A 288,358-nucleotide genomic window follows, 5' to 3' on the forward strand; every position below is an offset into this window, starting at 1 on the left:
AATGTGAAGTTGCATTAATGGGTTTATGAAAAAGAGGAAATGGCTTTACATTGTAGTGGCACCTAATCCAGTCTACACACCTTGTCACAATCAGCGTTTGTATCCCACTGTTGGTTCAAAGCAGCAGGGAAGCATGCAACACTTTAAATGAGCCTCAGAGACAGATTACTGTACTTTCTATGACCTCTCCCACCTACAGCTGGATGGTATGTCCTCAGTGGTCAAGCAGGTGGTACACCTGCCATCAGTGGTGACTGAGTGTATTTGTGTATTTGCGTGCAGGTTAAAGTATCCAGATCGAATGCCACACGAATGCAATGGACATTGCAGGTAAAAGTCCTGCACTGTAAATGTTGGGTCAGCTAATTTTGAACTATTATAAACTGTGTGGGACTTCAACTAATGGTCATTTTAATTATGAACCGTTTTGCTGATTGATGGGGTGGGGGGTGGGGGGGTGGGGGTAATAAGAGATGTTGACTGGACACTAACCAGACTTTGGGACTCCTCACTGGGGTACTCAGTGGGTGTTCTTTAGGACTCTGTAAGCTATAACTTGCACTGTTTACGTTATCTAACACTAAAACCATATAATCTAATAATACATAAATCAATAATGTATTTAATTTTAAACCCACCCCTGTGGGTTTAGATACAACTGTATCTAATTATCTATATTTACATGGACTGGTATATTAAAAATAAGCTACAGTGTAATGGGCAATGTCAGTTTTGAATTCTAAAACTGGGGGTGTACTGCTTGTGCAACTGGGTCGGATATGAGGGGTCAGGTTGAGCTGAGGAGTAGTTTAAGATGACACAGAGGAGCCTGCCTCTCCCAAACAACGCAATTTGCAAGTAGCCAAATAAATCTGGCAGCTCTATGGATTAACTTAAACTAAAACCAGGCTAGTCTCCTTAGATTCAAGTAACTGAGTGTGAGCAAAGTAGGCTGCAGGTAACCAGAGTATAAGTAACTGAGTAGTGATGAAGTGAAATGATAGCAAAGTAACTGCTCTCCCCTCTGTATCCAGTTTTTATATAGGGAGACCAACCAATTAGACATAAATAAACTTCAGCTGAAATTATTTTAATGCAGCATGTTTATGGTTGGTCAAATTGACAAGGACAAAATGAAAAACCTTTTAGTTACTTTTTGGGATGAAGCAGGATGATTTGGTAGAGCAGGTGAAGGTTTGGGTGGGACATTGCCCCCCAGCATGAATGCTTAGAGCTGGGCCTGATCAGAATCAACAATCTGATAATGCAATGTATAAAAATGCATCAGTCATGAATGAAACATGATATAAAATGCAGCTGATGGATTATATGTGTATCAGACATAAGACCTCTGAGCCTGTGTCAGGGCTGGCAAATGATTGAAGATGTGTAGTAATTTGCAAGTATTGGGGAGGAGAGGCCCAGAGGCCTATGCCCACAGACCTCTGTGTTTTCAATAGTTTAGACCACCCTAAACACTACTTAGACTCAACTGATGATGTGTTAAATGTGCAGATGACATGCCAGGTTCTTAGGCCTGTTAGTCACAGTGAAAAGCAGTGTTAGGTCTCCAACAAATGCTGCACACCCCACAGCTCTCTGAAATGTCGGTGCTTAAACCCTACTCCTCACCATAAATGTGAGCAATCTGTTTCTCCAATTTCTAAACAAGGCACACCCCTAGATATCCTTCTTCTAAGGGTTACCGAAAAGGAGAAGATGCCTGAACACTCTGACTTTACTTCATGGTGTTCAAGGGGAGGCCTGGTTAGAGGATGAATTCTTTCATCCTCTTCCCATTTTAGCTATGTTTTATGGGCTTTGCCGAAACCTCAGAGCCATGAAATAAAATCGCAGTATCACATTGCTGCAAATATTAATACAAATTCTAATTCTTGTGGTAAAGACTTATGCGGTCTGGACTGCCCTTTCATGCTTTAGTTGCTGTGCGCCTGACAGAATTGTAAAGATCACATCGCCTATCGTTCTATGGGAATGGCTGAGGGGTATCACAGAGCTCAGAGTGACGTGTTGATTCAGCACTGGGCTGAAATCAATTTGTAAATGGTGTTTACCTTTTTGTAACATTCTGTCTTGTGTTATGCATGTTTCCTGCTTTATTTTGTTGTACTCACCTCTCTTGTCATTGCAGTTTCCTGTCCTCATGTATATCCCACCCTTCATCAGCCACACCTGCTGCCAATTATTCACATGCCCCCGATTATCCCAGTACTCATCCCTGTGTATATATAGACCCAGTCCGAGTGTCCACACTTCTGGACTCATGGACTTTCAGGTGCATTTATCAACACTGTTAGTCCACATTTCTGTAGAATTTGCCTGAGGGAATTACTCACAGTTCATAGCATTGTGATGTTAGACTTGGGGTTACAAATGAAGACTGGAAGTGTTAAAAAATAATGAACAACAAGCATGAAACAAGGGTTAAAAAAAAGAAGAAAGGATGGGAAAACCAGTACAAAGGCTATTCCCTAGACAAGGAAATCCCAAGTTGCATAGAAATCTGAAGTTGCATTCCAGGAATGGTCTTACAAAGAGAATTTTGGGCAAGAGGTTCAGAATTACACATAGCCATTCTGTAGGTTTGCCCTCCTGAAGTTCCTAAATAACTATTTTATTATTAAATAATCACAATATATAAAATCTGGCATCCTGATGTTCAGGTGACTTGAAGGAAACCAAACACCAAATGTTTCTGTCGAGTCGTTATGGAAATATTAGATGCAACGCGGGGTGAATGAGAGGAGACTTCTATGAAATCTATGAAAAGTGTGTTAGGGTGGCTGTGAGTGAACATGTGCTAAGACACACATGACAGTTCCTGCCTTGATTATATCTATCCAGCAGTGATATGGGACCGCTGTGCTTTAATCCCATCTTGGAAAATATTCCATTCTTCTGTATGTAGTTCTAGTGAGCTGAGAGAAAGTCTTAGAGGTTAAACAACGGTCAAGGCATGGCAGCAGCCCCCTGCTGCCAGAGAGGCCTATTTCATCTCTAATGTGGCTCTCGACTGCCGTTAGCAATTTTTTCTAAATTTCATCTTGTCTTCTGTTTTCTTTGAGAAGCTTTGATCTGTCTTTAAATTTAAAGACCAGTCCAGCAGCAAATATCCTCATTACTAATTGTCTGCTGTAAGAAAGGAACTAGTCTTAAAGATAAGGTGAATATATGGGAGCTGAGATCTGCTGTATCTGAAAAAGATCCAACAGGAAGCTGATGAAATTCTTCAAAGATGTAAATGATTACTGCACTAAGTTGGCACCAGATCCGGCTGACAATGGGCAAGAGGCAGGGTACACCCTAAACAGGTTGCAAGTCAATCACTGGGCTGACACATAGAGACACCATTCACACTCACATTGTCATCTATGGGCAATTTAGAATCACCATTTAACCTAACCTTTATGTTTCTGGACTGTGCTTATGACTTCACTCGGAGGAAACCCACATAGGTATGGGGAGAACGTGCAAATTCCACACAGAAGGCAGGTTCTCACCCCCATACTTCTTGTTGTGAAGTGACATTGCTAAATGTCCCTTTGTAGCTGAAAGCTGAAGCATAGTAATTAAAACTTGAACCAAGCTACACGTTTTATTGATTACAGAATTTGTTGATTTGTTTGCTATCTTACTGCAAACTGAAGAATTTATATGATTTTTCCAACTCAATTTTTAGAAAGTAAAATAGAATTCTTGTAGGTGAGACCTTAAAGGGGCAATCTGTATGTTTTCTCCTCCGCCAAATGTGTTTTAGTTTTTTTGTTGTTACTAAGTATTTGGATGTAACTGCAATGTATAACTGCAAAGAACACCACATTTTAACATCAGTCAAGACACAACATTTAATCTAATGGTTTTGTGTACCTGTTTCACAACACACAGCATGAAATGGAAATGTACGTTTTCAATGAATAAAGCCCCATGTTTACTAAATCTGCTGCAAGGTATGATGGGATCGATGGCGGGCGCACAATTTTCATACCAGAGGCCTGGGTTTGCATCCAGAGTTCGGTCTGTGGTTAGGTTTAGGCAATAAAAGCATTTTGATTAAGGTTAGGAAAAGGTGGTGGTTGGGTTAAATGCAAATAAACACCTTCCGTCTGAAGTCACTATGAACTTTTTCTGTTTTAAAGCAGACCACTACCTTTCCCTAACCCTATCCCTAACAAGAATCAGAACTTTAAATGTCTCTATTATCTCACAAACTAAAGTCATGTTGTCACAAAAAGAAAACTTGTCCTGACTGTCATGAAAAAAATGGAAAATTCTTGTCCATACACACAAAATCAATACATCTCAATATCAATACATCAATACATTCCGTGTACCTGGACATGAACTGATGTGAGATAGGGCTGACTAAGTAACTAATTGAACCTAACTGACAAAGCTAATGTTGTAGTGTAGTGTAATGTTAATGTTAATAGAGTGTGGTATAGGGTGCACTCAGCTAAAATGGGCCATAAGTTGAAGGGTCATAGCTTCTTAAAATTTTCCAGCCAATCACAATAACTGATCTTGCGTTGTTTTTAAAACACTAGTAACTACTGATGTGTAACAAAAGTTTTGATTGGTCTGTGGTAGGTGGAGTGTTACATGAAGTACATCGGAGAAATCATGGTAAGTGAACATGATACTGTAAATTACAAATTAGTTGCAAATAAGAATAATAAAGCAATTATAAGTGAGCTTACCAACAAAAGAAAATATTTAAGAACAATATTTCCAGGCTCTTTCAAATACAAAAGTTGAAATTTAAAAAGAATTTATTTGAATTAGATTTTGTCATTTTAGATACAATTTTCAGCTAAAATGGGCCACATACATACACATGCATAAACAGAAGTTACACAGAAAGTGAGGGCCCAAAACAAGTTGTCAAGTCTAGATATGTATCTGCAAAATCTTAATCTTGTTTAAAACTATTGCATTGTGGGACTTATGGTAGGAGGAGGCGCAGAGAAAAAGACAGGGGAAGGAAGGAAGATGTGTAAAAGTGCAACCACTGCATAAAGGACAGGATGAAGGGTGCCATTAATGAGTACCAGGAGATGGTTGAGTGAGGGCAGACACCTAACGTTCGCTTTTTAGCAAGGGCTTGGATCATTCCAAAGGTGGATTTGTGAAGGTGCATTACAGGCAAAGTTGCTGGCTCTGGCTATGCATTCGGGAAGAAGCAATACCTTCCATAGGAGTCTGAGAATGAACTGGCAAGTCTTATCAAGGTCCTCTTTGAAAGAGGTTTCCCCCTTTCCAAAAAAGATGATAACACAGTAACAGTAACCACGTTTTCTTTTGGTTTCAGATGCAACCCCTTAATGATATCACTGATGACATCAAAGGTCACGCTCCAGCTTGATTGGCAATGAACATTAAATGTAGGAATCTGTCTTTTATGACCTGTACTGCAGCCAGCCACAAGGGGGCGATTAAGCTGTTTGGCTTTACTCTTGAGGGTGTTTCCTCAGTATCCTCTCTTTTAAGGTTTTGAATGCAAAAGGCCAGAAAAGTTGTTGCTCTGTGTGATGAGGAAGAAGTGGAGGAGGACAAGGTAACAAGCATAATGTTTCTCCAAGCCTCAGTCCTTTCACCATAGGCTCTGGAGAGTGACATCCTTCCAAATGCACACTGAACTGCCAAGCTGTGGCACAAAGATTTCTGTTAGATTCTAGTACAGAACCCAGTGTTTCATAAGCTAACAAATATGTCTTTAATTACAGGGAAAATGTATCAAAAGACATGTTTTCTGTTTGATCTCATGCAGCAGCCATAAAACATAGCATATAGGCTTTGAATATTTTACTCAATATAAGTGTGATGTAGCTTCGTTTAACCCACAATCTGGATGTCATTTTCCTACAGTATGGTATAAGTAGTTTATAAAAATGGAGATACATACAAGGAAAATTTATGGGAAAATCTGAGTTCAAGGGGTTGTTATTTTTTATAAAGGAAAAAAAACTGCTGAAATTGCATGTCTGCATTTTGGAAAACCATATTTCCAGTTAGGAAATAAGGATGGGAAAACAAATGTTACACAATGTAGCATTAACAGGTAAATTCACTCAGGAAAACTGCTTGACACTGCCATTACAACACTTATCTAAAAATGTTCTAATATAATGTTTTTCTGAATCTTGCACATCTGGCGGAGAACCATGTGTTGGCACCATGCTGCTGCAGTGTGGTTGCGAATGCTGTAAATAATTAGCCAGAACATTTTAGACTGTCATGACCGGCTAAAAACCCAGCCCAGCAGCCAAAAGAGGCGGGGTCGTCACAAGACATTCTCAATGGTGGTATCTATTACCAAACACACTGGAGTGAAGAATGACAAGGGACATCTCCTTAGAATTGGGAGCGTAGCTGAGATATCCTTATGACAACATTTCATCCCTCCAAAGGTATAGTAAACTCCTAAAACTATGTAGCACTGTGGAAAATCAGCTTTTTGTCCAAATAGCCTGCCAGGTCCTCCAGGACCTGTACGCCTCAAGGACTCTGAGGTGTGCAGGGAAGATTGTAGCTGACTCCTCCCACCCTGGACACAAACTTTTTGTGACACTCCCCTCTGGCAGGAGGCTGCGGTCCTTCAGGACCAAAACCTCTCGCCACAAAAACAGCTTCTTCCCATCTGCTATTAGCCTCATCAACAAGGCTAGAGAGCCCCACTGTTGCTGATCAATTGCACCAATCACCAGAAAAAATTCCTTGTATGTGAAAACATACTTGGCAATAAAACTAATTCTGATTCTGATTCAGATTCTGATTAGGCCATTTTATAAAGAAAAGAAAAGATAAAGAAATAAAAACAAAAAATAAGTTTCCTGACTTACTTTGAAATAAATGTTTGCCTCCCCTCTATGTGTGATGGAAAATCATAAAACAGATATAACAACATAAAATATTAATTAATGGTAATAATCTGGGCCCCATTTGGGAAGGATGCCAGCATTATCTGGAAGGGATAGAAATTTTATTCGTAAAACAACACATATTTTGTAATTATACAAAAACGTTAAAATATTTTCAATATTACAGACTATAAAATGCCATTTCTTAACATGATGTCTTGCATGGCTTTATGCCATGGCCACAGCCCTGGAGAGACCTAGTGAAGAGGAGTTCAGACCCACTGCGACACCTGCTGGTCAGTTATTGGAAGTATAGTTTTTATGACCCTGTGAATATTCTCATTTGTCCAGGTCATAGTATCTCAAAGGAGTTTTAAATCGAAAGCAACTGGACCTGGTTATTTGTCTAGGAAGACGTTTCACCTCTCATCCAAGAGGCTTCATCAGTTCTTTCTCGCACCTGACCAGGCTGGGACTGGTGTGAGAAAGAACTGATTAAGCCTCTTGTCTTCCTAGACAAATAACCAAGTCCAGTTGCTTTCGATTTAAAACTCCTTTAATATAGTTTTTGTGGTGTGTCATCCACATCCATTCCACTGTTCTAAATCACTGTCTGTTTATACTGTGCATCGAGTTCACGAAGATAAACTGAGTTTGTTCTTTGAATTTTGAAATTAAATAGGATGTTTGATTGTAACTCAACTTTACAATTTTATTCTACGATTAACTGATTTGTCACAATTAGGTAATGCTGTCAACCTGCAAACCAGCGAAGACCATACGGAGCTCTTACTCTGAAGGCAGCATAATGGAAAAATAATTGACAAAGTGCAGTAACATAATTTGCTTCAGGTGTAAATCATATTAATCTTGTGAGCACTAAGAAAAGCCATCTGCATTGAAAACCTATCAACCTATTTAAACCTATTAAGGTAATGAGAATGATAAAGATGTTACCTTTTGTGTGTGGAAATGTGGGAAAAAGACAAATCCAGGTTTGTTAGTGATTGATGTCATTTGGCAAACACACATACTCTTAAGCCTGTCACCAACATTACTGCTCTGAATCACCTCTCATTTCACAAAAAAAAAACATTAACACAAACATAATGAGGACTAGGGCAAGATCAGCGTATGAAAGGCAGGCAAGAAAACAAACGAGAAGGTTGATGCCATGGATGTATTATAAGACCTGTGGCCTGCGGGAAGCCAACGTTGGATGGCTTAGCCCTGCCCTAAAGGTCCAGCCCCACCCACAAAACAACAGAGCTACTACCATGTTACTAGTACAAGGGAAAACTCTCTGTTAAGGAAGGCGAATTCTAATTGTGCTGATTAAGCTAAATCAGCTGCTGTGGATTCCTGTCCATTCTTCTCTATCCTTCTTAGCTATAGTGTGGTGAAGCTTAGCTAACTCAATCACTACATTAGCTCGTCATATTATAATAATTTATCATGTGATAGCTAACAGAAATGTTGACATTAGCAAGCATGTACAACATGTACATGTACAAACCATTTTAAAATCTCCACTGTCTTCCCTAAATTGAGCTGTTAAACTCTTTCATTACACATTTGAAGTTAACTAATAATACATGGGTTATTGTTCTCTAGTGAGGGATCACCTATCATTGCATTAACTGGTATTCCTTTTCACCTTTCCTTGCTTTCTTTCCATTTAGCTTTATAATTACATGTACACCAACCTATTAAAGACAGAGCTAAACCCTCTTTACTTTTTGGTAGTGTGACGGCCCCTGCTGTTACTATGCAGCAGTGTCTTTGTATTTCCATGCACTGCATTTCATTGTTGGGAAGTTCCTGGTGACCCCGAGGGTTGGTGCTCCCAGCCCATAAGGGTGGGGTCCTATTACTCCTGCCCTGTCCTTGGTTTTGCTGATTTTGTTTCTCACTCCTTCTCCCTCTTCTCTCTTATGAGGGATGGAAGTAACAAAGATTATATTTGACATATGTTAGCTCACTTAATCATTTTTACCAGTTGAAATACTTTTAAAGAGCAAATACAACCACTAACATGCATTTCCACTTGCCAAAAACTGACTGCTGCTTCATTCATGAGAGTTATATTTGACAGATCATAGCTCACCCAGTACTTTTCAAGGGAACAAGGGATCATTCTGTGCTGAGTTGGGGCCTTTCTTGTTTTCTCCAGTAAGGAGGTATTTTGATTTGAAATGTTCAGGGCTAAGTTGTGGGGTTCCTCCTGAAGACAATGTGTAGAGTGGTATAAGTGAACACTTTCAACACAGTTGGCTTGAAAGCCTCAATGCTTCAACAAGGCTTCATCAACCCATCGCTAATGGCCTTCACAGTCTCTCTCAACCCAGCTGAACACCTATGTGAGATTTTGGAATCATGTGTTAGACAGTGCTTTCCACTACCATCATCAAAACACCAAATGAGAGAATATCTTTCGGTCAAATGCTGCTCCAACAGAGTCCAGAGACCAGAATCCTAATCTATGACAAGGAAGCAATGAAGCTGTTCAAGGTAGAACAACACCTTTCTAAGACATCAGTCACCCATCTGGTATTTAATCTAAAACATTGATAAGCATATTCAAGCATTAATTATGCAGCACATGCAGTCTGCTGCTGAAAAACTATAGAGGTAATAGCACAGCACAATATTCATCTAATTGTAACCACAAGGACTGGGTGAGCTAAAATCTGTCAAATATAACCATTAAGCATGAAATCAAGTCATTTTGAGGCAGAAACAACCTTTAGGTGACAACGTAGGGGCTCACAGTCAGTTTTTGACGAGTGGTAAACTGCCTTAAGGGTTGTATTGCTGCTGTAAAGATATGTAAACTATTGAAAAGAGAGCAGGTAAAATAATGCAGTCATAAGGATAGCTGCTTAGAAGATAATTTCTTTATTTTACTTCTAAACCATCTGTATATGATGTTATTACAGTAAAGTTTCCAAATAAACACAAGGATGTTAGACATATCAAACACATAAATACATCAGAAACTATGATATCATCAGAGGTGGATAAAGTACACAGCTTCATTACTTGAGTCAAAGTATAGATACTTGGGTCGACACTTTATTGTATTGTTCCACATTTACAGAACCTAATACTCTGAAACAACCAACTGACTGCCTGACTGTAGAACCTGTAGAGTAAAAAGCTTGTAGGATATGATACAAAGTCCGTAGAATTGTTTAAGTTAGGTAGTGGTAAACACAGCAAACATTTAAAACTAAAGGAATCTTTCTATATTTGTAAAATGTCAAACATGGACAAGAATTTTTGGCTTCATCTTAATCTAATGTAGCATCATTAGGACACTGACAGGTTCAAATTAAGCAGCTCTAACATGACTGACAGTGTAGGAGTTGACTGTGATTGGTTTTCTCCTGTGACAAACACAATGTATGGTCTATCTCATTTTTCAAAATAAAAGTAAATTCACATGACTGACTAAAAGCTCTGCTTCAAAGTAACAATTACTTTGTAGAAATTTAGTGGAGTCAAAGTAAATGTACTTTGTAACTGTCCACCCCTGACTATAGTTTAGCCTACAAAAAAATGTCATGCCTGACACTGTAAATTGCAAACACACCTTGTCCTACTAGATCTTAGTGCTGCATTTGACACCATTGATCATAAGATTCTATTACAGACTAGAGCATATGGTTGACATTAAAGGAACCGCACTAAGATGGTTTAAGTCATATTTGTCAGATAGACTCCAGTTTGTTCATGTTAATAATAACTCTTCTATCACTACTAAAGTCAGTCATGGAGTTCCACAAGGTTCTGTGCTAGGACCAATACTTTTCAGTCTATATATGCTTCCTCTAGGAAACATTATTAGGAGGCACCAGATAAATTTCCATTGTTACGCAGATGACACCCAGTTGTACTTATCCATGAAGCCAGGTGAGGCTAACCAGGTAGCCAAGCTTCAGGTGTGTCTTAAGGACATAAAAACCTGGATGACCAGTAATCTCTTACTCTTAAACTCAGACAAAACTGAAGTTATTGTAATTGGCCCAAAACACCTCAGAGATACACTATGTGATAATATACTGACTCTGGATGACATCACCTTGGCCTCCAGTGCTACAGTCAGAAACCTTGGTGTCATTTTTGACCAGGACTTGTCCTTTACTTCACATATAAAGCAAGTCTCTAGGACAGCCTTCTTCCACCTGCGCAATATTGCAAAACTCAGACCCATTCTGTGTCTAAAGGATGCTGAAAAACTAGTTCATGCATTTGTTACCTCAAGACTGGACTACTGTAACTCTTTATTGTCAGGATGTCCCAAAAATGCAGTAAAAAGCCTCCAATTGATCCAAAATGCGGCAGCACAAGTACTGACAGGAACTAGGAAATGAGATCACATCTCTCCTGTGTTGCTTCTCTGCATTGGCTCCCTGTAAACTCCAGGATAGAATTTAAAATCCTCCACCTCACCTACAAAGCCATTAATGGTCAGGCACCATCGTACCTTAAAGAGCTTATAGTTCCCTATTTTCCCAATAGGACACTTTGCTCTCTAAATGCAGGTCTACTTGTGGTTCCCAGAGTCTGTAAGAGTAGAATGGGGGGCAGAGCCTCCAGCTATCAGGCTCCTCTCCTGTGGAACCAGCTCCCAGTGTGGGTTCGGGAGGCAGACCCCCTCTCTACCTTTAAGATCAGGCTTAAAACTGTCTTGTTTAGTAAAGCTTATAGTTAGGGCTGGCTCGGGTATGTCCTGACCCATCCCTTAGTTATGCTGCTATGGAGCTAGACTGCTGGTGGATTCCCATGATTCACTGGGCACTCTCTCTCTCTCTCTCTCTCTCTCTCTCTCTCTCGACTACTTTATGCCATTAACTTTGTTTTTTTTTTTCTCTCCCGTAGTTTGTGCTTCTCCTCTCTCTCCCTCTCTGTCCTCATTCTGCAGGTATCTCTGCCTCTGGAGCAGCAGGATCCAGATCCACCACACTAAATAGCTAATGACAAGAGACTGAAAGCTCTGGATGAAGCTATTTCAAAACAGAAATTCTAATTAAAATAATATGTTGAATAGATTATTGTTATAATAATGATGATGATGATAGTATTAATTATTATTAACTACTGAGGCAGTGTACGGCCCTTTAAGAGACCTGAAATCCTGTGTCATGGTGCTGTGTTAGACTAAATCAGCCAGGCTGATAGCAGCAGTCCACAAAGTTGCAGATTATGCAGTTTGATCAAAGATTATACTAATATATATATATCATTAATGTCACTGTCCTTAGAGTCACTGCAGCTAAGCAGCATCTTTTCCTCTCTGCTGCTTGTGTTATTTCATTGTGCAGTGATATAACAAGAATATAAACAATAAGCATCACATTTCCTGAATGAGAGGTCAGTCCCACCCCCTCTCTCAAATCAGCTGGACATTTGAGAGCCTCCTGATTTCGCAGGTCAAAGTTCAATCTGATTGAAGTCTGTGCAAAGTGAAGGAGGTGTGTCAGTCTACAATCAGAGGTGAAAGTGTCTCGCCCTGTTCCACACAGACATGAATGGGAAGTGAAGTTTGGTCTGTACCATAAGAACAGTGACGGAGGTCAATGACAGTGAAATGTCAGTCTCTGGGATCCTGGCTTGATAGCTCTTTGAGGACAGGGGCTCTGATCAGAGAGTGGAGCAGAGACAGTTCAATCCCACATGAACTTTAATTCTCACATATATAGGTCATGGAGGGAGGCTTTGGTTTGGATGTTTGGATGGTTATATGAGGGTATTTGTGTATGCGGTTCTGAAGAAAACAGAAAATAAGAACACAGAATTAATTCCCAAATGATCAACCTATTTTAAGCCCTATTGAAAGCTTTCTTCTTAATTTTAATCTATCTGCCTTTAACGACAAAAAATGTATTTCTCTTTTTTATGGAAAATTTATCTCCCTTAATTTTGCTAATGCTGATAGAACCAGGGAGCTATGGGAAGAGGACCTGGAGATTAAGCTTAATGCAGAGGTGTGGTCAGATGCCTTGGTGGCCAAAAAAATATTTACATGCAATAGACTCCTGGAGAGTCAATATAGAAAATCAACGGGTACAACACACTCCTTACTTTCTGCACAAAATTAATCCCTGGGTTTCTCCACTTTGTGTGAAGTGTAAAAAGGAAGTAGGAACTTTCTGCCACTGTATTTGGCAATGTCTGTTAATATCCACGTTTGGAAAGTGATCTTGATTTATTACAGAAAAGGCGTCCATACTTCGTTGTCACATCTAAGTCATAGACTGTTGAATTTCTTCCTTTGACATGACCCTTATGCAAATAATGATGTAGATAAAATTATAATATGATCCCAATATGTGCTGATGCACATTAAATTTATTTTTCTTCTTTTTCCCTCTAATCTTGCAAGATTTGTGCTGTTTGTTTGTTATTGGAAAAGTGATAAAATATTGGAGGAAAAAAATAAAGAAAATACAGAATTAGTCTACAATAACACATTTAAGTTAATAACATATTAATATTACTCTTAAATAAAATAGACTGGTTACATTTAATCTACGCATTCTAGTTTATACATGAAAAAAAGTAGATTTATCTATGTCACAAACTCAACTGTTGTCGAGATCATAGACTACAACTCTGTGGTCAGAAGAGCCCTCTAGTGACCAAATAGCATAACTGCAGTACTGAAAACTACCACATGTTGAAACACCACAATTGTAATGTGTGATGTGTCTCTCTACTATATATATATCATTAATGTCACTGTCCTTAGAGTCACTGCAGAGTCTAGTCGTCAAAGAATGGTCAAGTTACCAAAATATACAATATTTATACTCCAATACTCCAAAAGTATTACCGTACACAAAACACAAGGGAAGTAAACTATAGGAAGTATTTGTAAGAAATATTACATCATTTCATTTCATTTCAAATATTACATCGTTCCAGTTGCCATGGCGCCGCGGATGGCTGCCTCGGTGTGTTGGTGCGCACTCTTTTGCCTTATTTTCTTTATAAATCCAGTTTTCTGCCTTGGTTTCCGGAGCTCTTTCACCAGAGAAGAGCTCATTAATATCAGAGAAACAACTCCAGTGGATTTTTTCCCACCTTTCTCGACTCACCTGTGGGATTATTGGACATTTTGGTCAGAGGTCACTGACCGTTGCTCTCGCAGTGAAACGCCGGAGGAGAGGAAAACGTGCCGGCGCGCTTGCGCGTCTCCGCCGGCGCGGACTCCGCACACCGCTCCCAGGTATCTTTCTCTCCAAGGTGCGTTCACTGCCCAACAAGCTGGATGAACTTCAGCTACTGGTGCAGAAGAACAGAGACTTTTCTTCATCTACGTCCTGTGCTTCACGGAGACGTGGCTGTGTGGATCGATTCCGGACTCTGCGCTGGAGCTGGCCGGCTTCCAGCTCTTCAGAGCGGATCGCGACACAGAGCTGTCCGGCAAAACGAAGGGTGGAGGAATCTGTTTTTATGCAAACAGTGGCTGGTGCAGAGACGTGACAGTGATCCTGCAGCACTGTTCTCCTGACCTGGAGACTTTCATCATAAACTGCAGACCCTTCTACTCCCCCCGTGAGTTCACCTCAATCATCCTGGTCGGTGTTTCCATCCCACCACAGGCCACAGCAGATATTGTGTGTGGAGCGGACCAACCCGGACTCCGTAGTTATTGTCCTTGGTGACTTTAACAAAGGTAACCTCAACCACAAACTGCCCAAATACAGACAGTTTGTTAATTGCCCGACCAGAGAGGGGAACACTCTGGACCACTGTTACACCACAATCAGTGGTGCTTATCACGCCGTCCCCCGGGCTGCACTGGGCCACTCTGACCATGTCATGGTCCACCTGATTCACACATACAGGCAGAAACTAAAACTGTGTAAACCTGTTGTTTACAAGAACCTTCAAGAACCTCCAATTACACCAATCACCAAAACAAATTCCTTGTATGTGGAAACATACTTGGCAATAAAACTGATTCTGATTTTGATTCTGATCATATGCCCATCTTCTGAACCATGTACTAGGAAATATAAAGCACATAAAGGAACAATATCAGAACAAATAATAAATCATAATACATATATGCTAACTATATTTGGCAGTCTAATATTAGCCGTAAGGGGTTAGACTCAGTGCATTAGCCCACACAGCAGGCACTCACTCCTGCTCACTCATGGAAAATGCCCAGGATGACAACAGACCTGGTCTTAAGGAAGTATGACATCATCAACTACAGCAAGTGCACAAAGACCAACCTAAAATTGTACAAAAGGCCTTCTGACAAGGGACGTACACCATACGTTTAAACCCAACTGCACCACAACCATGATGATGAGATTTTATTTCAAGTTTCTTGTGTCCACTCTAAATACAGTAACTGACAGCATTGAACTGTGGGACTGATGATCATGTGTTTTCCAAGTGTGTGGTATCTTTACGTCTTTCACGCACATGAACACACACTCCACACACTCCACACAGACAAACAAATTCTAATTAATAGGAAACACACACAAGTTCATTTTAAAAGTATCACCCTTTTAAATTGCCCTTTGAAACAATGGCTGTAACAATGACACAGCTAGACTTGCTCATGATGTTCGAAAGTTGGTCCCAACACTGTTGCAGTTCTCAGTGATGTCCAGTCCAGTTCATCCTGAAGCAGATCCATGAGGTTCAAGTCTGCAGACTGTGCTGATCTTCCAACACTGTCTTTGTACAGACGCAGGGTTTATAATTGACATGAGTTAGGGCACCTGTAGAGAGTGTTTGCATTAACATTGCAGGATTAATTTTCTTCCACTGCTGCAGAGAAACTCTAAGTTGTTAACCTGTTAACTTTATATCTGATTCCTTATAACTCTGAAATTTGCATGATTACATTTTTTTTTTTTTTAAACCTCGGGCAGTTTACGGTTTAACTTTTTGTTACTCACTTGACTTAAACTGCTGAAGTTTCAATAAAAACTGGAAAGATTAGGGTAGCTCATAATTAGTTCAACTAGCTGGTCAGACGCTCATGTAAAACAAACAAATTCTGTCATTATTTTTACCCTTTATTTGTTTACTTACACAATGTTGTAATACTTTTATAAAGAAATATTATATGTCATTTTCTGGAACATATTTAAGTGCAAATCCCATTACCAACATTACTTCACGACTATAATGCGAACATTTCTCAACAATAACATGATGTCAAACATATTTCAGAAAAATGGTTTGCATTGAAAAATGGTGTTAAAAATGGAATTTAAAACATTAGCTTTGTCCTAATTCAGTCTTCTTCACAGTCTGCATTTTCAAAATGAGCATGTCAGGGTCCATTCAATTCCTGCTCCAATTGTGGCTGAGAAATGCAGCTTTCATTTTTATGTCATTTGGAAAACACGATTATTGAATCCTTTAAAATCCCAACTAACTGGGAAATATCATGGTGTATTTATCAATCACTGGTCTATATCTGAGCTGGAACAATGGAGAAGTCCCTTGACAGTGGAAATAATGGAAGCCAGGCATCAGTGGCACTAATACTGAAAGCCAGGCTATCATGGTCCAGTTTACCACTGGGATTTCCACTTTGTCGCTGGTTTGAGGGCAACGTCATGCTGGTGAACTTGCATATTTATGACTTAATAAGTTGAAAAGGAGCACCTTACTTTAACATTACTGAAGGATGCAGCTGAATATGTGTACATCAATGCCAATTAACTTTGGTAGAAAACACTGACCTGCTTAACAGTAGTTAAAAGATTTTTTTCTTTTTCAAATTTATATTTTTATGGGGTCAGTAATGTTACAGAGAAAATAATTGTGCATTTTAAATTGTGAATTTGGGTTCACAAACAACTGAAAACTGAGCATACTTAACGTGATAACTAAAACATATTGCTTGGACACCACCTCTTAAACAGTGTTTTTATTTGGGTTTAAAATAGACACAAGTCTGATTGAATGATTAAAATCTGCAGTTTGATCATGTCGTAGAACACAGCAAGTACCTCAATGCTTCAGTTGTGTTGAACATCACACATCCACAAGGACACAGAAGACTTGCAACATGCATAGGTCAGACATCCTTTACATTTCCACACAAACATCCTCCTCACTGGCCTGTAAAATACCATGTGTTACAATTTTCACAATGACTTTGGAAGTACTGGTTTCAGTTCAGCATTAGTATCAAGCCAGTGTATATATTTTCTTTTTCATGTCATCATATTGCTGGCCAGTTACACTTTAGGGCCAAGATACTGAAGTGTCTCATCACTCACCATTTTAAAATGTTTTTCTTGTTGCCACAGAAATGCAAATTTTTAAGTTAAAATTACAAAATATAAAATATCTTTTCAGCCTTTAACTTTATAAGTACAAGGCGTCAACACCCTCAGCACAATGACATGTAGCTTAGATTTGATTCAGCTCTTTCACTGAAATGTAGATGTGAAGGACGATTTTCTTTCATCAAAGGAAAAGTACATTTAGAAGCTTTCATCTTCGATATACAGTAAACCTACTCTGTTAAGGCAAGTGGTGACCGATACGTTTTGGAAGAGTTGCAAAATAATGATGGCAGATATCTTAAAACAATATTACAAAATAAAAGGAAACAAAGAATTGATCTACACATATCACAGCTAAAAATTTCTGTTTATCCATCAGTTCTGAATCTCAACCAATTTATGACAAGGAAGAAGAAAAAGATGATCTGATCTGTACATAAAAACAGCATTTTTACTTCAAAGTTCACACTCGTTTTAGAAATTGAGGTGTGTTTTAAGTGCTTATCAGTCTACTACGAGTACAGTATGTGGTCCATACAAGCAGGTTCAGTCTTCTCAGGGTTCACTGTGCCAACTTACACAATAATCAGTGGAAGTGATTTATATTTGCTTTAAAAGTTGTATTCATGACTGTTGTCATACAGTGCCTCTTTGTTACAAAAAACAATGAATAAGTGCACTTTTGAAACGTCCCACCGATTAGAAACATACCTGCAATTAATGTAACGACTATATTTACTTGGTAACAGTTTGGGTGAAACATGCTGTCTACAAATCAAATAGCAGTAATACTAGAATATATATCACTCACCAATTGTTATCAGGGGATCTAACAGCCAATGGCGTTGCAGTTAAACAGAAGAGTCATCACACTGGTTAGATACATTAGTCATTCCAAGTGCTTTATGTACATCATGGGTTTTTATTTTTTATTCTTAACAAAGCGAGGTACTATATTGTATGCCCTTTCAAACAAGGCAAGCCACTGGTGAGTAACTTATGTAAAGTGGATATACTGTATCGTGATGGGTCTGTTGAGCATCTGCTCAGGATCATCAGGGCTCATCCACTTCTAAACCAACTGGTCATAAATCTGAGATCTTTATTCAGGACTCTGGGCTTTTCAGGATCCCTACTTTGTCTACATTATCAGTATCAATACATGATTAAATCACATTTTCAACCAATTAAAGGACAGATTCACAATTTTTCAAGTCTGTCCCAAAACAATAGTCAGGTTCCCATATGAACACTGAAACTGTTTTTGTTTGCTGTGATCATTCCTCCTGTTCATACTGGACATCAAGAGATCACACCAGTGTAAGCAATAGGGTACAAGAGCCACAGTCTCCATTCTGTGCACAAAAATATGTCTTCAGAATTCCCTTTTTCTGTCACTCTCCCTCCACTGCAGCTCAACAGGGAAACAGTACAGGAAACACCAATGGGAAATTTTGTGGGGTTTTTTAGAAATAAAGCCTCAGGTCACAAGATCAGACTGTGCGTGGGGTCTTCTCAATAAATCAGTATAAATCAATCATTATTACCAAGCATTTCTCAATATTCCCAGAATATTAATATCTGTTATGTATCTGCATTTTGTCCAATTTATGATACAGTTTGGCCTTCTCTGTTTTTGCCTTTTCTACCAGATATCTTTACACTAAGTAGTTTTCCTCTATATTTATTCCTATTCTTCACTGTCCTTCTGTGAAATTCAAAGGATATAAATTTGTTTCAATATTAAATTCAGTCACTACTTTGACTACCATCTCTGAATCTACAAAAAACTGGAACATCAAATTCACCATAAAATTCCCATCCATCCTAACACAGTCACAACATACTACATCACTCAAATAAAATATGCACTATAAATGACCTTTTAATCAAAGTTATATTTTTAATAATAAATAATTCTGTGCTTTTGTGCCCTCTAGCAATTTAAGTAGCAAAATATAGTGTTACATCTCCATTGCGGATAGCAGCTTCCTCCCTTTACTTATCATTGTCAATGCAACAACTGAATAAGTCATGCCTGCTTTTAAATGAGAAAAAAATTGAGAATTTTACAGTGAATAAAATATTTTCTTTGCACATCTTCAATGTCATGTCAAATAAATAAATATAGTGATTCAAGGAGGAGCTGACAGTGTAAACAATGACAAAGCTGTGTTCAGGGAATTTACAGATGCAAAATAATCAGACAAAACATTGAACGCCATATGATTATTTTCTAGCTGCTGCAATGTGTGTGTGTGTGTGTGTGTGTGTGTGTGTGTGGGGGGGGGGGGGGGGGGGGTGTCCTTCCTACGTTAGCAAAGCAAAGACATCTCCAATGTATAAACCACCTCCAGTTTCCTGTTTGAAATTTTGAAATTTTACACAGTGCCAACATGGACACACACACATTTATTTAGTTTCCTTTACATTTCTTCTCCTTTTTGTTCAAAGAAAAATCAGCAAATATACAAACAGTTCATGTTTCAAGACCTAAAATTTCCTAACACTTTGCGGTTTACATTCAGGAACATTCATGTTGAGTGAAAAATGAAGCAATAACCAAACAAAAGAGGAAATAAAATAAAATAAAAAACATTTTCAGAATAATTATTGATGAAGACTATTCATCGCCATACAGTTATCATATGTTACAACTTATTACTAGTTTCTAGAAGTCCAGAGTCCCTTCCAGAGTGATGAGTTATTATAGTTTCTCCTTTGAGGGGATCCAGATATAGGGTCCTGAATGTTCCTCTATGACCTGTTTGCAGTGGTTATAAATGTCCTCTAAGTTGTCTCCTTGAACCAGGGCTGCAAAGCAAAGGGAACTGTTTATGTATCATGGAAATTCATATGGAAAACCTACATCAGATTTAGTTATATTCATGAATATGCACAGTGGTCAAATGTTCCTTTCAAAGAGTTTTGCTGGTAGAGTAAATAAGACCCTGTGGAGTATCCGTGTTTTGCACTAATTATCACCTGAATAGTCTCAAGTTTCTGAAATAATAATATAAATTGAAATATGCTGTTATCACATAGAAATTTGACACACTGGGGCTTTAATATGAGCTTACCTCTACGTACATAAAATGATAAGATATTTCAGTTGGACTGATAAGTGTTTATGAAAGACAGACAATGACAGAGTTGGACTTAAAATGTCATAAGAAAATATTAAATATCTATATAAAAACAGAAATGAACATTTGTACACATGGTGGAATCTTAACAAAATGTCTGATTAGAATTATTTCAAGTTGAAATATTTCCATGCACTAGAGACAATCTTAAAAAAAACTGATATATAAAAACTTTCACTTTTATTCTGTTGAAATGAAGAGGTTTATGTTTAATCAGGAGCTGGCCTGGTGTTTGAACAGTATTGGACATATAAATGTTTTGTTTTTTTTGTTTGGTCTTGTATTAATCTCATACCTGTGAAGAATTCACCAAACTCCTGCTCCAGCTTCATTGCCCTGTCAAATGTCTTCTTGGCTTGTTCCTCTGTCAATCTCTTATTCATGTCCCTGCACAGGGGGACACGACACAAAATATCACATATTCTTGTCTCTGATTTCAACTTATGACAACTGTGAATAAAATTCCAACTAACACTTTACTTTAAGTCCCCTAATATAGTAATTATGCACATGTGTGCGCACTAGCATTGGTCTAGATGTGGGAGTGGCATCTGACAATCATGCTGTATATGGGCCAGGATCAGGCTGTGGAACCAGGCTGGGCCAGAAGAAAACAAGCATGTGGCCCAAGTATGGGCCAGATTTATTTTGCTATCTGGGCAAGGACTGCACCAGTTCATTAATACACTTGTGCGTTCTACATGTGCTCACAGCAAACATGAACAAAATGCACCATAGGGTGAGGGACCTAAGACTGTAACTGTATTATCAAAGCAGAACTGGTTTATAAGAAGAGACAAAATGAATACTCACATTAACGAATCAATAGACTTAGGTTTTATGAAGATGGCGATAGGATAGAGTTGTGCTACTTGTAGTCGTTTGATGGCATTTCCAGACACGTCCAGAATGCAGTGCTTACCCTGAAAGAGAGGCATGAGTTTACAAAAGATTTACCACACAAAACCACATGAACTCTGATCTCTCAGGCATAGTGCAGCTTTGATATCATATCAAAGCTGCACTATGCAAGATTTTTTAAATCTAAAAACTATTCTCCTGTGATGTAATTGCAGCACAAGCTAAACTATGCTGAAAACAGCAGCGAGTAAAAGCTCTGTTTTCTTCTTTCCTGTGGCACAGAAATCACAGATAAACATGAGCTGTAACATGTACAGTTGTGACACCTTGGTGCAGCTAATATGCAGCTTTTATAAACAGATGAAGAGGCTCACCCTTTCAGCCACATATTTCACAGACTGGACACTTGTTCCATAAAGATTATCATTGTACTGTCCCGCCTCGATGAACTTGTGGTCTTGGATGTCCTTCTCCATCTGCTCTCTGGACATCACAAAGTGGTAGTCTCGCCCGTCCACCTCGTAGTCCCTCTTCGGCCGAGTGGTATCTTTGGTGCAAGGAGGAAATAAGCTTTTTATGACTTAGTAACTAAACCGCCATAACAGACACTTGTTACATCTTTTCTTTCATTCTTACTAAAGATCTCACTCATGTCTATAAAACTGCTTTAAAGGGTCCATACAAAAATATTAACATGCCACAAACAACACAAACAAATAAGACCCTGGTGGAAATGACTGGGAGCCTCTTTGTCACACCACTGGTAACATCAGTGCAAATCTTTCTTAAAATTAACACCATCTGTTTCAATAAAACCTGCTGCTTTCATCCAAAATAGGATGGTCTTATTACTTTTAGTATGAGTGGTGCCTCACTGTGCTGTAAGAAAAATTCTACCGGCCCACAGTTTGGTCAGTTGTTTCCTGAAAATAACTGTGGTGCACATTTACTTTTAAAGATATTGTTATAAAAACTGCATAGTGGGGAAACAGGACATTAAATGTTGTCAGATGTTTTTTCAACATATGCATAAGCACCAATCTCAACCTTTACTGGGAGGCCAGGTGGGCTGGATTCTACACTTCTGTGCTACAAAAACTGAAATGTTGTTCAAGCTCTGGCAAAGGAAGAAAAATCCTAGTTTTACATTGTTAACATGACCATGTGCTGAAAACTTTCTGGAACAAAACATTCTGTCATGTTGGAGCAGATTTCACTTCATATCTTACAGCAAAAGAAAGTGGCTGATAAATACTGAGGCAGGAGGTAAACTACTTTCATATATACATACATCAACACTAACAGTCCCAAACTGATTCTACACAAACTAGATCTCCAGAAGGACAGGGTTAGGTTAGGTTTAGCATTAACTGAACCTAACCCAAAGGGTTATAAGTATTTAAAGGGACAAATTACTTCAAGACTCATTTTCAAAATAAAGGAATGAAAGAGTCAAGTCAGCGTTCCACTCACTTACCTTGGTGCCCTGAACTGATAGCAGCTTTATATGGTTTAAAGGGTAAATTGAAATAAAGGAGATGGGTAAATTAAAACATGCAAAATAAAAACTTCATTCGCTAATGAAGAACACATTAGACAAAGCACAGAGGAGTGGGGTGATGGGTTAGACTGGGGTTACATGTATGTCCTTGGGTTGCACACACACGAAAACACAAACCTGAAAAAAAGCTGATAATGATCCCTACATTTATATAGCTATGGCAGCTTTCTCCTATAAAAACAATTAGCTCCACATGGAACCAAAAACAGTACTGATGCTCCTCTTTCTAGCCTGTTCATCCAGTGTCATGATATTGAAGCTAAATAATCTTAGCATGGTGCATGAGAGATTAAAGCCTCTGGTTTCACAGTGGCATGTGGAAAGCTGGTGGTAAGGAGACTGACAAGGCTGCTCAAACAAAAAATAATGATACGTGTGGTTTGTTCTTTTACTAACCAACTCAGCCGCTGGTGTTGTGAATCTCATCACAGTTTAACAGAAGTTTATCTGTCAAATCTCACTTCAGCGCTGAGATCGTTCAGACCCCAGACAAATAATGGAGATCTGAGGAGAAACACTGGCTCCACCAGCTGAGAAAAAGGAAATGCCAGAACACTGTCTGAATCTCATTTCATTTAGGGGCTTATTCATTTCAATTCTATGTGCAAAAAAATAACCTAAAGAGACTGTCCTCATGTAAGAAATGAACCCAGAGGTCATCTGTGCAGCAGGTTATTATGACCCATTGTTAGGTTTTGTTGCTAGATGCCACCTAGTGGTCATATTAATTATGACAGGAGCAAAGGGAAAAGCACGGTGACGTAGTTTATAGAGCGACAAAGTCCACATCTGGAGGAGGTTGGGGTGGAAACTGGAAATTGACACGGGAGAGTGGTGTTTCTGAAAGTAGCAGTTTATGTTGTTTCTATTATCTGTAACAATGACGACAAAGATGATCAGGAAGACCCTATTTTAACCCAAATCACCATCGTTTCCTAAACCTAACCAGGCCATGACTGTTATTATAGTAACCATGGTGATGAAGGTAGTTATGCTGCTCCTGGTACTATAACCAAGTCACCACTACACCACTACAGGCACCTATGGGACTGTAGTGGTGCTATTTCAGAGACAATCCTATGGTAGAGCAGTGTGGTTCTTCAGGTTGGAAGACTTGAGCCTAAATGTGATTTTTTTTATTGATTTTCCTTAATCTGTTTCATGAAGGCAGCAGGACATGTTATCTACATATCTCTATGATTTGTACTTCGCATACTGCAAACTTAGAATTGTAGCTCCTGAACAGTAAGTTTATGATTTTTGTTCTAATATATCAGTATTATATAGTAGTGAATTGCAGAGTCAGAGGAAGAGGTTTGACTTTCAGGTGTCTGCCGCAGTGAAAGCTGAACAGAATAGGTAGGACATTTACATCACACCGTCATCAGGATCTAAACCCAGCAGTATGTACCAGTACTGACAGGAGAACATACACCACTGCAGCATTATCAGCTGTTTCCACCAGTTTACAGCAGTGTCAGGCCTCAGCTGGATAGCTGAGTTCCCTTTTTTGTTTCCCCTAGTGTTTTGTCTTGTACTTCCTGTTTTATTTTGATACTCACCTCTTTTCTCGTTTCAGGTTCCTCACTTCCTGCCCTCATGTGTCCTCCCCTTGTGTGATTACCTGCCCTGCCCTAATGTGCTGCACCTGTGTCTCATTGTCTTCCCTCTCCCTGAGTATTTAGTCTCTGTGTTCCCTCCCTTCTGTGCCAGTTCGTCTAGTTCTGTATGACTACGTTCCAGCCTTTATTCCCCGTGTGCCTTACTCGTATCTTGTCTTGTTTTTGGTTTTTGCCCCTGCCTTTGCCCACTGATTCTGATACCTTTGCTCCGCGGACTGATCTCCTGTGTACCGACTTTTGCCTGATTAAAGGACATTGTGAACTCGCTTACTGTGTCAATCTGCATCTGAGTTCGAGCCGTTGTTCAGCCTTGACAAGCAGTGAAACTAGAGGCCTATCTCCCTAAGCACATCTGTAATTCACATCTGTTTCATACTTTGGATGGATGGCTTTGGGTGCAACCATGGCCGTCATTAGTTTTCATAAGGAGGTGCAAGAGCTTTTTCTCCTTTGATTTGATTTTATTGTGTCAGAGAAAATTCATGTCACCATAAAAATCAATTCATTCATATTAAAAAAAGAAAAAAAGCTCATTAATTGTAATTTAACACGTTTTCCATTAAATGATTAAACAGTAAATACATACATAAAAGGATGATAAAGGATAAAAGGACAATGAGTATTGTATTTAATTTTATTTACTTGTCCTTTTTGTTTTTATTGAAGAATTTGAAATCATCCATAGACCACCAGCCATCAATGAATTAAAGTGAAAAAGGCAGAACTTTAGGGGACACTGGTGGGATGAGTCCACATTAGATATGATCATGAGCATGACTGAATAAAATATCATGTAAGCAGATCAATAAACACAGTTACTTCAGCATCTCTACACATTGTCTGTATTACATCATATCATGCTACAACTATTGTGTAATGTTAGAATACCACTTGCAATTTCTGATCAACTTTGTTCCACTGTTGTCCATGAACATTTCCAAATAAATTCCTGCTCTGCTTCCATTAACTACTTACGTGGGACACAAGACCCAAACTTGTCGGGGAACTCTGATATCAGATCATCATTGATTCTGTCCTTCATCGGTCCGAGGATGATGACAGGCCTGGCGTAAGTAACTGAAAGGAAAGACAAAGACAGACTGCATTAATGAATGAAAGTAAATCTAATGGAGGTTATTTTTATTGTGTTGTGTGCAGGAGGGCTTTAGTTCTTGTCTGTGTGCAGAGATTCATCAGAAGATATATAACATAAATATGAGTGACAAATATAGATAAACAAGTTATGCACAATATTGGACCAAAATCCGTGTGACTCCTGCTGAGCACCAGCATCTCCTGTCACACAGCTTCATATACGATCAAAGCAAACCACTGTGGAAACTGCTCAGCTCTCACTGTGAAGTATTATAACACTGATATGCATTCAGTGGCTCACTAGGGATAATAATAATATAAATCAGAATTTCTTATGTTTAAACGATAAATTCCTAAATTTATGCAAAGCTACACAAACTCTTCCGTAGTGATGTTCTAGTAACCTTTTGCAAGTAAACCAGTGCAGTGATATCCTGAAGCCTCATTAATGCACATTTCAAAATGAGCATGAAGTTTGATTTCCCAGCATGAAAGAACGACATGACTAGAAATAATAATGCACTGTGGTGAAAGTGTATATAAAATATCTTCCTACATACTGTTCAAAGTTCACTTCTCAAATCCTTCCAGGAAGATTCCTAATGCGAGGTTGGATTTTTAATAAATATTTCACCGATCTAAAGTGGTGCAGCAGACACTGCATTTGTCTAACAGTTGTGTGTATATTGTAATTATAACATTACAAAAAAATATATATACCAATATAAATATAGTATAAATAATACAGTATATTTATGTGGTGAGATAATTTAGGAATATTTAATTACTTATGTTGATTCAGATATTCTCTTTTCATTATTGATCTTTTTATGGTAGTTTAGAAAAGCACCGGTGTTCCACATTAACATTTACTGCTCACTCACTCTGTAGACAACAACACTGACCTCCTCTTTCCTCCTGCTACGCTGCTGCCAGCTCGCAGAAACATAACTCCCCACCTCCCAAGCCTCCCTCTGCATTCAGTTATTCAGGACATGTGATTGGGTTCATTAAATGTTGGGAGGTTGTGACCTCAGTCTGTATCAAGCTTGTTCAAATTTGTTACAGAACATCACATGAAGAGAGCAACATCAAACTAAAATGCACATTGCCGTCATAAAGGGTTAAAACCTTAACATGAATAATGAATAATAATCCTGGATAAACTGAGAACAGGCCTGGAATTACTAATCACAAAGCCCAAGACACAATGTGAGCTTTGTTCAATTTCCTCACCTACAATGATGTGTTTGAAAAACACATCAAAAAAGTACCATACAAGTGAGCAATACAGAAGCAAAGCTTATTAAGACACTGCGGGCTGCTCTGATGACACTTTCACTGAGAAATGACAACTTACTTTCTTGCCGGATCACAGGTTCATATGAGAGAATCACTTCCTCTTGACTCCCTGGTGAAGAAGAGAGTGAAAAACGTTTTCATGTTACTTGAACAAATGCTCATTACTCCCATTTACAACATGACCCATTGGGCCAAAAGCAACATGGATGGCAGCATATGGCAGAGAACGCATCTCTGATGTTCAACCTGATGTTCTACAGAAAAGTTGACTAATATGGTCGTGATAACTCAAAATGTAGGTGTGCAGCTCAGGCTAAATGGATGAATAATGTGGTAAACTATCAAAGCAAAAGAATGAACCAAAATCTTCACGACTGAGTCTGTGTATGTATGAGTACTCTGGCAGGTGTTCATACGTTTATCATCATGACAGTGTCAAGGATGAATGTGGTCTGTGTGTGGAGTTCTCATGTAATAATGTAGTATAACTACTGAGTAGCAATGTGATAATGTAGTACAACTACTGAGCACCCATATAATAATGTAGTAATGATAACTGAGTACCCATGTAATTATGTAGTATAACTACTGAGTACTCATTTAATGATGTAGTAACTACTACCGAGTACTCATGTAATAATGTAGTAATGACTACTGAGCACTCATGTATTAATATAGTAATGACTACAGCTTGCGGCTGGTGTGATCCCATCAAGATGGTCTCAGTTTGAGTTTAGTATCACCCACTTCTCCAGCTGCCCAACTCAATGAACCCAGGAGCTCTGGAAATTTGATAAAATATAGCGTAAACTTTGATATGAGATTTAAAGATACATGACCAAAAAATCAATCTAAACTATGTTGATTTAAAACAGGTGATACTGAATATTTGACATTTGAAAAATGGCTCTTTTTTTAAAGTCTTTCACTTGTGTATTTGTCTGTATCCCAGACGATTTACTCCAACACTAAACAACACGTCACAACATAACTGACAAAACAAACAGACATAACTGAGTCGTGCTCCAAAATCTGCTTCAACCTGACATGCTCACAAGCAAAGACAAAAACATTTTAGGAGTTTATGTCAGCGTCATGCAACCATGCATTAAACACAATCAACATCTGAGGACAAGGGTCAGTTGTCACTCTAATAACCAGAGTGTGGCCTGTAGTGGCTGTGAACTATGGGACTGTCTGACACCATGACATCATCGTTACAGACCTGAGATCTCATTAACAGTAATAAGTAGATAAATGGACGTGAATTTTTACCATAGACCACTGACAATAACAAAAACAGACTGATATAAAACTGGAGGACACAAGACCTTGAATCTGCCTCTTTTAAGCATTCTAATTTCAGCACGAAACAGAACATCTCTTCCTCTTCTAACTGCATTTAAATTATTGTCCAAGTCCAAAAACTGATCCTAAATCTGTAAGAAAATCCTTCCATGACATGTATTCCTTATAAACCTCCACTCCTTGTGATCCAAACCTTGAGTTTAGTGAAAATGCTTGAGACAGAGGTCAACACTCTGCAAACTGAAAAGCAAGACAAACCCAACAAATGCAGCATGCAACAATGCAGGCAAGAGAAACACATTCAGACGGAAACAGAAACGAGGAATCCAACTTACTGAATGTCTTTGTCCCATACCCATCATCACCTATCCCCAGGATGTCCTATTGGCCATCCAGAGAGCCAGAACAGAAGAAAGACAGGAAGGAGGACAGCCGCAACATAAGCAAAAGGTTGGAAGAACATCTCTGTCCAGACACAGAGCAGCCAGCAGGGTGAGCCAAATATACCGTGATACAACTACAGCTGGTTGAGACTGGACCCAAATGATACCTGAAGGAAAACTGGGTCGAACAATGTCACCATATGGGGACATATCACACAAAAATAAACAGGATTGACTCGGCCCCTCTCCTGCTGACTGATCAGCATCTGAGCCACAGTGTCTCTGACTGTGATCCAACAACAGGAGAAAGAAAACAAAGACAACAGGACGTGATCACGACGACTCTACTCTGGAAACACGCCTGTGAATCCCCTGCTGTAACCTGCACTGACTCTCTGCGTGTACGTACATGTGTGTCTGTGAGCTTACTTACGGTCCGAATCACTGCCATCCTGCTCACCCTCTTTGTTCTTGTAGAATGGGAACTTTCGTGTAAAGATGAAATTCTTTTTACGTTTGTCATTGAATGACTGTGAAGGAAGAGAAAGCATGGGGCAAACAGGTATATCTGTCACGTTCATGCAGACAAAACAACTTGCAGAAAGTGGAACGTCAAGAAGTTCTTACACTGAAGATCCCAGGTAGAATAGATGTGATGTATTCACTCTAGTACAGTGGGATATTTAATTAACGTTATGTGAGACCCTGATTAAAATGATGCTATTTTCTATTTCCGGTTAGACTAATTAGGAGAAAATGTATAGCTGAAACAATTCATCAATTGGGTGATCACCAGAAACATAATTAATTGACTATTCATTAAAGTCATTAACATAAATGTGCTGGTTCCAGCTACTGTTTTATATGATTGCAAATGTATTAAATTGGGAATTTGGACTGATGATCTGACAATAGGAAACAATGTGAATATATGATGGTCATTTTTTTTCTACCCTTCTACTGTTTTCTGACATGATATACATTATACAATTCACAGAAAAACATAAAAGATGTAGATTAAACTGAATCATTCTGAAATAATTTGATATAATTATCTGAACAGATCTTGTGATGTTACTCAGTAAAATACGGAACCAGTGGTTAAAATACAATAAAATAAAATAAAATAAATATGTATGTTTTGATCTACATTATTGGAAGAAACATATTGTCAAGCGCATCAATGTAAATGTTATTTAAGTGTTGATACTGGTGGCAAACAAAATCATACTGAGTTTCTTATTTAATCAAGTTAGAAATTGCGGCTCTATGTCCACCAGTTAATACAGAAAAAATATCTTTCAAGTGTTTATTTTATTGTTTGAGTTGGTGAAACTTTAAAAAAGGTTTGTGTTGTGAAATCTACGTGAATGAGAAAGTAGTCTCAGACTTCTGGACCCCACTGTACATAGGGCACCGTCATCTTACAGTGGACTGTGTGGGCTCTGTTTTTGTGTCGGGGCAGGGCACGAAACGCAGTGTTGCACCAATGAACTGCTTATTTTCCTCAGGTGTACTGAGTTTACGTCCTCGACTGCACTGGTTTGGTATCTTAGTGACTCACCATGCTCCTCAGTGAGAGGAGAGGCATCGTTGATGGTTTGACGATGACAGTCCTGTAACTGTAGTGTGGCTCTGCCCACCGCCTGCCTGCTCTGAGCAGGTCGACAGCTCAGCCTACTTCACTGTTCCATAAAATTCTGATCACATTATTTAGTGAAATCACATCTGTGTAAACACCACTAAAATCAGAAATGCCTTTTATTCCTGTTTTGCTCATCTTTCCACTTTAATTGTATTTTGACCATGTCAAAGGAAGTTATTGTTCGTCTGCAAAACATAAAGATGAATGAGTGATTCCTATTAGCTCTATAATCTATAATCTACACTTAGAAGGTGGACTACACTGAAAACCTTTTCTTTACTGTGGTGACTCTCTACAGCTGTCTGATGGCAGCAGGTATCTGATCCATCGACAAACTCTAACAGGAGTCATGCTGCACACTGTCAAGACACAATTACATGGGAACAGACTAATTCAAATGGTCACTTTCATGAAATTCTTTCTGATCCCACACTGTTTTCACACATGGAGGTGTACCTGCTGAGCCCCCAGCACACTGGCCGCTGCCCATTTCACGAAAATAGAGCCCACAGACTTAAACAAACATCTGGATGGAATAAAGCAGACTTCTTGACGTACTACAGTTGCATCAGAGGCATTTAAAGTAAGGTAAGAGAAGAGTTACTGAGGTCATGCTTTGAGAGACAAAACATAACTGAGGTTAAGTCATGGTTAAGATAAGCACACAAAAAACACATGCAGTGATAGAAAGAAAAGGTGGAATTGCAGAGGATGAGCCTTCAAATAATGAATATGTGTATATCATCATTTAAAGGCAGAGTGAAGCTGCTGATGTATAATATTTGTACAGCTTTGTGTGTGGAGAGTCAGGCTAGAGTGGATTAACAGCCCAAATTTCACACACCACTTCTTCCTAGAGTTCATTAACAGTCTGATTTATACAGTAGATGAGATGGAGGGTGTACATTCCTCACACGCGCTTTCTATTGTGGGTTTGCATTTTAATGTAGCTCAACAGATTAAATATCTGAGCACAAAGTGAAACGTGGTTGAAAACTTCAAAGTTTTACTGAAGCAGAAAGTTTGATCATTGGTTAAATTTTTTACATTTTATTTTTTTAGAGAAGCACACTGAAAAGGCACTGACTCATGTACCTGTCATGAATCAACAATAGAATTAGAATTACATTATTATTCGTATACATGTCTTTCAGAAATTTTGGGCTGTGATGTCTTTGATGATTGTGTTGATGAAGGAATAGATGCATGATGAAACTGGCTGAATGTGTTCTGCTGAATCAATGAAATCTATCTCACTTTTATGAGTAAGTTGTGAATAAACATCAAACTGCAGTGAGAACAAAACACAGGAATCTCACTGTTAAATACCAGCTACACTATAAATCATTAAGCTGCCACTTTGCAGGTCTCATAAAGGCACTTACCCCTTTTGAATCAAATGACCCAGGCTTGGCGTTGAATTTCACCGTCTTTAGACGAGCCCGCTCTTTCCTCTCCACCCTGACATACAAAGAGCCAAGTCAGCCATTAACCACAGAGACGGAATGAAATCACTAACTTTGGTGACTCTGTGTCAAGCACTGTACCCTTATTTTCTGAATTTTTATGTAAGTCATCTGGTGTGTGCTCACATGACATTATAATGTAGCAGCAGGGTTTTTACTTTTGACACAAAACTTTCTGGAATTGGATTTCTTATACCACACCAAACCCATGGGTGGGTTTTTTTTTTCCTTCAGAGCACCACTGGGTGCTGGGAGTCTACAGGAGCTCTCACTGTCATTCTTTCTCTTCATAAACTGTGGAATTTGTATAATAGAATCAAATCGCTGTTGTGTGTGTTTCAACCCCTTCCCCGCTCTTCACTCACAGACTGTTACCACATCCTTCTCCTCTTTCAGGAATAGAGATTCAATATTATTCTCACAAATCATCAACAGGCTTCTGTAATGTCCTCGACCAGTAAACACATTTCTATCACTGCTCACCGTCTCTTGCTTGGGATGACACCCATTTCCTCACTGTCCCCATGCGGGGTGACACGGCGGGCCTGCCACCACTCATCATCCGAGGCGTTGATGACGTGGAGGATGTCCCCATACCTGAAGCTGAGCCCCTGGCTGGGGAGGCCACTGTCCTTTGACCTCTCATAGTCAAACAGAGCCCTGTTCAGATGAGGACATCAGGACCATCAGGATTAGCACGGCATTGTTTGTCATTCCTACATGTGAGGTCGGGTCTAAAGGAAGAAACTAGAAGCACAGCTTTACCAGGTCAGAGAGAGCACTGACTGCTGGTCCATCGGGGGTGCTATAATAGGAAATATTCTGTAGTTTGAGTCTCAAACCAGGTTTTAACATGTTTGTGTGCTAAATCTTTACATGAACTCAGCCAACACCCTGTTAGATTAAGAAGCATCGTGAGTTTTTCTCAGTCATCTGTAAGTAAAAGTATTTGTGTCATTCTACCTCAGAGCCTGAAGTAAATCAGTGCAGATGTCACGTGGAAGAAATCTGAGGCTTTTTTACTTTCTGAATTCTCCCAATTTAGCTTGAACATCTAAAACTAGGGTAAAAACCATAACAGACCAACCTCACATAGAGCGACCTCTTCTGATTGGTTCGCAGGGATCCTGACCCAGAGCTCATGCTGTGGTTCATCATCTGTTCCCGTAGGTCATGGATTTTGGCCTCAAAACGGCCGTACTCTGCAAGACAAAATTAGACTGGATCAAGACTGACAGTCAGGTCTGCATTTGGGAGGGTGGGGTGGGGGTGGGCAGAGGAGGTCAACCTAATGATGCTGCTAAAACTGAACGTGTCCCCTGTTCAGTGGAAAAGAATTCATTCGAATTCTTATCATTCTGCCTGCAGAGGTGATGACAAAGAAGGGAAAATTTGCACTCAAACATGCTGCAGATTTCTGAGGCAGTTCTCTGTTTACAGACGTCTACCTTGACACTGATAAAACAAAGAGCTACAAATCATTCATGTCGTTTGTTTACATCCAGGCCCGCCACGATCTGCACGAAGCCGTGAAGTGAATCGCTCTCAGCAAAGTAAAAGAGGATGTCAGGATGAGAGAACCCATCACTCCGTTGACAAGTCTGCTTCCCCTGACAGTGCAGTTACTACGAGGATGAAAAAGCTGATAACTTGAGGCACGGTTGGCTAATCTGTCACTTAAATAAGATCACCCAGCAAAGAGTCCTGACATGTTCAGCCATGACACAACCAGCCACAGACAGCACAGCCTGACTTTTAGAAACCAGGACGAGAAAAGAGAAATATAGTGAAGAAATATACTGTGGACACAGCTAAAGACCCCAAACTGCTGTAATCTCACTTTGTATTCCAGTTATAATTGTCTACAAGCTGACAGACTGGAATGAAACTCTTCTCTGACACTGATGTGCCTCTTCATCTTTAGGCTACCAGAGAAATAACAGGGCTGAGCCAGGAGATCGTCTGTCATACTGGATAACCACCTACAATGTAATGCAAAATCACAATCTACTTCAGAAACACAAAGTCTGCATTTTTTACTCTAAAAGCATCTTCCTCTAGTTTCTTTCTGCCAGTCTTACACTAAAATACGTTTCACATACCTGTCTGCATGTTTACTTTGATGTTATATCCTGTTAGGCTGTCGTCTCTTCCTTATATTATGTTCCCTCGTGTTCCTTCTATCTGTTCTCTACACACAGTCCAGTTCTGACTCTGCCGAGCGCAGACTGAGCAGAGAGAGGGAAACACCTCTCTCTCTCCTGTGGCTGCTTACGAGCAGTTCAGGGGCGGAGACAAGTGTGGACAGACACACCAAACACGATTGCGAGTTTTAAACCAGTGCCCACTTTACACAGCTCCTCTTCCTTTTCCATCTGTGTGACCATGCACGAACACTTCTATCAGAAACATGGAGCTGGTCCTGAGCTGCTAGTAGGGAAGCTCTCAGCTTTCTAATATTATTACAAATGGTCACTGGCCTTTGCAGATGTTAGCGTGTGTGTGTGTGTGTGTGTATGTGTATGCGCACAATACAAGTAAAAGACACAGGTCTAATCCTACAAATGGTGTAAAAATATTTAATAGATAACTAAAGTTATTACGAACTCACTGGACTCAGACAAACTGTAATTAGCCCTGAACACATCATGAGACAAACCTCATCCCGTCTGTATTTAAGGAAAATTCTGCTGCTGACTACTAATGAAAACTAAACTCATGTAATGAGACGTAAAATATCTGCTTAAACTATTCTGATAATGGTCACGTGTGCAGATCTTAAAAGCATTTCACCACCCTGTTGGACTTGTTTTGCAATAGTAACAACTGTACGAGACCGAACTGATACAAGAGTGTGACAAATCATCATGGCACCTTCAAGTCTCATGAAGTCCTGCACAGGTGTAGACTGCTTTTTAAACTGACAATCTGTGGCCATCATTTACGTTCTGCTTTAGAAAAGAAGACAGGATCCAGCCATGCATATACTACAGTCAAATTCACAGCTGATACTGTGATACAGTGCCGGTGAATGAGATTTCATGTTTTGGGTTCACATCAATCACAGGCCAGTGTCTCTGCACTGTGAAAACTGTAGGCACTTTTTACTATGATATGACTTTGTTGGAAAACAGCTGAAGATAAAGCTGCTGACAGCTGAAGTGAACATTAAACGAAGGAATGTAAAAAATGAAAATGTTATAAAACCATTAGACTGAGCTGCAACACAAGTAATTGTGTCATCAGGTACAGGTAATAACCTCCACAAAACACAGCCTATGTAAATAAAACACAGCGTTTTCAATACATTTTCATGGTGGAAAAAGAAAGGACAGAGTTTGACAGGGGCACAGGAACAAAAGGTGAAGGGTTTAAAAAGGTGCATGTGCAGTGGAGGAGCGAGAGTCAAACAGGCTGGGAGAGGTGAGGATCAGGTGTGCTTCGGCAGTAGTGAACAGACCGTGATCACATTCACTCAGTGACTCTCACATAGCCACTGGTGAATGATGCTAAAGCTCAGAGCAGCCACAGGTGCCAGTGGCACAAACCTGGTGCAGGAGAGTGGGCCCGTCGTGGTGAGCATAGAGCAAGTTCTGATGGGTAAGAAGAGAAAGCAGGTGTTAGTCCTTGAGGAGTTCAGAGCACAGTGTAAGATGTCGCCTCAGATGGGAACAATGAGCTGAAGAATTGAGACGGGAGCTTTCGATGAAACAGACTCCTGAGTCATCACTACGATTGGTACCTCTGAGACACTGAGAGGTCTCTGACTGTGAGTCACTGCCTCCACAGCCCTGCAGATAGTGCTGTTGTTGACTTTAATCAGAGGAGGCATGTCACCAGTCAAAGCTGTCTGATCCACTACATGTTAACTCACAGAAGGTTGGCAGACTGTCTGTGGAGGATCTGAATTAGCATGACAGCGACCTGGATGGGTGATTACAATTTCCATGCTAATACTACAGGACAAAGAAACCACAGACAAACAGATTTAAACAAACAGGAAGGTGTTTGTTGAATCAGATTAATTAATACCAGCATCTGTAAGAGAACTGTTTAAAGAGCCTGTTCAGTGCTACAGTCCTTGGAGTGAAAACAGTGAAGTCCTGTGAAGTGTAATCTAAAACCAAACATGAGAAGTGACCTCACATTTGTCCAGGTAGTATCTGTGGTGATGACTCCTCTTACTGTGAGCTGAACCCCAGGCACAATATTTGTTATGCTGCATAAACCCCTCCTCCTCTGCTCTGGTGAGGACTGGTGAAGCTGTGACACTGTGGAGATGGGGCTACCTGAGAGGCTGTTAAAGCCCTTCAAACACTGTCTCTTATTTATGTGGTTATCATTTAAATTAATGAAAAGATTTCAAACATAAAATCCATATGACAGATGAGTTTCCTTTAAGTGTATGAGGGGCAGAACACTGAGGGTACAGTCTGTAGGCATCACATTATTCCCAGTCTTTTGTCCAAGATAATGTGTATGGGCTGTTTCCAACAGATACAATGTGGTCAAGTTTTGTCATTTTGTTCTGTGTGAAAACTATTCTTTTGCTTTTCTTTTTCTGACAGTCGTCACGGTGTGTGGGAAGAGAATTCTGTGGGATGCTTTTATTGTTCAACAGAACTTAAGTAGTGACGTGAAAATGAACATGAGACTGAAAATCATGTTTTGGCAGGGGAGGGGGAGGGGGGATCTACTTCCTCAATGGACTGTGTATATTTGTGCTGTTTAGCAGGACACTGAAGCCACAGGCTTCCTGTATCTGGGCAGTAACTGGACTCACCTTCTGGTCTGTACTGGGCAATGATGGTGACCACCTGTCCTGCTCCTTTCAGGGCTGCTGCTGCTTGTTCATGTGTGGCTCCTCGCAGGTCGATGCCATTCACCTGTTTTAACAATACAGGAAATTCACAGGATTATTCTTCATGTTTGATTCCACACAGAACAAAGACCTGCAGCACAGATGAGCTGTGCTTTATCCCACCAGTATCTAACTATAGGCAGAAAATCTTTGTCTGTCTGCGTTTGGATTTTGGATTTTGACAACCGCTTCTCCGATCCACTTCATACTTGGCGGGTGTGTTGCCGAGGACCTGAGGAAGCGCAGCATTGACTGTGAAGTTTTTTTTTGATAAGTGGAAAGTTTCAAACAATCTACATGTTACAATACATGAATGCAGATGAACAGCATAAATGATGATAGCAGATACAGGCACATTTTCAACAGGCTCTGCACTAGCGCTTTAAATGGAGGGACACAACTGGTACATACTGTACTGGTACATTCCATTTTATATTTATTTGACCATTTCAGTTCAAATGTATCCAGCTGACAGATGCAATGAATCTGGACTGGTTTGATGAGATATGATGAGAAGTATGATGGATCTAAACTTACTCACACATTAAAGGTTTCTGAATCTTAATTTAAAATCCTGAGAATTTAAGATGGTCTTTTTTTCTCACTCTGCTCTGATCTTGTCTGAAATAATCAGCTCTTAAGATCTTAAAGAAAACTTGACTGGCTTATAAATGAGCCTACACAACACCTGAAATTGTGATTGTAATCAAATGAAGGCCTGTGAGCACAGCATAAGATCTCCTGCTTTTTTTGTTTTTCCTCCTGTTATTGTCAAACTGCACAGAATTGATTTCTCAGATCTTAATATATTCTTTTGCTCCTTATTTCTCCTAAAGGGGGTTTAGGAGAAACAGGTCAGAATTCATCTCCATATAAGAGCTTTTTTGAGACTCTGTGAGACAAAGAAAAGACAACAAAATTTACCTCTGGGTAAGTGTTAGTGCAAAAAGAGCCTCACTGGATAAGAAGACAGTGTGTAGACACTGAGGAATGTGTGCTCAGTTGGTGGGGAGAGATGGGGGGAAGTTATTGTTAGACTTCAAAACCAGGCCACCGTTGGGCTGTTAACTGCCTGCTCTCATCAAGGTAGACCGACGTGCTGATTGGACGTATATTAACAGCCAGATAGTGTCATGTTGATTAGATGTTCTGTGGGCCACACAATCCCACAACTACAATGAAATGAGACAGTGTAATCTGGTGCACAGTGTGACATGAGTGTGGGAGGCAAACGATTACAATTAGTTATAATGAGGCAGAACAATCACTTCCCCCTCCCACTGCCCACTGAGTCTGTTCATCATCTCACTATCTCATCATACATACATGGAGTTTTGTTCGTTTCATACTGTGACCAAACAACACAGGATGTTTCTCACCAAAGACTTACAGACCTACAGACCTGCAGCAGACACTGACTCAATCGACTGGCAGATTTTCTTTCTGAATTAGTGTTTAGGAACATTGTTGATATTTCTTTTCTTTTCTTTTAATGCACAATGGTAAATGTTGGAGGAGGAGTCTCTTCTGTATAAAGTGACATCTTGCCCCCTAACCTTTATAGACCATATGTCTCAATCTAAAATAAATAAGATATAAAGCAGGAATCTCTGCCTGTCTGCATTTTTTGGATGAGCAGTTTTTGAGAAAGCTTCAAACATCACTTCTCTACATGTGATCGGCATCATCTGTTAGGAGATGATGCCGTCACATCAGTAACATCACATATTGGTTTGTGAGTTTGTAAACAGAAGCCATTACCCCCATCAGACAGCCAACAGCAGCAGTAACACAGGCCACTGATGGAGCACACACACTGAAAGCTGCAGGCTGGATCAATGCAGGACGATCAATCAGCCTTGACTGACAGGCTCATGTTGAACAGGCTCTGGACAAGGCTTTATGAGGAACTATATTTGAAGGCTAACTAAAAAGTATTTCCATTATTGATTAATTTATCAATTGTTTGTTAAATTTAAATGTCAGAAAATCATGACAAATGCTTGTCACTATTTTTCAGAGCCCAAGATAACAATCCAAAACCCAAAGATACTTCATTTATACTAATAACATATAATCATATCATATTATGATATTAATTTATAATAGTTTGTATAGTACTTATATAAGACAAATCCTCACATTTCAGAGCCATGGAGTTTTGTTTGGATTTTTTAATTGAGTGAGTTCTACAGGATTGACAGGTGGTACCCAGGTCACAGCTGACCACTGATATAAAGAACCACATATAGAGGTTGCCTGTACCACTTATTTTTCTAACTTAGTGGGTCTTGAATTGCAGCATTATAAATGCAACAGGTCAATTGTTACTGTATGTTTTGAATATAGACTGAAACCTGAGGAAAAACAACTGTAGTGATGTTTAAAGCTAATAGGATACACTTAAAATGTCTAACATGAGACCAGTGTAAATAAACTTTGTAGGAACTACCACAGACACACTACACCTCTCTGTCGTAGCACTGGAGAAACACTGCAGGGCCAGAAGAGAAAAAAAAGACCAGCTCTGTGTTGGGCCCTAAAAAAATGAATCTAGGCCAGTATTATATTCTCTATTAATAAGTTAAGTAGATCTGTGCTTAAAGTTTTGTGTGATCTCTTTTGACATAAAGAATTTAATCCTATATGTAAGCAGCTTGTATTTTCAGTCATTAAAGGCTATTACACACATTTTTACTCCAAATCCAGACAGTGACTTGTCAACAAAAGAGTCATTCATTTGTTTCTGAACATGAGTGTGCATCTTGTAGTGGGCTCAGGTGGCTCTTGTGCACTCACCGATAAGATCTGGTCGCCTCGCCGCAGCTCTCCACTCAGGTCGGCGGGTCCTCCAGCCAGGATGAAGGAGACAAAGATTCCCTCGCCATCTTCGCCGCCCACGATATTGAAGCCGAGGCCTGTTGAGCCCTTGTGGAGCACGACCTTCCTGGGTTCCCTGTACAAACAGTTGAGATAGTACATCAGCTCGGGGGAGTCGGTGGGTCTCAGCATCTTCAGCTCAGGACAGAGAAGTGGACAACAGTTGCACAGTGCGTTGACGAAAGCCTCAGTGATGCTTCGCTCAGGCTACAGAGCTCAAAGACTGCTGGAGCTCCACAGGGAGATGGTGCTCTACTTAGGATCACTTGTCCCCAATTCAGTCCTGACAGAAAAGGAACCTCATTGAATGTGTACACTCACACACAGGCTTGCTCTGTCTTTCTCACTCATGCACACATGCCAGGATAAAAGCATGGGATGTGCAAAAACATGTACTGAAGGATACAAGCTCCCTATAGGGTTGTAGTAACGTGTTCAGGTAAAGACTCAAATATAGACACATTTCAGACCACAGACTCCCACTTCAAGAGGATCCGCTTCTATGTGAAGTATCTACAGTGAAGAAACAACAGTATGAGTGAAACCTGCTGTATGATCACAGTAGTTAACTGATATCTAGCAAACTAAACAGAAATCCAAAGATTTTACATTTTGCTATTTTACCCACCATATTTATTATCATCTTCAAAAGCAGCAGCAGGTTACCTTTACAGAGGTCGACCAAGTACACTAACACTGTCATGAATGTAGAAGCAGCATGACGCCATCTGTTGGTGAAAACATAAACTACAGGAGCATGAAGGAGCAAAGTCACATCAGTGAGCAAAGCTGTTGAGTGTTTGCTTAATTTTCTCTTTCTGCTGCACTGGCTCATATTGTGTCAACAAAGCCTCCTATTCACTGTTATTCAAGGACATGTCAGAGTTTCCAGCTTAAACAGCTCTTGGTGGTTTAAACTTGACTTAATAAGCCAATAAACGTGTAGAAACACATGATGTTTTGTGCTAAACTGTAGTATATTGTGTACTTGGTGACAGGATCCTCTTTATGAGTCCTAACCTTGAAAACACGCCTCCATCAACAAGCATTTGCATACAAATTCAGGCATTTCTAATGGAGCGCAGATAACCTGATTGCAATCTTCCTTCTGCCATTTTCAACCTTGCAATCCCGTAACTTTTATGACAAAAAAAATATTCTGATCACACAGCATCCCAATTTTGATGCCCTACAGAATGAATTGACATTTGTCTAAGTTATAAATAGATAAGACTCTACAGAAAGCTGCTGTGGGCCAGATGAAGGAATCATTCATGCAAAGAACAGAAGAGACTGAAAGTGGAAGGAATTGTATCTTTTTCATGTGTGTATCAAACCGAGCACATTGTCTGATGATACCTTATCAGAGTCTACCATCATTCATTGGAAAACAAGCATCCAGTGATTGTTTCTGTTGCATTTCCAATGACTGTTGTGGCTGTTGTGTTATTATAGCTGCATGGTTTACATGAGACACCTAATCAACCCCCTACGGTAAATGCATGATTAATCATGGAACATTATAAACATGAATAACAAATTATAAAAGGCTGCAAAACAACAGTTAAGTGTGGTAGTTCAACTTTATCTTGTTCTGACATTTACCAAGTTAAACATACGTCTGTACTGTATATGTAGATACATAAACCGTATTTATTGTATGAAGCCCAAGTCAGGATCAGGTTAAAAGTGGGTAATGACTCTTTGGATTACATTTTCAAATTGAACCAAGATTAAGGCGTTGTCCTGGATTAAACTGGTTTATTTGCAAGAAAAAAAATTTAAATAATATATATCAATAAAATGATAATTTAAATTAAATTAGCAGAGCCATCATCTATAGCCTATGATGAGGCTATAGTCCTTCATCTTAACATAGCTTGCATATTGTGACATGTTCTGTCTGATAAATACCTTCTCAGAGGAGTCACGGTACAATCTCAGCTGTGAAATACATCACAGACTTTCACAGGAATCTGATAACAATCTGAGAGACTGTTATTTAAACCCACTAACTGGTAAGTTGTTTAGATTTACACTACATCCCCACTTAACTACATCTGTATTCAAGCTGGTTTAGAGCTGAAATGTGACGAGGCAGTTAGGGAGGGGGAGACTCTGGGAAAAACAACGTGATGCTAAAAAGACTTGATCCACAGCTTGGACAATTATTCCTCAGCCCCAGCACGGTCACAGTAAAAGATGCCCAAGCACGGCCACTGACAACAACATGGCATGATAATAAACAATTACTTCAACAACTACTCGACTCTCTCCAGCAGAGGCTGACATCGTTTAAAGGGCTGTGTGTAGCCAGAGTATTTTCATCTGTCATTTATAAAACAGAATAATCCTTGTTTCAAATGTGACAGACTGACAGATGGTTGATTCCTTAAGTTGGTCAAACCACATGAAAGAAGCACTGAAAGGCTTGTATCACTTTCATCATCACGTGAAACATTAGGACAGGACTGAATGATTAACCATTCATAACATGTGTGCACCACTACATCACCACTTCTGTGTTAATCTTTGATAACATGTTTAGATGTTTGACTATGGGAGGAGACCAAGTCTGTTCATAAATTCTGTCTAGATTAAATCATGAGAATGAAGTGGAAGCAGAAGAGAGGACGTCAGCTCCGCAGATCGGATAAAAGGCTCATCTGTCTGAAATAGTGATCAAATAAAACTATCAGAGAAAAAACATTACAAAACTCTATTATCAAAAGAAGGCATTTTGAAAGGTGGGTGCTCATCTAATTTAATGCTTCAGCTCAGCTTGGCTGCTGAGTGACTCAGTCTTAAAGCTGTCGATACAGCTTTCATGACCTCAGTGCACCTTTGGTTGCCCACAGTCCCAGAGGTGTGATCGCTATATATTGGATCAGTCATAGGACATGTGCACGTAGAACTCCTCTTTACTCTCATCCACACACAAATGAATACGTGAAGGAACTGAGCCACCACAGTAAATCTATAAGCTGAACTTGGTTTAAAAGTTCAACAGTAAAATGTATGTTTTCTTTCATTTATACAGGCAGGCATCAACATGCTATGTGGTTAGGGTTCAACACTGGCTAGAGGTTAAAGGTCAAGGCTGAAAGAATCAGCAGGTGGGTAAAAGCATCTAACTACAACAAACAAGGCCATGTTGCCCCTGCAGTGTCACATTTATGACCAAACCAAACCACAACTTAGGGTGTTTTCCATCTGGCCTCCACCTCCCTCACTCATATCACTTTCTTCCATCTTAGCTCCACTAATCAGGTGAGTTATGAGGAGATGCTAATACTCATGATGCACAACTCATCTCATCTGTCCTGTGTCTGCTGCTCCAACATTGACTATAGATCGACTGGCCTGTCACAGCGTCAGACTGATAAGCAGTTAAAATCTCCTAATTACTGAAGGAGCAGAACAGAAATGCAAAAGCAATAGAATTAGCCATGAATGCACAGAATCACATCTGGAATTAGTTTGTGAAAAGCTGCAGGTGCAGTAACTGATCCTTTCAGGCTCAGGCTGATATTATAGGACTGTGCAGCTGTGTAGCTCTACAATATTTTTGAACGGGCCAAGATGCACTTGTAACAGGAAATAAGAAAACATAAGATTTTTAGATGAAAATGAACATTGCAATGTTTTAATGATTCATATGTCTAATGATTTTTATTAAACAAAAATATATGAATAATGTGAGAGGTGCTGTTGGTCCATTTGTTCTTGTTCCCACTGGTGGTTTGCCTTATTTACAGTACTGCAATCATGCCATAATATTAATATTACAATAATTGTGCTGTTTCCAGGTAATTTTCTTGTCCCGTCAGAGCAGCGTCAGAGTGAATGGGTGCTACCATCAGCTAAAAATCCATCCTGGATGATTACTGGGGATTTCCAGGCCATGGGCTGGAGGACAGAGGAGTGAGGATGAGAAGAAGCCGAATTATCTGAATAGAAAGCACAGAATTTGCTGCCTTATCTGCAAATCATGTTTTCCTTCCTGTACATTACCTTTGTTAGTAATGCTGGTGAATGCAAAACTAATTCAGAACCACAGAAAGATACATAGCACAGGAGCCAAACATGAAATGCAACAATGCTACATTGGTTTCAGTGACTTTCCAATTCTTACATGCTCCACCTTATTCCAGAACATTTCTGCTTTTGCGACTGATGAGCTCCTCTGTCTGTGGTATCAGCCAAACTCTGGCTGAAGTGGAAATGTGTTGGTGGTAGATAAGACTACAGGCGACTGCAGAGTGCCGAGGGAGGACAGTAAGAAAAGGCGTGCTGCCCTGAGAGAAGAACGCAAAGATGTGATTGCCGGGGGATCAAAGGAGGGAGCAGGAAACTGAATGCATGAGAGAAAATCAGAGGGTTATGAAGGACGACATGGTCACATGGCATGCCATTTACACGGTGGGATGGGACACAGCGGCAGAGTGCAGAGAGGTGGCGGTGGTGGTAGTGGAAAGTACCTGGTGAAGTCCGAGTCAGGGAACAGGCTTAAGTGATAGTTTGGGAGGGAGGCGGAGTGGAGGATGCTTTTGTCGCACTCCACTGGGGAATAGTGTCGGGGGGAGGGTACTTTGTCACATAGTTTGTTCACAGTGCTGTAAACTGGCTCAGGAGGCCTACAGTGGAGTGAGAGACAAGAGCAGAGAGGTTAGTGTCCAGTGACTGAGGTGGGGATGAAGAGACTGGGAGAAACAGAGACAGTGAGGAGTGACAGAAAGAGCATAGCATGAAACACAGTGAGAAGGATATATAGGACATATGGTTCTTACTGGTCAAAACACAAACGTCAGACAGATGGCTCCAAGAGAAAAGACACTTCCTGTCATAATCAATATCTGATGCTGAACAGCCAGTTAATCTTTGAATATTTCTTTTTGATCAATTGATTCATTGTAAATATCAGAAATGATTTAAAAGACAAGTTGATGTCTTCAAATGTGTTTTTAGTCTGACCACCAGTCTGAAGTCCAGACAACTCCCACACTGAGAAGCTGGAGCCAGAGAAGGTTTGGATTTTTTCATAAATGGCTTCAATGATTAAAATTAAAATTGTTGATGATTTGTGCTTTGACACTGATTAATTCATTAATCAACAGCTGTAATAGTTTCAGGACAGACAGGCTCATTCATTAGACTCATTTCTATATCGACATGTTATTAACACTAACTGATATCTTCAAGCTAAAATGATTTGGATTTTGACTTTTAAGAAAATTAATTTCTGCTGATTCAAGAGCTGTTAAAATCATGTTATCTGTTGGGTCCAGTAGATTTTCGCCACTGATTACCCACTGATGCCAGATTGTGTCATTTATGTGGCCACAGTTTTTACCATTGGGTTTTAGTGGCTCAAATTAAATTCAGCTAAATGCTAAAAAGTACTGTAATGGTCGCACACATGGTTAAGAGTCAAAGTCAGTGAACTGACTACATTATATTATTGTACATCTAGCCACTATAAACCTGTGGTCACACCAGCAATATGACTGTAGCAGCAATAGCCCTGAGTGTATTGGGCTGAGCAGGGGTGTGTTTTATAGTTTATTAATTCAACTCTTTATTTGTAAAAGGAGGAATTGGTTATTTCTTCTCTCAAATGTTACATAACCTTGTTGTAATGTGTTAACATGCTCAGCAGACACAGCAGTCTGATGGCCACACAGTCTAAGAACAAACTTTAAGACTTCCTCACTGGTGGCCAACTAATGTGAACAGGGAGTTAATCTGTTTTTATGACATGAACATGTATAAGTCATTATGAAGTTGTTATAAGTCATTTATTTTTTAGATGATAGACAGGTTGTCTCTCAGAAACCGCAGAATATCTTCATACCATTTGGTCAGGCTTAAAAAAAAAGTGGTTCATACTTAAAAAACTTTTGTGATGAAATTTCTGTTTCAAACAATTCCTAGTGACAAAATGAAACATGCAATGACAAACATGCATGAGCATGCAGCAAGTGACAGAGCACACTGAATATCTCACCTCAACTGGAAGTGCTGGGAATCAAACCTGTGACCCTCCCCATCATCTAGCGAAGGATTTCTGATAGGATGGAAAAAGTGAACTTTTGATAACCAGCCACTGCAATTGTGTGAAGTGCTGCAATTCTGATATTTACACTTTAGATTTTGTGATACATGAAGACACTGATCAAACATGCTACACAGAACAAAATAAGACAACTGAAAAAGTCATGTCCCTAACAGTATCGACTCACTGTCCCACGTCAGGGATTTAGAGTCATCATTACATCATCACGAAACATCATACAGAGTTCCCCTGCATGGAGAGGCAGTGCTAATCTGTTGACACACTGCTAATTCATATCATTAGCCAAAGATTCAGTGAACACAGTGTCTGCATCTCTGCTGTTTGTGAACTGAAGAGGACTCAAGCGTGTTTACTGGACCATGCAGTACAATGTGTGAGCCTGGACAGGAGTCATTTATGCATAATATATGTGTGTGTGTGTGTGTGTGTGTGGTCTGTTAATGTGAGACTTGTGTACATCTTACCTACACACACGCACACACACACACACACACTCACAAACTCTAAATGAAATGGGTCATGGAGGAGGAAACACACGTACATACACTCGTGTGATTATTTATTGAAAGTCCCACATGTGTATGTTTGTATGGTAGTGTGTGTTTAGTACAGCTCATACATGGAGATGCACGTGCATCTCTTAACAATACAGACGTGCATGTGCATGTGTCTGTGTGCGCATCCATCAGGTGGTTACTGCAGTTATGATTTGGTGAAACCATTTCTGTGATTATATTTGAGCAATAATTCTCATGTATCTGACTGCGTACACGCTCAATAATTGTGGTAATTATTGTTACAACTGTTGCAACAGCGTTTGGCCTTAATGTATTTCATGGATAAAACAAGTTGACAGCTGGGAGAGAGCCAATGATGAGCTGATAACTGGACGCCTTCTTCAGAGCAAAGCAGAATATCCAGTTATAACACACTATTCTTATGTCCATTGACCACAATGTCCTCATCAATTGTCTTGTTGGTCAGTCTTTCTGACTGTGTGTTAAACTGTCAAAACATCAGAGAGAGAAAGTTTTATGTCCGTCTTGGAGATCATGTGTCTGAGAAACATGGTGGACCAGAACCAAGAGGAGAAAGCACAGCAGTCCAGTTTTAGCTTCCTGTTACATTCAGAGTTGAATTTCTATCCAAAGCCTGCGGACCAAGCTATGTTGATTAACTATAAACACAGATCTTCCCCTGCTGGTTTAGAGAAGGTTCCCAGCAACAGCAGTCAGAAAATCAGAGACCCAGCCTTTTAAATTACGCACCAAAGCTATGAAACACACCTCCTGTAGATTTTAGAGAAGAAGCTTACTAAGTATCTTTAAGATAAGCTAAACACTTATCTCTTCACTTTAGCTTTTTACCAGCTCTGACTTTCCTGATACAGATCTGAAGCTTTGCATTTCTTTTCAAATGCTGTTTAATAGGAGAGTGTACAGAAAAGAAAATTTTCATCTTAAAGAAAAAGTTTCTTCCTTGATTTAATGCATTCTGTGTAATCTATTTTGACATTAATTCATTTATTTATATTTTTTAATTTCTATCAAATTCTATTCTATTTATTTAATATTATTATTATTATCAAGTTGATTTTATTTTCCATCTCTTTTGATATTAGTATTTTTATGACATTTTAATGTCAATTTTTTATTACTTTCTTGAGAGTCAGAAGTTTACATACATTTCATTAGTATTTGGTAGCATTGCCTTTAAACTGTATGACTTGTGTCAAACATTTTGGATATGCTTCCACAAGCTTCTCACAATTGTTTACAGGAATTTTGGCCCATTCCTCCTGACAGAACTGGTGTAACTGAGCCAAGTTTGTAGGCCGCCTTGCTTGTACATGCCTTTTCAGTTCTGCCCATAAATTTTCAATAGGATTGAGGTCAGGGCTTTGTCATGGCCACTCCAAAACATTGACTTTGTTATCCTTAAGCCACTTTGTAACCAGTTTGGCAGTATGCTTAGGGTCATTGTCAATTTGGAAAACCCATTTGCGCCCAAGCTTTAACTTCCTGGCTGATGTCTTGAGATGTTGCTTCAGTATTTCCACATAATGTTCTTTCCTCATGATGCCATCTATTTTGTGAAGTGCACCAGTCCGTCCTGCAGCAAAACAACCCCACAACATGATGCTGCCACCCCATATTTCACAGTTGGGATGGTGTTCTCAGGCTTGCAAGCTTCCCCCTTTTTCCTCCAAATGTAACGGTGGTCATTATGGCCAAAAAGTTCAATTTTAGTTTCGTCAGACCACAGGACATGTCTCCAAAAATTAAGGTCTTTGTCCCTGTGTGCATTTGCAAACTGTAATCTGGCTTTTTTGTTTCTTTTGGAGTAATGGCTTCTTCCTGGGAGAGTGGCCTTTCAGCCCATGTCGGTACAGGACTCGTTTCACTGTTGATAATGACACACTCTTACCAGCTTCAGCCAGCATCTTCACAAGGTCTTTTGCTTTAGTTCTTGGGTTGATATGCACATTTCGGACCAAAGCAGGTTCATCTCTGGGACACAGAACCCGTCTCCTTCCTGAGCAGTATGATGGCTGGACATTCCCATGGTGTTTATACTTGTGTATAATTGTTTGAACAGATGAACGTGGCACCTTCAGGCATCTGGAAATTGCACCCAAGGATGAACCAGACTTGTGCAAGTCCACAATTCTCTTCCTGATATCTTGGCTGATTTCTTTTGATTTTCCCATGATGTTACACAAAGAAGCAGTGTGTTTCAGGTGTGCCTTAAAATACATCCACAGGTGTGCCTCTAATTAACTCAAATGTTGTCAATGTCATGTCTTTGGAAGTCTCTGATAGGTTTCTATTAGAGGCTTCCAAAGACAAAGGCATAGTAATCTTAGTGTATGTAAACTTCTGACTTTGAAGAAAGTAATAAAAATCGTCTAAAAAAATCCTTTTCTCATCCTTTTCCTTATTCTGTTATTTAGCAAATAGAAATAATTTTGGTAATCCTAATTGACCAAAAACAGGAAAAGTTTAATCTGACTTAATGTTAGATGGTGAGAAAAAAAAGGTTATGTGCCTTTTTATACAGTGTATGTAAACTTCTGGTTTCAACTGTATGTGCATCTCATCCTTTGTGACCCTTTTCACCCCCATATTCATGCCCCATAGGCCCACATGCACACAAACACATGCACACAAACACACACAGTGTCCCATGGACTGGATTTGTCGCTGTTTGGCCTGCCTTGAGCATACTGCACACCACATCCTCCTACAGCCGTCTCACTATCTGTGACCAACTTGTGTGTTTGCATCTTCACCCAGCAACTGTCCCTTCTGGCTGAGTGTGGCTGAAGAAGGAAATGTAGACCTCGTCATCGTCACAATAACAGCCGCACTAAATTACACACTAATGTCTTTCTTAACAGTTAAACATCTGAAGAAATAAAAGGCACTTATGAAACCTGACTGAGGGGCTGAATTTACCCTCCACTACATCTGTTGATATGAGCTGCCCTGCAGGCAGATTTCAACATGACTAATCAACATGGCAGTGCTATCAAAGAAAGTATGAGTGTGAATGTCTTACATGACACTAAACAAAATGAGTTCACTTCATCTGCTTGCACAGTGCTTTTTCCTCAGACAGCAGAAAGCAATGACAAGAGACTGAGGAGAGTGTACACTGAAGGGCTGAAGCTTCAGGCATGTCAAAGGTCAGAGATCAGAAATGAAAATGATGTCAGCGACAAGTGATCAACAACATACCCAGAACCAAATCCTCTATACCAGCTGTTATTCTGCTTTGATTCCTGGATTGTGGACTGAGACTCAACAGGGACCCACCAGTGAGCTGCAGCAGCCGGAGAGGACTGGACAGCTGGCTTTGTTTCTCTTGCTGAATCATTTATACTGCAATGAGGCAGTCAGTCAGTTCACATCAGACCAAAATGCAGTGACCTTGAGAAGGAAGAGGACAAGACTGCTGGCCTGTGGGGGCACAGTTCATCTCTCTTTTTCTTTTATTCATTAGCCTTTAATTCAGTCAGCTTTTCAAACACTTGAAACTACAGTTAGTTTGCCTATTTCTGAACTTCTTTTCAAACTACAAGGCAAAAGTAGTCTGAGAAATATCTCAATATTAGTTCCAAAGAAAACAAGACTAGGTAAAAATGTATATGACCAGACTGGACTGTGGGCGCAGGGTGCGCTTTATGAATTTAATAAAAAATAAATAGGATATTGTCACAGGAGTGCGAGCCTGACAGTGACAGTCCATTTCTGATTTTATTGTTATTTGCACTATAGACTGCTCAATAGTTGGATTGGCTATCAGGACAATAGGGAGAAATCCCAGTGGACCAGCACATACATGCGCTGGTCAACAATCCTTCACTGGCTCTCTCTATGTCCCTGTCATTCACTCACTGAGAGCAGGCTTAGGCGTGTTCCAGTGTTGTGTTGAAGTCTGTTTTCTCCATCAGATACTGTTTCTATCACATTACAGTTGTGTTTCCTGTAACGCCCCCTGATGGCAGGAATTAAGGTGGAATAACTGAAGACAACCGGGTGATCTTCACAAGATTACGGACAGCAATACACTGCCTTTCATTTGGACTTCACATCCTGTAACAGCCACAGACCTAAGGCACTGTATTTGATAGCTTCCAGCAAATAACATGATGACTTTGGTAAGCAATTATGAAATTCTAATTCTAATAAAACAAGCTGTCTCATTTTATGGAGTGAGAAGCTCCACTTGTGTTCTGGATCCCATCCTATCTATTCTAGTCAATCACTGTCTGCCAGCTATTTCCACACTCATTACAGAAATCATCAACTCCTCCTTCAGCTGTGGTTCAGTCCCCCAAACCTTCCAACTGGCTGCTGTCACCCTGATCGTTAAAAACCTGGGCTCTACCCTGATGAGCAATTTCCAGCCCATCCCCAATTCTCCCTTTCTGTCAAGAACACTGGAACATGTTGTCACCTCCCAACTCAAAGTCAACCTCACCTCCATTGAGATGTTTGAATCATTTCACTGTAGTTTCCAATCACACCAGACATCCCTGCACCATCAATGACATAATTCTTCTCTCACGCCTTGAATCCTACCACAACATCACTGGTACTGCCAACCTCCTGGCTGAGCTCATACCTCACAAACAGTTCATCAACATCAACAACAGCACGTCCTCCATTACACCTCTGTCTCAAGGCGTCCCCCAGGGTTCAGTGCTTGGCCCTCTTCTAATCTCTAACATAATTTTTCCACCTTAGAAACAGCCAACACTTATAAATTGGTAACATCATACATCATCATGGTCTCCACTTCCACTCCTACGCTGACGATGTCCAGCTTTAAATCTCCACCAAATCCATCCCAACTCTGTCCAACTGCACTGCAGTGGATTAATTCAAGGATGTAAACTAACGTCCTCAAACTAAACTGTGATAAATCAGACATGGTGATTGGTTCCAAATCCCTCACCAAAACCATAAATTGCTTTCTTCCACCTAAAAAACACATGAACTCCAGTACATCCAGAGCTCGTTTGCGAACCTGTTCACTCAGTCCTGCTCCTGTGGCCACATCACCCCCACATCCTCCGAAGCTTTACCATGTTCCTGTGCTACAATGGATCCATTTCAAATTCCTTCTCTTCACTTACAGAGCCCTCTATAACCAGGCCCCCTCCTACCTCATTGACCTGCTCCATCACCACAATCGATCCTGCAGCCTTTATTGCCAAACTCCTGTCTACACCACTCAGGACCAAGCACCGGACCTGGGGCGACAGAGCATTCTCCATAGCTGCCCCCTCCCTCAGAAACACTCTCCAGACACATCAGAGACTGCACCGATCTGTCCATGTTCACATAATGACTCAAAACTCACCTCCTAGTGTGATTAATGTGTATCTCATATATTCTATTCTTACCTGCTTTATTTAATTGTTTTTCTATGATAATTTTTTAAATCATGTAAAATGTCTTCCTAAAAATCTGAAAATCTTAAACACTACCACTTTTGCTGTCCTATCTTGTTATTTTTTTGCCTTCCTTTCTGTAGAGCATCTCCATGAGGACTTCATTCAGGACACAAAATGCTTGGCTCCAAATTTTGATATCAGAGAGGAGATATCAAAATTCAAAACTCTTACATTTAGAATATAGGTCATTAAATTAGGAGCAACTTTTGACTTTTCACATGCACTGTGAAAAAATGAGGCTACATCATCAGTTATTACAGGACTTGAAGGTCCACTTTACTCTGTAGTATCCACACTGTGGAACCAAACACACAGTGAACAAGAGAGACACAAGCTACTGTCAGTGTTACACTTCAGGTCAGCGTGGTAATCTCAGAGGCTATTAGAGATGCACCTTGGGCAAGAGGAAATAGTAAACCTCTTAACTCTAAAGAGAATGGAGGACTAATCCTTCACTCAACAAAGCTTAACACAGGGGTCCTTCAGTTATCCTCTGAAATGAGCTTTTGTTATCACTCTGCTGCAATATTCCTCCACCAGTCTTCATTTTGCAAATGGAATATGACAACAGAGCATAACCCTCGCCACAGCACGCACGACCTATTCTAAGAGACAGGCATTATGTAGTGTAGGTATTCATTTGTTCATTCCAATTTCCATTATTCTCCTTGTTGTGCTACCTGAAAATCTGCTGTAGTCTGTCATTCTTTAAATGTTGTGACATGTAACCACTGAACAAACCAGCTGAGAATGACGCTCAGACCAGCAGTAGAGGAAACATCCACTTCAGGCAACATTAGCTGACCAGACAGACTCTGACTAGATAGGAAGTGTGGCCCCTTTAGTCCCAAGCCTTATGGCAGCTTGCTTTGGGATTAGGTGTAAGGGTAGCTGAGGTGGGGACTTGCTACTGTTTGACTGTGACTCAGTCCTATAAAACATCTTAAGCTTCCTGCTGTTTGGACTGGGAGCAGCTGTCAGAGCGGAGTGACTGAAACTGCAACAGGTAGAAAATACAGCAGGAGCGAGGAAGACAGAACAAGCACAGCTGAATAAACTGGAACATTCAAGTTCTCAGACTGGCTTTTGTTTCCTTTTCCCCTCTTCATTAAGAAACAAAAAGATTAAGAAATGTGTCACCATAAGCTTTTTATTTTTATTCAACCTTATCTTTCAAAAGTATTTATTTATGCCTCTGGTTAATAGCTTTTTCCATCCACAGACACAGGTATACATACGTACATTTCTGGGTCTGCTCAACTTACAGTTTCTATCACTTTTCTGTTCTGCCTCACAGACATGGTTTTTTTAGGACTTTAGCTTATTAACGTGTGTAGCTCATCTTTACAGACATGACAACGGATTTGTTATAACAGCTCCTGACTGGACTCACTAAACTCCAACAACAGATATGTGCCATGATTCAGCTAAACTCATATACTCTGATGTGGCTGGTTTCTAACAACCCAAAAAAACTCAACAGATCAGAGGAAAACACAACAAAACACAGACGAAACAACAAGACATCTTCGTCACTGATGCCACATCAGTACAGGAGGGGCAGATACACTGTTTTCATTCAAAATCTATACCTCTCACATTTGAACCATAATTCAAATGTATTTAACTGAGGGGACTGCTGCTGGACCTGAGGCAACACTTACTTTAATCATTTCCAATAACCAACACAAACAAAAGCCTTTCTAAACAACAGCTTGTGCCACCAACACCCAAACACAATGTCAGCACGATGCTGAATTATACAGCAGTTACTTGATACTCTGAGCAGATGTGAGTCAGGGCCATGGCAGCAAACAATACATTGTCCAGGCAGAAATCATAACAAGAGACATTCAGCCACAAACACAAAACAGCACAACAGAAATGCAGGACTATGGCAGACCAGTGCTTTTCAAACTGCTGTTTCTTGAGACCAACTGTTTTATAAGTATTTGTTTGAGTAAATGTGAAAAAAATTGCAGCTCATGATTGGGGATCAAGGGACCTGGGATCTCATCATCCCAGTACCCTTTTTAGGGTCTTTGAAAAACATCTTTGAAAAACACTGCAGGGAAACACAGACTTTGGGATTAGTGGAATTTTACAAAAATAACAGGTGATCCAAACTCAGACACAAAGGATCTTTTCAAATTGGATCATAACTCCCCATGGAGTTTTGATTGCTTTTTGAACTGCCACACAAACACACAGTAGGGATCAGGGGAGACTGAAGGAGCGGGGGGACAAAGCCCCTACCTGTAGTTCTAGTAGTCTGGTAGGAAGGGAGGTAATTACCGTAAGAAGGAAAAACCATCCAACCTGTTTATATCCTCTTCCCCTAGTAAGTGCTTAGGGAGGGGGGAATAACTCCCGGGGGAGATGGGAGGGAGACCAGACTTGTACTCCAGAGTGCCACTGTTGATGGGGGAAGAGATATGATTTTCCATGGCTGGAGAGAAAGCTGCGTGAGAAGGAGCGAAAACAGAGTGACATAAACAGACAAACTGTTACAAACAGTGGAGCTGTTGTTCTGGTTTAACAACATTTACTGCTCATCAGCCCCATTTTTAGCAGCAGCTGCTTTCAGTGAAGAAACACAGAGCAGTGGACAACTACTGTATAGATAAACCCACTGTGCACTTGTTAGCGACTATCAGATACTCAGTGTAAAGGAGCAAGAGAGTAAGATATTTTTCTCAGAAGTTGGTGGAGACCAATCCAGAGGTAAAAGCAGAGTGAATATTGGATTTACACTGGCAAGAAACACAACCTCAAATGAATGCTAATGTTGTTCTGTGACTGTCTGACATGTAAGTAGGCAACTGTTTGGTAATGTGCACATCACACAAATGTAATAAGGTGATAGTAAGTCAGGGTTGTCAGGCTGCACCAAATTAATGCAGCTTTAACTAAGTTGATGCACAGTTCTGCTCTGACATTTAGCTTCAGCACACAAATCTCCCATCTTTTACATCTACTGAAGAACACGACCATCAGTCTGGTTCAACTGCTTTAAAGACACATGACTGGTAACTTATAATCAATAACTAATCAGTTGAAATACAAGAGGTGACAACTTACAGTGTGTGATATCAGGAGGCCCATAGGGATCTGACAGGTAGACATTGGTGGGCTTTCCCACCTTTAGGTAGACCACGTCCGACGTGTTCTTCAAAATGGCCACAGCCTCTTCATGAGACACTTCCTCCAGACTGTAGTTGTTCACCTGTCCAAACAATGAACAGTCTTTCAGTGTTCAATCAGTAATTTCAGAGGCTGCCTTGTGTTTTCTTGCTGCTCAGTTCAGATCAGCCTGGCGTGCTTGCTGCCTCCAGGAGACTGGATTATGACAGATGGTCTTTGGGTGAGAACACGACAGTAGGAAGATAATTAAATTAAGCGCTGGTTAAGCGAGCAGGATGCCCTCCTCAAGAGAAAGCTTGCTGTTACAGTGCTGGGCCAGTAGGTTCACTGTCTCAGAGAGTCATTAAATCACTTAATTATCACTTAGGATGAATGTTTTCAGCTGCAAACGCACTACTTGGTTAATACCCTACATAAAGTAAATAACCTGATTTATTGAATCACCATTAGTCTCCTGGATATTAGTCTGTGTAATAGCAACCAGTGTATAAACAAGACACAGATGCAAAACTCACCAGCAGGCTCAGTGTCATGGCTGTGAGGTCATCATCAAAAAGTCTGAGTGACTCTGTTTACTGAGTAAGAGTCATAATCCCATCAGAAGCAAAATTTTATATGGTAACGTGCTGTAATGAAGCATGTTTTACTTAATTACGCCAACATTAGCCAGTGTGGTATCCAACGAGAACGCTGCAGTCTTCACGCAACGGTTTGAGCAGCAGGAGTGAGGTTCATTTAAGCCCCACACAACCTTAGTCTGGAGCAGTGGTTCCCAACCTGTGGACTGTGAAGGTACTGTAGGTACTGAAGTGAGGTGACAAATCATTTGCAAAATAGTTTTGGTGACAAAATGTAATTATATATATATGTATTATATATATATATATATATATATATATGTAAAAATGATTTTAAAAATACATTTTAAAAACATGTTTTTTCACTGTTATAAACCAATGTTAGGAACTTTTATATTGTCTCTTGCTGTACCACATCATACACTTGTTTTTTATTTCAGTCTGATTGCTCACTAAAAGATTACATCCATGGTAAAAACTGGAGTAGCAAAACAGACAGCTGGTTACCAACAGGAAGAGTTAAAAGAGAGTAAAGAGACAGATGGTAAATCGATGGTGAATCCCATCAAACAAAAAATAAATATTGAGCTTCCTCTGTTTTCAGTTCAGTCCTGAATGTTTGATCATTATCAGTAAAATAAGAAGTGATCTTATTTGGCCTCCGTATTGTTACAGGGTCAGATGTGGGCCGCCAACATTTTTGAGATTTTCAAGTGCGCTATGAGTTGGAAAAGGTTGGGGACCACTGGTGTAGAGTCTAAAGAGTTTGGTGATATCAGGTAATTCCCATCAAGCTCAGGGCTTTCATCAGCATAGTGACTAGAAACAGCCTGTGTGTATTAGATTTGTACCTGGTACTCACCATTAACAATCTGTCTCCAACTTGTAGCCGGCTGTCCTTCTGTGCTGCCCCACCATCAATGATTTTGGTGACATATATGCTGTTGTCACCGGGGATGTGCTGGTTTCCAACTCCACCTGCAATACTGAAGCCAAGCCCTGTGTGCATGTGGGTGGGTGTATGAAAGTAGTTGGTTAGTTATATGTGATGACATGTAACATGAAATACAGAATATGAATTTAAATTAAATATTTTTATTCTAATATGTTATCAGAATTATCTGAAGATTTAACCAGGATGAGAAGTTTGTTTAAATATTATATACATGTATATATTTGTTTTTTGTCAGTGGACAGTTTTAAAGTAAACTGAAGAGCTGTAAGGGCTTGCTGGGTGAAAGACCTCCCACTCACATAACTAAGCAAAGCAACAGCTTTTCTTTTGCAGTAACTGTCTCTCCCTTCAATATTATGTACGATCATATTCTTACTGTATGCTGAGTCAAGGACTGAATGCAGCAGTGACAGTGACCAGTTTTGTTCCTGATCACCAATACCCATGAAATATTAACATGACCATCAATCAAAGGAAAGAAGTGATTATGAACTCATAAACACATAAATCTTAATGTGATGACCCCGTATGTCTCCACTTAGCAGGACTGTTGGTGTGTTTGAGCTCACCTTTTGGTCCTTTGATGAGTTTGATCTCAATGATGGTCTCTAGCATTGGCCGGCGGCGCCGCACATATAGTCGAACAATAGAACCGGCGACCTTCAGGGCCTCCACTGCCTTACTGTGAGAGACTTCAGACACATCTGCATCGTTCACCCGCAGGATGCAGTCATTTACTCTGTTAGAAAAACAGTGACGATAACGATTGATAATCATTAAGAGCAAGGCTGCGCTCACTTCCAGCATGTTGGGGTGGGGTTCAACCTGAGATCAAGTTCTCTGTAAAGTCACAAAAACTTGCTGGTGTTGACTCTTTTTATTGAGAGCCATACGATCACAGTTAAAAGGAGATGCTGTTAAACATTTTGACAAAAATAACAACAATTTAATGTGTATCCAAAAAGCAAATGAACAACACATAAATCAATACAGATTGAATTGAATCAGTGGTAACTTTTGTGAATACATACTAACATGTTTACACTACAGACGAACAGAGCAGTCTTTGCATCTTCTCCCTGTAGACACACACACACACACACACACACACATAGTCTGATGACTGCGTGTGCTTGTTGGCAGTAGATCAGGCTAACCCATGTGCTTGTACTCTGGTTTTACATTGCAAGCAACACTGTGCATATTCTACACTTATTTCAGTGTGTGTGTGTGTGTGTGTCTGTGATGTGTGACAGAGAGGTGGGTCAGAATGTGAGTGGGTGTGTGCATGTGGGTGGCACACAAATGTGTAAAAATCAGAGTCAGCAAGGGGCTCAGTTTGAATTCCCCTGAGGTGTCGACCAAAACATCCATGCCCTGGCGTTCAAGGACACAACTCTCCCCGGGGGGGGGGGGGCTCATTGGGACCAGCTGGGACCCAGTGTGCACTACCATGGATAAATACACACACACTTCCAACAGTAGGAGCCAGAGTGAAAAGATCTATGTTCTAACACATCACATCTATAAATCTATAAATCTATATCTATAAATAATACATATATGTGAATACATTATTATCAAAACTAGCAATATTCAACTAGCAATATTCAATATTCAGACAGTACCAATATATAAAAGTGGTATACCTACAGTATGTCATTATTTTATAGTTAATCTGAAATAAGCTGAAATAAACTGAAACATGCTGTATACTTGTTGTGGGTCCAGTCCTGACTACATGTTTTCACCTCTCCAGAACAACAGCCTCCATGAGAAACACTTAAAATGCTCGAAGCAGTCCCTGTGCAGCTGAGCCGAGGCATTAAGAAGGTTTAGAGTTCTGCTACAGGTCCCAGAGCGCTGACAGGAAGTGTGTCTGGCTACTGTAAAGCTATAGAAATCCAAATCCCTATCAGGCCTCCTCCTCACAGTGATTAGACCCCCCCCGCCTCCATCCATGATGCATGGCCACCAGTGTTTCCACACTTTCATCACTGTTAAATGATTAGACATCAGTACTGAATGTGGTTAGATCAGGAGTGATGTTGGTGCGTGATTGGATGGATAATTGACTTTTCGGTGGAAATCATAAAGCTGCTATGAAAATGAAATCTCACTAACAATGACCAAAGCAATTCTCTTCAGTAAAAAGATTTGTTCACCAGCTCGCTCAGTGCTCCAACTGTGTATGTTTTTGCCATTGTTTCTCTCCTATTCATATTGTGTTCTGTCATTCATATATTCGTTGCCATGGCACTTATTACGGCAGCTATCTGGACTTTAGACTCCTGGTAAATGAAGACACACATGACAATCATGAATAACTGTATCTATCATAAGTCTAAGGTTGTTTCAAGCTATTTCTCCCCTGACAATCGTAAATACCAGTCTGACGTCACACACTTATGTTGCTGGGCAAACAATGAGTTTGCTTCTCGTTAGATTAAATAAACAGAAATTTAATTTGTGCAATATTCAATTATGGTTAACATTATAAAAAAGAAATGATCACTTGTTAATATGGTTAAAATGACTTTGCAGGATTCATATAAATATGAGGTGAACTGAGAGGTGGAGTCTTCACAAGGCTCCTCCACAATTCAAAAAACAGAATAATGACACTGTTGCATGATACTGTGCCTCAATATGTTTTCTATTAGAGATTTCTGAGCGCAGATTATCAAGCGCTGTAGTGGAGGAGTAAGCGGTAACAAACTGTGTCTATTCTCCAGTGATGTAAGAGAGATTATCTTTAAGTAAAGGAGATTATTTCTTCTCTGACTTTGAAGTCTCTCAAAAGTTTGTTCTTTCCTGTCAGGTCTGAAAAAATATCCAGTTGTCTCTTGTTTCCTGTGTGGGGATGTTTAAGACACTGACCTCAGGCGTCCGTCTTCTGCCGCAGCACCTCCAGGGATGATCTTGGTGATGAAGATGCCGGGGTCATCACCGATGTGTGGGTTATCTGTCCCTCCGGCAATGCTAAAGCCCAGCCCTGAGTTACCCTGCAGCCACGGAGAGCAGACAGTGAGAGGAAGGAGGGAGCAGGCAGAACTTATTCTGTATGTAGTGTGTCAACATGCCAACACATCAGCTGCATGTCTCGAACACAGTGTGAGGACGACTGTCTTCAGTGGGGCTGAACTTATTTATAGAAACAGTCTAACTGGAGATGGAACAGAGAAAACATGGTCCCTGCTGTTGTGAGTTCACTGGACAGCAAACTGTGCTTTGTTTGTTCCTGTTACATTCAAGTACACCATGTGCATTTTGGTAAATACTTATATACAGCTGTAGTTACCAACGTTTCTTGTCTATATTTTGTCTGTCACAGTCAGATGAGCTCATACCCCCTTCATTAACATGAGTTCATTCGAAGTTATTCTAAACTAGATGTGGTCACTGCTATTAATCAAAGGTCCCTTATTTTACACTTCTCCTGTGTTTTATTTGAAGTGTTGATATCCATAAGAAGACATTAATGGTTTTGAGAACCAAAAACCATCTCAGTGTAGTTTTATGTTTTCTGATTTCAGGTAAACACTCAGAGAAACCAAATCCTGCAAACTTGGATGGTGGGTCCAGGTGGGCTGGGCTGCTTTGTTGTGACATCACAAAGTTACAGAAATCCTGACAGCTTGTTTTAAGGCTCAGTTTCTGAATACAGGCTATGTGCCTTTCTCTGTGGACTGAGCACTTTCACAGTGTTAATATAGAACCTAGACCTGCTTTATAATCCTAGAATTGTCAGTGTTCAGTCTTGCCCTTTTTTTTTTTTTTTTTACAAGTTTTCATTTGTATGCCTCTAATTTGCAGCATTTTAACCATTTAGCCATTACTTAGCTACTGTATTCAATTTGCCTTTTAGCTACAGTTGTTTTTTACATATTCTAAATCACAGCAGGTGGTGTTCAGGTAGTGCAGCTGACTTGGCTGGAGATGTCCTGTAGTCAGCCTTTAGCAGTTGGCCTATAGCAGACTGAAGATCAGCATCAAATCAAATCTTTAATCCTATTAGTGTGTTTTTTTTCTGGATTTTAATGAATTAACTTCTAGTTTTTCAAATCAGCTGAGCTACTCTACTACTACTCTGCTTTACTAAACATTGACCTTTAATTCTGTTGAAAAACCAGTAACAATTCCTTTACAAGTTAATCAAATATTGATGCACAATTTAATGGAATGACTTTTTAGTGTCACTGCTCTCATTATGATTATAAAGTGGTCAGCATGTTAAGCCTTCACTCTGGTATCCAACTGTAAGCCATGTCACAGCATCACCCCTGAGTTAACCTGGCTCTTCATTATTGTGAATTCACTATGGAGTATTGTATTTGTAAGTGTTGGCTCTGCAAATAAAATCCCCCGAAAGCCAAATCACAAAATAAAAGTCAAGCTTTGATTAAGTTAAGCTGTAAGTTGATGGGAGCAGCAGCTTCTCTTGATTAAAAACCTACTGAGTGTGCCTGCAGGGCCTCGCTGTGCATCAAAAAACGCTGTTCAGCTCTCCAAGGTGACATCTCGAGGGGACCTGACACAGACCTGTCTGTGCCTCTGGCCATCATCAGATGATAAATATGGAGGTACTGGAATATGGATGGAGGCTGACTACTGTCTGCATTAAATCTTAGCGCAGGCTTTCTTGTCAGTTGGTCGGTGGCCTTCCCCTGCGCTGTTGCTCTGTCTCTGTGCTCAAATTGTATTGGAGCTGACAAAACTGCCTCCACTCTGTGCCTGCTAGTATCCACTGAGCCAGTGTTTGTGTTTCAGTGACTTGGAGATTCATTTACAAGCTCATGCCAACTGTGCTACATCTGCTTCGGCCCAAAAATTGCCCTGTCCATTTAACATAGCAGCTCATGATACACACAGACTACCAAGCCTGTTTCACACAAGGATGTGCACTCAGCACATCCTTGTGTGAAACAGCGGAAATGTTTTAACTTCCCTCCTTCCACCATAGAGGAGAGGCATGTTCTCAGATTTACTGAGGGATCTGAGATACTCACCCGCTCCAGAGTGATTTCCTCAAACTCATACTCAATTTCTGTGCCGTTTACCTGATGAAACAAAAAAGAGATTAGGCCAAGGCACTCACTCCATTTTTAATCCTCCAAACATTGCTTTAAAATAAAAATACACGGCAGTACTGTTGAATAATTATGCTGAATTATATTCACAGAGGATGTTTAGAAACTCTGAGGCCAACTCCACCTACTTAAACTCAAGGCAGATCTTTTCTCGGGCCACTTGTGCTCTCTGTGTTAAATAGGCCCTGCCTCAAGGGAAACAATTTAAGGTGATAGTTAATTAACATTATTTTTGCAGCATGTAGGTTAGCTGTAGAGGAGCTGGTCTCATCCTATATCTCGCTCAGATGATTAATTACCAGCAAGCGCTTCCGTCATTATGCATATGCATAATGCATGTGCACATCATATTCCCGGCTGAGCATCATTTTTGAGCAGCATCAGAAATAATTATCAGAACTTCATGTGATTGTGGAAGCAGGTGAGACCTGAAGACTAAAATAGCAACAGCACTGAACCAGGAACAGTGTATAAGAGCATGAAGTCAGTTTATCTGATGTAACTATATGATGACATCTGGACTCTTCAGCTTATGGACGAGTCTCTGTCATATCTCCTGTCCTCATTTCTTCACATATCAGAAAAGTATCTTTAACTGTTAACCAAACTGTCAACTGTGACAATTTCAGCATGAAAAAAAAACACCACCTCTTGGAGTCCTCTCCCTGTTTGGGAAATATTTGTTATTAATTCAGCCTCTGCGTTGCACCAAAGCTTCATTTATTTGTTTTGATGTAAAATCCTGTGAAAACTGTTTGAGATGAAGGTCTTTAGAAAGTCTTGTGCTGGTCTTTTATTCATGATAAACATCAATAATTCAGCACTGTGACCTCATTCGTTTTACTTAGATAAGTTACACAATCAAAATGTGTAACTAATAAATCCACATATACAATCTCACCAGGACTGGGTCTTTTTTTAATGTGCATCACTAATCTACTGCAGGTATTGATCTTCTACTGAAAAAAACTAATGGGTGCATTAAAAAAAGACACAAAAATTGAGACTCACATAAGGAACTGACTCCAAAGTGTCTGTGTTGACAATTATTGGGGCAGGGCTGGCCTGTAAGAGAGACAGAGAGAGAAGGGGAAGGGAAGGATGAGATTTAGGTTTTAGTAATAGAGACGCTTGTGCCCACCACTGTCCTACTTTCCATAAATGTATCCAGGGGGCAAGCTTGTGGATCTCTGTATCATCAACAATTTAACAGACTTCCATTTTCTGGATGGCGCCATAAACACTCCCCTCTCATGCACAGCACACTGACGGAGATATTATAGCTGAATGGGCTGAACAGGAGAGAGGGATGAGAACATGGGTAGTAAAGGAGTGGATGTAGTAAGCTGTTTTTGTGCACATATGAAATTCTGAACCTCACTGATGGAGCAAAGTGACTGCAGAAGTTCCGGCTCACACAGAAAACAGTTTATGTTGCCATTATGTAGTCTATGTGCCATAAACATCTGGAAAACATAAATGTTCACATTTTAAAAACACCAGTGATAAAAGTGTCCAAACATATTTAACAGCTTTCAAGTTCAAGACGTCTTTCATCTGCACTTGTTATGGCACCTATGCAGTGTGCTCTAATCTGTAGTGCAGATTCCCAGGTCGACCTCCAGTCAGGTTATAATATTGCTGTTGAAGATGGGCAGATGGTTAAAGGCAGGGATCCCAAGAGAGGAACTTTGAACTGTTTTGGCCACAACATGAGTGAACATCAGATTAACAGCAGTTCAGTTTACAGTATGTAACCAACTAGCTCGATGCATGACGCTCACTTCAAGGATGCTTCTACAGATTCCTTTGAAATTTGTCCTCTGATTTTGTCTCCACAAGACAAATAAAAACAAACAACCAGGGACAGTAACAGAAGAAAGACCAGATCATTCTTCTGTGTACAATTAGAATTATAAATAAGTAATATATCAAATTGTGTGTAAAAGATGAGAGCACCATTATAAGTGAAGATAATAACAGTTATATTAATCCTGTCACAAATCCCAGCCTGGAAACATATTTTACATGTGATTTCATGAGCTAGAAGGATTATTACACTGTATCCTGTCTCCACACACACACACACACAGATGTACGTCCCTGCTGTTGTGAAGTCTCAGGGTGCCTTACACGCTGTGTACCTGCTGTTCATGTGACTGACATGATGCTGTAAAAAACGAGATGGTCTGCTTGGTCATCAGTCCAGTGACACGAGGCTCAGCCTTTCCACTGACGTTGCCATCACAGCTTTCATCCGGATGAGACTATGAGCTAGCTGCTGGGGTAACGTGCTCTATAGGACTGGCTGGTTCTGTACATCACTGCAAGAACATTATCTTATCTTCTGATCTGATCTGATCTTAACTCACTGTTAGTTGACGAATGAGTATGAGACCCTTGGTTGATAAATCAGACATATATGTGCACAGTTAACCAACTCCATGTTCACTGTGTAAGCACGATTAATTGTTAATCATTCCTGAGGACGTGTGCTTATATTTTGAAGTCATGGTCCTGGTCAAGGCTCCAGGCTTTTTCCTCTCCCCTTGTGTTTTCTGTGTTGTCTCTGTCCTTTGTTTGACTGTGCTTGTGTCCCTGGGCGTGGCGATCCTCTGCTCCTCACCTGCTCCACTCTGCTCCTCCTGATTGCATCAGCCAGCATACCTGCTCCTCATCACCCCCTCATCTCTGCAGGTCTCCAGTCACTCATCACCACATTGTTCAGACTACCTGTGTGCTGCTACCTTGGGTTTTTGATTTTTGACTAATCTTATATCTCCTGTGCTCCAGGATCACACCCCTCCTGTCTACATGCCTGCTGCTCATCTCCAGCCCTGCTTTCCCCCAATCAGCGATGCCCTGCTCTGCCACTGATCGCCTGCCTCTCGTTCATTTCCCTGCCTTCACCTCAAATCTCTTTACAATGAATCCAGTTCAGCCTGCTCACCTGAAAATTTCTACTCTCTTTATGTATTTCCTGTATTATCTTTTTTCTATAATCACCCCTGTATGCACCTCTGATCAAAAGAAGAAGAAAAATATAGAGTTTGATTTAATTTGAAAATAATAACTTATTCAGTTATTCATGCATATCTTACGAGACAGTCTGAACATTTCCATCTTCCATCAGAGTAGACGTTTGTGTTTCTAATCCAATACACTGTTTAAATGTCTCCTCACGGTCCACAAGCTGTCTGTCCTGTGTTCCTACACAGCTCTGGTTCTGGAAATGGGAGAGAAAGAAAGTGGCTCGGCCCAAGCAACACAACACTAAGCCAACCAATCAGCAACGGGGCAAGGTAAAGAAGAGGGGGCAGTGGGAGTGGGAGATGGTAAATCTCGCACATTCTAACAGAAACTGCCAATTGCATTATTACCAGGGCAAAGAGAAGGAGCAGTCCACCCTTCTGTTGCCACCAGACCGTCTGGAGTTTTGAATGGGATTGATTGGGATGGCAGACGAGAGACTAGTGGTGACATTAATATGAGTGCATGCGTGAACGTCTACCAGTGGTGTGACAGCAACGCCACAACATAACTGCACTTTCAAGAAGGAGTGCTGGAGCAAAGGTCAGAGGAACAAAAACTGAAAAAGAGGTGCTATGATAAGGCAAGGGTGAAGACACTGCACGGTCAGACAGGGAAAGAAATGAAGTCGTGAACTTCTCAGTGGAGACCAGCTGCACCCTGCATGACAGGCACACAGAGAGGGCTGGTGAACAGACTGACGGGCCCAGTAAAACGTTCAAAAACTTTATGGATGTTCCTGTTTTGTTTAAGGTCTGTTGTCATCTCCAGTTCTCAACACCATGAAAACAATAAAAACCATATCATTGTGAGATTAAAATAGAAAATCCCATTATTGAGCTGGAGCTGGTTGGTGTGAAGCTGAATTATGACATTACTTCTACACCGTTACGCAGCAATTTTAAGATATTTGAGCCTTTTTAGAAGAAGACAGCTTGTATTTAATGCAGTAAAGACACAAACCTTATCGACTGGACTTCCAATGCTAATGTGTGTTGAGGCCATTCATCTAACGCATCTCCCATCTTAATCCTGAAGCATTTCCATGTGAATTAATTAATTAATTAATTAAATAACGTGGCTCATTCAAATAAGCAAGTCTGAACTGTGCATGTGTGCACATCACAGGGACTCAGACAGGGACAGAAAGACGGACTTAGTGAATTTAACAAAGGGAGAAATATTACAATTGGTCGGCTGTGCAGGGCTGCAAAGCCGGAAACTGACTGAAGGAAAATGGTGTTTGTGAGAGGATTGATGAGAAGGATTAGGATGCCTTTGCTTGCTTTGTACGGACACTACTAATATGAATGATTTCATAGCTAATCTGAGAGAGATTAGAGCGGACAGCTCATCAAAAATGAACACAATTTTGACTTCAGACAGCACAATATGATGGCAAGGGCACATCATTTACTGCCATTTTTAAAATAACCACTCATTGTTCAAACCCAAGCATTACATCACACTTGTACACTACTCAAAAGTCATTTACAGCTGTTTCAGACAGCAAATTTCTCTCTATTATGCTGGAGAGCAAGAGGCTCAAATAATCTGATTGTAGGTCAGGAGGATCTGACATTAATCTTATTTCTGTCACTGGATGCTTTCTGCTGACCATTGCCTGTCAGTTCCCCAGCAATGGTGCAGGTCAACAGTGTGGAAAGGCGTGCCAACACTGTGAGCTGTACCGCAGTGAGGAAGGGTAGCCTTTAATAAACTACAGCAGAGCTCTGAGAAGGAAATCTCACACTCACTCCTTTAATGTCTAAAGATAAAAAAGAGATAAAAAAAAGAAGATGCTAAAAAAATATATATATTTAATATATATATTTAATATATTTGTTTTGGTGATTGCACCAATCACCAAAACAAATTCCTTGTATGTGGAAACATACTTGGCAATAAAACTGATTCTGATTCTGATTACGAAACATGAGGTTCATACATTTTCACTTCTCTGCACGATTATGCCCCACAGTATCTAATACCTCATAGCATGGATACTGCTGCCACTACAAATCCACATGTATGCACACACAGACCCCTGAGATGTAATGGCCACTCAACTGAGCACATACATGACATGCTTAACTGCACTTAGACTCATTTCTCTTCTTGTTCATGCTTCCCAACACCGCCACGTGATCAGCTGCCTCCAACAGCACATTAAGCCAGTTGTCCAGCAGCAGGGCAACACTGTGGATGATATGTCAGGAGGCTTTCATGGAGCTATAAACTATACCAGTGATAATGTTATAGCCTAATAATATTGAATTACTACTTAAATTTCTCCCAGCAAAGAAAAAAATAAGAGCATTCACAGCTGAGTCAAACTAAAGGCTGAATGCAGACTGGTGTATTAATCGGGGCGGCTGCCTGGTTGCAGACCAGATGCTGTTCTGCGTGGCTACTTTTCATGCGTATCAACCCTGCAAGCACTCAACCCAGGTTGCTACAATAATGTGTATTTTGTCTTTACTCGTAAACCTTCACTGTGATAGTGTGCTGAAGAGAACAGATGTGACACATTCATCAGCCGAAACATGGCAAAGCTCTAACTGGGTGAGGTCGAATGTATGAACCTTCACTCCTCTTATGAAAAGCTGCAGAGAGCAACAATACAGAATCAGATAGTTGAGATGTTATAGACTAAGTTGCTTGTATTTCTTCAGCAGAGTCTTGTGCTCGTGTTGAGTTTTGCTCAATAATTCAGCATCACCTCTATGTATAGTGGCTCATGGAAATGGGAGTGTATCAATAATTCACTGGTATCTCATTTAAAAATAGTCAACAACACAATGTGAGATGTGGAGCATGGTTAGAGTGAGGGGAAGGAAGATGGAGATAGGCAGACAGGCCAAGCTAGAGGAATGCGGAAACATAAAATGTGATAACAACAGAAGTGAGAACCGGTTCAATCTTGTCAAAAAATGATTAAACTTTTAAATTCCAAAACTTAGAAATAAGCCTTTACAGTACAACAGACTGTCTGAAAAATGTCCAGTGCTTTTAGAATGAATGTATTTCCCTCTATCCCATACCTTCACACAGTACCTGTGCTCCAGCTTATTCCCATTGTCCAGCTCCTTATGTTTCAACGGCAGGAAAATAGCTAAAGAACAGGTAATGCTAACTGCTGCCCCCCTTGCAATTTCCCTCAGCTACATGATGGATGGCCTCCAATTACCCCCCACTGGCCTTGCCTGAGGCAATTTCACTCATGCTACACCACACACCCCAGCAATTAAATCCACAGTCATGATTTGCTTTTGCAATACATCAGTTTTGTATGTAGTATATATATATATATATATATATATATATATATATATATATATATATATATATATCACCTTAACTCACTGATCAGTCATTAAGCTTCTGTTAATGCTCCAGTTTCATCTCAACTGAAAACACTGCTCCATTTTGCTCAGATAATAACAAGCAGCCTAAACAGGGCCAGATGTTTTACAGCTTTGTGTCATCTTTACACATTTACAGCAAACGTCTCACTAACACTCACAGATAATAAAGTTTAACCCCCCCCAGACAAACACACGCACACACACACACACACACACACACACACACACACACACACACACACACACACACACACACACATCAAATTTATAATGTCAGTAATGAGGTGAATCCTGCTCATTGAGCCTTTAACTGAGACAATACCCAGACGTTCACACAGTTATTATAGAGAGGAGCACTTTGTCACCCTGGGAGCTGAGTACAATAGTATCTTTAAAAATAACAAACACATTGGAAAGGCCAATATCAAATTTAGGCAACATGTCCTTTATCATTTTACACATCTGTTTTGTTGGAAATGTTTGGACAAGATAAAGGTTTGAAGAGATGTACAGTACTTGTAGCTCACAGTCCATGTTTGATTTCTAAACTGTTAATGCCGATAAAGGTTACAGCTTTTGTACAGGAATTTAAAGAGATCACAGCTAGTTAATGTGTGTTATTGCTGCTTATGCCATCGAGAGCTCCATCAACTGGATCAACCAAAACACCAAAGATATGATGGGTTTGATGGATTTATATTAAATGATCTGTCAATATATTGTATTTTTTAAACTCCAACTATATTAGCCTGACAAATCCAGTACAATTTGTCTAAAAAATAATACAATATTTAAGAAGGAAATCTGACCAATAATAGCCCACTGAGCAAATCATCAAATGGCTTCAGGGAAAACATCCCAGAACAACGTCTGAATTTCTTGCCACACCCATATTTTTTTCTTTGCATCTCTGTCATCTCAACAAATAATTGTGCTCTGGCTCTGACAACTAAATCTGAGTACCAAGTTCTGGCAAAGCAGGAGCTTCACCTTTTGACCTTGCACTTTAATTTGTAGATGCTTTTTCTTGCTTCTCTGCTCACAGTACAGTTTCTCATGTTAAGCACACATCACAGTCGGGCTGATGGAAGACTGTTCTTGTTGCAGGTTTTGTGACTAATGCATCCATGTTTCCATCTCTTGGTTATACTCAAGTCTTTTGTCATGTGGTGTTTTTATTTTGTGGACATTTTGCCCACAACTTGAATTTCTCAGCACTTTGAAGAGTCTTTCACAAAAGCAAACTTAGTTATGACATGTATTATGACATGTCACTAACACTGATACAATCCTTTAAGTCACCACTTCTGTAGGACAACACAAACAGTGCTTGTTCATAATTTATTTATAGATATGATATGGCCTACAGCAAATATATACTGTAGAAGAAGGAGAACAACATATGAGATGATCACCAGGTTCTCAAGTCAATAAAACATCTCTATAGCTTCTTAACAATCCTGAACAGAAGAGTCTGGCATCTTCCAGAGCCTCCCTCAAGAGGAAACCAAACTAAACTGGACTGAGCTTTGAGCCTCATAGTAAAATTTTACACTATGTGTAAATGAAGTGAATTCATATATAAGAAGATTCCGTTTTTTTCAGGATGGTAAAACCTTGAGGTAGCAGCTCCTTCCAAGAAGATTGAGGATTGAGATGAAAGTTTCTCAAGCTGGTGAGAAAACAGTGATAGAAGTCCTTACTGACAAATTGATTTATCACTACAACATTTGTTTCCTGCATCAAAAAGCGCAGCAACAAAATATCCTACTTCATAATTCACAAAAAGAGTCCAGATCTGTCCAACAGTGTGGGGGTTTTACCTGATAGGGCTCCTGCCAGCTCTGGACGCAGCCACACTCAGAGGGCCACAGGTCACAGCTCCCCCCCTTGGCTCTTACTTCTGCCAAGCGGCTGGAAGTCCTGGAGGACGTGCTGTCCAAATGCCAGCCCGCCATCCGACCCCCCTTTCGGGGAAGGGTGGCACCGCCAGGAACAGATCCGTAATGGTACCGCTGGCTCGGGTGATGGTGCTGGTGATTGCTGGGGTGCTGATGATGCCAGCTGAAGGAACATGGCACCTCCCCACTGTCCCCGCTTCCATCCAGGTCCGCAAAGCAGCTCTGCTGTTTGCTCAGGTAAAGAGTCATGCTGCCACCACGCAACACTAACCGCTGCTCACTTCACTACTTTGTCTTTTGCTTCTTTTTGTTCCTCTTCTGTGGGTTTACTGCTACCGTCATCAAATACAAGACACAGTCCTGCCTGATGTACGAGCTGCTCACTCACACCAAATGAATGATGAATGAACCAACTGGCTGGCTGCTGTAGATGCACAGGCTACAGAGGGCGTGTGTGTGTGACTGCGTGTGTGTCAGAGCTTCTGGAGTGGGAGAACGATAAATGAGAGAGAGAGGGTAGAGAGCGAGAGGGAAGAGAGAGATAGAGAGGGATAGAGGGAGATACTTGATGAGAGTGAAATTGAGCTGGAGGGAGGGAGAGTGGAGGGCTGAGAGAGAGAGGACTTGGGGTGAGAGAGGAGGAGAAGGAGGTGGAGAATCATGGGAAGGAGACAGGCAGAGAAGAACAGCAGGAGACAGGGAGAGGGAGAGAGAGCTGTCTGTGTGTTGGCTGCTAGCCTTCTGTCAATAAATGACTCAACTGGCAGTGCTGCTCGACAGCATCCGCACATCCAGGCAGAAACAAGTGATGGTTGGTGCTGCTGGGAACTGGAGGCAATGGGAGCTTGAACTATAAATCCCTGGACTGCTACTGTAGGAGTGGCTATGTCTGAGATGTGAAAGACTAGAAGATAAAGAAAAACTTTTTCTGGGAAATGAAGCTTTGTGACATTGTTACTTAAAGCTGCAGAAATTAATACATCTGCCATAACAACTTTGTGAGGCAATAATATGCCAGCTGTTGTTTTATACAGCTTGTGTTGTGAATGAATTATTCTGCCCCCAAGTGGCCAAAAACAGTTTATGCAGCTTTAGAATAGATAAAATTTAAAAAAACAGCCAGAGCAAACAAACAGCTACAAACTGGGGTGGGCTCAGGTGGTGGAGCAGGGTGTCCACTGATCACACGGTTGGTGGTTCAATACCCAGCTCAAAATACTGAACCTCAAGCTGCCTCACTTGTCCGTTGGTGTGGATAACAGTATCTACCAAATGGGTAAATGCAAATGTAAAGAGCTACATGTCAGGTCTGTGCCTTCCTCTTGGATAAGTGTTAGGGTTTATAAAAAACACATGGGCTAATACAACATCAGAACAACAGAAGTCCTTTAAACTTTATTATTTATGCCACAAGAACTTTAAGTATTCATGAACACAAAAACAGGAAGAGGGTAAAAGTGCAGCCAGTCCCACAAACCACTGGTCCTCACATTGATCCAAACCTCTGAAAGCCAACCTCACAGCTGAAGAGTACAGTGAGGTGAAATGAAATGAAAATTACTGGAAGCATGCTGATTCGATCTGATCACGAATGGCATTGCTCGACTCCCCCATCACCCATTCCTTCAGTCAGATGAAATCAGGGTCACATGGCTTTTAGTTGCAAGCAAATGATGTTAAAACATCCAGCTGCTTCAGCATCAACATCATATGTGATGTGAGAAAAGGAAACAGTCTGTGCGCCACACAGCGCCTGAAACACACAACTCAATATAAACCACGTTTCTTCACTTCATGTTAATTCCCATGTGGAGATGACATCACTGTGACAGCCCTCCAGGTTGTGATAGGAAAAAGATGTTTAGTGATGGAGATAGCTAGTTTTTTTACACCACACGGTCCTGGCATCACATGGTCGGCTGTGTGATGCTTTCGTATGTGTGGGCGTTATCATTACCTATTCCATCTACCAGATGTGACAGCCACAAAACAGGCAGTGATGGAGAATAATACCTCGTCAGAGCCGACCGAGGCAGCGAACAGCATCCCCTCGTAGGGGAGGCAGCATCAGTGGGCAGCCTGAGTGTGTGTGTGTGTGTGATAGATGAAGAGTGTGTGGGTTGCAGGTGGCATGGTTGGATGGGTGGAGGGTTACTTAGAGAAAAAAGGCACACATAAACAAACACAGACCTCAGCTGCTATTTCTGACATCCCCTCTTTCACTCATCCATGTATTTTCAGGTTTTCCTACATGTCTAATTTCATTACGTTACAAAGTTGTTGCTCTCCTGCTCCGCTGTGCTAATGATCACAGCCGCAAGAAGAAGAAGAGGAGAGTCAGCGTTAGAGGCTGAGCATGACCATTAGTTCTATATTTATAACATTACACACATTTGGTTTTCGTATGGCTATGATCTATGATATTTACTGACATTTATCAAGACATTTATGTGTTTGTCCCGAAAGAACATTCAAACCTGGAACCTCATCAGCATGCTCCTCCTCCTCAAATCTCTGAGTTCGCCACTGATTTACACACACAGTACATATGGTCATTTCGTGATGTAATCACTGATGTGTAGAAATTTCAGTGTCACTCCCTGGCAACGAGAAGCTGTTTCCTAGCTGCTTTAAAAATATAAACCAGGTTTAATGATGATTTATTCAAATCCAGTTACGCTTTTCAAACTGTTTTCTCAACCAGACCAAAACTAAAGCTTGAAGCTCATTCATTCTGTTAAAGGTTGAGCTGATTTATTTTAGGGTCTCCCTTCATGTTGTGGTTTGTTTCTATTTATAGTTTGTGAAAGAACTTCACAAATATCAATTTATTCATTTCTTAGATTAATGTATTTGCGTCCATTAAAATAAACACATGCCAGTGCAGAGTTGGACTCATGCAAAAATCTGTTTACTCCCCTCATCCTCCTGTCTGCATGGGTTGATGCTATCTTCACTCCCATGCCATCTAACAGTTATGTGGTTTCACAGGCAAACAACACTACAACAAACAAAGCTAGGACTCGGATCTGTCATTTCACCTCAAATTCATCTTGATGTGGTCACATGAGACCATTCTGCCTCTCAGTGATTTGGCAGATTTTCTTCAGGAGGTTATTGACTCGACTCACAGATCTTTTTTTTTATTATTCTTTTGGGGCTTTTTATGCCTTTATTATAGCTTAGTGGAGACTGACAGGAAAGGGGGTAGAGAGAGGGGAATGACATGCAGGAAAGAGTCGGACCGGTCAGGAGTCGAACTGGTGACTGCCTGCTAAGAGCGTCTTGCGCTCAACACGGTACGCGCCCTAACCACTCGACTACTGGCCTTCCAGGCCTTCTCATCTTGAAGACTTGGCACTTGTGTGTGGGCAACTTTTACTAGTTTAAAATCCAGTTACACATATGGTCACTTGTACAGTCAATTCCTTATTATGTTTTAATTACTGCTATCAGAGGCAGTAATAAAGTGATCACCAGTTTTGTGGTAAACTCTGACACAGCGGTTCAGCTCTGAGAAGATACCTCTCTGTTTTAATCTGCTGGCCCTGGATCTTTTTTTATATTTGGCCATAAACTCCATATATGAAACGTCATGTTTTTGACTGTACAAACTCTCTGCTGAACCGACAGAATTGACAGAACAGATGCTTGATTAACCATTTGTTGAAGCTTTACAGTCTAAGCTTTATATCCATTATTTCAAAATTCATCTTGAACCTTAAGATGATGTTGGATTATATGAAATATCAACATTATCAGTCTTGTATCAACATATCTAATAGTAGTAGATGTATTGGTTTAAGATACACAATCAGAACATTTTTGTGACAGTTGTTTTTACAAGGATATCACTTCACAGTTTGCGGCAAAATCTAGTCTGATACATTTTTAAAAGTTGCAGTGGCTGGTTAGATTATTTCTGTGAACATATTTAAAAACAAAAACAACATGGCTTTAATAAATATCACTGACTGCTTGGACCAGAGCTGCCATGAGCTGCCATTAGTGGACAAGGGGAATAAGCACTGAGGGGCAAAAATAAGAGCTGCTCTCATCTCTTGTGTTGAGGCACTTAACAAAAAGCTGCTGTAAATTAACTGTTTGCTGCAATATTTTTTTATTGCTGCTAATGAAGGTTTTCATCGGCTGAACTATTAGACATGATCACTGTATCACTCTTCCTCTCTGTTTGGGCCCAGCTATTGTCTCTCTGCCTGTGTGTGTGTCTGACAAAATACTGCAGCAGATTTCACACCTGCTTCTCCCAGATGTTGATATCAGACAGTTTCATCTGCAGCAGTGTCCAGCCAGCAGAAATAAATCAGGTGCAATGGCTATTTGTATGAATTCTCATTCCCCCCTCCCATATTTTGCACCTCTGAACAAGAGTGCTTTAAAATAGCTACTCCATGAGACACACAAGTTTAAGCGGTGCAGATTTTTCTTCCATTTCACCTTTTAGTAAATAGAAACTAATGCATTTGATTGTATAGCACCTAAAAAGAGCTCAGGCTTAAACCTCATTATATCTGAGCTGCAGGTTGCATCTCAAAGGAGCTTATGATTTTGCTGTTGTCTAATAGCAACCTTCTGTTGACCTCAGTGAAGGCTGCTGCAGCCCTTGTGGCCTTAGATCAGGTTGTATATGACTGGATGTGCTCTCTTTGATTATTTAACATGTAATACTTTCTCCATGATATCATGCTGTACAGTCAAATCAGCTGTGTTATGTGTGAGCATGCTTGCAGTCTCAAGCAAACATGTGACTTTCATTGTCACTGCAGCCAGATACCATTTGACCCTTAACACCAACTCGGGACAAGCTAATCGAAATGCTCTCAGCCACTCAGGCTGCTAAAGAACAATCTTCACTGTGATGAAGAGGAGAGCTCATGGTAGGTAAGTTGAACTGCTTTGATGGGCCATTTTTCCCTCCTGTTCCATCATCATGTGGCCTGTCTTTCATTCATGGAGGAGACATTACAGGACATTTATGAAAGCCTGATTAACCAGTTTGGGCCCACAAATTCATTTAAACAAAATATTTTCAGTCAAAATTTGCAAATTCTTCACTGTACAACTCAGCACTGCAAGCTATGCCAAACACTGTGGTTTTATAGAGGAGCACCGACTGCCATTTAGTCACATACAGTCAATGCACCGATATGCATGAATTGGAACTAGAAGTACAACTTGAACCTGACAAGGAAACACACACCAGAACCTTCCTCAGCTGCCTCTGGCTAAAGCTGCATCGAAACCTTTGTCTAACATTTTAGTGCAGTGAGATGCACTGCATTTTATACAGTACATCTAACCTGCCACATGGGGGCACTTACAGTTCAGCTTCAAGCTGTAGGCCTGACTAACTTTAAAGCATATAACTTGTATCCTTGAGGCTTTCTTTACTAGCGCATCACACAATAATGTGTTTTCAAGGAAGGTGAAGAAAGGAAATGCTGCTGCCTTTCTAACTGACCCTAATCCACACTTTCAACACCTGTCAACGTTCTGTATTTCTGAAAACACTGTGAATGGACTGGCCATCTGGAGGGCTGAGAGTCATCTCAGTGGGCCTGTCAACCTGCGTCAGAGAAGCAACACCCATACTGAAGGTGAGTGTGTGTGTGACTAAGTTACAAACACCCCCTTAAATTCTGAGAGAGTCTGTCTTTGATTTGGAGAGCTGACAGTTGCAGACTATATTTGCCATTTATTCTGAGAGAATCGACCTAATAAACTGACACTGTGCTGCATTCAGCATGTTGGAAAGACCAGTCACCCAGAGCTTGCGCATAAACAACACAAGTTGGCCAGTAAATATGGTAAAGACTTTCTAACATCTCGACATTGCCAAGATGAAGTTGAAGGCATCATAATATAAACCCTACTGTAGCCTCCCTGCCTTTAATGACTGACTTTAAGGACTCATATGTTAACAGCGTTTAAGTGTTTAAGTGTTAACATCCAACTGAGATAAAACAAAGAATGATGGATTATATCTTAAGCCAGGATGTGAAGCTGGAGCAGGGGATCCCAAAGGCAGAAAATGAAAACCTTTGATATGGCAGCTCCAAAATGTCCCAAAACTTATTCTATTTTCTGACATTTCTCTCCTGTTTTAAGTGAAAAAGCACTGCAGAATGAGCCATCAGTGCAACCCTGCTACTGGCTTTCATGCACACAGTCACAACTAGAAGGTTCTGCATTTCTGCTCTTCACTCATTTTTCTCATTTGTCATCACTCTTTCAAACTCCACTGCTGCTGCACACTTTGCCACTTGTATGTGGACTTGGAACTGAAATCACCCAGTTTTCTAAACCTGTAGTTAATCAACAAAAAATTAGCTTAACTAACCAGCAATATAGTCAATCAGACAAAGCTAGAACATTGTGAAAACTCTATTTGATTGACTGCCAGTGTTAATTTGACATTCAAAACAAAAATGTTTTTTTCATGATGACCTCTAATTTGCAAATCTCATCACTACAACTCAGTTTTTCACTTTGAAAACAGCTCATCTCTGCCCCTCACTGTCCTCTGCTGCAGCATGCTTTTATTACATGAAATTATCATCGCAGCCAGTCTCCACTACTGCAAGTGTAATCATTATGGTACCATTTCATCCATAGTCCTCAGTAAAGTAGTACATCCAGAGCTCTGCTGCTCACCTGCTCACTCCCTCCTGCTCCTGTGACCACATCCTGTCCCAGAGAGCCTCCACTGGCTCCACTTGAACCCTCTTTTGGGAGGGTTCAAGTCTTAATCAGGGGGGTCAGACACCCCCAATCCCCTTGTAATTCCAACCCTGCTTTTAATCATATGGCAATCTGTAGTTGTAAATAAATGCTTTATTAGAAACCTTTCCAGTCAGGTTCACCTCAGTTGTATGTGGAGACATTTGATGCTAACATGATGAGGCATCAGAATTGATAGAGAGCATGGATTAGAAAAGTTAAGATCCTAAAAGTCGTCTCAGTATTATATCAATTCACTCATGATTATGACTATTCAATGTATAAACAGCATTACCCTAGTGGATTTAATATTACCCCTCCACTTAATAGAACCATCATGACTACTACTTGCTAGGATGAATGCTAATTCTCAGGAGCCCTGCTGCAAACATCAATCACCATGAAAAGTCACACATAGAGAAAAACAAAGACCAACAGTCTAAATGTCCCATTAACAGCTACAGGCTGTGCAGATCATACTCACACCCAGTCACATTCAAATGTGTTTAACCAGCCAAGGGACTGAACTCACCCTCCTCACAGCCCAAAGGTTTCACCTGCGAAAGCATCGCCTTCTATAATGACGTGTACTCTGTGATTTACCACTGGGGAACACTACACAGTCAGTCATGAAGTGAAGAAAAAAATAATTAATTTGAAACACATTTCCTTATTCTTCCCACTTCCTCCCTGCACTACTCTACATGAGGGTTAGGTGGATAGGCTAAAAGGAGGCTATTTTAGCTCAGTTAGGATCAGTATCAGAATGAGAAATTATTTTGATGTCAGAGCAGACGAGACAAACTTATCGGTGTCTGTCAAAAAAAATCAGATACATAATTTCAATGCAAAAAAAAATCAGTTCTACAAATTCACAGCTTTACAATTTCAAAATCTGGTGAGACAGAATTGCTTCCATACACAACACAGAGAGCAGTAAAAATAAACCTAAAATAAAAGGCAGTGGCTGTTGATGTGAGAAATCACCAGCCAGCTAACAGGAAATATGTATAAATGTAAAAAGCTGTGAAATCATTAGAGCAGTGGAAGGTTTCATTCTTCTTATATGTGTTTGCCCTGAGAGCCTGCTGGTCTGATACTGCACTGCTGCCTTCTGCTCTTTTCATGTGACTTTATGTTTTTGTGCCTCTTGTTTGTCTTGATGCTTGGTCTGGTTGGAGTCTTAATTTCAGTAGGATTCAAATACAGTTACACAGAGATTCAATTTGGATACAAATTTATACCCGAATTGGATACTATCCAAAACTGGAGCCAAATTGGATACTTTTGGATACAAGGCACAACCAAGCTGCCATACGAATTAGCTTAGGTTTAGCTTTGAAAGCAAAGTGCAATAAAAAGCTGAAATCTAAAAATATAAAATGAAGACCTTCTAACACAGGGATGTCGTCAGTCTCCAATCTTTCTAACCTGTGAATCATCCTCAGTGCCAAAGGGTTTCTTCTTCAGCTTCTCTGTCAGGGTCTGTTTCCACCTGCAGACAGTAACTAGCGAGGGCCATTTCACTGGGCTCAAATTGAGATTGAGACCCATACTGAGGCTCCCCAGGTCAGGGGCCCAGCCCCGCAGGACGTCCATGGACAATCTCTTCTTGAGGGTCCCCAGGCCTTCAGAGCATGGACGGGGCAGAAGGTTCGGGACACTTCCTCCATGGAGAGTGTAGCCCAGGGATGAATTGTTATGCATGCTGTCCCACCGTTGCTTCCCCATAAAGCTCATCTTGAATGTTTGTACGTCCAAATTTATCCTGAATATCAAACAGCTTCTACACCCAACAAGGCATCTTGTTTTAGTAAAGATATCCCAAAGAAAAAGTTTAGTAGATATCCTCAGAAGTCAAAAAATCCATGAATCAGCTGCACCTAAAGACACCGGCTTATACTGTTTTCTCATCCATCAGTTGGAGTTTGGGTGGATCAGACAACCTGCACTGGACACATCTACCCTCTTCACGGCTGTGTTTTGGTGAGTGCATTCTTTACAGAGGCGGATTTTAGAAGAACAAATGTAGTGGAGCTGTCGAGGACAGATGGGTGATATTGCTCTAGGGTGGTGTAAGCCAGGGGAAACACTTGCGACACATACTCAATATATCTGATTGGGTGAGAGCAGCAGTGGCTGGGCCACAGACGTGGATCCGATTGGATTAGGCAGCACAGAGTGCTGGGTGCTGGAGCCCACTGATATAACTCACATGGAGGCATAATTAATGCCTGAGGGAAGTCAGCTCTGTCAGGAAGCCAAAACTGGATTAGAGACAGATCAATGGAGCACGTCAGGAAAAGAGGTGGAGCAAAAGGGCCCATTCCACAAACAAGCACACACCCATCCAAACACAAACACACCATAATGAGCTAAAAAACAAATAGAAACAACAGCTTAGTCACTGCAGTGGGAGGTAAATCAAATACAATGTTGAACATTGGTTTAAAGCTAATTGAAAATTCTCTGAAAAAAGCGGCTTTAACCTTTTGCTTCAGTCTTTTGTCACTGGAGAAATTAGAGAGGAGAGATTCAGCCAGAAAGGAGAGAGATAAGCCACTTCCTCATCTACCTGTCTGTCTCCTCCCATTCTTCCTTCTCTCACTTTGTTCTGTCTCTTTCATTTGCTCGTTTGTCAGCCCACAGCCATCTCCCTCCCACACACTGGCCTCTCATGTGTCTCCCTCTGCCTCCCTCCCTGCCTGTCTTTCAGTTGATCAGGCTGCAGGAAGATGTGTGGATGTTGGAACAACACAGGCCTCAGGCCTCGGGCCTGGGCCGCCTGGAAGCAGTGGCGCTCTCTGCTTCAGCGCTGAATGACCGCATGATTAGACTCGTCTGGCGTGACACTGATAACAACTTGCAGGTACATAAAACAAGGTAGAGGGTAAGCAGAATATGAAAACTGTACTCAGCTCACATCACAGACATGTTGCATAGGCTTAGAGAATAGAAGTAATAGTCAAAGTGGCAACCCCATCACACACTGCCCTGTTTCTATGTCACTCAGTTCTCCACATGGTTGACACTGGCCCTCTGAAAAACCCCTCAGCAATTATGCTAGAAGAGTGCATATCCATTAACAGAAGGAGCTGGTGCCTACGCAGCAAATGGCTGCTTCACCACTGGGACGCCATGACAGTAATAACCACAAGGGAGTGAAAGAGAGGAAAAATGAGAGAGAGAGAGAGAGAGAGAGAGAGAGAGACAGAGACAGAGACAGAGACAGAGAGGAAAGTTAATCCATGAGAATGGAAGTGGAAGAGAGGGGCAGAAGAGAAGACAAATGTGGATATGTGCAAAAAATAAAAATGTATAATCAAGTCTCTAAAATGTCAAACATCAGTTACAGAACCAGAGCCTGAAGGTTTGATATTCATATGAAACTGAGCAAAATGTGAAGCTGCAACCAGAAAACGTTTGTTACTCTTTACACAACAACTAAAATAACTACAACTGACTTTCTCTAAGTCAACTTATTGTTTCAGTTCTCAGCCATCCATCATTGGACTAGGGCTGAACAATATGCAACAGAAAAAAAATCAGTGGGAATGTTAAATTTCTGAATTACATTTTCACTGAAAAAATAGAAATAAAAATGATGTGATTTTCATTTGTTCACTTACATCTGAAGAATATGATTTGTAGACCGGGGCCTCTCTGTAGCACCACGATGCTTCATTTATGATCTGCTCTGACACATTTTACCTTTATCATAAAATTGCACTTGGCCAGGTTGCGATTATAACATTTTCAATTTACTGCTCAGCCCTAATTTACTATCTCTTAACAGAAACACACTGATTGGATGAAATGTATACTCAATGAGAAAGACAAGCAAACATAAAATAAAATCAATGCAGGTTTCTGTGAATTCACTTCACAGTAAACCCAGTTTGCAATGGCCGAAGTTAACAGTCACTGCTCAGCTGGACACGATGCAGACAAAGACAAGTAAGGAACATGATGGTGATGAGTGGGTGAGTGTGTGTGAGGGAGATCTGGGGAGAGAGACGTCATTCAGGTGATGCTGCCAGTGAATCCCATTCAAACTCACACTGTCACAGTTAAACCAGGCCACAAGCATTTCCCATTCATGTTCATAGATTTGATTTTACCACTGTAAAATCTGAGGAGTTTGTTTACACAGAGCCTTTCTCAGCGGATACTGTATGAGTGTTTGGATACAGCAGCACTCTGCACCTGTCTGACGGTGCTGCCCTCAAGTGCGCATCACACATTATGACTTGTGAAGTCTCAATTTTGGCTTCCTCCTTTTAAAAACATATTTCTAATGTAATTAATTTCTAAACTGCTGGAAGTGTTACATCTCTGCAACTCCAGTATTACACAAAATTGTCATATTTATTTACAGTTTTGATGGCTTACTTATGCAGGCTCAATTACGATGTCTCTGACAGCAGACAGCCACTCAGCAGCTGTGGGCTTTGCTGTGATCCTGGCTAAGTCCTTTGAAATAAAGCACAGTTCACTGTGGACAGCTGTAGAGACAGATTAATTTGGGGTGTTTGGAGAGCAAGCTACTATTTGAAGTGGAGAGCCAGGTAGCCTTGGACCAGGAAGGAAAACACTGCTGTGCTCGTATGTTGTGAACAGATACAAAGATATTGTATATACAGCCATCCAGGGACTGCAGCGGCATACAACTATTCTGCAATGGATCTTTGTTTGTTTCAGATGATTTTATGTGCATTTGTGAGACAGCTGTACTAGTGTAGAGACAAGCTGGAAACAAGAGGAGACATTTACTATGACTATTATAAAATATTTTTGATGTTGATTTTGGATGTGATTGATAGTAGAGACATAGTTTAACGTGGCACACAATCAGACTGATCAAACACACCTGGACTCTGTTCAGGTGATAACAGAAAATATCTCAGTACAAGAAGCCCATTATTTGGGGCTAAAGAAATTATGTTATCAAATAACCCAAAGTCACATCACTCAGCTTGTTTTTGGTTATTTATTCTTTGCCTCAGCTGCAATTTGGATCCAGCAACAGCTTGTAATTCAGACTGGGCCTGTAATGTGATCTTAAACAGCCTGCATCATGCTACATAACCTGATCATTCTCTGCTTCATGTCAGCTGGTGACTCACTCCCAGCCTCAGTAGCACTGCTTTGCTCATCTCACCGACCAAAATACAACCTGATATCTGTGGTACAATTTGAGATAGAGCCCTTCAATTCTCTTCTTTTTGCCAAAGTATTTCCCTTTTATTACCATAATATGACCACTGCATCAAATCATGTGTAACAGCTTTGAACTGAGCCTCTCTGGGAGACTGCAGACTGATAACATGTACAGAGATACTGCAGGTAATAACAATAAAACACAGAAAATCACACAAAAAGCCAAGATGGACATCGTGTTGTACAGTAACTGTACTTATGACCCAATCTTTTAATCTTCTCCACTATTAAAGCTGTGTTCAAATTATTTCACAGAAAATTTCTGGGAGAAACTTGAAAATGAAAAAGTTTCTGTACCGCAGTTAATGCAATACAAAAGTAATAGTCAGCAGTGGAAATAAGAACCTTTAAAACATTTATAGAAAGAGGAAATTAAACAGGCTTTTCTTTGAGGAGCTGACACACGGGTAAATTTAGATGTGGCATGGATAGTGCGGATCCAATAATTAAAAAGAGTTCTTTTCCAATTTGATTTCGAAGCACCACTGCACACACTTGCTCTGCGACAGGTGATGTGTCCGTTTTAATCAAAACAGAATGATAAGTAGTGCGGGGGGAAATAATTTGTCCTGGGAGAGGGACGGTAAAGAAAGGAGATATTTGCTGATATAGAGCTGAGGACAAAGCAACAACATCCAACTTCACTGATACTGAGAATGACTTGAGCAGCAGCTTGCTTTAGTCTTATCTCCTGTTTCACTCAGTGGTTTGATATTGAACTCAATGGCAGGCCTTTAGATCAATATTGTTTTCTGACTGAGGTCCTTCTCAGAGTTATCCAACAGTAGCAATACTGTCTTTTTTGAACAGAGCAACACAAACAGCTATTGGTAGGGCAAAGACAACAGATCAGGTACATTACTTTAAACCTCAGACAAACAGAGTTTCTAACAACTGTAAAAGGTGCTGAATATACATTCAATTTAGAACAGATATCCGATATTAAATCCTGGAGCCTTCATATTAAAGAGAGGAACTGCTGGTTTAAAATATCACATAGCTCCTATTAGTGGCTTCCCAGCAGAGCCGAGGAAACTCTGCTATCATGTGCCTTTGTCAGCATGAATACATAAACACACATACAGTACCATATACACACTCACACACACATGCCCCCACAGATCCATCACCTTGTGCCACCACAATCAAACCAGCTGGTCATTTACTAAAGACTGTTACACATCCTGCATGAGTATGCTCAGGAATTTTACCTTTTAAAATTCATATAAACACATAAAAACAAATCCATTATTGTTTTTCCTTATAAAGATGATTGAACTGATATCGTCATATGTGGATATAAATCATGTCAACAAAATTGAACATGTTACAGATCAGGGACGGCTTTAAATCTAATCTGAATTCTCCCTCTCCTGCATCTAGAAGTCAGACCATTAGGTGTATGTAATTCTATACTATTTATTTACAATGGGTATACAGCACATATATTTCTGCAAATCCTCTATCATTTGCAGATGCATCAGTGCATTATGTACATTACTGGCCCCCTCTGCCACCTCCACCCCCTCCATCCCTCACCTTGGGCCTTTAGGTAAAATACAAGCACTCTACTTCAGTACTCTATTAGCCTCCACCACATCCCTTACATATGACACACACACACAGAAACACAAACATTTGTTGCTAAGCAGCTCACTGCTTTTTGTTCATGTAAGTGTGGCCTTGGCACGCACACTGCAGGCGGTCACAGATTACGTATGTAGCAAGAGTATAATCAGTTGGATCGATGCTGCTATTATTGGTGAGCCTGTCTACAGTGGAAGTTGTAAGCATCACATGTGACGATAAAAGTGGGATGAGTGCATCAAAGTGTGACAAAAGACAAAAGGAAGGAACCCGAGGCCTGCAGATGGTGTAAAGGTCAAAAAATGGGCTTGTGGCCAGAACTATTTCTAAAGTTGTTGAAAACAACAGCTGGAGAACTTTGGGTAGTTAATGAGAAACCTTGTCCTTTGACAGTGAACTACAAGGTGCCTTTGAGCAAAGACAGAGGTATAGGTCCATGACAGTTAAAGACTGTAATTCTGCTGCTCAGCTACCACAGGCTGAATGAAGCAGCCAAACCAGGAAACATACAGTAACAGATCTGTACTTATTTGTGTGAGGGTGAAGAACAGATGATGAGGTTACACAAAGTCTACCCCAAGCAGGAGGCCATGGTTTGTGTGAGCACAGGGTGTGTGAAGCATTACCTGCTAACTGTGATGTTTACAGACTACACTGAAATGTCAACAATCACAATATTTTTAAGCTGCTGTTCATCCTATCTCACCTTCTTCTCTGCACTAAAGCTGTTGCTGTTATAACATCCGCATGGCCTCACTCTGAGCCATATGGAACTTTAAGTAAAGAAAGTAGGGAACAGACTAAATAGTAGTCATTTACGGTCATGAGTTTCTTCAAGTCCAAACGGTTCATTCACTTGGGAGCATGAATGTGACCAGAAAACGTCCTGGCAATTTGCCCTTTAGATTATGGGATAGCTTCTGTAAAAATACGACATTTTTCCCAGAGGGTGGTGCTAGAGGAGAACATAGAATGTCCAAACTCTTAAAGCTTTATCCTCTGGGGAGTCTGAATGTGCTCAGTAGGTCTTATTAGATCTCTATATGTATTGTAGACAAGTTGAAATTCTGGCCTGATGTTGACACATGGAGAACACATTAGGTTTATTGTCAAAGAATACTCACAGAAATGTTCAATTTTCTATTTCAAATTTGGTATTTTTTTTTCTTGGTACCAGGGCAAATGTGGGGAAATTTTGACCTGACAGTGGTGCTAAATGTCAGGTCAGACAGTCAGCAAACTATCTGCAGTACATTTCAATACACTTGGGATTGACCATCTTCACAAGCCTTAGGTCTCTAACACGGCAAAAAAGCCTGGTGAAATGCAGAAATTGAGTATTTGCAGCGCCTAGGCATTTAAATTTGTTTCACTCTTTGAGGATGAGTGTAAATAGCAACAGTGTGAAAAAAATGAGCATCCATAGGCAACAGAGGAAAGTTCTGTGCCTTTCCAGTGTAGTAAACAGACAGTCTGGTTAATCAATCAGGTGACCCCAGTGGGAGAATTAGCTTGTGAGAACATTGTCTGCAGTGCTGAAACTGTTGAAACGGTGCTGAAGGCAGATACTCCAAAAAGATGCCGGTGAAGAAAACCGGTGCTCAGGGACAGAATGACTGAGACAGGAGAATCTGCTGATGCTTAATGAGTTGAGCTTCGTTCAGTTCGGTCTGCATAGACAGAGTGAAAATACAAGAGCTGGCTTTCCAGGCAAGGGGGTCTGTGTCCCTCATTGCTTATTCTCCCTCTCAGATGAGACAGAAGGGATGCAACTGAGCAAAGTCAACTATTTTACCCCCAAAGTCAAATCACTAACACAGACGTCAGCAACAGTATTAATCAACAGGTGAACTGAGGAAGCTCCATCTCCTGTAGCACCATCTAAATCACACATGTTGACTATAAAAGGCAGAACCTTTCATGAAAATGACAATATCAGAGGACGGGTTAGTGTTTGAGAATGAGCTCAGCAGTGTATTTCACACAGATCTGCCATAAAACTGCATTCTCTACCTGTTTTGTCAACAGAAAGTAAATCAGTAAAGCATGCACAGTGGTGAACCTACCTTGTCTTTCAGCATTTTAGCTTTCCGGCTATTCAGTACAAGTCGTCTCCCTAGCTTCTTGGCATACCAAATAGAGGCAAACATAGCGGCAGGTGAAATATAATGTTCTCCAGTCTGTGGGGACAGCCCAAAACAGCTCTAGCTGCTGCCCATCTGGACTGAGTGGTCCTTATCAGCGGAGTATAGCGCACAGGCAAGAGCAAAAAAAGAGAGGGAGGGAGAAAAGACAGGATGATGCTGAGGAAGGGAGAGTGTCTGCACAGCAAAGTCAGGTCTCCGTCAGCCATAAAAGTAAAGGGAGGGAGGGAGAAGGAGAGAGACAGAGGGAGAGAGAGGTTAAGGAAGAGAAAGGGAGGAGGGGCCACTGCTTTCCACGTGGAAACAGCATCTTGAGCACGAATTGAAACCTGCTAAGAGGTTGCCGGCAGCTCCCAGTTCCCAGAGGTGGGGGTGGAAGGGAGTGGGTGATGCTCTGCTCTCTTGATACCTATGCCCGCAGCACTCATCATCCTAAAGCCAGTCATAAACAACACTGAACAAAAACTTCCTGAAACATCACATTATTACCACAAATAATGGTGAAAATATCTTTTTAGGTTATAACCCTCTAGATTTTCCACATGACAAACAACATTTCACTATTTACAGGTGGTATTTCTACAACCATAGATGTTCAATATATATTTGCAATATACTGCAAGTATATTGTCTGTGTATAGCAGTTTTCATTGATACTGTCTTGTATGGGATGAAATTGCATATTTTCTTGCACAATGGATTCACAGTAGACAACAGGTGGTGCATGCGGAAGACAGCATCCTCAGCTGAGTATAAAACTGTGCACTCATGCACGTTGACAAATATGATACAGATTCACTCCTATTTCAATCCATCAAGCCGTCTACACAGGTGTTGTGCTGCAATCAGCGCCCCCTTAAGGTTAGGTTTAGGCATGAAGAGTGATGATTGGTAAAGTTAGGGTTAAGGGTGGGGTTAGGGTTAAAATGACACCAAGTGTACAGTAGGTGCTTTTCATGGCAAGGGGGCTTATTATGGCACAACAGCGGAGCTGCTGCTGCTGCTCATGCTATGCCTCACGTGTAGACGCTGTATTACAGAGTGGATGCTCTGGCTGTGGTTGCTGGACCTGGTGGTCTTTACATGTGTCATTTAGAACTTAGAGGCTGTTTATTAAGTTGGACTGTAGGACTCCCTGGATTGGATTTACAGTTTAGTGTTGGACCTCTCCAACAGAACTCACCATTAGATGGATGTACCATGACCAGGGAGTGCAGTGGTGCTAGATGTGTGTTACAGAAATGGACATGGTCAACTTCCTCAACACTGTCTTGACAATGACTTACAAAATCTCCAACAGCATCAGACAGGTGTCATAAAAACACAAGCTGCCAATCACAGTTCTTCTGTCCCCACCCAATCTGTGATTACACTGCATAATGGTGTAGCCACTGAAGCTATCAGACGGGTGACAAATTCCAGGAAAAACCTGTAATGAGTGGAGAAACAGGTCAGGATGGGTCACTGAATGGTGTAATGATTATGAACATGATGTGAATCATATGCTGTGGCCTTCACACTCCAAGGGAAATTTTGGAGCGACGTGTTAGACAGCGCACTCCACCACCATCATCAAAACACCAAATGAGGGAATATCTTTAGGAAGAATGGTATGCAAGTTGTTCGAGTTCCAAATACAAATGAAGCTTAAGGCTTTGGGTGCAGGTAATATGATTAAAGACAGAAATAGATGCAGTTACTCTATAGTAGTACAGTATAACAGGTGTGGAGAGAGAGGATCAGTGCATTTTAAACTGCAAATATCATGAGTATTAGATGTGTTTCATTAATGTACAGGGTGCTGACATCACACCTTATAATGTGCCATATTAATGTTGCTGTCCCATGCATCACCCTCCTCTTTCTCTCTCATCCATCAACTCCAAACTCAGACATTCAGCCTTTTGCTTCTGGGCTTAAATTCAAACGTCTCTAATCAATTGGTTGATTTGCTTTGCATTTAAATAACTCTGCAGCTGAACCACTGGGAAGACAGAAGGAGTCTGAGCCTGTTCCCCCAACATTAGTGTGTGTGTGTGTGTGTTGACAGTGTATTCCGGACCAACCTCCTGTAATAACATGGCTGCCCTTCTATCACTAAAGAGAGGGAGCGCTGCAGGCTAATTGCCAGGAAAGATGACACCACACAGCTGAACAATGATAAACTACAGGGTGGGGAGGATGACATGGCTGTGGTTTTTTCTCTTCTAAGAACCTCAGCCTGGCTCATCCTGTCATGGTTTGTCCTATAACTGAGTTTTCTGTTTGCAATTACAGGAGTATGTTGCAATCGACAACATTTTACAGAAAACTTACTGTATCTTTCAATCCTCATTGTATAGTTCATCTTTTTGGTCTGGATACTACAATGCATTTAGCTGACAGAGCATGATGAACTGCTTTGAAAGACAATTCTCATTCAGATGGTTGGTGTTAGCAACCCTGCACCTGCCTCAGCTTTTTCTACCTGCAACAGGATACACACAAAAACAGGTTACTGTTTCTCCCCACAAATAAGGGCGGGTTCTACAAGAGAGCTCCGAGGACGATGATACTATAAAAACTAAGATTCCTACAACCTAGATTCTGTTAGGGTTCAATTCTAAGTTTGTGATACATTAAAGTGGTGATGTCTGTGACAAAACTCACACCTTCTGTTACTGACAGGACAAATAGTATCATGTAGTATTGTGCCTCCTGTGGTAATGTTGTGCCTCTTTGAATATCACAGCATATTTAACTGTCAACATTTCACTCCTCAAAGTTGTCATGGGGGCAGTTGGTGATTTCTTGCATTTTCTTGTAGCTGTCAGCACCATTTTTCAGACAGTTTGATAACACTCAAATTTTATCTCAAAAACACAGTATTCAGGCAACACCTGCTGGTAAAGGAAATAAGGGCTTTTGCCTTGCAAATGATCTTTTGATGAATGGTAATTTCAGACTTCACTGTATATGCTGGCTGATCTAAGGGCAGATTTTCAATCAGTGCTAATTATTAAAATGTAAAATGGGGCTGATACCTTTAGAACCTGCTGTGGAGAGGTTGTTATATTTGACATTTACTTGCCAAAGCCGAAGTTTTTAAGCAGCATTAGTGATTACATTACCCCCGCTTCATTGATTATTTATGACAGGACTCAAATCTCAGTTCTGGGGCTGAGTTTGAACATGTACAGTGCATATGCTTCTTATCTGTCACATTCAAAGCCACTGTATCCATCTTTCATTCATTGTTTTGCAGATGACATCATTATAACATCAGTAAAGTCCAACAACAAAAGCAAGCTCTAGCATCTGCTCAACTCTTTGACATCAAGGGACTGTGGGCAAAAATATTATGACAAGAATTTAGGCAATTCAACATTAAATAATGTGTGTGTATGTGTGTGTGTGTATCAGTCAGTATCAGTCTGTGTAGCAGTAATATGTTGGGATCAGGGAATATTAAAAGTAGCCTGTTTGTTCCTTTTTATTCCATCTGGTGCACTGTTGTATTTTTGGTATTTTTGTCTGCTACTAAAAGCTTGGAGCATCAAGGTCTGAGGCTGGATGCTCACTAACTGTGGAGGATTGTGATAGGCTGTCAAGCAGGGCTGGAAGAGGCTCTGGCCATCTGGAGTGAAGGGTCCTGGTGTCCCCAGGGTTGCACTCAAGTTATGTTCACGTGCAGGAGGATAGACAACTTTCTGCCTTGTGTATACGTGTGTGATGAGTTTGTGTGTATGACAGAAAGGTCTGCGTCGAGGGAGGGAGAACACAGCGGGGATGAGGCAAACCTCATCTCATCAAGCCATCCTTGGCCTTGTAAAGGAGGTCAGCTGCCTGCATTTGCATTCTCTTACTCTCCAAAAACATGTACAGGATGTGGAGGAGTTTCCAGGGACTGCACCTTGGGGAACATTACAGAGAGTGATTGTTTGTGTATACAGGAAAACTGAGAATTGATGTTTCTATGTATTATCTGGATTTTAGATATCTATGGATAACTATGAAACTATGAAACATGAATAAATAAAACAATAAAGATAGAAAGCTGTAAACTATATTTGCAATGGCTGCTGTTCACAATGCACATTGTTAACACTGAGTTTAGTCCTATATTAAAGCAGTATCTGCATCTGTATGGGTACTGTGCTTATAAATCCTCACATTACAGCCAGCACTTCCTCTTTTTCTTTTGAATCAACTGCAACTGAATTAACTGTGTTGCTTCTCTAAACTCTGGACATGTTACAGCTGAGATAATCAAGGTGAGAAATAACTCAGACGTCTTAAAAACAGCCACAAGAGTGAACTGATACTCATATGAGTGGATCAATGTTTCTTTTCCATATTGTGGCACAATCATTCATAATCTCTTGCAAAGTTAGAAGAACAGAACAATCTACCTCTGCATCTGAGTAAAGGAGAAAACTCCCACTTGAGTGGTAAAGGTTCTGTTCTTGATACTGATACAGTGGCACGGAAACAGAGTGTAGTTCAAAGCAGAGGGCTGTATTTTGATTCATATCTCAGTGCAACAGTTTTGCCATATTTGCATTAACAGTGAGAACTATGGCACCAAACCAAGAGTTCCATGTCTCCCTGAGTTGCATCAATAGATGTCAAGACAGCCTCAACCCACATGAAGAGCAGCGCACAGAGCGGGGAGATGACAGAACACAGGATTATGTGTATGACAGAGGCATTCACAGTAGTAACAGGGAAAGAAAAGCTTTGGAGAAACAATAAAAAACAAGAACACAAAAAGAGAGAATTACCTTGGCTATGATGGAGAGGGAGAGGAAGAGGAAATGCATTCATCTTACACAATTTCTGACAAACAAAGGTGATGTTCTGCTGTGTGGAACTCCTTTGTCAGATTTATAGTCAAAAGCACAAACTCAGAAAGCTATATTTTGTCAGGGTTGCTGCACCGCAGGGTAACACCACAAATTTATACGACCAACCTGACGTCACCACAAAATACAATACTATCAAGGCCACACAAACAAACAAGCTTCTCAGACAACCTTAATGAAAACCTTTAAGCCTGAGTGGAGCTGAGTGGAGCTCTTCTCTCCTGCACCACAAATCTGCCTTATCCACACATACACTTTCTCTGCAGAGTACACTGACCACTATATGACCAAATCTCATTGTGCTTTTCTTTATTCTGCGTTAACTATTATGCTTTTCTTTAAATAAATTATTTATTTATATATTTGACCTCAATTTGTGTCTCCTGCTCTTTGGCCATGGCTCTAGAAGAGAGATCATGACACAGAGAGTTTGTATTAAAAGAAGGGTTTCCTTATGAATAGGGAGAGAAATCTCAGTTTTAAATTAGAGCCAATGGCAAAACATACATGTAAGTAAGTACCTGCTTTACACTCATATACACGTAATAGATACACACACACAGTTTAACTGCCAGGGCAGCACACCGACCCAGATTGACATATTGAGCCTGGTCATTGACCTTGACTTGCTGAATGATGTGCCATAGGCCAGCACACATTTGAACACACACACATTCAAACATAGATAGACACACAGGTCAGTAACTACAAAACTAAAATAACTACAGTACCAAATGATTATACTGCAACTTCAGTTTTCATTACACATCATTATTATTGCAAACTAAATATGTTCTTACTTCAAACCGAGAGCTCCCAAAATCTCATCAGAGGAAAACCAATCGAATCTCTTTTAGTTCCTTTAAATAAAACACACAGTGTACACAGTTATTAGCACCTTTGATGAATTTAAATTACTTCCTTAAACATATTAAACAAAAATAAGACCCACTTGTGCTTAATGTTCAGTTTTCACATGACCTGAATTAACTAATGAACAAGGGTTTTAACTGCATAGAGAGAGGGTGATTGTTTCTAGCGTCTTTTTCACAATGGTGAAGACAAGAGAGCATAAGAAATATTTTTTATCAAAAATCATAACAATTTAAAAGCTGTGACACAAAAAGTGGTACAGGCAGAGACATTTGGCGAGACTCTCTGTGATCTGTAAACACTCATTTATTAGTTAAAGATATATTATCACCAGGAAACTGAGAGATAATCATGGAAAGACTTAAATTCACTTGATATTAAAATGCGGCATGAGTCATATAAGATACTGTCGTGCAAGTTCTTACTGTGACTACGAACCAGTTCTCAGTGTGTCGATTCAACCTCTAAACATTTGGAACAGTTCTTGGATAAAATGTGACCTGTTTGCTTTGGTTGCATTAACATTACTTAAGGAGGCTTTAGAATGATTCATTATCCACTTTATATACAACATATGGTGGATGCACAAGCTAATAATTTACCATTAAGTGCTTTCTTTGCTGTACAAGATGATCAATTAAGAATAAACCGAATCTAATAAATGGTGTCATAATGATTTAACTAAAAGCCTTCCTGAAATTAGCATAAGATGCTTTTACCAGTTGCTGTAATCTGACAGTTCAACATTAAAATCTGAGAGAATATATATTCAGACGACCATGGTCAAAATGTGAAGCTGTTATCTGACCGTTTTTTGTGTGTGTGAAAAAAAAATACATCTAGCCAACACTGTCTCCTTCCCAATATGAAAATGATGAGAAGATAAAAATGCAACTTTTTAGGGCTTTAGATATTCACTGAGGTTGAGACTTTAAATCACTGTCAAATGATAACAAATGCAGCTGTTCAAAAAAAAATCTTCTTTGAAAGTCTGAATGAATAAAAAGGCTCCGTTCATATCCAGCATGCCCCACACAATGCTGAGACCCAGCCTTCAGCTACAGTCAGGCTCCATTTCATGACCTGAGAAGGTATGACAGCACTCTGTAAGTACTAACGGCTGTTTCTGTTTAATGGCTTTCCATTTCCCTTTGCTCTGTTTGAGAGCTGACCTCTTTTGAATGCTGTCCTATTTTTTGTAAGATGTTCACTTACAACAATATAAAATGAACTGTTCAATCCATGTCTTATTTTTTATTCTTCGAGTGTTGTCATCACCTTTAATTCATGTTCATGTTCATTGTTCAGATGGGTTTTCCATCAGCAAGGAAGAAAAAACTATTTGAGGGGAAAATGGCTAAAGTGCCAAAATTGACCTCTTACAGAAAACCCACTAAGAGCAAATCAATTTTGGAGGATCCCATAGTGTGTCTGAGTGTAGACGGTGGGAACTGTATCTTTCACACAGATGCAAGATGGGTCTGTGGGTTATTTGCAGTGCATCATTATGTTCAATCAAGGTTTGATGGGAACTCCTTGTGAACAGACCATCAGCAGGAGAGGTCAGTCACACTGACTTGTGAGACATTTTGACTCCTTGTGTTTCCCTTCTTCTTTTATTTTTCTCACTCATTTGCTTTCTGTTTTGAAATTATTCAGTCTGCCAGCAGAAAGAGATATGAGAAAGGTTTCTCAACACCCAAATAGGTCAATGGACCTCACATACACAATTACAGAGGCCATCATGCACTGAAAGAGCTCAGATACACGTCAACCGTGTTTTACATCACCAAGCAAACCAAATGAAAACCTCATGATACTTCAATAAGACATTACACTACTTCCTACAACTACTTTACACTCATTGCACACTTCATTAGGAACAGCATACTGATACTGGGAAGTTCCTCACTTTGGTCTCAATCAGCCTCAGTTCTTCATGTCATTGATTCCACCAGATGATGGAAACTTTCCTCTCAGACTCTGCTCCATGTGGACATGACTGCATCACATTCATGTGGCCAATCTCCTCTGTCCTTTTATGTTTTCAACAGAAAACTGCTGCATACTTTATTTGCAAGTGGCTTGCATTTTATAACAAGACAGAACCCAATTTATCAGTCAGTGAACTGTGAAGTCCACCCCCACAATATTATATAATAAAACCCTCTATGTAATCACCTGAGGTTACTAATGAGAGATAGGTGTGATGTCAGAGACTACAAAAGGTTTCTTGAGGCCTTTGATAGTGTCATTATTCCCTGAGCCCTTGGTTTCAGTCTTTTCCCTTCCAATAGGAGGAAGTGAGACAACAAGCCTGAGAAGATTTTCCAGAGTTGTGTGACTAAGGTAAACGGGCACATAGATAACAGTCGATCTACAGACATTTTAAGGAATCTCTTTGATGACTGGAAGTCTAGACACTTGATCTGACCCAATTAAAGAGACTGAAAAGTGCTGTTTTATCAGCTGTGTAATGAATATTCATGCGTTTGCGATGATGAATGGACTTTTCTGTATAACCCTCAGATGATAATCTAGGTTTAGTGAAGCTTCTTCACCAGTGTCTTGTCCATCTCACCCAATATCTAGGTCTGTAAAACTCCTCTTCCATGACACAGTTTTTGATTGATTGCAGAATTTCCATTGTCTTAATGGAAAGTGCACTGCCCTTTAATATAACAGCACTATAAATGAAGTTGGTCTATTTACAGGGCCAGAAGCCAATTTCATTATGAGGCAATAAAACAATATTATGAAATAAGGTGTGCAAACCTCAGCTAGTGTAAGGTAGCGGTATTAAACTGACAGTCCTACATTTGAAAGCAAAGGACTTCATGCTGTATTACATCTAGAACTGCTCACTGTAAGTGCTTTGGTTGACTGCATTTTACTACAAAGTCTGTCGCATTAGATGTGAAGAAATCAATGTTGAGTGTCGGTAGGAGGCACGATGTGAACTCACATGTTTAGTACAGAACAACGTGGTTACCCTCTTTTTACCTTTGCTACTTGGAAATGTAATATATGACATATATGCCCCAAGTGTGAGTGATGTTGCCAGATATGTCATCTATTTATTATTACAGTATATACATCCTCTGGATATATGAAGATATACATTTATAACATATGTGACATACCCAAAGTAATATTTGTACATACATAATAAAAAAAAAATCTACATGATTAATTATTTTGTGGTATAACATGTTGCAACCATACAGGTTAATGATATATATTTAATTTATTTATACAATTCAATATACTTCATATATTACACTTGTGTGTGTGTGTTTCAATGGCCACAATAGGTTATTTGTCAGGAAAATATAAACACAGATGGTTTTCAGTTTGATGATCAACACTGTATTTTTTCTGCTGGGAACAGTCTCATGGGTTAAATATAACGTCTTTCAAAACTGTTACTTCTGCAGATAAAATGCAGCAACTCAACCCAGAAACTCAGAAGAAATATCTTTCTAACCCACAATTTGAAATTTGACAGAAGCTGACGAGCCGTTTTTTTCTCTGCTCATGAAATAATGAACAATAAAGGTGAAAGGATTTCCTGAATCTGCATGGCATGTCCTTGTGTACTGTTACACTGCACTGTATGCCACAATGGGCCTGCATTTCAGAGTGTCAGTGAGCTCAGGGCAAATACTTTAAAATTTGAATCTCTGCTTTTATCATATGATTTAGTTTTTCATATGAGCCTGAATTGAAAAAAAAGAACTAGGAACAGTGTTTCATTGTCACAAACAAGGAATAAATCCATAAACAAAGCAGTAACATAAAACACATCTTACTCTCATATAAAACATGTCATGTTCCCCGAGCTGAAATGCTTCTGACTTTTAACATACATCATCGAGTGATGTTAAAAATTAGTAATAGAGAAAGAATGATGGGATTTTACTTTACTGTCTGATAATGCTGCCTTTATAATATTCAGCCACTTTCAAGGACACAAGTCACTTATCAGTTTGTTTTGGCCCAACAGATTCATCCTAGAAGCTTTCTTTATCACTCTGAGTTCCAGCTGGGAGGAAAGACACTTCATGTCATTCTGACAGCAAAATAAGTCATCCTGCCTTTAAAATCCATGTTTATATGCTTCATTACAAAAAAAAAAAAGAAGACAAAATCACATGTAAGGATGAATTAGAGCGGTATACCTTTAAATGTGACATTTGTTTACTGCACTTATTAAACAACATTTGACAGTACAGAATGATAAATGCACAGTTGCAGTATCACATCTATAAAGTCACATTAAATTTAAAGCATTTGACTGAGATAGATTTAATTGATATCATGTGTTCAACCTGGTCTTGGCTGCAGCCTGGTTTAGGTTTATATAAACCAATAATGAACTACTAACCCTGACCCTGGTTTACTGTAGCATTAAGGACTCTGAATTGTCTATGCTTGAATGGTGCTATAATAAACCTGGCTTGTGTACAGAAAGGCTGCACTGAAAAAGTGGATGTGATTCTCAAATGAAAGCCTTTAGCTTTACCAGCGATCCACAAAATACTATCATGAGGTGCATTTGTGCAGTATTTGACTGAAAATGATTCTCCTATCCTCACTGTGGGAGACACTGCTGTTATTTGCGTCCCCACTCACATGTAGTGGCTTGAAAAACCAATCTGAGCCAATCTGAGAGTTTTCAAGAGGCAATCAGGGCCTCCCATTGTGTGGACAAGAAGAGAGAGGAGGAATTATGACAACAGGGAATGGATCAGAAGAGGTGATCTCTTCTCCATGGGATTAAAGTCTGTACTAAGAAAGTGAACTGTTGATCTAACCTCTGCGACCCCTCACAAGGCATGAGCCAGTGACTGCTGCTGCAGCCTTCATTAAACTGCTGTTTATTACTCACAAACTTCCCATCCACCTGATTGACAGAGAAATAATTGCTGCAAAAAAATGCATGTGGTTTTACAAGCTGGTATTACAATGGAAAGAGGCTGGCGGTCAATAAACAATGCAGCAGTTAGAATCAATAATGTCTACCCTGAGTCACTCGCTCCAATCTGTAGTGCTTGATTTGGCCAGCAAGGGAGTGGTTACACTTCCTCAGGTCATAGACAAACTATAATTCTTGCCTCCCTGCTGCCTTCACAATTACAGCAGCTGTATTAAAGCAATTTTTCATTCAAAAGTCCCAAGGCTGAGAGGAGACAAAAGGGCTGAGCACAGAATTTTTGGTCCTGGGTCTATTCACGATGCCCTTACACACTTGCCTCTCTGTGTATTTTACATTTATTTTCAAAATTGATTTATCTTTCAGTTTTTCAGTGAATTATTTAATTGACAAAATGTCAGGAAATAAATATTCTGTATCAGAAGTTACCAAGGCACAAAATGATGTGTTAGATTTGCTAAAAAAAAGTTCCAAAAGAAGAAAAAAACAAAAAGAAAAACTGTTATTTGAAATGAGCAACTCTTTTACACATGAGGGGACTGAAAAATCTGATCAGTGTATCCCAAAACCTCCAGGTATTATTGGAAATACTGACTCTTTATAGACTTTATTTATAGACTCATTTAAGAAAGACAAAGCTGCAGTGAACCTTCAGAGATTTGTCCTCTGGAGGCTCTGCTCCAAAATGTTTTCTACAAAGTTCCAGTAAAAATGTTCATGGTGTTTCATCAACTGTGCTTAAATAAATGTGGAATATTTTGTTCTGAGAAATGGATAAACATGAAAAAAATTGTCTTATTAAAATACAACCAGTGATGGACAGTTTCGGTTGGCCGGCTTTTGTCACAGGAATCAGTGTTTTATTTTAAACATGCTGCGGCCACCTGCTGTGACTGCCAAAGTTCATTTTCACTGATCACACGCCTAAACACAAACAAACAAACATATTCTAATATATTAGTACATCATTATTCCTGCCACTTAAACCCAAGGAAGCGGTTTTGACAAGGTGCTTCTTCAATCCCACGTGGGTTCCTGGTCACACTGAACATGCAACACATTTTCTTTACTTACTGATAAAGTGATGCCTCCTGTCTTTATTAAACACAGTCTGTGCTTTTAGAAATCTTTTAGTACAATCAGTGATTGGCCTCACTTTGCTTTGGGTGCTAAAAGCCGTCAGTTAGTGGCCAACCTTGTGATTCCTTTACAAAACGAAAGATTCATTCTGTAGAGCTTGCACTCATTTTACACCTGCTATCATTTCTAGTTAATCATGTTTCATCAGTTAAAAAGGGCCATCACAGAAGGTAAACACAACACACATGCTGTAACTTTGACTTACCGGTAATCATAACTCAGTCTTTATATATTATTGCATCTCTTCATTAATCACTGTACATGTAGGATCAGATACGGGGTCTTAAGCACATGACATGGGTACAGAAAACTCTTCAACATATAATAATACATGATTATTAACAAATGACAAATTGACACCAGAACACAGTCACACCACAATAAGCACATGGGATTTGATGGCAGGCAAATGGGTTACAAACACACATGTGGTTATTTTAACAAAGTGTGAGTATGACAAAAAAAAAGGGCAACGGCCCACCAGCAGAACAAAGCCTGCATCTTCAGGCAATGGATTAACAACAACACCAAAACATAGTCCATGCAACACTGAGGGGACATCAAGCCTCTGGGCACAGGGACCCAGAAATTGGGTGGGGGGGTAAGTAGGAACTGAGGTTCCCCAGAGGTCAAATAAAAATAAAATAAAATAAAACTTGCCATGTAGTTTGCTGTGGTCACACTCGGGTATGCAAGATCAAAACGGGTAACCAGTGCAGGCTGCAGGTAAGAAATGAAAGACAAGATCACCAGCCAGTAAAGAGAGAGAGACCTGAGCCCAATGCATCAGGATAAACAAGCATTAGTAATGGTTACCCAGTCACATGTTGAGTGGAGGGAGAAGGAAAATGTTCAAACAGGTGAAGATTGATGAGGATGAGGGGAGTGAATCACACTGGCTTCCTGAATTCTTTCAGTGAATGAGGAAAATCCTCATTAGGCTTGTGGGAGAGTCTTGCCTCACAGAGTGCAAAACCACAGACAATCACTGCTGCACTACTGTGAAACTCAAAACAGATTTAACAGGTTTATGTTCACAGCACAGAGATATCAACACTGCCAACTGTCACCACCCAAACAACATTGCAACCACTACAAAATATCACTCCCGTGCAGCGCACCTGTCCCCACCTGCTCTTCCTCGCTGCTGTGTGACACATTTACACAAACAATGATCACCCTACCACACGTAAGTATGAGGACCATCAATGAGACATTGCCTTCACTGCTTTATTGCCCACATTTTACGTTGTATGACAATTGGTCAGATGTCATTAATAAGTCTGCTGGATGACTTCATGGCACCAGATATCAAACAGAGCTGAAGCACTGACAGCAGACGACAGTGAAGTTTTCTAACACATCAACAGGAAACAGAGAGGATTATAGGACCTGGTCTTATATTCAAAGACTAAAGTGTCAACATCATCATCTAATAACCACACTGCAAGAGAGGCACTGTGTTCTGCTGTTATGAAGCAGGTCATAGGTCAAAGGTTTACACTGAATCAAAGTCAAGGTCATTTAATGCACAATGATTTAGTCATATTACGATCTAATTTGAAGGTCAAGAAGAAAATAGTCCAAATACACCAGAAGGGGCTAGGTAATTTCTTCATATATTTAGATAAACTGAAGTTCAACAACAACAGATGCTCTGAACACATTAGGAAGAGTTATTGTGCTGCAGATGTCACATCACAGCAGATCTATGACAAGGTTATCTATGACGTTCCAGAAAATGTTCTGACCTATTTAAAAAGAAAAAAGCATCACTACATTTCATAGTAAATAATGTAAACACAGGATGAGAATATTATTAACTATAAAATTGAAACTGAAATCATTCTGTGAGTGTGACTCAATGTTCTCTGAGGTAAAACACAGAAAACATGCAGCCAATTCTTTCTCCATTCACTGAAACAACAAATGGTTTGGCAAGGATTTCAAACCCTGAAATTAACTGCGGACACAGGAGAACCTCTCTTCACCTCCAACGCTGCCCTCTGCTGGCTCAGACCTGAGCACAGACACAACCACCAACAGCCTGCATCTGCCAGTGAAGCCACCTGTGACCTTTAACACAGCCACCTCATTCACCTGGGTTATTTCACACTGTGACAGTGAACTCCTGAGACATCAGAGGCCGGAGTCCAGGTCAGAGCCCATGCTGGCACTTCATGTGTCCAGACAATGCAAAGGGAAGATGTGTCCCAGGAACAGTAAAGGCAGAGATGAGGACGGATATGAGGGCAGAAATTTATCATTTTCCTTTCTAACGATTCATAAAAACTACTAACTGACAGCAATCACAGAAACACAACAAAGAAAGGAAAGGGAAAAGCACAGGAAGGAGGAAACACTTTCGAATAATTCAGATCTGCATCAAAAAGATAAAGCTGTCCTGAATTCAATTGAGTCCACTGTCTACTCACCCTTCTGTGCTACATTCACAAAATAAATGATATGTGTTCTATAATTTATCTGGGTGTTGTGTATTGTCTCCTGGCTCTCCTTATTACCCAATCATCAGTCGTGTTACAACACTACAAGTTGTTGTTTAGCACTTTCCTCATACATGCTTAATAATTATACTGAGCGTTCTGTGGCCACATCGATGCTAAAAAGACAAACAGAGGAGTGGGCGGCCATGTTGATAGACATTCATGGTGCTGAACTGGATGGAGGTTGGAGGGTCATGGATTCTGTGATTGGAAAGAGGTTGTAGTGCTGACCTTAAGAGGAGAGATGTGGGAATGGGACACATAGCCGTGCACATTTTCGATCTCAGACAGATTCTTCTCGGACACGTGCACAAGCTCAGGGGACCGCACTTCGTTGGTAAGCCGTGGGAATCCCAGGTCAAGAGGCGGCGAGTCGTCTTCGTGGTAATGGTACTGCTGTGAGTGGAGAGGGAGGGAGAGAGAAGGGGGGGCATGAGAGAGACAGAAAAGCACTGGCAGACACAAGTGATGAGGTCTACATGCTGTAAGTGTGTTACTATTCTCACGACAGGACTAAACTGTGCTCATCATGTTGGCAAACTCATGGTCACATCCTAATTCTGACTGTTTTCTTGTGTTGGTGCAGTTCAACACAAAGGTGACGCAGTGTCGTATGTATGAACATCTAGATGGCAAAACTATGAGAAACACCAGATTCAGAAACCCTATAAGCTTTTGGATTAAACTCAATTTGTTGTGTACTATTATTTATGCATAAGAAACATCAATTCTACACAGTGCATCAAATATATATTATATGATTTTCTCTGTAGATACTAAGTAGGTTCTTTTAACCTAGAGAGGGGAACACTCTGGACCACTGTTACACCACAATCAGTGGTGCTTATCACGCCGTCCCCCGGGCTGCACTGGGCCACTCTGACCATGTCATGGTCCACCTGATTCCCACATACAGGCAGAAACTAAAACTGTGTAAACCTGTCGTGAAGACATCGAAGCAGTGGAGCAGTGAAGCCATAGAGGATCTGCGGGCATGTTTGGACTGCACTGACTGGGAAGTGTTCAGGACTGCTTCCAACAGTCTGGATGAGTTCACAGAGGCTGTGACGTCATACATCAGCTTCTGTGAGGACTGCTGTATCCCATCACGCACCAGGGTGAGTTATAACAATGACAAACCCTGGTTCACAGCTAAGCTCAGTCAGCTCAGGAGGCAAAAGGAGGAAGCTTTCAGGAGTGGGGACAGGGACAGGTTTAAAGAGTCCAAGTACAGGTTTAGCAAAGCGGTGAGAGAAGCTAAACGACTGTACTCTGAGAAACTTCAGCTCCAGTTCTCAGCCAATGACTCTGCTTCTGTCTGGAAAGGGCTCAGAAAGATCACAAACTACAAACCTAAACCCCCCCACTCCACTAACGACTTCCATCTGGCCAACGATCTGAATGAGTTCTACTGCCGCTTTGAAAGACAGTGGGACAAGCCTGACACTAACCTCCACATCAGAGCCACATCAGAACCCCCGTCCTCCCCTACCAAAGGAACATCTCTCTCTATCCTGGAGAGAGATGTCAACAGGCTTTTTAAGAAGCAGAACCCCCGCAAAGCAGCCGGTCCTGACTCTGTCTCTCCATCATCCCTGAAGCACTGTGCTGATCAGCTGTCTCCAGTGTTCACGGACATCTTCAACACCTCGCTGGAGACCTGCCACGTGCCAGCCTGCTTCAAATCCTCCACCATCATCCCTGTCCCCAAAAAACCAAGGCCCACAGGACTAAATGACTATAGACCCATTGCCCTGACCTCTGTGGTCATGAAATCATTTGAGCGCCTTGTCCTGTCCCACCTCAAATCCATCACTGACCCACTCCTGGACCCCCTGCAGTTCGCCTACAGAGCCAACAGGTCTGTAGACGACGCCGTCAACATGGCTCTCCACTTCATCCTCCAGCACCTGGACTCCTCAGGGACCTATGCCAGGATCCTGTTTGTGGACTTCAGCTCTGCCTTCAACACCATCATCCCGGCTCTGCTGCAGGACAAGCTCTCCCAGCTGAGCGTGCCTGACTCCACCTGCAGGTGGATCACCGACTTCCTGTCTGACAGGAGGCAGCACGTGAAGCTAGGAAAGCACGTGTCTGACTCCCAGACCATCAGCACTGGATCCCCGCAAGGCTGCGTTCTTTCTCCTCTGCTCTTCTCCCTGTACACCAACACCTGCACCTCCAGCCATCAGTCTGTCAAGCTCCTGAAGTTTGCAGACGACACCACTCTCATTGGACTCATCTCTGATGGCGATGAGTCTGCCTACAGGTGGGAGACTGACCGTCTGGTGACCTGGTGCAGGCAGAACAACCTAGAGCTAAACGCTCTGAAGACAGTGGAAATGATAGTGGACTTCAGGAAGAGCCCAGCCCCACCCACCCCCATCTCCCTGTGTGACTCCCCCGTGGCTACCGTGGAGCATTTTCGCTTCTTGGGAACCACCATCACACAGGATCTCAAATGGGAGCTGAACATCAGCTCCCTCATCAAAAAAGCTCAGCAGAGGATGTATTTCCTGAGGCAATTGAAGAAGTTCAACCTGCCAAGGACTATGATGGTGAACTTCTACACCTCCATCATTGAGTCCATCCTCACCTCCTCCATCACCATCTGGTACGCTGCTGCCACGGAGAGGGACAATAACAGACTGCAGCGTATCATCCACTCTGCTGAGAAGGTGATTGGCTGCAATCTTCCGTCCCTCCAGGACCTGTACGCCTCAAGGACTCTGAGGCGTGCAGGGAAGATTGTAGCTGACTCCTCCCACCCTGGACACAAACTCTTTGTGACACTCCCCTCTGGCAGGAGGCTGCGGTCCTTCAGGACCAAAACCTCTCGCCACAAAAATAGCTTCTTCCCATCTGCTATTAGCCTTATCAACAAGGCTAGAGAGCCCCACTGTTGCTGATCAATTGCACCAATCACCAGAAAAAAATCCTTGTATGTGAAAACATACTTGGCAATAAAACTGATTCTGATTCTGATTCTGATTAAATATACAGACCTTTGTGACGAAGTGACCGCTGTACAGAAGCTGTGATTTCTATGAGATCTGAATTTTGAATCTGAATTTGAAGTGAAATATTCTACAAGTATGTACAAGTAGTACAGTATGAAGTTGAATGAACATTTTGACACAATGATGATACAAATGATGATACAAATATAGTGATAACAGGTCATAAGAGTCAACAATGGCTCTAACGTGTGAGGTGACCCAGTGAATTACACATTTCCAATCACAGCGCTTCAACATGATGAAACCTCCTCATATCTCTGATAAGATCAAACATATCACACATGAAATACTGACACAAATGCACATGTTGTTATGTGGTTGATGACCAGGATGATACTGTATCCAGTTTGGATGGGGTGAAATATAACTACCCCCCTCTTCCCCTCTCTCACCCAGGGAGCGTTCATCAAGGCAGGGTTCATGCAGGGTGGGGTCTGGCCGTTGTGGGGTGACCCCTGTACTGCTGGTGGCCTGTTCTGGAGAGAGCAACAGGACCAAATGTGACCACCAATAGCAAACACAACAGGTGTGACTGAAGAAATGAAGTCACATCCACAATTCCAAGCACACAACCAGCCACACAAAGAGCAAACACACTGGCAGGAGGCTGGGAAGAACCGCTACACACAGATATTCTGCAGTAACACAACACACATCGGTGCATGCAGGATGACATGGTTAGAGTGAAACACACGTGAAACGTGAAACACACGTACACACACACGCACACAATGCATTCCCTAGCCCCTTACCCTAACCATCACAACTGAGTGCCTAACCCTAACCCTGACCCTAACCCTAACCTAAACCTAATTCTAACCATAACTCTAAAACCAAGTCTTAACCCTCAAAATGTGATTTGAAGGTGTCTCAAAAAGTGAGGACCGGCCAAAATGTCCTCACTTTCCGAAAATGTCCTCACTCTGTTAGTAAAATACTTTTTTTTGTCCTTACTATGTAGCAAGTACAAGTACACACATACACACACACAGATAGTAACAGATGAATACAGAAAGACAAAGAAACAATCATGCAATAACATTTCTGGCTGGTAGACCTGTGACACAGTGAACCAAAGCATGGCACAATTCTTAACTAAATATTTCTCTCTTGGAAAAAAATAGAGAAATACTCATACGTAATATTCAACCTAAATAAAAAGATTGTTGCAGTTGCACCAACATGGTTGCATCACTTTAAGTCAGATACTCAACCTTAAATTGAACCTGGCGTCAAGGCAACATTTGACCAAATGATGGACTGAAAGAGGAAGAGCAGACCTCTCAGAGCGCCTCTTCACACACTGAGGATGACTGAACAGTAATTAATGAATGCATCAGACTCAGAGAACAAGGCGTTACACAAATAGAAGTGATCTACGCACAGAGAGTGTGGCTCACTGCATCTCTGAGACGTAAACCGATTGTAACGCCTCAGTGATAACAGTTATTTTTGATGATGCCTGAAGGCAGCAGAGTAAGGAGATGCATTCTTACGTTAGGAGGAAACAGCTCTGGGCCACTGATATATCAGCTCCTAAAAATATGACTTCATCCAATAGCTGTATTCTCATGCATGAATTATCTACTGTATAATCTACTGTACAGTGTCAGATAACTGAAGAGGTGATGTTCACAATAGTAATTTGTTATTTTAAACACACAACAAAAAAGAGGGTATAAATAACAGATGGATAAATGTGATATTGTACATACAGTCTGTCTGTGTGTCCGTCTGTCAACATGCAGACATTCTCCATTGTTTTCATTTTCCCCTAGTCTCACACTTTTGGACACCATTGTATGCATGTTAACACACACACATAAACACAAACAAACACACACACACAGTTAGAGAAGGAGATCTGTTGTGTTTGTGTTGTTTTGCTAAACATTTTCCACCTTAACTCTGAGTCTTTCTGTTTTTTGCAGTACCCACTGGCTCCACGTCTTTGTGCTGTACCTATATTTGGGAGACTATTATGACACAGGTAGGAGTTTCATTCAAGCTACTGAAGCAGTTCCTCAATACACTCTGTAATTACTGCCTTCCAGCAGGATTAATCAGTGGATCAGGAGATGTGCTGCAGAAACATGTAATACTGAGGTGCTTCCTTGCTTTTGGTTCTGCTGCAGTGATATCTGATAAAAAATATAAGATCAGTTCTGCAGAGAGCGAGGCTGTAAAAAAAGTCCAATAATAAAACGAGCTGATAGCAGAGGGGCCACTGTTAACAAACACAAGAGAATGTGTTACTGAAGCTGGGAGACAATTAGGCTATAAGACAAATTACAACAACTACAAATTACATATTGTTACCATCTAATTCAGTTTATGAAAGAGAGAGACGACATATCAAACAAGTCGTTAAGCTACATTTCAGACTTTCAAACTTTTAAAGGTGGAATGCCCCATTTATACAAGCATTATACAAGGTTCCTAACATTCATAAGAGTCTAACTTATCCTCCAGGAAATGCAACACAACCGAATACACAGATAACCAAACATGCTGCAAATAATAAGTATAATACCCAGTGTTTCCAGGGGACACAAAAAAGCGATGAGCCCGGCTGGGACACACTTTCATGGATGTATTATAACACATGTATTATGATTCATCCACGTTTCACTTGTTGTTCAACGCTTATAACTTCAAAAGTCACAAAACACTGAACAAGTCCAACAACAACAAGCATCCCTGCCAGGTTCATCACTGTTTTGTGTCCCCAGGAAACATTTCTGTTGTGCTGTAAGTATTTACGGCTCATTTGGTTGTGTTGTGTGTATTTGAACACACTGACAGTGTCAGGACCAGCAATCCAACTGGACTCAGAGAAATGTCACAAGTCGGGACGTTGACGAATCAAACAGATTCTTCTAAACATAGCTACAACAACACACACACACACACACACACACACACACACACACACACACACACACACACAGTATATCATGCACTAACTTATTTTCAGCCATCCTCTCAGGAGATGAGGACACGAGGAGGCCAGAAGCAGCGTCTGTCTGCTGAAGGCCATAACGCCAGTTCCCAAACACAGATGCTGTTTCTACTGGGGGTTGCTACAGGGGGAGGGAGGCAGGTGTCTGCAGCTTCTACTGCTTTCTGCCTTACCACAGCAAATTTAATGGGAGAGAGGAGACTATCTAAACATAGAAACTACAAACACACCATATCTGAAATTATACTCTTCTTACACAGTCAGCACTTACGGGACATGATTCATCTTGTAACCACTTCTATCAATTAACACATCTCATATAGTTAGTCTTGTACAGTGGTTCCCAACCTGTGGGCAATGGCCCACTGGTGGGCCATGAAGGTATTCGAAGGGGGCCCACAAATCATTTACAACAGAGTGGTTTCAAATGACACAATTTTAATGAAAGCATTAAAAAAAAAATTCTCATGCTAAGGCAATAAGTGATAACCCAATGACAGGAACTTTTATGTTGTCATATACTATCTGTGTTATCTCAGTCTGATTGCTCACTGAAAGATGGCATCCATGGTGAAAACAGGAGTAGCAAAATGGACAGCTAGTAAACAACAGGAAGAGTTAAAAGAGAGTAAAGAGACAGATGGTGAATCAACAAGTGATCTCTCCCATTAAACAAAAAAGAAGAATTGAGCTTCCTCTTTTTTCAGTTCAGCCCTGAATTTTTGATTGTTATCAGTAAAATAAAAAGTGATCTGAGAGGACATTATTTGGCCTCTGTATTGTTACAGGGTTGGATGTGGGTCGCCAACATCTTTGAGATTTTCAAGTGGGCTATGAGTTGGAAAAGAGTACACCAGCAGGAGGAGATGGAGCAGGAATGATGTCACTTTATTTGAGCTTCAATATCCATTTTATTCATGCATAAACTTTCTCAGTGACACCTCTGTGTGTCTCCATATGGAATCATGAAAATCAAGCTGTGGTGTACTGCCAATAACTTGCTTACAGCTATACTATACAGTGTGATGCTGCAGATGATATACCAATCTAATACTACTGCTGCCACTACCACTACTACTGCTACTACTACTACTACTATTACTACTACTAGAAATAAAAGACATCTGCTGCCTGCAGAGCCTTTTCCTACTACTATGTTCCTCGGGAACAAGCTCCCTGCTGACATCACACTGTCAGCAGGCATTGATCTCAATCTAATGTAGATTAGCCACAAAAAGACTTTCAGTCTGGATGTCACCACTCCAGCAACAGTACATGCTCAGTCAAAAGAAAACTTTAGGCCGTTTTACTCTTTCAAAGCCGAGAACAACAAGTGTGCATCGCACAGGACTGCATCACACTGCCTCCACCAAGCTACTTGTGCAGTTTGTTGTATACAGCAGCAAAACTAAGTCATGGCACTGAGGCATGAAGAGTGCCATGTGAATGAAGCATGGCTTCGTTAACTGATGTATGCTTAAACATGTAGCAAGAGACTAATGCTACTAGGAGAGAGGCAGAGAGAACCGGGGGGGATGGAGGAAGAGGAGGGCATCTGACTACGGGATGAAGGCTGAGGAAAAATGCTTGTGAAACAAAGCAGAATCTGAGAGGATCCAATAATGAGATTTATCAGAGCGCTGCAAAAGGTTAAATTCCAGTGCTATCAAAAGGTACAATGTGCATTTGAATGTGTTTTTTTCTCATCTGCACAGGTTGAACAGACTGGAGTCCTGTTAGTAGCTGTTAGCTTGGAGGATTTTTGTCTAAAAGGAAAATTCAAAAATAGGTTACAGCTTCTTGTTGATTGCTGCCTATAGTTTCTATAACAACACATGTATGTTACTGTACATTAACAGAAAAATATGATGCATATATAATATATATAATATGATGACAGAGACTTGGACCCAATCCGGCCCCTACATCCTCCCTCTTCCCACTCTCCCTCGGTAAGAGCATTCACTACTGCTACATTAAGTGTCATTATAAACTAGTGACCCTTGAGTGGGAGTGGGTTACAAAGCCTCCAACACTGAGTATGCACTGATGCAGATTTACAAATCACACTCCCAGAGAGGTGCAGCATCGCTTTGAGTCCAGGATGGATGAAAGGCCACAAGCCTACAAAGATGAGTTCCATGTGTTTGTTTCCAAGGGAGAAATCATAAATTACTTTAAGAAGACACTTCACAGACTCGGTCCATGCACACATTACAATATTAGAGGTTACATTGTATCTTGGAATGAAAATGTCTAAACATATCATGTTTTTATTTGGGGGGGGTACATATTTTGACTTGGTGAATCTCTGACTGGAAGTGAAACATTGACTATTTAAGTAAATGTGTTGTTTTTAATCAGTGTGCAGGTATCGTGTTGGAAAAACTGCGCAGTTTAAGACTGTCACTGCAATCAAAGCGCTGTTGTTTTACTCCAGCAGCAGTGACTCTTATTCCACACAGCTGGATCACACCAAGCTGTTGTTCTGTGTCAACCTGAGCTAAACACTTGAAAATACAGCTGGAGAAAATCTGACATCAGTCAAGCTTCACAGTGCTTGCTCTCGTTTTTTTTTTTGTTTTTTTTTCAGGAAATAAATTCATTGCAATTAAAAATTATTCACAGTGTTTCATTTTTCATTCATCATCATTTCTTGGTGATCAAAAACAACAATGAATTTATTTTCTTGGTTAAGCTGCAAATCCTCCTCCTACAGTGCAATGCCTCTCAACATGAGGGTTTATAATATGCTGTAGCCGTGGGGCTGCCCGGGCTGTGCTGTGTGCAGAGCGTAACCACTCACGTGTGGTGCTGTCATGCTCCACTCAGAGGATCCCTCCTTTCTGACGTTTGCTACAGCCCTAACCACCAGAATCACGAGGAGATGGAAATGTGGGGTGGCATGGCCGAAGGCAGATTCAGAGCCTCTGTGCAGATTTAGTGTGGAATCTCCTTACGGTTGTGTGCACTGACCTCTTTCTCTGGCTTTATATACCTACAGTAAGACTCTCTTCCCCCATTCTCTGCTACAGTCCTAATCCCTACGATTACCTACGAACGATCCCTACGAACGATGTGAAAATGAAAAAGTACCTGCCCTCTGCTTTTCTTGCTTTTGCAGTCAAACATACACATTTCTGTTGTCATCCTTTTAGCTTCACTGTGTCAGGCTGTGTGAGGGGGCTGAGAAACCCCCTCACTAAACAGGTGTTTTGTGCTACAGAGATAACAAGATTATATCCATGTAGTCTTACTGTTATAGCTGCATCTAAACCTATAATCATAATATCCCTAACCTAATAGCTCACAAAGCTTGCTTGTTTGGATTATGGGGGATTCTGTTGTTAGTTTTTTTCCTCTCTGAGGTCCACTTCCGAGTGTCATGGCAGCGTGCACATGACGATGTGGCTACCCTACTTCCACTCGTTCAGCTTTGTTAAACTGGACCAAGTTTAACTGAGGAAAGAGGTGACTTAATTTGGTTCAAGCTGCCTTCCTGATACTGCTCTTCATTTTACTATTACATACACCTCAGTGCTGTCGGCTAGCATCCTCATCTAAAACTTGAAGCCAACATGGCCCCTTGAGGCTGCCTTCAAAAGTCACTATAGACTCTCATGTCAAAATGTCCAACTTTACAGCAGAAATAAACATATTTACAGCCTTTAGCCAGGAGTTAGGAGGAGTCAGGCACTGCCAAGATGGCGACAGCAGAGCCGCTCACTCTGAGCTTCAAAACTGTGGGTGATGTCACGGAGGCTACATCCATCTTTATTTATTAGTCTATGGTATGCATATATTAACAGCACATTACGTTTACCATTATTACCTGCAGCTAAAGAACCATATGCTCTCTGATTGGTTTGTCATTGTTCAATCAGATACAGGTGTAAGGACTCGAGGTGAGCGCTATTAGAGGACTAAATGATTTAACATTGCTACCCTCACTATGTGGCACCAGAAAATTTGTTGGTTGAACTATTAATACTTTATAAATTTAAAAACCTGGTTATGTCCATGTGCTAATACCAGGATGTTGTAAACAAGAACGGTGCAAAGTCGGGAAGATAAGAGTAAAACCAGCTCAGTTTGGTAGGTACTTTGATCTGGAAAATGAAAGTTGTCTGTAGGCTGTGTCAGAATAAACTGGTGTATAACCACTTGACCACATTCAGCATGGGCATATGGACGTGGTAAGACGGCTGCTGGTGCTAGCCCTGCTAACGTTAGCCACACTCAGCAAACCAGTGACATTGTTTACACACAATCGCTGTGATCCTTCTCGGTCTGAAAAGGTAACGCAGCTCATCATCAGTGTTTTCTCATCTTTGGACCAGATGACTTTAAATGTCTAAATTTAAATTAAATCCACAGGGAAATTTGTTGTTAGGAACATGGTAAAAACAGGGTCTACAGTCATATTTCCATCTTCAGTGGTTTGGTGCCATTTTCTGCAATGTCTGCACACAGATGTTCACCTCTCCACTGATATTGTTTATTCACAGACTTTATTCAAGCATTCTCTTTTATTTTTTTTATTTTTATTTTTTCCAAAGCTTCTCTGCACACGTACAAATACTAATTTACAAATAGAAATTCTGGAATTATTTGTGAACATCACTTTACAAAATGATACAAAATATTTTGAGAAATATTTTGGACACCAAACTGGGCCCTTATAGAACGACCATGACAGTAAATGTGACAACAGAGACACTGGAGCAATGTTCAACTCAAGTGGCAGAGAGGTCTGAGAACAATCAAAACCTGATGACTTCCCTTTAAACTGACTGATGCAAACAACTATGCTCACTTGTTTTATAAGGAGGAAATAAATAGGAAGGAAAGTAGAGAGGGAAAAGCACAACTGAGACGTAAATCCTCATTTTGATGAAAAGATCAGGGGAGAAGAAAGCTGAGGTCTGAATGACCATAATGGATACAGTTACTGTAAAGCTGTGCTACAGTCAGAAGAATGAGCACACATTTGAAGTGATTGTAAGGGGTGGTGGGTAATCGTCAAGTCTATCAAGCTGTAACCAGAAACTACAGTTAAACCACAGAAACTAGATGTAGTCATTTATCTAATGATGTTAAATACTGATCTAATACCAGTGACCTTTTTATCCAAAATGTCTTTATGAGGAACTTATCATGTGATGCTGTAACTATAACTGTAGGTAGAGACATTAAAACAAAAAAGTAAACATTAACCTTGTGAAACTTGTATTTACATTGTTAAGAAGTTGCATTATTGTTGTATCAATTTCATAAAGGCACAAGAACTATCATATTTAACTACTGCATAAGACACATACAACTCCTGCTTGGCATCACTACCTGCTGAACAACACAGCTTCTCAAGTAGTGTTTTTAGCTCCAGTAGCTAATCGTTTATCTTAAATAAGCTACAATATTGGTCCATGTTTTAGAGCCAGTCTCATGCAGTCAGGAGTGTCCTGTGTGCAGGAGCTTCATGCATCAGGGTCAGCTCACCACAGCAGAGGTAAAAAAAACTGCTCTGGCACATTTCTGTACCTTTGCCTCTACCTTACCCTGAGAATTTAGTTTCAGACAGTTTCAGAATAGAAAATAAAATCACTTTCTGATGAATCTAAATCATTTTAGAATGTCGACCCTTCATCCCTGCCACAGGGAAACAGAACAATGACGGCACAAATTGACCAAAACAGGAGGCAGAGGAGGACGACGAGAAGTGTTGAACTTGCATTACAGCACATTAAAGGCAGAGGAGTAACTCTGCCCTCTCGTCATGATAAATGAAGCGTGACAGGGATGCAGAAATATTACAGCAGTTGTAAATGTGCCCTCATTAAGCCCCAGTAAGCATCAACACAGCTTCAAGGACTGCAGACAGCAAAAGAAACTGCTCTGCTTTTCAGAGAAAAATTGTTTCCTCACCTGTCAGCTTATAAAAGAACACAAATAACAGTGCACTCCACCTGATTCTCACTTCCATCAGTTGTATCACATGTTTACACAGATAGTACCACAAGATAATCCTCTGTACGGTATGATGAATACAGGATGACTCTCCATTCACTGATCTGCCACTCAAAATGAGCCACTGCCAACATCACCATGTTGCTCTGAAGCGATGAAAAGTGGTCTGCAACCTACCTTGCATCCAAACATCAATGACAAAGTGTTGTTGGTGCAGGCAACTTTGCAGTGACACAACACTGGCGTGCACGCTGGGGTTTTCACTATTGGAGACATTCCTGTAAAAAGAGTAGCTGGACAGACTCTGCTGTGGCACCAAGTTTCAGCGAGACCAGACGAGATCAGCTGCAGCAGGACCCAACAAGAGAACTGCAAAGAGGCTTCATGAGAGTGTGGTCTTGCATACGGGCTTTTTTCTTACACACACACATGCACATATACACACATACACAAATACACTGACACTGTCACCACCATATACTCCTCTTCCCGCTCTCTCTCTCTCTCTCTCTCTCTCTCTCTCTCCCTCTCTCTCTGTGCCCACTGTCTCTATCCATCTCTCTTCCCGCTTTGTCTCGATTAACATCTTCCTCTTCCTGTCAAGTCTCATTTCTGTGGAAATGTAACTTATCACCAGAATAATCAGTCATATTACTTTATCCTTAATTGGTGCATTTGGAAACAAAGGATTGTCACTGTTTTTATTTCATATACTGTATCACAGTATGTGACATGTACAGTACACTGTGTATTCAGCTGCTGTGCACAGAAAGCAGCAGGTCACCCTCTCTCAGTGCTGATGTTGTATGGAGCCTCCAGCTGGCCAAGGCTTCACCTGACAAATGAAAACTTCAATCAGCAACTTTTATTGTGAAGTTCCCAGCAGAACAAATCTCAGAGCAAAAAAGATTCATTACTTTATTGATTACATTCTCAAGCTGTTGAGATGCAGCTGTGTGAAGTCATTAGTTATTGCTGGCCAGAACAATGCGTTCATTTGCAGTTGTACGAATGTGAAAAATGGCTTCCCAATCAGAAAGCAAGTCATAAAGAGGACATGCTTTTCAAGGAAACTTATCTTTGTCCAGAACATTTTACCCTGCCTTGTGTGGTGATAGTTTATATTTTACTTCTTATCAACTGATCTCATGTGCAGACCCAAACCAACGATGAACAGATCCTTCCAACAAGTGACATGTATCCATCTGTATCTGGATCAACAGGACGGTTGATACTCAAATAGAGCCACCAAAAGTGTATTAATCCACCACTGAAAATAGTCCCCAACAAATGTATAAATTTATACCATTTTTATCCCTTCACTTGGCCAGTACTCCTCCTCCTCCACCCCCTCTATTGCCTCATCACTCCAACTAACTATACAACATCTGTAATGTTAATTCATACAAACATCTCTGTGATTATCCTCACACTGCAGATGTTTGGTTTATGATGAAAAGTAGAAACCGAGGTAAGCTCATAGTATTTACAGTATCCATGCACTGGACTCAGGCTGAACTTTAGACTGACTCCATGCAAAAGACAATCAGGAGAAAACACTGGTAAAACTGCCCACACAGGTTATAGTCAATATAACCTCAGGTCATATTTACCAGGTATTTATTCTGAATCTTCTGAAACACACTGGCATGGCTGATTTGGATGATCATCATCCAACATCAGTCACACTCTGGCTATATTTTAATTGCAAACTCTGCTTTCGGAAATCAGACACTGTTCAAATATACAGCAGCTTAAGGATGTTGTTCAAGAATGAGTCATTCTACTCCTTTGTTTCTGTGTAATCTCTACATATAAGATATCCATATACAACTCACATCTATAACTGCTAACAGATGAAATTATTTTCTTCCACACAGTTGCAATTAAACCTTTTACTTGTAACTTATAGTAATTATTATCATATCCACCCCCTCACCAGCACAAATCACAGGCTACCCGAACTGAGCCCTTTGACAGACCCACAACAGTGTGCAGAAGAACACTGCACTGCACACACTTATCTGGCACTGCGCCCAGGTAAGAAATGAAATTAGTGAACCACGTGAAAATTACAAAACCACACACACCACACACAGTTACACTCTGCTGGGTCAAACTTCATCTCCTAGTCAGAATGTACTGCTTCCTGATTGTTTGCTTGGACTACTGTGACTTCTACCAGGGACACTACTAAGTGACTTCCAGTATATAGTATGTCTGTGTAAGTGCAGTGTAAGCATGTGGCATCTCCAGCAACTACAAGCTGTTATTTTAATTTCTGGCTTTTTTCTGGTGTAGAATATTTAGAAAATGCTTCCTCTACTTTTTCCACGTCTGGGAGCAGAAGCAGTCACAATGAACTAAATATATTTGCTCCTGTAAAAACAGACTGTGATTGTGACTAATAAAATGCAAACATGAACATGGGTGCAAATAGAAATTTTATGTAATGGCCACATCTTTGGGTCTAATGCAAAGTTTGTCCAAACCAGCAAATCTGGCTTTGAAACCTCTGTGTTTCTACAGTTACTGGCTCTAAGCTGCAGCATCTTTAAAGAAACATATCAGTGGTTTTCAGTGTTGAGACTATCCTATAGCATTTTGGATTTACTACCATCATTCCAACAGCCACTGGTTTCCATTAATTTCACAATATGAAACTGAACAGTTTGAGACAGTTGAAAATGCTTGAGATACATCCTGTTAGTGGACATGCAGCTTAACACAGTATCTGAATTTCCCTGTTAACTGATGAAATTCTGTACACATAACAGCAGGTAACCGCTGTCACAGCTGTGTTAAACTTCTCTCTCATGTGACTGTCTTCAGCCTGCAGAGCTGCAGATGATGACGTCATTACAAGTCAGGTGAGTTCTTGTGCAATGCTGTAGATGAGGATTGTGTAATACATCTGCAGCAGCTGCAGCATCAGGCCCTTTGAAACACCCTGGCAGCCACTGTGTGAACTCTGCATCCTGATTCTACAGTGTAAATCTACAGGATAGAGCACAGTGTTGTCTGAACTGAACCACTAGATGGAACTGTAACACTGAGAATAAAGTTTGGAACAGAAAGAGATGGTAACTAAAAACTCAATTACAGCCCACTGTAATAAACATTGACTGAGGTCAATGAGGATTAATTAACCCTGGGACATGTGAAAAACAATTCCACAGCACACTTCATCACAAAACTAACAAAATCCATGAGACAAATGTTCATACATGCACATTCAAAACACAAGAAAACACTGTTCCACAGTCACAAACAATCTGAATCTGTTGTTCTACTGTTTTTCATGTTTTTATTTATTCTATTGATATTACTATTACTTTTACTATTATTATTTTTAAATACCATATCGAATCTTATCTTTAAATCAAATTCCCAGATGAAACCTCCACCAGCCTGTGATTAGTAAACACAACACTTCCTCCACACGAGGTTGATGATACTATTACAAATTACAAATATATCCATTCAGGAAGACATGCTGTCATACTAGTGGCTGTGTTTACTCATCAACTGAGGACAGCCATGTTCTTTTACACTATGAAACATGTCAATGAAATACACGTCCTGTGTACATTACAGGGAATCAAGGTATCACACCATTCGATAGAGCAGTGGTCGGCAACTAGCGACTCTTGGGCTATAACTGGCCCACCAGATTATTTGGATAATCTGATTTTTTTCCTAATCTTACAGTATTGCACTGCCAGTCTGACATCTACAGTGTCCAAATAGAGAATCTCCCCCCACCTGAAGATGCTATACTTTTACTTTTATCCAAGTTGGGAGTGAATGACAGACACAAACAGTCACGCTTCAGGCCACAGGCTGCACTGTAGTTAGTGCACAATGGTTCTAAAATAGATCTCTGTCATGACAGCAACAGTTACCCACAGAATCACTTCCTTGATTTTACCTACAAAATAAAAGCATGGAAAGTTAGCTTTTTTGGTTTTCTCGAAGCAATGCTTTATTTCAAACTACCGGTATTGTGTGCTTTTATCCTGAAAATTTGTGACAGGAAATTCCAAAGGTTCTGTTGTTTGCTTGATGGACCTCTGAAAAAGCAGACATGCCATGTGTGAAATAAAAAACACTGGTTCAGTTAATCAGTCAAACATATAATATGTGACTCTGGGCCGCAGCAACACATGTTGAACAGTAACAAAACAAATTTAAGTTGAATTTTTATCAGTTCCTTAATTTAGTCTTTAATGTTCTGGCCGCCATCTAATGGAGTAGAAAAAAACTGGCCTGAGGCCATACTTACTTGCTTAATATAATTTACATTATGACAGTATTACAAAAATATAATCACATCGTTAATAAGTGATTACCTCAGTTGACTTCCTCTCCACACGTTTACCTTTTAAAACTGAATTAATGCTCTAATGTTATAAAGGTGAATAGGGAAAAGTTTTTGTCTGTATTGTGTTGAGGAAAGTATAACAACAGAGATGGGCTCTAATAGTTTTCGGGCAAAACAACGGAGGGATAAGAAATATCATGCTCTGGATATGATACAATGCATAGTTGGATGAGTTCATTGTTAGGGTTTGGGTCTGCAATTGGGATTTGTTGAGAATGATCAAAACACAGATTCATTAGCAGTTTGAAGGTTTTCTTCTATTGACAGTTAGAGATTGGTTGGTGCCATTTGTTATTAGTTCATGTGACCAAAGGCTGAATAAAATAAGTGAATTTCTTAAATACTTTCATTTGAAGAGAAAGAAAATAGTGATGTAAGTGTCAACCCATAATGTCACTCTACTGGGTGGAAGATGTAAGTGAAAATATGGTGCAGGAATTCATTATGTTTGCAACGTAACAAAACAACATGCAATAAAGTGCATGGGCTGCATCTCTTTAAATACCCACTGAATATTCCTCATTGTGCTGACAGATAAAAGGCAGTGGTTTCTTTTTCTGTCCCTCCAGGGGAACTGTCTTACCTTTCTTTTTCTCCCACATTTCTACCTCTTAAATTCCCCTACTGCCAGCACAAAAAAAACAAGGGGGCTTTCCCCTCCAAACAATACCAGCATTCTGACAAGAGAAAGGATGAGCGAGAGAGAGAGAGAGAGAGAGAGAGAGAGCCTGAGAGAAAGACAGAGACAGAAAGCATGAATGGGCAAGAGGCCACTTTATTGGCTCTCACAAAAGGAGGCCATTAGACAAAAACAAGTGGAGTCAACATGCTTCTCCGCTCGTTATCACAAACAGTTCTCTCGCACAAATTAAACAGATCCAACTGGCTGGTACAGGACAAGATGATTCAGATTTGTCAAAATGAAAACATGTCTACAGCCAATATTTTCTTATATAACTACCAGGACTACATATTTATGGTGTTTTGACAAAACAAGTGCAGGACAGCATACATGATAGCCAGGGAGTGACCAAACACTGCTACTGCTGTTCAACTACACTGTGGCCACAGCCACTGCATGAGGAGACTGTCAGCAGTTTAAAACACACACCTGTCCATGTGGAGCCTAACCCCGCAGAGTACATCCTAATCCTCCTGTGAATAACAGCTCATGAGACTACAGCTGCCACAGGCTTCAGTGAAGGATTTACGATGAAGAAAAACATTGTTGTGTCTTGTTGTAGATGAACTGACATAAAATCTGTCCAAAGAACAAAAACAAGAGTGTGCTGCCCCCCAACATCACGCACTAACATAAACCCCTCTCAGGAAGAGAGGATTTCTGCACTGCTCAAGTGTTTTAGGATGATTTTCATCATAGGTAAGATGTTCCACATATAATACCTTAATCCCACCTCTGGAGATCAAACACAAGAACAACAGATACATATGAAACTCTAAATTAAAACTACAAAGCAAAAATGAAACACAGGAATAATTTTTATTATTATCACTGTGCACATCAAAGTTATTACTGACATCTGGCAAACTCATAGTCTGACAGGTCAAGAAACTGTGATGGAAGTTTCAGGTAATAATTTCACCATTCACCTTCATTTTCACTTCCGAATAACAAACACGAATACAGCTTGAATGAGTTGTACTGAACCAATAATTTCCCTTTTTAAGAAAATAAACCAGACCTGACATGGTTTACAGAACTGACACACAGTTCCAGTATTGTGTGGTTTTATTACATTTATTTGTCATGAACAGAAAATATCAACCTCATACGACAAGAGATTTTTTATACCAGAGTTTACTACTTGCTGCTTTCCATATGCACACTACAGAAGGTAAAGTGAGAGAGTTCACCAGCTGAAACAAACAGTGGATACATCACATCCCACTAGAGCTGCATCCAACCATTGTTTTCATTACTGAGTAACTACCAATATTATTGTATATTAACTCATCATCTTTCAAAAAGTCAAAAACAGTGAGACACTTCCATCTCGAATCTGAGGAGTCAGCTGTGTGTGACGCCTCAAAAAATGAAGCAAAGCAAATAAATACATTTGTGAAGCTGTAATCACCACATTCACTAGTTTTATATCATAAATAAGTAGATTCTCTGAATTGTAACGGATGATGTTTTCAGTCAACTAAGCAATGAACTGTTTTAGCATGACATCTCTCATTATAATCAGCTATTTTGTGTGTTACACCAACGACATCTCCTGCGTGTAGTACACAAAAGGAGCTACACTACCTCACCACTGAGATTTACATGTGGGAATGATTTAGAGGCTGGGGTCTACAAGCCTGTACAGTTGAACGTCACTGTTTTACGATTTCAGTGACAGACTTTGCTGCAGTTTCAACCTCCATAGCCCAGACTGCAGGCTGAGCTGGCAGCAAATGAACACACACATGGCTATGCAGACACACACATATGCACACCCACTCACATATTATCTGTAAATACTAAAATAAGAATGGCCTTAAAGTCTTTCCTTACCTCCACACTCCTTTCTTTCTCCTCCTGCATGTCTGTGTATGAAGCTGTGTGTTTGACAGTGTGTGTGTGTGTGTGTGTGTGTGTGTGTGTGTGTGTCTGTGTGTATCTGTGATGAAATTCAACCTGCTATCTCCCTTGCTGGGAAGTGCTCTCGTCAAACTACTCCCTGCTCTCCAGCAGCACTCAGACTAACTGCTCATTGTGCTGATGTGTGTATGTGTGTGCATGTATGTGTGTGTGTGTGTGTGTGAATGTTGTTGGTGTGGTGGAACAGCAATGAATTGCTTCCCCATCAGTGCATCGGCAACTGCGGCAAACAAGTTCCCTCCCACACCCCGCCCCACTGTAGGGAGTTCAGCCAAGAGGGAACCACAGGCTGCACAGACTGTGCTGCAGCACGGATGATTCTCAAGGCAACACACAACACAGCACAAAATGAGCTTGACAACGAACAGATAGACACGTATGTAATCATTTAAATCAGTGGCTGGGAGCATACGTTTGGAAAGTTGTGCTGTTTTATGGCAACAAAGCTTGTATTTATAGTGTTTTCGAATGAAAGCACAACAGCTTGTAAACCGCTCAAGGTAAATCTTATACAACGTTGTGTCAGTGCAGCTGCTGTATTGTCTGCCTCATGGTATTAGTCTGGCAGAAACCTAATGCTGCATTCACAATGTGTGAGTGGGAGGATGACAGATGTTCATTGTTTTTGGCAGGAGAACACTTTTGTAACAGTGAAGGTAGTACAGGTAGATTTCCCTGTGTTCTCTCTCTCCTTTTTCTCGAATACCAGCATGATGACAGTAAGAGGGACAGGTTTAAAGAGTCCAAGTACAGGTTTAGCAAGGCGGTGAGAGAAGCTAAACGACTGTACTCTGAGAAACTTCAGCTCCAGTTCTCAGCCAACGACTCTGCTTCTGTCTGGAAAGGGCTCAGACAGATCACTAACTACAAACCTAAACCCCCCCACTCCATTAACGACTTCCGCCTGGCCAATGATCTGAATGAGTTCTACTGCTGCTTTGAAAGACAATGGGACAAGCCTGACACTAACCTCCACATCAGAGCCACATCAGAACCCCCCTCCTCCCCTACCAAAGGAACGTCTCTCTCTATCCTGGAGAGAGATGTCAACAGGCTTTTTAAGAAGCAGAACCCCCGCAAAGCAGCCGGTCCTGACTCTGTCTCTCCATCATCCCTGAAGCACTGTGCTGATCAGCTGTCTCCAGTGTTCACGGACATCTTCAACACCTCACTGGAGACCTGCCACGTGCCAGCCTGCTTCAAATCCTCCACCATCATCCCTGTCCCCAAAAAACAAAGGCCCACAGGTCTAAATGACTATAGACCCATTGCCCTGACCTCTGTGGTCATGAAATCATTTGAGCGCCTTGTCCTGTCCCACCTCAAATCCATCACTGACCCACTCCTGGACCCCCTGCAGTTCGCTTACAGAGCCAACAGGTCTGTAGATGACGCCGTCAACATGGCTCTCCACTTCATCCTCCAGCACCTGGACTCCTCAGGGACCTATGCCAGGATCCTGTTTGTGGACTTCAGCTCTGCCTTCAACACCATCATCCCGGCTCTGCTGCAGGACAAGCTCTCCCAGCTGAGCGTGCCTGACTCCACCTGCAGGTGGATCACCGACTTCCTGTCTGACAGGAGGCAGTGAAGCTAGGGAAGCATGTGTCTGACTCCCAGACCATCAGCACTGGATCCCCGCAAGGCTGCGTTCTTTCTCCTCTGCTCTTCTCCCTGTACACCAACACCTGCACCTCCAGCCATCAGTCTGTCAAGCTCCTGAAGTTTGCAGACGACACCACCCTCATTGGACTCATCTCTGATGGCGATGAGTCTGCCTACAGGTGGGAGACTGAGCGTCTGGTGACCTGGTGCAGGCAGAACAACCTAGAGCTAAACGCTCTGAAGACAGTGGAAATGATAGTGGACTTCAGGAAGAGCCCAGCCCCACCCACCCCCATCACCCTGTGCGACTCCCCCGTGGCTACCGTGGAGCATTTCCGCTTCTTGGGAACCACCATCACACAGGATCTCAAATGGGAGCTAAACATCAGCTCCCTCATCAAAAAAGCTCAGCAGAGGATGTATTTCCTGAGGCAGTTGAAGAAGTTCAACCTGCCAAGGACTATGATGGTGAACTTCTACACCTCCATCATTGAGTCCATCCTCACCTCCTCCATCACCATCTGGTACGCTGCTGCCACGGAGAGGGACAATAACAGACTGCAGCGTATCATCCACTCTGCGGAGAAGGTGATTGGCTGCAATCTTCCATCCCTCCAGGACCTGTACGCCTCAAGGACTCTGAGGCGTGCAGGGAAGATTGTAGCTGACTCCTCCCACCCTGGACACAAACTTTTTGTGACACTCCCCTCTGGCAGGAGGCTGCGGTCCTTCAGGACCAAAACCTCTCGCCACAAAAATAGCTTCTTCCCATCTGCTATTAGCCTTATCAACAAGGCTTAGAGAGCCCCACTGTTGCTGATCCCCCTGATCCTCAATTGCACCAATCACCCGAAAAAATTCCTTGTATGTGAAAACATACTTGGCAATAAAACTGATTCTGATTCTGATTCTGATCCCAAATACATTTTATGGTGATGCTCACAGTTGTCATAAATAAAGCATTAATTATTTACATTTAAAAATCAGAACTTTCACAATCACTGAAAATCAGCAAGGGGAGGCGCATGGAAACTGTTTATGTTTATGGCCTCTCTCTCTCTCTCTCTCTCTCTCTCTCTCTCTCTCTCTCTCTCTCTCTCCAAAAGTTCTATTTACAGCCATGAAAAGCAGCAGGAGAAGAAACCAAACTTCAGTAAGTGACATGTTCAGTCTGTCTGTCGATCTCCTCCACTCTGTTTAATCACAGGACACAACAAGCAGCACTGCAGTGACAATCAGCTGGTCGCAGTGTGTCTGTGTGCACCCGTCAGTTTATATAAGGTTATATACGTGACACTATGACAGGGCAAATTAAACTTAATATTAATTTATTTCTACAAATAATGATGATAACAATAAGATAATAATAAATAACTCAACATCAACTAAGGCATAAGCAGTCAGCGATCGTTCTTGGCACAACCTCTCTTCTGATTGGCTCACCAACATGTTTTACTGGAGCTCCAGAGAGAAGCCTGAGAGAGGAGATGTAAAACTACACTGAGATGGTATCCTCTGATAGATATCAACACTTCAGATAAAACACTGGAGGAGTGTAAAATGTGGGACCTTTAAAAATAATTATAATTCCTTATTTTGAAATTAAAAACAGAAGGAAGACAAGCACGCCTGATCTGGTTTTACAAAACAAGATCATTGGCTTCAAAAAATGCATGTGAGGCCAGTGCTGTGGAAATATGAATGATACAATATTCTCTCAAATCAACAGCTGTTAATCACAACACCATGAACAGAGGCTGTTGGTGAAAGGGTTCATTGTGAGAGGAATGGCTAAACATCAGCTGAGACCAAGTGTATGTGTTCTTCTTGGCATCACTGCTCATACAGAGAAACCACACAGTGTTCAACAGTCTGTGTGATTTTGCTTGTTGCTGAAGATATTATTCAGTAAATACCAACAGTGTTTGACAGAGCAGTGAGCATAGAGGGAAACAAGTTCTAACTCTGAAGCAGGTAGGATTCAGAGCACATTTCTCACTAGATGAAAATACACACACACACACACACACACACACACACTGCCAATGCTGCACAACTCAGCAGCACTTTGTGAGAAAATTACCACTTTACACACCTATTCACACACAGCTATGGAGAAATATTGTGATGCATATGCAGCCCGCTGCTAAGCACATACCAAAACATTACAGTATCATCAGTATGAGGTGGAGTTCCACGTTGAAGACCGGGCATACAGCATTATATATGACCGCTCACACTTGCTGGTTACTGATCATTATTCACTGATGGCTCATACGTGTGAATGTGCATGGTGACACCTGGTGGTAGGACTGGTAACATTACAAGCAGACAGATTTGCAAATGATTGATATCGATAAAATTGAATTAAAATTGAAACTGGATGGGATCATGAGGAAGTCACCTGCAGGCTTTATGAGCTATGGGAACAGCCAAAGATCATTGTGCCTCAGACTTCCTTTTTAAAACCCCACTGGACAAGAATGCAGGGCTCTAGACTAACTTTTTTCACCACTGTCCCAACACCGTCCCAAAAAACAATTTTAACTGTCCTGAAGTGAGTGTCAACCATCCCAAAATCAAAATGCCATACACACACACAGACATTCGTGTGATTTGTGGTTTATAGATTAGATGGTTAGACATAGGCTGCCTGCTGCGCTCCTGTTTCTGCTCCTGACAAAACACATGTCTGTATTTCTTAGTATTTCCTAATATTGGACTTGGACTGACCAACCAGAACCCATCAGGAGACACCTTCACATGTAGCCTGTGTCGCACTTTACAAGAATCATATAGACGATATTCCTGTTGTCTTCTGCATACTGCTTATTGTGTAGAACTGGACTCACTGGGAGCCGTACTGGGAGCTGTGGTCCTGCTCTGCTTCTCCTGTCTGTTGTCTGCACAGTTGCTAATGCTGGATCAACAACTAGACTACTTGAAACATCTGGACTATTCTTGATCTCAACTTTGCTCTCAGATTTAAACATAGTTATCTGGACACAGTGAGGGAGATGAGGCCACACAGAGCCACAGTGGCAGTCTGCTCCACTGGGCTGATCGCTCTCTCCCTTCCTTCCACAACCAGCTCTGCACACCAGGAATCCTCCTGTGCCTTCAGATCAGCTGCTCCGTGCCCAGTATTCACTGTCATTCAAGAATGACAGTGAATATAATGAATGAATGAATCATTTCAAGACAGACACATCCACTAAGGATCTGTGATATTTTCATGAACAGACCTGCGGTTTACCATGGTGAACGTGGATATGACTGGATCACTACTGTTCACGTACAACCTGTTTACTATGAGAACAAAAATACCACAATCATATCTTGAAATTGTCTAAATGCTTTAGCAAATAAACACACCGCCGGTGAAGTTTGTTAAGAAGTAACATTACCAAGCAGCTGACTGTTTATAACAACAACTCGGTTCAGATTGTCAATTTCTAAATAAGTAAATGTCAAATTATAGGCTATATATGTTTTTGTCCCGGAGGCGTCCCAAACACATTTTCTGTCGTCTCTGGGATGACAGGACGTCGTTAGTCTTGAGCCCTGCAAGAATGGAACAATTGGCTGAGACTGTGTCTCCTTAAAAAGTGATCAGCGGACAGAAACCTTTTATTTCGTTTACATGTTATTCAGATCTGCTAGTTTCTGTAGCAGTTAGCTATGGCTGTTCTCTCTCCATCCCTGTCTTGCTCAGTGTATCTTGTGTTTAGTAATTCCTCTGCCTGTTTTAGTGATAATGGTATATGCAATAAATGTATTTCATCTTCCGTATTGGAGATGAGCAGTCCCGAGCAGTCAGGATACCAGGGAGGCTGGGTGACTGCCCATGACAAGAGGCGTAGCCCCTAGCCCACGATTCACGCCACTGTTGTGCCAACAAAGTGTTGAAAATAGCATCATTACATTAAATTTAAAGCAGCAGAAACGCATGTTACGCTTAACTGGCATGCAGATTATATGACAGTCACCCAGAGTTTATCCATCTCTGGTCTATATATCCCTGCGTCTGCTGAATTATTTTTATCCCTGGTGGGGACAAAATTTATCATCCTCCTCCGAGTGATAATGGCTGCGGTGAGGGTGATGGGTGATTATATATGTATCCCAGTCCTGGAGCACACACACAGCCATCCTCAATGAATGAATGACAGGCACACAGAGAGGGCTCATAACAACTTTATGGATTTTTTGATCGGTCCACCAATGAGGCAGCCGGGATTTCTCCCTATGCTCCTGATGTCCAGTCTGACTATAGAGCAGTCTGTAGTTCAAACAATAATAAAATCAGAAATGGATTTTCACTGCCAGATCCTGTGACAGTAGCCTATTTCTTGCCTGGCTGAGTGCCACTGTCCATGGTACTGAAAGGGGATTTAATTCTGGCATGTTAATTAGTATTTAACCTTTTGTTTTGTTGTGTATTATCACAGCCCCCATGAGGAAAGGACAAGGCAGATGGTCGGACAAGGTTTAACAAGGGAGAACTTGCTAAATCTGATGACGGGACACATGGTGGCTTGAGAAAGAAATTCTGCCCTGGGGGTGGGTACCCATACATGGTCCAGCCATATACTTGCCTACTGGTCATATATTGTTTAATGTGTGTTTGCTGCTGGGGGTTCTTTACTTCTTTTCCCTTAAAAATCAATAAAACATGGAACTTGCCTGAACTTCTGCATACAACCGTATATGTGCATTCACTGAACATTCAAACTGTAATGGCAAACTCTGTGTTTTATTTGTGTAACAGTTTGAATTCAAATGTTGCAGTGTTTATTACCCAGACATTAAAAATAAAAATAAAATGCAAAAAAGATTTGTGAAGTATTTATGAGGTAGATCAAAGGACCCCTGCTTGAAATGACTTTGACATGTGTATTATGGTGAGGAATAATTCTTCCTAAATCTTAGTGTGATGTTAGGTATGGTGCTGCATATTGCTACTTATGGATTACTTGACAAGGGTATTTGCGTGCTGACTTTGAGCAATGCAGCTTGGCCATAGGAGAGTTAAAATACATACACCACTGATCCATCCAACTGTTCAGAAATCCCTCAAAACTAAATCTCTCCAAAAAGTAAGAACTGGACTCTTTGGTGTTTCAAGCTGTCACAATTGCTAAGTTACTGTTTGAAGTCACCTAAAACATTTTATTCTCATCAGTCTAACAGGCAAGCTTGACAAACTTACTTAAACTGACAGACTTTTAGCAGCATATCAGTTAAAACGACTGAGAATACCTCTGCATTAACGCTCATGTAGCACATGTGCTCAATTATTCTAGGCAGCAGCCTGAATCAAAAATTACCATAAAGTAACAAATGTATTATGAGACTGTATTCTAGCAATTACTGGATATGTACATTTACCTTGAGGCACTGTATAGTCAGTTAGAGCTTGATTCATATTAAATTGTACAGTGCAAATAACCAAAGTCTAACTGCAGTGAACAATGTCCTTTATAAACATTTTGAAATGTTTTAAAGTAGTAGACATGCAAGTGTTCAAAGCTCTTTAACACCCTGTTAACTTGTGATACATTGTGCAATGTGACTGACGGGCTTTTACCTGCAGGTCAGATACTACAGTGAACAGAGGGAAGAGAATAATTACTGTATGAAAACTAGTTCAGCAACAATATCCATATCCTGAATGGCATTACTGATTTATGTGGATTTGAGCAGAAATCAATGTAAAACAGCACCAATAGATCACTCATTTATTGATCACAGAGAACACTCATGGAGAGGCAGTACAGAAAATGAGGAGGGAAGGAGGGACTAGAATGGGAACATTGCTGAGTCTAGCTCCTCTGCTGTGGGGGGAGGCAGACAACAAAGGGAAAGGAAGGGAGAACTTGTTAAATGTGATGATTCATCACACACCAATGCAGCATTAAACCAAATTAAGTTCAAGGTCTGCACTGATACTTGCATTTGTCAGGTCTTGTGGTAATGTAATGTTTGTTAGTCTGCACAACACAACCATCCATGCCAGATGAAGATGAATTCACATATCACCTATGTCACCTGTGGGTCAGTTTAAAGCACATGTAGATGTCATCACTGACTCTGTACAGTGATATAATATAATAATAACTAAGGCCTGTGCTTTCTGTCAGAGTAGAAAATCAGTCCACACAAGTCATTTGCACTTTGGTGCATTTTTGGTCCTATTATTAGAACTAGGAATTAAAACATCTCATCAGTTTCCTTTTATTACTCATGATAATGTTTAGCCTCATATTACAGGCTTAATGTGATAAAGAAGATCTCTATTCCCAGTCCAAATGTTGGATTTCCCAACCGTGGGAAATTATTTCTCCCACCTGTCAGGACACATAAGTCAGCGTAACATCTGTTTGTGTGCAGCATGTGGCACTGTTGCAGGTATTATAAAACACGATTGGATGGGCTGACATGGATAACTGAGTCAAATGACCCATTATTTAAATTTGTCCATACAATTATTTTATTATAAATATTTACTTACAGCTTACTATCCAAATGGTGAATTGGTCATTATTATTATTGGTTATTTATCTAAGATATGAAATAATTCTCCCAGGAGAAGTCCCTCTCAGCATATGAAGCTTCACTCTTACTCTTTCTACTATTACATTGAAGGATCGTGTAACTTTGTTTTTGTTGTGAGTAAACATTTTAAATGGAGTTACTACCTCTGAAGAGTTACTTTGTGTCAAGCTTATTGCCAGTACACTGACAAAAACAGCGCTGGTTAGAAAGCTGGTAAGTAAGAAGACGGTCACTACAACTGTGATTTCACTTTCTTCATAATGCTATTTATACTGTTTTTATAACATACACTATGTTTCTCTAAGCTTATTCACTCCCTGTGGCTCCAGTCTCAGATTTCTATATCTATTCTCACAATAATGTTCAGATGTTTAGATTCAAAATCCAAAACTCAGTAAATATCATCTATACAATTTAGTCTTTTTATTGGACTTTTATAAACCCAGTCCTAGTTAATCAGTGTGCAGCGCCAGAGAATAAAAATCTGCTTAATTGCAATAGTGTCTTGAGAGCTAGATAAGCAGAGGTATGAGTCTTGCCAGTGTTGATACAAAACACTACAAATGCAAATATATAGTATATCACATTCTGTGTTCCAATTTACAGCCTCATTTCATGCATTTCTGTCTGCATCCACTCACTGCACTCTGATAGAGCAACTGTGCACCACATGTAACCATATAGTGGAATAGCTGTTAGGTTGGCAGCTATTTCCACTGAGCTTTTGCAGCAGTGAGTGATCAAAGCTGAGACTGAGCCTACTTAACAGGCTGCATTAACTCCTATATCAGCCAAGGTTGAAGGTGGAGGTGACTACAGGGCTTAGCTTTGTGCTGATGGGTACAAAGTCCAATTGTTGTGACTTGAATGAAAATGATGAAACAATATCATCAAATCAATGTTGTTAATAAGCATTAAAAACAGCTCTGTTGTCAGGCAGCTGTACTCACAGCCTTCCAGTTTTGGAAAAAGCACATGCGACAGAAAGCCAGTGAAAACACATGCAAACAAAAAATGATCAGATAAAACACCACCTGTGCAGCTGTGCTACAGCCCCACAAGTTTGACTCCGCTCGCAAACTGGGCTTCACATGGAATCATATGCACAACCCTCTTATCCCACTTCCCCTTCACACAAGCGCACACATGCATCTGGAAGTCCCTTACCTTCATGTCTGACCTCAGAGCACAGTAGCATGCAAAAAACATGGCAGTGTTGTAGGAACATGAAGGAAGCCGGGGGATACTGCTAAACCTTCCTCAAGGATTAGAAGATGAGACGGAGGTGGTAGCATCCCTGAGTGGGAGGAACACTCCTCTCATTGTACCACACTAAGACAGAAAGACCACTTTTTCAGTAGGGAAATTTAAAACACCAGTAAATAAAAGAGCCTTCACTTAATGCAAAGCTTCGCGGCTCACAGGCAAGCAGGTTAGACTGAACTGTCAGGAGGGGGGAGAGTGCAAATGTACAACTCACACAAAGAAGAAGAAGAAAGCAAACGTAGGGAGGTCTGCTGGCTGAGCGAGATCTGCTTGTGCAGGAATTGCTGGGATTGAAAAGGATATCTGAGAGAAATAGGACAAGCGTGTAGAGTGTGTACACAAACCACGAGAGTGTGATGTAAATGATGTTTGGTACACTGTATGAGTAATGTGCATCTCTCTGTGCATGTGTGTGAGTTTGTGCTTAAATACACATGAGAATAATGTGCACTTAGAAGAAAACACAGAATATGTTTATTTCCAGCATATTGCAGATCTTCTTGGATGAAATATTCTTTCCTCTCATTGTAGACACTTTCGCTCTCTCCCTCTCTGTCTCTCTCTCTCACTCTCTGTTACATAACAAGCAGCACTCCACACTGTCACTACCACAGTGCTCTGAAGAAAACCACTAGTAGAAGAGTAACACCTCACTATTTCAGAGAAAGAACAAGATAATTATTGAGACATTTTGTTATGACTACACGACATCACAAGTATTAATTATGGGTTAAAACTGTTTGTAATACTGAACACACACACACTAATAGGAACTACTTTGAGTTCCTCATCTGCATCCTCTGATAACTGGCTGTGTGTATTGTGCAACAGTTTACACTCCAACTGTATTATGAGCAGGGTTCCCGCAGAGAGTGACAGTGGAGGCAAAGAGCTGTTACATTTGTATAAAATGTGCTGAAGAAAAAACATGATGAAGCTTCTGGGAAAATGAGCAGTATTCACTGTAACATATTTCATTAATTCAGGATTTATCTTTTAACCAATTTTGGTAGAGAAAATCTAATCACAATGTATTGAGTTTAACTTATAAATATATTATATAAAGAAAACCAAAGAGAAAGAAAATAGAAAGGCCATTGGTTTTCCATCTTCTTGCACAAACAGCAAACAAGCCCAGGTCCAGCTTCCTACCACTCCCGTTTCATGAACTGAAGTGTCCTCCAAGTTTTCCACAAGATGCAACACTAAGGGCTCTGGCATCCTGCATATGTTGCGTGTGCGTGGCAGCTATGGGATGTCTTGTTTTTCATTTCGCCCATGTTTACGGATTAGAGCAAGCACACTGCCTGCGTGAGGCGCGTGATGAGAAGTTAAGTGCCTCATGCATCTTAGAGCAAAAACAGACAGAGAAAAGACCTGTCGATATCAAGTTAACCTCATACCAGCAATATTACAGAAAACTGACAGCCTCCACTATAGTCTCTATGTCCTAGCTGAATCTGAACATGACACAGACAAGAAAAAAGTTGAAAGATATGTTTTAAACTATTTTAGCAGCTGCATGTGGAGACAATGGCATTTCAGAGACGTTATCTGTCAAAAAAAATCTGAAATTAATTTATAATGAAGAGAATAATTTATAATGATTCAAACATTCAAGTATCCTGCAAACTGACAGATAGAGCTGGCAGGGGCAGCGACACAGCAGACACGCAGTGGGTGTGGCCCCGGCGTAATGACGCCAGCCACACTTTGCTTGATGGAGAACCTTGGAGAAGCACCAGAGTATATAAATATAAATCAATGCAACTTTTAAAAAGTTAAAGACCGGGACCGGTCCAGCTGAACCATCACATCAATTTATGATAGTGAGTCACTATCACACTGCCCTGAAGAGGTAGCTGCTCAGAGGACATATTATAACCTCTTGTCTTGTAAATGCAACAGCAGCTGAAGCTCTCTTCAAGGCTAGTAATTTGACAGCTGTTAATGCTAACACTGGCTATGTAGCAAAAAAATTACAGCAAACTTACAAATAGCTCCTTTAACAAATATCTTGTTTAAATTTAAAATACCACAATTTTAAAAAAGTAACAAATTACCTTCTGGGTTTTAATTAGAAAATTTGAGACAAACATCCTGGTCAGTCACAGTCAGCTGCTGACAACAAGTCTATAGCCAGGCATTCACAAACATTCACCACTGAACTGCAGGCAGATGCAGGCTAAAGTAAGTTGGAGACACATTTCAGCCAAAACAGTCTGCATCAAGTTCAAGTTCAGTGATCAGACAGGGTGGGTGACTCGCACATACCACCTCCTCTAACCAGTTTCCTTTTGGAAACCCTGATCAGGGTTGCAATCATTACACATTCAGTAACAGGACTGTTTAATATAATCAGTAATTATTAGTATTATTAATATGATTAGTGTTATTATTTTCATAGACAAGTTTAGCTCAGTTCAAAGTCATGATCATTTTATAATCAGTGAGTCAGCCACAGCGTGACGGCCTGGCAGACCAGTGTGAGTAGTGTGGCTCTAGATGTCAAATGATGACAGTGTCATGTAGCAGCTGGAGCACCGGGCTCAACTTGTCCCAATGACACATTAGCTGGCTCACACCTGAGGTAGCCTGGGGTAACAAAGTGGATTGATGATACTTGGTGTATATGTTGAATAAGTTGAATAATACGGTTGAATGAGTAACAGACTGGGAATGAACTTGCTGTTGAAGTCATAAGGAAAGAGCTTTGTGTCCAGGTGCAGGTGACAGGACAGACCTTAACTCTGAGCTTCACATATGATCCAGTGCTTTAATATGAATAAGCTCCTTACAGAGGAGAAAGAAGTCTCTGTAATAAAGATACCATGTTACTTATATGTACACTTATATTATGAGCAAGTTGCAGGTGTTTTTATACTTGTATATGTTTTTTACTGTAGTGTTTGAAAAACGCTTCATCTTATTACCTTAATTTCTCATTTGGAGACACATGGTTTACACCACACATACATCCTGCTCTGGGAACTGACTTCACAGTTGTGTATGTGGGAAAATGCACCAGTCGGCAAACTGAATGTAGGGGGAGGTATTAAAGATGTTGTATAGAATATATTTTTGGTGCCAGCCTTCCTGTTACCGTGGTAACTGTCCATCGATTCAGCAGCATTAGTGAACAGAGAACCGAACCGATCCCCCGCCCCCCACATTGCTTATTTATTTATTTCCTCCGCAGAGTGTGAAGTTGAGCTGGGGGAGGAAGAGAAAGAAAGTGGGGATAAAGATGAGGAGTGAAGAAGAAAGGTGGGGGAGGAATCTGGGGTGGATGAGTTGGAATGAAGATGAGACTGTTCAGAAATGAAGTTGGCATTCTGAACAAAGCCACTGACTTGGTACTGCTGAATCAACATGATACCAAGCAACATGGTGTGTCTGAGGGACCTCCCCCTGTATGGAGGGACGATTCAGAGGGCAAACACTGTCCGAGCCCCTCAGCTCCATGGTGGTCAGCTGATCAGGGTTAAAGCTACTGCTGGGGCTGTGTGTATTTATATCCTATGAAAGGGCTCATTATCCTGTCAACATTTCGAATCAGTCAGTCTCCAATTACACGTATTCGGAAATTAAAACATTAGCAATAAAACGAAGAGTCTGTATATTTAACATTTTTCTCTGCTTTTTTCCGTTATTTATCCTGCTGTCTGCACCCACTATCAGACTGTTAAATCATTAGAAACTTTTCAGCATGCATGTTACTGTCATCTGTTTCATGCCCAAGTCAGCTGATTAAAAGAGAGGTTTGTTGAAACATGGTGTAGGAGGACTACATTTAGCTTGAAACACTTGAGTGTGGTGTTGAGAAAACATTGGTGGAGGTGAAGCATTTTTTTGACATTGTTGCTCATGGCTCAACGTCTACCCAAGAGAGATCCTGTGACTACGTTGTTTCTTTTGTTTCTCGAACCTTGCAATAAATTGCTGAATGATCCCAGTCTGTGAGATCTTTCTCCACAACACAACATAACGCAGGTTAGACCCAGCGCTTGGAGGTAGGAAGATTAATTGATGCATACTGGAAATTCAACAGATCGAAGTGTCAGAGATACAGCTGCACCAGTCAGGAGGAGAACCCCATCCTATCAATGGCTGTCCCTGTCCTGACAAACCTGGAAAAGCACTTTCACCCTGCTGGGGGTGACCTGTGCAACATCTCAGAGATGAAGACACAAGTCACTTCAACAAAGGAGCATTTTAATTGGATGGGTTGTCCACATCCCAGGACAGGAAAGGTCCAGAGGGGGCGAATAAACCCACTATCGCCATCTACTGAGCATCAGTGATGCAGGGTACTAAAAGACAACGCCCACCCCAGGTACAGCATGCTCACCCTGCTGCCGTCTGGCAAGAAAAACAGTCTCTAAGTATCTGCTGGTCTTGTAGCCATACGATAATATGCTGGTGAAAATAACTTTGGCAAAAAAGCTAAGTGGAACAAGGCGAAAAGGTTAAAGAAGAGACCATTTTAAATCATCTGGGGTTTCAAGCTATTTCCAGGTACCAAAGCCTTCAGGACACACTGCACATTGCTACTGCCCCTCACCTCGAAGCCTCAAAGCCCCGTCCTTCATCAAAGACGAGGAGATCAGAGACAGGTCGTACCTTGAAGTATAGGCCGAGGCCACACCCCAGCAATATGCTGTTTTTATTTTCACACATTTCTTTTACTTTCACTCTTCTTTCATTCACTTCTCTCTATCACACACTCATGCCCTAACAGAATTCCTACCTGCAGGTGTATTACAGTGTTACAATGACAAGCCTTTAGGGAAACTGCAGTCAATAATGTTAATAATGTTAATAATTGGTTAGAGACAGTGAGGCTGATGACGGGCCTGCACAAAGTGAGTAAGGCCAGGTGAAAAACTGGGATGAGCCGACTGCAGGTGTGTTCCCACAAATCTGCAGTCATGTGGTGACAGAACTTGGAAAAGAGACTGATTCATCCAGCCCACTGTTCAGATATAGTAATTACCTGGGCTATATAAAATACACTCAATAATACACTCAATAAATACACTTAATGGCATCATTACTCACTAGTGAAATATACATACAGTAGTTAAGTTTAAGATTATTTAGTTTTTTGTTTTTTTATTTTGTTATTTATATGAACTGACACAGAATACGCTAAATGTTTGTTTAGTTATTTATTTATGGCCTGTTTCTGGATTTTTTCAGTCGGTTTTCCTCAGTCCTCAGTTTCCCTCTTTTCATTACAGATGAAGTTGCTTCCTCCAAAAAGATGAAGGCTCTGGACCAGATGTTCGGAGACATCATGGAAACAAGCATGCGAGTGAAGTCCTCCAGAGACCTTTCAAAAGAAGAAGTCTGGTTCTGTTCCTCCAGTCTCCACTGGATAAGAACTGACCAGTTCATCTTGTTAATGATTAGAGGTACTGTTGTGTTGTTTCTGCCCTCTGAGGGTATTTTGTAGGACATCGGAGGTGGTTTGGTGGTGGTTTGAGTTGATTTATTGAACAGTTTATTAGACAGTCCTTGTACTGTGTTTCAAGATGTGGGTTTCACTTTTCATCTTTCAATCACATTGCTATTGGGAAGATTGTAGCCGACTCCTCCCACCCTGGACACAAACTCTTTGAGACACTCCCCTCTGGCAGGAGGCTGCGGTCCTTCAGGACCAAAACCTCTCGCCACAAAAATAGCTTCTTCCCATCTGCTATTAGCCTTATCAACAAGGCTAGAGAGCCCCACTGTTGCTGATCAATTGCACCAATCACCAGAAAAAATTCCTTGTATGTGAAAACATACTTGGCAATAAAACTGATTCTGATTCTGATTCTGATTCTGATTCTGATTCTGATTCTATAAAGTGACTGAACAATTCTGGTAACTCACCACAAAATAAACTCAACTGCTACACCAGACAAGACACTGTAAACTCAGTAAGACTCTATATTGACATTTACTCTCTGAATCATATTCAGAGAAAATATATAGGAAATATACATATATATATATATATATATATATATATATATATATATATATATATATATATATTCACCTGCCTAATACCCCAACATGTCCTCACGCTCAACTCTACAGTCATCTCAGTGTAAGTGGTCAACTCAGCTTATGATCTAGTGATGAGAGAGGGTGAGCTAGTTAACAAAAGTTAGGGAGGCCAACAGGCACTATTAAATCTGAACAATTAACCATCTGACAACTTAACCACTTCAGTGAACTCACAAAACACAATGAAGGGGGTCTAAACAGAATCTATTTGCCCTTTGCAGAAAGTCTGTCCTCCTCACCCCTATAGAGAAGCAGTGCTGTTTCTAGGCAACACAGCTGATCACAAGTCTACCCAGCATGCTGTATTGAGTATAAAGTTTTGTTGTTGGTGCAGGAAGGACCTTAGCCAGGCTCAAACAAAAAATAGCTTCAGCAGACAGACAGACAGACAGACAGACAGACAGACATGTCTTCTTATAAGAAAAATATTTAACTTGCTAATAATTTCTGCCCAAATTAGATTTATGATTACTTTGAATCAGGGCTTGCGGCCTTCAATAAGTCCTGGAGATTGTAAATACACTGACAACACAATACAGCAATACAACACACAGACCATCAAGTGGGGCAAAAATAGACATACAAGGTGCCGCAGATCAGTGGTGTTTTGACATTTTGTGGGAGGACATGTTCCTCTGCTGGTGAAAAGAAGCATTTAGTCAAGCAATGAGGGCTTCACTTTTCTGTGTGTGCTCCTGATTATAGAGGTTGTAAAAGGTTATTTGTAGGTTAAAAAAAAGAGAAGTACGATCTCAAGATCCATCAGGAGGCAGTTATCAGGGTTATGGGTGAGAGTGCAGGGTAAATCCCCTTTTGCATGGCTCGTGTTTGTGTCTGTCTGTCTGTTTGCTGACACTAGAAAAGCCATTGACTTGAATGAAATGTAAACATTTTTAATGTATAACTAATTTAAATTTCTCATATCATTCTACCACTGCATAGTATTCTTACATCTTATAGCCTGTAATTAGTATTAGTATTAGTATTGCTATTAGTATTATTAGTATTAGTATTAGTACACTGTTCTGTTCTACAAACATATAGTAGAATATACAGACTTAGTATAGGCTAAAGTCTGGTTTTTGAATTTACTGTATCATTTACTGTATAATAATAATGATAATAATAATTAATATCATTAAATATAATGGAATACATTATACAAATGATTACAAATCATACTACAAATGATGATGATAATAACAATAACAATAATAATAATAATATTACATGTCAGCCTTAACCTATAATAAATGTCTACATTTTTTAGTATATTTAAAAAAAAATAGACAAATAATTATAACCATGTCAATGAAATTATTAAATGACTAAATATCTGCATTAAAAATAAGATCACTCTTTAAGCCATTTGCCTTGAGGGAAATATCTATTTTGAGGCAAGCAAAAAGAAGGATGCGTCAGTCCCTATAGGGTGCTCGAGGTCAGTGTCTTCGACAGAGGTCACACTGCTAACCGCAGAGCTGTGTGAATAGGTTTAGATCAGCATGAGGCTTCAAACCAATGTGAAGTCTTTTGGTTTGAACCCAAACTGGGATATTTTTAAAACAGGTAATTGACAAACAGCAGGGAAAGTGTTTGAAGCTTGTTGGGGGAAAATATAATGTGTTTTCACACCTACAGTGGCTCACTGACCGTACTAACAATTCTTAAGAGTGTAAAAAAAAATATATAAGTGTGTGTGTGTGTGTGTGTGTGTGTGTGTGCGTGTGTGTGTGTGTATGTGTGTGTGTGTGATTATCATCTATTGGCCCAACCCTATCTTGCTCTACCCTGAGTTTCAGTTCTTATTGGTGAGTCAATGTCACTGACTGGACGCAAAGTCCACTCATCAAGTTTCTAAAGACTGGAAGCTACTCACTGATTAAAAATGGGAGTGCCTACAGTAGTTTATAAGTGTTTATAAGAACTCTAGTAAGACCAAGGTCATTCTACATAGGTGAAACTAAACAGCACTTTTGTGCTGGTCTTATAGAATCACAAGGAATGTACAGTCATGTACAACGCATGGTATTTATACCAACTGAAGTATTTGCTGTTTGCAGAGCTAGTGAGCTGGGATGTGTTCAATTATAAATCAGCCAAATAATTCACCAAAAGAAGAAGGATGTGGAAGTGAGGTCAAGGCAGTGAAACATAACCTTAATAGTCTGTACTGGGCAGCAGGACTGGGAGTACTGGTAATATGACTCAAATTTCTGCCTGTCACATACACTGAATCTAGTGTTTAGAAATTTACATTAAAAGTCATGGAGTTCCACAAGGTTCTGTGCTAGGACCAATACTTTTCACTCTATATATGCTTCCTCTAGGAAACATTATTAGGAGGCACCAGATAAATTTCCATTGTTACGCAGATGACACCCAGCTGTACTTATCCATGAAGCCAGGTGAGACTAACCAGGTAGCCAAGCTTCAGGTGTGTCTTAAGGACATAAAAACCTGGATGACCAGTAATCTCTTACTCTTAAATTCAGACAAAACTGAAGTTATTGTAATTGGCCCAAAACACCTCAGAGATACGCTATGTGATAATATACTGACTCTGGATGACATCACCTTGGCCTCCAGTGCTACAGTCAGAAACCTTGGTGTCATTTTTGACCAGGACTTGTCCTTTACTTCACATATAAAGCAAGTCTCTAGGACAGCCTTCTTCCACCTGCACAATATTGCAAAACTTGCAAAGGATGCTGAAAAACTAGTTCATGCATTTGTTACCTCAAGACTGGACTACTGTAACTCTTTATTGTCAGGATGTCCCAAAAATGCAGTAAAAAGCCTCAAATTGATCCAAAATGCGGCAGCACAAGTACTGACAGGAACTAGGAAATGAGATCACATCTCTCCTGTGTTGCTTCTCTGCATTGGCTCCCTGTAAAATCCAGGATAGAATTTAAAATCCTCCTCCTCACCTACAAAGCCATTAATGGTCAGGCACCATCCACTTTAAAGAGCTTATAGTTCCCTATTTTCCCAATAGGACACTTTGCTCTCTAAATGCAGGTCTACTTGTGGTTCCCAGAGTTTGTAAGAGCAGAATGGGGGGCAGAGCCTTCAGCTATCAGGCTCCTCTCCTGTGGAACCAGCTCCCAGTGTGGGTTCGGGAGGCAGACACCCTCTGTACCTTTAAGATCAGGCTTAAAACTGTCCTGTTTAGTAAAGCTTATAGTTAGGGCGGGCTGGGGTATGTCCTGAACCATCCCTTAGTTATGCTGCTATAGAGCTAGACTGCTGGTGGATTCCCATGATGCACTGGTCTCTCTCTTTCTCTCTCTCTCTCTCTCTCTCTCTCTCTCTCGACTACTTCATGCCATTAACTTTGTATTTTTTTTCTCTCCCCCGTAGTTTGTGCTTCTCCTCTCTCTCCCTCTCTCTGTCTTCATTCTGCAGGCATCTCTGCCTCTGGAGCAGCAGGATTCAGATCCACCACTACTCATCATTACTATTAACCACTGTTATCTGTCATTATTATTGATAACTCCATTTCTCTCTTCTCTCCTCTCTCCTCCCCCCACCCCCCCTTTTTTTCTCCTCCTAAACCCAACCGGTCGAAGCAGACGGCCGCCCACCCTGAGCCCGGTTCTGTTGGAGGTTTCTTCCTGTTCTTTGTGGGAACTGTTGGGTTTTTCTCTATAACAAAGTAAGGTCTTGACCTTACCCTGTAAAGTGCCTCGAGATAATGTATATTATGATTTGGCGCTACACAGATAAAATTGAATTGAATTGAATTAAAAATAATCACAGGCCATACACAGATTTAAAACAAGATATTCTTTTACCAAGAATTATCCCGAATGTACGTAGGTCTCCATGAAAAGGCCATTAAATGGTTTTATGACTCTGATAGAATTCAGGTAGTCTTCTCTTTTTTTTTCTTACCCCTCTGTTATCCTACATGTACAATATTATCTGTTCATATTTGATTTACTCTTGCACCTCTTTTGAAAAAGAAATCTAATCATGTCAATGATATGATTAAATACATATTAATATCTGACCGATGAATCCTAACTTTTAGTTTCACAGACAGGATGAGCTACTTCACAGCCCCAGTGACAGCAGAGCTTTTAGGTGATAAGCTTGATGACATAACATAAACATTTAACTACAGATTCTGTTTATATGTATACAGGTATAGGTATATATGTATACAGTATATACTGAATATACATATACACATATAAATACTACATGTCTGTGTTTGTATGTGAAGCACATTGAATCTCACCTGGAGATACACACAGAGTAACAGAGAGTAACACACTATATGGATCAAGTTTGCTTGGCTTTGCTGTGCTTCTGTTCACTCGTCTGTCATTCTGTCTGCTTTTCATTAACCTGTGCGTCATTTACTCCACAGCGCTCTCTCTGAAACTGATCAGACACAATCCACTCTTTTAGTGAAGTTTCCTGTTCCACAATCCAATCTTTGGTGAGCATTAATTGCAGATTAACAGCTGAGATTTCTTTTATGTTGTCCGGCCAGCTCAGAGAACTTTATAATGTGGTTATTTACTGCTGAATAAGTTTACCAGTAACAGTTGTCATTATTGTCTGCTGGCTTAAACTTCCAGTTGCTGCGTTTTTTTAAGACACCATCTTATTTAAAATTACATCTCTTGCAGTTTGAAAATTACACCATCTCAGTATAATATAATAACAAATAACAAATATAATAATATAATTGTTCAGTTTTTTTACAGTATGCTTGTTTTCAACAGTATGACAGAAGCCTCTGCTGCATTACCTCACCAAAGGGGTGTCAGACGAGAGATAATCTAAAAACAGGCAACAACAATGGCAGAGTAGCAACACACCCATGTAGGAGTAGTTTCTTCCTGTTTTTGTCTCCCTTCTATTTTCATCTCATGTTGAACTACAGCACAGTACTCATCATGCCCCCGAAGCTTTACATAACGTGGCCATGGAATGAAAACTGCATATTATTATGCTTTGCACATCAATTATATAGAGCTTGCTACTGACGGTAGAAGAGTAGAATATAACAGTGTCATAAGGCATGACATGAAACTAAGAGGGGGTGCTTTTTAAGAACTCGGTAGGACAGTTGTATAATGTATTCCTTATGAATTAAGGTATTTACAGACACCAGAGGTGATTGTTTTGGTTACTAGAAGGACTCGAAATGGCCAGTTCTCACTACAGTGCTACACAGATCTCATTTTCTCCAGCAGTCCTATCCTGTGACTTCTGTATCACTGAAAGGGAGTGGATATGTTTCAAAGATAGGCAGACATCTGATATTAGGTTCAGCATTGTATGGGCTGAAGTTAAACCTTATGTAAAGCATGTTAGCAATGCTGTCATGTACTCCTCCAGGTCCATTCCAAAGGCTAAAGGTAATATTCTGCATTCAGAGTTGTGAGATGCTGTTTAATAAAAATGTGATGGCCTGTCACTGTAGACTTAAATCAGAGCAAAATGGATGATTTTCTTTTGATTTTGTAGGTTGCCGCGTTCACCTAACATCAGGCTGTCACTTAAAATCATGAATCAGAGACAATGAGCTAATTAAAGATAACACATCATTACCAAAATTAATGACTGCTACTACAAAGCACAGGGTGCATTTCCATTATAGCTGCAGTTGCGGCAAACAAATGCAGCATTCTATTGTTCATGAAGCAGGTGATTGTTAACACAAAAGGTCTCAAAATAACACATGGACACATCATATAGATAGATAGATAGATAGATAGATTATTGAGTTTAGATTTTAGTCCATGACATGAGCCATTGGCTTTGGCCGAGGTGCTGAACAGTCTGATGGCAGCTGAAACAAAGGATTTCAGTCCTGCATCGCAGTGAGATGAGACCTTGGCTGCTGCTGTAGCTGCCAGAATGTTGTGGAGAAGGTGGTTGGTGTTGTATAATATCATCTGTGTTCAGGTACCAGTACTGTTTACTGTCCAGGTGCACACCTAGGTATAAAGGGTGGGCTTAGACCTGCGAAAGTCAATGACCATCTCCTGAGACACAGTAACCCAGCCCGATGTACTGTGGTCGTCTTGTGAGGTAATCCACAATCCAGGACGTGAAGGAGGGATCTACCCCATCTCTTCTAGCTTGTTTTTGAGAAAGGTGGCTTGGATGGAGAAGCAGCTGCTCCAGGGTCTTCATGATGTGCGATGTAAGGGCCACCAATCTATAGTCATTTATCTCGGCCAGGTGCCCTACTTTAGGTCCCAAAACAAGACATCATGTTTTCCACAGGAGCAGGGCCCTCCCTGTTTGCAGACTTTAGTTTAAGATCTTCTGGAGAGGCTCAGCCTGTTGAGTTGCACAGTCTGAAGCAGACTCGGGCACACACGATCCGGGCTGGCAGCCTTTCCAGGACATAGCCTCTTAAGTTCTGCCCTCACCTCATCCACTATACAGGATAGTAGACTTGATCCCTGTGTGGAGGAAGTTGCAGCTGCAGTGACAGGGTTAGTTGCAGCTGAAGCTGTGGGAGAAAGAACAGGTGAGGCTGTGTCAAAGCTGTTGTAGAACCGATTGAACTCATTGGCCATGTCCACATCACCTGATGTTGTCTGGTTGTTCTTCTCTTTATTGCCAGTGGTCTCCAACCCTGAAGGCCTCCTTTTGCTGATAAAGGAGGGTCTTGATGTTACTGGTGATCCAGGGTTTGTTGTTTGGAAAGCAGCGTACAGTCCTTACTGGTATTACAGTGTCCATACAGAAGTTAATGTGGTCTGTGGTGCAGTCAACAATTCTATCAAGACCATTGTCCTTGCTGTTATCATTTTCCTGTGACATTCCAATCTGTGCATTCAAAGCAGTCCCTTAGAGACTCGCTGGCCGCCAGGGTCCAGTTCCTTAATGAGTGGGTGGTTGCAGCCCACCTCAGTGTACAGGGTTTTTAGGAAGGTTTACGAAAAATCTGATTATGATCTGATCTGCCAAGTGGTGGTAGAGCTGAAGCAGTGTAAACCTCCTTAATGTTTGTATACAACAGATCTGTCTAGAAGTGTCTAGTTTTCCTTTGTGGGTCAGTCTATATACTGAGCAAAGCCAGCCAGGTGAGAGTGGCTGATGTGGGTGACATGATTAAAATAACCCAATATTGCAGTGAATGCATCAGGGTGCTGGGTCTGTACTCTTGCGACAGTCTCATGAATGACATCACACATGACTGCAAGCTCCGCCCTTGGTTGAATGTAAACAACAATGGCAACGATGTGAGAGAACTCCCTCGGTAAACAGTCAAGTCTAAGACCAACTGCCAACAGTTCAATATCCCGACAGCAGATCTTCTCCTTCACTGTGATGTGACCGGGGTAGCACCATTTATTTTTCACAAGCAGAACCAGTCCTCCACTGTTATTCTAGCATCTCTGGCATCTCTGTCAAAACTTACTGCAGTGAAGCCAGGTACATCAACAACAGTCAGGAGTGTTGTCGTTTAACCAGATCTCAATATTGATTATGAATTTGGTTCATCAGTCACATGTACTATATTAACCAGAACAGTAAAGTTGTTGGTCATCAAACAATAAGCTGAAAGAAGGGTAACCACAGAGTGAAGTGATACCATGATTGTTTATGGCCTCATCACTTCAACCCACATCTTTTACAGCACTTAGAGTCACTTCAGAAGTTGGCACCAGGCACCTGCTTATTAATGCTATTATCCAGTCAGCCAATCATGTGGCAGCTTTGCACTGCACAAAATTATACAGATACAAGTGTTTCAACAGTTTAACTTTAAATACATAACCGTAACTGCCACGCTGAATAGTGGGATCAAGGCCACACTGACAACATTTATTTCATTTCAAGCAGCAGAGAAGACAGAGTTGTATAAACAATAAAATTGTTGATGTTGTACAATGAGTTATAACAGTCAGTCAATTGCCTGTCTCACTGTAGCAGGTGTGTCTGGGATACTTGCCGTGGTCTCTCTGTGGTGAGTCAAATCAGCCGCTTCTTCTCTGCTGCAGCTGCTGATTTGACTCTTTTCATTTGTTGCATTATTACACAGTTAATCATAACTTCATCATGTGAGTTTTGTTTTCACTCTGCAATGATTTAAACTATAAATGTAGCAAAGTAAATTACTTGAGTAAAAAACACTTAAGCAAGCGCAAAATGACTGATTTATAATACTCCATAATGTTCAAGTTCACAGAAAACAACTTTGTTACTGTAAGGAGAGTAAATGTAACTCTTTACTTCTACCCCTGGTTTTCGGTCGGGCTTGCAGATGTGAAATATCGTCTCAGCTTAGGGATTTTTCTTAATAGCTCAACCTGTTGCACTTTCTGTCTTTGATTTTTGTGTCTTTGAGCTCCACTTTCTTTCCAGACATTTTTGCAAACGTACTTTTTTCAAAAACACAGCATTTCAACTCAAGCCAGGAATTGAAAAACTACAAATTCATAGGACAATAAAGACAGACATACATGTGTGACTGACATTGACTGAAAATTTGCTGCCAATCACAGTGGATTATTTTTAGGGAGTATGTCGACACAAAATCACGTTTTTTTTTTTTCTTCCTTTGAATTTTACAAGGACACTGGTTCCACCATGCTGACATATAAGTGACGTGTTGATGCTGTTTTTTTTTTTTCTTTACAGCACTGAAGAGCAAAACAGGCCCAGTGCTGTCTATCTGAGTAGGCAATGTTTCATTACAGGAGGAGGACACTGACTTTTTGAAAAAAAGTCCAGGTCCTGTTGAGTTACCTCCATCTCTCATATTTATTTACATTACATCATTTCAAATCTCAGATTTTAAAAGCTTAAACTATTAGTTTTACAACATGATAAGTGACTTTATCAAAAAAATGTCTCTTTGTTTCACTTATTAATTGTTACCGCACTAGCTAAAATAGCTATGGCTGAAGTAGTGGATTCTATTACAACTACTGTGGCTGCATTACGCAAACAGAGTGTAAAAGAAATCTATTGGGTGAGAGGCGGGTACACAATGGATAGAATAGCCAGTCAATCACGGTGCTGACGCACAGAGACAGACAACCATTTACACTCACATTCACACCTACGGGCAATTTAGTGTCACCAATTAATCTAACCTGCATGTCTCTGGACTGTGAGGGGAAACTAGAGCACCCAAAGGAAACCCACACAGGCCTGGGGAAAACACTCAAACTCCACACAAAGAGACCTCAGCCATCTGGCAGGTTCAAATCTATAACCTCCTTCCTGTGAGGCAACTGTAGTAACCACTGCGCCACCGCACCGCCTGTGTAAAAGAAATCACGACCCCCATCAACAAACTGCATTAATGTTACAACACTTTCTTCTCGGAGAAAGCAACCACTCAGCACGAGGCACTCTGAGTGAAGGGCAGCACACTAAGGCTGACTTCATAATGACTTTCACAGCAAAGCCAGCGTGAATATTTCACCATGGTTTACAAGGATTCAACAGCCTAACTGACCAAAGGGGTCTCTGCTCCTGCCACATGTGTGTTCTACAACATACGAGAAGGAGAGAGCTGTATGTGTTCATCTTTAGCATTTCCAGCCTGGATGGTAGGCTAGCTGTCTGATTGGATGGAGACTATGCCTATACTTAGGCTGCAAACCACTCAGCGGAGATTTTCCGCATAAATGATGAGGAGAGCTCTGTCACTTTCACTAAGGACAGTCCGTGCAAACATCAGTGTGACCTTAGTCTGATGTAAATAGTAGGCGAGTTGCTTCTACAGGAGTAACCTGTTTGCTGTTGCTTTCACTGTTGCTTCTTGCATGCTGACATCACTGGTAGGTTATATCATAAAAATATTTGATTCACTTCTTCATAGGATCATTGTTTCTATATTCTTCAACAAGACTGCAGGTGCAACATTTACCATGTTCATTATGCTAATATATGCTGCTCAGCACTAAACACAAAGTACACTTGCGCTTTATGGAAATATTATATAAAAATTCATCACCTGGACACCATGGAAAGATTGAGATATGAACCAAAGCAGTGGGCCATCCAACCAACACCCCCATCCCCAGAGATTGCATGCCCACTTGTATGGCTACAAATGATCCCACAGCCAACTGAAATGTAAGAAATGGCTCCAAAAATATAACTAGTTCAGCGCACGTGGCAATTAGGAGATTCAGACCGTGCCACACAGTATACAGCACATCATATAGTGACAAGCAACTAGAAAGATGAAAAAAATATTCAAAAGTTGCTACTGGCACCCCTGTACTCACTGTCATTGTACTAGCCCAAATAATCTGCATGACATCTGTGTCACAAAAACTACATGAGGTACTGTACAACAACACAAAGTCAGTATTACCTGTATAAAAAACATACTCTCATAAACAAAAATTAAAGATATAGCGCCCTAACACAAGAACAGACGTGCCTTGAGTAAAGCATTGCTGTGAGAGGAGGATTCCCCCTCTCCAATGATGCAATGGTCATTCAGACTGTGAAGAGCACACAGTATAGGCCAAGGGGTGAGAATTCACATGATAAAAGTACAAATCTTTCTGACATTTTCTCAAATAAAATACTACAGTTCTGCAGCTTGCATGAGGATTTGTAAATTTGTAAATAATAAAGCAATAATTTGTTGCCTCCAAGTGCTGATGTTCTGATTGAGAAGAGGGCTGCAGCAGAGCCACGGGCCAGCCAACAGAAGTTTAACCCAACTTCTGCTGCCATATCTCAACAGAAAGGCACCCGATCTCTCTCCAGTATTGCTGACTGACTGTAGTTAGAGGGAAGAAGTGAATCATTCTCTCACTCTCACTCACACACACACACACAGTCACACAGTCACACAGTCACATACACACACACACTCCTTCCAGACATAATTCACCCTAGCAGGAGATAATAACCTACAGTACATATACTCTGAAAGAATCCTAACAACAGTGAAAAATCATTAATTCAACTCTTTACTTCGAAGATCAAAGTGATGATTTGATTAAGACAATCACGACCGTGATGGAAGACAAAAACGCGCGTGAACATGCACACATTCAGAAATAAGCAACACACAGACAGAGCCTCATTCCTCCTGTTTCACTGCACACCTCATTCTCCCACAGTGCTCATTCTCTATCTCATCCCAGGTCTCCCTCTCATCCCCTCACTTGTCTAGTGAATCATTCATTTGTTCTATGTTTCTTACCTTAGTGGTGACAATGCAAAGACAATCCATGCTGGCCACGCAAAAAAAGAAGCTCTCAACCTATGCTCAATTTCATCACCTTTAATATCACCACTGGAGGAGAAAAAGCAAGAAGATGGAGAAAAAGACGCCAGTGTGAAAAAGCTATGTGGAAACATAAAAAAAGGTAGGAGTTCCAGAAGAAGAAGATGAAGACGAGGGGGAGGAGAAGAGGAAAAGAACACACACACACACACACACACACACACACACACACACACACACACACACACACACACACATGTGTGCGCGCGTGCGCATCCACACACTCACACACGCTCTGGAGGGAGAGAAGCCACGGCGGACCGACGTTACAGCATGTGGGCCCCTTGTGAGGACTGGGATGCCTCCTCCACAGAGCTGAAGGCAATCAGGATTCCTAACGCCATCTCAGAGCGAAGCACGCATCATCGGCTAACGCACACACACAAATACACACACTAAAAATGCTTAGCAGCTGGCCTAGCATCCTCATTCCTTAGCTTCTCTCCCTCTCATTCATCCTGTCTCTTGTTTTCAGTTCATCGTCTCCTCCTCTCCTCCTTTCTCTCTCTCCTGTCTTTCGGCCGAGCGACTCAGCAACGTTATGGGATGAGAGAGAGAGCAAGGGAAGATAGTGAAGGACATGCATGTCAGCTCTGTGGAATGAATTACATTCTCATACTCTCTGTCTCACTGGCTATTAGCTACTGTGGCAGACCGAGGGAACTTAATAATAACACACTGGCTTTAATTTCATCTGCAGAGCAGTGGCAGCGCTGCCCTCCTCTGACTTTGTGACACACTTTTTACTGTTTGTGTGTGTGTTTTTTTTGTTGTTATATCCTGGTATGGACTTTCCTGGAGCAGGTAGAGGCTGCATTTTGCAGGTTATGACTTTGTTTTATGGTCAAGGTTAGAATTAGGTTTAGCACAAGATCAGGGTCAGGTTAAGGTTAGGGTAGTATTTATTTGAGATGGTTAAAGGTCCCATTTTGTATAAAGTGAGATGTCCATGTCATTTTTTATTATAAAGAGGGTCTAGGTTCTATATGAATACTGCGAAAGTATCAAAGTACTCAGTCCACAGAGAAATGCACACAGCCTGTATTCAGAAACTGAGCTGTCTGGACGTCTGTAACTTTGTGATGTCACAACAATGCAGTCACAGTTCTCAGCCATTACTCAAGTCCTACCCACCATCCAGCCTTCCAGGATTTGTTTTTTTTTTTTTTTGAGTCTTTACCTGAAATTAGCTATGTTTTTATTTGATCACTCAAAAAACAGTCAACCAGTCAAAAGAGAGGCTCGGAGCTGATATATCATCCGATGGAGATCAACACTTCAAATAAAACAAAGGAACAGTGTAAAAGTGTGGAACAAGTCTGTTTGTGTGTTTGTGAGGTTGTTGGTTGGTGGGATTGGGATGGAAGCCAGCAATAGATTTTTTCTATTTTTTTGCCCAAAATAACAATTATGAACAACAAATTAGCTTTAGTTTTCCAATAAACCAGTACCAAACTAGTGACACTGAAGACAAACAATTTCAACTAGCCGGACAACATTTAGCAGACATTTGATTACAATAACAGACCAGCATTTCCTGAGCACTCTAACTCTACTGGTGGCTCTTTTTAACACTGCTGCATCATCATACCTCTCTTATCATTATGATGATGCACCAAATATGACTCACAGATACACAAAGACTGCACAGCACTGCTGATGATAGTAGTAACGATAGAATGAGACAAAAACCATTTAACAGCTTCTTATGTAACCAGGTAGGTGTGTGTGTGTGTGTGTGTGTGTGTGTGTGCGCATCAATGAACTGACAACAAAGCTAGGTTCAATTCAGAACTTCCAGAAAAATAAATGTGTGGAATCTTTTTATGCTACAATTTGCCAACTGATGAAAACCATTTAATAACAATACGTTTTTGGCCAGAAGTGCAACTCAGCTCAACACTGCACTGAAACCTAACAAAGCAACAGAACAGCCACCGAGTCAACAAGACCTCTAACCCTCTAAACATCAAAGATGACAACAATCCACTTATACATACATTTGATAGTTGACATGTTATACAGGCTTCTCATTTTTACCTACTGTCCACCTGTTACACTGAAATATCAACTGTCACTGGAATATGTTATTAACTGAAGACGAGAAAAATTAATTAGCCTGAGAACAAAATAATATTGACAGCCATACAACCAACTCAATGGTATGATTTGGTTTAACTATGAGATACAGCTGAGTATCAGTGGACTGGCTATACTCGAACACTGACACTATTTGATCAGTTCTGTCAAACCTATCAAAAAGCAAGACCTTACATCGTCATCATCATCATTTATATTTGTCCACAGAGTTTATTTATCAGTGCTCCAATTAAATCAACCTGAGTCAAGAGCAACTGGAAGAGCAACTGGAAACATCTGTGTGGAAGAGCAGGGCCTTTCATCTGCCAATTATCTCTGGCTCAGTTTTTATTTAATTCTTATTCGAGACAAAAAGCGACATAAGTAAATAAAGTATAAGTGGATACAGCACTACACATGTTCTGAAAGGCTCTAGCTCAGTCTCTTAAGGCTGTATATTAAGAATCAATAACCTACCAGGTCAGCCACTAAGAACTCCCAGGTAACCCTACCCACTCCAGTGTCCAAACTTCGCCCTCTAGAGACTATAAGCCCCTGAACTACAACATGCTTCCCTCTAAATGTGCTAGTACCTGTCTGCTGGAGCCATCCTGGTGACGAGGTGTGTTGCAGAGCTTGACCTTGATCACCGCTTTCATTTATGGACGAAGCAGTACCCTTAGACTCTCACTCTCTCGTTGTTCTTACTGAACACCAGCTCAGACTTCCTCTGCCAGAGCAACAGGACTAATCTTTTCAGGTGATGCGGCTCAGGCAGCCTCGACTTATTGCATTAGAGAGAAGGAATGTTTTAACCTCATTTGTTAGGGGCTGCCACTCATATATACAGACTAGGTGTGACATATTTGGACTGGTCTGTGTATGCTAACAGCCTGCTAGACGGATTTATTTTAAAGCCTGCTATACTGTTTGACCTTGAAACTGGCCTTTAGCTGACCCTAACACATTCTCCTAAGTCATTTTCGGACATGGTGACTAAATATCATCAGATTTATTCTCAGATTTCACTCCAGTGAAAATAAATGAAATTAAATAAGATAATTAAATAAGCTAGTTAGTATAAAATCACAGATGACATTCATTTATTCATTTCAGGAAGCATGCAATGAAATTAAAAAGTCTGCACTGGCCTGTTTTTTATTTAAATACTATGTTGTTGATTTAGTACATCAATGTAATGTCAGGAAGACATTGGACTGACGTAAAATTTTGGCTGGAAATGAAAATAAGGTTGACATCAAAACCCAACATCGGCTAATTCTCATTGTGAAGTTTAGCAGACGTTACACTCAACCAAATATCAACATGTGACAATGTCAGTGGCGAGCTGCATGCCTGCAGGGCGCCTACAGTTATATTTCTCTCAGTGACAGGAAACAGCAAGTACTTTAACAAATCAACCTACAAGTCAAAACATGGTAACATACATGGATTTCTGAGGAACTAATGTTACATTGTTGGGGGCCGATGTTTTAGGCTGTGCTACACTCCAACCCTGTCTCGCTTCTATACCGTTAAACTGCAACAACAAATAATGATACACTGGTGATTGGATTAAGTTTTTTTTTAACGGAATGAGGATATGTTGTTAATTTACATATTTGGCAAGTTGCGAATATATTACTCCTGAACATGTTAGTAACATTATTTTTTTAATGTCAAAATATCTGATCTTGCAGTACGATGTCCACCTGTAGTAACTCCAGCATTATTACACTGTTTCATGGTTCTGTTCGGACAGGACTTGGTTTTGGTTAGGGACAGATCCTGGTCTGGTTTGTTACAGAAGAAGTTCAGTGACTTCAGATACAACATGCTTATATTTACATTTAACCAAAACCACCACCTTTACCTAAACTCAACCAAAGGGCCTTTATTGCCAAACTGGCAGACAGGACTCTGTATCACGGTCCACGGTGTGACAGTCGTACACTTTGTACAACCACCGTCCACTCCGACCAATAAATGTAGCGCTTAATTCAGTCAAAAGATACATTGCTTCTGAACATAATCCAGCCAGTGATTACATTTCAAACAAAACATGTTTGCTGTTGCACATAAACATAATTTCTAGGTTGTACACTGGTTTATTATCGCTAATTAATGATGATGTGAAATCAAAATATTAGATCATAACTGAAATGAAATGGACTGAAATGGATACTGATTACAGAAACACAAAGGGTGAGTTGGTGTGATGTACAGTCGCAAATTAATAAAAACCTAATGCAACACATGCAACACACACACACACACACACACACACTATACACAGAAGACTATATGGCAGAGAGAACTCACCTCAGACGTCTTTTCACTGCTTTCTCCCTGCTCTGTCCTGCTGGGATCTGAGCTGCTCTGCTCCCTCTGCTGGGGACAACAAACATGTCCATAAGAAATTCTACACAATCATAATCAAACTGTAATACACCAACCTGAAGGAACCTGGAAATAGAAGCAACAGATTCTGTTTTTAAGGTAATGAGAATCATAATAAAACATTAAAGGTCCCATATTTTACACTTTTACAATGTTTTATTTGATATGTTTATATCCATAAGAAGATATATTTGTGGTTTTAGAACTCAAAACCATCTCAGTGTAGTTTTACATCTACTCTCTGAGGCTTCTGTCTGGAGCTCTAGTAACAACAGATAGGTGAGCCATTCAGACAATCAGGCTCTGAGCCTCTCTCTTTTGATTGAATGGAAATATAGCAGATTTCAGGTAAATACTCAGAGAAACCAAATGCGAGGCTGGACAGTGGGACCAACAGTGACTGCTTAGTTGTGACATCACAAAGTTGCAGAAGTCCTGACATCTCATTTTAAGGCTCAGTTTCTGAATACAGGCTGTGTACATTTCTCTGCAGACTGAGCACTTTGATAGTTTCACAGTATTAATATAGAACCCAGACCTGCTTTATAATCCAAAAAGTCATGGACACTCTCACTTTATGCAATATGGGACCTTTAAAACTCTTACAAATGCCAACATTAAATATACAATGCAAAAAAGTACCCTATAATCCAGGGATATTTTCTGACTGTGCATATGTTAAATAAATCTAATCTCACTTTGAAATGTTGTCAGTTAACAAACCAATAAAAACATATGTAAATGCACAACAATAACAGGAAGCAGTTGTAGGGGTTATGCAAGATTTGGCACTGACACTTGCTTTGGTAAGTCTTGGATGGTGTAAGCCTATATGTGCCTGTGGCAACCAAGAATAAATCCCTGGCACTAAGACATACTACAAACCCTCAGAACACGCAGGCCTGCTTCATGCCTCCCTCTGTTTATAGCAGCAAGCTTCTCTTAAAATTAAAATACAACAAGTAATTGTCTTTACTTATATAATAGATGCAAAATGGGAGAGTGTTCATACATGGCTAACACTATTACAGTACTGATAAATCCAACAAGATGGCTGCTGGTAAGATAAATCATTCAATTCCAAAATTGTTGAGGTGTATCAACATTTTATAAAACAACATTTTAGATGTTAAACAACTCACTAAGTGCCTTATTAATGTGGATATTTTAATTGTTTTAAATTTAAAGTAGCACCAGACATTACCACACAGAAAGTTATCCAGAATATTTTCTTTGTCCATAAAGCACCTAATTATACTGTTAAACACATGAATTAAGTAAACAGCTCATTAATTACTTTAGTTTAGATCATCTTCTGTTTTATACAACAGCTTGATATTCCTGTAAAATCCCAAAATATTAATTTCCTACAAACTGCCAACAAAATGTATTTATTACTTGTTCATAGATTTGAATAACCCCTTTGGATTCTGTTAATTAATTTGGATGGTGCCATCTGCCATCTTATTATTTGACAGGACATTTTGCCTAATCCTCAGAGGGCTCATTGTGGTAACAGAACATAGGATATAACAGCAGTGTCCTGATGACCTCATGGTGGGGTCATCAGTCTCTGAGGACTCTTCTAATCCCCTTCACTTATCCCTATCCTAGTACTACTGGATGACCTCAGCAAAGTGGTTCAGCAGCTCCTGCTGTTACACTGCACTGCACTGCTATTGTAAAAGCCTTAAGGACCTTGTACATATGATTTGTTTGTACATTTACATTCACTTCCCTTTTAACCTCCCTCTTTACTGTTACTGCAGAAAAACAGACAGGTCTGACACACAAGGTTTGACTGTTTAGACAAATAGGATTACTGGTGGATTACCAAACAGGTTGGTCCCTTTCCAAGTAAAACATGCTATTAGTAACATGCCTGGTATGCACACAGCCACGAGGCTGTACATTCACACTGGCCCTTCAGCTAACAAGAAAAATGAAGAACTGTATCATACCTGGAATTATCATACATAGCCCTGATGGATTAATGGACTGCATTTTGTAGCCCTTTTGTAGGCTTAGACGACTCAAAGCGCTTTACAATACCCATTCACTCACACATTCATACCACACACCCATACACACACTCACACACTAATGGAACAGCCATGAGGGGTAATTTAGGGTTCAGTGTCTTGCCCAAGGCCACTTCAACATGCTGACTGGAGGAGCCGGGGATCGAACAACTGACCCTCTGATTAGTGGACGGCCTCTTCTACCTTCCACACATTCATCTTTTTACTGATAGAGAGTTTGAATTATCTGAGGAGATCACACAGACAGTAGAAGTGTGATGACCATTCAACCCCATCGACCGGATCTCTCATTCCATTATTATATTATGTTTTCAGGTTCTTCGTCACCTTCTTGTAAAGGCAAAATCTCCCTTGAGGGAATTTCTTCAGATTTGGTACAAATATTCACTTGGACTCTTGGATTGGAATTGAATGGTGAGATGAATTGGTGGTCAAAGGTCAAGGTCAATGTGACCTCAAGGAACATGTTTTTTATTCATAACTCAAGAAGTCATATGCTTATTATGACACAATTTAATACAGAAAGGTCTAACCAGAATAAAATGAGGAAGCAATGAAATGTTATATCCAAAAGATCAAGGTCAACTTCACTGTGACATCATAATATTCTGTAAAACATTCTTACTGAATGTTGTATCTCAGGAACAGAAGGAGAGATTATGACCACATTTCCTGTTACTTGACTCTTTGGCGGCGTCATATGACCACAGGGCAATAATTTGCGGTAGTTTTCAGTTCAAAAGGAAATATAAGAGGGATAAAGAACCATATTATAGAGGACGCAGTTTTTCCTCTCGGTAAGTTTTGGAGCCAAAGCTACATTTTGATTGAGCTTTCATGTTTTTTTCAGTCTTCAGCCACTCAACACCCTCTATTAATTCCCCTTAATTAAAATGTCATAGTGTGAGTGTTTATGCATACATTTACTTTTTCTCACATACTCATACACACACACAGCCACACACTGTCTCTCTTAATTAAGCCACTTCAACATAGAACACCTTTGTTCTTTCAAAATGTAAATACATTCAAGTGACATACATGACAGGGCTGTACAGTCAGTCACAGTCCTCCATCGTGCTTGATGAGTCTGTGCTGAGCCACAGTCTTCTGCTCTAACCTGCGCCATGAGCTATAAACCTATAAAGGTCATGTGTATTCAGGATTGAATGAAGTTGATGAAGGCTTGTGGGGTTAATGTTCAAACTAAATTAACTAAACAGTCAGGTTATACTTTTGCTCATTTTTTCAAAGCAACATATGCTGAGCTTTTCTTCTCCAAAGACCCTATGAAGACTTCATGATTTATGCTGCTACCAATCTGGAAAACTATTATAAGAAAAAAATATATATTTTCAGGAATCTGACTGTGTTAGAAACCCAACCCAACTCATGATTTGTGAAACCCAACTTTCACAAATCATTTGCAATGTGTGAATCAATTAAGTTTTTTTGTATTTCAGCTTCAGTAGCACAACAGCAGCAAAACCATGACCTGTAAAGACTCCACCGTATATACAGTATGTCCAACCCTGACACATTTCCAGTTGTTTGCTGAACATAAACCACTGTTCTCTGTGTGTGTGCCAGATTTCAAAGATGCCTCATTACACCCCTTTAAAGAATCATTTCCTAACATTCAGAATTGCAAGTGAGTGAGTAACAATGACAGCATACATCAGCAAGCAACAGGAATAGAGCTCATTTTAGTCAAGTCTCATAGAATCGGTCTCATACATGATTAACCACAAATGTTGGAATTTTGCTTAATATTACAGCCAGATTTTTTTTCCCTTTTTTAGGATGTTTCACCTTAGAGAGGCAACAGTTTGGGTGAGGGTGAATAACATGTCATGTCCTTGATCATGACTTTAGTGTGGCTGTCTTAGAACTCTTAGTAGGCCTCTCATCAGCCCAGAACAGATGAGGCTAGTTTGTTTACAAGGTCTGACAGTGGGAGCAGGTAAACATACTGGAATTTAAATGTTGTAAATAACTGAGTTGTTTGAGATTTTCCTAATGAAATGGTGAAGTTACTGTAGCAGTGGCTATTAATAATGTTAATAATGTACTATAAACAAGCAATATCAAAACTACCATCAAACCAAAGGCAGTTGAAGAGCATTTCAAATGTCTGCACACAGAATAATCTAACAATATGAAAGGTCAATATTAGAGATGACCCAATCACGTTCTTTTGCCACCAATACCGATAGCGATCATCTGTGAGTGAGACTGGCTGATCCACAGCCAATACCAATCATTTTTTTTATTTTGTTATAGCAGCACACTTCAAACAAGACACACAGATGTTAAATGGCACAACTGCCATCTAAAGTCTGCCCTTCCTTGCTTTCCTTCATGCAAAGTCATCAATTACATCATCATATGAAATCTGCCCAGCAATCACATGTTTAACTGACATTGTACTGCAATAGTGTTGCTTATTTGATAGATTGCTGCTCCAGTGGGGAGACCTGTGGTCAAACTACCCAGAAGCCTGCACAGACTAGAAAGCACACCCTCTTCAACCCACATGGTGACATGACCTCATTGACATGATGTGCAAATGAGTAATAGAGAACAGATCATAAACTGTTCTCATAAAAAATTTTTGGAAAAGTTCCACACGGCCAACATGTTGTTTAGAGTTCAGAGTATTAACCACAGGTGATCTACCGATCAAATATTTTTAATTAAAATCAGCCAATCATGATTGGCGGCTACTTAATCAAGGCATCCCTAGTCAATATCAAAGAAGCAGAGGGCAAAATATCCTCTCTAGCATGGATGAAGCTCCAAAACAAAAGACATTGCTTTTGCCATATTCCCATGATGCAATTCAATAGCATCTTTCAGAAGACCCTCCTTGGCTCCTAAATACTCCTAAACTCCACACTTATTCATCCAATCACCTCACTTAAACAACTGGTTTAGTTGAAGGGGAAACTTTTTTGTGATTAAGTGCTTTTCTTCTTATCAAACAGGCCACAACAAGTGAAAATTAATTCAACAGTCTCTGATTGAGCAGGAAGCAACACGGGGGCTCCTTGAGGACACATCAGTTCAACCATCTTGTTTGCTCTGTATACAAAAGATTGTGTCATCTCCCAAGCTCATCACTTTGTACTGACATTTTTAGATGACACCGTTAGCATCAGTTTACTCACAAGCAACTCCAACATTAGCAGCTACAGAGCTGAAGTGGACTGTGTAATGGTGTGGGTAGTGGACAGGGTCGAGGACAGTGTTGTGGACTGAGACATGGTCTGGGTCATGGACTGGGTTGTGGACTGGGTCTTGGACTGGGACTTGGACTGGGTCTTGGACTAGGTTGTAGTCTAGGTTGTGGACTGGGTCATGGTCTTTGCAGTGGACTAGGTTGTGGTCTGGTTCGTGATCTGGGTCTTGGACCCGGTTGTGGATTGGGTCTTGGACTGGGTTATGAACTGGGTCATGGTCTTTGTAGTGGACTGGGTTGTGGACTGAATCGTGGACTGGGTTGTGGCTTGGGTTGTGGACTGGGTTGTGGACTGAATCGTGGACTGGGTTGTGGCCAGGGTCTTGGACTGGGTTGTGGACTGGGTTGTGGTCTGGGTTGTAGACTGGGTCGTGGTCTTTGTAGTTGACTGGGTTTTGGACTGGGTTTTGGACTGGGTTGTGAACTGGGTCATGGTCTTTTTCGTGGACTGGGTCGTGGTCTTTGTAGTGGACTGGGTCGTGGACTGGGTTGTGGTCTGGGTTGGGGACTGGGACGTGGTCTTTGTAGTGGACTGGGTCGTGCACTGGGTCGTGGACTGGGTTGTAGACTGGGTCATGGTCTTTGTAGTTGACTGGGTTTTGGACTGGGTTTCGGACTCGGTTGTGAACTGGGTCATGGTCTTTTTCGTGGACTGGGTCGTGGTCTTTGTAGTGGACTGGGTCGTGGACTGGGTTGGGGACAGGGTTGGGGACTGGGTCGTGGTCTTTGTAGTGGGCTGGGTTGGGGACTGGGTCGTGGACTGGGTTGGGGACTGGGTTGGGGACTGGGTCGTGATCTTTGTAGTGGACTGGGTTGTGGACTGGGTTGTGGACTGGGTCTTGGTCCTTGTAGTGGACTGGGTTGTGGACTGGGTCATGGTCTTTGTAGTGGACTGGGTTGTGGTCTGGGTCGTGGTCTGGGTCGTGGTCTGGGTCGTGGACTGGGTTGTGGACTGGGTCATGGTCTTTGTAGTGGACTGGATCGTGGTCTGGGTCGTGGTCTTGGTCGCGGACAGATCAATGTACATAAAGCTGAAGAAATGGTGTTGGATTCCAGATCAATAGGCATCAGTTTTGCTGCCGGTCATGTGCGCAGAATCAGACTGGTCAGGTATCTTATGTCCACAGTGACAGTGAACCTCGCTGACACACTCATCATGTTGTCTGTATGAGACTCATCAGTGCTTCAGTTTCCTTCAAGGCTCAAATCTTTGGTCTGATTAAAACAGCAGAGAAGATTATGTGAACACCAAGACCCGAGAGCAGTCTTCTCTGCAGCAACACACAATTTTGGAAAGAGTGCAGGGACGCAACAATTGTTCTAAACTTTTTTTTCTGTCCCAATATCAGTTAAACTTATTCCTGGAGAACAGACAGATGGGTAGGGAGGCACTCAGTGAATGCTTTGAGATGTGTTCTTAGTTTTTAAGAGTGAATGGTGATTGGTTATTTTATCTCTAAAATAACCTAGTGTTTGCACTTTATGTCATATCATGTTTTATTGTGATGTTTGGTTTTTTGCAGCAATTGCCTTACCAGACCATTTTCTCTGTCTGCAAGAAGTTTCTGTCTTCATCATCTTTACTCCTGCCCTTTTTGAGTAGCTCCATCAGACAACTGAGTCATACAGAGTCCAGGTATGTCTGAGGTTTAGCTGGGCTGACACACAGTTTCAGACACTCACCTCCTCCACTAGATAGGCAGCGTGTGCGAGCTCAGAGTTTTGTATAGAAACACTCTTCTCCCACTTGTCCGCCATGTGGTTGACCTCCTCAAGCTTTTGCTCACAGCTCTTCTGTGTGTTTAGCAGCGTCACTTCATAGAACTCCTGGATATCTGTGGAAAAATGGATATTACATTACAGACAACACAGTTCACTCTGTCTCTTCAATGAAAGAAACACATTTGATGTGGATGGAAGTTTCCATATATACAATATCAGTCTCTGACTTCGACTCCCATGTGCCCCACCCAGTAGCAAAGGTTTTGTGACCTCTTGACTTGACTGAAAGCTGCACACAAACAGCAAGACGTGTACAAAGCGACAGAAGTTCTTCTGCTGCTCCGCTTGTCATACTGTATGAGCAGAACTGAACAAAGAAAGGTAGCCAGCTAAATAATTACACTGACAGGCAGTGAATCCAAAGTCTGCCAACAAACTGTTAATGTTGGTGGGTGCATGGGTCCAAAGTTAGAGTGGTTACAGTCAAACATCTGAAGCTTCAGCCCCTGAAATTGCAGCCAATGTATATGTTGAATAACAGAATCACTGAGTTATGCCCCCCCTCCACACACACACGCACACACACTGAATTTTTAAAAAAAAAAGAACAAATAAATAAAACAGACAGATATATATATATATATAAAAACAAAACCAGTATGCGCAAAAAACTGCACTGAAATTCATGCATCTGTTCCAGACTGTTAACAACCACAACTAGTGACCGTAATGGTGCAAACATTTCTGCATGGTCTGCTCTGATTGAATGTCAGCATGAGTCACTGCTGTATCAGCCTCACTGCATCAGAAGCTTCTGGAGCGACGGACTCAACATCTGTTGGTGCATCTTCATTGTCTGACTCTAGTGAGCTCTTTGTCTGCTATTCAATTCAAGTGCGATCGTTTTTAAAATGCAGACACATTTTTTGGAATGGCTGGCCATGTTTTACCAAAGAAAGGCTCTCTACGAAGTGATCTGCCATGCCAGTGCAATGCCTTGGCTCTGCACATAAAAGACATATTTACATTTAAATGGATCTTAATAAAAACAGGCCATTAGCATTCACAACCAGATGCAGGGTCATGCTTCTTTCCTAATCATACACAAATGATTAAGTGCATTTCTGTTTTTAGAAAGAGGAAATAAAGTGTGATTCAAGATTTGCTGATGTTTTTGGGGTTTTTTTTAATAAGAAAAATGGCCACAGTTCTACCTTTTTTGTAATTCAAATGAAAACAGGCTATTATGGACACAAATGAATACAGCAAAATTTATGCAAATCCCCAGAAGCTTTTGAATGGCTGGTGTTCAGCAGGGTGAGTATATGTGTAAGACTGTACGAGGTACAAAACCAGTTGCTGGTAGTTGTCACTCATCTGATGATCATTATACAATAGAATTATAAAGCAGAATGGTACAGACATTTTGCTACATAACACATAATGCTGATGTTTCCCGGTTTACTTTGCCTTTAAAAAAATAAGTAGGCTCTGACTTATATTTCATTATTAAGAATTAAAATAAAAATTGCTTTACTAAATAAAAGATCAAACCAGACGATCATCATCAGCGCTCACCTCCAGGTCCATTTGACAAGCACTGACTCACTGTCTCAAATAAACAACTGCTCTCCTCTCTACACTGCATTACACCCAGACACATTCAAACTATTAACTGTGATCATGACCAGCTTTTCACAAACATAACTCTAAAATTAAAAAAAAAAATGTGACTATAGTTTCAGCAGCAGAAAGTTGTCAGTAACTCACAGTGCAGTAAAACCTCCCTGCTCTCTCCGGTCATGTTGCAGCACTGCTATCCTGTGAAACTGTGCTGCGCGAGGACCAGATGCCTAGTGGCAAGCCAACAGCTAGCCTAATCCTCAGACATAGAGGCCGCCTGTTCCCTTCAATGCAGACAATGACCTTACACCCCACATAGCTGATTTCTAATTCAGCTCTCCCTTGGGTAATGTGCTTAACATAGCCAGTAGTCCTTTCCAACTCTGCCCTTAACGAATAAAACTCATCAACAGCCAGGCGCCCATGTCTCCACCCTTTGCCTCATCTAATATCTGTACAGCCAACTTCTTGCACCGATGGAGTGTTTTCTTCATGTTATATACACATTTATTGTGAGGCATTAACAACCTGACACAAACATAGTAACTACCAGCTCTGGAACAGTCCATTCACTCTTTGTGCTGCTGAGCTGCTTTAAAGACGGCAGCTGGCACAGTATTTAAGGCACATGGCTTGCGTGTAAAAGACATCATGAGCCCAGCAGAGAAAAACTTTAACTGTATGTCTGATGTGGGGTGTGCATGTGTCTAATACCATGTGTCCTGGCTGAGACTCGCCAGTGATGGGCCTCTGTGAGGAATTAAACTATTATGGCAGTGACTGAATCCAAATGATTCAACACTGAGCTAACAGTGCAGTGTCAAGACAATGTAGTTGCTACACAACTGCATATCCTACATTTACAGCCAACCCCACTGTTCTAACTGTATTTTAGTTCCTTCAGGACAGCTTCTTGACATGCACAGCTTCTATCCATTAGGCTTTATGCTGTAGGCAACATGAGATAACAACAAGTAAAAATTATTTCCGTTTTCTATATATTCTGCAGATTTTTGAATTGTTTGTCCAACAAACAAACTATTCAACCGTAATTGATATAAAACAGAGAATGACCTTAAGTTATAATATGTAACTTTTCCACATTAAAATGTCTAAAAACAACTAGACTTATGTTTTATATTTTGTTGAAATGTGCTCTTACATTATCCCAAATGTTTCCATTAATTCTCAAACCAGAGAAATCTGTGATTTTAATCATGGTAATGGTCCATTTTTATTTTGTTGCCTGTCAATGAAATTATGTCCTCTATGCTTATGCATCAGCATTAGGGTTTTTATAAGACACACTTTTTACACCTTGGTTGTTTTCAACTATAAATAATTTAACAAGATGAAGGATGAAGGAAGTGAAACTGTTTTATTCATTGTTTCTACTGGTTTTAATTACTGAGTCAGTTTGTTGTGTAGAGGAGAAGACCCCTGTGGATAATTCAGCTCCAGGTAAAAACCTCCTGAACTACTGACACTGAGGGAATCTATTTCACAGTGTCACCCACCTCAGCTCTTCAAATTATTGAAGATTCATTTTCAATATATTCAGTATTATTTATTTCGGCATCACCCATCAACATCAACAAGACAGAATCATCAACCTAATGATTAATATGATATCAAAACCATATTTATGTTTCTTGATGCAACAAGCACTTGTTTTGTACTGTGTGAGAAAACAGGAGTTACAGTTCTGCTTATTATTTAGAGTAACCACAAGGAGACACTGTTTTTTCCTATGTTATGAAAGGAGGAATTCATTATCTTATTCATCAGATAAAAGATGGGTGGATGTCCATCCATCCATCCATTTTCTTCCGCTTATCCAAGGTCGGGTTATGGTGGCAGCAGGCTAAGCAGGGAATTCCAGACATCCCCCTCTCCAGCAACGCTTTCCAGCTCCTCCTGGGGGATCCAAAGGCATTCCCAGGCCAGATGGGATATGTATCCCTCCAGCGATTTCTGGGTCTGCCCCGGAGCCTCCTCCCAGTTGGACATGCCTGGAAAAACGTCAAAGGAAGGTGCCCAGGAGGCATCCTTAGGATGGAAAGGAGCAGCAACTCTGCTCCAAGCTCCCGCCACCTAACCCCTTCTCTAAGGCTGAGCCCAGCCACCCTATGGAGGAAACCCATTTCAGCGGCTTGTATCCGAAATCTCATTCTTTCAGTCACTACCCAAAGATCATGACCACAGGTAAGGGGTTGGAATGAAGATCAACTGATAAATTGAGAGCTTTGCCTTCCAGCTCAGCTCCCTCTTTACCACAATGGTCCGGTAAAAGGTCTGCATTACTTTTGATGCTGCACCAATCTGTCTGTCAATCTCCCACTCCATTCTACCCTTGCTCGTGAACCAGACCGCGAGATACTTGAACTACTTCACTTGGGACAGTACCTCACCCCAAACCCAGAGAGAGCAGTCCACCTCCCAGCTGAGAACCATGGCTTCTGACTTGGAGGTGTTGATCCTTATTCCGGCCGCTTCACACTCGGCTGCAAACAGTCCAAGTGAGCACAGGAGGTCACGTCCTGATGAAGCCAACAGAAGCACATCATCGGCAAAGAGCAAAGATGCAATTCTGAGGTTCCCAAAGCGGACACACTCCTCACGAAATACATGTGAACTGGTTGGTCATTTTCCCATGACCCTCTTAGAACTCCGGCAAGGGTAAAGAGTTGGTCCACTGGGTGGAAGTATATTCATATATAATCTTGGCTGATTTAAGTGGTGATTAAGTTAAGAAATTAAGATCACAGTCCTCGTCCTACTGAGATCAACTTCGATCACAAATACACAACTACTCCAAACCACATCGAGCTCTGAGCATTCAAGTGTGCCAACAGACAACATGTGATCAGCTGTTACACTCTTCAGTTTCTCTAACTTAAACGTGCAGTTTCAAGCTCTGTCGGTTTCAGACGTGTGTTCGAAACTTTTGGTTTATGGCTTAAGCCTTCACTGATGCTGAAGTCATATAATTGTCATTGATGAATGTAAAGACCAGAAATTCTACATGTTATGTAACATGTGCTTGCTAAAAAATTTTATCATGTCATTATACTTTAACAGTGGACATATCTGTTAAGCCCTTGGCATTAACTGTTAATCCATAGGCTTTATCAGAAAGAACAATGACAAAGTCCCAATCTGGTGAGTATTTTGTCAGCAGGGTCGTACAGTATGTAGAGGGGATGAGTTCTGCTCTTCAGCACAGACACGCAACACTGCTCAGCTGCAGATTATGTTATTACTATTTGTGCATCACACAGCAGTCCCTGTTCAATTTGGTTAAATGTGGTTAAATATGTAATATCTTTTTTTAAGACTAACACATATTCCTAACTGGATGTGATGCAGACAAGCGAGTGAACATCAGATTCATGGCTTTCAGGGCTTCTGTAAATGAAAAAAAGACTAAATAAAAAAATAATAAAAAAATAAATGAATATATAAAAATAACAGTGTACAAATCACAGAAAATAATCATTCTAGCTGAGGAAATCATTAAACTTTTCAGAGGGAGACATCGCAAGCAGTGGAAAACATCTTCCCCTCAACAGACTACATTTACAATAATCATTAAACGATAATAAAAACTGTTTACTATACATGCCATTGTGAAGCTCAGTGTACCTCAAAATTGTATTTAACTGCATTACCTGAGTAAATGTAATTTCTGCTACTTTCCACTAGAGGTTGACCAATTAATAGGTTTGGCCATTTAATCTGTGCCGATTGAATTTATGAAATGGGGAAATGGGACTCATAAAGAGACAGACAGAGGGAAATTGGTGGTGCTCAGTCAGTGCGCTGCCATAAATGCAAAAAAACTTTAAATTCTGTTCTTAATGCAGATTACATTACTGATTATTTTTTCAGAGAGAAATTCCCAACTCCATGAATCAAACCTTCAACGCATTATTCTGGCAACAGGGTCGGAACATGTGGACGAAACCTTTGTGGTCCCAGTTTTCAGTTTATTTCTCCCCAACAAAACCTGTCTCAAATATATAACACAACGCTATCAACTCTTTGTCTATGATACAAAACAGGCAGAGAAATGGGAAAGAATTCAACTGTTACTTTACTTCCCAATTTAGCCTTCTGACTTCCAGATATTCCTGCCACCAACTATCCATTCATGAAACGAAATCACACACTTAAGGGTCCTCCTGACCCTTGGAATTTGCACATTGATGAACATGTTGAACATTGATGGTTTGTAACAGTGGCATTTAACAATTTAATGGGACATGCAACAGCAGTAATACTGGCCAGTGCAGAACAGCACATCGCCCACTATAACCACAGCATATTCCCATGATGTAATCCACCAGATCACACTTCAGGATTTTCTCTCACTATGGATTAAATTCAGAGTGCTTCTGAAAATTCTCCCCTACTTCTACCAGCAATCAGCAATTTTAAATTAATTGAGTCAACAATGTTGAATGACTGTAACGTCAATAAACAGAACATTAAGTCATTTCAAAATACAGTTTATGTTCGTGATTACTGTGAATTATCAAGCGTTTTGGAGTTTAGAGATAAAGCTCATTAAATTGCGACCTACTGCATTTTCTGATCATTCTAGTAGTTAATCTAGATTGTACAGTGCAGAGAAAATTTCTTTTAATGCCAACATCATTTTAAGGTACTTCTATTTCCTCTGGTCCTCTGTTTTCATGCTGCTCTCACCCCTTTTGGGTTTCCTAGGCAACCCTGCAGTGGATCTGAGGAGATCTGCTTCCTCTTTGACATAGATGTTCCACATGCGACTTTACTGGTAGATTCATTTCATGAGTACAAAATCCCACTTACACAAGCATTTCTGCAGTGAACGCACATGCACAGTGTCACAATGCTGATCTGCTTTCTTCATGCTTACGTAACGGGTGGGTGGAGTGGGCTGGGGCTCACAGTGATGGCTCCTGTGTAGCTGTGCTTCATTGGGGAGCGATTATTCCAGCTGCATCCCCTCCCTACAGCTAGCCCTCCTCCACAGTGACTAAGGTGCCAGCTAATCCCTCTGTTTCCCAGCAGACACAGGCTACCAACTACTGATAATAGATCACTGCTCACTCCTCTGGCTCTCACCTCCCTTAAGGAAATAACACTGTATGGTCAGATTGCTGGTGTTGAAATGAAGAAGAATTCAGGCAGGGATGCGGGCATAATTGTTGCAGTTGTAGCTGAAATGATTCATCTATTCACACAATGAAAATATGAATGGTATAAATGGTTAAGACTAAACTTTATCAAGAATGATAGGAGCTTTAATGGCCCTGTCTCACACTTGGCACTAAGCAACGCAAAGCACAGCGCAAGTGTCTTTGCTAGTTTCAGACCGACACAGTCATTTTCCCGCCAGCACCCACGTTATTAGAAATATATATAACATTAGCAAATAGACTTGCGCTCATCTAAAGATCCATGGGCCTGTTGGACTTATATTGAGGTATGGTCAGGCACATTGTTGGCGCATTCTTATCTTGAGACAGCTTGAGACAGTAGAAAATGATCTCATGATTAACCATCAAAAACCTGTTCTTAAGTGGCGCAGTATTCATTTTAAGGGAACATTGTCAGAAGAGTAATAAGCGCCTACATAGGCGGTGACAATGCGCTTAGATGTTGGAATAAGTCAGATGGAACATCTCAATTCAGACTCTGAAGGTCACAGCATTCTTTGTGACTTCTTGTGTGTTATCTCTTGTACAAACATGGTAATGTTGCACGAGGTGTTGTGCATGAGGCTCTTTCTTACCACCTGGTAAATGCACACAGATTGTTAAGATGGTTAAGGCAACTCAAAGTAAGAAACAGTTTAATGTTTCTGTCAAATTAGTGCAGAACCCTGGAAGGTTTTAAAGACGTGAGAGAAATGGTGGCTGGGTTCCACCTCTTACTGATCTATGCAGTCTTTTATTTCATTCACAGCAGCATCACTACTGGAGACAAAAATGTGAATGTTCAAAGCAAACAAATACCTGAATTTAGCAAAGGAATGGTGCAGTGGGTGGATAATGCTACTCAGGTTTAACACCAATTTGAGGTAACAGTGAGAAGAGGATTAAAATTAGCAGCTGAAAGATGAGGTTAACAGTTCAAGTTCAGGTTCACCTGGTTTTCTTTATTTCATTGTAAAATATAAACTCACTCCTGTTTCTGTAAAAATGATCAGATTTGGGTATCTGAACTTTCTCTCAGTCACATCCAGACACCCTGCTCATAGCATCTCCATGGAAACAAATACCAAGTACACTTTTCTGAACAGTGTCAGTACTTTGACACTGACATCGACTTCTCTCTTGAGAACAGATGAAGATTAAGGATGCAGTGATGTGGGGCTCTACATGAGTTCCACACACATCCTCTGACTTGAAACATTAATAGATGACTTTAATAACAGAGAGAGAGAGAACTAGTTTGGTAACCCATGCAGTGACAAATGGAAGACACAACAATAGCAACTAACAGATAAGAGGACAGGAAGCTCCAGACCCTTGCCACATAAAAAAATACAAAATATTAATTCTGTTAATCAGTTAATAAACTAGAATGGCACTCAGTAGACCGCTTATGTCTATCAAGGCAAAATAGACAAGTATGTCTAAAAATACACATCATTCATAAGTTTCACAGATGAAGGCACAAAAGATTCTCTAAATCACTCTGTGGATCATCTGGGCATCTTTAACCTGTCACTCCTCAACACACTTTTCCAATCTCTCATTGTTCAGCCTTATTTTCTGCTCCAAACACATTGGCATAGACTTAAAGCCTATCTGATCGTCCCTCTACTCATGTATTGGTTCAATTGGACTTCCAACAATTAGCGTGAGGAGTAGAGTGTCATTATCACTGACAGGAATAAAAGCCCAAACTATGACTCTCTTTGGTAGCTTATCATGGTGTCATGTCAAGCTCCCACTGCTCTTCAAACCCAAATGACATCAGTGAGATCTGCCTCTGAAACCCACAAGAGGCCTCAAATGTCTGGATCCATACACAGTCTTTTACATCACTGTCAAAACTCCCTCTTTCAAAGTTCAGTGCAGCGGAAATGTGTTTGTATCCTTCTGCCTTCCTCCTCATGGCTTGGTCTTTGCTCTGATTGTCAGCTGTGAGACCTTGTATAGACAGGTCTGTGTCCAATCAGCTGAATTTACCACAGGCGGACTCCAATCAAGTTGTAGAAATGGGCGGTGCCTGATCTATATTTCAAGAGTCATAGCAAAGTGTCTTTGTCAATGTGATATTTCAGTTTTTTTCTTTTGAATAAAATAGCAAACATTTTTAAAATTCAGTTTTCACTTTGTCATTATGGGATACTGATTGTATTTTGTTGAGGGAAAAATGAAAAATGCCTCCATCATGGCTCAAGGTCACCACATTATGTTTTATGTTATCAGATAAAAGTGACTTGACACCGAAGACCATCATTTTTAAAACATCCAAACTCAAAGTTTAACAACTACATTAATGTGACTAAACTGTCATGTCGCGCAGATATTTTATGTTTTGTACTAGTTGCAAGATAAATTTTTGACAAATATTAATTTAGTAATTAGAGATAATTTACTGATTAGAGGCATACTTTTATCCAAAGTGATTATTTACAGTGCCAAAAACATTTGATATCGGTGCATGCCATATAGTTTGAATTATACTGGATGTTTGATATCAGTAAAATCTAGTATAATTCCTTGTACAAAACATGCAGAAATAATTGTGACTAAGACATGCTCTGAGAGGAACATTTTGTTGTTGGCAACAATGGCAACAAAACCTTCTTCTTTGACATTTCTGTCCTAGTATTTCTTGTTATTCAATCAGACAAAATGTTTATGCTGATACCAATATATATAATATATAATAATATATATTATTATATAATATATATATAATATGTATAATATATATATACTAGTATCTGCAATAAGCTTGTATAAGCCAGCATATCAGCCGCTGCTTATTCACTGGTCCAGCTCAAGTCCATGCTTAGTTCTACACAACTTCCTTGACATTACTTGCATATATCTGCTAATGAACGATGCAAATGATGATGATGATAAACACAGATATCAGTGACTGAGAAACAACTCTGAACACCATGACAAATACTGTAACCAAATGAAATCTAGCAGTGGAGCTAGATCTCCTGTGGTGAATACAGTAATTGATGAATCATAACCCACAGCTTCATGCTAATTCCATGCCTACACACAGCCTCAAGACTGTGACTTATGACTGTGTGGCTACAATTTCCTACGAGGTCAGCCACAAGGCTGAGGTAAAGCACAGTCCATTGCTGCAGGGTCAGCTCAATGCGTGCATGTCTTAATGACCTCACCAGTGTGGAAGGAATAACTTAGCTGTGATGTGATATAGTAAAGCTATGCTGCTTTCTATGATGACCAGCAGTGCACCAGATACACAACAGCTAGTATCACATAACAGAGTATTTAACAGGTAAACCCCATGTCCTCATTATTAAAAACTGCTACACAGTGGTTTCATCAGTGTGGAAAACACTCACAACTGATGCATACTGGTCACAAAAATATCTTTAGAGAGATCTGAAAAACTGGATTAAGCTCAGAATATGAGGTGTAATCCTTTTCTCATGTGTCTTGACAAAAGCAGGATGTAGAGCAGTTGAGCTGGAGGTGAACAACAGTAAACCCAGTCATCTGGCTCCCTCTACTGGAGTTCTAGCTCCACCCAAAAATCCTGCATCAACACTTTCACAGCTGAGTGACATGATTGAGAATGATGCCAGGGTAGTAATCCAAATATTCTTCTAATATCCACATTTATCATAACTAGATAATATATGCAATGTAGATATTAAAAAGGGATATAGGTATTACATAGGCCCATCTTAAAATATAGAAATTCACTTATACAGTCATAAAAGCTGTGTTTTTTTTTCCATCTTGTTTCAGTCTAATTACATCCTATGAACAATATCATAACAAAAGTTTCTCCCATTCATCACTGATGTTCATTGTAAGATTATGAAAATGCTCAAATTGCTTGTCTAAATTTTGAACTGTGTTTGGAGATTATTTATTGTTGAGCATTTCAAAGCAAATGTTTTCAAAATGTACATGCACAGCTTGATGCTATATTGATTGGTATGGTCTGTCAAATCAAAACACCAGTCAGTTTATATTAAAGATATTTTCCTGGGCACTGTCATCCTCACTCAGACTCATGAAAGATACACCAGACCTAATAAACATGTCAGACATGCAAAATAACAGCCACAGGATAACATAGGTGCTGGTGAGTCAGATTTGTCTAATATCATGATACATTACAAGCCTCTCTCTGTCCACACGGTGGCAGCCCTCTCTATGTCAGTACTGAGACTGAGCTGTGATTATTATCTCACTTCAGGTGTCAGTGACAATGACCGTTCAGTCACTTAAAAAAACAGGAAAATACAGCAGTTCTGAAAATTTCACTGTACAGTAAAATCTAATGGAACCCTGTGAATAATAATGATTACACTGTATTCGCACATTGTTGTCCAGGCAGTGTAAAAGTGATTGCGTTAAAATTAAGGTGAGACTCGTGTCTGTGTTGTTGTTAAACCTCCATTGACAGTATGCGGAAATATACAAACAGTAGTAAATGATTTTAATGTGCCCTGACCTTAACAACTGCTCAAACAGATGATCTATCTGATCTAAAGCGCTAGAGAAGTTCTATAATCCATTAAGTACACATGAAACCCTTAAAACCTACCAATGACACTCGAAACCTTTGACATGGCTTGGAACAGTAAGAGTCAGACTAAATAAAGGGACACACAGCAGTGATTTATAATTGCTTTATAACGCATCATGGGCTCTGAGTTCACGTCATTATTGTAGACAGAAAACAAGCAAAAATATTTGCAAAGAGGCAGAAGCACTTTGACAGTTATACAGTGCTGCTGCACTTTATCATAGCTGATATCTGTCCCTCTGTACGTTAACCTTTCTCACAGCTCTGATGGGTTCTGGGAAATCTACCCTAGATTATAGTGTTCAATATGTGCAGGGATATAGGAGCTGTGTTGTCTCATATTGTATATTGAATTCTCTAAGATGATATTTATTGTAATTGTCCTTTTGACACAAACACTTTTGTCTTGCACTTTCAAGTGTTATGATGTGACTTAAAACATAAGCTTATGGAATAAAGTCTGTGCTGCATAACCGGTGCCCCTGCCTCCTGTTCCGTGCAGGTGAACGCACCTACACCTACAGTTTTAGGTGCATTAGCTACAGACGGCTGCACCTCTGTATGACCTGTAGATTAGGAGTTTAGCCTCTGTGTGGTCAATTTACTATTTACTATAGGTCACTGTTGTTTACATTGATGACATTGATCACTGACAATCCAAGCAAGTACTGAATCATAACAGTACATGTTGAAACACTAAAGGTAAGACTCAGAAGAGAAGTCTTACAAATCTTCTCCTTATGTCATGACAACTTAGCAAAATATTGCTGGAAGTTAAGGATGTCCACCCCAGTATAAGGAGGAATATAAGGTCACTCTCACACCTGTAGTTCAGGTCATTTGGTCCAGACCAAAAACACAATTCTATATTGTTGTGTGTCTGTTCTAGTGTGGTTTGTGATTACAGAGCTGTAAATATTTAGCCATATACAATCACAAGTAGCTAATTTATTGGGCAGTCCTATTGATGTCATCCTGCATCATCAGCTCTACATCGAGGGGATGGATGTAGGGAAATCACATGCTGGTGACTGACAGCAGGTCATGCTGCATTTTACTGACCTGATGTGATTATTTACTCTAGTGTCATACAAGCTGACTGATCAGAAGCATTACTATTCTACACTGCAATGAGATATCATACGTCATAAATAAAGCTGGACAGGTGGAAACAGGATGAAAATCTTATATGTCTTATAGCAAAATGTTACGGGGAAAAGTTACTGTGTGGTCAACCTTTAACTGAACATGTGCCAAAATACAAAGTACAACACAAGGACAGCATACCTCTGATTAAACTACAAGAAAATCCCACGTACTGATGTTATTCATGTTACTGAGCTTACCACAAACATACAGCACATACACATGGATAACAGTAGTGTATCTTCTGAATTCATGCTAAACTCACATATCTAATATCACACAGTCCTGTGGTTGGTCTGCTTTCCTTTCACACCACTAATAAACCACATTTCACATTGTGACTGGACCTGAACCAAGACCACCTGAAAACACCACAAATGTTGGGTGTGAAAATACCTGAAAAGAACAAATGAAAGGTCAAGCTTCTGAATATGGAGGACAATACAATATAAAAACATTTTGGTAGGGAAAAAGATGTTTCTTTAGTATAAATTTATTTATTTATGCATTTGTAAATTTTATTTTTTATTTAATTCTACATTTATTTGTTCATTTATTCATTTACACATTTATGTGTCCTTATGTTAATTAGGTGGGCGGTCCTAGCTCAGGCTTAAGGCAGATTGGTTATAACAGTGTGATCAATCAGATGGATATACAACTACTGCCTTTACATGACTGGTACACATGAGCTTTGCCTTTCCAGTGTGTTGCCAACTTCAGCCTTAACTTATTCATTTATACTTGTGTCATTTTTTGTCCATCATATCTGGAAATATGGTTTAAATAAAAAAAATATCACAGCACCAAAATTCAAGAATTCGTGTAAATACAATGCAAAAATTAGATATCAGATGTAAAGGACTGCATACAAGCACCTGTCCTGAACACTGTCATTACTGTAGCCTGATGTTAACTCCCACTGGTGTTATCAGTCTGTCTGGGAAAAATTTAATTAATACTGAGAGTAGATTAGAGAAAATGAAGCCTCCCAGGAAAGGATCTCTTTCAGGCAGCACAGCAGAGAGGAAGGACTGACAGATAGAGCTCAATCATCTTTGTACAGCATTTTGGCAGACAATGGTTATGAGATCAGGACCCTACTAACCCACCTGACCCAGTTCATACAGGTGAGCACATGTCAGTGGTGCTTGTTACTGGGATACTGTGATGCAGACTAGATGTGCTGTTCTACTGCAGGGTGATCGTGAGGTTTGTCAAATACATAGCTACTGGTTGTCACGAGAATGTTAAAATAGTTTAAAACTACTGTGTCATTTGTGAACAAATTTTTGATGCAAAGTGTACCTCTTCAAATCCCAACCATTCAAACATTCAAAACACACCACAAAAAGAACAAATGCAGTGCAGCTACTAATTTCCTAAAATGCACTGTAAAATTCTATAAAAGAAAATTTGGTTGCATACAGAATGGTCACAGTTAACATCTCCTAAACACAGCTTTACAGCACAGCTTTTAGAACATGTGCTCCACTATAAGGTCAACCTACCGCTAAGCATTTAGTGCCAAACATACACTGCCCATTTAATGTTCATGAAAGAAATTAAAGGAATTTCTCCATAGCCGTTGATTTACTGTACGATGCTGCCTAACATCGGGGACTGGTGAAACAAAGAAAACAGCAGCAGGCAAAAACAAACTGATATCATAAATACTGCCTCATTGTCTTGACAGAACACTGATTGCTACCTATATTAGTTAGCTGGAGTCAGCCGAAACTAATCAAAATCAACAAAATCAATATAATGTTTAGGTAACAGAGAAGCTTAAGCACACCAGTTCAGTTTCAGGAAAACACAATTTTCTTATTGCTTCAAAGTTTTTGATTCTGACCTTTAGTTACATCATCTACATCAATATGAGTTGGGAAATAGTAAATATCACAGTCATTAAGCAAAAATTAATGGCTCTACAACTCACCATGTCAGGGTGAATCACTCCACATGTGGAGGAGAAATAATGGAGTTTTAGGCCTACAGTATGTGCTTGGACCTCAAACACAGTGTGTGGAGTACTCATGTATTAGTGTAGTATAACTAGTGAGTACTCATGGGTGTAGTTTTATTTTGTTGGGTTCTTTTTGTCATTTCCTGTGACAGTTTTTTATGTTGACGGTTTCTTTTCAGTGATATTGGTTTTCAGTTTTAATTCTCTGTCACAGTTCTGTCGTGGACAGAATGAGTTTGAAGGGAGAGAACAATAAGATAATATAACCTGCATGCTAAGGAAAAATCATCACTCTTTCAGACCTGCTGTCTGCTCTGAAGCCTCTGGCATGACTGCACATTTACAGTGGTTAAAGGTACAAATACAGCATACTTGATACAAAGTAATCCACCATGAAGGTGCGCTTGCCCATATTTCTCAGTGCCATGAGATAAGTGCTACTGCCAAAAAGCCAACACAGTCACAATAACAATGCAAACATGAAAATTAAGAATGTATTGGGAAAACATTAGTGTAGGACTTAACCGTGGTAATAACAGTCATTTCCATGTGAATCAAAGGAAGTATGAAGCTGGAGCTGGAAGCAGATCAGTAAGTCCTTCAACTGTGCAGATGAGTGACTGAGGAGTAGTAGGGATGATGAATGGGTTAATCCACACACAGATCCACTCTGCAGTGATGGGGTTTAGCTGGGGCACCCACGCCACTGGCCAGATTAGACAGCACCTAATGCTTTGTAAGATGATTACATCTATTTCAGGAGGTATTTATTCCATCGCAGAGTTGTAATTGTGTTTGACTGCATTCCAAAGACCTATTGTCCCTACTCACTGCCAAAGTAAATGGAAAGACATTTATGCTCTGTCTTTGTTGAGTGAGTAGTAACAAGTGTGAATAGCAGTTCTGCACACACACTCATAAAGCCTTGCAATGATTCATAAAAATCAAACAGGTCAGTGCTTCCTCTCACCACATCTTAATATATCCAGATGAGAACTAATGGCCCGATGAATGAATGACATTATGATATTTATTATCTAGAAAATATTTGAAACAATCTTGGAGAAAGGAAGGTGGAGAAATGTGTGTGATGAAATAAAATGAAATTAATGACAGCAACAATTGTGTGATGGAACAATAATTGTAAGTGTTAACAGTGAACCAATATCTTGTAGGCAAAAAAGACCTCAGTGTGTCGCAGAATGAGCTTGATGTAGTTGAAGGTTAACTGTCTGGGGTTGTTAGCCAGGTGTGAGAAGTGTGTGTCAGTACGTTTGCGGACTTGTACCGCAGAGGACTTGCACAATTCTACAATCAGATGTCTGTGTAAACAGATGTGTTCCACAGATGTGCAGTAGAAACTGTGCAGCAGAAGGACCTCCTTTGTTTGTTCAAACACCAAAAAAAATTAAATGGTGTGCACGACAACTTGTTGAGAAAAGGACAAAGGATGAGGAATACATTAAGCAAAACAAACATCCAGTGTACTCCTCTAGTCAGTGCATGATGCCTCACTGCATTTTATCTGCAGTCAGTTCATATTACATATACATATAATATGTGAACTTATGTCACATGGAATGACAGCAACTCATGCTCTGTAGACTTTTATGATCACTCTACATCAGAAGTGCCACATGGCCACATGGCTTTGCATGAAAAAAATCAAAAGACAGTTTATTGTCTGATAACAAGTCACGCAGCGTTAAACTACACTGGATGACACTGTTTTTCTGCACTATAGAGCAGCCTTTAACAGAGAAGTCTGGACATATTTTATAGTTTCTTGTTCTCAGCAACTGCCACAGGAAGACGCAAACCTGTACCTTTTAAAGGCAAAGTTGTTGACACAAATATTAGTGATTCAGCATGTTTTCTGTTTATGTATTTTGTATTATGTTCACTGATTTAAAAAAAAAAAAAAAAACTATTCTTGGCTTCATTTTTGGAAAATTCTTCACTTTTACTTTGGTTGTGGTTAAAACATTTTTATGTATTGTATTTGCATGTACCATTGCATGGTAAACTCACAAAGCACACCTGAGCAATTTCATGCAATTATCCAATCAACCAATCATGTGGCAGCAGTGCAGTGCATAAAATCCTGCAGATACAGGTCAAGAGCTTCAGTTAATATTCACAAACACCAGAATGAGGAACAAAAATTTGATCTCCGTGACTCAACACCTTGAGAGTCATCTCAAGCTGTGATCAGCCCCACAAGAGCTTGAATGCCTGGGTCTCCCCACCAGTCACTAATAAAACAGTCTTTTAGAGGAGAGGTGAAAAGTCTTCAGGAACCTCAAGCAAGTCTAGTTGTCTTCATATAGCACTTAGATCCTTCACAGACTTGTTCTACATGTCATTATTGTTGGTGTTAGATGGCTGGTGTGAGTTTTGCTGAAACTGCTGAACTCCTGGATTTTCACTCGCAACAGTCACTAGAGTTTGGTCTCGGATTCTGCGGCAATGCATGCTCCCCTGGCTGGCATCTACAAAAGAGGACACTGTACGGTCCAAGTGATGGGTATAGCAGCCAAGGAGAAGTTGGAGGCACAGGCAGCGAGCGGGACCATCGCAATTTGTTTTTACCATTGAGTTTTACCAAGCTACAGTATCAGGTTACAGTCCATTACTAGTGGTTGGCCTGGCCATTCCACATTTTCATAATAACGATGTAATGTTGAGTGAGGAATTTATCCCCCGTGTTAAAGCGCAGTGCACTGTGATATACAGAAGAAGCTTTTTACATGCACACAATATCACAGCATCACCACAATAAAAATGAGACCAATTCTAGACTGCACAAGGGTCTTCCAACTAACAAAATAGTAAGTAGATTTGTGTCTATACAAAAAGCCAGTTTTGACCTTCAGTTTGCTTGTCAGGTGTTCCACATGGGAACACATGAACTCACAGGAGAACACTGAACACTGTGGATAGGAACAGTAGGCAGGGCACTCTTAAAGATATAATACGTAACTTTTCTGCATTAAAATGTCTAAGAACAACTTGACATATGTTTTATATATTTGTTGAGTTGTGTACTTAAATTGAAATGTTTCCAGCAATTTTCAAGCCCAGAGAAATCCATGATTTTAATCATTTGGTTTCATTTGGTCACCTGTCAATGACCACAGATCCCCTATGCGCTTGTGGCAGTGTTGTGGTTGTCTGCCAGAAGTGGTCAAAATTGACTTTTTATGCATTTTTAAGTCATTTTTCATGATACACAATTTATTTTAACCAGATGAAGAATTTCAGTCATCGCAGATGTGGATCTGACGTTATCTAAGAAACAAGACAACTTATTTCCACCAAAGAGTGCTGGAGAAACACAGATTTTTAGCATGAAACTGCTTCATTGATTGTTTTTACCAGTTTAAGGGACCTTAAAAATAGCATACATTTTGTTTTGTCAGAACAAAAGCTTAATCCAAGACATCTGAAAAGACTGTGGCCAGAAGAAGAGACAAGCCTGTTGTATATAAAATGACATATAAATCTACATTACAATTTGGAGTGGCAGAGATAATATATATATATATATATATATATATATATATATATATATATATATATATATATATATATATATATATATATATATATATATATATATATATGCATATATACATATATACATATATACATATACACATACATACATATATATATATATATATATATATATATATATATATATATAGAACTACCAGAAGGCAAAAATGCAGATGTTCAGGAAAGCTACAAATACCTTGGAATCCCACAGGCAAATGGAAACCATGAGGAGGCCTCAAGCAAGTCAGCCACAGCCAAACCTACACCTACCTACACAGAGTCAGAAAGGTCCTGAAAAGTCGACTGAATGGGGAGAACAACAAGATCCGAAGATGAACCATCACAGAGAGACAAGCCCCTGCACGGCATGTACAGATAGATAGAAAAGTGGCCGATATCAAGAAATCCTACCCATGGCTGGAGAAAGACAACACAGAAGCACTAATCATGGCAGCACAAGAACAGGCACTCAGCACAAGATCAATAGAGGCTGAGGTCGACCACACCAGACAGGACCCCAGGTGCAGGCTGTGCAAAGATGCCCCTGAGACAGTTCAGCAGATAACAGCAGGGTGTTAGATGCAGGCAGGAACAGTGTACATGGAATATCATAACCAAGTGGCTGGCATAGTGTACAGGAACATCTGCACTTCCAAACTTCCATACTGGAAGTCCTAAGGTCAAAATGGAAGACACCTCCTGTGGGACTTCCAGATCCAGACTGACAAACTGGTGATGGCCAGCCAACCAGACATCATGTTGGTCGACAAACCACAGAAGAGGGCAGTGGTGATAGATGTAGCAATCCCAAGCAACAGCAACATCAAGAAGAAGGAACACAAGAAGCTCAGGGCATACCGAGGGCTGAAAGAGGAGCTAGAAAAGATGTGGAGAGTAAAGGTAGCAGTGGTACCAGTGGTAATCGGAGCACTGGGGTTGTGATCACCAAACTGGGAGAGTGGCTCCAGCAGATTTCGGGTACAACATCTGAGGTCTCTGTCCAGAAGAGCACAGTCAAACAGCTACGAACAGCTAAGATACTGCACTGAACCCTCAAACTCCAAGGCACCAGAGGACCCAAGATTGAGGAAGACATACCACCCCAGGAGGGGTGAGAGGGATATTATATATATATAACTACGTTAACTAACTGTAACCAACAGTGACGTTAGTTAGTTTTACCTGTAGTTCGGCAAACAAAGCTGGATCTTGGAGATGAGCGTTCAAATTGGAGGTGTTATACCGCGAGGTAGATAGGCATTTAATTACTCTGTTGGTTTTTGTTGTGGAATCCAAAGTATTTCCACACGTCCGACTTAACTTTTTTGTGGGGGGTACAATGGATAAGCCAAACCTTCAGCCATAGGAACAGGTGCATTTAGAAATGACTGGAAAGATGCAGCCCCCCCTTTGTGGCAATTCAAAATAAATCAACATATAGCTGTAGGCAACTAGACAGCATTTTCAAGTCACTCGTGCGAATATTAATGATTGTCCCCATTCACGTTTATCCGGATGATGGAAATTCATCACGATCAACTTATTTTGAGTGTTTTTATCGCGACGTGCGATAAAATCGTATATCATCCTATCCCTAGTGATTTGCGCTGTTACAGCTTTGTAGAGCTGTGTGCAGGGCATTGATTCACTCAGCCCTCCATCACAGGGTGAACAGAGCGTGTAGTGTGTGTGTGCCAGGACTGGGCTCACTGGTCGGTCACAACATTTAATCAACTCACCACAAATAATTCTGGCTTTAACCGTGCGTGGAATGCTGCACCATTATAAAAGTGATCCACCAAAGTGCGCCTGGCTTTTAAAGGGAGGGCTAGATGGCACTCTGGTTGGTTTACTGCATGATACAGCAGCTGTTTTTTCTGCTATTAAATTAGCAACAGAATATATGGACACGCCCTAAATGCACTTGCACCATGCACAGACCTTTGCTTAGGACTGTTGAAATAGAGCCCTGAAAGGTGGATATTTGATGAAAAATCCACAGATGGAGTGGACGCATTTAAGGCCATGGTAGCTAACTTCAATCCAAACATAACCAGATAAAATGAAAAGATTATTATAACCCTCACACACACACCTGATTTATTCATTATTGTTTGATTGTAAAAACAGATCCAAGGAGGAAAATTTTTCAGGGATTAACTAACTTTACATACTCAGAGATATGTGTACATTCATTATCAAAATGTATAGTACACTCTGCAAAGTGTCAGATGTTGATGTATTCTAAAAGCTTTGTGCATTTCCATCACAAACACATATAGGGGCATTTTTAGAACTTTTTTTTAGGTGTCTGTGAATCAAAATAACCAAAGAGGAATCACTGACCATTCAGTGGCATTAATGTGGTTCTAGTTTACAAGACGTCAAGGAAGGTTGGGGAGCTGATGCTGCTGCAAACCTTTGTTTCCATTGTGTCTCTGCAAATTTATGAACCAGACATTTGGGAGGTTTTCACCTTGAGCCGAATTATCCACAGAGGTCTCCTCCTCTCCATAGCAAACAGACCAAGGGATTAAAACCAATAGAAACACTGAATCTCTGAGAACTTAAGATCCAGATGTCCAATGACTAAAATCCTTCATCCAGTTGAAATATATAGTTGAAAATGAGCAAGGTGTAAAAACTGTATCTTAAAATGTGGCCTAAACATGGATAAAAGTCCACTTTGAGCTTCTGGCAGACAGACACAACACTGCTGAATGCGTATAGAGGATATGACATCATTGACAGAAGACCAAATGAAAGGGACTGTTAACATGATTAAAATCAGACTTCTCTGGTTTGAGAGTTGATGGAAACTAGGGCTGCATGATATGCAAATAAATCTAATTGCAATTATTTTGGCAGATACTGTGACATGAGTCATGATTTCAGTTGGAATTATAGTTTTTGCAATTTCTAAAAATGATGATGTGATTTTAGTTGGGGCTTGTACCAAACAAGTCTGTTCCCTTATATCTGTAGAATATAATTTGTAGGCCAGGGCATTGCTGTAGCAACACAACACTTATGGTGCTAACTGTTATCTGTTTTTTTATTATTATTGATAACACCATTACCTACACAGCTGTTCCTGGTCTCTCTCTCTCACTTTTCTCCTCTCTCCTCCCCCCACCCCCCCTTTTTTTTCTCCTCCTAAACCCAACCGGTCGACGGGCAGACGGCCGCCCACCCCGAGCCCGGTTCTGTTGGAGGTTTCTTCCTGTTAAAAGGGAGTTTTCCCTCCCCCCTGTCGCCAAGCGCTTGCTCTTTGTGGGAACAGTTGGGTTTTTCTCTATAACAAAGTAAGGTCTTGACCTTAACTGTTAAGTGCCTTGAGATAATGTATATTATGATTTGGCGCTATACAAATAAAATTGAACTAAATTGAACAATGCACAACAATGTTGTGAAACATTTTACCTTCATCGAAAAAAAAATTAAATGCAGCTCCTGTGATTTGGATATTGCACTTGGCTATTTTGCAATTTCGATTATATTTGGATTAACTGTGAAGCCCTAATAATATTAATGAAATAATGACAATGTCAGTATACAACTCAAAAAATATATAACATAGGTCTAGTTGTTTTTAGACATTTAATGTGGAAAAGTTACATATAATAACTTCAACCTTATTTGGGCATTGTTTAATGTAATTAGGTGTAATTATGTTTTATCAGGGAAGTATGAACTAAACTGCAGACTGAAGTCTCAACCACAGTTTAGACTGTGACAGTTAACTCATTAACAGGTTCAGCATGGCTTGAACACATGTTCAGCAAACTTAATGTTTTATTGCTCTATTTAGTCTGTCATGATTATATAACAATAATCATTAAATACAGTGACTTTCCCTCAGCACCTCCTCCTGCAGCCCTGACGTTGGTTGTGTGCAGATGTTGAAGACTGGACTGATCAAACTGTGGATGCATCGAACAGACTGCAATCATGGTGTGATCCTCTGCAGCTGCCATTAAACTTTTCATTGTATAGTCACTGACATTTTAAACTGCTACCTGCTCATTGTTTAAGACAGGTTTTCATTTGAATTAAACTAATAATCGAAGATTTACTTTCACACACCATACCAATATTCTGAAATGTTTGTCGAACTAGAAGTCAGCCAGTCAGTCACAAAACCTTTAGAACATTAAAAATTCTTACACTGTTCTTCTGAAAACCACAACAATATGAAGTTGACAGAAAACACCAGCTGCTTGATGAATTGGTTGTGTTCTGCTGACTTACCAAGAAGAGCTTCAAACAGGTTGCTTTTAAAAATCCCCATCACTCTCTGAATGGCAGTTTTGAGCTGCTGCTCTTCCGGCTTCCTCAGTTTAGTGCAGTACTCCTCCAAAAGCCCCAAGGCTCGAGCTGTGTCTGCAGAGGAGGGGCAGATAAGAGTGGCTGGGGAGTTCCTTTGCTTTGTTCATATAATACTATATACATTCTTCATATATCAATCTGACAATATTCAGTATGATGTGACAATATTGTGTGTATATGATAATAAATTTAGGACACAAAAAAGTACATCAGCTCTAAAACGATAGATACAAGTCTATGGACACCAGTAACCTGGGTTTACGTGGGTTTACCTTCCTCTACAGCTGTACTCACACCATACTGTAAAGACAACAGACCCTGCTCACAGTTTATCACAGAGGGAAAGGGGATGATAAACAATATATGGCCAAAAGTATGTGGACAACTATGCATTCCAGCTATTTGTGATAGATGAGGATGTTTTCCAATGGATTTTGGAATGTGGCTGCAGGGATTTTCTCCCATTCAGCCAAGAGCGCATCAGTAAGGTTCAAAAATGATGTTGGGAGTAAGGTCTGGGATGCAACTGTGGTTCAAGTTCATCCCACGGGTGTCGGAAGAGTTGAGGTCAGGGCTCTGTGCAGGCTAGACAAGTTCTTCCACACTAAATGGGAAAGCAATTTCTTTATGGAGCTGGCTTTGTGCATAGAGCAGGTTGAAACAGGAAAGGTCCAAATACAAACTGTTGCCATTACAACACAACTGTTTGTTGAGAGTTCTGGCCATATACTTTTTGCAGTGTATTCTCAGACTACTAGAACCCAAAAGGTTGGACAACCAAGCTTGAGTTAGACAGTTACTCTAATGTCAATCAATGTGGTGATGCGACAGCATCCAGGTCTTTCACGTTCAGTATTTACAGGGTCTGATTAAAGCCAGAGGAGCTAGATTCTTATTACCTGTGGCACATTCAGTAACTTACCTTTTTTTCTGATAGGCATTGCTGACTCAGTGTAGTGTTTGACCCTCGCTAAGGCTTCCAGCTCAGACTTCAGTGCATGGTCAAAAAGTTCTGTCTTTGTGGGAGGGAGCTTTGACCAGTGGGTCTCAAAGTGGAGTCTAGGGACTATCAGGGGACCCCTGGGGGGTGTATCCAGGGGGTCTGTGGCCAGTAAAGTGAGGGAAAAAAAACAATCACGTTATGTGATCCCAGATGTCTCGGTCTCAGTACCAACAGTAATCCACAAGAGTCTCAGACGAGGTCCCCTGTAGTCATGTCTGTATGTGCAGTAACTTATGGGCTCTTAACACATACTGCGCCTGAGGTTGTGCATTACTTCAGCCCGGGTCCATTTCAAAAAAACCTCCACTGGCTGAAGAGATGGCAGACCACAGAAGTGCCTTGTCATGGCTGATTCAACGCAGGTCCACACAGCCTCTCGCAGACAGACCGCTTACACGCACAGCCGGAGACAGACGGATGGACACCGAGCCTGGAAGTCCTCACAGATGAGGAGTGTCCAGCGTCCCCTGGTGAGGAGCTGTCGGGTCTGAGAGCCGGCGTGAGTTAACACTCCCTGCTTCGCTCTCAGTGACAAACAGCCAGTTTGGTGTGACAGTCTTGGGTCGGTCCTCTGTCTGAAGAGCTGGTCCACATCGTTTGTCTTGCCTCACGGTCTACACGTAAAGTTTCTTTGGATTGCCTAGAAACCCAGACGCAGGACATACAGTCTACTACAACGTTACGCCTGACGCCGCATGAATGTGGACTTTATACAGAAACATCACTTGTCGCTGCGTTTTCATTTTACATCGACTGGGGAGACGTCAGCTAACATGTACCAGTCACTTCAGAGTTGATGTCTGGAAGTTGAGACTTATGGAGGGACGTGTGTGTGTCCCGCATGAAGCGGGTAAAGACATTTCATGAAATTAAAACAAAGGCCTTTTGATGCTGCCTGATAATAACAATTTTGCTTCTACACACAAATACAAACATGCATGTTGCCCACTAGTTAGCTAGCACCCATGCTAAATCACCAGCCAGCGGCGGTGCCAAATGAAATGATGCTTTCCCAGTGCGACGCCTGGCTGTGGGAAAATACCTGCCTGCCAACTGTGGGAGAAAACGCATGGCTCTCAAACGACTCCATGTATTCTCATATTCCGTAAAATGGTGACTGTGCATGCGGAGGAAATTTCTCCTGATAAAACACAGCGCTGTCCTTGAGCTGCCACATCTCTTTATTGTTTAACCAGGTACTGTACCGTAGCGTTAGCCATATGAACTGACAGCATCACCAACACTTTTAAGCGCCAGGAACAAACTCGCGATAATGAGCAAAGGGACTTCCGTTTATAGCTTTCAAAATAATGCCCACTCCTAGACAACGTATTATTTATAGCTCTCAAACAGAATTACAGCTCTATAGTTATATGCTAGTATTGCTAGAGTATTATGTTATGAAAGACATAGAGTGAGTTAAACAATTAAAGTGTTTGAATTAGCAGTGCAATAAGAACAAGATTTTTAAGCCCAAAAAAAATCATACCCACAGGCCATTGTGGTTCTTTTATGGCTTTTGAAATCTAAGAGAACCATATCATTATTTGGAGGATGTAAAACATAGAGTAACAGCCACACATATTTTACACCATAAATTATAACATAAAGAAGTCTTCACAAATAAGAAAAAAGTCAAAGTGTGGCTCCTGAATATGATTTTAGTGGAAATATAATGTTCCAGACAAGCCTCATTCGCACGTCTCACTAGTGCCAAAGAAACACAGATTTATATTACCTCTACCTGAAAGGCTAAATATAGAGGTGGCAGGTGTAGTGTAAGACAACTCTGATGAAGCAAACATCACATCATTACTTGCGTCCAAGGCAACACCATTTCATGCAAGAGAAATATGAGATAATCTTTCTATGTTATTTTTCATCAAGTGGTAGTTTTACTGAAGGATTACCAACAGCACATCAAATTAATTTATTTTCCCAGAGAAGCAAGCTTCAAACTTTTATTTTGATGGCACAGTAGCCTGACTTCAGAGCCAAATGCGGTGAACTTGACGCAGCTGTTTAACTTACCTTAGCAACGCAGAGGCTGGAAGCTGGTTAGCTGGCTCCCGTCTCGATTGATAGGACACGAAAACCAATCGTACAACGGGATTTCTTGTCGGATCAGGGCGGATCAACCAATGAGAAAGCTTTCGACCCGAGCAAAGGTGAGAGGTGAAATATTGCTGCATTGAATGTACAAGGAAATATCAAAATTCCAGTTTATTTTGACTTACATAATTGGGGACTGTAATATAATAATAACAACAACAATAATAACAATAATAATAATATTAATAACAACAACAATAACGACAATAATAACAACAAATATTATTATTATTATTATTATTATCATCATCATTATTATTATTATTATTATTATTATTGCTGTTGTGGTTGTTGTTGTTGTTGTTGTTGTTGTGTTATTTAAGGGTTAAAATCTCAAATACACATACTCTACATAAAATATATATAAGTGTAGTTAGGGTTAGGTAATCATGTAATCTATGGGTTTATTGAGGTAGGAGTTTCATATTTTACTGAGACTCAGTATTGAATAAAGAGATGGAACAATGTTTTGTGCTAAGTGTCAGCCCTGTGTGGTTATAACTGGCTGTAGGGTTTGGGAATATTTCTCTCTGTTATTTGTGGCTCACAAATAACAAGAAAGATGGTGCATCTAATATTACTGCAGCTGCTGCTCGAGAGGACTCTAACTTGAGGAGAGTGAATATAACAACACAAAGATAAATACAAATTAGAATAAATAATAAAAACAATGTATAAACATATGCACTGTCATTCTGAGCTACCCTTTGACTCTGCTTTTTTTGTGCTTCCTGGCCCATTCTTTCTTAGAAGTTATGTGTCACTGTTGCTTCTTGATGAATAATGCTCATAATTTGCAGGTACTGCCAAAGAGAATCACAGATGAACATGTCCAGGCTTGTAATGGAGGACGATGGCTGTAAAAACAGTGGGTACTGTTGGCTTAAACAATTAAAATTGCCAGTTTGTTGTAATGAGGTTCTGATCTGATAATGTAGCTGCAATACACACATTCTGTGAAAACCACAAAAAATCTTATACGATCATTGCTGTTTCTGAGATTAATGTTTGTGCTGGCAACAAACATCTGGTGTCAATAACTCAACTGTATTATATTTCCAAGTGCTGACTCTTAATATGAAGGAACATCTCAAATGAAACCATTATTTTACCACCGAATAACAAGTCACATTAATATTCTGTTTATTGAGAATAGATGTGCTTGATGCAGGAATCAGATTGTAGAACAACAGGATTATAATCATAAGTGCTCAGATCAAATTTTCAGATCAAAACAATTATATAATTATAATTTAGACTGTATCCCCCGACCCATTCTGTATCATTTTTATAAATAATAATTTTGAGATGACAAATTTAACATGTGGATTTGACAATACAAACTAAAGTATCCTGTGCATTAATATATCATACAATGATTATCAGTTGCACAGATACATACATGTTGTTCATTAAGGCTGCTGCTTCCACTCAAAGTGTATGTACATCCATGCAACATTTATCAAGACATTTTATCAGTCTCACTTTGACATGCTTTTTGCCATCATCAACATTCTCAGAGGTAAAACATCCTCCACCCATTCACCGACAGACTCTAACATCTGCTGCCATAAATTTGCCTCATCTGTTGTTGAATCCATCCAAACCACATCCATCCCGTAGCTCTTTCCTGCACAGAAAGGCACAGAAATGATTTTCTCAATGTGAAGCTAATCATGGACACTCATGTTAGAATGACTGATGTTGCTGTATGTGAGCAAGAAACAAAGAATCCATTTACACCTGGTACTAAAATGTTAGATAGAAAAAAAAGGGACATGAATAGATATCCCATACCATTTCCAGATGAGAAGTGTAAACAATAGCGTAAATGTGATAATATGTTCAGTTTGTTCATTTCTAGGGTAGCATATCCATCCACAGCTCTAGACCTGATGACTGCTGGTTACTGACTTCAGTCAGAGTATTGCTAAAGGATGGGAATGGAAACTGTGGACATCTGAGAATAAATTAAGTTTTGATGTAAACATTGAGAAAAACTATAGACTGTATTTTCTATATTTAAATGTTTCCTATGTCCTCTGGTCTCTTCTCCTCACAGATTTGTTGGTTTGGGAATTGAAATAAAAGGATTCACTGGTGAAGAGCAGCTTTAAGTCAGATAAATCAGCCCCAAAGCTAAATCCTTCCCTCTGGTCAAAGGTTTATAGATATCAGATGTAACATGATCAACCTTTGATTTATCCTACATGCAATAATACACCATCAACTGCCTCTTTACACCGCACTTTACATTATCCCTTTTCTTAATGTTTCTTTGTTTTTTATCACATGAACCTTTTTTTGCACGTATACTTCATATAAAGTACCAACACTTCTAATGTCATTAGTTGTCTTATTGTGGTTTTATTGTGTTAATGTTTTTGTGCTGCAAAGATAATCTTCTCTTGAGGGAGAGTAAAGATCTGAACTGATCTGATTTCATCTGGATCCCAGGTGGAATTCCAGGTAGGAACTTGTTTATTAAAAGCATCCAGACTGCAGAAAACAGTGGAGTGGACCCTCACCTGTACCTAGTCCAAGCCTCAGGCCTCCAATATAGTGGCTGCTCAGTCGGTCGTGATCCCACACTGTGATCTCCACGCAGGCCTCTCTGAGGTCCTCTGTTCGGAAACCATCGTATACCATGGTGTGGTTGAACATCGGGTTGGCTGTCCTCTTCACCACCCGTGTCTTCTGACGGCTTTTCCTGCTTGTGTCAGGGAGTACAGTGCTGTAGCAGAAGAAAAGGAGGAAATTTAGATGTATTAATTTCATCAGTTAATTTTGAACACTTTGGGTTTCCATAGGCAGTGACATGACAGTTTGCAGCATGTCCTACCATTTCACAAACGGGTCAATAATCACTCCTCTGACTGAAGGGAGATTCTTACAGTCTTTCACCCAAATCTGCACTTCACCAGTCTCCATCCTAGATGCTGTCTTACCTGTGGATGTAGTCAGAACACAATAAGTGATAATAGTAATTAAAATGACAGGAAGTGATTGACAGATAGTGAGGAATCCTCAGCTCACTGTGGGATGTCTGTGGCAGAAATCTCAGGGCAAGTCTCATCAGTCCTCTGCCGTCCATCAGATGCGAGGAATACAGAGCTGAGGTTTGCGCTGACACCTGAAGAATTGAGCTGAGGTGAGTGAATGTAAGATAAAACCCCTTCTACAATACTCACAGACTACCTTCAGAAATTAAACCTTTACCCTGGCTTTTAATGTGTATTCATTGATCTGTGTGTTGCTGAAGTCCCACTCTGACAAATCCAGGTCCACTTCACCCAGGAAGATGTTCCGCCCAAAGGTGTCATTGTGCCACACGGAGATGTTCAAATTCTGAGTTTTCAACACCTCCATTACAACTTTAAACTATGAAGGGAGAAGAAGGGAACAAAGATTTTGTTTAATATGGATTAGATGTCAAGAGGAATGTGTAAAAGACCAAACATGGATGTCTTACCCGGAGGATTTCATTGTAGGTGGGGTTTAAAGTTTTCTTTTTTACTGCGGTTTTCCTCTTTCCCAACTTTGTCTTGTCAGGGAGAAGATAACATTTCACATAGCTGTAAAAAGATAGTGGAGTCACTTTCCCATTATAAACTTAAACATATAGAGAGAACTATGCTCCAAATGACAGAGAGAGGTTAATGACAAATGTGATATATGTTTCATTACCTTTTCTGACCTGCCTGGCCCTTTTTTCAAGTCTTTAGGTCATACATTTAACTGGATAATAAAACATACCTTCTACCTCATACGGTGGACTTACGGGTCAGAGCGGTTCTTCTTGGCGTCAGCCACGGCCAGCTCCCTGCAGTGCACCACAAAGATGTGAAATTCTCTGAGCTTCTGGATGTAGTTCACAGCAAATTGGATGTTTCCCTGGACTTCGATGTCACCAAATTCTGCAGGGTGAAGGCTGCTGATGCTGCCGCTGCCTACCTGCTCGTTCATCACATGGCCCAAGAGAGAAGACACCAACCTCTCTGGTTATTTTACAACAACAGTGACAATATCAACAAGTCACCACACCTCTATATGCTCCCACTTCATTCTACTAAGTTAGTGACTGGGACGATCACTCATGAAAGGTTTTTTACTTTTAATCTTTTTAATTAAAGGGTAAGTCTGATATTCTTTGTATTTCTTGTGATCAACACATCAAATGAGAAAACCAAAACCAACAATGAGTAAACTCGGGGGTGCTTTGGTGGCTCACCTGGTAGAGCCCATACCGCAGCGGCCTGGGGTTTGAAGCTGACCCGTGGCCGTTTCCTGCATGTCATCCCCTCTCTCTCTCCCCAAATTTACTGTCTCTCTCACTATACCTATCTAATTAAGGCATAAAATGCCAAAAAATAGAGAATGCGTAAACTCAAACCTCTGCCAAAAACTACACTGCCAAGCTATTTTAGGAAATTACTGAGCCTTAAAAAAAACCTACATGAAACTAAAATTTTTTTTTTTAAGAAGTCAGAAAGTGTTGACAAATGAAGTTTTCTTGCTGGTTTGGGTCTTTTCATTTGTTGACAATTAGAATGAAAAATAGAATATCACAACCCTCGCCCTTTAAATATCTACAAGCCTCAACAGTGTGGCTGGTATTATTTTCACCTTGAGTGTCTGTCTGTGTATGTGTATGTGTATGTGCGTGTGTATGTGTGTGTGTCTGTGTGTGTGTGTGTGTGTGTGTGTGTGTGTGTGTGTGTGTGTGTGTGTGTGTGTGTTGATGCCTGCTGTGGCAGGAAATACCACAGAGGCGGTTTTGAGTCCTTTGGGAGGTGTCTGATTTAGTCACTGCTTTAGCTTTAGTTCAAAGATGAATGTGAAGTCTGGTAATAATGTAGTAATGATGACTGAGAACTTACGGGTTTGAAAGTCAACATGCTAATAGGCAATGCAGCTGGTGTGACGTAACAACATGGTCTCTAGTATCATATTGATCTTCGAAAACTGTTGTAATCTAATCAAAAACTGCTACATGACACATTTAAAACCTCTTAAGGGTTATGTTTAAAAAATGAATGAGTGATGAGGTTAAAACTGATCTTGAGGCGAACATTCAGCTTTCAGCAGATGTGACTCACAAGCCACATGCGCTGTGTATTTTTATCAGAACCTTGTACTATCTAGTGAACTGCATGTGGACATACAGACAACATGGAGGCCATTCCTGAGGAGAGACTTATGTTAGATGTGGAGCTGCCTGTGTTTCTTCTCCAGCCCAAGTTAGTCTCAAAGGTGCTGTCACTGTCTGTCTGATAAGGGGAGAGAAAACCAGAAAAGCATGAGAGAAAACCGTTTAGTCATTTAGTTCTTAATCAGTTCACTAACTGCAGAGTAATTGTTGAATACTAGATATCAAACACTGGTGTTATGTTGAGTTAGTGATTTACCTCGTCCTGCTGAATAACAGGCACCGACACGCTGCTCTTTACCTGCTTCGACTTGGAGAGACTAGAGGCTGATGGTGGAAGTGAAGAAACTGGAAGACAGATATGACTTTGAATCTCTTACAATGATCAGACAGTAAAATGATGAATATTGGATTTCAAAAGGATGCTGATCTCAAGGGATTTAAGTTTAAAGGGATTACTTGTAAGTTTTCTCTGCCGCTGGGAGGTGACTGACTGGAGCTTCAGTCATTGTTGTTGTCATAATACAAGAGGTTATAATCTGCCCACTGAGCAGTGCTACATCTTCAGGGCAGACTGGAGGGAACAGTTAATCACTATCATAAAGTTGGGCCTTTATTCTAGACTGGTGAGTAAAGAACTGTTAATGCTAATGTAGCAATAGCAAAACTTACAAATCACTCCTTTAAATCATTGCCCAGCCTGTGTATGTACTGATACTGTAAATGTTCATATAAAGAGAGGACTATATGTTTACCGTCATCCACACTTAAGTTCATTTGCTCTCTTGAGTTATTTTCAGTCCTCTCTTCTCCTAAGAGGAAATAAAGCCATGAGACAGTATTATTTATATAACACGACCGTACACAATAATATCACATAAGATGATTGAGACTTTTGTTTTATTTTGTAGAAATAATGCACTGACAATATATGTAAGCTTTATAGCCATAAAGAAAAAGTTGTGTTACTTGTTTGTGAGGTAAGGTTTTCCACACTTTTGGATGAAGATATGCTCCTTGAAGATAATCGTTTCAGAGCTGACATGACAGGACTAGAGCAATCATCATAACCTGCCACAGACGAAACACTATCAGCTCTGGAAAATAGACTTAACACAGATGATTTACTTAGCAACCATCTGAAACTACAATGGGTCTATTTCTGTGAAGAGAAAACTAATTGAATAAGTTCTGGTTTATTTAAGTATAGAACTATATCCAAGTATAATGCTTAATTAACTAATTTTGGATATAAAAAAGATTCAATCACCATGGAAAATAACAGGACTCCTGTTGTTGGTAACACCAGTTTTAATCTTTACAGTGCGATTAGCTGCTTCTTACAAGCCACAAATCTACTGCATCAGTGGTTCTTTAATCACAAGCAAAACTACATGTAACTGAAATCAAAGCAGTTTCCTACTGATTAAAATGGTTAAAGAGCAAATTGTACAAACATGTACACGAAATTTGAAATTGAAAAATTTGAGGTATATCAACTCATAGTCAAATTAGACTCACTGTGATGTTAATGTGTTATGTTAATGTGATTGAAAAAAAAATGACTGTGGTTTCCACTTCTCAATCAATAGCTTCAAGAAATATAAATGAATAGAAAAATCAAATGCTCACTGCCTGGATTTGCCTGAGGCAGGGACCTGGCCCTGGTTGCTGTATCTTGGCTGGAGTTTCCATCTTTCTTTTGCACAATCCAAGAACTGATTCTAGGAGGTTTCCCCTCAGTGGGACTGTCACTCTGATTTACCACGAGGTCTCTGAGGGAACTTTGTGGTCTCTGTGCCACATCAGTCTCTTCAGCAACACCTTTCTCTTGGTGAAAAGGAGGGGCATGGGCCTTCTCCTGTGGCCCAAGGTAGTGCTGAAAATCCTGAGGGATAACAGACCTGGCAAGGCGTGTAAAGGTCCCCAGTTTCTTCTCTGAAGCTTTTTTGGATTGTTGTGAATTAGAGGAGCTTAAATTGCTTTGTTGTGTATTTAAATTCCCAAAGTAAGCCTCTCTGTCCTCTGGATGTAAAGGTATAGGACTTGAGGTGATGTCTGTGCTAGGTTTAGTATCTGTCAACACTGTTTGCTTTGCTCCATGTGAGGGACTCTTCCTCTGTCTTGGCACTGGTGTTGGCTTCCCTTGTTGCTCTTCAACAGCCTTATTTTGAGGTTCAATGTCTATTGGAAAGGTTTTCAAGGGGGAACCCTCCAGCCTGGATCTCTCAGGACTGGAGGGCTCTCTAGGTAGGACTCTTGGGTGACAGGTCTTAGATGGACTCCTCCTGACTTCATCATCCTGATCTTTTGATCTTTGGGATTTACGAGGACTGAGGGGCCTTTCTTGAGACTCTGTATCAGCCTTGACTTGGTATTGGTGACATGGGGACTGTGCATCCGCAGTTCTACCAGGACTCATCAGCTGTGACCCATCTGGACTCTGACTGAGAAAACCTTTGTTTTCCACTTTCAATGATTTCAAGATGGCATTGGACTTGGTTTTGTGTGAAAAGGTTTGTGCCTCTCCCTCATACTTCTCTCTGTTATGTAAGGATGTTCTCAGATCAGACTGTGGGGAAACCACTTTGTTACTGGGTACTGAGTTGCTTGAGGCTTCCTTAACTCTTGCAGCGATTATCCTGGGTCCTGTATACTCTGACTCCCAGAAATGCTTAAGCTCACTGATCTTGGCTGGCCTGTCCTCTTTAGGACTGGAACTGAACTGTCTGGGAGGAGAAACTGGAACACCCACCTGCTGCTTTGGAGTGATGATGTTTTCCTGTGACTCAGAAATCTGTGACTCTGTTACTGAACCTGTTAAAGAGTCATCTGTTTCCTCACAGATGAGGACTGGATTAGCTCTATAGGTGCCATCTTCCTTTGACAAATTTACAGAGAGCCTACATTCACTCTGTGGGGATGACATCTTTTCTTGGGACCTGTTAACAGTATCCTCACCTGTCATTTCATTTTGAGCTGAGAGACTGTTTATGCTCTTCACATATGTCTGAGTGCCACGTGAAGCTTCAATTCCTGTCTTGGAGATGTCCACCTGCCTTGCCTCTTCTCTGGTAAATATTATTTTGGCACCACTGTTTTCTCTCTCCCAGAAAGCTTTTAGATTGGATAGTCCCTCTGGAAACTGAGCAATGCTGCCTTCTGTTGCATCCGCCTGAGTGTCGGTATCTACTGTGGCCACTGATTCTTTAAATGAAGTGTTCTGTAGAGCTGTAAGTTGTAATGTTCTGACCTCTGTCATCTCAAAGGGTTTAGCTTTATGTTTGTCCCCAGTCATATCTGTAGCACCTAGGGAAAGATTGTATGTGTTACCTGGTTCTTTCTGTTGACTCTGCAGTTCAGCACTCTTCTCTTTCTCTCTTCTAAAAATCCCATGCATTTTTTGTCTTGGCTGTGGTAACACAGCATTAGATGAACTCTTTGAGCTACCACTGGCTGATGGCTTGGAATCTGATGTAGCCTCAATAGAAATGTCAGTGCTGTTTTCAGGCAGATTTTGTTGATGAGTGTTGTGTCTGGTTGGCCCATCTGTAGCAGTAGCCTGAGAGTCACGGTCCTCTTCAGTCTCTGTCTCCAGGTGAACAGGCTTACCTGACTCCTGCTCAGCAGAGACAAGGCTGGACACTTCAGGACTTAGGAGCTCCGAATGACAGTGCTCAGAGACATCTGCAATGACAGAAACCACCTCTTGGATCATTCATGTAGATTGTAGATCTGCACACAGTATATTAAAGTTACCTGTGTAGGATTTTTGTTGGTGTATTACTGTCAAATGAAGTGGGGCACAACATTTTAAAGGCCACTATGTGAAAGATTTGAACATTTGTAATTCTGGAGCCTTACACATGGTAGCCCTGAGAATATGTTTCCTTTATGCACTCAGCAGACACTTAATCAGTCTACTAGAAGCTGCATTACAATACTTATATAAACTAACCCATGAGTTCCAATTGTGGACCAAGGCTGTATTTAAACCCAACTCATAACCCCACACCTCATCATACAGTAATATAATGAACCAATGAAAAAGTCCAACAACTGGAATGAGAAATTTATGAAAAAACATGCAGACATGATTTTGTGACAGATTACCAATAATGCAAAAGAAAATTGCAGTAAAGCCAAATAATAGACTGCACTAAAGAACATGCAAAAGCAGGGTGAATGTGAAAATTATATTCTGTGTACGCTTGTCCGTTTTCTAAATGCCTGTGAATGTGCAGAGATTGAAGTTACAGGTTGACAGTTTGACTTATTGATTGGTGGTTTAGTTGTTTACCAATTACTCATTGGTTTTAAATAAAAGTCTTACCACTAAGGACCTGGTGTTGGCCAGCTTCTTGCTCTCTGAAGTCTGTCTCATTTCTGCAACTGAGTTCACCTTCCTGTGAATCCACTCGACTCTGACTGAGTAAGAGTTTATGCGTGCCAGAAGTTCTCCTGCCAGCATTCTCAAAGTCACGGTTATTCAGACGGTTATCTTCCATTGCAGAGGAGGCAGTGGAGTCAATGTCCAGCAAACTGTGCTCTCCCAGTTCCTTACCATCCTGCCACTCGTCTCCACTGTGGCTGACCATGGTGCTGAACCTCACCTGCTTCCTGTCTGTCCAGTGCTCAGTGGGAGAATCCAGACTAACTGGACTCTGCAGGTCCAGGTGAGAGAATAGAGAGTCTGTGGAGCTAGAAGTGGACAAGTGCTTGAGGATGCCCCGCGGAGCAGCAGAGTTAGTCTGATTACATCCTGGTCCATCTACCTCAACAAAACAGTCCTGAGAACTGGTGCTGACTGCTCTGTTTTTGGGCATTGGCATGGAAACAGATGCATTCTGGGCGACTAGGTTATTAGGGCCTTCCCTAAGGTTACTAGCATAAGAAATGGAGCTATCGGATGATGGTAAAGGCTCTGAAAAAACAAAGTAAATGAACACTATTTTAGTCAACAACACAGTGGCTGTGCTTTATGTCATAGAGGTTATTGGAGGTGTGTTTTTTCCAAACATTAAGTTTAATCAGTGGTGTCATTCAGCAACTTCACTAGTTACCCATCAAACACTCATGTTGAAGGAGTTTAATTTCGTACATTATTTACTTTTGCCTCCAAAACTCACACGGTTTCATTTTATTTACTGTTCTCTTCTTCCCTCCCTTTAATGGAACCACTACAATAAAACACCCACCTATATATAATGACTTTAAAACTAACTAACTGGAGTAGCCACAACTGTGAAATATTGCTGAGACATATCATATAGTTTCACCAACAGAAACGTTGTTTTCACAGCTCATGTGAAATATTTCCAGCAGCTACAAGTCATGCAGTACAGATTAAGGCTTTGGAATGTATTTCTGTGTAATCCCCTGGCTAGTCTGGCAGCCTCATGTATCTGGACTTCCCTTCACTTTTACAACCCCTGGGAAAATCTGTGTTCCCAGATCACTGGCTCATGTCGTCCCTTTTCTGTCACTTTGCCCAGCATCACTGAGAAAAAATGCCTTCTTTGACATTGCAACACAAACAAGATGGATAAAGATAAAATTGTAAGAAATTAGAAGACAGGACATGCTTTCAACTGCCATGCAACCACTGGTCATGCCAACACGCTGTTCACAGCAAAGGTTGAAGCAGCCGAAGCGGTAGGGACCCACACACCTTCATGTCAAACAGATTGCTAGAACTGGACTTACATTGATTTGTAATGTTACAGCTTTCATGACTTGTCCATCAAGCAGCCGCTCAGTTCAAAACATAGCATACGATATCTCATTAGATCACAGTAGAGAAAGTAATCCACTCAGAATGCATATTTAAAGTAGTACAAGCTGATGCTGATATAAAAAACTCACCCTCATTTGGTTTCTGGGTTTGATCCACTGCACCATCCAATAAATGACTGTCCCTGAGCTCACTGTTGAAAGGATTTTTTCTCTGCTTCAACAAAAGAAACAGATTGGTACAAACAGTCTACAACAAAAACTTAGTACACCCCTGGTCAGTGTCATTAAAATGTTAAATGTTAAAACTGTGTCATCTTACAAAAATTTTACATTTTTAAGGGCAACTGTAGGGTATTTATCTCACATATAAATAAAAACAAAAATGTTAGACTAACAAATACAACCTCAATGCAACAATATTTGATTACACCTGTGATTTTAAGTTGAACATGAACAAGATGGAGCAACCCGAGGACACCACAGCTTTCTCAGTTTTGTCCCGGGCTGCATCTAATGCATCGCAGCTCCACATGGTAAGGAACTGTCTGAGTAAGTTAGACTTCATAAAGATGGGAGAGGGTACCAGAGAGGGCTACTGAACAGCTGAAACCCAGCAGTGGTTAGGAGATGTAGAAAGATCCATACTACCAATAACAGATGGCACAGCGGTCATTCTCAAAAAATGATGTCATGCATAATTCACTGTTAATGCAACCTTGTATTAAAAAACAGTCAGGTGAGAGCTGCTGACTAGGCTGACTGATAGTGAGAAGGACATTACATGAAGTCCATGGATGGCGTCCATACAGAAATGTATTGCTCACAGTTAGGGTGGTGGCTGTGACTCAGGAGAAATCTAAATACATTTGTTTGGATCAGATGGAGACTACCACAGTGGAGCCTTCCACAGTGACTGCACAGTGCTGACAGTGAAACATGGGGGAGGGAGTGTGCTGATATGAGGCTGCATGAGTGTAAAAGCTGTAGGGGAGAAGAGATTTATAGAAAGTACTATGAGAAATACTGAATGAAATATGGTTCCCAGTCTCAAGAGCCTTGGCAGGAGAGGAATTTTCTAACATGACAGTGATCCCAAACACACGGAAAAAAGTCACAAGCATTTTAAAGAAGAATGAAGTGAAAGCCTTTGTCTCCTCTCCTCCAGCAAAGAGCAGCTGACAAGAATCACTAAAGTTAAAGGTGGACATACAAAATATTAAAAAATAATAGGAAGGAATCTCACTGATGAAATCTCACTGATGAAAGGTGTACTGACATTTTTTTGATATTCTTTAATATAGTTCAATCAGTCAAAGGATGTAGTGATATGGTAATATAGGACTCTATTCAGTTTTGTGGTATTCTCTCTAACACCTGGAACACAGAAGTTGCTCCACACAGGATCCTACCTTTGAGGGTGACTGTAACACTGGTGTAGATGTGTCTTGTGGTGTTTCATAAGGGTTTTGGTTCTGATACCTATTAGAATGAACAGAGGTTAACATTATGTGTTGAAAATGTCAGAATTTAGAATGTGCAACTTCAAACTTTCCAGATCTTTCCAAAATAATTAATTAAGATTTGATTTGGAAATCTGAGTTCTCATCAAAGTGCATTACACTTCCTGCTATACAACAGACATTTGGTCAGTGACATAATAACATCAACCTAACAAAGCTTGTCACTGCAAGTGGATGTGAAATCTGCAACTAAAATGATCATCTCACATGTTGCAGGACAAATAACTCAAGTTACTTTTTAGAACTAGCAGGTTAGTCCTCAGAACTAATGACTGAGCAGAGAATTTATTATATTCACAGTGACTGACAGTCAGTGAGGCACAGTGGAAAAAATGAACATGTGAGACTTGACCTTATAAGAAGATTATTGAGAACTACGGGCCAATTACTAACTATCCGTTTACTGTGTGCACAACACTTACTTTCAGTCACACCCAGATAATCTACTACTGCAGCATGTGATGCTGCTGAAAACAGACAATACACATCATATGTTTTGTTTATACTATGTGGAGTTAGTGTTTTATAAGTGTTTGTGAGGTTTGAAATTTTGAAAGTATATACCTCTAGGATTATTTAAAGCTGCTGTGGGCGAGATTTTTCTTTAAGTATGCACTTGTTTTACTTGAACCAAATGGGAGTTTTTAGCTTTTGAACATTGGATGACAGCACCATATGAAGACTATACACTGTCAATCAATCTGTTCTTCCACTCTTCAGTTTAAAGGATAAGTCTGTGATGTGCAGTATCCCATGTGCAGAGCCAAACTAACAATGACCTCATCCAAGTAAGTGAAGTATTGTGTGTGTATCCTAAGCCTAATATACATGGGACATGGAGATCCATCAATAACCCACAACACCAGTCCCTCACACACTATCCAGAAATACTCATCGGAGCTGCATAAATCTACTTTTGAAAATAGCCCCAAACAAAATAAAACTATGTAGATTTATGTCTGCTTTTGTTTTTATTTTAATTTTTTTACATGGGATTTGTTGACACTAAGAAAAAAAAAAATCCTTGAAATCCTTCAAAATAATGGAAAAATATTCTGTCTTTTTCCAGATGCATGCAAGCATCCTATTATACGCTTGACTCTGTCTGGCTCACACAGGTCTGGTTTGGTCTTAATCAGAGCAATTTATCTGTCTCTTTAGCTGACAAATAACTGTATCTGTCTGCTGTTATTGTGCAACAGCTGCCAGCTGCTGCACATAATGCTGAGGAGAGCAGTGAGAGTGAACCAAAACAAGTTATGGACTAGAAAATCTCAACAATAAGCTGGAAGACGATTAAAAGAAGAGTCAGAAAATAATTTTCTTAAGTTCTGAGTTCATACAAGCAGAACCTTTCACATACAGTATATTTAGTCATTTGATCCACTGTTAATATAAGATTATTTTGAATCCATCAACCAGCTGGTTAATCCTTAGATGTAGTAAAGCCTGACCTCAGCAGAAGCTGTGGTTTGGGGGAAAAATTAAAATTTCATTTCTCAAAACATATGTAAAATAAATGTGATGAATGGGTGCTTTCTGCTTTGGTCTCTGTCCTCACCTTTCATTGCTCAGCTGCAGGTGAGGTTCCTGAAGGAGTCCACAGAGAACAGGTGGGACAAACACTTCCTTATTTTCACTGCTGACAAAACTGGACTTCTCAGGCAGGATCTGAGAGAGCTCCACTGCAGCACACAACACACAGCTACTGTTAGAGAAAGTTAATCAATCACTGTAACACATACTGTTTATATTAATTACCACACAATTACACATCTGCAGGTAGCTAACATAAATGTTTCACACACACATAAACACACTGATTTAACAAATGTATCATTAATTCTCTGTTTCAGTTTGTTCCAGCTGTTCACTGAAACAGAGCCACCATAAAGATTTCAAACAGGTTTCTGCCCCAGCAAGGGCTCATACATTCCCAACTTAATCTTCACATCAATGACCTATAGTTTCAAGGTATGGTGGAAATAGGGGCCAGTTTACTGCTCTGTTTTTATTGCGTACCAATACAAACAGGGGAAATACATGCAATTAGTTAAATCTACAATAGTGCTTATTTTCTCAAATTGTATGTCTATGTTCTGAACCCATGTTGAGTCTGCATTCATTCATGTGTAATGAGTTAACAAGCCCTTGTGACCCCTCTCTTTTCTTTGCTCCGACCTTTTCGTCTTGAAAGTCTGTTTGTCTTGAGGATTATGACTATAAGCCTGAAATCAGGGTTTGTAGTTGTTTTTTTTCTTTGCACAGCTGCTAGACTGATAGTGGTAGCCTTGTTGCTAATGCTACCTCTAGCAGCCAGAAACAAACTTGTATCATTCATTATCTCTTTGATAATCAACCTATGGCCTACTGGTGGGCTGAGAAATCATTTACAATTTTGGTGAAATTATGTAATCACAATAATAATAAATAATAAATAAATAATATTTAGAAATTTGTTAAAATTAAATGATCTTTTTTTTCTTGTATTAAGGCATCTCACTGTGATAAGCCAAAGATAGGAACTACTATGTTGTTGGACCACATTATGTACTTGTTTGCTATTTAATTCTGATTGCACACTAAAAGATTACATCCATAGCAAGAACTGGAGCATCAGGATGGAAAGGTGATTAGCAACAGAATTAAGAATTAAGAGGAAAGTGTCAGACAGTGAATTAACACATGATCTCTCCCCATAAAACAAAAAAGGAAAATTAAGTGCCCCCTGCTTTCAGTTCAGTCTTGAATGTTCCATAGTTATCACTAAAATAAAAAGTATGCTGAGCAACATACTATCTTATTATGGGGTCAGACGGGCCACCAATGTTTTTTCAAGTGGGCCATGAGCTGGAAAAGGTTGGGAACCACTGGTCTAAACAAAGGCCAACATTAATACCAGTTGGAAACACTGGGGGTCAACAAGTTGAGACAACTGATGTCTGGCTGAATTAGATAGCTGGAGTTGGAACTCTGCCCCGGATCAGCTGACGTATCAGCTGATTTATGTCCTGTCAGAGGTAATTTAAAAGGTTCATACATGTGTTTCATAATGACAAAGAAATGGTTTCAGATTTTGCCTGCTTATGCCTTTTTTCTGTTCACAGAGGGAAAGATTTCTCTCACGTTGCACACAGAGTAGTCATACTCATTTTACAGTGTGCACAGAAGAGAGGAGCACTGCATGTTGCAGCAGACTCACGTATAGTCAGTGGTTTATGTGTGTGTCTCATGGAGGCCATGATGATGTCGGAGCCATGGATGCGATCCTGATGGCGAAGCTGCTTGGTCTCATAGAACCATTCCCCAGTTAGGTACCTCAGCTGGCTCCTGTCACTAACCTTCCTCTGGAGGGCCCTGGTTGCAGAAATGTTTTGTTATAAGAAAAGATTTTTGTTGTAAGAGAAAGAGACAACATTTTCCGACCCTGCAAAAAGTGTCTCTTTACGTGTAAGGGTCTGTTCTGCTGCAAGCTGGAACTTCTAAGCAGAAGGTAAATTTACTTTCTACATGTCTAGAAGATTTAGGGCAGACATTTATATCCTTTACATATGTGACACAATTTGTCATAGGTCGAATTAAAGAGAGTGAGGGGTTAGTTAGTGCCTCTATCCAGAGGTGTTAAACATGTGGCAACTCACTGCACACGCTGCTCCTCAGCCTTCTTCAGCTCAGCATCTCTTTTCAACACGGCCAGGATTGTCTCCTGCTCCTCCTCTGTCAGAAAACTCAGGTCAATCATGGTGACTGCTGCTCTGTCCTCAGCTGATGCTCTCCACTGTTTGACTTTGTGGTTAGAAGCTGAACATGATCACCTCCTCATGCGGTTCCTCTTGAAGCTCCCAGAGGCCTGGGTCAATTCTTCCAAGTCAAGTCAGCGTCAGTGGTTTACACAAACTGATCTGAGCTTTGTCCATGGTAGAATATCATCCTTTTGAGACAATGCACTCCTGATTGCTGGTTTTGGATGTGTTTTGCTTCAGCTGGTGTTGATTTCTGTAGCCATGTTTGACTCTTTCTTGACCAGATTCAGCCTGAAAGACAACAGCACAAACTGTTGGGGGATTCTATTGTTTGATATTCACAGAAAAAGTCTATCTTGCTTTTAGTGTTCCTCAGCAGAGGAAATGATTAGCAGATTAATGGATCTATTAATAGCAATAAACAGCAAATTAATCAGCAATTTTAATTATCAAGCAAGAATGCTAAAAGATCACCGCCTCCAATTCTGTGAATATTTGCTGGTTGTCTGAGAAATTTTATGTTTAGACAAACTAAACAAAATTTTTTACTATTTTCTCATATTCTATAGATTTATTGAGAATATAATCAGCAGATTGATTAGTGATGAAAATAATCCTTAGTTACATCCCGAGGTGGTTAACAAGCCTCACTGCCATAGGTTTTTCAGGTCAACATTATTAGATGATAAAAAAAAATCACCTAAATCTCTTGAGTCATTCTCTCTATGTGGTGAGTACGCAATGAAAAACGTGTATGGATGCATCCTGCAGAGAGCAACATGCCCAATCTTCATGCCACAACAGCCTGACAAAACATGAACGCTCCTTTGCCTTGACATGTAATACTGAAAACACTTCCTCCTACCTCTGTCTTTCATTTCTGTGTCTGCCACAGAGGAGGGAGCAACAATGAGGAAACACATCAGCTGTGTTGAGTGTGGGAACTGTTCTCACACCAGCAGTGAAACAGTGATTTACATGTTTCTTTTCACTGACATTACAACCTCAGGTCTTTTTTTTCTTTTTTTTTTTAAATCCCTGCAGAGCGTTTTGCTTTCCCTTTAAGATGAGATAAAATCTTTACAAGGAATGCCTGCAAGTTCTAACTATGTCCATGTCCACCCACATCAAACGGGACTGTGGGGATCACTCAAGTGGTTTGAGGTTCATGTTGTGTTAAAGTGACCATGCTTTACTAAATGTTCTCACTGAAGAAAGAAGTGATGTCATCCAGTTGCTCTGCAGAATATTGTAGTGATGTTATTATGACTTTGTTTTAGAAAGAGATGTGGTTGCACTGCGGTCGGCTCCCATTGTTTATTCATGATCCATCTTAAGGAAGTTGTAATTGTCTCTTAATCTTGAATACAGGACTGCTTTAAAACTGAGCTGTAAGAGGCCTGGAGTAAAAACAGAGCACTTCACTTCCTTACAAAGAAGAATGCTGCACCTCCAGTTTCTTTAAAAGAGCTAAATCTTAGTTTTTAGTTTGATTTCCTTGTTGAGATACCTGTGACTTGACCTACTTCCTCATCACTGTCACAATTCCTTAAGACCTCAAGATTGAACAAATTCTCATTTGAAAATACATCAGCTGTAAAAGTGATATCTTGACCTTTAATGACACCAAACTAACTTAAAAACAAACATTGTGTCTGTCTCTGTAGGTTTCAAATATTCAAAGCTGGAATGGTGATCAACTACTCGACCACCTGAGCCAGTTCATGTCCAGGAGCTTCAGCAGCTCTGTGGTCTGTGGTCGAAGATTGTGTCACTGTGCAGTTTAAAGGTATGAAAATGCATGAACTTAATCTAAGTACATGTTGAAAATAATGCAGATGTGTCTTCGACAGTCCCTGTCTGGGTGAGAAAGCCTGACATTCAGGCATCTGGTTATATTTAGACTTTTAGAAATTACATCACTTAAAGAGTTTTAGCTTTTGAGTTGTTGTTGTATCACACAGAGAGGGCTACAGGCCAGATCATATTCATTTAACATGATGTCAAATCTGACTGTCTGCATGTTCACTTACAGTCAGTCAAAACATCATGTTTCTGTCCCAACAGTCCAGTGTAGCTGGCTGGATTACATGGATTTAATTTTCACAATCAGCTGTTAAGCAACCACATCAACCATATAGAGGCAGTTTTAAGTTTAGTAACTGAGCTGTCAGTATAGGGTATATTGTAACATTTACAGTCTGCTCTGGCACCAGCTGACTACAGTGAAGCGTAAAACCTCCAGCTACTCCTTAAACATCATTGCTCATCTGGATCAGAAAATAATGGTTTCTGCCTCTGCTGTAATTTTCATCAAGTATTCTCCCCTGATGTTGCAGTTCTCAAGCTTAACAGTATAACAACAACATTATTACAACCTACAGAGGAAAGTGCGGCATCTGATCTTCAGAAAAGTATTATCATATCCATAGTGTAAAGTCAGAAAGCAGTCAGCTCACCTCCTGCTGTTGCTCCTCGCTGAGTAACAACTGAACGACAACAGAACCCTGAGCCGCTGCAGGAGGGAGGAGCCGCATACAGTCAGCAGCAGGGGGCAGCAGGCTGACCTGTCTGCTCTGCTCTCCCATTCACACTCACTCAAACCAGCCTGTCACACTGGAAAACAATCCTGGTATTATGGAATTAAATACACATGTAGTCAACCTTTCGGTCCCATTCAGACATTTTAACACATTTTAACACACTGTTCTACACACCTGCAATTGTACTTTTTCTGTGAAGGCTTGTGTTACTTTATTGGGTTTTGGGCTGAGCCAGAGGCTTGAGAAAGCAGTGCCTGCTGTGAATATGTGAACTGCATTTTACCACCATCTCTATTAATAGATATTCCATTAGATGGAAACCCAGGATCAAAAACAAACAATATCAATGGAGGACAACAATGGTTAACTATCCATCGATCAATAAATAGTTTTATTAATAAATAGAATGATGAAAAGATCAATGGAAGCTGGGATTAATAATAAATAATAAATAAATAATGAAATGCATAATTAAACAAATAAATAAACATGTGATGGTAATTAATTTTGGATAGATATAGGCCTTTACCTTGTTTCTGTATTTCCACATTTGCTAATTTATTTATTTGTGTGTCTCTATGTTAATGAGGTCAGTGGCCATTCTCTCACTGTAACACAGCAGCTTTGTGAGTCAGTCATTCTTTATACTGATGAATACTGATTATTGATTAAGACCTGATTCTTCGTCCTCCATGAAATGTGTTCACTAGACTCTAGGTGGCACGAACACATTTAGTAAAACAAACCTTCATGAATAATCTCCAAAAGAGGCTTTCCAGCCGTCATGTGACCCTGACGTGATGTGTCCACGCCTTCACAACCATCTGATCTGGAGTCAGACTCGTGAACGCTGTGCCACACAACGTCGATTTAAAGCTGATTGAGAAGTCTACCATGGGACCATGCAGGTGTCATACCATGTCTCCTACAGATGAACTTACTTTGGTGTGAAAAGTGCAAATCAATCCCAGAACAACATCAGACGACCTTGTGAAGACGCTGAAAGAATCAGGTTCAAAAGTATCTGTATCAAACGTAAAACAAGTCCCATATCAACATAAGAGAGGAAGAAGTGCAAAACTGAGTTTAAATGTGTATGTAAACTGACTTCATCTGTATATATACATTATGTATGTGTGTGTGTGTGTGTGTGTACATGTATGTGTTGGGGGGGTAGGCCTACTCTCTCTCTCTCTCACACACACACACACACACAAAACACTCTGAAAATAGAGTGTTTTGTGTGTGCTGAATCTGCTGAATCTGAGCCTGCACACTGATGATAATGATGATGATGATGATGACGATGATGATGATGCAATTTTTAGAAGATGTCATGATTCACTTCATGATTTACTCTGCTGTGCAGTTCCAAACAAATAAACAGCACAGACCAACAACACAGGCAATAAAAACACACACACCAGCAGCACACACAGTAAACCTCCATTAGCTGCAGCTTTTGACCACTAGGTGGAGGAAGAGCTCCATCTTTCACTGGTGCACACTGGCTGATTTCTGAGACTATAACTGACCGATGGTTGCTGTTCATATTAACAGTTTCCATCTATTACATGTAAAAATGTGGGATATCAATCATTGGAGTGTAGCTTCACTACCTGGAGGAAGCTAGAACACCGTTACACAGATACTTCAGGAAGTACAATAAGAGACCAAACTGAGGCTTCACCTCTGCACCTCAGGATCTTTGGGTGCTGCTAGGCAGAGGGAGAAGGAAGGACTCCACAGCATACCACTTCACTTTCTCATCAACCAGTTCGGAGACTGTTATAAACCTGTTGACATATCTGCATTATTTAGATACATGATTTTGTATCATAAACAACTTTTCAGTTTCCCTGAGAATCCTGATCCAGAGGAAGCAGTTCGAGGCTGTTTTTAACCAGTGACTGATGAACTGTTTCCCCTTATTTTTTGAAAAGAAGGAATAGTCAAACAAGGTTAACTATCTGGAGACCACTGTGAAGAGGAAGGCTTCAGTTCAATAGTAAGGCTTTTATTAACTTGCCAATTAATTCTATCATGAAAGTCAGTGTCTCACACAAACACACACATGCATCTTTCTGCTGCTGAATCCAAACGAAGGGGAAGTGGCAGCAGAACAAAGAATCGTCTTATTGCTCATGGAGAGGCTTTGCCAAGCAGGATGTACCTTTTATATTAAGGTCCTTCTCTCTCTCTATGTGTGTGTCTGTGTGTGTTAGTATGTGTGCTGCACATGGATGAGCTGCTGCACCTGTGGGTTCAGTAGCACAAGCCTCCAGAATGATGAAGTGTGGGAGTCAAGGACTCCTCAGCACGTGTATCACCTGTCAATTAGTTTCCACAAATTCAGCTCCAGCACTGTTTCATTTATCATTGCCTTTAAACTAAAAAAGAAATTACACATGAAGGTCTGTTTATTTGTCACAGGTAGTACTTCTCAACTAATTAATAATTAAAACATTTATACTCTTCTACAAGAGGTAGGTCATTAATAAATATTAATAGTTAATAATATAATTACAGCCCCAAACTACTTCCTTGTGCTGTGGTCCACATTCAAGCATTTTCCTTTATTTTACATTCAATTAGATACATATCTTCTGTCTGCTGATGGTTTGCAGCCACATGCTTATTTATAAGTTAATCATAGTCAATTACACAAAATACTGCACTAAAATCTAATCAGCCTTCACAGTCATTCTCTTGTCAATGTAACGTTACCACCCAACAGTCACTTGAGACTGTTGGGTGGTAAAGTACAGTTACAACTGTACAAGTAAAATGCCCTTTCCTAAATGCATGTTGGAATTCAAAGCAAGACTCACATCACCTTGATGAATAAGACAAAAACTTGTCTGTATTATGTTATCTGTAGTGTATAATATTTTTAAACATATGGGTTTAATAATCCTGTTTAAATAAAGTTTTAGTTTTTAACTTTTAGTTATTTTACTACACCATGAAAGGGCAGTCTCCATACCTGCTTATATATCTTCAGGACCCTTCACTTTTCAACACTTTGTGTTAGAGATTTAATTTGAAATGGATCAAATTTTTGCACATCAGGCACACTCAGTAACCCATAGTGACAGAGTGAAAACATGTTTTTAGATCTTTTTTTTTTTTGGCAAAGCCAAAAAATCAGAAAAAATCAAGAACTCAAATCTCTCACTCACAATATTCAGACCTTGTGTTCAGGTGCTTCCTGTTTGTTTTGGTTTTTCTAGAACTTTTCCAGAACTTGACTGGAGTCCACCTGTGGTGAACTGACTGGACATAGTTCAGAGAGGCTCATACCTATGTGGAGAAGATCTCACATTTCACACTGAGGAAAAAAAACCATGAACTTCAAGGAACTCTCTGTAGAACTCTAAAATAAAACTGTTCTAAGGAGAATGGGTATAAAACCGTTTCTAAAGGTGAGGAAAATGACTCTCTGGTCAGATGATGGTGATGGTCAGACACCGCTCAACACCTGGTGAACACCGCCCCTATGATGAAGCATGGTGTGCTTATCAGCGGCAGGGTCTGAGAGACTGGCCTGAACTGAAATACAGAAGTTCGTGAAGAAAATCTGCATATGATCTAAGACTGAGGTGTAGTTAACCTTTCATAAGGACAACAACCTAAAGCAAACAGCAGCGTCAGGACAGTCTGACTGTCCTTGGTGGGTAAGCCTTAAATGCCATAGAATATCTGTGGAGAGACCTGAAGATGGTTGTTCAGACTCTTCCAATCCAGTCTGATGGCTCTGCCAGGAAGAATAAGACAAACTGCGCAGATCCAGGTGTGTACAGCTTGTAGAGACTCACCCAAGAGGATTCCAAGCTGTAACTGCTGCCAAAGGTTGTTCTACAAACCATGAATTGAGGGTAATACTTTTGTCAATGAGAGATCAATAGATTTGTAATAACTTTGCAAACATTTCTTTACTCCACCTTGTTTAATGACAACGCCTATGGAGCCTAACTGCATAATAGCTTCTCCTCTTGATCTGACCTTACTGATTCAGATAATAAACTATTTTCATTAGACAAATAAATACAGAGACAAAGTATGGAAGCTTGCACTTTAATGGAAAAACAAAAAACAAAAATATAGTCTGCAGGGACAATGCAACAAATATGCTCATTTAATGGAGTGAGGGCCACTTTCATGTTCAGGCCATCTTTCATACCTACACCTGCCCATTCCTGTGATCAGCAGGATCAGTTCTATATACACAAAGCACCGATCAACAGTGCTCTACTCTCCTGCACTGACCTCTCCTCACCCTTCCCCCTGTAACCTGACTTGAATCTACACAAGATGCTTCCCCATACCCCACACTGTCCTAAACACCCCAGCGCTTGCCTGTGGAAAGATGATCTAAGCATGAAAGGGGCCCTGCACTTTCAGGTTGGTAAAGGGCAGCCAGGAGCTTTGTTAAATGTAAGAATAAATGGTGTGCCAAAGCATCAAAAGCATAAACGGCGATTCCTTTCCAATGCAATGCTGCCGCAATCATAAAATGTAGTGATTTGCTGATGTGAAAAATGTTTTCTTGCCAAATTCATAGAAATTGACCCCCCAGATTTGCAGATTTGACCGTATTAATGAATTATTACATTGATACACATCCTCAGTGTGGCCCCTCAAGCCACAGATAACTGTACAAGGCATCATGCGAGTACAGAGAATATTCAGTGCCACAGCAGCAAAACATGTCATCTCTTTAAACTTTATATTAACTTCTTTAAAAAAAAAAAAAAAAATCAAAAATCAATCACTCAAAATCCAATTCTACAATCAATCATACCTATGTATAAACCTGAAGACCTTTCGCATGAAAGAAGTCAGTGACTAGTAACATTTACATTTTGCTTAATAATGTCATCCTCTCTATAGGTAATCATAAATAAATACAAACAATACACAAGGAATGTCTACTCCAAACAATACAGAAAATGAAAGAAAACAAAAATGTGTGATAAACAGTAGTTTGCAATTGTTTTTCTAATGTGAGGAGGCTTTAATAAGGTAATTAATATTATTGATAATTGAAAGAGGTGACTCTCCCAGCCTCACCTGGAGAAAGAGGAACGAAACAAAAAAAGACAACTCAGTGTGTATGTGTGACAGCAACCCAACTTTGTTTTTTTTCTCCATAAACAGGGATGTCAAAAAGCTCTCCCTTTGGGTGGTGTGTTTCTCTTAGTCCAGGATACACTTGGGGCTGATCCCTGTCCACATGATTTGAATGGCAGCACGCACTCTTCTTCTCCTTCTAAGACTCAGACATGACTAGATGGGCACAATGTCTATACTGTGATGCTTCTCTGAGATGGCCAGAGCTGCTCTGAGTCACCGTGATTTTATCCAAAGTCTTATTTGGGCCTCTCATTCTCAGAGAGAAGTGAGTTCATTCGAAGCAAACTGCAAGTTTGCTCGGATGGTTGACGTTGTTGTGAATCATATTCAGATGGGAAAGACTCCCCCCTCCTCAGGTTACATGAACTGCATCTGCAAATATAAAAGACAACCGTGTTAACCCTCTAGATGTTTTTTGGAACATCTGGAGACCCAGTATTAAAAGACCAGTATCCAGACCTCTAAGGACGCCTCTATATATGTAAAAACAGCAGCAAAAATCCAACAACCAGGCAAAACAAAAAATGGCGCATGAAGCTTGTATTTCAAAATAAGAGCTGAAGTCTTATTCACAGGAGACTTTTATCATCTCAGTTCATTTCTGAGATCCTCTGTTTATTCATTCTGTTAAAATTGTCTGATCTGGAGCGGCCCAATGGGAGAGTGGTTAGGGCGCATACCACATGAGTGGAAGCTCTTAGCAGCTGAGTGCCGGTTCGGCTCCCGACTGGCCCAGCTCTTTCCTGCGTGTCATTCCCCCTCTCTCTCTGCCCCTTTCCTGTCACTCTCGACTGCCCTGTCAATAAAGGAAAAAAATGCCTGCTGCAGTGTTTTGCTTTTGACTAGGTATGTTACAATCTACTTAGCACATGTTGGGGACAAATCAAAATGTTATGTGTAATTTTCAAACTTTCACATCGCAGCTTGAACTAGTCCTCAACAAAAAGAGCTTCAGTCTCCTGCAGAGCAAAGGAACTTTGACTGATTCAGTCCTCATTCAACAGGAGACAAGACGTGTGTACAGAGTGTGCAAAGCAGCCAGCTGCAGTGTCGAGTGTGGTAGTATCTCACAATCAGCCTTTTAAAGGTTATACGTGTAACTTTCAGAAAACTCTTGTTATTAATGACACCAGTGGCTGTTAAGTGAACTGCAGTCAGCATCCTGTCATGCACATTCTTGCGCTGTGTAGGTAGGTAAGAGCAAGCATCTTGGGCATTGGCCAAAACAATGACATGATGGTTGGACTGGGAAAGAAATTGACCTCTGTATGGTGCATGGATAGTACCAATTTAAAGATTCCCAGGAGGACAGGAAGGAACAGCCTACCCTTCTATCGCTGCAAGAACATGTGGAATTTTGAATCAGATTAATTGGGACTGCAGATCAGAGACCAGTAAAGATGTGGTATGACACCCTGGACTCTCATGTGCACTGTAAATGACAGGCACACAGAGAGGGCTGGTAGGGAGACTGACAGGGACAGTAAGAACAATGGTCCTGTTGGCCAGTCTAACTACACACTGAATGTTATTAAATGTAAACTGTACTTTGGACTGTATTTGACTCTAAGTGTGTGATGGGTCTGGAAATGGGAAAGTATATAGTTTGAGTAATGCAAAATTTTCCCCAGCATCGGTCACATTCCTGTTCAGCCAGACACACTTCACTAGATAACACTTCACTTGTGGTTAAGTCTATGTTGGGCGCCAGTCACTTGTTGACATTAGCAGACTCTATTTCTAAACTAACGTTAGCTAGTAATGCACACTGTTGGCACTGTGGATGACCTGAAGAGAGACACCAAGACACTCAGGAGTGAGCATTTAAATCACATCCCTGAATCGTTCACATAGAGATCAGTCCACAGGCTGTTACAGCTAGATGAGGAAGACGGGGAAGGTTACTGAAGTTACAGTTCAGTCTGTTCACACGTTGGCAATAAAAACGTGATTAAAACATGTAAATGACATCACTTTCGTACATATAGTACCTTTAACAGCCAGTTCTGCCCATACAAGCTAGAATTTAACATGCAGTTTGTTGACACTGAAGTTGCAAGTAAGCACACACAGAAGATGAGCTGTACCTAAAGATGTTCTATAAAAAATTCTGCAGAAAGAGTTGTGCAAAGGGGTCCTTCCCTAGCACTCTGAGGGGGCTGAGACTGGAAGGACTAGAAGTTGTGGGTGACTGAGTCACAGAGGAGGACAGAGGAGGAGGTGAGAGCAGAACAGGAGAGATGGAGAGATGGATGAAGACAGGAGCTCCACAAGAGAAGCTGCGCTACAGGCCTCTAATCAGGAAATTATGCTCATGCATTATCACATTTCAGTTATGCACACAATTCTGTAAATGGATGTTAAAATAGCATCACAGACCTCTTATTTGATCATGATACACACTGACTGAAAGGCAGAGGCAGATAAAGAAATACACCAATGCTCATCTTATCCACAAAGATGGCCTGTATTTTCCTCTACAGTTGGAATGACCAATAGGAAACATGCATCATGTACGTCATGAGTCATTCACTGAGTCTGTTTCCATTGCATTTTGTTAAATTTTGTCAATACATCCATTTTTCCACCTCAACCAAGTTTAAAAACTTTATCACAATGGATAAACCTTGTTACCATTTTCAAAATTGCACTCAAGTCTCCTTTATGTGCAAACTGAAAATGCACAGATAAAAAAGGAGGTTTGTAGAGGGTTGCATGAAAACTCAGAGTAACAAGTGGACTGATTATAGTGGGAAATCTGCATACTGGAAAAATTCATTCATTCATCAATAGTTGGCCTGTGAATGTTGTTTATCAGCTGTGACACTCACACTTGCAGGCGGTGGGGAGCACATGTCCCATCTATCAGAAAAATTACCTACACACTTTGGCGACACACACACGAATTTAAAGCACAAACCTTTCACAGTCTATTTGATTTAATTTCATAAAAGGCATCCCCCGATTTCTGCAGATAATTAATGTTAAACTCCCCAAGATCTTGGTGCTAACCCAGGAGAGAACAAGTGGAAGCAGATCCCAGAGCTGAGACAACTATCATGCTAGGTAGACTGGGTCACTGAGCTAAGCTGTGGAAGGAGTGGGGCAGTGCACACAGACATTACTTACCTGTGTACCTGGATTGGAGCCAAAGGGGTTGGCGGGCCTCATCACAGGCTGGGTGTACATCATGGAGGGCTGTGTCATCATCATGGAGCCCATGTTGGGAGGCTGATGGTAAGAAAAGAAAACACAACACACAAAGCATGAATTATACTGCCTGAAAACAAACAAACAAAATACAGATGCATCCCAAAATCAGGTCCAGGGGTTAGTTGGCTACAGTAGTGTGTGTGTGGTGAGAGCTGCCTCTTGCTGCCTATTCCATCTGCTTCACAGCTACATGGATATAATAAGAATAGAAGAAGAAGATAAAAAGAAACTGTCTCCCTCTTTGCTTGCACGGTCTGTGTGTGTGCTTTCTTTCTATGATTGTGTGGACAGATTTCTGTACAAAACCATGAGGACTATTTTAAGGTTGAGACCTGGTTTCAGGGTCCAGGTTAGAGGTAAGTTGGGGTCAGGTGTTAAGTGAAGGTTAAGGTTGGGGTGAGAGGCTGGGGAACACATTATGTCAGTGAGTATCCTCACAACTATAGAAAGACCAACATGCAAATGTGTGTGTGTGTGTGTGTGTGTGACAGGAAGTGAAATCCTGCTGAGTATACAGTCCCAGCTGACTTACCATTGCATATGCCATCATGCCTGTCGGTGTGGTTGCAGGGAAGGCCATGACAGATGGTGCCTGAGGTGACACAAAAAAAACAAGTCACTTCCTTCTCCAGAATCAGGACACAGTGACTCACATTTAGCTGTTAATTATAAGATTATCAAATTTTATTTCATTACAGTGACTAAAGTGAGCCTTTAAAAATCTATGAAGGAATAGATCAGAATGAAGGAAGAATTCATTCAATACCAACTTTATCTGATTCAGCTCCACTTCACCTATGTTAACAGTCAAACATGAGGTGTTTCTTCTCTTTAAAGAGCAGTCACATGACAAAGCTGAGCTTGTTAGGACTTGTGAAGCCTACTGACGATTTTCACTGCTCCATTCAAAAAACCTGTGTAGTTTTGAAAGTAAATCGAGAATGCAGCTAGAACGAGGGCGTGAAGGAGGGAAGATGGCGATTCTGCAGACTGTGAGAGGATGACAGCAGGGTTCAGCCAATGGGGGTGAGGGGGTTCCATAAAGAACTTCAGTTTTTCTAAGCAGATATCTATTCAGGGCTGATAAATGTTTTAAAAATTTTTAAGAAATTTTATAACCACAAAGGACAAAATTTAACACCTGTTTCAAGGTAAAAAAAATGACTGAAACCCAGCATGGCATGGGAGCGGGCTTCACATGAACTACATTCATTTATTGATATTTACAGTGTTTCACATTTTGTCAGCACTCGCACAACCATAACTGTTTGTAATGTAATTAATCAATGCCATCAATGTGAACTGGAGGTGGTGAATGTAAATAATTAACTAATTTAAGTGAATCTATGTTTTTCCTAAGATGAACACTTGCCCACAATGAGTCAATGAGCATCTGAGCTACTGTAGATTGCAGGTGTGACAATGTTTTAAAATGAAAAAGGATTGAAGAGCACAGTCAGACCAGTAGTATATAATGTCTCCAACAAAGTTTTCTCAACTAACTTAAAGCCCTGTTCTTTGAGGCCTACTGAGACCTGCAGATGTCAATTATTAGTTCAGTTTTATTCCAAAAGGGTCCAAACTAATTTCATGTTCAGTGTTCTGAACATCAGCTGGAAAAAAATCTTCACACAACACACTGAAACTTCCCACAGAAAATGTGTCAAGTTACCAAAAGTTACCAGCTTTCAAACCAGACTGCTGATCTAGTTCCATCTTTTAAACAGGGCAATGACAGACAGAGGTAAAGGGAAGGAGAAAGCCGAGTGTGATGTGTCCTGGAGGTAGAAGCTGGTTAATGGCAGGTGCAGAGCTCCTTGTGGAAAGAGATTAGAGAGAACAAAAGTGGAGACTCTTTCTCTGAGCAGCCTTGCTTGTGATAACAGCCCCTGCAGTGATAACAAACCCAGATTTGTCTAACGCCCAGCCCTCTCGGGAAGGATACGTTTCATTAACTATTCAGTCATTGGCGAGGGAGGCACAAGTGAGTCAGATGTGACACTGGTGCCAAATTTGGTGCTTTCATCACAGACTGTGCTTGTTTCAGTGCACAGAGAGCGCTCCTTCAGAATTCCTCCTCGCCGACAATGTTTGGTTTGTCTCAGGGATGTCTCACTCAGCGTCCCTCAGATAGTCAGTAATGACATGATTAAGACGTTCTTTGCATCACGTCAGGGATTATCCTTTAATGAATGACGGATGTTGTGAGCATCTGTTTCTTAGTGCATCACCAATCATTTCTTACTCGCCTCAGCAGAGATGGGTGCTCTGTGTGTGATCATGACCACTGGCACTATGGTAAGAGGCTGGACTGTTGGATTATTGTCAGAAGATCTTTCTGAAAATTTCACCAAAGACAGACTGCAAACTGAATATGTGTAACAAAAACATAGTAAGAGAGACGAGGAGGGAGGTAGAAAGAATGACAGGTTATCAGTGAGATCCAGATCCATTCAAGTTCATGAGACTTTTCTCACGTTTGGAGAGGCTCATTAGGAATGACTAATCCAAACTACTTCCCAGTAGCCAGTTCTTCTTACCTTCTCTGTCCACCTAGTTTTAATAATTGTCATTATGATACTATAAAACAATATTGCAAATCAAGTTAGAAACTTTATGACCATATGAAAATGTGGCATGGTAACTACACTACCGGTCAAAAGTTTTAGAACACCCTAATTTTTCCAGTTATTTATTGCAATTCAAGTCGTGCAAGTCCAACGAATAGCTTGAAATGGTACAAAGGTAAGTACTGAACAGCCAGAGGAAAAAAAAAAAAAAAGGTTTGGTTACCCAGAACTGAAAAATAATGTACATTTCAGAATTAAACAAAAAGGCCTTTTTCAGGGAACACGAAGTGGGTTAACAATTTAAAGCTGTTCTGCAGCAATGAAGGTTGAATCAGCCTTGAAAGCTGGTGCTACTAATTCCTACAGGTGTTCCAACTTTTCTTGACTACATACAACCCCCTCTGTCTGCATAAATGCAGTGTTGGAACACACTGTGGTACCAGACCCTCATGAGAATCAGGTGAACAGTATTGTACTGCAGAAAGTAGTGTGTTGCTACAAAAATGGCGAGAAAAAGGCAATTAACAATGGAAGAGAGACAGACCATCATAACACTTACAAATGTAGGTCTTTCCTACAGGGAAATTGCAAAGAAAGTCAAGGTGTCAGTGAGTACAGTTTTCTTCACCATCAAAAGGCACTCAGAAACTGGGGAAAACTCTGACAGGAAGCGGTCTGGCAGATCCAAAGCCACAACTGAATCAGAGAACAAGTTTCTGAGAGTTAACAGCTTGCGTGATAGGTGGCTCACAGGACAACAGCTTCAAGCACAACTTAATAGTGGCCATAGTAAGCAAGTCTCAGTTTCAACTGTGAAGAGAAGACTTCGAGCTGCAGGTTTGACAGGACAAGTTGCAGCAAGAAAGCCATTGCTAAGTTGTCAGAATAAGACAAAGAGGCTCTCCTGGGCCACGAAACACCGCCATTGGACTGCTGAAGACTGGAAGAAGGTATTATGGACTGATGAATCAAAATTTCAAATCTTTGGTTCATCACGCAGGATCTTTGTACGCCGTCGAGTAGGCGAGAGGATGGTTCCACAGAGTGTGACATCAACTGTCAAACATGGAGGAGGAAATGTGATGGTCTGGGGCTGTTTTGCTGGATCCAGGATCGGTGACTTGTACAGAGTGAGCTGCACCCTGAACCAATATGGCTATCACAGCATTCTGCAGCGCCATGCAATACCCTCTGGTATGCGCCTAGTTGGTCAGAGGTTCATCCTACAGCAAGATAATAACCCAAAACACAAGTCCAAGCTATGCCAAAACTACCTCAGGAAAAAAGAACAAGATGGTAAGCTTGAAAACATGGAGTGGCCAGTACAGTCTCCAGACTTAAACCCCATCGAGCTGGTTTGGGATGAACTGGACAGAAGAGTGAAAGCCAAGCAACCTACAAGTGCCACACATTTATGGGAACTTCTGCAACAGACTTGGGAAGAACTTTCTGAAGAATATTTGATTTCTTTTGTAGACAGAATGCCACGAGTGCGTTCAGCTGTTATATCTGCCAAAGGTGGCTACTTTGATGAGTCAAAAGTTTAGAATACATTTTGGTCTATAAATTGATTCCATGATTTCTTTTTCAACTCAAATTGCTTATTTGTTCTATGCTTCCATTTCAGAGTGCAATGACACAATAAACTGAATAATTTCCAGTAAAAAACTGGAAAAAGTGTGGTGTTCTAAAACTTTTGACCGGTAGTGTATGTCTGAACATGATGAGCTCAAAAGAGTTCGAGAGATGAGAGTTTCTCATCTACTTAATATAAATACTGATCATTTATATACACAGCACATACAGAGCAGTTTTTTTCCCCATACTGATCAATAGAAGGTGTCAGGTTTTTACAATATTGACTGCGAACAGTGGAGTGGTTTGTTCTTTAGGCAGAACAGAGCTGGAGAAGTCATTTTCATTCTTCTCCATTCACCATTTACAAGAGACGATAACTACACCTGGTTTGGGAGGAAACATTCAGGACCACTGACTTCAGTCAAAAAATACACAACTGTGTACACAACAACCTCAGCAGATATGTCTCATAACTGCAAGTCCCAGAGAAGAAAAATCCACTGACAGGCTGCACTGGTAAAGGATCCTGTGAAGAATGTACATACAGACAGTTTTCTGGATGGAGTTTGGATCTCATCAGTAGCTTTTTGGAGGTTTGTTGTTTCAACAATAAGTGAAGTCTTCTGAGTGAAATCAAACTCATTTCATTGCTGACTGGCATCTTCTCTAATAATTCAAAATACTTACTAACAACAACAACTAAGACTGAAAACATTTCAGTGCACTAAAGTCCCTCAGTCTGCAATCAGTCTGCTGTTGTGAAACACTAAGGGGAAGAGGCCATTCAGTGGACCATCATAGGCAGACACAAGAGGTTGTGGCTGTTATGACTCCAGTTAAAGAGAGTAAAAGACACTTGGATTCAAAGAAAGCACAATAAACAAACAGTCCAGGAAAAGCTGGAGGCCATCCAGGAAAGACTTTACTCCCACAATCACTCAACACCTTCTACTGGCAAGTCAGCAGGAAGAAACTGGCAGGGGACACTCGACTGGGCATTTCTTGGCAGACAGAAAACAGACTAGATTTTACACAACAATAACCCAATACTGGTTTAAAGCTGTAATAAAATGGCACCAACTAGGCCTGAGCTGAGCCCCTCTGATCATGACTAGGTTCTCCACACAGGAGCTGGGGGCAGCTACTGGACAGAGTCCTTAGCTGCTGCATGCCATCACTGCAGTGTTAATATAGCTCTGACAGTGTGCTGTGGCTGCTAGTGGTGGTGTGGCCTCTGGACAGAGTGGTGAAGCTGAATGTGAAGATGTTAATATCAACCAGCGCATGCCAGTGTTGGTCAGAGCGCAGGAAAAGGCTTAAACCATATGTGTAGTAGGGATGGACTTACGTATTGTGGAAAATGCATGGAGTTCTGTAAGTGTGGCTGTTTCATAAACAGATAACAGACAGATCAATAAACTGGAGCAAACATTCACAGACAAGACACAAGACAAAGGTGAGAATTCATAGCCACTGGCTACCTGCCTGAGAACATGTTTCAGACACTGTGGTCAATCGTCCCTGCTGGACATGATAACGACATCAGCTGATTTTACTGACTAGTTCCTGAGGACATTTATAGACTAAAGGAGCTTAATGACCTCTAATGGAAGTGTAGCTGTTGTCTTGTGTAGGGGGGCAGCAGTCCTGTGATTCTGGCTCTGAACAGGAGTTAATAAAATGTCCAAGTACTCTTGGTCAGCTGCAGTTCTACACAATTAGCAAAGCAGAGCACATGTTTCAATAAGCACCACAGTTTTTAAATAAGCACATATGGACCCCAGAAAGAATGCCTGCAGCAATGCAAAGCTAATGGGGATCATGATGAACAAACAAGTGTATTTCAATACACAGGTAATATTCTGATTCACAATACCCAACATGCACGCTTTGCTGAAGTGCTATGCATTTGTCTGTGTAGATTGTTAATTCAGAGTGTTGGGGAGTTTGTTCCTAGTTTAACTTCCCAGTAACGTCCAGTTGCTTTGGTATTTTAACAAAACCAGGTCAAAACCTCGTATGTGTCTGGGAAACAGTGTGGGAAACTGATTGGGTAACATGATTGAAAATTGTTGTGGAACCTGTAAACAACTACTTTCGATGAAAAGTAGCTAAAGCTGCTGTTGATAAATGTCGTTAGATAATGTAATAGACAAATCAGCATATTCATGAGGTCATCATGTTGTATTCAGCCCACTGTCAGCTGGTTTCAGCTCTCTATCCGTTTGCTTCTCTCCTCCTGTTCTCCTGTCTCCTGAGCTGTTCTCATTGACTCATTGTCTGTATGTTGTCATGACAATGAAACAAGTTTGAAATAGTGACTGAAACAAAGCTCATTAAGACTAGATGTTAACCAGCAGTCACTTCCAAGCTTCTGCTAACATCCTGATTTGATGATGTCATCTGACAAAATCACCAAACACATCAGTTAAAGACAAAGACTGAGCTGTGATTTCAGCTGGATTTACTGTATAATGATCACTCAGAGAGAAAGTTAGAAGAGACACAATTTCTTTCATATTCTTCCTCTGACACAGAGCATTGCCTCCACCCCCCCCCTCTACTCACTGAACAGAGGCGACACAGAGAGAGGTGAGCCTCTAGCTCGTAGGGCAGTACTGGGCCCAATCACAATGTCCCCCCAGGGGCCTAAACCCGGACCCTCACAGACCTAAATGATGTCACCTGATAAGTGATTGAGTGCGAGAAGCTTCAGGTGCTCTGGTGTAAAGGTGAATGGGACAACAGTTTGTGATATATGAAGTTACTTTGATAACGCCACATGCTGTGTACAATTGTAGGTTTGGGACTTTTGATTTTAGATTTTTTTATTCCCTCCCTTTGCTCCCTGTTGGATCAGATCTGATGAAAGCAGGTTTTGAGTCATCAGTGTGCCATCATAAGACAAAAACTACACACAGTTCTGGCTCTGAATCACCAGTGAGCTCTGTGTTTATACTGACATGTAAACTTATTTTTTCTTCTAACTTTAACATTGTTAACAATTTTTTTTTCTATTGATTATTCTTTTTTGCTCAAATGTAATCATGCCGCATCCTGCAGTTTGTTCATACACCTGTTGCACTTTCCTACCAAAACAGCACATGAAAATAATGATGTCTATCCGTGTGGCGCCATCTCCGTGATGCATATCCACAACCTTTTGGTTTGTAGCTTCAACATCTGATAGATTCATATAAATTTTAATTATGGGAAGCTCCAGGTTACAGGTCCTTCAGTTCCTATGGAACAAGGCCCTTATGATCAGTTTGAGATTTGATTAATTTGGCTGACTGTCCCTAACTGAAGCTCTCATATTCTCATGTGAATATGAAGAACCATTGATTCGGTTTTGGGTGTTCACTGGTTGGGGTATAAAACCAGATGGGTGCAGAGAGGTGATTCTAACCATGGTTGCAGGGTTCCAGGTGGTGGAAGGAGCTGTCTTGGGCTGCCAGTTGGTTCCCCCTGTCAGCTTCTTCTCCCCAGGCTGACTCCAGTGAAGATCACTTCAGAGATGGAGTGAAACTGTTAGTCCTGTTTAGTATGCTGTACCAGGACATGACGTTAAACATTACTGGAGTGTGCTTACTTCTTTGCTGTGCCATTGCCAATTCCCAGATCTAAAGAGGACAGAAGAAAAGTAATGAATGAACCACCATGAAAACAACTCACAACACATAAAATGTAGAAAACTGGCAACATTTTATACAAATTTTACACATTCATATTTATTTTTTTCTTTATTTCCATGCTATAATTTAGTAAATTATACTTTACTGATTGGTGCAAATTTCACCTTTGAATAATCTGCTTATTGTACAATTTGTTCTATTTATTAAATCATCACAAAAAAGGGAACTTACTGCCAACAAGATTGGCCAGTGAGGAATCCAGGTCAGTGGACACCAGTTTGTTGGGCTGTTGGCCGTTCAGGGTCATGCCCTGATTGGGTGAGGATGCCACTGTGGGTTTGAGGATGCCACCTAAAACATCTTAATCAAAAGGGGATCGGACAAAGGGAAAGGAAGGGAGTGGAGGGGAGGGTGAGAGGTTGGGGAGCCCAGAACAGGTGAAGACACAATACAACAGACAATACCAAAACAACACACAAAGACAAACACACGACAGTATATAAAATGTACACACACACACACACACACACACACACACACACACAAATGGACACACACACACAGAGAGGGTGTTCAGTGTGGATGAGGCAGTAAGCAGGGCTCAGAGAAAAACGCACATCAAGCCAAGACTGTGTGAGAGGAATGTGTGTTGAGTCAACTCACCCAGTCATGCATATGCCATGCAAAAAGCCAAGAGCCCAGGGAGTGTGTTTAACCCCAGGACAAGGGAAAAGAGAAAAAAAATATATTATGAGATTGTGAGCAGCCTAGAAACCAGTGAGGGTGTGTAAGAGATTCAAGGTGCAGAATGTAGCATCTGTTTATTCTTGTCATGATAAGTTGGTATAAATACACTAATGAGGCAAATGATGAAATAGTTGTTACCTCAGTCACACTCCAGTTTTACTGTTAGTGACATTGTTTGTGACAAATTTCTGATTAATCACAATTTATGTGATTTATACAATTCAGTATAAGACAATGATGAGTGCTGTGTAAAGGCCAGTAAAGGTTCATTTGTTAAATAAACATGGGTGTAAAAACTATTTATTTATTTATTTAGAAATATTTCACACACATAACACATTAATATCTCTAAAAACTCAAATGATTTGTATTCATTTGTGACTTTTGGAGCCTGGTGTACGTAGCAGTCATCAGTAGACAAAAAAATATCAGCCTGTGGGCCCCTCTCAGTTGAAATGATTTTTATGGTCACAGAAAACACACACAACACACATGAACAAGCATCATATTCTGTACCTGTGCATGCTAAAAATAATTCTGATGAGACAGCAGAAGCACGTGACATGATGATAAAATCAAAGATAAGAAATACTTGATGTGCTTGGTAGGATATTGAAGAAACCTCCCACCTATGTCACTGTCTTCTGATTATGCAGAGCAGTGAAAATATCTATAAGAGGTTTCATTTTTCTCTAGGTAAGGTGATGACACAAATTTATACCATTTCTTTTTACAAAGACTGTTTTTTATTACAGTATTACAAAATTGAAAAAGGGATATTCCACTCAAAACTATCTCTTTTCACTCAATCGGCAATATAAGGAGAACATAGCTTAAGAAATAAAATTTTTAAAAATAAAATAAAATAAATAGCTTATTGACTCAAAAGAGAACTGAAAATAATGTATGAACTACACTGCTATTACAGCTATAGCTATAAAGAATATCTGGGGAAAAAATGCCACATAATTTCTGACATACCACAAATATACCTGCTGAACTGTGAATCACATCACATTTTACATCTAAAGAAACCGAAAATCGTCCTGCACACACTAATAGGATTTATACTGAAACTGCAAAATGAGATTATCTAATACAACTTCAAGTTTTATAATATACTGTATGGTAAAAATGAGCTGCCAGAAGGAGGAGACCAAATGAACTGCATCCCCTTAGGGAGAGAGAGTGGATCTGAAGTTCTTACGACATGTCATGCGTGTCAGTGGAGCCTTAAGCCAATCAGGACAAAGTGCTGTCGACACAGAGGTGGCTCCCACCAACTGCAGAGCCTGGCTCAGAAAACTGCAGCCGCCTTGGCCAGGGTGGTTTTAATGTCATGTGACATAGTGACGTTCTACGAAAGTCGCACAATATTTCTGACCAACGTACGTTGTTTTGAATGCACTATGCATCACGTTAAGTCAGCACTGTCTATGACCTGTGGGTGTGACATTATTCATTAGGTATTGTGGGTAAATCTTTCTCGTGTGTGCACTTAAACCAAATGTGAGTGTGCGTTTATCACAGTAATGACTGCATTGCAAAATCCATGTCATGGACACTAGTGACGATGATGAAAGCAGTATACCACCCACCCCACTTTGTTCAGAGTATGTTAGTGAAGGAGGGATCACTTCCCACTGCAGTGCAGGGTTACCTTTGCTTTTTAAAAACCTGAATTAGCCTGGTGGTGGTCAGAATATATTTCACAATTCAAAAAACAAACATAAAAAAACATGGATTATAGTCCTTGTATGTTTCGTTGATACATTTACCTCACTGAGACAAAAAGAAAGAAGGATACCTCTACCATCATCTTTTTGAGATAAGATAGTAAGATAGTTCAAAACAGATTGAAAGAGTGGGCTAGTTATGAAGTATAACCATGCAAATGTAAACCCTTTAACATTTCAGGGTCTGGCACTTTCATGTTGGTGATTCATATTGTTTTCTTATTTGTTTGTCCATATAGCAAAAGCCTAATGAAGAGCCACTGACACCAAATAGCCGGTTACTTGCTAGAAAGACCATCCTTTCGTCATATTAATGAAAGCCACTTTCATATCTGATGAGGCACAGATGTTTGTTTGGAATTCATTCAGAACATTAAGGGTCCATATGAACCACACACACTGACAAACAAGTCCAGATTTTCCACAGCCTCGACACAATCCAATGACTGTCTGGAGTAAACGAGACCTGCAGGGAAACAGGTAGAGAATATGTCATGTGTGTACAAGTGCTTACCTGTTGAATCCAGGTTGTTGGCGTTGGTGTTGTTGCCAAATACAGAGTCAAAGTCAACATTAAGGCCTCGAGAGTTCTGTGGCTGCTGTGTTGGGGAGGCTGTGAACCCTGGTGAGACCAAAAGAAAACCAACAGTCAGGAAGACAACCACAATGTGGAAAATGCACACCCAAGACTCTTCTTATAGAATCAGTGACACTTTTTTAAACTTGCATTTTTAAACTTGCTTATTAAATGTGCCATTAAATTCTACCATAATGCAACCACCTTGACTAGTGGTGCAGATTCATGTTGATCAGTTGCAGAATATTTTTATCATTTTCCTATGACCACAGGTTAAGGCCGACAGCACCACATACATGGCAACTTCTGTTTGTCAAGGAAAATTTCATTTATTAAGGTCAACAACCACTGACGTGATATGACGCATGTCAAAACACCCATGTCTATTGTTTCTGTGTAATCTCACACACCAGTGGTCTTGACACAGGTTGATGTGTCAGGATACAGTCCTCCATCCCAGCATCCACTCTCACGAAGGCTCAACAGAAGCAGCAGTTTGTTCCCTGTATCAGTATGTCCAGGCTACCTCTATATACACAGGTGACCAGTGACATAAGCTACACGACTGTGCACTGCATTTTACACGGATCATGTTTGGTGCATTCAAGTGACATTGGGGCATGATGGTGGGTTACAATTTGGGTATTCTTCAATTTCCCTTTAATTGCCTAGTACAGACAGGTGACAAACAAGAAAAAACAACATGAAGTGTCTCAGTAAGGAGTTGGACCAACACTTGGTGCAAGAACAGCTTCAGTGCTCCTTGAGATTGATTCTCTAAGTCTCTGGACTCTACTGGAGGGATGATCTCCATTCTTTATAAAGATATTTCCTCATGTGGTGTTTTGATGGTGGTGGAGAGCACTGTCTAACGCGTTGCTCCAAAATTTCCCTTAGGTGTTGACCTCGGTGGATATGTGGTGACTGAAGGCCACAGCATACGATTCACATCATCTTCATACTCATCAAGCCATCAGTAACCCATGATGCCCTGTGGATGGGGGCACTGTCATGTCTGTGTCTTTGTATTGTTCAAGGTATATTTGATGAGGGTTAAGTGAGTCTTTTTGATTCAGAGAAACTCCAAAGCTGAACAATTGATGACTCAGCCACAGAAAATAATCACCATCTCTTTTTATAATGGATTCGTCTTCTTCTAAAAATGCCCAACATTCTCTGAAAAACTGAATATTTTTGGGTTTTAAACAAGACATTTCAGGACCTCACATTGGCCATTAAGAAACTGTGATGGGCATTTTTCAATACTTTGATATTTAAAAAAAGAAAAGTGGATTTCTGAGGACTACTAACACATTGAGCCTGGGTGTACCTACCTCTGAATAGACCAGCTACAGCAGGGGGCTCAGATTGGAAGAGGGTGGTGTAAGGGCTTGGCCCACAGAAGGAGTCTGACACACAGCAGACGGGCAACAGCAGACATGCAAAGAACCAGACAGAGGAAGAGGGAGGAAGACAGGAGAAGATTATGTAGATATGACACCAGAAAAACAGCAGTGAAAGAGCAGCAAGGAAGCCAAGCAACTGTGGGAATGGCTCTTTTATAGAGGAAAAACAAAGATCAGGAGTTGCAGGACAAAAGCAGAGGAAGCCACCACTCATCACATGGCTAGACTAAATACAGGGCAAAATTAAGGGCAGCACACAACTAGTGGCTAAGCACAAAACAATGCAGGCTCACACCCTTAGGCTTGTAGGAAGCAGGGAGGGAGGATAAATACTCTGATTTCACTGAGAGACACCATGTCCAGCTCTACTCACGACAATTGACAAATGTTACACAACATATCAGAAGTCACAGGTCAGTAAACTAGCAGCCAGACCGCCATCCACCAATAGTACCTGTGGTAAATGTCTCTATTTCTGCAGCAGCATTAAGATCAGATGCCAGGGAAGAGCTTGAGTCAAAACAGGGGGTGTAATGATCTAGAGGAAAAAATGTTGCTGATAAAGATGGACAGTTTACAACAAAGAGTTTTGGCCTTTGAAATAACAACTGAAGAATGTTAAGAGATGAGAAAATAAACACTGGGAACTTAGCCTAATTGTGGAAGGAAACAAATATTTGGAGTAGGGCAGCGTGCCAGATCTTCGATGGATGTGAGAAAAGTGTCAAGAAACCGAATGTTCTGACCAGTGACCCTAAACCACTTCAGGCATTTCCTCCATTTCCTTCCCTACTGCTCTGAAAGAAACACGCCTACAGACTCACTCCACAGCCATTTTAAATCACAGTGAAATCACCTACAGTAAATCATCAACCAGGTACAACACACATTAACATGCTGTGTGAACACAAAATGAAATCTACACTGTAAAAAAAGAATTTATAAAATAAGAGAAGATGGAGCCAACCAATCCCACCGAACACTTCATGGCTAGGTGTCCTACAGGGCAGACCACCAGCATCCAAGGACGCTGTGGACGGGTGGACAGCATCGACAACAGGTAGGGTGATGAAAGGGTTTGAGTTTGGAATGGATTCCTCCACAGATTCTGCAGCATAGGTGAAAAGATCTGAGTGGGCAGAGGAGGAGAGAAGGAGGACAAGAAAAAAAGAGAACAGAACACAGGGAGAACAGAGATATTATGATGGAGAGGAGGGTGAGAAAGTTAAAAAGAGAAGTTGAAAAAAGTGCATGCAAGATGACATGCAGGGGAAAAATGCCAGTGATGCAGGTGAGGTTAGAGATACAGCAGCAGGATGATATCATGCACTCTGCTGCACTGCTCTTATTGGCTCAAGTTTCAGGTCTGGTGATCAGCTTTATCAAGACCAGTTCCGTTCACAGGGTAAGGGTTTTCATTATCAAAACGGTCAGGGTCCAGCACAGGGGCTGATATCTAACGACAATAAAACAACTGTGTGTGGCGTTTGTGGTTAGAATGTTTGTCAACCCGAGGAATCTTGCACAATCTGTTTTGTGACAAAATGCAGTAAATGCAAACATGAACAAGCCAACCATATATGGTAATACAGATGTAATTATGTAGCAACAAGCTCTTAAACTCATACTTCTTACCTTTGCGTACATTCATAATGTTGGTATTTGTCAGGCCTGAATTAATACACATCCTAGGTTTTCCAAACATAATAAATGACAGAAGTTACTTAAAATGAGTGAGCATGGACTTTGAGGCCTAATCTGTTATCTTAAATTACAAACACTGTTGTTATGTGTGTCAACTACATTATTTACACACCTTCTGATTGGAGACTGGAGTGAAAACCACATAACATTATAAAAAGATATGAGATAAGATTACTACTGAAATTAGGTGCTGTTTTAGGGCTGCCCACAAGGCAGGAATTTTAAAGCACTTCAAAACGATGCATTAACCGCGGGTGGGTGGGGTGCATCATTCCATATATTAGCTGGTCAGGTGTTTGTGGTTCACTGATTCACACTTTATCTTATACTAGCAGCTGCCCCACACCAAAGTCCATACTTCTACACAATGACACCCATGTTTTACCTAAAAACTCAGGTTTGCATGTCTTTATTCGCCATGTGGGATGTGTAAACACCAGATTTCCAGACAGAGAAAGTAAAACTTAGTGTCTTGGTCACAGCTCAATTATGAAATATTATGGCACCGTGGAGAGTCTCTCCTGCCAGGCTGATGGCATCAACGTCAGCTGGACACTGGAGCTAAGAATACTGCAGCGGCCATCAGGAACACGTCACGCTGCCCTCCACTTCCGTCACTGTCTCTACCTCCAGCACAGTTAGTTTGGTGGTTCAGTCTTTTTAAGACAAGACTCAGTTTGTGGAGTTTACCGCCTGTCACACTTTTTTCCTGCACTGCTCTCTTTATTGGCAGGCAACTCATTTACTTTTAGGGGATAGGCCCTCACTATCCACATTACTATTAGTCATTAATCAGTTTCACATACAAATCATGCACAAGTCCCATCATGTACTTAAAGGTACAGTGATGTGACACACTAGGAAGCAAAATGCTCTGCAGCCACTTACATATCCTAAAATTAAATGTGAGACATTTTTTTCTGCTATATCTGCATGTGAGGTATTTAAATAAAAACCTCACATGCAGATACAGGCATGTTATTGTTATAGTTTGTGCTAATGTTAGCAAACTGTTCGATACACGACACAAAACCCATTCACGTATACATATGAGAATATCGATCTGGTAGATGATTTTCAAAACAGGTTCCTGTACTGGGTTTTAAATAGTTACCATTAATAATACTTATGTTTGGTATTGTGCACGTGTATGCGTGTTTGTAGATGTGGAAGCAGTGTGGACTAGTTCTAAGAAGAGTGGAGCTCTGACCTCCCCATGTGTTGGTGGTGGAGAGAGGTAGTGGCTGCTGGAAAGCAGGCTGCAGGTCCAGAAGGTCGTTGGCTCCCTTGGATGTGCTGAAGGGAAAATGAGGGTACAGATTATAAATCAGTCACTCATTGTCTTACTTCGGTTGCCATCTGAAGAAAAAAATACAACTGCAATTGTCCTCAGCATCACAGCATAATTTAAAAATATTTTAATTTCTGAGTACATGTTATGTTGCCCCTATTTGCAGCAGCAGTAAAATATTTCAGTTTCCAGTCCATTTGCTTGGACCTGTCCAGAGTGTACCCTGTTCCTAACCCTGCCCAATTTGAGCTGTGACTGGCTCAAGCCCCCCCACAGACCTCAAAAGGATAAGTGATATAGGTTGGATGGATGGATGAATGTGCTTGTGCTGCATCTAATATTATCAGTGCTGCTGCAATAGTGCCCCAGTTTCTATAAAGTATCAAAGTTTCATCTGATTTTAAGGAACTAAGAACCTGTGAAACCATTTTGAAATGTTTTGTAACAACCTTATACCTGCATTTAAATATCCCTCCAACTCAATTAATCAACATCAATTTTCAACTTTTTTTTCTACTTTTCAGCTTTAAGAGCCCAGAAAGCCACATTAGCTGGCATAAAATACAAAATGGATTTAAACTTTTTTTTTTTGTCTTAAAATTTAAAAACCTTCCTCAGTGGTGTTTGATAAAAAAATGATCTCATCTCCTTTCAGCTCTGAAACCTCTGCAAAGAGGGTCTGGTCTAAGATTTAATGAACTGAACAACTGCAAAAAGTGTTTGATCTAAATAATATATGTTCATCTGCATCTACATGTACAAGCATTAATATGCTGTGATATCCCATTTGGACATTTGGAGAAGCCACAGAACTGGATGGTGACCAGGTGTAAGTGGTCTCACCTGTTGGTGGAGCTGGGGGTGGAGAAGAGGTCAATGGCAGGGGTTGAATTGATGGTTCCACCCAGTGTGGAGACAGGGGAGGAATCTGTGGTTGCTGTTGTAGGATTCTTCTGGAGCTCTTTGAGACGCTGCTCCTACAATAATTAGGAGACTAGAGTTACCAACATGTTGGCTAACCTGTATCCAATTAGTCAGTATGACAGTACTTATATTGGCCATTTGCAGACAAGACAAGACAATATGGGCAGAGAGCACAAAACCACAGGGATGTCCCACTACTCAAAAATCTGTCACAATTGTTGTGACTATGCTTTTGATATAATCACTGGAAAAAAGAATCATAGTTCATTTTCTCTTTTAGCTTCAGTTCTGGTGATCAACATTATGAAGAGCGCGTCACAGCCTGCCACACAAATGAAACACAGACATCAGTGGAGCTGTAACATTTCAGAGTGCAGAAAAACTCATGCCAAACATAATCAGGATGGAACACTATGACACAAAGACTGAGCATTGTTGCAGATTTGAGAAAAACTCACAAAAAAGGCTTCCTGAACTTCCCCAAAGCCAGTTTCTCCCACCCTTCAAACTGCAGCACAAAAATGTCTAAGGACTAAAAAAAACTAAGGACCATGCAGTGTGTGCTGCTGGACAGTGCTGCTCTGGCCTGAAGTGAACTAAGTTCAAAGGAATGTAGGTGAGTGAGGAAAATATACTTTAAGTGCTTTTAGGCGAGCCTGCTCTTCCTCCAGGGCTGCTTGTTTTTCCCTCTCGTCCACTCTGGTGAAAGATATGCCGGTGTTGGCCAAGGAGGAGACCGCATTGGAGAGTGTGCTAGCCCTGAATCAAGGGACACACACCGACAACACTGACTAACCAAGAATCATTCCAGAGCTCTTGAAGAACTACACTCTGTGACAACTAGACATCAGTGTGCTTATTGCTTAACCTCACTGTAGTGTCACACCTCTTCCTATTTTGTTCTGAGTTAGTGTGAGTTACTCAAATTAATAACAAGCACATTTTTATTATCTTTCATTCTGGAAAAAACTAAACAAAACCAAACAAAACAAGCAACTGAAAAAACTTTCAATCAGTCCAATACTATCAAGTTGCTGAAGCAAACATGAGCCTGTACTCTGAGATGGCAGGGAGCCAGATCAATTGGAGAGATGAAGCAGACCTACCTGCTGGCTGCTGTTGAGTCTTTGACTTTCTTTCCCTCTAAAGAGGCCAAGTGCTGTTCCAGGGCATCCAGCAGGCTGCTGGGGGCCTGGCATGAATGTCATTGACACATATTAAGTTTCAAAAGCTGAGGAAAGCCTACTACAAGATGTCTTCTGAAAAGTAAAAAGAAAACACTGAAGCATGCCACGTTATAGCTGAGAGTCCACAAACAGAGCTACTCTCAAATACAGAGCCAGAGAGAGAAAAGATTCAGATACTTACACAAACTGTGAACTGAAAATAAAGAGATAGAAGGAAAGGAAAAATACAGAAAATAAAGGTGGTAATAGTCAAGATATTATTAAGAAAACTGTTGGGGAAAAGCTACCTAACTCTGGTTTATCTGCTACTGAATACACAATGAACAACTACGCCTCTAAATAATATTTAGTACATAATACAAGTTTCAATGATCTACATAAGATGGGTCTATCCTAGTCCATTCCAAAACCCTTGATTCACACCTTTATTTGCTGTATGACGTGCAAGGTCAGAAGTTAGTGTGATGTTTGTAAGTGCAATTGCTGGCTCATGCATTGCCTGCCTGCCGTGCATAGCACTTGGTGTTAAAACTAGTCAGGGCTGAAGCTGCAGGGGGTTAGCAGCATGTGAAAGGACAATAATAACCAAATTTTTGAAGTTCCTATTGAAGAGGTCACTAAACCAATTAGAGCACACATAATAACCCCCAGTATATGCACTGAAAGCTTGCAAAAATGCCTCGGGATATCATGGTGCATGGTTGCCAGAACTACAGTTTACATGTATTACGTAAACAGCTGTTTGATACATTGATGATGATGAGTTCTTTTGCTACAGCTTCTGTGATAGCTCTCTCATAGTGAGACTCACTTGAGGCATGCTAACATCTAAAAGTGAGCCTGGTAGAGTTAATGTGCTACTTGATAAATTAAAACATATATTCCACACATTTCATTTGTTTACAATATATATGAGCTGTAAAGTGACCTAGACATTTGAGTGCCAGGCAAAGCAATCATTTAGTCATCAATACTGGCAAATCCTCAAACTTTAAAAAGGTCAGTTCACCCATATCTAAGATTTGCATGTTTGGTTTTATGTCTCAAGGTCATGAGATGTTAAACCCAAATACACTGGAGTTGAGTGGAAATATGTTTGTGGTGCCTGAAGCACAGAACAATTTCAAAACAGCTATATTTTTTTCCTACAACAGCTGCAGCATGAACTAGAATTAGCACCTTACCAGACTCACATAGGCTTCACACACAAGGTTGTACCAAATTTGAATAATTTCTCTCAAGGCGCTACTGAGATATCACTTTCACAGGAGTGCGACGTGCATGGCTGGATAAATAGAATAAATAACAAACTGTTTCTATGTGATTTGGTGAACTGACCGTCTAACACACCTGTTCCAATGGATATAACTACAGTAATCCATGAGGCAGATGTTGCCGTTTCATGACAAATACATGTATCAAACAATGTAAAATCTAGCAATATATACACATTATATAAATAATGTTGTATATAATATCAATTCCCCAAAATTTGGCCATTCTCTGCTTTTTAGTTAAGGAAAGCCAGCAAAGAGGTGATAGGTGTCAACTTAATGTATGATATTGAAAAGTAGTATCTTTAGATTTTACATCTTACCTGAGACAGATCTGGAATGTCCCCTCGATCGATCCCTACTTGCTGCAAGAAAACAACCCAGAAAATCAGAATTTGGATGGGAATAAAACAAACATATGCCAAACACACCCCTCTCAATATTCCCAGGCTCCTTTCCAATCCCGGATTGGCTGATCTGGGATCCTAACTTACCTCTGCAACTTTGAGGAACTCTGAGATTCTTGTCATTCGTGTCAAGAATTTCTTGTAGATGTCAAGTCCATCTTTGCACTGGACTTTCTTCATGTCAAAGTATTTCTCTGTTAAAACAAGAAAATAAGCACAACAAAAAGATTATGACAAACAACTTCATCATTTCCTTCTACTTTGACATTTTAAAGTTTATTTTGTCAAAACACAATATACTTTTAAGGTCTACAGTATCTCCACAGGGTATCCACATCAAACTGTGATTTAGTATATGCCAGTCAAATGAAGCCCTCTTTGAAATGTTTGGAGTATTGTACAACTACAGTTTCAATTCAAACTACAAAGTGATCTGAGGCATCTTTCCTGTTGCACAGTATGCAAACGAGTTCTACTGACAATATTTTTTTTTGTCTACAGGAGGGTGAAACCTAGGTGTGTAGCCTTGACCCGTAAAAGCTGAGCAATGCATGATTATCATGCTAAAACAGGAAAGAATTCATGAGGTCTGCAGGGAAAAGGTTTGCAACAGCCCACAATAAACTTTCTTTGGATAAGGCTTCTTGGACATCTGCAGTCCCAGGAATCTCACTGTGCAGGAATGCTAACGAACACTATATAAACACATCTTCAAACCTGAAGGCAAAGTATTAAATAATTGCAAGGACATCTGGAGGCGTTCATTCAGTCTTTCACTACTTGCCACTGTCCAGCCTGTCAGCATCAGAGAATCTGGGGCGGCTTGGCTGGAAACCTAGATATAAAGGTTGCAAAGCTCACCAGTAACATCTGTCGGTTAAAATGCTTTGTCAGACCCCCCAGCCATGGGTCAACGAAGCGCAGCGGACTAGCACCCTGTTCTTGGTAATGCCGTTAGAAAAAGAACAGCCAGAGTTGGAATGGCCATGGGCAAACAAATCCTGAGAGGGCTGCCTCATCAGTAGAAAATTCATAAAGGTTTGACTGGACCCTGAGAGTCCTTATACCAGTCCTCTCTGTGTGCCGGTCATTGAGAGCCCCTTCCCCACCTCCCGTTATAGTGCATATGTCCTGTCACTGGGCCGAACAACTTTTCTTGCCAAGATACTGCTGTCACCTTCAGTATTGAATGCACAGGACAGTAAGGAAACACCTACAGCCCAACAGTAAATCTGTGAGGCTATGACAACACAAAAGCTTGTTGTTACCCAGGAGGTTGATTATGCCCTCATTGTAGGCTGCAAACAGTCGGATCGCATCTTTGAAGAGAAGCATGAAGGCTGCGTTGATCACACCATTTGTCAGTTCATTGGCATTGACCTGGAAGAGAGGTGGAGTTGTTGAGTTCTACGCTCATCACAGATGACCACTTTGCAAACCCCACTGGGTTACGAGAATGAAAATTTACACATAATATATGGACCAAGTGTCAGATTGTAGATGTCCAACAGTGCAGCCAATCCTGAGCACTCACATTGAAATCAAGTAACACATCCATCTGATTCTGGATGATAGGTATAGTCTTGAGGAGTTTCTCTGTGTTCATGGTTCTCATCAATCCATCAGATCTGTGGGAAGAAAAAAAAGAAAAGAGAATGCTCTAGCGAGTCTACTGTGATACACTCCTGCCATATCTTTGAGCCTGCTGACACAGATGGAAATAGGCTTTCTAGTCTTGACTATCAGATGATTATGTAGTGTTAATGGAAATTACAGATTCTAACGATCTCAAAGTATGAAATAAAATAAAAGTTCCTTACCCTCTTTTCACTTTAGTGAAGTCAAAGGCGACTTGTCTGTAAGACACAGCCTTCTCATTCAGGTAGCGGCTATATCTCCTTATGAATGTTGACATATCATAGCCTACATTACGAACATAAGAAGTGAGGGAGTCATGATTAGTATCATGACACATGTTAATATTGGTTGAGTATTTAAAATGCTGGTTATTGCTCAATGTGTACAGTGTTGAAAATATACCTTGTAGGCCACTTTTGTCCAAAAAATTGCTGAGGTTGAATAGTGTGTTCCTTGAGGCCAGATATTGTATAAATCTCTGCCAAAAAAGAAAAAAAAAAAAAAAGTATGAGGAACTTTGTGCAAGTGGTGTTTACCACAAGTGAACCCGCTAACTGTTGTGCAATGAACAGCTTTGTTTGTGGGCATATATCATTTAGCACACTACAACGAGATGATACCAAGCTGTCTAATACCCCACTGCAACATATTATAAATGTCAGTGTACAGTTGATCAGATATCAGTTTATTTAACAAAAAATCCCCTTCATGTTTTATATTTCCATCCAGCTGAACAAAGGTGGACAACAGTTGTTAAGTCCTGACCTCATTGCCGTAGACCATCAGATGGTGTGTGGTGGTGAGGGACTTGAAGACAACCACCCAGCTGGTGTTTGTGGTCCTCTCAAACAATGTGTCAGCCAGCTGAGGGATGTTCACATTCATCTCATTTGTGCACTGAATCAGGTCTAAGGAAGGAGGAAGCGAGAGAGAGAAGGAAGGAAGGAGGGGGTGGTGTGGGGTGTGGATCAATGAGCCAATATGGTATTGAGGCAATCAATGCACATTACCACAGAGGAAGCACACAGGTTTTTTGTTCACTGAAAGGAGAGATTTTCACCATGATGCTTGCCCATTTTCTTTTATCTGTTCCTTTTCACAACACCGAGCTGGCCAGAATCGATAAAACGCTGGAGGGCAGTGGAATGCTGGTGAGTCAGAGTTCAGGTAAACAGAGACTGTCGGGACAAACTGTTCTACAAAGCTAAGGTACAAGAATGTGACAAACCTGCTAGAAATTGACATTTTCATCATCGCAACCCCTGATCAGTTGTTGTTACTTCAAAAAAGTATCACCTCAACAACAAACTGTATTTCCTCATTCTTTGCCTGCCTCTGTGGACGGTCACAGCACATGTCCAAACTGAGGAACCAAAACATTACCTCTACCACGTTGTTCTCTCACTAGCAACAGAGAAAAGCTGACATTAAAATACCAGGTTTTTTTTTTAAAGAGCAGTTTTGTGATAAAATATTAGACTCTGACATTTGGCATTACTCTAACAAGGCCAGATGCAGAGCTGTGGAATCAAACACAACAACACATCAAACAGGAGGCGGCTGCCAGAGCTTTGTTACGACTGTAAGCAGAGGTCCTGTGTGGCTCTGTTAGCTGCATCCACCAGTGCTCAGTGATGGCTGGTGTGATGTCTGTGTGGCAGATACAGATCCATGGAGCCAGAACTGAAATATCATTGTGCAAAAACTTCACTGTGCTTAGTTTTTCTCCTCTTTATTTATATATTTTTGAAATGAAGATGCTAATTCCACATTCCTCATACTGACAGCTGAAAACCACTTCTAAATTCCTTAAATAGAAAATCAAACTTAACGGGACCTAACTGGTCAGATATAAATCCTGTGATTACATTTAATAACTCATAAATGCATTACAGTAAAATTACACCGTCTTATTTAAAATACAATGCTTTGATTGGTAACATCAGCTCCCACTGTCACTTGAAAATCCATTTTAAAAGCCTTTGAACTTGAAAACTGGAAAAGGACTTTGGATGATTATTATTCATTTCCATTTTCCACCTGCATGTCTCTACATCAGAGAAACACTGTAGCTCTGTCCCTGTTGTGCTCTCACTGTCATGTATTTGAATACTAATGTGTCTGTGTTTTTTCTTTTTAGACAGTATGTACTGACGGCATATGCATTTGTTTGTTAACCCTTTAAGCACCATAGTAATAGCTATATTTATTAAAACGCCCGGTCTTTTTTGTCTATTTTTGTCAATAATTGTGTCAAAAAATGCCCTATGTGTAAATAATTTACACCCTTTTTCCAAGTAAAACTTTCAAAATCTGTCAAGTATTTACCATTGTTATGTAATTAAATACCTAAAGCTGTGCGTTATGAGAAGAAAAGGACAAAAACGGAATTGAATTTTCTTCAACTTTCTTTTTATAAATTCTTGAAAAGTGCAGATTGAACATTTCTGAGATTGCAAATATCTAATTCAGGAGGAGTTACGGTAATTTGAAATACACATGCGCCGCGATGTCACCGGTGATCCCCGTGGTTGTAAAAGGGTTAAACAAGGACAAATCCTCAGACAAGATTTTTAATGATATTCATTAAAGACAGAAATTCGATATAAAAGCATTGTCCACCACAGGTCTTTAAACTTTAAACATGACTGACTGAGGATGGTTGGTAGCCACTGAGCTAAGGTTGTTGCTCAAGGCCAGCACAGTGGTCTTGATAAGGGAGGGTCAAGTGAGGATTTTTTACCAACCAGATTAAATCTGATTGGTCTGGGGACTGAACCAGTGAACCAGCTCCCCTCTCTGCTCTTTAGGCCGCAACTGCAGCATAGTCAAAATAGCAAAAATCTGCATAACTTATTCCATTGTTTTTGTGATCCTTCCACACTGGTACAAGACATTACATTTTGTACACAAAATTGGACTCAATTAGAGTGGAAGAAAAACTTGATGTAAATTAAACAAAAAGAAAAAACCTATTGCTGGTCAATGCCATCTCCTGTGCTGAAACGACTGCCTGCCTGGGAAACAGATTCTCTGCCATCTTCCATAAACACACCACCACCAGCGGAAGCCTGTGGTAAGTAGCTAAGTACCCATAAAAGGAGTGACCTGGGAGAGGCCTGGCAGGGACTGCTTGCAATGCAATCTGGTTGTTGTAGGATTTTATGCTTTATAGTGACAGGGCCATACACGATGTTCTTTTTGGCTCTAAGGCACTGACTTGAAAAAATAACTGCACATGTCCACTACAAAGGTGACCTAGTTTTAAGAAATGGCTGCTTGTGCAGTGAACTTCCCTTAAATGAGAAGTTTAGAGAAAGTGGTAACAAAAGTGATCATTTTTTTGGTACTATGAAGTGTGGCTTTATTTCAGAAAGTGAGATTACAACATATCCACACTGTTGCTGGGAAAACACCATCCTACTACCCATAACTTCTGCCTTACTTTTCATACACATTTACAAGCCTCTGATTTGTGAACTGACATCCTAAGCGTGGCTGCCATGGCTGAGCACCACGACCATCTGGCTTGAAGCGAAAAGCAAATGCCTCTGAGTTCCTCTTTCCATCAAGGGCATGGTACTGATCAATGATGCCAGACTTTATCAGACCCCTCATATATCTTCAAATACACAAGCCCCTATTGTATATAGATCCCACTATACTGCCATTAAGATCACCCCTTGTTATGCCGCCTTTGCTTTACGCTGAACCAAAGCCAGCATGATGATTCCCATGTGTGATGGCCGGCATTCTGGAATCAGACGCGTGACGTGTCTTCTCCCGCCATGCAGCCTCTCCCTTTTACACAGGTGACTGAGCTACTTGAGAATGTACAGGCAGCTGAAAGAAGAATAAGGAGCACAGTGTTCATGTGGCAAAAAATAAAAATCCTGAGCAATCACATCTGACACTCACTGAACAACATAATCTGATTTCCAGAGTCCCAGGTATGAATGTAATCAGGTATTATTCACATTTTGAGGAGGTGGTGAAGGAATGTCACTGTCCAGCCAAGGAATTTTGTGCTCTTATAGAAAATCATTTGACAGACTAACTGTTGAGAATCATCCCAGTTATCAATATTCATACCCATCAGAAGCCAAAAAGAGCTTGGCAGACAATGGAAATAAATATTTAAGTGAATCTGATACTTGAATTGAGATGAATGATCCTCTCCAGGTCCTTTAAGTGTAACACAGATATATTTCATTTTATATCCACATTACATTTTTATATATGTGTTTTATTGACTGCATAGATTGAACTAAATTGAAAACAACGTTACTGAAACCTTGTTAAGTTAATTGTTAACATTAACTGTTGGAGCTACCCATTGAGGCCTGTTTACATGGGTGGTCTATGAATCCTCCTCAGTGTTTGCAGAAAGCCACACAAAAGGCTTTTTGCATACACAATAGACCACCCATGTGACAACAAAAGGCTTTTCAGATGTGACTGAAATGGCTATGGAGAGCGCAAACTCACCACCGACTTTCTCCACTGGTGTTGCTGAAGCTTGTTTTGTGTAAAAAACAAATCATAACAAACCACAGCTCCTGATCATCAAACGGACAGGTTAGTAATATCAGGGCCTTTAAAGCATATCAGCTAGGCTGACAAATTACAGCTTAAACTGATCAGAGTGGAGCTGGCTATGACAATGTCGTGCTGAGCCTGACCAGCTGAGTGTATGGAGGACAAACTCTTTTGATTCGATAGAAACGTGACATTTCTTACTCTACTCAGTCTAGGATTACATGAAGAGACAAGAAACTGAGACGGGTCAGATCTAAAGAGGAACTGAGGGAAGTGGCAACAGCTGCAGTCATTTTGAAATAGTTAAGTCTCAGCTGGTTTTTAAGAAACAACTAAATATACAGTATTAACTCCAAGTTTTTATAAGCCTCAGATCAGGACTCACACCTTTCTTAAAAGACAAAAAAAAAATATGACCAGAAGCATAAACAGCAACATTTAACAGAAAGAAATGAAGCCACAACAAGATTTCAACTACTTTAAAGAATCAATTCCCATGAGAGAGTGTGGTTAGAGACCTGTGGTTTGTTTCTTTCACCTCGGTCTCCATCTCTCATGATTGTCTCTGCTGCTAAATGTCACGGACTGGGTTGAGCTACTTTGTGCTATTCTGAGAATGTGTTCAACTGTTTGCGAAATGGCCACTGAGTGAAAATTATTCGAAACCCCTCCACTTCCCTAAAATCTATTGTTACTGAAACAGAACTGAAATTTTAAGCGAAATACATTTTCTCTGAAGACAACATTAACAAAACTCTTGACAAACACTACATTTAAAGTCTGTCAGCAAAGTGTACCAGATATTATGTGCCACACAAAATGACATCATTTCCTGCTCTCTTTCATATGTTGGCAAGGCCACTATAAGCGAACTTTAAAATGTCACTAACTGTGCTGTAACAAGAAGCTTATAGAGCCCACGCACAGTCTGTGGGCTGGAGCGGCCTGCATACATTTGAGCCTGCCAGCGTGGCAGGCTCAAATGTATGCTCATTTTAACTGTAAATTTTTTGAGGCCTGAAAGCGGACCTCGGCACAACAATTCAAACATGCCCGTGCTGTGCATCGGCCATTTGCAGAGAAGCTTTAGCCCACAGAGGTAGATTTTACAAGTCATCTTTCACTTGTGCCCCAGATTAAAGCCAATGCCCTTTCCATGTATGCACACACCCCCTAAAACTAGATGTTCACAGCATTTTGTCAAACTAAAAGGCTAAAAAGTAAAGAGGTAAAAGACAGGTTTCAAGGTTGATGGTAGGTTGCATCTTGCTGCAACATCTCTGGGATGGGGAAGTGGGATCCCTCCTCTGTTGCTTTGCCTCACTTTAATTTTTTTACCAGAAATGAAGCTTTAAGGACAGAAAAAAGCCCTTTGAGACTAATTTGTGACATGTGATATTGGGCTATATAAATAAAACTGACTTGACTTGAGGTGGACTGAACTGATTTTTGGTCACAACGTCAACAAAAATTGTGAAAGGCCTAGAAAATGTGACATACAAAACAAAGTACAATGAGGCAGCAATGAGAAGCCTGACAGAAGCGTAGCTTTGAGATGCAGGATTTGTGTCTCTGCAGGATTTCCAAAATGGGTAACATGACAGGGTGGAGATTTTAAGTAGCTCAGCAAGAATGGCTGCATTATCAGATGGGTCTTACAGATCTGACAGACTACTGAGAACATGAGACAGGAAGTGATGAGTAAACGCTTTTGCAAAGAGGAAGCAGTAGGTAAGTGCTACTGTGTAATGGATTCACAGTGATCGCTGTGAATCAGCACACACTGGAAAAAGACCTTTTGTTTCTGCTGTACTTTCATTCTGCATGTGACATACTGATATGGATACAATTAGGCCTTCAGGCAGAGGACTTACGAGTGAAGTGAAGTGACTGAATAAATAAAAAAGTAACTATTTTCTAGAGCTACTTTGACTATCAAGAAATAGCTGCATCTTTAATCTTTAGTCTTAGTATTATGAAGCAAGAGTGGAGCCATTAAACCACACTGTAGTATAAATGTATTAACAAGTGTCTCTGGTGGCAAAGCAAAACAGCTGTTGTTCAAGCTTCATTTAAAATTAAATAAATGTATAGATTTATATGTTACTGAATAATTAAATGCATTAACAGTTAAACTGAATAGGTTTGTGTTGTTTCTCAGGTACACTAACTAGAAAGCTTCATTAAACAGAACCCACCATGCATCAAATAAAGTTGGTTCAGCAGGATTTCTAGATACCAGTGGCAAAGCTTCTCATGTTCATGTTGCAAGGCATAAAAACTACTAGAAAGGAAAGACTAGGACCCACTGACATTTAATTAGTGATCTTTGGTACAAACTGCTGCTACATGACATAGCAGTCAGCACTTTAAACCTTTGACTTCAGAGCTCTGCTAATCAAGTGCACTACCTTGACTGATTACTGCTCAAGCAATTCTGAATTAGACGCATCTCAATTTGGAAATGATCAGGAATTTTAGGATAACATGATAATAACATTTAGGGCTGGATATAAACACTGATCTCCAGTCCAGAATCAGTTCATTTCAGTTTGGATCAATTCTTGAACACACTTCTCTGTTATATAAATGTGGACCTGGCATTTATTTTCCTTGGAAAATGTAAAACTACTAAAACATGACACATTTAAAATGCTCAGCCCTGTGTGTGCAAAACAGTTGAGTGGGAATAAAATACCTGTACTCACTCACACGGCGTCATCATTCTGCATATTTTAAGAAATAAATTCTGTCCCATACAGCTACACATCAACTGTCAGTGGCAAATGATTCAATAAGTACAGACATACAAAGATCACTGTGAGCACAAACAGGACAGAAACTGAAAGCCTGCTCACTAATTCATCTGCACTGTTTTTGTTGACAAAACATCTGCCTGACATCGACAGACAGCTGTTAGCTAGTGTTAGCTCCCCGAGCATGGACATATTGAATAAATCAGAATCCACACACTATTCACTCCACTTCCACAGCCTCACATCTCGTAGCCAGAACTCTCTAGATCTCTAGATTTTTGAAATAATATATTCTGAAATTCTGAATATACTGAAATAATATGCACACTTATGAATGCCTGTTTTTTAGCAGCTTGCAAGTAAAGTAATTTAGCAGTAATTATTTAGTAAAGTTAACATTACCAGTGTGAATGTTGAGTTTGTCACATTGGTAAGTTAATTACAAAGATAAAGCCAAATCAAACAGTTATCGCTACCTGAACTGCCTCATCAAACTCCAATGGTGAAAAAAGTTTGATTGTCAAAAAATAAATCCAATTTATTTTACTTATATTTGAGGGCTTGATGCAATTATGTTATCTATCACATTTGCTAACCTGTTGCTCTTTGAATTCTTTCAATGAGTTAACATGTCTGTCAGCGAGATACTTAGCCAAGTTGGATGTGTTGGCTCCCTAAGTTTGAAACATCTTTTACAGACGGGCTTCGTGGTGTCTGTGAGCTTGCCATGACAGTTGGCTGTGGAAGCAAAATAATGCCATATTTCACTTGCATCTGCTTTGTTGATAAGCTGCAGACTGGGCAGCAGCACTTGTATTTGCAGCTGTGCTTTCATGCTGAGTGCCCGCTGTCACATGTCTACACAACTCACAAGAAATGTGGCTGTTATTTAAAAATGTAAGTCTTAAAGAATCAGTACTTTTGCAATATCTTTCTAGCATTGGTAGCATAAAAACCACAACCACAATTAGCACATATCAGACTTTTTACACACACTGCACCCCTAACCGAGTCACTTACAACAACACATAACATTTAGTGTAGATTGATTTAAGGATCGATAATGAATCAATCAAATAAAAAACATGTTTAATCGGAACATCTTTTTATTTATCAAGCCCTAATAACATGTCTGGGGTGTTGCGGGCATTCCAGTGACCAAGTATGGTTGTTTAAATAATGATGGTGGCCTAATTACCAGGAAATGCATCAAAAGTATCCGAGCATCAAAAGAATCCGAGCCAATCTCACATTTGATCAGCTCAAATCCCCAGTGCTCTGGGAGGGGGTTAGGTTATGAAATGACTTCCTGTTGGCTGTTTACTCATGGCAATCCAAGGCTTACTTTAGGAACTAGAGGACTACTTCCTGCTTCAGGAAACATCTATCCCCTTACGATGCAGTTCCGTGATGTGGGCTATGGTGCACACGGAGGCCCTGAAACTACCTGAAGTTGAACCTGAAGTTGTCTGTGCTCAGCTTTACAGATAGTCAGTGGCAGAGTGCTTGGTATAATATCAAGAGAAATACTGTACATAATTGAGAAACTTCACTTAGACACAGGTTTGTTAAACTGGTGGTTGCCAGGTGACAGACAGGTATCACTTGATGACTCCACAACTACAGGAGCAAAAGCGTCATGGCAGCTGTTTTGATTTGTCCTATTAAATCTCACAGGTTTTTCAGAGTCACAGTGCACACCATTCAGCTCAGCTGGTGGACAGGGTGTCAGCACTCGTTTTAAGGGCTGTCACTCGATGCCACTGCAGTCACATGCTACTTTTGCGGCATTCAGTGTGTGGATGGTGAAACCAAAAAGGAGGGGCCTCTGGTAAGGTGCAAAGGTACAGATTTATATTAGTGTACCTGCCATCATGGCTCAGGTGAACCGTGTACAGACTGACATGGCTGAGGCTCTAGGGAGTGCAAACTCAGGAAGAAAAGAACAGACACCACCTTTAGCTCTGTTTCACTCTAGGCTAAGGTAGTATAAGACGTGAAATATTTTTACTGTTATCACCATCTTGTTCTCTAATGACTTACTTCATATTGGGACTTAACACATGCTCTCTCTTACCTCCACTAATTTAACAACACTTAAATAAAACTGTCAAAACAATAAAACCAACTCAAATTCTGAATAGTCCCCACTCCTCTCTATCACTGATGTCCTGTTGGTTTATGCTGCCTGAATAATGTTTCCCCATTAAATCCTGTTTCAGTAAAAACTGAGTGACATTTTCTCAAAATGTAATTTCATAAGGTTTTTAAATTTCTAAACATTTTACTGCTGCACATTTGCCTCAATCTTTTTTTAGAAACCTAGTTTGCATGCATCATTTCTACAAATAAGTAAAGACAGATTAAATAATAAATTATATTAAGTAAGTTTAACAGAACAATGTCTGACCACAACCAGCCATGTTAACTTGCCTCAGTGGCCATACAATTCCAGTGAGCAAGAGTTAAATGCCGCCAACAGAGAACCAGATGAAACCAAAACCACAATCCACCCATCAAATTCAAACCTGGTGAGACATGAATGGGATCTTCAAAGCTCCACAGTTTCATTTCATTTGGATTTGCATGTAGGCTTTGGGTGTGGGTGAGGCTTTTGGTGGAACATAGGACCTCGCTCAATGACCTCATAGACTACAAACTATGACAGACAGTGAACAAGTGGGTCAACCGATGATGGAAAAGGGGAGACTTTTTCAATAATGCTTGTTCTTAACACATTCTGTTTTCTGAAGTCAATGTATGGAAACATTTTTACACAAATACAGATCAGTTTAGGTTTCAAATTTAGTAGTTGGTGGTAGTCTCAATCATTAAGGTGCCAGAGATGTATTAATGGAAATTAACGATGTCTGATCATACAGAAATAAACTACATGTATAACAGTGAGCAGATTGTTTGTCAACCGACAGCACACTGTAAAAGGAAGTGGTGTAAATGTCTTATTGAAGGTATAAAACTTGTAATAAAGCTCCAATTATGAGCCTCTGTCAAACATACAGCCTTTGACTGCCTTTTCTAGGCAAGTGTCAGTATTGTAAGGCTGGTTCTCCCTTTAGAGCATGCTAGTTTACCGTAAGACATTACTGCTCATGTGTGTCAACTAATCGCAATGTTCAGAAGGAAGTGGTATTTTCCACTTCACATTTGTCAAAAAAAAAACAAAAACTTCCTAACATGAGCTCAATTGAGATACATTTCTGGATGTTCACCATCAATGTTATGTCCAAGAAAACAACAAGACCTAGCATATGGCTGGTCCATGTCATAGGCTATCAGCATTCTGCCCACTGTCAGCTGGTTTCAGCCCTGTATCTGTTGCTTCTCTCCTCCTCTCTGTGCTCACATATACAGTATATTAATACAGCTGAATTCACAATAAAGCTGTTCTCTTTGACATGTTTTCTGTTTCTGTTGTCAGAAGATAGAACAAGTATGACTCGGTGCAGTCCATTAAGACTACATGTTAGCCAGCAGTCACTTCCAAGCTGCTGCCCTGCTGCTAAAATTCTGATTTAGTGACACTGGTATACACATACGGGCATCTGCAACTTCTAAATAATGCACCACAGGCCAAAGGACATTGTAGGGACAACTCATACTGTATGCCTACAAATCCTGCAAGAACTTAATCTTGAGTCAAGGTTTTTGTGCCAGTATCAAAGGTCCACAGCCACTGCTGACTTCATATATTCATTACTTCATGAGAGACCTTTGAGCATTGTAACAGCAGTGTGTATGTAATAAAGGTGGACTGACTGTGGACTTTTAAAAGCAGATATAACAATAGTTTGGGGCAGGAAAAAGTCAAATGTTGAAAGCTGATAGCAACAGTTATCTTAAGTATAATGCATTAATAATTCCACATTCTCACCAACAACCTTATCATGCTCATAATTTACAAATACAGCTGTCTTATATAAAGTTAGTGTTAATTTAAATATAATTTATCTCAGGTTCACAATGATATTAACTTCACTTTGTGAATGGAGCCTCCATGCAACACGGTGATGTATGTCCCCATGTGACTGGTACAGGCAGTGCAGCCATCAGCCAAAGTTCCACCCATTCCAATTTATAAAACATCCTATCAGAGTTGAGTTCTAGTGTGTGATGATCTCCAAATAATGGCAAATAACCAAGACAAAAAGAGTGCTGCCATGCACTTGGGCTGCCCACTGTTCAACAGCAACTTCAGTGGAGGAAATACCGTACATTACAGAACCGTGGAGCTACAAAGACAACATGTCTAAAAGTCTAGACTAGTCTTCATAGCTGAGGTGTAAACTATGCCTAACCCACTTGGTGCAAATTTTCTTAGAAGTCATTTCACACTTACTTTAAACTGATGTACAAGCAAATACGCTAAAGCTGACAGCAGAGGTTGATTTGGTCACCCTTTACTTTTCCCTGTCTGCTAACTGCAGAGTCTCTTTTAAGTTATGAGATTGAGTTTATCTAGCACGCCTGTGTTAAAGAATGTGAGCCACGGTCCAGCACAAGCTCAACATAGACATTGTAGAAGGCCATATCTCACCTGCAATCCAGACAGTAGAAACACATGGATGGAAACTAGACACATCAGGGCTATGTGTGGCTTGTAAGGCAATTCCAAACACAAATGCACCCTTTAGCCATCTTTAAATATCTCAAACCTAAGTGAGATTCTTGCCAAGCAACTGGTCTCTAGATTACCAAAGAGAGGTTTCAGTTCAGAAGATCCAGAGAAGCCACATGTCACCTGGTTGTCTGAAATCAGGGGGGGTCACTGGGACATGGCCTGGTTACACCATACTCCATCAGCTGAAAGCTGTGGTTATTCAAAAACCCACACGTTCCAACATCAAACAAGACACTCTTTGGTCAAAACCGGCCTAAAAATAGGAGGTAAACAGAAGTGGATTCCACACTGTGCCAAGGTGTTGCCTGCAGTAAATAATACATGTGTGTTAACAGAACAAAGAGTGTGATGGTTGGTTGGTTGTGGAACCAAGTGCTGCCAAAATATGGTGCCTGCTGGGCCTTATTTTACTTACAAGGCTGATACAAATAGGCCAAAATCTAAGATAGTATGGCCCTTATGAAAAACATCTGAATGGGAAAAATAATTACTTTATTGAAAGGTGAGTAAAACAAAACCAGTTAAAAAAAACCTGCAAAGCTACAAATTGTTGCAGCTAATGAAATTGAGACTGAAAGTGTCATTTTCACTTTGATTCTCCTATACTGAAAGGAGCAACATATTTACTGGAAAAACAGGGTTAACTTAGCTACTAAGACCACGATGGGGTTACAATGGGTGTCCATTCAGCACATAGTATGTGTTAACCAGTCATCAATGCTATTAGGATTGACAAGCTCCATATGATCCTGTGCATGTTGGGCACAATCTAAAAATGTAATTAACATAAAACTGACAAGCAGAGAGGAACAGTTCAAAGTCAAAAGGGCAAAGACCAGATCACAGACACGAAAACAAATCTAAATTAGAGCTAAGCTTTGGTTTTTGTCATTGTCTGACAAAATCATCAAACACATAAGTTAAAGACAAATACTATGTTGTGATTTCAGAAACATTTAATTGTAAGCTGTAGTTACAAGCAACAAAATACCTTTCTTATTTTGTCTCTCACACAGTGCACAGCCTCTGTCTGGGTAACAAACTGCTGCTCTGCTTTTCTCACTATGTGCTTTTTTGAAAAAAGTCTATAAATCTAGTGACAAATGCACTAAGTTGGCATCACTGCAGGCTGTAAACAACCCTCCAAAGCAAATTCATTTTGAAAGAGCAACTGCCAATCAGGAAACCATTGACCATTAGTGAGTTGACCAATGGTGGAACTATAATCCCTTACTATTTCTTTTCACTGGCATGGTGGTGTTTCACTCTTGTTTTAGAATCATATGCTGATTGTTAATGATATGCCACTTTCATTTGTGGTATTTCACTGCATGAAAACGATATATACTGATCCTCTTCAACCGCCACAAAGCACTCCTCTTCCTCTTCCTCCTGTGATGATTTTTATTGGCATATGCTGCTTCTGACTACAATGTCTACATTGTTCCACCTGCATATGATCTGTTTGACTTGGAAGCTCCTGACAGCACAATAGGGGTCTGAGAAAAGATATGAACTCAATCATGACTCAAAGGTCAGGAAATGCAGAGGCTGTAAACTCTACAAAAGCACTAAAAAGTAATGACTTTGAAAGTCCATCCAGCTGATACATTTCTTTATTAATAACAGCTCAATGCTAAAATAATTTCATTCTGAAACACGATATCAATGGATTCGATCAGTCCTACTGAGTAATCTGCTTGTGTGCCCTTGATAAGGCTGTACATCAAAGTCCACCACCCCACAGCCACTTCCTGGAACAAGTACTCAACAGGCGCAAGAATTGCTGGCCTATACAGTTTATTCTACTTAACTTTATATGATACAATTATCCTAGCAGACACTTTGAAATCAGAGTCCTAATGCAGACACAGGTCACACATTTGTACCTCCAACACTTAACTTTTAAGCTTTTTATAACTTTAGAACACAACAAGAGTTACCTCAAAGTCACATTCAGCATCAGACAGCTACAATTTCAAATAACATATCCAGTTTTGGAGTACTCAGATAGCTACCTGTAGCATCAGCTGTTGTAGCAGAAGAAGAAGATGAGGATCATGGGCCAATCCAAAAGGTGAAATATGACTGTGTGTGAAACCTAAGTCTGAGTGTGATTCATATCAATCCAGCCAGACATTATTTTATATACACTACAAGTTAGCCTTTCAACTGGACAACTTAACTCATAATTGCTGTAATTTTGTATTGAGGTTAGTCACTAGCTAGCCACAGTTTCCTACTCGAGTTTAACTAATTAGGTAAGTGTAATGCACGAGTAAATACGAGGGCTGTCCAGAGAATGTAGCTAATCATTTCAAAGAGAAGTGTTCAAACCTTCACGTTACAATTAATTAGTGTTAACAAGGTTCCAAGCTGCTAACATTGAGCCCTGTCATAGGTAAACTGCTAGTCAGTTAGACAGTTAGCCTACTGTCTCAGATAAAAATGACATTTTTCATGTATTGTATGCCAGTAGAAAGTCGTATATTCGTTTCAGTACTGGACTACCATAGAGTAGCTAAGTTAATGTAACATTAACATTGCATGTAGCCTATGTGCAGGCCTCATAGCCACAGACACAGCATTTAGATTCAGGCGCAACCGTTAACTAAAACAAAGAAATATACAGCTATGTCAACAGCCATTTAACAAGATACTTACAATCCAAATGTTTCTTTTTTGGCCCCATTATTTCATGCGTGGTTGCCTTGCACACAGTTTTGGAAATCGCCGACCCGGTGACACTATGCTGTGCAGCGGTTATCCTGTCTGTAATGCTCTGTCCAGACATCCTGTATCGGATCAAATAAACGGTCAGTTATAGACACGTTTCCAAATCCAGTGGAATAGCCTGGGTTTTGTGGACGGTATCGGTCTTCAAAGGCTCTGTGCCACCTGACAACAGTGGAGACAAGAGTGTGAGAGGGAGAAAAGACACTGAGACGACATCAGGCGTTATATTAAACGTGTAGGCTAGCTAGCTAACTAATAGGAGATAAATTGAATTCGGTCAAAGACACTGAACCTGCAGTGAGAACCATCTTATTTAATGACTGTAAGATACGTACCCAGTCTTTTACTCGGTCCCTCGCGTCTACAGCGTCTTCTTCCCTTCCCGTACAAGTCTTTCTCACATACCGTAGCTGGAAAGACAGAATAAAAATAGAAACTACTTCCGGGCAGAATGTTTCACAATAAAAGCTCAAATTTGTCATGATTATAACTTTCAAGTTCATTATTAGGAAATAATGCAGACTAATGGCACAGGCATTGGAATAGTTAATAGATAGACGGTTTGCTTTATTTTCCGAAATGTAAACACATCTAAACTCAAGTTGTAGTCCAGAGTGGAAGTCATTGAATGAACGGCATCATTCCTGTTCCTTGTAAAAGTTCCAGAATACTTAAAACAAACAAACTAATCAATGGAAAAAAAATAATAACAATGGCTTAATGTAACTAAATACCAACTCACTTCACGTGAAAATGCACCAAACCAGCTTCGCAGTGTTTCGCAGCGTGTGTGTGTGTGTGTGTGTGTGTGTGTGTGTGAGTGTGGTGTGAGTGTGGTGTGTGTGGTGTGAGTGTGGTGTGTGTGTGTGTGTGTGTGTGTGTGTGTGTGTGTGTGTGAGTGTGGTGTGAGTGTGGTGTGTGTGGTGTGAGTGTGGTGTGTGTGTGTGTGTGTGTGTGTGTGTGTGTGTGTGTTTTCCTCGAGCCTTTATTTTGGAGTCAAAACATGTCATTTCCAGTCTCGTCACTGTCAGCTTTATGTGGCTCTCCTTTTCGCTTTCTTTGGTTCCCACGGTGAACTCCATGTAGTTTTTATACAGCGCCTCCCCCTGCTGGGTTTAAATAATCATTTAAATGGAGCGATGGTTTTGCCGGAAAATGGCAGGTTTATTTCCTTGCCAGCCATGACCTCCCTAAATATTTCACATAGGCTAATGCATGATGAGTGTCCACCTCTGGCATACGCTTGTGATACCTCTCACATGGCTATGTGTACTTTTTTAGCAACCACTCTGGCGGACGAGAGCAGGCAATGGCAGCAGAGGGCAGCTGACAAAAAGCTGCAATGACAACCATGGGTCACAGAGACAGTCATTAGACCCGAAATGTGATTAGACCAAATTACTCATCTTATAGCTACAATAATTGTTTTAATCAAAACTTTCTTAAGTAAAACTTAAAACTGTTCTTCTATATGACAGAATATATTAAAATACCATAAAGGGGATCTGACCATCATGCCAGCATTTATCATTTAAAACCTCCTGTAAATTTACATTGTAACTTAGATCGACTAGAATTCTCATGTAGCCTACATATAAGGCCTTCATATCAGTCAACCATACAGTGGCTTCAGAAAAAAAAAAGTATCCAGTCCCCTTCACTTATTTTCAGTCTTTATTGTGTAGATTTCATCGTACATGGATAAAATAGACTTTGCCCATAAATCTACACTCAAAATGACAGTGAAACAATCTTTATTTTTATTAATTTATTTATTTTATTGATTTAATATACAAACAATCAACTGAAATCTCATTTACCCCTTCCAGACCCCTTCTCCACTGACAGTTGAGTTTGCCTTTCTGCTCAAACTGAGGGCACTCACAACTGCATGGAGAAGAGCACACACAGATGCACAGGGGGAAGAGTGACCTGTGCAAACTGGTTAAATGGGTCCACCACATCTCATCTTCAGGTTGGTGCCCGTGTAAAAATGTAAGAGCCTGAGCCTCCAATCGGTGATTGTGTGTCTTTCATCACTGACAACATTCCACATTGTCTTGGCTGTATGCTTCGGGTCATTGTCTGGGTTCTTGGGTGCATGAAATATGCTCCTCCTTGACAGCCCAGTTATTGGTCCAGACTGTGGTCAGAGACAGGCCCTTCTGTGCTTGGTGTTGAAGCTGTGAGTATATGGCTGACACAAGACCCCTGGTGGGTGGCGTGTTTACCCAACTTATGACTGAATGTATTTGCAGTTCAGTGTCCCACGGAACTCCATAAGAGCAAAGTGCTGTAATTGAAAGTACAGAAAGAAAGATGTCTTTAGTAGATAAAAAAAAGTAAACATAATTCTTGAAAACCTTTAAGTCCTCCTGTGTCCGAGATAAAGCCCTATACTCACCCCTTTTGAGAACCATGCCACTGATTCAAATGGCTTATTCCCTGACATGATATTACTGTTCCACCAAATTGGTGTGATAAAGTGCTATTTCCAGTTGTCCCCAAAACATTTTTCAACCATCCTGAAGTTCCTGTGTTTGAGATAAGCATATCATGTGCTGATTATTGATAAGACCAGACAATAAAATATCTTTGAGTTATATGGAGATACTAGTGTTTCCTCAATGGCTTTCCAGATATACCAAGGAATATGGAAATTCTAGACCCCCTCCTATTTTGTTCACTGTAGGGCAGAGAGTATGATTTTTGGATGCTTGTTGTTCCAGATATATCTATGTAGCAGTGTTTCAACCTTTTTCCAATATCCCACTACAAGATAAGTGATAGCACGTTCATTTTAATGGAAGCAACTTTTGTTTGTAAAGACTCAGGTAATTTTATCCATAAGGCTATGTCACAATCAACCTCTATTCGTAGTTAGACTTTGCTATGTTATGTAAGGGAATTTGCATCTGAACACCCAGATATGATCTCGGTTTTTATAGGGATGTAATGTAATGCCAACTTTTTTTCAGCATTGTTCATGGCATCAGTGCTAACTTTGTCCAGTTGATCTCATAGCCAGACAACATCCTAAAGTCCTCAAATGCAGACTGTAGGGAGGCAACTGAATTATTGATATCCAATAAGTAAATAAGTATGTCGTAATGCCGATGTAGTATGTGACACAGATTTAAGCTGACGAGGAGTGTCTACCCAATTCTTTCTAAAGTGTTGAGCTAGCAATTCTAGCAAAAGTATGAAGAGGCTTGACAAAAGGGCACAACCCTGTCGAGTCCTGCAGGAAAAAAAAGGGGGGTAGAATAATTGCCTTTAGTAGACACCATGGCCGTGGGGTTTGCATACAAAATATGTATCATAACAATAAATTCTTGACATGATACATGATCTAAGTGTTATGGCCCAAAGATTCATCTTCATTGCAGAGAATCAACTTTGTTGCCACGTCAGCACAGAAAGCAGGGATATGTGGTTTCTTAGGATATTTGGAACATATAAATATCATCTGCCACCAAATACAAAGTGCCAGGAAAGAAAAGAGAGACCTGCATGTGTTCTTTTTTCATGAAAAACAGGCTGCATCTTCCTCCTGTTGGTGCATACATGGATGATATGACCCAAAAGCTTGGGTTTGGTCTCAGTAATGGTAGGGACAAAACAACCCGACCACCCCTCCAAATCTAAAAAGACTAATGTCAATTATGTGTCAACCGAATGTTTAATAAAATATAAGATCTCTATCCATCTAAATGAAATTGTACACAGTAACAGATCAAAGACTAAAATTAACTTTAGGAAATTAATTGTTAAAGGAAAAACTAACAATATTTTTGCAGCCAACATCAACATTTTTGTATTCAGTAGGCCTACTAGTGTCGCGGTTCTGCTTTTCCCCTTGGAATCACGTTTAAAACTAGCTACTAGCTATACTAGCACCTTGTCCAGCTACCTGACCAGTATAAACAATCTAACAATGTAAGTCTTGAGACCAGGCTAGGAATTTCATCATATTAGGGCCAAGGCCATTTGGCCTTCAGTGTCACAAAAAGGTTTAGGGCCAAAAGGCCATTGAGTGATTTGATGCCTACAAATAAATAACTTGACTCTCTGATAAGAAAAAAAAAAAACAAGAAAGTAACAGAAATGACATAAAAATCATAAATTGTTCACTTTTTTATAAAAATAAAAAACTCCATTCCTATGCATCAATTAAAATACATCATGTTGTCATGTATCAATTAACCAGATTCTATAATTATGAAAATATATTTAATTTCCGAGAAACTTAATATTCTCAGCAGATGAGTTTAAGTATAGTCTTCAAGTGTCAAACTCACATTAATAATTTTGCACAGTAAAATTCAAATATTTAACACACTGGCATCAGGACAAGCAAGGCAATCAGTTCTTGGCCAGTTAAAGCTAAAAACAGACATCAATTAGAGTGATACTGAACTGGAAGTTCCAATATCTCTCCTTACATCTGATCTCACAACAGCATTCTGTCCAATGGAGGATTTGAAGCCTGTTAGCATTCATCATATAATTTACTGCCCCCTTGTGGTGGAAGCAGGGTATTGTCTTTGGAAGCTGGCTTGACAACCAGCTGTTTTATCTTTAGTTACAGTTCCAAGTATCTCCGGGTTGTGGTGTAAGTGGGGATGGTGGTGGTGTGCTGGTGGTGACAGTCACAGTAAATAGTACAGTAAACAGAGTCAGAGAGCAAAGGCTTCTGTCTACCCACACACACACACACACAGACACACACACACACGCACACACACACACACACACACACACACACACACACACACACACACACACACACACACACAGAAACACACACACACAGCCTTGAATAGATCTCTTCACAGCACATGCACAGCCATAATTGCCAATCTTGACCACTGGATGTCCTCAGAGTTATACGAATATGTAGTGACAATTAGGAAGGGAGAGTTCAAGTGTTATCAGAAACATCATAACTGATCTTGATTGCATGGAGGAGCCATCAAAGTGTTAACTGCTTTGGAGCTAAATGAGGAAGTTTTGTGTGGTATATAAAACACCTCAGAGATACACTATGTGATAATATACTGACTCTGGATGACATCACCTTGGCCTCCAGTGCTACAGTCAGAAACCTTGGTGTCATTTTTGACCAGGACTTGTCCTTTACTTCACATATAAAGCAAGTCTCTAGGACAGCCTTCTTCCACCTGCACAATATTGCTAAAATCAGACCCATTCTATGTCTAAAGGATGCTGAAAAACTAGTTCATGCATTTGTTACCTCAAGACTGGACTACTGTAACTCTTTATTGTCAGGATGTCCCAAAAATGCAGTAAAAAGCCTCCAACTGATCCAGAATGCGGCAGCACGAGTACTGACAGGAACTAGGAAATGAGATCACAACTCTCCTGTGTTGCTTCTCTGCATTGGCTCCCTGTAAAATCCAGGATAGAATTTAAAATCATCCTCCTCACCTACAAAGCCATTAATGGTCAGGCACCATCGTACCTTGGAGAGCTTATAGTTCCCTATTTTCCCAATAGGACACTTCGCTCTCTAAATGTAGGTCAACTTGTGGTTCCCAGAGTTTGTAAGAGCAGAATGGGGGGCAGAGCCTTCAGCTATCAGGCTCCTCTCCTGTGGAACCAGCTCCCAGTGTGGGTTCGGGAGGCAGACTCCCTCTCTACCTTTAAGGTCAGGCTTAAAACTGTCCTGTTTAGTGAAGCTTATAGTTAGGACTGGCTCGGGTATGTCCTGACCCATCCCTTAGTTATGCTGCTATAGAGCTAGACTGCTGGGGGATTCCCATGATTCACTGGGCGCTCTCTCTCTATTTCTGTCTCTCTCTCTCTCTCTCTCTCTCTCTCTCTCTCTCTCTCGATGACTTCATGCCATTAACTTTGTATTTTTTCTCTCCCGTAGTTTGTGCTTCTCCTCTCTCTCCCTCTCTCTGTCCTCATTCTGCAGGTCTCTCTGCCTCTGGAGCAGCAGGATCCAGATCCACCACTACTCATCATTACTATTAACCACTGTTACCTGTCATTATTATTGATAACACCATTACCTACACAGCTGTTCCTGGTCTCTCTCTCTCTCTCTTCTCTCCCCTCTCCTCCCCCTCCCCCTCTTTCTATCTTCTCCTAAACCCAACCGGTCGAGGCAGACCCCCCCACCCTGAGCCCGGTTCTGTTGGAGGTTTCTTCCTGTTAAAAGGGAGTTTTTCCTCCCCCCTGCCGCCAAGTGCTGCTCTTTGTGGGAACTGTTGGGTTTTTCTCTGTAACAAAGTAAGGTCTTGACCTTACCCTGTAAAGTGCCTTGAGATAATGTATATTATGATTTGGCGCTATACAAATAAAATTGAATTGAATTGAATTGAATTGAATATCTGTATTACAGAGAAGTCATTATGGGAAGAGGGTACAGAAGCCGAGTCAATGCTAAAAGAGATTAATCTATTCCAGCTTCTAACAATACCAACAATACCCCCTGAATTTTTATGTATTTTCATCTGTTTACTTTCCCCTTTCTGTTTTTTATGTATATGGCATATAAATGAACATCACTTCATATTTTCCATTGCCTGTAAAATTTAATGTGTAAAACAGGCCAGATGCAGCTAATGGGGTTGCCACCTTTTGTTATTGCTTTTCTATTGTGTCTCAGCTTTATTTGACCTGACACACTCCCTGATACAGATGTGCTGGACTCTTGTCTGCTGCTGACCCTTTCTAGATCAAATACAATTTATTTTTTTACTTTAACATGTAAACATATACTGTCTAATTATAATCCGTTATAAAATCTAATCTAATTATAATAGATTATAAACAACTTTTTAACTTAATGAATTCCGCAACCTAACACTAACATTTCTCACCTGTTTTTCCATGTGTATTTACCATCCCTTTTTGCTGCCTGTAGAAGTCCCTAACTGAATGTTTTGTAGTTGCTCGAGTGCCCTCCATTCAATCGGACCACTCAGTTGCAAGCAGCCAGTGTTAGACATAACTGGATCTAGGTTCAGAATAGCCTTTTTAAACTGTTGGCCAGTGTTGCGAACTCTGTTCTCTTGTATGTAGTTTTCTGAATGCTTGCTTTGTTATACTTCCATAAAATCTGTCACCATGATGTGAGATTAATTGGCTGTACAGTTGGCTAATAACTCATGAACATCTAGTAGTGGTACTCTCATTTTCCAACTTCCAAATAGCGCTGTCAAATTCTTGCATGACGTTGTGCATGAGCAACAGGAAACATTTAGACACTATTGCATCATCGTCATCACTGCTGTCGCCAGCATCAGCACCACTTCTCCTCATAACCTCAGGATAACCTATCTTTCCTAGTGACAAGAAATAGCATTTCAGGGCAACACAACACTCCAAGATCTGCTGAATTGCAGGCAATAAAGATCACCAATGCATTGTAGCATGCCTCAGTATCTCTTTTTCAGAGATTCAGCTTTTTTGGCTGAGCATCAGAATTTGCTGCAGATTTTTAGGACAATGGATTCTTCATCGTAACCTGCAGTGCTGAGAATGCATCCAGGCCCGTCTTTCTACGCTGCCCTTGCAGCATCTGCCTTTTTTCAGGCTATCCTGGTGTGCCACACAATGACACCTCCCCACCCCATTAATTGCCTTTGCCCAGGTATTTCCAGTTGATTAGGGATCAGGTCACACAAAGTAAAACTATACAACATAGGGAAACTCTCACACATGCAAAAACTAAACCAACAAACAATTTTAATGAAAACTGCTTTGCTCTAATAAAGTCCTTGAGCAAAGTATAATGCATGCAACTCAAAACACAACAATCCAAAATATAACTTAAGGCAATTCTGGGTCTCACAGTACTATAAGAAACTTTATTCCAAATCACCATCAACTGATGAAAAGGGACTTTTCATAACTCATTTGACCTGCCATTGATTGGTGACATACAGAGGAAAGGGAGATTCAGGGTTACCAGACCCAAATCTGTTCAAGACAAATATTGGACAGGGATTTTGAGACACGTTTTGGAACCAATAGTAACATTTATGTTAGATGCTAGGAATGTTCTTGTAGAAAAATACAAATCAAAGAGGGGGGGTTCCTATACTGAGGTGGTTTTCATATAATTCAAATTTTAAGCCAGGGACATTTTCACCATGGAAAATGTACATATCTTTTGAGAGCCGGAGAGAGTATGTTTAAAAAGAGCAGGGAAAAATGGAACTTTTACATGAGACACTGACTAAATGAATGCCCAATTAAAATAGTTGTATGAATATTGAAATATTTCCAGACAGCTACAATTTTATTTTATATGTGATTGCACATATGTGTTTTTCTGTTTTGTTCTAGAAGTTCCGTTTTGTCTATATTCTTGTGAAAACCCAACAGGAATAAAAACCTCAGCATTTTAAAAAATAAATAATAATAAATAAACGTATCACTTACTGTGTTCAGTGCAAGAAGAACACCGGCCAACTGTGAGTTGCACTTGTTAAATCTTTGATCCATCTCTCCTAGCACCGTATCAATAGTGCTGTAGTACAGTCTCTGAAGTTCTGTTTTCTTTTTTTTAAGTTATTTTTTTGCCCTTTTAATGCCTTTATTGGATAGGTCAGTGAGAGAGTGACAGGAAAGTCAGGGAGAGAGAGAGGGGATGACATGCAGCAAAGGGCTGCGGGTCGGATTCGAACCCAGGGCCGCTGCCTTAATGGTATGCTCTCTACCAGGTGAGCCACTGAGGCACCCTTGAAGTTCTGTTTTTTTGTCATCATCCCTGTGTCTTGCAGTCCCCAAAATGACATACCCATCCATATTCATGTTCACCTTGCATGTCCATTTGGGCATCACAGGCCTCAGTGATTCACTGGCAGCCGTGTTCGTGCCCAAACCGGGGACTACATAGATAGGTGCCCTGTGGCCTGCCCTTTGGAGACTATCTTGGTAGGGGACCTGCCTAAGACCATAGAACATGACTGACCAGTCTGATTCCATTTGGGATGATTAGCATTGCCCGTCGACATGGGTACTGCCTCAGACCCATAGATATGTAGTATTTATTGATGGGAACAGCCCAAGGCCCCTAACACTTTGCAGGTGTTGATGGTTTAAAGCAGGACTCTTTTGCACATGAGAACTGACAGCTGCTTCACACCGGTCTGATCTACACCTAGCATTGTGAGGATCCTGTCATTCCTGTCATGCCACTTGCCCCTCGCTCCAATGGGGAAGCCACTGACAAACACATCCTCTAGCCCAGGGTAAAGGTCCTTAACTATTGGGCAATATCTTTTGTACTTGACAGTCTTTTCATGCTCAGAGTTGATCAACTTATCATCCTAGACTTCAAATCAGTTGGCCATGTCTGGCACCAAGGCATTTTTTCCTTTCACCATTTGTAGTGAGATGTTTCTCTCTCTTACTACTTTCCACCACTTGGCTGTTCCCTCTTTTTCAAGGAGGTCACAGATCGTACTGTGACTTTTTATCCTGTTCCTCTTGAGGCCCTCACATTGACCTATGATGTGTCTCATGGTTTCCTTCTCTTCCCATACAACTTATATGTTACATTCAACATCTATGTTGGATCGTTCTAACCTTTGCCCAGGAGGGTCAGGTGGGTCGGGAGTGTATTTGTTCGCAGCTTCAAAGCTGTTATCATCTTTGAATTTTGCTCTTGCTGTAAACATCTGGTGACTGTATATTTTGTACATCACAAAATGAAGGACATCCTAGTGGCTTGTTTTATGGTACAGTTTCTGAATAAGGGCTGTGTGTACTTCTCTGTGGATTGAGCATTTTGATACTTTCACAGTAAATATATCCACCAACACCACCACACATATTGTTGAACAAAACAAGTGATTCATTCCCTGCAGGGAGCAATAACAGTATTTGTTTTCATAATTTGCTTACTCTGTGAGGGCTCTCTGTCCTGTTCCTATGCAAAGTAACCAAAAGTATCCTTGTGTCAGAGGTGGTCTTGCTCTTGCTGCATTTGGCCTGTTTTGCTGTGAACTAGTACAGGCAATGGTAAATAAGCCACACACATAAAAAACAGTTAGAAATAGGTGAATGAATAGATGAAAATAGACAAAAATTAAAATAGCTAACAGTTCTTTGGTTATCTACGGGCTAGGGGCAGGATGTTTCCTGCTTTACCTCATTAAGGCCTAAAGGTGGGTACCATGTACAATAAGAAGTGAGTAGAGAATAATCACTCTTATCATTGCCTCAGCTTCTGCACCCTCTTAACACAATGACGTCTCTGTAATGCAGATAACACAGAAAACCTCCTCATTTAGCTCCTAAGCAGTTAACACTTTGGTGGCTTCTCCATGCATAGTCAAGATTAGTTATGATGTTACTGACAGCACTTGAACGTGCCATCTCCCTTCCTTATTGCCACAACTTAAACATGTAATTTTGTGGACATCTAGTGGTCAAGATTGGCAATTATGGCTGTGCATGTACCATAAAGAGATCTTTTCAAGGCTTGTGTTGTGGGGGGGTTGAATCTAAAGTAAAAAGAAGCTTTTGCTCTTTGACTTACTGTTGTATTTTAGTCAGATGAAAATTCTTGTAGATGAGCTGGGAATGTCTCAACATGAAAACTGTGTGCCAAGCAAAGTAGACCCAGGAATCCAATGAACATCTCTAATAGCTGTTTTTTGACAATGAATCAAGCAGTTTTTTGAGTTGTCCTTTAAGATTCTAAAAAGAAGAAGCTCAGAGACAGTCTGAATCTATAGTAAAACAAGATGTGTAATTTACTGGCTGAGTAAGTGCAGTTTCAGCTGGGTGACAGGTCCTGAAGGCAGACTGAAGGATTGAAGGATAAAAAATATTTAGACATGTAGATTAGAAGCATGTAGATTAGAAGAAACACAACTCTTTCCACTTTTAAAAAAAATTGAAGGTGAGGGGCTGGTTGATAATTACTGAGAGACTCTGGATCAAGGTGTAGTTTCTTAAGCAAAGGTTCAAACAAATGAGGTAGGTAATAGGTTCAGAAGGTGATTCAACATTTGCTTAAACAGAGTGATCTTCGATTCAAAATAAAGCTCAGCTGGTTGTACAGAAGAAGCAAACTTTGTTTCTAATCTGATCTATTATACTGCAGAAAAAGTCTTAAAATCATGAGCCAAAAAGATCTAGAGCTAAGAGAAAATTTTGAGTAAGTTTGGCCACAGTGTCAAAAAGAAATCTAGGACTGTCTTGTTACTGATTACAGTAAGTGAGAGATATATGAAATATGAAGTGGATAGAGTTTGCTCTTAAATTAGTATACACTCGTGTCATTTGAGGTAGAAGACTTCCAGATTAACTCTTCACCATTTGCGCTCCAGTCTCCTGCAGGCCTGCTTAAGAACATGTGTTTCTTCGGTAAACCAGGGTATAGACCTCTTGCTTTGGTCTAGCTTTGGTACTAAGACGTGCAACTGAATCCAGGAGACTAGACAGAGGGCCTGTTGCTGCAGTAAACAGAACCAGGTTTCTAACCATTCAATTTGGGACCCAAATGCAAACACAGACCAGGAGACACAGGAAATGTTATGGGCATTTTATTGTAATCTTGAATAATAGATGGCTTATCTGTTGGCAAAGGGGCTGGGCAAAAGACAGAGGCTGGCAAAGGAACTTTAGGCAGAGCAGAGACAGAGGATAGACAGTCCAAACTGGCAAACAGGAGACAAGGACAGGGCTGGACATTGTAGGTATGCAGGGAGCTGGCATGGTGAGTTCAGGAGATACAGATTCTGGATGCGTGAGCTGGTGTTTTATCCTGCATAGGCTTGTAGAGCTGATTAGCCTATCAGCTGCAGGTGCTCAGGTGGAATGGTGGGAGAGAGAAACACACACACAAACACTGAGAGGGACAGACTGGGGACAAACATTAAACACAAAGAGAGGAAAACAAGGGGAAAGCACTGAGAAAGACAGCACTGATCCTCTAACTTCAGGGCCACTGGTAACCACTCACCAGGAGCAGTTAACGTTAACGGACCATTCTCACCTAGTTTACTAGCCCAAACAACATAGACATTAGTATATTCAGGTGGGAAACATTAATTTAATGGTACGAAAAGATTTGGTGTAAGCCAAGCAAATTCTCTAAACTTGAATTAAACACCTCTCTATATTCCTGGATAAAATAGTGGTGCCCCTTCTAGCAGGATGAAATTTGTCTGCTTTCAGCAGGTCTAGGTGGCCCTAGAAAGCCTGCCAGTCATTAATAAACCCAAATCACTACAGTGATGAACCAGCCGGTGAAGTAAGATTATCTACGAGCTGGTGGTTAGAAATTCTCTGGCATCTGGCAAAATCAGATGCTGCTTATTTTACCAAGTCCTATTTAGTCCCCACAAATTTACAGTTACCAGATAGATATGGGTGATGATGATCAGGCACTTGAGGTTAGTTAGGAATTATCTAATAATAATAATAATAATAATACAGTGAATTTCAGCATATGAGGAATATTTAGCCATGTTTTAACAGGTTTCCTGTCTGGCGGCAGGTATATTGCTCAGGCAGAGAATACAACCTCCTCTGAAGAATGCATTTGTCATGTATATAATGGCTATGTCAACAAGGAGGACAAGCTTATACAGGGATACTCCCTGAGGGACACTGAGAATGATGCAAAGACTTTGTTGCTTGTATGCGTGCCAAGTGATGACATTTTAGCCAACAAAAGCAGAGAGACTTACCCTTTCATTTTGTCAAAGACGCAAAATTATTTGTGTGCCACTCAAACTGATAAAGAGAGCTCAGTGTGACGGCACCCAGTCTAGATTGATTTCACTCCAAATAAAGGATCCTCAGATCTTTTTTCTGTTGAGAGAGATCATCTCTGGTTTTATCATAGTCTGAACCAAATACCACAGTCTTGAAAAATAGGATGATTCATTGTCTTCTGTGACCTTATTCAAGTATCAAGTATATTTCCACCAAAACTGAGGTCATTTGACCTACTAACCTTATCATCTTATACAGAGAAACTTAATTTGTCAAACACAAGGAATTTGAATTATTCTGAACTGTGACACAAAAACTGTCATGTGATGCACAGGGACAGGCTCTAATACACAGTTCAAGTCTGGTAGAAGTGTGGGTATTACCTTTGTCGTCTTTATTCACAAACCCATTGTCACTTTGATGAGCTGTCATAAGATCAGGATGCAGTCAAGGACACATGACTCATTACTTAGAATATAAAATGCACATATAGTTTGACAGCAGTAAAAATAAAGAGAGCTCAATTCAATTAAATATCTATTTACTTCTCATAGGTGGCTTAGTGTTATAGATTATGAAATGCAATAATGATTTAGTCTACATTCTACATTTGCAGTTAATACAAATAGTTTTGAATAGAAGGTGAGGAAATACCCCAATTACAGATAAAACACAACATAAAGGAGGTATCTGTAAGTTTTGCTGTTGCTACATAGCCAACTTTACAGGTCTAGCAGTGCTACATCTTTGGGCAGAATACACTACAGCACACATCTGCCTTGACCATGAGGTAAGAGGTAATCATGAATAATGAATGAATTGCAAATGTGTTACTGATGTGTTATGCTTTGACAAGTTTAACCCATGCCTTTTGATAAAGGATGTCAGCACTTTTTATTACAGGGAAAAGTGCCAAAAAGAAGTCCAACCTTCTAATTCATGCAATTTAACAGAATTTCTAGAGTGTCTCTTTGTACAATGCAATCATCTGAAGTTAATGTGCAACACTGTATCCATTATGTTAATTTTCAATTCAATTCAATTTTATTTAAGCGCCAAATCATAATATACATTATCTCAAGGCACTTTACAGGGTAAGGCCACCTTACTTTGTTATAGAGAAAAACCCAACAGAGCAGTGATTGGTGACAGGGGGAAGGAAAAACTCCCTTTTAACAGGAAGAAACTTCCAACAGAACCGGGCTCAGGGTGAGCGGCTGTCTGCCTCGACCGGTTGGGTTTAGGAGGAGAAAAAGGGGGGGTGGGGGGAGAAGAGAGAGGAGAAAAGAGAGAGAGAGAGAGCAGGAACAGCTGTATAGGTAATGGTGTTATCAGTAACAATGACAGATAACAGTGGTTAATAGTAATGATGAGTAGTGGTGGATCTGGACCCCGCTGCTCCCGAGGCAGAGATACCTGCAGAATGAGGACAGAGAGGGAGAGAGAGGAGAAGCACAAACTACGGGAGAGAAAAAATACAAAGTTAATGGCATGAAGTCAACGAGAGAGAGAGAAAGAAAGCATAACTAAGGGTTGGTTCAGGACATACCCGTGCCAGCCATTGTAAGCCTTATCAAAGAGGACAGTTTTAAGCCTGACCTTAAAGGTAGAGAGGGAGTCTGCCTCCCGAACCCACACTGGGAGCTGGTTCCACAGGAGAGGAGCCTGATAGCTGAAGGCTCTGCCTCCCATTCTGCTCTTACAAACTCTGGGAACCGCAAGTAGACCTGCATTTAGAGAGCGAAGTGTCCTATTGGGAAAATAGGGAACTATAAGCTCTTTAAGGGACGATGGTGCCTGCCTATTAACATCTTTGTAGATGAGGAGGAGGATTTTAAATTCTATCCTGGATTTTACAGGGAGCCAATGCAGAGATGCAAACACAGGAGAGATGTGATCTCGTTTCCTAGTTTCCTAGTTCCTGTCACCATGCTGTGCTGCAGCATTTTGGATCAATTGGAGGCTTTTCACTGAATTTTTGGGACATCCTGACAATAAAGAGTTACAGTAGTCCAGTCTTGAGGTAACAAATGCATGAACTAGTTTTTCAGCATCCTTTAGACATAGAATGGGTCTGAGTTTTGCAATATTGCGCAGGTGGAAGAAGGCTGTCCTAGAGACTTGCTTTATATGTGAAGTAAAGGACAAGTCATGGTAAAAAATGACAGCGAGGTTTATAACTGTAGCACTGGAGGCCAAGGTGATGTCATCCAGATACAGTATATTTTCACATAGTGTATCTCTGAGGTGTTTTGGGCTAAGTACAGCAACTTGAGTTTTGTCTGAATTTAAGAGTAAAAAAAAAAAGAAATGTTACACAGGGTCATAATATTTTTAAGGCCTATGATGTAGAAAATGACATCAAATGAGCACTCACCAAGGATAGGGCATCTCACCATATCCAAATACTGTTAGAACATTAAATATAGAAAAGGATTCATCAGCCTCTGAAGTAAAGTAAAGGATTTCAATGACTCCAGCTTACAGATATCGCAGCCGGTAAAAGGCATATCAGCCTATCATTTGCATGAGAGGGGCACCCTGATGAATACTGATGACGTTTGTGGGGTGAATCAGGACTGAATAACAATCCATAATTTTTCCACATAATTAAAAAAATTGATTGTTTTCAAAACATCGTTAGAAGCATGTGAAGATTCCTGCTACCATGACATACAGGCAGAATCAAAACATTCATATCACTGTGTTTTCTACAGAAGGGAGTGTTCATATTCATGTCTGCTTGTCACACTTGATATCTTGTCCCAGAGAAGCGGCCGGCTACGGGTTTGAAAATGTTCAAGATTGTCTAAGATACAACTTTTTTCCATATTCCAGCATATTACCTTCTCTAACACTCTGGCCATGAATACAGCTGCATATAGCAGGCCTTAAAGGCAAGACCTCATGAGATAACAAATTTCATTTCAGGTTGGGTAACCAAATACAATTTAGTTTTAAATGCTTCCAAGATGTTATGCATGTTTGTTGCCTCAAACCATGCAGTTAGAAGATTATGTCTCTCATTCTGCAACATGTCTACAGAGGAAGTCAGTGAAGCAACTGGCAGCTGTTCTTTAATAGTCACATAAATAAAATAGTCACAGATATTGGAAGCATCAGTTTCAAAAGGATGCCCCCCGACACCTTACCCCAGGTTGGGAATTTTGTACTAAAAAGACTTTAACCATGGAAGAGCCCAACTCGATTTGAGTGACTACTTGATAGTGTTAGCCTGAGCTATATGGTATGGTGTATGTTGTCCACTCAGTCATCACAGCTATCCCTTCTGGATAAACACCTGATACATTTTACACGTAAAGGAACACACCAACAAATGCCTGTGGAGCAGAAAAAAGTCCCCAGTGTCAGCTGGTGCTGAGACAAGCTGCCCCCTCTCAAACATACCCACAACAACACTGCTTTTCAAATACCAATCAGAACTAAATAATAACAGAATAAACTATTGGAAACATTGGAAAGTAGGTAGATGTAGATGAGAAGGAGGTAGATTTAGGTGAGAACATTATCCATCCTTATCTCATAACTGACCACAAACTGACAATCGAACAAGGACGTCACAAAAAATCATGACAACTGACAGAAAACAGAACAGGTGATCAAGAGGTGAGGATGAGACAGAGACATACTTTCTCCTAAAATGTAAATCATTCACTGAAATAAGGAACAATTTAATTCTGTAATTCCAAATTTCAATGAACTAAATTAACTAAGTCTCAACATTAAAAATGGTCCGAGGAGAAGGAGACAGGGCAGATCTGCCCAACATAACAACAATACACATGCACACACATGCAGATAATATATATACTGTACATATCAATACATACATGTGTACCAAACATGTTGTCCGTTGCATTTTATATTTGATACTATGCCAAGGTTTAAACATAGACTTGAGAATCATTTAATTAGTGAGCTTTAGCGATGCTGGTATGTGGATTTTGTGTCCTTCGGACATGACCAGGTCAGATGTTTCCCCTGCTGTCAGGCCCTAAATGTTATACTATTCCTTTAACTTTGTTTGGAGATATCATTGTTTTGAAACAATCACCAGAGGTCTTATTATACTAACTCAGTCATAGAGCTGTGCAGTATGTCAGTGGAATAGACTGCCATGTTTCAGGAGCCTTGTGAAAAGGTTTTAGGAAAAAGTAGTGGATCAGTGAATTTATATTCATATTTGTCTGTTATCTGCCTGGTTTGATGTGGTTTTACTAGGTTGGATATACTGGTAACAGTGTACCTGTTTTACTTTTCTGTAAGATAGTTGCAAACATTCGTAGTATAGTATAGTATATTATACATATATAGTATAGTGTATTGAACCTAAGGAGGAGTAGCCAGGGTAGCAAGTAATGGGGATCAACATAAACATTAAACAATAAACCATGTGCCTCAGTGACCAGGACACACAGTGTTTTCTGTACACAATCAAATGGAATTACACATGGAGTAATGCCAGTTCATTTCATTCAAAGGTTTTAAATGTTTTCTTCGTTGGTGCACTGTGCACATTGGGAGAGCTTGCCAGTACAACAACCAAACTCTTGAATTAAATGAAAAGAGTTATTTGTATTTGAAGTAGTTACTGTGATGGTTCATTTGTGAACACACAGTGATCATACACTTCTATCTATCTATAGCTTCATGATTCTGTCCAGCATCTGTTACTCAAATTGTTCAACCTATTGGAAGGCTGAGCAGGACCACCATGCTGGAGGGAATCATTTCACTTTGCACTAAAACAGGCTGCAGATACATAGATCTCAAATGACAAAAAGGATGGCAAAAAGGGATGTCATGTTTGTTGCACAACAAAGAATACATACAGAGGTTCTGTTTTTCTAGAATTTACCATGATAACACTTAAGTGGGGCATGAGCTCTTAGTTCATAAGAGTTAAACAAGTCATTTACTACATAAAAACACTGAGAAAAGGAAAAACAATCCTGCCTCTGTTGTGACTACATGGCACGATTACTGAGATTTGATAGACAACAATGTTGGGCTGTTAGTGATGGAGGGCCACTGGCACACATACACAGACTGAAAATTATGTTCCTGTGTTTGTGTTGCTGGCTCAGAGTGTTTTACAGGTCGCTGTGTTGTTGTCAGATTCAGCTTCTGCCTGAGGTTGTTGGGAAAAATAATGAAGCTTCCAGTGGGTTTGTTGAAACCAAGGCAAAACATCAACACTAATGAAAGGAGATGTTAGCTAACTCAAATAAACCACAAGTCGGAGGTTCAGTAACCTCAATGCATTTTTTTATTTTTTTATGTTTTTGGTAAGACAATGTATCATTTCCATGAATAAATAGATGTCTTATAACATGACTGGCCATTAACACACCACAAACTGGACTTTTCAAGGAGTACTCCAGATTTAGCTAAGTGAACCTAAAGTAAACCTGAGTGCTGTGGTTTGACAATGTGAGTCTGTTCTTGTCTAAGGTGATGAAAAGTTCCAAAATGATGTCTTTAGCCTCCATGGTTGCCATGTTCTATGGACTAAGATCCAATCCAACTGATAAGACCAAGTGGGTCTAACTATCAGGCGTATAGACTGATGTAATGACTTCTGGATTATTGAGACACTGGGGCACTCTAGATGGTTATCAGTCTGCAGAGAAGCAATGTACTATCTCCAGTTTTTGGCCAAGATTCTCACAATTTATCTGGATTAGCAAAGAAAGAAATAAGAAATTGCCATTCCACAACCCTCAGTGAATATCAGAGCAGTGAAGGAACATAACTGACTGTCTTGAGCTGCAGAGAGTCATTGCCTAGTTGTTTGCATTGGCAGCTTCAACAAGGTGTTTTATGCAGACAGACCCCAGTGGACCGAAGGATTATAAATGTTGCTTAAATGCCCTTGAACACACTTGAAGCTTTGAAGAACTGATGAAGTCACTAAAGATCAATACCAAAGGCTGCTGTCAATCAGGTGAGACAAACTACACTCAGATGAATTTAGGCCAAATACAAAATGCATTGTTCAGTTTAGGTTGTTTTCTAGACAAGATGTGATCCACTGTGAAAGCTGCCATGGCAGCAAACGTTTACTGAAGCTAGTGTGAAGTAATCTTGGTGTTAGGAAACTAAGGAGAGGCAAAATGAATGTGGGTGGATGGATGGTTACAAGAGAGAAACCAAACAAGTGCACAATTTTCTTCACCGCTGGACCTGAAGGGGGAAGTTTGCTTGAAACTGTCAATGCAGTGTCTTTTCATCTCATACTCCATATTCACAGAATCCCTGTCCGTCCTCTGCCTGGCTCAGTCTTCAGTGAGCATCACATGAACTGTTGTTCATATGGAAGACAGGGCAGTGAGGACAGGTTACTCCCTTGTAACTCCATGAGCTTTGCTCTCTTTTGCTTTGCTCTCTTTATGTGGTGGGAGTCCTGTGACCAGGAATCAAAGTTTGTGGATCAGGTGGGAGGCCGGCAGCAGCTCACAGCTCCACCAAGCAGATTGCCTGCTGCTGTGCTGACTGAGGACTGCCACGCACAAAGCATGAAAAGTGTGGATTCCTGGGGCCAAGGACCTGCTTGGTAGGCTCTGCACTCCCCAACCGGCCTGGGGAGAAAGGAACAGCTCAGTCAGCAGGCCAGGGCCACTGGAGCGATGAAAGGATAATTCCCCCCCCCCCCCCCCACTGCCACTGGACCTCATGCAGCGTCAAACCATTTGTGAGTAGTGACAGAGCCAGATTGGGCCGAAAGGATATGAGTGGGAAACTTCAAAACCTGCTCATGTTTCTGTGGATGTGAAAGGATTTGTATAACACATTCAGATTTGATGGACTTTCCCATGTTCACTCTGGACAGCCCTTTTTTGTTGACATGTTCAAATAATGAATCTCTTATGTGTGTGATCCCTTTTCCCCCCCTGCTCCTGAGTCCTGTTTCTAGTCGTCAGGTAGGGATGCTGTGCAGACCATTCCATCGTCTGTCCCAAGCTTATGGAGTACCGCTGACTTGCTGGCTTCCAGGAACCAGGGTGAGTGGTTCTGCCTCTTGTAAATCAGCAGTCTGCCTTTTTACCTCAGGCTGTCAGGAACAAGATCATCTGCTGTCAGAGAGAGACGCTAACTACAAACATAGTGCAATTAGTCCTTTATCCTTTAATTTAGCTGCTTCCTCAGGACTGAGACACTGTTTATGTGACTGACAATGGTTATATGATAAGAGGTTTTCACAGAGGTTTGCACAGAGAGATAAGCCATTATGCTTTATAAAATGACTGTAGCACATTATCCAGCATAATTTCTTATAACTTTGCTCCCAAAGCTGCAGGTGTTTAAAGATAATTCAATGTGACATTTGAATGCTTTGATTCTGTTTAGCAAGCATATGAATGACGTTCCTCTGAAGTCAGAACTGAAATCTTTTGGGAAAATCCTCCACTGTGACATACACACATTTGCAGAAGAATTTCTTTGGTTTTTCTCAGCAAAAATATTTAAATAAATGATAGATTCACTTTCTGTTTCCCTACCTTTCAAGGTTATATTTTATATATATGCATCGACTGGATTTCTTACATCAAATTCTTTCTGTTTCAGGTGCTGAAATGGAACATACCTATTTGATTATTTTACTGTTTAGTAAGGCCTTATCAGCCGGAGCTCAATTCAATGGATACAACTGTGACGCCAGCTTTCACAGCCGCTTTCCCGGTGAGGAGCTGACACAGATACTGAATGAAAAATTACATATGAATATCTTCTGAAAGGGAAGTTCTCCTCAAACTAGGTACCTGTTCTGATAAGGAGATCATAACATTTTGGCTACACATCAGTGAATAAAATTTAAAATGATGGTTGTGGTCTGTAATCCCAGAACTCCACTTAATTCCTAAAACAGAAGTTTCTACTAAAACTCAGTTTTAGGCACAAAACCTAACTTGACCTCACAACTCACTCAGATTAAGCATTAGTCACTTCTCTATTATTCAGTTATTCATTCATCTGTATGAAAAAATGGCTGTGGAGCTCGTTCCTATGTACCTGTGTGCACACGTCTTGTGTGTGTGTCTCTTGCAGCGGAGAGGGATATCAGTGTGTACTGTGGGGTGCAGACCATCACACTCAAAATCAACTTCTGCCCTGTCCTCTTCTCCGGCTACACCGACACCGACCTGGCCCTCAATGGTCGCCATGGAGATGCCCACTGCCGCGGATTCATCAATAACAACACCTTTCCCACTGTTGTAATCTTTAGTATCAGCCTGGCATCGCTGGAGTCCTGTGGTAACTCCCTGGTGGTAAGAAGAACAGGGGTGGTATGGAATGATTAGTCCACAGATTTTACAGTATTACCGTCAGCATCACTGATGCTGCACACTGTTCATGAACAGTTGAAGTTGGATTTGGTGCAGACGTCAATGCACACAAACTAAAAGAAGAACAAGTAAAAACTATAGCTGGAACTTGAAAAACAACAAAAATGCTCAGAGCAGTTGGTAGAAAAAAAATCTGATGTCTCTTTTACTTCAGCCAGTTGTCTCATTTATAGAATCCATCTTTAGATGTTGACAAGCTGTTTATAAGAGTTTATCCTACATGGGAATGAAGTCCAGCACTCCTTATTTCAGTCAAGGGGCTGCTGTGGGCCCCTAGAGGCCCCGTCAGGATGATGAGTGAAAAACAGTTCTTAAAAGAATTTAGGGGGAGTTGAAAGTGAATCTTTGTGAGCTGTCACTCACCCATACTTTACTCCAGTATTGAGCTGGATGGAATGGGACAGTTCCTGCAGGGTCTGTCCTCAGACAAGGAAGGACTGAGGTCGGGATTAGTGCAGTGCATTAGTGTGCTCAGTGCTATGGCTGATGGGACCAACCCCTGTGTCCACAGTAAGCTAGTGATGGCTGGTTAACAAGCAGGAGGAGTGTCACCCACCCCGATATTCTTCACTGCAGGTCTCCACGGCTCAGGGACCCAACGCTTATGGGAACCTGTCACTGGTGCAGATTGGTAACATATCAGGGTACATCGACACACCGGATCCCCCCACCATCATCAGCTACCTGCCAGGTCTGCTGTACAAATTCAGCTGCAGTTACCCACTGGAATACCTGGTCAACAACACACAGCTGGCCTCGTAAGTCAAACTTATATGACCACTTTCACTTTTGGGGCTCTACAGGGGCCAGTGGGACTCTGGAATGGGCTGTTAAGTTTGAAAAATCTTACAGTGGTCTGTGGGAATAGGAAAAATGTTGGAGGGACAACTCAAATACAGGTGATAAAATAACAAAATAAAACAACTTACTGTAGAATATAAAGCATTGCAACATGCCTGAGATTGTAATATAGCCCTTGTAAACATTTATAATGTTCAGATTTTATTGACTCTGTATCAGAGAGATGCTGATTCATCTCTATGGTCAGTTCTGAGGCTGCGTTTGTGATAATGTCCACAACCCAAACAATAACTAACATTAAAGAAATTTAATCGGGACAATAAACTCGTAGTAAATATCAGTTATTTTGTCTCCCAAGAGGCCCATATAGTCTGAATATTTTGTATAGGTATAATGCAGAGACAACACCACCAGAAAATGGAGCATGGAAAAATTACCATGGAGTTGAATCAACATTTCTCTAATAAAAAAATGTATCATTCTCAACTTCATTTCATGAGTACTGAGGTGTGTCTGGCTCCTGTTTAAAATAAAATGTAAAATAAGTCACTGGATATGGTGGAGCAAGACTTGGATATGAGACTACTGATATGAAAACTGAGATTTTTTATATATGGTTGCCATGACTCTGGACAGTAAGTTTCAGCTATGTTGTAAAGACAATGTGTGTGTCAACCATATAACCATCTATTAATATTGTAACATTAAAGCAACACCTATACTTACAGAATTATTTTCTGAATACTTAAAATACTGGAATTACATTGGAATTATTTTTGGCAAAATTTTTTTTGTCTTTATTGAAGGTCAGCAGCTGCAATCTCAGTCAAGGACAGCAATGGCACTTTCATCAGCACGTTGAATCTCCTGCTTTATAATGTAAGTCCAAATATCTGACACTTTGCTGCACAGGGGAGCCAAGGGTGTTGTGCTGGAGACAAAGCCAAAAGCATCAAAGTGGATCTGCAGATATTTAAAGTTAATCTGCAGCTTTTATGTCTGTAATTGCAATGATTTCTGAAAATGATGATCAACATACAAGATGGGGAGGATAAAAGCTCAGAAATCCTTTTACGCAGCTCAAGTAGGCAGCAAATTACCTTTATTCTTGTAATTAGAGAAGATTATACTCAATTCATCCTCAATTCATTTCAAACCTTCCACTAAATGAACTCATTGGATTCAGTGGAGACCAGATGATAGATATGCCTTGATTCATGAAGTGTAGTGAGACTGAATAAGTCACTCTCGACAAGATGAAAGGAAGTGGTCAGGAGATGTGACAAGTGTGCTGAAATGCCTTTGTGGTTTATGTGCAGGACTCCTCGTACATTCAGCAGCTGGCCATCCCCATGGCAGGACTGACCCTGAAGACGCGGGTGTTTGCTGCTGTAAAAGCCACAAACCTGGACCGGAGGTATTCAGTCAACATCTAGACCTGTTCCATTTTCACTTTACACCAAAATCACAGTTAGACCTCTCAACTAAGACAGAGTAGGTTGCTTCAAATAGAACACCAGAAAAATGTAAAATATGGGAACTTTAAATAGAAATAATGTGACTAAGTACAGTACAAAGGGCTGTTAAAATAACACATGCTACAACACAATATGAAGAATGACACCACTGACCTTTATTTGGGTGCTGCCAGATTACAGTAAAAGAAAGACACTCTTAATTTGTTAAGTTCTTTTTCTTTGACTGAAAAAAAACAGCTACAAGCTTTGAAATGAGCATGATCAATAAACGCTCAGACCACTTAGGAGGCATTAGGCTATTACCTGTACCAATCTGTTCACCTGAGTAGGACCTTTGTGTTTAAACACCCGCTAACATCTGGCTTTTCTTGTCAATGTGAAAAGGTACAATCCTCATTCACCCCCGGGGCAAATGATTTTGCAGTAGTCACAGGTATTTATTGGCTCCGGCTCCGATCAGCAGTGATGTAAACATGACACCCAGGTGAACACGCTAATTTTCACCCCTTGTCCTGCTGTGACGTTTTTCAGAGTCTCACACCGAGGCTATGACACACAAGAGCAACAGATCCATTTTATCAGTCTGCACGGCAGCTAGCAGCTCACTCTCTGAATCTGCATCTATGTGTGTGCTCTGCATGTGATGTCGTTACTCCCAGCAGTTGTGTACATTTTATTTTGCAGGTTTATCTGTTTTAAAAAAACTGGGTCATACAGGGCAGGTGTACAAAAAGTAAAGTAGTCTGAATACTGAAGCCACTGCATATGCACTGCAAGGGAACAGTTACATTTACCTACAAAACTGAGCAGTAGTATAAAGATGTAATTTCTAGGTGACAGGTTGTAATGTCACATGATAGTTCTTAGATCATTTTGGTAGCAATTCTCTCTTCCCCTGCACGGAGAGGTCAGCCAAGTGTCTGAGAATCTGTTTACATACATGACTCCAGGATTTACTAATCCTCAATGTTAAACAGATGGAATGTTCTAATGGACTACTGCTACACCACGCCTTCTGGAAACCCCAATGATGACCTCCGCTATGATCTTTTCTTTAGGTAACACACATTTGAAAACAGATTTGTGATGTGTTTCAGTTTTCATTGTTCTCTTGCTCTTTCTAATAATTCTTTCCAATTTTCCCTTCCTGTTGCAGCTGTGAAAAAGACCCCCAGACCACCGTCTTTGAGAATGGGAAAAGCCAAATGGGCCGCTTCGCCTTCGAAGTATTCCGCTTTGTAAAGCACAAGAACCAGAAGATGTCCACTGTCTTCCTGCACTGTGTCACCAAGCTGTGTCGAGCAGATGACTGTCCGATGCTCATGCCAGTGAGAATAACAAAGCGCATTTATACACCTTACATTGCAAATTATTAGGATAAAACACAACACACAGCATCTCTGTCAGCATCTCTCTTAAACCCATTTACAGCTTAATTTCATGAGGGAAACAAGATTAAAGAGTCCAAGTTTCAGCTGGATTCCCCAGCTGGGCTCTCAGATATTCACTAATACACATAATCATCAGTGGTGGAAAGTAACTAAGTCCATGTACTATTCTTAAATACAATTTTCTCCTGTGGAGTTCATAGGGAGGAATACTAACTCAGCGTTTTACACCATATATCACTCGCATTAGTGTGTGGAGGGTGCCAGGATGTTGCATCTATATTTCCCACTGTTAGACACTTAGTAGACTTTCTTAGAGAGTGATTCCTGTCTGGATTATTTAGTTTTATGGTGGAATAATGTAAACTACAGCAGGCTGAGCATCTGGTGAGTGACGCATCCATGATTAGTCTTTGCTGATTTTGGTTAAGATGAAATCAGTGATAAAGCTAGATTAATCTGTTGTTTAACATCATGTTTGCTGCATCTCAGCACTGCTTGGCTGTCTACCATGTATCTAAATAGGCCTTGTAGTGATGTAGACCATGTTTCTATTTTATGTTTTTGTATGTTTTGTATTCTATATTATTCGCTGACAGTGCCCCTGCCCGTTGATGTTTATCGGTGGTAGTGCTGAACCAATCGTCAGTTGAGCCATGTGCTGTGTTCTGTGCTGAAACATTTTAATGTGACTGGCAACCAGTTTTGAAAAACTGGCTTCACTGTTTATTTTGTTAGACATGGACTTGCTTGACTCACTGTGTGTTTATGTATAGAATATATCAGCTATTTTACAGTAGAGAATTTCCATCCCCTCTGTGCTGAGAGCCTCGCTCATCCCCTGATCCCAGACCTTGACATTCACCATTGTTGTAACATAATCAACTGTAACGTTTTGGCTAATAAGTATAACCCAGGGACTGTAAAGAAAGATGGATGTAGTCTCCGTTACGTCACCCACAGGTTTCTAAAGAGTGGTTTTGAATCTCAGAGTGAGCTGCTCCGCCATTGCCATCGCGACAGTGCCTGACTCTGCCTAACTCCCAGCTAATCCAAAAATGAGCAAAGACTTTGGTGCATGCCAGTTTGTGGCAAGCATATGCTCCTGCACCTGTCACTTAAAGCGGCTTACCCTCAATTATGCATAACTTTAAGCCTTAAACAAATGTTAACATGTGATTTATATAAAAATTTACCCCCTGTACAGTTGTCAAGAAGGAGGAGATGAACTATAGAGACCAAAACTGTTTTTTGCACCAGGCTGTAAACATGTTTATTTTTGCTGTAAAGTTGTCCCTCCACCATCCAGTCAAATTGCAGGAAATTTGGTCACAAGCTCTCCTTCCTGAGTTACAGTGTTGAATAATGGCCAGAAATGTTTCTGCAGAACTTTATGATGTCACAGTAAAGTTGACCTTTTCCTTTTGGATATGAAATGTCATCACCTCATCATTTTATCCTGTTAAACATTTGTGCAAAGTTGTGTCATAATTACCGTATGAATTCTTGAATTATACCAAAAAATGTGTTTTGTGTTTAATAATTTCATCCTTCAAGTCCAAGTGAATGTTTGTGTCTGATGTAATGAAATTCCTTCTGGGCATTCCTGATATATTGAATTCACAAGAACATGAGGTTACTATGATCTTGACCTTTGACCTTTTAAATATGATTAATTTATGGTGTAAAACAAGGGGAGAATAATACATGTAGTATTCTAAAATGATTCAAATCACAAGACATCCAGTGTTTGCTATTTTAAAATCTAAATATTCGTGTCTGTGTTCAGTGTTAAAGAGTCTAACAGCTACTTTTTTAACGGAGTAATTAGTAATATGTACTCTATTACATTTCAAAAGTAACCTTTCCAACACTGCATGTGTCATATAGCACAAAACTTCAGTTCATGAAATGTAAAAAGGAATCATTATTGGGTCACTTTATCCATCCGGGTCACATCAGACGAGATTTCATTCTGCTGTCTCCTTGTGACATTTTTTCCCAGATTTGTGGCAGCAGGAGAAAGAGAGACATCCCAGAGGGAAAGAAATCAAATAAAGCATCTGGGAATGCTGTCCTGTCTGCAGGGCCTATCATCACTCGGATTGGTAGGGTTTGATAACTCTTCCTCCTCTGTTATTGCTTCTCATCTGTCTGTTTCCCACCAACCTCCTCCTCCTTACATTAATTAAACAGCACTGTCATTGAAGAACCTTTTCCTCCCACCTGGAACATAAAGTAGTACATAATAACATAATACAGCACCAAAAGTTCCTATTTCTTATAAACCTATTTAACTAAATTTATTTTTTGTTGTGTTTTCTAACAATTCCTCAAGCTGTTTAAATCTCAGACTGGATATATTAAATTAACAGAAAAAGGTGCTTGAGTGTGTCAGACTCATTATTTGACACTGGGATGTTACACTGTTATATGTACACTTATCTGGGTGACCTAGACAGTCAGAGAGCTCCTGAAGACATCTTGTTGCCTCATGCACTATACAAGATATTAACCACACACCATTGGACAGTTAAGTATACTGTGCTGAATACAATGTATTGGTCTTATCCTTACATGCCCTTTACTTTACTTTTTTTTTTTTTTTGTCCCACAGATGAAACACCAACCAACAACTCTCAGCTGGGTAAGCCTTCACATTCTATCACTTTTAAATGTGGTATTGCCCCTCTGTTATATGAAAAGAAGCCATTTAAACCCTGAAAGCCTTCAAATTGAAGGGAAATGTCTTATATGTTGTGGAGTCACATTAAGTGCCTTTTTTCTCTACTTGCTCTTCAATGAGTTATTTTGCTACATAACACTACTGAAATGATTTGACAACTCAGAAGCCATTACATTCACACAGGGAGCAATTGATGTTTTTTATTTGAGAAAAAGTGCACGACTTGTTCCTGTGCTCCAAATGCAGCATATCATTTATCTTCTGTATATGCATATTCTTGTCTATTTGACTCAGTGAAGAGATTTTCTCTATTATCTCTATTTTGATGGATTCCTCCTTTTCTCTGGCTGTTGAATATTGATGCTGTTTTGGATGGTGGAATCATTTTCTACTATAAAACACTATAGTGGGTGTTTTTGCATATAGTCCTGTTTAAATGAACCAGACTCAGTCCTCTTAAAATGGACCAACAGAAAAGGGATTCATATTTTTGCATTCACATTGTGAGGTCAATAGAAAAAGGACTGAGTTCTGTTCATGGTCCACTGCAGCTCTGATAGGGCCTCGGTCCTCTTTCTGTTCACACTATTGTTCCTCAGACCTTTACTGCTTTGGATCATGGGAACCAGATGGCTGCTGCTATATCTCTTAACTTATAAGAGAGTGTGAGTGTGTGTATGCATGTGCAAGAGAAGTAGCGCCCCTATTGCAGCAGGCACACCAGACCTTGGTTGTCATTGTTATAATTAAGAAACATGCAGACTGTACTGTTAGTGCTGTACCTACCTTTGTTGCCATGGTCACTATAACAACAGTCATGGCTTGGTTAGGTTTAGGAAAAGATGGTGATTTGGATTAAAATAGGTTGTTCCTCAACATTAGATAGGTTAGGGGTTAAGCAAACTGCAACACAGACATGAAGTGAATAGAGGGGTCTAAATTCATTCTGTGTTTGCATATGCACAAAAAGTGATGACAAATTGAGTTTGTTTGGAGGGCCGAAAAGGACCAAGTGTGAAAACACCCAGAGAGTTGTGCAGTTTTTCTCAGGAACAGTGAGTTTCCATTAGCTGTTTCTGTAGGAGGATTCATATGAACAGATTTGACTGTGTCTTTGTGCTTGTACTGCTTCAGCCCATCTGAAAGCTCCAGTGTTTCAGATGAACACAGTGACAAGCGCACTCATCTCAGGCGTGATCATCTTGGGCGTCATGAGCGTTTGTTTCTTCATCTTCTCCCTCACCCTTCTCAAAGGAAAGAGCACCCCTGTCAGCACCCTGTCAGGAGTCCGCAACCCAGCCTTCAGCTGAGCACTTCAACCTAACTCACTGCAGACACTTCAACAATGTTAAGTGAGGGGAAAACAACAGATGTGACATTATGTTTGTGCATGTAGTCATTTTATGTAAAATAAAAGCTAAATGTTGATTTAGATAATTGTTACAGATCTGTACAATGAGCATTATTGTAGAAGTAAAACAGGACTTTTTATATGTTGTTCTGTGCTTTGTGTTTCAACCATGTGGCCTCAACTTGCATGTGATCACTTGTCATGCAGCTTTAACCCACATAGTGGGAACACTTAACCTAATTCAATACCTCAGCTGTATAGCTTTCAGTTGCAGGTACAGAATCAATTACAAGGCTTACAGTACATTGTGGTAATGTATAACCTGCTGATAAAAGCACTTCCTGCTCAGAGGCTGAAATGTAAGAGACTGGAGAGAGGGAAAATTAAAAGTTCAAACGTTTGATTGAGTGAGTCAGCAGAAAGCCTCAGGGTTGGATGTTGAGTTTATTCTTGAAATAAAATCTAACTTAAAAATACATTGATATTACAATTAACATTGCCACATTCTACGGTATTGGCATTGGGCATTGTATGATTTATCAGTGTATACATCTGTTCTGCCTAAATATGTAGTTCACTCACTCACCTCAAATATTTTATGCAATGAGGAGGGCGAGTTACATTTGTATATGCACCCGCTGTCACTGTGTATAACCTGCCTAAAATGTGTTCTTACACTTTCACTGATGATCTGTTATTGAAATGCATACAATTGTGCATATTACAAATATTTGACAACAGAAATATTTGACTTTGACTTGTGCAGTGTCATATTTCTAAAGAAACAGTATGAATCTGCTCTTAAACTTGACTGGACAATTTTAGTCAGTGATGAAGTCCATTGTTGTATAAAGAAAAAACAACATTAGCAAATAACATTATGATCAAAACTGATTATTTATTAATTAATTAATGGAAGTATGGCATGAAAATACTAAAAATGTCAAACTGCTGCATTACTGATGCACAAACCTAACATAAAATCAGTTTTAGAGGCCAGTAGGGTTGTGAATGATAAACCGATGCGACCGGATATTCGGTTCAACAAGTGAGAGATACGGCTGCATCGGTAGCAGCCTCCTCAATCGATACGAATTATCAATGAATTCCTAGAGGAATCGGTTATAGAGTCATGGATCGGGTATCGCGAGACTTTGAATCGGTTGGCGGCATTACACACCATGGATGTCATGGATGTATTATAAGAACTGGATGACGGATCTAAAAATGGCGCCCATTCAGTTCAATACAAGTTGCTCGCCTGGCGCATACGCCGAAAAAGTTTCTGGCTTCCGGGTTACTTCCGCGTTATGCGGCCCATAGAGACTGCGCAGTAGTGTCACTCCCATCATCCCTTTGGGCAATGACAACGAGCGAAAAACGTTCTCGATCTGGCGCTGCGCGTTCACGCGTGCTCTGCTGGCGGCCTGATGTTTAACAGACTAATCCAGGACCGGCCCGGGGCTTTAAACACGGATTTAAAACGGCAACAACATTCAGTCTGAAGCTTCAGAGCCGAAAGTCACATTGGAATCAACATTTTAAAAAATCATAACCAGGCAAAAATATTACGTTTAAATTGTCTTTTAGGCAATTTTAAGATATTGATGCTGCATGTGACAGATAACTACAACTCATCAGATAAAGTTATTACGTTTACTTTCTGTCATTGAGAAGCAGATTTATACGGCATGTCTTCTTTAAAAAAACAAAACAACCAAAACTGTGCAGGGCTGTAGTTATGCTTTATGTCCCGTCATTGCTCTTTCTATTTTTCACTGTTCTGTTTCACAGATATTTGATTTGAAAATGAAAAATATATCAAAATTATTTTTTATAAAGATTTAATTTAAATGATGAATGCCTCCAAACATTTACTGTACATTGAGCACACACTGAGGACGTGGGGAGTTAGAGAGGCGATGATGAGGACGTCCAGGACGGTTCTTCCCCTCAGGGACAGAGAGGGGCAGCGGGCTGCAGCAGCTCAGGCCCCCGCTGCTGACCCGGAGGACGCTGCATCCAGGCCGGACTCAGTTATAGTTTAACCCGCTGACACAGTGAAGGTCATTCATCTATAAAATAATGAGGCGGTTGTTGTGAGCGGATGACAGGCTGGTGAACTGCAGTCAGGATTAGACACTGCTGCTCACACATCACAGAAACTATCACACAGAAGCTCAGTGACTTAAATTAAAATACCTGAAGAAACTGTGACGGAGGAAGTTATGAAAAAGCATGGCGGCGTCTTAGTGAATCCAGTTATGCGGCGAATATATCGATTAAAAACAATTACATTCCTGAAAAAAATGACGAATAAATGCGACAAAAAAAATCACAAAATCAATGAACTTGGTTTTGTGATTAGATGATATTATTACACAATGGTACAATGACATACCAAAAACTGAAATGTACAATATAAGTGAACTGTACACTGTCATGCCAACCACTGTAGTACTGTGGAATCGCTGACTGTCATTATGTAAAAGAATGAAAGTTTAAGTTCAATCGATGAATATGGCCTTTCATCTAATGTCTATATAAAATGCAACAGAAATAATAGGGGTATTGTGTCTATATGAAATGTAGACTATCTAAAGACTATAGCACAACATTCACACATTTATATTCACCAACAGTTAGAGAATAAAAAGGTTCATCAACGCGATTTATCAACTCATAGATGCTGTCAGTGGAGATCACACCGGCTGCAATGCCTGTCAACATGTTGATGTTCCAACCCATGAGTACTCAGTAGTCATTACTACGTTATTGCATGAGGACTCTTTACTCATGGGTTGGACCACATACATATTCAAACTGGGCCTTCATTTGGATCTCAGCTATACACCTCTGAAGTTTCATGGCTGTATCACAGTGACACCGCTGTGGTAGTAGCTGTCATGACTGGCAATGGTGACAAGTCCAATATGATCCCATTGTAATCAGAAAGCTATTTGCACATATATCTGTGTGTTTGAGGGTCCTCATATTTTTATTTTTATTATTATTATTGTCAGGTGAGCAATATATTATCAGATGTTATTGTCATTGTTGTTATTGAATGATGAGTTTCTCAATGAGCTGTGAATATATGAGAAGAAAGTCTTTTTCCTGGCTTGAATGCAGCTTTTCAGTCTTTCAGTTTTACAAATTTCTTTTGCTCCTATAAATACTCATAATGATGAGGCAACAGCTGCTTTTAAAACCAAGCTGCTGATTTAGTTCAAACCTACAGTGTAGGTAAAATATGTAGGTAAAAATCCTGCTTCAGACAGAATCAGCTGCCTGTTAGTATTACTCACATATAAAATAGGTTCTGAAAACACACAGCACAAATCTCTCATGAGAAATTACAGAAAGAGATTAGATATAATCCCCTCAAATTAGATCTGAATGAACAGGTGGCCTTTCTTGTTCATATTTTTCAAATTGCAAACCGTCTTGTCTACAAAACTCAGAGATGATGGAAACTACCTTATGAAAAGTGTGTGAGGATCTAATAATTGGCCCATACACAGCGCTCATTTGGAGCTGACCACAAAATTCATTTTATGTTTAATGTTAAGTTTTGGTGTGTTTCTGATCATTTTAAAGGTGATGATTTGTTAGTTGTGAACTGTGAAAATTTTGTGAACAGAACATTAACATTTAATTGATTTCTGGGAGATTGTACAAGCTTTTGGCAGTGTTTTTTCCACCAGTTGGAAAATGTATGAATGAATTTTCATTAAATTTGGTGTTGCCAGACAAACCTGTCTCCCATCATGTTTATAATCACGTTTATATACAACAAGATGCTTGGGATAAATGACACACACAATGTTATTCTCTACTTTCCTGAAGTTTCTACAAGACATACTGTAAGATTTTAGAAAAGCCTTTTCAGTGAAAGAATTCAAATTTGCATTTTGGAGCACAGTGGCACGGTGGTGCAGTGGTTAGCGCTGTCGCCTCACAGCAAGAAGGTTCTGGGTTTGAACCCGAGGCCTGGGACCTTTCTGTGTGGAGTTTGCATGTTCGGTTAATTGGTGACTCTAAATTGCCCGTAGGTGTGAATATGAGTTTAAATGGTTGTTTCTCTCTATGGGCCAATCCTGTGATAGACTGGTGTCCTGTCCAGGGTGTACTCTACCCTTGCCCAGCGTTGGCTGGAATAGCCTCCAGCCCCTCCAAGATCCTGTATGGATAAGTCATATAGAAAATAAATGAATGAATGGATGTTGGATCACCAAGAAAAAAAATTTCTGTCATTGGCTCAGGGTGTACTGAGGTGCCACTTTAATCCCAATAAATGTCAGACACGTGAAAGTTTCCATTCATGTAAAGGAACACATGAGAAGACACAAGAGGGATTTGACCCTCAATTTCTGTTGTTGAAGATAATGGGTGGGTGTAGTTCTTGGATTGATAACTTTACATGAGTGACCTTTCCAGCAGATTAACCAAAACAAAACTCAGTGTCCCACTCCTCTGTGGCCCCATGAGGACAGCTGTCACTATGTGTTGTGTAAAATATTGCGTAGTATTATTAAGCCGACTGTATATTTACAACTGGTACGTGTTTTTTTGTTTTTGTTTTTTTTTGGCAGCATAAGAATGCAAGCAAACAAAAGAAGAAGAAAGAAAGAAAACTAAGAACAATTCATGTGAATAATAGTCACAGTCACAATTAAAGTGCAAATTAAATACATAGCAGATTTCTTTAAAACTTACAAAACAGAACAGGAAAACACAGCAAGATGCTTTACACTGGACACAACATAATAATTCTTACCCTGAAACAATGTCAGCACAGGTCCCAGTTCTGATCCAACACACCTCCTCTATCTTCGTTATCTCAGTCTCTCCAGATGTTGTGTGCTTGCTATTTCTCCTTATCAAAAATCAATTGAGGTACAGAGTCCAATTTCCCCACTTGCAAGATTAATTTTTTAGCAATCACCAAACAAAACATCAAATTTTTCCTATTTACTGGCAAAAGAGCTTGTTGCCCCAAGAGAGAGAATGAGGAGAACTATGAGAGGATCAGATTACTGAAAGCCTCTGAAAAACAGTGGAAGATGCTTTATCAATATGTGTGATCACAGACTTACATCAACTGTTAACAGGTCAAACATCTGTAAAAAGGCTGTGTAACTTTTCCTTGGAGGAACAGAGTCTGTGTAATGTTTTAAGGCAATGTCTGACATTGACTGAACAGTCGTGTAAACTCTTTAAATATTCATCCCAGGCCTCATTATTTAGTTCTACTTTCGGCTTGTGTGCCCATGCCTGTTTTATTCTTGGGTCTTCAATAAAGTTCAGGTGTTTAGAATCTGAGAAAAAAGGGGAAGCGCCTTGCGGATCACATTTACAGTGCATCCGGAAAGTATTCACAGCACTTCACTTTTTCCACATTTTGTTATGTTACAGTCTTATTCCAAGATGGATTAAATTCATTTTTTACCTCAAAATTCTACACACAATACCCCATAATGACAAAGTGAAAAAAATTCCTGGAAACTTTAGCAAATTTATTAAAAATTCATCCTCAAACATCGGAACCTTAGAAACAGATGTAAAATCTGATACTAAACCTGTTTTATCCCATCAACCTCCACCAACTAACTTCAATGATTTCTTCATCTGAACCATCAACCTGTCTATTAGACCTGATACCAAGTAGGCTGCTTAAGGAAGTTTTACCCTTAGTTAACACTTCTTCACATGATATCAGTCTGTCTTAGGTGGCTGTGTGCCACAGTCCTTTAAAGTAGCTGTAATTATACCTTGTCTTAAAAAGACTATTTTTGATCTTTTGTCTTGTCTCTGCACTTCTCTTGTCAGACCTTTGTCAGTATTTGATACTAGTGACAATTATTACTATAATAATTACTATTAGAGAGACCATTGGTATTAAAGAACTGCATTAAGCTGTATTAAGTCCTGTTTATCAGATTGATTTCAGTTTGTACACATTAACAATAAATCCTCCATGCATTCAAAGGTTAGACACAGAGTTCCACAGGGTTTTTCATCTTATGTGCTGCCTTTAGGCAATATTACTGGGAAACACTCCATAAACTTCCATTGTTATGCAGATGATACCCAATTATATTTAGCGAGGAAGCCAAATGAAATCGATCAGTTGGTTAAACTTCAAGCTTCACTCAAGGACATGAAAACCTGGATGAACAGCAATTTCCTGCAATTAAATTCTGACAAAACTGAAATTATTGTGCTTGCCCCCGTGCAACTTAGAAATATGTATCTAATGATATAGTTACTATGGATGGGATTGCCCTGGCCTCCAGCACCAACACAAGAAATGTATCTCAGGATATGTCCTTTAACTCCCACATGAAACAAATTTCAAGGGTTGTCTTTTTTCAGCCATGTAACATTGCAAAGAAATCTAGCACATCCTGTCTAAAGCAGAAAAACTGGTCTATACATTTGTTATTCTAATGCTGGATTACTGCAATTATTCCTTATTATCAAGGTGCCCCAACAAGTCTCCAGTGGATCCTCAAGGCTGCAGTACAAGTTACTGATAGGAACTACATAACATGATCATAAGTCAGCCCTCTCTGCTTCCTTCCCTTATTCCTTTGTTAGCTTCATTACATTGGCTCTCTGTAATTTTAATCCTCCTCCTCATCTACAAAGCCCTTAATGGTCATATCTTAAAGAGTTCATAGTTCCCCGTTACCCCACTAGAACACTGTTTGCACCAAGGGAGCAGCGCTCAAATTTCGTTGTACTATGTATAATGACAATAAAGGCGATTCTGATTCTATTATTATTATTAATATTATAATTATCAGGAGAAATTGCAGGAGAAATTGTTCATCCTGCAGTGATTCCATTCTGAAGATGTTGTCACGCTCTGGTAAAATCTGTTGTTGTAAAACACATCTTTACTTGATCTACATGATCTAAGAATAATCTTGATGACCCAGCTACAGACCATGCAAAATTGAATGCATCAGCAAGATCCAAAAATACAGCACAACTGTTTTTCCTGTCTGGCTGAGCTGACTGAATCCAGTGCCAGAGTTGGGTGCTCTGTAAGCATCCAGACAAGTTTGGGATTTCAGCTTTTTGCTCCTGTGTTTTTGCAAATTGTGTTTTGAATGGAATATTATGAATTGATTGCTCAAACTATTCTTTTCAGACCAACGTAAACACAGCAGTTAAGAGCAGCATTCACTGGGACAGGGAATTATCCTTCGGGATCATCTTTGGGTCATGCTAAAGGATGTTTTCATTATTGTTAAATCATAGACTCTCACCTAAAAAGTGTAATAAAGAATGGGGTGTGGCCTGCAGGGATTTAACCCTTACTTCATGAAGTCTCATGTTAGCATTCTAAGGGAGTCTTTATTTTAAAGAAAAGGAGCTAGGGCATTGTTTCTGGTCCCTCATAAAGACTTTGGCTGTGTAGGGTTTCACTAACTCTTTTGTACAGGGTGTTCCATGGGAGTTCCATGGACCATACCTTCATACCTTCAAGGTATGGTCCATGGAACTCCCTGCACAAAAGAGTTGTTCCCATACAGTGAAGTTAAGGTGGACACACCAAACTACATTGACCTTGTTTCGGTCCAATCCTAAGAAGGAGTCATAGCTATATATAGGAATCTCCAACCACTCTATACAGACAGCCAGAGAAGCGACATTGAGACAGCTAAGGTGGGTGCCAAGTAAGGTAACAGCAATAACTACAGTTCAGAAACTTAAGGTTCTATTGATACATACTTAAAGTTTGCTATTACAGGTATGTCCATACCAAATAAGGCAAAAATGAACCTTCTTAGATTCCTCTTCTTGGTATCCATGGTGGCCAAAAGCAGTCAGTTAACGTGCCAAAATGACTTTCGACGTCCAGGTACGTATGCCTGCTTCAGCTTTTTCTGATGTGTTTATGTTACTGGTCAACTTTCTATGCAGGTCATGAAAAGATATTTATGTTCAGCTCTTTGGTTTATGTCAGGCATATTATCTCACTTTGACCATAGCACCTCTACAGGAATGACATTTTGCCACACAGATGTAAACAACACAGAAGAATTGGAATTTTCCTTCCAGAATTTGATGTTTTTTTGTTCCAGACATGAAATTTGTTTGTGACTGAATAAGATTTCAAGTGATAGTTGCAGAGAAAGCCTGGTGATGCACCTTTCCCTCTCTTATAGAGTACAATGATATCTCAGTTGAATGTGGCACGTCCTCGATAAGCCTGGCTATCCTAATCTGCCCTGTCGTCTACACTGGCTACAACGAGTCTCTGCTCATCCTCAACCACATTTTTGACAAGCCGGAGTGTAAAGGGACCTTGGATGAATCTGCCACCCCACCTGTTGTCAGGTTCACCTTCCCCATCAACATGACCAACGCTTGCGGTAGCACCTTCCTGGTTAGTAGAGGCTGGAGGATAATCTGTATGTTTTCTTAAAACATCCTCTCTTTTTTCTCTGTGCTTGATTCTCCCGTAAATGTTGCCTCCAGACCACCAGTGCAGCTGGCACAGGGATCTTTGCTGACTTCTCCAACATCCAGACGGTTAATGTCAGTGGTGTGGTGCGCTCCCATGATCCAACCACGGGTGTAGTTACCTACAACGCTGAGCTCAAATATTATTATTCCTGTGCTTACCCTCTGGAGTATCTCATCAACAACACCCAGGTGGAAGTGTAAGATCTCTGCTTATATCCCTCCTGTGACTTTTTTATGTTTACTGTACATAACTGGACATGTTGTTATATGGGGAAACAGACAGTGTCTGTGACAACTCTGGTGGTAACTATGAAAGTTGTGCTTCATAAAGGGACAGTTTGGTTTTTGAGAGTTTTTTTCTAATTAAGAACAAAAGTCAGGCAAATACATTGATGGCCTCTTTCCTCTTTGACATGGTTGTTGTGATGTCAACCTAGTTTGAGCAGTTCAACACAAAACATGAACAAATCAAACTGTTTGGATTTGTTTGACTTTAGTCAGAAACAGAAACAAAACAAAAACCAAAGTTTCCTTTTGTGCCTCACTGTTGTGGCCACTAAAACAACTGTAACCCAGTATGTGGTACTTGCCTTTGGTGATATACATCTGTCCTCATCACAGTCAGTTTTTCAGAAAATAAGACTGCAATTTCAGACTGTAAGAGTAGCTTATTCTCCTGTGTGGGTGGAAATAATCCTGTGGTGTACAGTAACATGTAGGATGCAGTGAGACGTCTTTCATCCTCCTCCCTGTTTAGGTCAGCATCTTCCATTGCAGTGAGGGACAACAATGGAAGCTTCATCAGTACTTTGAGCATGAAGCTCTTCAGTGTAAGTTGAGATGGGATGTTCCATGGCAAGGTCTGTTCATCTAACACTGCTTTGACTCATTGTTGTTCAACTGTTGTGTTGTTGTCATCTTCTAGCTACAGTTTCTCAGCGTAACTGGTTCTGTCAACATTTAGAAAGTTGTATTTCGTCCACATGATGCAGTGTGTTTTGTTACTGACATTTAATAAAGTGGGACTCAAGCAAATCTATGACATTGAGTGGAAAAGACAAATATTTTATTGTGGCTCATCTATACTATTTACTTCATCACACACATCAGTCAACAAGGACAAATTGTGTGTGTGTGTGTGTGTGTGTGTGTGTGTGTGTGTGTGTGTGTGTGTGTGTGTGTGTGTGTGTGTGTGTGTGTGTGTCTCTATGTGTGAGTAATAATCCGCAATTACAGCAGACTAACTTTTCTAACATTTCTGTTGACAGGATATGAACTACACCACCCCTCTGGTCATACCACCGCTGGGATTAGAGCTGAGGACCAATGTCTACGTCCAGGTCCAAGCAGCCAACCTGACTGATCAGTAAGAGCCTGTTGACTCTGAGATCACAGAAATCTTGCAATACATTCTTGAATATGTAGAATCTAAGAGGTTCCTGCTCCAGGAACAAAATGAAAGAAAAAACAAGTACTTTAACACCTAGTGTTCTCCCCCCAACAGATACCATGTCCTCATGGACCGATGCTATGCCTCCATCTCTCCTCATCCCACAAACTCCACTTTCTTCAACCTGTTTGTCTCGTAAGTCATCAAATGACAGTCTAAAGGATAGTAGATCTCCATGTCAGGCCAACACTTTATTCTCTTTATATCAAACAGGTGCTCTAAGGACCAGATGACCACCATGCATGAGAACGGGGACAGTCACCATGCCCGCTTCTCCTTCCCAGCCTTCAGATTCGTTGAACAGCAGAACGAAACCATTTCCACTTATTACCTTCACTGTATCACCAGGCTCTGTGAGATCAGCACCTGCAATGAATTTAAGGTTAGTGAAAAATCAGCAGTGAAAAATGCATTCAATCAATTTTACCCTTTAGCAGTTAGTTACATTCTTTCTTCTATCATCTACAGCAATGTAACAATAGGAGGAGAAGAGACGTTCGGTCCACTGGTGTTTCAGAGGCCACCACCCTCTCCTCAGTGGTTCCCATTGTCACCAGAAGTGACAATTGTAAGTCTGGCAGTTTGCTAACATTGAACTTTTAGCACTGGCATTACAGAGCAATCAGCAGATCAAAAAAATTAAAGAGAAATAAAAAGATTTAACATACCAACAGGTAATATCAATGCACATTTAAAGCCTACAACACTGGGTTTCACTTCTTAAATCTGGGTGTATACACATCCTGATTCAGTATCAGGTTTATTGCCAAATGGGTTTTCACATATGAGGAATTTGCTTTGGTGTTTTGGTGTATAACAATAAACTTAAAGAAAGTGCTTCAAGTCACGTAGCTTAAGTAGAAATAGGGAAAAAAAACAATAAAATATAAAATAAAATAAAATAAAAATGTGAAAAAAATATAAAATGTTATAAAATAATACAAACATGGAAAATGTGTAATAATATAGACCCATAATATAGAGTGTAGTGTTTCAACAAGGAAATACACTGTGTAATATTATGACCTGTCTATGAAGCCACTGTAAATTAGGTAATACATCTTTAGTCTGAACCTCAGAGGACTCTGCATAGAGTTGGTTTGGGCAATAACCTGTCACCTGGTTTCCTAAAAGTACTTCACGGGACAACTTACAAGCTCAGAACACAAACATTTGTTGTGCAATAATAAGCAGTGTTATTGTTCAGGTCATTACAAACACTAGCTGATTTTGTTTTTTCTTTCTTTCAGCACTGACATCTAAGGAGGAAGGTATGCTATAGTTTCTATTCCATGTAATGTATTTCTTATTACTTTACCAAATAATGAACTATTTAAATTCAAAAACCAATGTAAATATTTCATTTATTCCATCTAAGCACTATCAGTGTGATGGTGAAAATCATTAGTCATTAGTGAGACCATCAGACATCAGCCTGATTGAATACAAATGATGCTTAGTGAAGTGAAGTGTGATGAATATGTTTGTGCTCTGGTTGTGTTGTGAGCAGCTGTGTCTGGCGTGGACTCGGCCTCAGACTCCAGGATGGGTCTCAGGATAGCTGTGGGTGTCCTCACTCTGGCCTCATTCTTGTGGTTCTAGTTGCTGCAGCCATCCTCTACAGGAGGCTCAGACACTTCTGAGGGGGAGCAGCCCTGCTCCATACAAGCTACACTGCTGGATGACTGAGCTCAGCATGATGTCACTGTCAGATTTTTTTTTTTTTCATGTAGCATTCACATATGTGGTGTAGCGGTCTTATGGATGCAGACTAACTTGATATGTCAAGTAAAGAGGAGGAACCTCTGTGGAAAGAGATGCTTTGTTTGTTTTCTAGAAAATCTGCAATGCTGATGAAAAGCTTAAGTATGACTCACTCATTTGGCTTTGAAAAGCATAAAACGAATATCTGGTTTTAATTTTTAATCACTAGTTTGTAGTGAGGATGACAATTATTTAGGCCCTTTGGAGATACTTTATCAACAGGCACACATGTACTAGTACAAATCTATGAAGACACTATAATTTATCATAGTGTTCTACAGGGTTTTATTATTTAATGTTGTAGTGTCGCTTGACATGAAAAATTGTGAATGTGCTCAATCAATTACAGAGCAAGAAGAATAAGACACAAAACAGAGAATAAAAAGTTCATCATGTGTCCTGCTCCAAACATGTATTTTATTGAAAACGTATGTGTGTGTGTGTGTGTGTGTGTGTGCGTGTGTGTGTGTGTGCGCACGCGTTGCTGTATATTGTCCAAGATTTCCTTAAAGTAGCAACTATGAATGATGTTACAAACCAGAAGTCATAGTGACTGAGGCCATTTATCCATCCTCATCTGTATTTGTCCATGACCCCATTAAATCTCAACTGTCTGAGCCAGACCTGTTTAGAGTAAGTATCTAGTTTTACAACAGAACTAAGACCACAATGGAGGTTCACGTATCACTGAAACCAGACTCAGTCACTTTCTATACAACCTACTCTTTAACTTGACCTTTGTGAGAACTCATTCACAAAAAAATGTCACATACAATGAATAAACTCCAACACCGGTTTCATTTTTTGGGGTGGGGGAGTAATGAAATTGAAAACCACTCTGTGAGGTGGGAAAGGTGTGATGAAAAGACCAAAAGATCACCACACCTCTGCTTTGTGGAATCTGGATCAGCAGTAGTCTACTTCAAGCTACCTTAAAGTACTCATTTTTTTTCAATGTTTTGATGACAGTTTTTAAAGCAGGTATTAAAACATCTTTAAAAAAGCTGCTGTGTTTGTTCTATTAGGTAGAAAATGAATTCAACATTTTTAATAGCCACGGAGCATTTTCATGAGAAATACTGAATGCAAACAAAAATAATGATTGTGATGAATGAAAATTGAGGTATCACATCAGATCTAAATGGGGATTGTGTCTTGAGCCACACTTACCAATAAATACTTGTGCTGATAGCTTTATGCTGTTTGGTGGTTCTAGTGCATGATAATATGGATAACAGATGATGATAACTACGGGGAGACCTTGTCATGAGCACAGAGAGAAGAGGAGGAGGAAACCCTGTGATAACCATTAAGTATGAATGGAAAACAACAGAAATACTGCAGCAACTATGTCACACACACAGCTGAATGAATTCTGTTTGACTCTGGTCTTTAGTCACAGCAGTTGTGCTTGTACTAGGAGAAGTGAAGGATGATTTTGACTATATTTTTGGTTTCTATGACCACAAACTCAACAAACACATGATGTTTTTGCTTCACAGTGCAGAATGAAACAGCCTCGCTGGCTGACATTACAGACTGAGAAGCAGGCATCAAATACTTTCTGCATATAAAGATTTTTATTATTAGGTGGTGATCAAGTTCTACTTCAGTTTGTCAAACCTGTCTCTTAGAAATGCCATTTTTTAAAACTCACTTTTTTTAATATAAGTCTTGCAAGAGCAAATACACTCACCACGCACTTTATTAAAAACAACTGTACACCTGTTTATTCATGCAGTTATTAAATCAGCCAATATGATTAAAAAATTAACCTAAAAAATAAATGATATTGTAAACTGTTAAAGTTACTGAGAATTACAGTTATTAATCAAAATGTTGGTGATTAAAAAGGTGTCACATCTGAATATATTAATTTTGCTAAAAGCTGATATGTAGAATATAACATTCATTCTGTCGCTTTGCATCTTTTGGCTGAGCAGGAACTCCTTCTGTGGGTGTATGTGTGTGTGATGTGAGCCAGACAGGTGACAGGTGTGAGCTCTAATAACACTCACTAACTTCATTCAGCTTTGTGTTTTTGTTAATATTAACTTGGAGAGGTTGTTAGATTGTGAAATTTCTATAGGGCATCAACAGACTAAATTAATGATACTGAAAGTAAAGTAATCAAAATTCCATTATTTTGATGAAGTAATTAAAAATTACTTCACTCTTTACATTTTATCAGGGTAATTAGTGATGTGTAACCATGTGTAACCAATAAATTAAATTAGTAACCTTCCCAACACTGGTCTTAAGTGTGTAGTTACCTTTAATCTCTGGCAGTTTGACCTCTGTGCCTCTGAGTTTTGAGGATGGATCTAACTTCAGCCAGGTGCTTATGCTTGTACAGTGTTTGCCACTGACTTTCATCTACAGTACATGACGAGCTTTGTTTGACCCTGCTTGAAAATAATAGGGTGGAATTTCCTTTTCAGTTTCCTTTTTTCCTTTTCCTTTTCAAAACTGCACCATAGATTTAAAGGGAAAGTCAATCAGCAAGATGCTCAGTTACTGACTAACTGCCAGCAAGCAGAAGAGCGCATCTCTCTCTTTCATCATAATCATCATAAAAATGCGAAGCTACATTCATGAATTTATGAGAATATTTATTTAAATGACAGTCTAGGTTATGATAACATTTGCATATTTACATCAGGCTTTTCTATCAAGAAAAAACATTTTGCATTCATGAATTTTCCATGTTCTTGAATGTGTGCTATTATAGGAAGCATGGCAACCAAAATATCTTTTCATACTTGTGTGGATTGCCTGGAATCTGGCAACATAAATATCATGATAGTGGGATAGCCAACTGTATGTCTTAACAATAATTTGTAAAAATAAAAACCGAAAAAACTACATATTGTAAGCTACATTGGAATTTCAGTCTGAAGTTGGAGACAAATTGTTGCTGTAATTTGCTGTTGTTGTAATTTTTAAAAGTGGATTACTTGAGAAAGGCAAGAGGCACAGATGAATACTTTATAGCACTGGAAACAGTAGGGCCTGCTGTTTATTTTGTTGTTTGGTTTGTTGCATAAACTCAGGAGTTAGTGAGGTATTGCGCCTACAAGAACAGGTGTGGAGATGGATGCAGAGCTGTATGCAGAATATGATTAAATTTGATGTGAATTCATTTATGTTCATTTTATCACAAACCATTTATCACAGCAACTAGTGGGTAGCACCCAGCACCGGGAAGCTCAAGTCGTGTGTCACGTGATATATGTATAGCAATTGTGTGATGAGTATTCTGCCAACAATTTAGCCTAATAGAGAGGAATGGGTGCGATTTGGATGCCTCAGTCATATACGGTCATTCCGCAGTGCCAAAGACATTACTGTTTCTGAAATGTGATCAGGACATTTTGCTGGGGCACAGCAGATATATAGTGGGGCACATGCCCCAGTAAAATGGGTCTGGCAACGCCGAGGGACTTT

General features: G+C 40.3%; 5 protein-coding genes across 48 annotated transcripts; 2 read left to right on the top strand and 3 right to left on the bottom strand.

Annotated features, from left to right (window-relative positions):
* Positions 1-15,918: 15,918 nt before the first annotated feature.
* Positions 15,919-181,258, bottom strand: dlg2 (discs, large homolog 2 (Drosophila)). Of its 9 annotated transcripts, XM_071461135.1 has the most exons (30): positions 179,850-181,258; positions 178,850-178,981; positions 156,508-156,659; positions 149,464-149,532; positions 102,797-102,880; positions 99,616-99,780; positions 97,541-97,600; positions 62,108-62,161; positions 61,016-61,066; positions 58,887-59,011; positions 56,576-56,745; positions 55,914-56,050; positions 54,411-54,555; positions 53,625-53,790; positions 45,296-45,355; positions 43,770-43,925; positions 39,208-39,364; positions 36,331-36,433; positions 35,096-35,140; positions 32,635-32,749; positions 32,031-32,207; positions 31,467-31,542; positions 28,870-28,966; positions 26,804-26,854; positions 25,324-25,425; positions 22,643-22,666; positions 21,540-21,712; positions 21,118-21,227; positions 20,600-20,691; positions 15,919-19,972 (listed from the first exon to the last, which is right to left on the bottom strand). In XM_071461135.1, exons 1-30 carry the CDS (start codon positions 179,866-179,868, stop codon positions 19,866-19,868), a joined length of 3,174 nt encoding a protein of 1,057 aa, XP_071317236.1. In that variant the 5' UTR covers positions 179,869-181,258; the 3' UTR covers positions 15,919-19,865. The 9 variants fall into 9 exon arrangements, with proteins under 9 accessions (XP_071317236.1, XP_071317239.1, XP_071317237.1 ...); XM_071461138.1 differs by lacking the exons at positions 22,643-22,666; positions 28,870-28,966 and adding an exon at positions 28,389-28,434 and having other exon boundaries at positions 179,850-181,251; XM_071461136.1 differs by lacking the exon at positions 22,643-22,666 and having other exon boundaries at positions 179,850-181,248.
* A 1,903-nt stretch (positions 181,259-183,161) lies between these two features.
* sytl2a (synaptotagmin-like 2a) lies at positions 183,162-200,696 on the bottom strand. Of its 10 annotated transcripts, none has more exons than XM_071461091.1 (19): positions 200,650-200,696; positions 198,089-198,481; positions 197,650-197,804; positions 196,009-196,132; positions 194,337-194,406; positions 193,057-193,138; positions 191,525-192,115; positions 188,824-190,878; positions 188,161-188,262; positions 187,947-188,003; positions 187,451-187,539; positions 187,208-187,312; positions 185,824-185,996; positions 185,515-185,617; positions 185,262-185,423; positions 185,079-185,175; positions 184,885-184,990; positions 184,571-184,776; positions 183,162-183,672 (listed from the first exon to the last, which is right to left on the bottom strand). In XM_071461091.1, exons 2-19 carry the CDS (start codon positions 198,187-198,189, stop codon positions 183,524-183,526), a joined length of 4,527 nt encoding a protein of 1,508 aa, XP_071317192.1. In that variant the 5' UTR covers positions 198,190-198,481; positions 200,650-200,696; the 3' UTR covers positions 183,162-183,523. The 10 variants fall into 10 exon arrangements, with proteins under 10 accessions (XP_071317192.1, XP_071317196.1, XP_071317191.1 ...); XM_071461095.1 differs by having other exon boundaries at positions 190,525-190,878; positions 193,057-193,141; XM_071461090.1 differs by having other exon boundaries at positions 193,057-193,141.
* A 4,098-nt stretch (positions 200,697-204,794) lies between these two features.
* Positions 204,795-244,836, bottom strand: picalma (phosphatidylinositol binding clathrin assembly protein a). Of its 27 annotated transcripts, XR_011684911.1 has the most exons (25): positions 244,762-244,836; positions 244,355-244,588; positions 230,522-230,664; positions 230,159-230,234; positions 229,939-230,041; positions 229,653-229,746; positions 229,387-229,498; positions 228,206-228,312; positions 228,035-228,076; positions 226,357-226,442; positions 225,886-226,009; positions 225,170-225,303; positions 224,246-224,331; positions 222,308-222,460; positions 221,786-221,869; positions 221,260-221,334; positions 219,863-219,970; positions 217,097-217,225; positions 216,823-216,853; positions 216,640-216,739; positions 214,579-214,614; positions 209,615-209,674; positions 208,999-209,100; positions 206,550-206,665; positions 204,795-206,241 (listed from the first exon to the last, which is right to left on the bottom strand). XR_011684911.1 is itself a non-coding variant. In XM_071461151.1 (24 exons), the coding sequence occupies exons 2-24, from the start codon at positions 244,482-244,484 to the stop codon at positions 206,227-206,229; spliced, it is 2,130 nt and encodes a 709-aa protein (XP_071317252.1). In that variant the 5' UTR covers positions 244,485-244,588; positions 244,762-244,836; the 3' UTR covers positions 204,795-206,226. The 27 variants fall into 27 exon arrangements, 26 of the variants coding, with proteins under 26 accessions (XP_071317252.1, XP_071317255.1, XP_071317265.1 ...); XM_071461151.1 differs by lacking the exon at positions 206,550-206,665; XM_071461146.1 differs by lacking the exons at positions 204,795-206,241; positions 206,550-206,665 and adding an exon at positions 206,674-208,060 and having other exon boundaries at positions 244,355-244,485.
* Positions 244,837-264,001: 19,165 nt separating this feature from the next.
* On the top strand, positions 264,002-273,959 carry zpld1a (zona pellucida-like domain containing 1a). The gene is made up of 11 exons (XM_071460883.1): positions 264,002-264,165; positions 264,731-264,844; positions 265,211-265,431; positions 266,086-266,267; positions 267,117-267,189; positions 267,630-267,727; positions 268,766-268,846; positions 268,945-269,116; positions 271,182-271,284; positions 271,794-271,823; positions 272,997-273,959. Exons 2-11 carry the CDS (start codon positions 264,739-264,741, stop codon positions 273,170-273,172), a joined length of 1,242 nt encoding a protein of 413 aa, XP_071316984.1. The 5' UTR covers positions 264,002-264,165; positions 264,731-264,738; the 3' UTR covers positions 273,173-273,959.
* Positions 273,960-280,859: 6,900 nt separating this feature from the next.
* Positions 280,860-285,308, top strand: LOC139607804 (zona pellucida-like domain-containing protein 1). The gene is made up of 11 exons (XM_071461022.1): positions 280,860-280,893; positions 280,979-281,089; positions 281,397-281,617; positions 281,710-281,894; positions 282,455-282,527; positions 282,966-283,063; positions 283,202-283,282; positions 283,361-283,529; positions 283,616-283,715; positions 284,398-284,418; positions 284,658-285,308. The coding sequence occupies exons 2-11, from the start codon at positions 280,981-280,983 to the stop codon at positions 284,747-284,749; spliced, it is 1,149 nt and encodes a 382-aa protein (XP_071317123.1). The 5' UTR covers positions 280,860-280,893; positions 280,979-280,980; the 3' UTR covers positions 284,750-285,308.
* Positions 285,309-288,358: the final 3,050 nt, after the last annotated feature.

The sequence above is a fragment of the Trachinotus anak genome, unplaced genomic scaffold, assembly GCF_046630095.1.
Source record: "Trachinotus anak isolate AG129_WGS33_773 ecotype Australia unplaced genomic scaffold, CSIRO_AGI_Tana_v1 ptg000024l, whole genome shotgun sequence".
In the NCBI taxonomy this organism is placed as follows: domain Eukaryota; kingdom Metazoa; phylum Chordata; class Actinopteri; order Carangiformes; family Carangidae; genus Trachinotus; species Trachinotus anak.

Excerpts from the sequence above, each read along its gene's own strand:
- dlg2 (XM_071461135.1), bottom strand. Across the intron at positions 43,926-45,295 it reads TCCCAGCACTTCCAGTTGAG|GCCTCCTGAGCCAGTTTACA; the intron begins GTGAGATATTCA and ends ACTCCACTGTAG. Across the intron at positions 21,228-21,539 it reads TGAAATATGTGGCTGAAAGG|GGTAAGCACTGCATTCTGGA; the intron begins GTGAGCCTCTTC and ends CCTCTCTTTCAG.
- LOC139607804 (XM_071461022.1), top strand. The coding sequence starts at position 280,981 with ATGTCCATACCAAATAAGGCAAAAATGAACCTTCTTAGATTCCTCTTC. Across the intron at positions 283,064-283,201 it reads GCAGCCAACCTGACTGATCA|ATACCATGTCCTCATGGACC; the intron begins GTAAGAGCCTGT and ends TCCCCCCAACAG. Across the intron at positions 284,419-284,657 it reads ACTGACATCTAAGGAGGAAG|CTGTGTCTGGCGTGGACTCG; the intron begins GTATGCTATAGT and ends TGTTGTGAGCAG.
- sytl2a (XM_071461090.1), bottom strand. The coding sequence starts at position 198,189 with ATGATTGACCTGAGTTTTCTGACAGAGGAGGAGCAGGAGACAATCCTG. Across the intron at positions 192,116-193,056 it reads AACCCAGAAACCAAATGAGG|AGCCTTTACCATCATCCGAT; the intron begins GTGAGTTTTTTA and ends TTGTTTTTTCAG. Across the intron at positions 187,313-187,450 it reads CTGTTATTCAGCAGGACGAG|ACAGACAGTGACAGCACCTT; the intron begins GTAAATCACTAA and ends TCCCCTTATCAG.
- picalma (XM_071461146.1), bottom strand. The coding sequence starts at position 244,484 with ATGTCTGGACAGAGCATTACAGACAGGATAACCGCTGCACAGCATAGT. Across the intron at positions 230,665-244,354 it reads AAAAAAGAAACATTTGGATT|ACCTGATTCAGTGCACAAAT; the intron begins GTAAGTATCTTG and ends CTCCTTCCTTAG. Across the intron at positions 216,854-217,096 it reads ACTGGCCAATCTTGTTGGCA|ATCTGGGAATTGGCAATGGC; the intron begins GTAAGTTCCCTT and ends TGTCCTCTTTAG.
- zpld1a (XM_071460883.1), top strand. The coding sequence starts at position 264,739 with ATGGAACATACCTATTTGATTATTTTACTGTTTAGTAAGGCCTTATCA. Across the intron at positions 266,268-267,116 it reads AACAACACACAGCTGGCCTC|GTCAGCAGCTGCAATCTCAG; the intron begins GTAAGTCAAACT and ends TCTTTATTGAAG. Across the intron at positions 268,847-268,944 it reads CGCTATGATCTTTTCTTTAG|CTGTGAAAAAGACCCCCAGA; the intron begins GTAACACACATT and ends TTCCTGTTGCAG.